This window comes from Panthera uncia (genome assembly GCF_023721935.1).
Source record: "Panthera uncia isolate 11264 chromosome C1 unlocalized genomic scaffold, Puncia_PCG_1.0 HiC_scaffold_3, whole genome shotgun sequence".
NCBI lineage: Eukaryota > Metazoa > Chordata > Mammalia > Carnivora > Felidae > Panthera > Panthera uncia.
Window position 1 is genome coordinate 35,181,425 of NW_026057584.1, and position 231,566 is coordinate 35,412,990.

A 231,566-nucleotide genomic window follows, 5' to 3' on the forward strand; every position below is an offset into this window, starting at 1 on the left:
GTTACTATTTGTTTCTCAGGAATGACCACTGAAGAGTCATTCTGACCATGTAATATGATTTTTATGCATAAAATTCCCATTTAACTTGAACTTAATATTTTTAAACAATCTTTTAATTAATCCTCTATTTTTTCACAACTATTCAGTTGTATGTGTTTACTCTTACATGTTAAGTTTTATAATTGGATCCCATATTTCTGCCTTCAGTAAGCAGTATGCCTACAGTGTATTAAAAATAAGTCCATAAAGCAGGGTACTTTTTACTCAATGCTTATCATTGTACTTGCATTACTTTGAAAGAGTGAATATACTCAAAACATTACTTTTTACAAAATAAAGTAAAACTTTTCCATAAAAAGTAACATTTTCTGTGACTATACTTTTTTTTAAGTCCTAGAGCCCATTGGTAGCATGAGAGCTTGTTTGTTTATGTAGGTTATCTATTTCTGGTTTCCAAATTTCTTTATTCCCTAGATAATGTATGAAATAATTAAACAAATTTTGTATATCTATTCAAATACCAGCAGCCTTTTAAAATAGGTGTTTTATCTGGCTAGAAAAAAAATGAATATATAACTGATGGTTCATGAACTACATTTCCCTGTAGAATATAAAAAATACTTAGTCACCTTGAAAAATACTATTATAAAGACTCTAAGCATTCTGAAAATCAAAGATCATAGTGAATTTTGAGAACTTCCATTTAGGACATTACTAGTATTGCTTGATCTCGGATATCTTGAATTTCTGATTCATATAAGAATATTTTATACCAAGGTACCAATAGATTTGCTTGATGGAGGGTTGCCACAAACCTTCAATCTGTAAAAAAAAAAAAAAAAAAAAAATGCAGTATCTAGGAAGCACAATAAAGCAAAGTGCAATTAAAAGAGGTTTACCTGTACTCATGGGTGTTTCTGCGAATAGCCTTCTTTTCTTTGCCTCTAACAGTTTAAAGGAAGTCTATTTAGCACATCTAGTCTTTGTAAGAAGGTAGTTTTTGGAACAGCTACTAGGCCATGGTGTAGCCAAGGTGGAAAGAGACAAGTGGTCCCTGATGGACCATGGGTAGCAAGAGTCAAAGTCAAATTCAGAATGCTGAAGTAATTTGAAAATTACTTTAGTTGGGGTGGTTCCCTGGGGACTAGGTACTTTTGCATGAAATCACATTTCTCCAGATTCTGTAGACACAAAGGAGTAACTTATCATAACCCTCTGGTCTTCCAGGAAAATAAAAAATAAGAAAAGAGAAAGTATGCTTTATAAATAATAGTTCAGTGTCATTACTTTGGAAATGTAGGTTTGTGCAGTTGTTGGGTCAGAGGAGACAAGAAATTCTTATGATGAGTAGGACCTTTAGTACTACTCGTATCAAAAAGATATATGATTATGCCCTTCTAGGCAATCTGTGTTGAAAACTGGTTTGTCCTGATTAAAACTGGTTAGTTATATCATGGAAAGCCCTAAGTCTGGCATTTTATATTTTATATTTTTAAATAATAATTTTTTGCTTCAATGTTGCCTTATAAGGCAATACATTGTAATATTTTATAAAGTATTTTCATATACTTTGTTTTATTGTGTTCATTTTGCTTTTTAGTTTCAGCACAACAATATAATGAAGGTAGTCTTTCCCAGTTCTTTAAAGATCAAGAAAATGAGGTTGAACAAAATAAGAGCTGTACAATAATGACACCCCCCATAACATCCCCCCATATTGGCCCCTGAATGACACAACATCACTGAACAAAGGAAAAGCTAGAGGGAGGAAGTAGACTAAAATTGTGAATTTGTTTAATATTTAAAGTTGTTGAACAGTTAGGTATTAAACTATTGGATAACATATCTTTCCTACTAGAGAGGGGACTCCATTGCCTCTATATGTGTAATGCCTGGTATGTGGTAGTCCTTCAGTAAATTTCTAAACAGTTAAGGCAATTCCCAGCTTCCTCCCCCACACCCCAATTATTTTTTTTAAAATGTGCCTGGTGGCAATCTTCAGGGGGTGTGGAAACTGATTTCCAACCTTGCAGAGTTGATACAGTCAGAACAAAAGAGGTGGTAGTGGAGGTTCCTTAGTAGGGTGATTATTGCTAATGACCAAAATTACCATTAGTAATGACCATAACAGTTAGATAACTTGTCAAGTTGTTTAAAGTAATCCAGAGCGAAGGATCACGAGATCTCAGAGAGGTTGGTGCCAACACTGTCTGACTTCTGAGAAAGGAAAAAAGCAGTCTGGCCTCTCCCCTCCTGCTTTATTGCTTCTGCTAGAATTGCTGATGCAATTTCTTTTTCATTCACAGACTGAGTCCTATTCCAGTGCTAACGCTGAAAAAATTGTTGACTCACTTCCCAGTCTGTGGTTAAATACAGTATAATTATTATCCAGCTATTCCTTGATTTTTAAAGAAGGAATTAACATGCCAGTATATTTGACTTTACCTGAGAAATTGTGCATAGAAGGTTTTTTTATTTAAATAGCATTTTGAACGTGCACAAAGACTTGTGGTAATAAATTGTACTGTAAAGGGGAGAATGCTAACATTTGTATGAATATAAGGGTAACTTAAAAGAGATTGCCCCTTAAGGGCACACAGGTGGCCCAGTTGGTTAGGCTTTTGACAATTCATCTCAGCTCAGGTCTTGATCTCAGGGTGGTGAGTTCGAGGCCCCACGCTGGGAACCATGTTCAGCCCCCTGTTTGACCTCATTCTGTGTGTGAAGCCTACTTAAGAAAAAAAAAAAAAAGAATTGTCTTATACCTGCAATCCCTTTGGATAGCTTTAATTTATATTTGGTAGGATGTTGGTTAGATACTAAGTGGAAAGTATGAATTGGATAAAATGAAGGGAAAGAACTTCTATAGCAAATGGAAAGTATTCAAATTATTTACATATGTGTATTCCTAAGTTAACTAGGAACTTTCTAATGATGGAAAATACTGTCATTTTCCCATATGTGGAAATAGCCTTGAAAACTGTCAACAAGTTGCTGATTCCTCAGTGAAGAGTGGATGAGTGATTCTTTGTTGAGGGCTGCAGTTAGTATGCATGATTTCAAGCCAAAAAAGGAAACATCATGAATAGCTAACAGAAAAAAATTGGTTTCCAGCTGTTTTCAGAATTTCCTATTCATGGAATTTGGTTGGTGGTGCAGCCTCTAAGGGGCCATTTTCACTTACAGTTCTGTCAGCCTCATGAGATACACATGGCTTACACATTCTTACACATTGTTACAGAAAAGCTAATTTTTCTTTGTTCACATGTGTTGTCTTGGACAGCCTGTATACATTTCATATTTGATAGCTAGACGGTTCCTGATGTAGGCTCTGGCTAAGACAAATAGAACTTTATGGTAACTGTCAGTCAGTATTCTTCCCTACTTGTTTATTTAACAACTTTTCATGCTGTATTGTTGCTTCTCATACTTTTCGTTTTCTTCCTTTACCCCGAAGCCCTCATTACCTTAGTAAAAATTTTTCCCAGCTACGGAAATGAACTGGGGGCCTGAAGCCTTGAAGAGAAACTTGTTTTAGACAGAAAGCATGTTACGGAAAGAAAAAGGGAGTATATTTGCTAGGTGGGAAAAGGCAACTATTGCTTCTGTCTGCCAAGATTTCTTAAAACTTTGGACATTCTGCTTCAATAGCAGCTCTTTCAAGAACTCAGCCCTTAACTTCTCGGTTTGGAAGATGTGGGAACTCAACTTCTATGTAGATGACGGGAATAGGCCAAGGGCTTCAGAAGCTATATATTTAGACTTCAGCTGTAGGTTATACAGTCTGGACTTGGTAAGCTAGGCTGAACCAATCAAGAACCCAGCATAGCTGGGGGAACAAGGCAACATGTGCCTGCTCATCAGCTCTGTTTCTCTTTCCTTCCTCCAAATCCCTTGTACCCTCCAGATGAGGGTCTTTCTTTCTTTCTTTCTTTCAGATGAGGGCTTTTCTACATTGACACTATTTGACATTTTGGATAATTATTTCTTGTGGGTGACTGTACTGTGCACTGTAAGATGTCAAGCAGCATCCCTGGCCAGGGATCCCTGCCCTAGTTGTTATAACCAAAATGTCTCTAGACTTTTCCAAGTGTCCCCTAGGGGTTGGGGATGGGCACAAGATTGACTACCCCTAGTTGAGAACCATTGCTTCAGTTTGGTGGCTTAACCTGAGCAAAATAATCACTTCTCCTAACTGGGGCCCATGGTATGTTGAGGAAACATCACAGCTGTCCATCCCAAGCAGGAATGGAGCCGTGAGAATTAAAGGATGTCTCAGTCCCGCCAATTAAAAATGTATCCTATTAGCCCCCAGTTACAATTTTGATTTTGGTATTGTAGGAGCCAAGGGCAGCCTGCCCCAAGATGGACCACTTGGCGTGAAGATTATTTTGAGCTGAAAGCAATCAAAACCCAGCAGATTCAGGAAAAGCTCCTTTTTCCCCCCATCAAGGACCTAAACAGAATTTAGATAGAGGACTTGTTCCAAGAAGAGAGCACTCACCAGAGATAACTATAGAATAATATGAACTAGATATCCTAGACAGAGAGGAACCTAGCAAGGACTCTGATCAAAGTCCCCTATGTCCCATTATTTCTGAGTGGCCCAGCAAACATTTATTTACCAAACATTTACTTTTTTTCATCTTTCTGTGAATTGCATTCCTTCCCTTTGAAGTTCCAGACCCCTGCCCACTTCTCCTTAGTTCAGGATACATGTATACCTCATTTTGCCTGACTGGGGAATTTCATGTCTGTGTGGATTCCCCATATGTATGAAAGTAAGATTTATTTTCTCCTGTTAATCTGCCTCATGTCAGTTTGATTCTTAGTCTAGCTAGAAGGACTTTGAAGGGCAGGGAAATTCTTTTTCCCTGATGTATAATACTAAAAACACTTGTTTGCTGTTCTAAGCAAGCAACTACCTAAGGAAAACAAAGATGTACTCCCCAAACCCTATATACTGACATATTTAGTATACCACTCTAGAATGTAGGTATATTATTATTATCATCCCCAGTTTATAGAGGAGGAAACTGAAGCACCAAGAGGTTTGGTAAGCCACCTAGCGGCTAGTAGGAGGCTAAGGCAGGATTCATATGAATGCTATCTTCCTGGAGTACAGGCTCTTAAGCACTATGGTGGGCCTCCTATGGAAGCTTGCTGCTCCATTTCTGAAGAGGAGCGGGACAGGACTTCTGCATGCTGTTTAGTCTTCTGTATGCTGCATAGCTATTATTTATCAAATCCTCGGCTAGTGCTTTCTAAGATTATGCCAGTTATCAACTCTTTTGCCTCTTGGTTCTGTGGGGGTGGCCTGCCCTTGGGCCCTACAGTTCTAAATCCACTCCTTATTGCCTTGCTTGTGATCCAGGAGCTGGACCCTATAAGCAGTTCTCTTTAGCCATCTGGCTTTGTCACTGGAGGGACACCACAGGAGGGAGGAAGGGGCTTTTTCTTCATTCATTGAGCATCCCTGTGTTCTTGCTCCTGTGGTGCTTAGTTGGGGTGTGGGGCCCCCAGAAGCCCTCACCCTCAGTAAGTTTTGGCAGTAGCTTCCAGTCCAGCCTACCCCCTCTGGCTCCCCAGATAATTCAACAGTATCCCTGCTGGTACCCCAGCCAGATTCTTAGTGAGTTCAGTGGCACCCCTGCAGGGGGACCCCTGGCAGAGTGGCCAGCACCTCCTCTGGAGCTCCTCTCTGGCTCTCCAGTTCCCCATAGGTGGCTTCTTGCTGCCAGCATCTCAGTGAACTTCTTGACCCTCAGTGGACCACAGGTACACCCTCCTCTAGAGGATCAGAATCTCAGCCTATGGGGCCAGGGTGAGTAGGGGTGGGTGGCTCTCCCAAACTTGTTTTTTCCTTGGACAGTCTGCCTCAACTCCAGTGGTAACTGTCCCTGTGTCTGCTATTCCTGTACTCTTTAGTAGCTAATCCCTCGTTACTAATTATTTCTTCTCTCATTCATAAACACCTACACACACATAAACACACATAAAAAAGAACATATATATAAAGTTTCCCCATATAAATTTATAAAGCTTTCCCATTGTAATTACTTGGTGGTTACCTGACCCATACAAAGTGCCAGGAATTATTCCAGGTGGTTTGCAAAGATTAACTCGTTCAGTCTTTACAAAAAACCTTCAAGGTATGTATGGTTATCAGCCCATGGAGAACCTGAGGCAATGAGATGTTCAGAAACACACCCAAGTTTACACAGCTGGGAAGTGGTGAGGCCTGGATGTGAGTCCAGCTAGTCTGCCACAAGGGTCAAAACTTTAGTAGCTCTGTTCTCTTCCCATCTTCTTTAGAATTGACTTATTGGATTATTTTGCATTTAGACTCCACAATGTTCTAGGCATATTGGAGTTGACCACTCTTTCCTATCTGTTCTCTTGTATTTATTGAGTTCCTACTGTGTGTTAGGCATTGGCAGAGGGGTAATAACATTATTGGCCAGGTTGTTACACAGTGATACTAATTTATAGAAAGTGTATGTTCTCACAAGAGACTAGGAACTGGTAAATCTAATTCAAACTTAAGCACCTGAAGTTAAAAATAGGTATTTTCTGTTTTTGATGGGAGGCACCTTTTACACTCATTTTCTGTAGAAATTCTTTGGTCATTGTTGCACTTACAGCTCTGAAATAATTATTTTTATGTGTGAGAAATCTACATATTTTCTCAAGCAAAGAAACAAATTTGCTTAGAATCTATTTATTCCCTAAAAACTGTGTACGGCAATGTCACCTGTGAGATTTGAACTTACTGGTAGCACCAAAAGCTGTGAGAAGAAGCAGAGTTCACAAGCAAGGGGTCCTGTGAAAATCAATCACCAAAAATAATTTATAAGAACCTGCATGATGAAAGCAACCTTGTGTGCTTCTTGGACAGCACGACTGGGTCCAGACCAGAGTGCCCTTTGCCTAGGGGGCTGCCGTAATGGGATTAAACACTGGTTTGGGCTGATTTCCTCCAAGGACCAGGGAGTTCTTTGAAACTAAGAATAGACAGAAAACTTCCTTAGGATTTATAAAGCCTTGTTAGAAAAAGCAAAAGGATGAAAAAAAGTTCCTTCTAATAGCTTGCAACGAATAGTATGAAAATCGTGCTTCAAATTCTGAGGTAACAAGAGAATCCCTGGCACTTAGCAACTCTTCATATTTTTTCTCACCAAATTAGAGCAGTTAGGATGGCTCAGTACTTTCAGGGAGCAGCATATTAGCCAGATGAATGATTTAGATGGTGATGATGAGTTTGCTGAAGAAATGTGGGAGCAGGTAACTGGTTATTTCTCTTTTGTTTCACTTTTTTGGTGCCTGGGGTAACTCTGGAGTCCTAGCCCACCTGTGCCTGCATTTTAGGTATGGCCTCTGAAGCCAGTGTAGTAACAAAGGTGCCAGCCATTACAGAGTTCTTGGATGCTCTTGTTAGCGTGTCTGTAGAGAAGTGAAAATCTTACCATCTCTAGACACAAGAGGGCACTCTAAACAGGCAGGGTAGGATACAAGGTAGAAAGGGAGAGAGGGAAAACTCTCAGGCAATTGAATTTAGGTTTTGAATTTAGGCACCCCTACCTCTAGTCTTTAATCAGTTCTCTGAACTCCACTGACCCTTCCCCTACCCCAGTTGCCCTAGGAAAAGAACTGATCAGGTCCTAGATTCCCTCTTCTCATGATTAAATTGAAATTGAGGCTCAAATCTAGGCTTTCAGAATCGCAAGTCCCAAATCTCTTACTTTGGCAAAAATCTGCAGGTCGCTTTTGGTCTGGCAACTTTTCCCATTAACCTCATTTGATGTTGCTTCCCTAGGAATATTTAATTAGAATCTCTTTTTCTGATGCCAGCAGTATTGAACTACTTGTGAACTGAGCCTTAATTTGGATATGTTGTGTTTCTAGTTTCTTCCCTCAAACTGTCATAATGTCTGTTATTGAGGATGAATTTTGTATGACTTCTGTTGAACTTTCTAAGTGTTGCTGCATTCAGCACCCTTAGGGTAGGCTCAACAGGACAGAGCTGGAGTCTGCTGAGATTCTCAAATGGAATGGAATTTTGGAATGTAATGGGAACCCAACAGGGAGGTTTGAATTTCACAGATGGGGTCTTGGTACAATGTAGGTGAGTTTTGAAGTTATTCAATCTTCATGGGTATTAAAATGTTTTAACCTCTACTAAAGAAATGTTTAAGAGTGAAGAATCTATTTTTCTGGCTATTGTGCATTAAGCAGAGACAGGAGAGTGCTTCTGCCTGTGGATTTTTTTTTTAAAGGAGTTTAAAACATTTTAAAAGAATGGCAGAATGCGACCCAGACAGGATCACAATGGTTCCACCTGAGCAGACATAATATAGTATTTAAATGGCCTGACAGTGGCACTACAATATTGAAATTACCATTTCAAACATACAAATTAGTAAATGCTCACATGCCCAGGGTCTCATAAGAAAGGCAAAATCTAGGAAAAAAACCATAATTAGGTCTGAAACACGTTTTAGCATTCTGTTTTATTTCTTTTCTGTGAGCTGGGAGCATTTGCAATGTGCTTAGGAATGTGTTTGAGCTGTCTTAACCCTGAGAGCAGTCAGTCAAGGCTGAGAGTGGTAGGGCCAAGGCTCACAAAGGCAGGTACACTCCTGACCTGGAAAATGTAGTGTTTCCTGCTGCAAGAATTATTTGACTCATCTTTAAAGCGGTCACATATTAAACTGACATTTTTTCAGTGGCAGGCCAAATCTTGCTACACAAAATTTGTGCAAAGTCCTTCTGTCTTATAAAATATAAATTCAGGGCCTCAGATGGAGTAAACAGGGATTGGAGTCCTGAACATTTATCTTTCTTATTTGAACGAACACCTCTTCCTTCCTTCCTTCCTGGAATGTGACTTAACATTTAAAATTCCTATTAAATCTCTAGGTACATTCAGAGACTTCAGAAAGCTCTCTGCGGAGAAGGCAAACATCCTCCTGTACTTGGTTGCGTGGCTCAGGGCCGCTGCTCAGGGCCGCTCTGTGGAGGGGAGCCACTGAACCTGGGCCGCCAGAAAAAATGTTAACGCTGAGCTCAAAATAAGCATTTGCACTTGAAAGAAGCCAACCAATCTGTAGGACACAAAGAAGTTGGACGGAAAAAGTGCCCTCATTGAAGTGCCCTGCAAAGATAGGGGACGTGGGGTTCTGTGGGGCTTGGGCCCTCCAGTGTCCATTCTCCCTTACTGAGGAAACAGTAGCCCTTCCCACACAGCCCCTGTGTTTCTGCGGGGCTGGACTCCCATTAGTCTATGCTAATAAGTATATCTTATTTGCTGCCCTCTCCCCCAGTCTGGTGATTGGTGTAGCGACAAGCCTACCTGCAATCTGGGCCAATGATTTTCAAGACCCTTGCAGGGACTTCTGATAAGGATATTTGCTCCCCATGCATGCTATCTGCAGAGCATCTCTTTTCTTCTAGACAGTGTAGGGCATGGACTTGAATCTTAGAAGCAAGGCAGCTATTTGCCACCACTCTGAACACACTGTCAGCCTATGGAGGAAGGAGAGCGGAGGTAATCAAGAGAAATGAGCTGGAGCCCTGATCAAATTGGACCCAAGGCATACTTTGTTGCTGGACTTTTCAGTCACTGAACCAATAAATTGTCTTTATTGTTTAAGCTAGGCTGAGCTGAGGTTTATGTCACTTGCAACCAAGGTTTCCAAACTACCACATTGTGTCTAAGATGACTGGGGTGCATATCCACTCATATGCGGGCAATGTACTGGCAGGGGCCATTGTGAGGCATTATTTTTTTTTCTGAAAAAAGACTTGTCCGAAGAGAAAGAGTATCGTGGAGAGATCTGTGCCACAACCTCTAAAGTTTTCCTGAAAGTACTACATTTAATAATAAAGTAGGCATCAATAAAAAAAAAGCAAGCCAGGTGTCAAATGCAGCATATTTTAATTTGTTTCAAATAAAGCAATATATGTATATATATATTTTTTTCAGAAAAACACCAGATGTTAAATTCTACAAAAGCGCATGTGTCTTCAGCAGATCATGTTTGTCTGATCAGTAAGGATTTTTTTTTTCCAACATTAACTCTCTAAAGACAATCAATGGACTGACATCACTGCTACAACACAGGTTGCTACTGAGCCTCTGATCTTTAGCCACATCTTGATTTTCCTAACAAATGAGTAAATACTGCCTGGCTAAAATGCTGCAATGTCTTGGTGAGAAAAAGCATCAACAGATCAAGCAAAGCCATGAAATGTTATGAAAGCAAGCTAGAGCTGATTATTAGAATTAGTAAAAATGATTAAGAGAGGATGACACAACCATATAGGGTTTGTATATTCTGATTGACTCTCTTTTGGCAGCGAATTGGGTCAGCACCTCGGGCAGGGAACCAAAACTGAGTGAAAACTGCTTTTTTCTCTCCTAGCTCAGGCCACCAACGTTACAGCTGGGACTGAGAGGACCGCGGCATCTGTGGAAACTTCTATTCTTGTAGGGCAGAGATTGCACTGTGAAACCCTAGTGACATTACCCCGGAAAGGCCTGGCCTCCGAGTTGTCTACAGCGTGCTGCCTTCGCCGGGGCTTTTCTGAATGGGCCGGGGCCTCAGGGGTCTTTGTTCCCAAGGGGGCTTCTTGGTTTTTGGCGCCACCTTTGTTTTTGGGACGGAAGCCATTGTGCGGCTGTCTTCTGTGTTCATGGCGGTTGTTGCCCTTCATCATCAAATCAGCTTCATTACCACTGCCCTGGGGCTTGGCAGACCCATTTAGCCGGTTATTATGGTACTGTGGATTAAATCTTCGTCTTTGGCTAGAAGATCCATTCTACCAAAAGAAGAAAAGAGATAGGTATTAGGTGCCAACAAACTGCAGATGCCATCAGGGAAACCAAATTTCTAAGCCACAGGTAAGCTTTTTTTACATCCTAGAAGACAATGACAAGATGAAAATGAGGTCAAGCTGATAAGAGCTTAAAAGAACAGTCTTGCAAGTGGAACTCCAATTACTGATGTTGGAAGAGAGGTTTCAGAGTATAAGACAGACAAATCAAGAACCAGGATAAAGAAATCCCATAAAATATGCTTAAAATATAATGTAATGAATGTAACACAGAGGCAGGATAATGATGATTCTCTACCGTGAAAATTTCTTGGACCTTCTAAATAGACTAGAAATATGAATTCTCATTACAATGTATGAGGAGAAATGTAAAATTCTGTTTAAAATTCGGTTTGTAATTTTTCTTCTCTAAAGCAGTTTTTCTATTTTATCATCTTGAAACAAATATCATAGTTTAGAAATATTATCTTGGGTAAGTATAAGGGTAAGGTGTATCTGGTAGATCCTGGCAGGATATAGAAGTAACATGTATTTTCATGGAGATAATTAGTTCTTCTAAACCTCATGTAGTTCTTAGCCAACGAGTTTTGAAACATCATACTGGAAAATTGGCAGCCTTCAACAAATCAGCAACCAAGAATATAAATGGAAGAGTAGAAAGGAAGCAATGGTTAGCTTGTCTGTGTCTGTACAAGGGAAAGATTTCTGAACTCTATGAGGTCAGTTACAGCCAACATTTATTGAGGGCTTAAAGTGTTCCAGGCATCAAGCAAGGTACCATCTCATTTATCATCACACTCACCCTTTAAGACAGTTGCTATTATTTGCTTCATTTTATGGATGAGGATAATGAATTTGAAGGACTTGCCCAAGGTCTACAGTTAGAAAGTGGTGGAGCCATTCCCATTTCACATACTGTCTCCTGACAAGATTCATAAATAGGTTGTTCCATGAATACGGGCCTTGGTTGAAAATCAAATCTCTACTATTAAAATGTGTAATTTTATGACTTACAAATTTATAAAGTTCTACATTTGTGCTTTGTGATGGGATGGTATAGGTTTATGGCAGATCCACCTCTAATAATTCAAGGCCCAGGCCAAGAGCACAAAGTCAAGCCCATGTACCACATGAGTGAATATTGTCTCTTCCTCCCTCTGACTCCTTCCAACATTGTGAGTGGGCCTTGCACACACAAATGTGGACACTTCAGCCTGCACACTTAAGATTTGTCCTCACACCCATGAATAATCATCCTTTGGACCTAGGAGTGTACATACTGGTAGTATGGTCTGCCCTTAAGGTGATATATCCAGGGAAGTGGTCCAAAAAAATCCTGAGAGCAGGCTTGGTGCCATTTGGGAATAGAATTCCAGGATCTTGAGTACTTGGGAGAATACAGATTCTGAGTAGTGACATCTCTTTGGTCTTGCTCCATAGGGATGGCCGTGGCTGGGAGAAAGCACAGGGCCTGGTACAAGGGCCTTTCTTCCCTGGGTCTACAGGGCTCTGGCTTGTGTATATATTTCCATTTAAATGAGCCTTTGCCTGAAATGCTTTGCTGAAAATGATAACAGTGAGCTGAAAAAGTATCTATGCGGCTAGCATTTAATCTGGCTGCTTTTGTTTTTAAAGAAGTGAAAGGGAAGCCCAGACTAAATTTTAGACTTAATTTTAGTATGGGGTTTAATAATGACCAAAGAACAAAAGCTGTGAACAAAAGCTATGAAGATGTGAAATATGAAATGCTCCTTGTCAAAGTGCTGTTTTAGAGTTGGTGAAGATACCTGGGGCCCGAGAAATGTCTGTCAGTGTAATTAATGAGAATTCTAAAAGACCTAGACCACAAAATCCAACAGGGCACTTGTTAGAAAACCAGCATTTGGGAATGCTTTAAAAAAGTCTCTTTATTTGAGCTCTCTTTCTTAGAATTCATGAAAGGTGTCTTTATAGCATGCCCAACGTCTGTTATCATCAAATTCCATTTCCTGTTCATTCTCCTATGATAAGAGGGAAATCACTTCTCAAGCATATAGTGGAGGAGCAAAGGAATGAAGGAAGACTGACCTTTGGACACTTACATTTTTAGGTGTTACGGCAGATGAGAATTAATAATGTCATTTTGAAATATGTTCTCTACACCAAAAGCCCAAGAGAGAAAAATCTGAGCTAACTTTGGCCTCTTACTGATAAACTACACATCAATGGGAATTAAAGAATCTTCAAAACCAAATGTCAGATTCCCTCCCTCCAGTAGCGTCAGTAGCCAGGTAGTCTTGTTCCCACGTCTGTGTGAGTCCCCTCTGCACATGGGCCAGTGACCAGGGCTTGGGGGTGGTGGCCCCAAAGGCACAGGAAGAGCTGGCTCATTCAGGTGGACTCTCCTAATGCCACAGTGTACGAAGGACACTTCCTCCACCTGGGAAAGTGCCTGTGAAATGTGGCTGGATGGACCAGGGGAGTTCTGCGAGGCCAGTGGCTGATGGAGGCCTCCGAGGTCAGGAAGGTGGTTTCTGCCTGGCACCTTGCACCAGGGTCTGCCTCCCCAGAGCGGCTTACCTGCTTATTAGTTGGCACGGCCTGGTGAGAGCTGTCGGCAGCACTGGGAAGACTGCTCACCATTTTTGGGTTTGCTGCTTTACCCTCTGAGGCCTTGTTGTGATTGGATGATTTTCGGGTAAAGTTGCTCTGTTTTCCAGAGGTTGCTGCATGGGCGTTCAGCAGCGGCAGCAGGGAGCTGCAGGGAGTTCTTGAGGAATAGTTGTTCTTTGGGTGTGTAACTGCAACAAGAAAGCGCGTGGTGTTATGGGCTATGCCACAAACACTCCTGCCTTAGTAACCGGTTAAAAGATGGGAGAAAGTGGCAGAAGCTTCATAAAAACATTCTTTTTTTTTTTAAAGCTGTTATTTGAAAGGGCACTTTTGTGTTTGTGAGGCCAGTGAAGCTCTTCAGTGAGAATCATTGAACTGTCATTACAGCATAATTATCCAAGTTGGGAAACATTTGTAGGAAATAAGACATATCTGAGCAACGTTAATATTATTCTTTAGGTTAAGCACCACAAAAGGAAGAGAGACAATGAAATCTTGGAAGTATCCTCTCATGCCTGTCCACAAGTGTATTTTGCCTCTTGACTGCCCCATTACCAAACCCATTCTTTGCCCTCCATGTCAGACCCCTAGACCAGTGGGTGCTGCAGAGACGCAGAAAAACCAGGAGGCACGTGGACACCTGGCTCATCAGAGCCATGATGTTCTGTTGGGTGTCAGGAATTTTGTCAGCCTGGCTCATGCATATTTTGCGACAACAGGGCCAGACCTACCAGCCCCAAACATGCCCTAAAGCATCTTGCATATTCCATGAGAGCCACATTATCTGGCCTTTTCTCAACCTCATTTGCTACAGCTCCACTGCAAATCTGCACCAATTCCAATGCTAAAGTCAATGCAGACTAATCAGACAGATTCCCAGCAGGCTCAGGCAGGTCTGCTCAATGTTTATTATCACCATTCCCGCTGGTTTTGAAAGAGGTGGTTTTTGATGGGATGCTTTCTATGTGATTATGCTGAATCAGTGCTGGAGGGAATCACTCAAGGATAAAGTTATGACCTCCCTCTCACAGTTCACCAGAATTTGACTGCCATGCTGGACAGTAAGACCTTTGAATCTTAAAATTGTCACCAATTTTTAAAAGTAATTTTCTCTGCTACCCTTGTTGGATCAGATTTAATCCTAGGGTTCTTCCAGAGGATTAGCAGTGACTAGTAGGGATCACAGAACATTAGAAATGGAAAGGACAGGGATGCATCATTTATCCCCCAAATAAGGGATAAATAGTCCCCTTATTTATAGGTAAGGTGTGACAGCACGTTGGGGGCTGTCCGAACATGACCAGGGGGTTTCAGTGGCTCTTGTGCTCACTAGGTCAGTTTCACGGGGGTCATTCTTTCCTACAGCTCAGAGACAACTATATCTGGTTCATTAGCTGTGGGTTTCCAATATGCTGTCAACAAAGCTGATCTGGAAAGAGCCTTTTGAAGACTATTGTCTGCAACAGGGGAGGCTGACTTTCATGTGGACCCTTGGAATTTGGTAAGGGATGGCTCCTCCCACTAGATGGCACTGGATGTGCTCTGGAGGAAAGCAGGCAAGCTGAGCTGCCCACCCCTCTTCAGTCACTTGGCATCAGGGTCTTGCTCATCATCAGGCTGAAATGGAAAGTAGCTTGGGCAGTTAAATTGCCAGCTGTGGAGCAGACTGTCTGTGTTTTTAGAGATGGGGCAAAAGCTGGGGGTAGAGAATGATAAATGGGTAGATTTTTATATATGGGAGAGAACATGTATTAAAAAAAGGAAAATAATTTAAAGGAAATGCAATAAGGGGGCACTTGGCTGGCTCAGTTGGTACAGCATATGACTCTTGATCTTGGGGTTGTGAGTTTGAGCCCCATGTTGGGTGTAGAGATTACTTAAAAATAAAATCTTTAAAAAAAAAAAAAAGAAATGCAGTCAGAAAATCAGATAACTGCCAAAGATATGTGAACAAGGATGGTTACAGCAGTGTTACTTTAATGGTGAAAATTTGGGAGCAACCTAAATGTCCACAATCAGGGGACTGTTCACATCAATTATATTTATATAAATTATGAGTTAAATATATTGACATGGAAAAGTCTCAGCCATATGTTATAAAATGGTGAAAGCATCTCATATTACTATATATTATGTAGTATAGTATAAATTGTAACATGTAGTATAATTATAGATGTAATATATAACTTACACAAATTAAACATGCCCATAAAAAGTGCAAAAGCTACATAGAAGTAATGTCAAGTTCTCTTTAACATAGTTCTCTAATTTTAGATCAAGAAAAAAAGCACTTTCGACTCTGAAAAAAAAATGCAGCCAAATCGCAAATTTTCAGCTGACTCTGAGGTTGTGGGTATTCCATGTCCCTCACTAGTCCTTCTTTCCCCCTTGTGCCTGTCCTTAAAGCCATTTCACTGTTCATTCCCACCTCCCCTGGTGGGTGGGCTGGAGTAGGAGAAAAAAAAAGATCAGCCAATTTTGTTGCACATTAACTGCTCTAATTAAGGCTTAATAGCGAACAAGACTAAAGCTAATGGCTGAAGCGAAGTCTTTCATTATCTTCAGACTTCACTCAGCACAGAGAGCCGACCAGGGGACAGGCTCCCAGCACTGCTGAGCAGAGCACATACGACAGCTGGGCCCTTTACGACAAGAGCCAATTGTTCCCAGACTTGTTAGGGAGACTGGCTCTCAGTGTAACAGGTCTCTGTGGAACTAGACTATTTGAAATCAGAGAGGCAGTTTATCTGGCAGTGCTTAAGAAAAGTTTGCAAAAGATATAGACTAGTTGACCTGTTCTGTACTGCTTAATAAATCCTGGGGATTTACTGATGGGCAGTGGCATTTGAAGACTCTACGTTCAAATCTTGACATTTCTAGTGACTTGTGTCATGACCTTAGATCATTAAATCTCTTTAGACCTTGCTTTAACCCCACTGGGGGACCGCACACCTGACATTTCCAATATCAACTCCAAATAGCACCAAGCTTACTCACACAGAATTATTTAGCAAGTATGCAAAACTCACTTTCTCCGCAGAGCATGATTTGGGCCTTTAGCTGTTCAATGTCACAGGAGAATCGGGCAGCTTTCCCGAGCTCTTCATCATATTTACGCTCGCTGACAAAGTGCTGGAGGAAAGAGAAGTAAAACAGGAGCCCCACAGTTAGAGAAATGACTGAGGCACACTGCAGATTCATTCACTCTGCTCTTCGGCTACCACTGATGGTGTTAACCAGGAAGGCAGTCATGCCGGTTCTGTCACCGTGTGGCTCCATTAAATCAGGCTTGGTTTGACCGGTCTGGAGCATGATCACCTTCTTGTTCTGGGAATAGGTGAGGATCCTGTCTTTCCCCTGCCTAGACTTGGAGAAAACCGTGATCAGGCAAAATGTGTGTCTGGACTCATGTATTTAACCTTTAGCACCCCTTGCGCTCCTTCTGGCATGTTTTGTCCTGTTATAAATTTTGGGGCTGCATTCTGTCAGTCTTCCTAATTTGGCCAATGGCTTGCTCAGGTATTATCCCTGGAGAGAAAACACGTCATCCTTCCCTGTTGTGATAGGGAGCCAGGAACCAGGAAGCGCAAAAAGCCTTTAGTAACTAGAAAACATTATCTTGAATGGTAGAATTTCAAGATTTCAATGTCTTCAATGGTAGAATTTCCCACTTCCTGTTAAAGGAAGTGGGAAAGAGATTATTTTTCAATTCATTTAAAATTTAGATCTGTGTGTAGATGTCAGAGTGAGAAATATAGAAGTAACTATGTATGATTCAGTCCCTCCTGAATTTGCCAGGGAGTTTACCACATGGCAAGGGAAACAGATACCACTAAACATAATATAAGGTAGAATGTGGAAGGTGCTTTAAGAATATAAAAGAGGAAGAATTATTTCCTACAGAGGGGAACAGAGAAAGAGTTATGTAAGGGGGAGCATTTGTGCTGGAACACCAAAAAAAATTATCGATCACTTACCAGACATGGGCCAAATTCTTAACAGATAATCTCATTTTCATCTGATCACATTATTACAAAGTCAGTACTATTATTATCTCTATTTTATATAAGGGGAATCAAGGTTCTAGGAATCTAAGAGAAAAGTAGTTTACCCAAGGTCACAGGAGCTGGACTGTTTGACTCCAAAGCCTGTGCCATTAACCATTTCATGATGAATGGGATTTTGGTAGGCAGAAATGAAACTTGGAAAATAAGTAAATTTCAATAGACTAGGAAACTGGCAACTTCATATTCTTCACCTGATGTTCTAACAAGGGATGAGAGCTCGAAGTTGGAATATATATACTGGAGTCCAGTTGTGGATTTTATTCTGATGGGAAGGGTGGACCAAACTGGGGGAGACCAGATCTGCTCTGGGGTGTAACTCTGGTCTTAGGGTGGATGACCAGGCTGGAGGGAGACAGCAGAGGGAGAGAGACTAGTTAGGAGGAAGTTGCAATTGACTGGTTGCAAGCAACAACGACCAGAAGAGCAGATGAGGAAGGAAAGGCCACTAGGACTTCACAGGACCCTCGGAGGAAGTCCTTATCCTCACAGGGCTCCCTTTCATGCTTCACCAGGGCAGAAGGGAGTCAAAAGTCACTTGCCACTTTCCACCATGCCCGACCAGGTTTTGCCTGGATAAGCAGACAATCCTATGTAAAACCTAGTAGCGGCTGAGTCCTCAAGGTACTCTAGACTCTAGAAGGTGGTTAGAAGCCAAGTGCATGTATACATGTGTGTATGTTTAGTATACTGGGGAAAGAGAAGAGGAGAAGGGAAGATGTATAAATTGTAATGTCCTGGTTTGTTATAGATACTTGTTTTCGCCTTTCTGGTAACCATTTTTTTCTGGTTACTGTACCCCAGTGCAGTTTCAGATATCCGCAGTGTTGGCAGGTCTGTCAATCTAGGCATCCCTTGGCCAAATGGTGTATGTGATCCAAGTGGAGGCCAATCAGAATCTCTTTCTTTGGGATGCGAATCGGGTGGGGTGGCACAAAGGGTGATGACATCTGAAGGTCACGCACTCTAATGGTGCCCTGAAGAGTGTCTGGTAATTACTGCTGCCTGTATTACCCAGGTGGCTGCCTGGGTTTCTGCCTAAGTGTAGCCTGGAGTCTTCAGATCACACTTTGGTGAGCTGCACTCATATTCTTTCAAATTCCACTTGTTCTTGAGGTTAGCCAGGGTCAGCTTCTATTGCTTGCAACTGTAGAAATCCAATAAATACATATTTGTGGTGGTATTCTCAATAAAAGGGCAAGTGAGCTAGAAAAGGATACAGAAAAGAAGTCTCTGTATATTGTGTGTGATTTAGAATCCTTACTGTTACACTCAGTTCATACTCACTGTGTACTCACACGTGTGTTTATATACATACACCTAAATTACATATGGTGAAAATAATACCCCCCATTCCAGCTATAATTCATGGTTGAATAGATTTTATTTGGGTCAGTCTCCACCGCCTAAGAAAATAGCTCGTACTTCTCTGTAATAATATATCCCTTCAAACCATAGCATACTTAAATACAGTGATTAAGTTGGTTCTTCGCCCTTCTGAATGGTCTAGTTCAACACTGTGAAAGAGAGCTGGGTATATGATGTTAGGTCCTCAGAGAGCAGCACTCTATGGATGCAAAACAAACATAATGGGGATCAGATCTCTGGCTCAGGGTTCAGGCTGGGATATTTTAGAACTGACCTTAATTTCTGCCCTGAGTTCAGCCAGCTGCATCTCTGCCATCTGACTGGCTAGATCTGTCAGTCTCTTTAGTTCCTCTGCTTTCTTCTGACGAGCAGTCAGGATTTCCACTGCCAAATAAGAAAGAATACTACGTTAGGGCCAGAGACCTAAACATATTAAATGACCTAATTTCTTGGTATCAGTTCTCTCTCAACACACTGATCACTCTGTTGGACCATGACTATGTTTTCTGAGTTGGTCACCGAGGTGGGTTTGCTCCTGGTGCTCATGACTAATCACCCATTTCCGTACGTCCTTATCTGCCAATCCCCAAATCAAACACGGTCCCTTCTGATTCACTGTACACCCACAGTCTTCTTTGTTTTCTTCACTGGCGTCTGATCTCACTTAATTTGGACTTTCAAATTTGTGCAGAACAACTGCTCAGAACTCAGAACAACTATCACCAAGAAAAAGACACTTAGTAAAATACTATCTGAATGGTATTGCAAAGAAAAGGAGTCCACTAAACAAAAACCATTCTTTGTGTCCACTATTAAATTCTAACATTATCAGACCTTTAACACTTATTCCTTTAGAGCAACTAGGTTTATTATTGGAATACGACATAGAAGTTTTACTTTACTGGCTTTATGTGAGCTAAAAAATGTGTCTGCTTTTGATACTCTGCAGATCTGTTTTCATTTTTGCAGTCAGAGAGAAGTTCCAGACCAGAGAGTGTCTTGTCTTTGTTTTAAGTGTCCCCCATGGAAAAATTTCAAGGTTAAGTCAAAGCCTGCTTGAACTGGATTTGTGTATACTCTTTAGCATCTGCACATGTGGAGAAGACACCAGGGAGTTTTCTGGTGCCATATTTCACACATCTGTCAGATGACCTAAAGGTTCAAGTAAACGTAGTAGTCCACAGGTGAACGTGTGTTTGTGTGTGTGTGTGTGTGTGTGTGTGCGCGCGTGCGCGTATGTGTTTCTCAAAAGATCACAGAGCTCAAAAGCAATGCATACAAACACATAGGATGAGATTTAAATATGAAATTTCATCTTCCAATAGATAACTTGTAGTTCTTGAATTTAAGTCACATATGAACTGCCTTCATTTCTTTTGGACAAGCATTTTGAGTTACAAGAAAAAAGAAGTCCATTCAACTAAGATGATATCCATGTTGGATTCACATTACTTCTTGGTTGAAAAAAGGCCAACTGCTTTATTAGACCAGATTTGTAGCACACCTGCGTAGCCAAACAATACGATTTCTGATTGTAAGAGTTCTTAATTTATAAATGTCAAAAAGTCACTTTAAAAACTCCCAAAAAAGTTCAGAAGCAATCAAGAGTTAAGATTTCCTGCAAACTATAAACTATTCCACAGAGAAACATTGTCTTTCTATGCTGATACCAATGTTGAGAAGTCAATAAAATAAGTAATCTGTAACTCATAAAGCCTAATTGTTTGCCAAACTACTCTAATCATGCTTTGATTTTTTACCAGGACTCCCCCTGCTTCCCATTTACAATACCATGTAGCTGAGCAGAGGCTGATCTGTGCCTGTAGTCTTTCAAAATACAGAGGAGCTAGTGTAAAATGTGTCCCTACGATGGCTGTGAAAAGAATTTCCATCTGAACACAGATGATGTATTACTGAATGATGTCCCAGTTACCCAGTCAGACCAGAGGTCACAAAAAGGTGGCCTACTAACACTTCGGGCCATAGTGTACCTGTGTTTTATTTGGTCCACACATTACTTTTACAAATTAATTGTCCACATTTGAAAATTAGGAGATTCCATTTGGAACCTGGATTTCTGGCTTCCCTTAAAATATTGGCATTTCTGGCCAAAGTTGGCCAGCATTGCCATGTGGCAACCATTGGCTACCCCTGAGTTGTTGTTGCCCATTATAGATGGAGCATGGTGCCCAGCATGCCATGGTCACCCTCTGCCCTGCTCATTAAGGTTACCAGCCTGGCCCCTGTAGGCGTCTCCAATCATGGCAGAGGCTGCACTTTATGGTTGTGTCCATGCCGACTCGGACCTGGTACAAAGTGGGTGCCCACTATGTATGTTTGCTGAATGGAGGACTGAATGAATGAATCAATCCATTATTCAAAAGGAATATGCAAAGAAGGAGAGAAGTCCCTTTTCTAGAAGGGCCACTTATATTCAGCACTTATACCTTTGGCTGATTATTTATTTGTCTGCCATTATAATTCACCACAGGAATGGGACGAAAGTCTGGAGTGTGAAAAGACGATTCTCTAGCGGGAAGATGAAACAAAGTATTTTGCTCTTGCAAAGATAAAAAATTCTGAAGGCCTAGACTTGATGAGCAGATAGTGAAGGGGTCAGCAGACCATGACTACACAATTAAACAGATCTGACTTTTCTTAATGGATCATTTGTGGGACCGGTGACAATTAGGGATAATTGTACTTTTTGAGAAAAACTTGGGCCTTCACACAAAAGATTTTGTAGAAATAGATAAAAATGGGCCCTAGAATAGGAATGCAGGTGCAAGATCACCAATAAACTCTGAGTTTACCCTCATGCAAATGTGCATGGAAATGAATATTTTGCATCAGCAAGTGTTGGGATGAGTTTTACATATAGTCTCATTAACATTTCAAAGCATTTCATTATGAAAAAGGCTTAAAACTTGAGATCTAAAGCCAGAATTCTGTGGGGACACCAACATTTTCACCTCAAAAACATCAACCACAGAAACAAAAAGCAAAAACAAAGCCAGATCAGATCCTAAGATTCATTGATCCCCAAATTTAAAATAGAATAATAAGTTATATTTTGCAAGCACCATCCTTTTGGAAATCTGTAGAGGGAGACAGTTTCATAAAGCTTTAATTTTCACTGCATTCATGACTTCATTAATATTATTTCGGTGCTTTTATAAACAGTATCTGGTATGCTGAAATCCATTTTCTCAATAGGATTTATAAATTCCTTCAAGTTTTTGCAACACATTGGAAGCTTGCTCTTGTTGCTTGAACCATGGAAAATTTTAGGGCTTCTCAAATAATATTCCTTAGCAGAGGGTGGACTTGAAATAGGCACAAAGCTTTCAAGCACAAAGATTCTTTGAAACCCTTTTTATTATTGGGAATCCTGCATTTTTACCTCATAATATATCTGTGTTTCTGTTAATATAAAGTAATGTTTTCTTCCCAGATCGGCAATCAATTTGATATCCCAAGAACACACCTATTTTGGCCTTCAACAAAATTACCCTCAAACAAATTTCAAAAAAATTTCACTCAAAGTCTGAGACCACAGCACTGCAACATGCTTTGTTTCTTCATCTGTAAATGTCATGATCATATATACCTTGTAAGGCTGTTGTGGAGCTAAATGACATCACTGATGTGACATGTTCAGTATCATACACTAAAAGATGCTAACCTCAAATGTGATTAATAAAGTGAGATATAGTCATCTAGAATATACGTCCTCTTTTTGCAATTACTAATATTGGATCCGACAGCCTACACTAACTAATTACAGTAATTCATTTAACAAATATTATGAAGTACCTACAGTCTTTTCAGCACTGTGTTAGATGCCATGACAGATAGAGGGGCTTATGTCATAATTGAGGAAATAAGGTTTATAACATGTGCAGCAAATAGAAAGTATGGAAAGTACTTGAGATCATAGATGAGCAAGCTCAAGATGGTGGTTGTAAAGACAGTTCAGTTCTTAGTGGAGGGAAATTCAGTGGTTCCTTGTGCCTGTGGAGAAGACATATAGTTGACACAGGCATGTCACCTGAGAGATGCTGCATAACCCCTTTGGCTTCCATTTTCTGGCTGTCACATGAGAAGGCTGGACAAACTTCTTTACCAGTAAGTGCTTTTCCCTTTTTGTACACATACTGTGTCAGGCACTGTGCTAAGTGCCTGGCATATATTTCTCATTTTATCTTTACAATAACTATTTGAGATAGATACTATTCTTATTCCCCCTTTTCTGATAAGTAACCTTGGACTCTGAGAAGTTAACAAAATGGTACAAGGTCACAGCCAATAAACAGGTGGAACCTGGATTTGAACTCAGTTCTGCTTGCCTCCAATGCATGCAAAATGGCTTCCCCATGTTTGGGCAGTTCTAAAACCAGAGCTATGGCATCAATTACTGAAGTTAGGCAAACCCTGCCAACCGTCTTGCCATTTCAGCTAGGCTGAAAGCTCTTTATGTGCAGGTCCCAAAGTTTACTGTTTGCTGCTTAACACAGTTTCTGACAGTACATAACACATACAAAGCACATAGTACATGTTTATTGATTGAATGAATTTGAAAAACAAGGATGCTCTCCTGAGATACTCTAAATCCCACAGGTCTTGGCACCTAATATTATTGTCTCAAGGAGATAGAATGAACATGTGAAATCTGTGGTCTTTCGTTAACCTGTTAGAAAGTGAGGTGCTAGTAACTATGCATTTTGGTACTAGAGAAACATTTGTGTCTGTGCTGGCTGTGAATATTTTTACCAATAGCACATGAAACTTAAAAGAAAAAATAAGCTATACCTGAGAAACAGGGAAAATCCCAAATCATGTGGTAATCAACTTTTACCGAAGAAATCAACAGATTTCATAAGAGTAAAATAATTTCACAGTCAAAGGGATTGCATAACTACCTAAATATTCCACAGCTGAACCCTGGATCACATTTAGTTTTATTTAATAAAACTTGCTGCATTTTAGATTCTAACATGTTGCTTAAGATTATTTTTAAAAGACTGTGTAACAAACACACTGATAGCTATTTTCCATAAAAAGTGACTGCTGAATTATGACCAAGGGCCAGGCAAGAAAAATACAAAAAGAATGAAGAATCTGTTCTGATCCTTCATTCTGATAAAAAGAAAGGCATTGCAGTCAAAGGGGAAGGAATTTAGCTGAAACCAGGTTGGGGTACAGACTGCCATTCATTCAATTAACAAGATAAAATTTGGGTAAGGATGAAAAACTTTAAATGCCCAGGAGATAACTATAAAACTAAATCCCAGCTGAAAAATACAGTTTTAGCATTCCCATTAACAACTTCAGGCTGAATTCGATAATAAAAAAGGGCTCGGCAACTCCACTTGCGGCTTGGTGTTGAATCTGACTGAGCCATCTTGTCTCAGTTAAAATTTCCAGCCCATGAACCTCAGCCTATTTGAGATAGTCCTGTCCTACTAGCTGTTGAGTTACCTTACAACAGTGGAAAATTCAGAATTAGAAACAAGTATAAAGATAAAACAAATCAAACCGAAGGTATACTGATATTTTGTGTTATATTTAGGAGTTTTGCAATGATCAAGATCATCTGTTTATTGTTTAAACAGTTACATTATTACATTAAACCATCCCCACTTGTGATTTTGATTTAAAACACATAATTGATTTTCTTTTGAGGTGTTAATCTGGCAGGTGTCAGCCGATTTGACTAAGTTTGTAAACAGAAGCGGGAGGGTTTTAAGAAAACTTCATTTAGTATAATTCTAAGTTTGAATTATTAATCTTATAAGAGCTGCTTAAAAGCTTGGAATATGTTGCTCTTAGGTTTATGAGTTTGCCTTGTCAGGCATCTGAAATGCTTGAAAAAAATCAGATGGATTAAATTTATAAATGTACTTCAAAATGTTTGAGGGAATTTAAGTAAACTTCAAATGGACTAAATTTTTTTAGGGGAATTTAATTTGTTAAACTTGTGTTAGTTGAACCTAAGAAAGGACAAGTGAAAAGGACTGTATAAGTAACATAGCAACATGTGTGAATTGCTGGGGTGTCTGGGTGGCCCAGTTGGTTGAGCGTCTGACTGGCTCAGGTGATGATCTCATGGTTGGTGGGTTCCAGCCCAGAGTCAGAACCCTGTGACAGCTCAGAGCCTGGACCCCGCTTTGGATTCTGTGTCTCCGTCTCTCTCTCTGCCCCTCCCCCACTTGCCCTCTGTCTGTCTCTCTCTCAAAAATAAACACTAAAAAAAAAAAAAAAAGATGTGTGAGTTGTGAAAGCTTAAAAACTTATGTTTTAAAACTTAATTTTAAATTCAATGTCATGTTAAACCTGATTAAAACTATCAGTAGTCCTTTATACGCACAAAATTTTAAATAGCTAACAGCTATTATTTGCCAAGTGTCTTATTCTGCTGTGTGCTCAGTGGTGCTACTCCTCTGACTTTGTTCCACATGAGGTTCCTGAGGTTTCCAGGGGCTAAGTGACTTGCCTAAGGTTACAGAGCTCATTAATCAGTGTGAGTTTTAGGACCCCACTCAGAATCCATATCAGTGTCAGTCGACCTATGGATTGCTTCTGACTGGGAGGCTCCTGACCAAACAACCATGTGTCTACTTACTGGCTTCTTCTTTAACTTTATCCATTTCTGCCATTAATGAAACTTCTTTGTCAATGATGCTGGGGGGGAAGGGGGAGGGAAACAAAAACAAAAGCAAAGAATGCTTAATCAAAGATAAACTTTTAATAAGCGCTGGAAGCAGAAGAAAAATTATTTTCATTAAACAAAAGACAAAATTATCATAAATATTTCTATGTTACAATGCCAGCAGCACACTCTGCCTTTTCCAAAAATGAGGCAACACGGAAGGGATGCTCTCAAGTATTTCATAGTGACATCTGCTAATTAAATCATTGTCAGCAAATCTAAAAAAAAAAAAAGCCTTTTCAGACTTTCAGAATTGTGCTGCTTTGAATTTAAATTTGGGAGTATTTTTGCCCTATGAATTCCAAAGTTCCACAACAATGTAATGAGTATTTGAAAAGCTGCCATTCAGGTTATCAAGGGCAGTAGTTCTCAAATGTCTCTGTGCATGGCTCCTCCAGATTCTGGCTGGGAGGCAGGGAGGTGAGCCCATCTCTGATTCAGATGGTCTTGGGACCTACTTTGGGAAATATCATCTGGGTCCACCCATCCACGTGTTCAAAGAGTCTATGCCTTATCATTCCCCCAAAGAAGCATTTCAACTTCAAATTACTTACCCTCCCACCCCACTGTATTATTTTTTGGTTAGTTCTTTGAAAAAAGTATTACCTGCATAAAGTAAATAATTATCTGTCTAGAAGTTTGTTTCTCTTCCATCCTGACTCCCAGTTCCCCTCACAACAGCAACACATGTGAGACTTCCTTTATACAGTTGATTCTTGAACAACATGGGTTTGAACTATGTAGGTGCACTTATATGTGGATTTTTTGAGGGGGGGGGAATACAGTACATTACCATAAATGTGTTTTCCTTATGATTTTCTTAATAACATTTTCTCTTCTCTAGCTTACTTTATTGTAAGAACGCAGTATACGATACATACAACATACAAAATGTGTTAATTGACCCTTTATGTTATTGGTAAGGCCTCTGGTCAATGGTTGGCTGTAAGTTAAATTTTCAGGGAGTCAAAAGTTACATGCAGTCTTTTGATTATGCATGGGGGGAGCACCCCCCCCCCCCCCCCCCCGCATTGTTCAAGAGTCAACAGTATATCCTTCCATAAGGATATATCCTTATGTATATATAAGCATAGATGTGAGATGTTCTTAAATTTTCATTTCCATCATAAATATTTCAATACATATCTCAAAAAGATAAGGACTTTTTGGGACTATAACCATAGTATTACCATAATATCTAAAAATATTAACAATAATTTAATGTTATCAGATATACTCAGTGTTCAAATCTCCCTAATTGTCCTATACAGATTTTTTATCAGTTTGACCAGGATCTAAACAAGTTCCAAGCATTGCAATTGGCTGATTGTCTATTAAATCTGTTTTAATCTATAAATTCCCTCCCATCTCTTTTTTTTCTTCTTTGCAACTCATTTGTTGAATACACCAGGTTGTTTGTCCTGCTACACTATCCACAGTCTGAATTTTGCTGACTACATCTCCATGGGTATTTAACCCATTCTTTTAATTTTCCTATGAATTTGTGATGAGATACAGAAATTTGATTAGATTCAGATTTGTTTTTTCTTCTGAAAGAATACCTTATGTTATCTGCTTCTACCGGCAGACACATAATGACACAACACAGTTATAAATACTCCTCTTGAAAAAAAAAACCAAACCTGAATGTATTTGGATTCCTCCATCTCACAAGTTGATAGGAAATACAAAGGACATCTCTATTTTTATATTAGCCATTGATGATCGTTGCCTAGATCAATAGGGTTTTAAAAAGGGGATATTCAAATTCTATCATTCCTTCATTTATTTACTAGAAGACTTTCACAAAGAGAAACTTTCTCTTATCAGCTATTTGGGTTATCATGCCGTTTAAGTAGGTAAGGCAGGGTAAATGCTGGTGTATCAGTTTTCAAAATGATAGTTGGTTCCTTAGCATCCCCCCAAAGTAACCAATGAGGTTTTTTTTTTTTTGCTTGTTTGTATAGTTTGATTATGAACTCATAATTAACATGCTTTAATACACTGCAGTTATCTCCATAATTATTATGTTTCAACAGATGTACTTTTTTCCCCATCGGGTGTACTTTTAAAATTTAAAGTGATTTGAAAATTTATTTCCTCTTAAGAGTAATATTTTGTAATCTCTGTCAAGGTAAGGGATATATCTATAGGAGTTCTGGGGCTCTTCATCCAGATGATGTAACCCGAACACCTGGAGAGCAAGGACAGTATGCCGAGAAGCTCAGCTCTTTCCAACCAGGAAATCCTCATGGAAAGAACTGACGTGTAGAGTGAATGGCACATTCTCCAGAGCTGGGCTCTAAGCCTAATCCATCAAGTATGGATATCAACTATCCCCATGAAGCATATGGCTTAAGGTCACTGGATATGATCACTTTGGTGTAGCCAGCACATCAGGATACTTGTACCTTATTTATTGACATTAAATAGGTATGATGTCAATGTGCTTTAAATACAGGGAATACAAAAGAAGAAAGTCTTTATCCTGTCTCTGTCCCAGCTTATTCAGTTCCCTTCCTTGGAGGTCTCCACCATCACCATCACTAGCTTCTTGAATTTCTTTCCAAAGGCCATCTATTCATAAACCAGCATATGTTTATTAATCATATGAAATGCTGAGTTAGGCCAACAGGCTTATGCTCCTGTGATTATAAGGTATATTTAGCTTCTCTGTCAAGTTCACATGTAGCCAATACAGGCCAAGCAATTTGTTGTTTTTGTTTTTAACAACCCTCTCAGAGAGGGCTGTTCTGTATTAGTTTAGGGAAAAGAAGGCTAATGGATGAGCTATTAGGGAGATAAGAGGAGAACCTAGAAATCTGGACTCAGGAGCCCCATTTACAATACGATTAAGCTACTCTGCCTAAGAAAATGTTTTGAATTTCTATCCCCTACAGAAAGAGAGGCAGAAGAGAGAGGTAGAAGAGTCATCAAGAAGGCTGGGAATTGTACAGAGTGAAGGCCCTGGGAGAAATCACCAGTAGTGGGATGGGCAAAAGAACTGCCGGGAGCCAGAAGTCTAAGGTGTGCACTGTGAGGACTGTGATATGAGCCTCGCTGGGGACCGCCCGATCTTCACTGTGCTTGGTGCAGCCGGTCTGAATGTGCGCAAGTGAACACACACATGGTCAGCTGAGGAGGTGGCTGGGTTCCACGTTTGGGTCAATTTGAGGCTGAACAGATGGGAAGGCAGACTGAGGGTGAGAATGTGGAGCCCACCCTCAACCCCGGAACTGGCACAAATCTTACAGAGGGCTTTTGACTTCCACTGGACATGAATAGGAGTCCAGGACCACTTCTTAGGAACTTAGGAGCAGGGACACTCCAGCTGAAGGATGGGCTACAGGTCATGTGAGCCCTGCAGGTAGCTTGTGCTCCATTCTCTTAAGCAATGGAGTGCAGCAGGATTGCACAGGTTTGGGACGGCAGTGCAGGAATGTGCCACAAAGAGCACTAGAAACCACACACACTGCACAAGTATTTGCTGAGTGCCTGCCATGTGCCAGCGAGGGTGTTGAGGCAGGGAATGCTGCTGTGGATGAAGCCCCCTGCCATCCCTGTGGAGCCTACAGTCTTTTGGGGAAAGCTGAGACGAAGGGGAGAGGACCTGCCAAATTTACTGGGGAAAAGCAAAAAGCAGACGGTCAGGGAAGAAAATGACGGCAAGAAGAAATTCCTCCACCCGAAACCAATGTCCTAATTAGAGTCTGTGGGATTTGAGGGCACACAAGGTACACATAACTAAAGGACATACATGCACCCAATACAAGAGTGGGTGTCCTTAGCCTTCCCATAGGTGGGGGAGGAGCACAGCGCGGGGAGTGCCCGGGCAGGGTCCCACAGTCCTCCCACGCATTCAGTCCCGGAACAAGGCTGAGACCTGGGAACCCTGCAGCCTGTGTGTGCGTGTTGGGAGGAGAGAATGGTGGAGGCACGGGCCTTTGCTAATTTCTTTACTAGCTACAAGATCATGGTAAATTCTTGTTGATTAAATTTGTTAACATAATTATGTGCCCAGAGGGTTTACGAGATGGACATTTTGGGTATAACACATATCCCCAGGTCTAACGCATAACAAAGGTGGATATTCATACAGTGGTTAGTTTGGGCCTTCTGGGGCCCAACAGGAGGAATGAAGGTTTTCACAATAAATTGCTAATCTGCTTAATGCCCACTTGAGGGTGTGATAAAGCTGTGAGGTTGGCATCAAACCATGCTTCCATTCCTCTGGGTATTTCAACAAAAGATTGTCCTCAAGCGTCTTAGTAATTCAAGCATTGCTACGTATGACTGCTTTCAAGCCTCATGTGCAGAAAGGCAAGCCAGGAATCTCTGCTGAGTCAGGACCCTACTCAGAACCCATGAACTGAATGCAAACCAGGATTAGGTGCCAGACTGAAGCAGCTCCCTCCAAACCTCCCTCAAGAATCTCAGTAAGATACACCTGAGGGTTTCTTTGGCTTTCACTTCCAAGGCAGCAGGATTGCGGAAGGGAAGTAGATACAGAGGGTGAAGAGGATTTCATAGTAAAGGCCAGTCTGTTCCCTAGCAGGCTGTCAGACAGTGAGGAGCCAGCATTACATCAAGCTGAGAACCAGATCGAAGGAAGGGTATGAAAGACTGTGTCTAAAAAATTCCAAATGCCCTCAGGACCTGAGGTCACATCCAGCTTCATGAGCACTTTCATCAGTGCCCTGCATGAGTCCTACTGGATCTTCTTAGAGGTCCTAGGACAGATACATACACTAGGTGCACTTGATGAGAAACACTGCAGGCAGGTAAGGACACAGGGTAGTACCAGATATGCAGGTAATCTGGAGTACCAGATATGGAGGGCAGGAGGGAGGGTCTTGAGAGAAATGACATCAGAGAGTTGAAGAGTCACAGAGAAATCAAAGGCAGTGTCACAGACCACATTCCTACTGAGGAACAGAAAGGGCACATGCTTGCTTTTTAGGTATACCTGTGCAGACAAGATGTCAGCCCTGAGTTGCCTTAAAAGGAGAGCTGATCATAACTGACACATCCTTAGTGCTTACTGTGTGGCAGGCACAACAAGTAGAGCACTAACACTTTACTGGAATGACCTTGTTTAAGCTTCATGAAATCCCAAAACGTATGAGCTCTATTCTCTTCTCACCACAGGGCCTTGGCACATGCCCTTCCCTCTTTTGGAAGACAACCCTCCTCCCCAACCCTGCCTTTCTTCACCTCATTAACTGTGAGTCTTCCTTCAGGTCTCCACTAAAATTATCACTTTTTCAGGGAAGCTCTGGGTTTAAAAAACTTCTACTTTATGGTCTTAGACAACTGTGGGTTCCTTGACAAGAAACTACTCAATAGTAATAATAACCAAATTATGGAAATAGCCCAGATGTCCATCGACTGATGAATGGATTAAGAGGATGTGGTGCATGCGTGCGCGCGCACACACACACACACACACACTGGCATATTACTCAGCCATTAAAAGAATCTTACCATTTGCAGTGATGTGGAGGGAGACAGAGGATTATGCTAAGCAAAATAAGAGAAAGCTAAATACCATATGCTTTCACTCATATGTGGAATTTAAGAAACAAAACAGATGAACATGGGGGAAAGAAAAAAAAAAGGAAGCAAACCATAAGAGACTTTTAACTATAGAGAACAAACCGAGAGTTACTGGAGGAAAGGTGGGTGGGGGGATGGGCATTAAGAAGGGCATTTGTTGTGCTGAGCACTGGGTATTGTATGTAAGTGATGAATCACTAAATTCTACTCCTGAAAGTCATATTACAGTATATGTTAACTAAATAGAATTTAAATAAAAACTTGAAACATAAAAAAAAGAGAAACTGCTCAATAGTGATAAATGGGAAGGAAGACAACATATTCATTTTTTTCCCGTGGGATAGCAATAATGAAACTTTTTAATTGGTATACTGTAGTGCTTGCATATAAATCATGTTTAAGCAAAAATTTATATAATTTTGTCACTGATGGAATCTAATCATTTGAGACATAAGCTTATGAATAAAAGTGCAATGATAATCACCAAACCACACAGGGTTTGGCTCAGAATCAAAACAGGTAGTTGATGATTCTGTATGCAAATTAGGGTGTTAATAAATTATTGACATTTGTGCTTTCCCCCACTAATCATCTGGTTTTGAACATTTTTGCTTTGGAACTGTAATCCTCTGTACTTGACAGAAATACAGAACTCTTCAGCCTTTCACTGACCACTAAAAGTTCTTTAAACGGTTGGATAAAGTCCTCTGGAGGGCACCAGACTTAAGACACATTGAACATGTTTTACATAAACTGCGCTCACATAAAACCTATGCTGACCTCACATGTTTCAGATGTGCCCTTTATCCTTCCAAAAACACATCTTCTCATTTTATCTAAACTGTCTGGATAGTAAAATTTTATTCTGTTGCCATAAAAAAGCTTTTATTATTAAAGCAATAAGGTGTAAGGAGGAGATTACCATGGCAAAGCCTTTATGGTTTATTATATAGTTAATCACAGAGATAAAGTGTCATTTTATAAAAATGTTTCCACTGTCTTGATTCTTTTCTGTAGAGGACTTATAATAACAATAATAAAAAGAATCAGAGAGGCACTTCAGCAAGAAGAGATTTATTATTTTCTGCTCTGTGAAAGGCTCTTCTCTAAATCCAGAGGCTAAGACACCGAGTGACGAAACGGCTTCCTTTGGAAGCTGGGTGCACCACGTTGAGTCCAGTGCTCTTCGTCGATAAAGATGCTGTGATGGGGAGGCAGCCACAGGACTGTCAGTGGCTGATAAGCTGGAGAGCAGAACCTGCTGGTGGGTATGGGGGAACGAAAGCAGGATCTCAAAGGGAATTTCAAGACACCAATCTGCAACAGCAGCCAGACTCCATGTTAAAGAGTTAAAACTAGACCACAGCTCATCGCCATGAGTTTGCCTCAGGGAGGCTGTGGTGAGAGAAACTGCCCAGACCATCTGATCCCTGACCATCTGGCTTCAGGACCTTCTTGTGGATGAAGTGCTTACCTCCTCAGCTGCCAAGCAGAATAAAGCGGGCGGAGCGGAGGGGCAGGATGAGAATCCTGCAGAAGAGCCTCCTGTCCCCCCCCCCCCCACCCCCCGCACCCAGTACAGAGAACGGGAATGTGGGAACTGCTGGGGGGAAAGAAGGTGATGTTTCAGCCTTTCTGGCTTGTACCAAAGAGCATAAAGTGGGCAAATGAGTGATAAAGTCAGAAAGCCAGACTTTGTATATAAAGAATTTCTCTCTTTCACTGAAGAGAAAGAGTAATGTAAAATCACCCCCCGCCCCCACTGTGGGCTGTGCCCCTTCCTACTGCATCAGGAGTAGGAACTGTGAATGCCCAGAGGAATGCCAGCTGAGCTCCCGGCTGCCTTGTAGTGCCTGGTGGCTGCCACGTGGGCCTTCAGCTGCGGAGCTAGCGCTGATGGAAGAGGCTGCCTGTCCTTCCCCTCTCCTGGGTCAGAGGACTGTGCCCACCAGGTGCCACCTTTATTAAACATTTAAGGTGCACTACACTGTTACCATGGGTACCATTTCCAGTCCAACTCCACAAGTACTAGCAGGAATTCTTGGACCCAGGGTTTCAGCTCACCCATTTCTCAACTATTGCTGTTGTCAACAGAGCTTCTGTCCTGGCTTGGTAGCCACAAATGCGTGAGACTATGTGTGGCTTCCTAGGGTCAGAGGACTGGCACCTCTACCACTTAACAACAGGTGCCTGCAAACAGCACCCGTGACCTTGTATGCTGCCAATTCCCTGTTCCTCCTCTGTTCTGCTTCCTGAAGGGTAGGAGAGTATGCCCCCCACCCCCAAATATGGCACTCTGATGTACTGATGATTGTGAGCTGCAGGCACTTGAAAAACAGCCGGTGCAGGGAGATGTTGTCTCTGAACTCCCCTCATCTGCTTGAAGGCGGAGCCTCCAAAGGAACTCAGTTGTCATAAATCCCTCCTGGGGAGTTTTGCCAACCAGGTAAGATTGCTGACTCCTGTCTCAGGAGAGGAGCCTAGAAGTCAACACCACACTCAGACACACTTTGTCACAAATGATCATACCTTCCGTCTATTCTTCTAAGGGCCCACTCATCTTTTCTAAGAATCACTTACTCTCCCCTGAAAGGCCTATATCCCCCTCTCCCCTTTCCCTGTTAACATGGTATTTCGTTCTGAATTCTAAGCCACCGTGGGAGCTCCTTGCTTCCTCCTGGGTATCTCCTCTGTATACATGAGGTGCACATGTTAACAAACTTGTTTGTTTTTCTCTTATTAATCTTTTATTACAGGGGTCTTGGCCGAGAACAAAAAGGGTAGAGGGAAAATTATGTTTCCTGCCCTATATCCCCATCTTGTCCCCTCTCCTGTGCCCTGGAAGCTGGTCACTGGTATCGTCACTCACCCAGTTTCTGTGACTCCTTTTCCTTCTCTTCCCACGTGATCACGTCCTCTAAAGTCTACCCCAGAAATGTCTCCCCCACCCTACTCCTCGCCCACTGTGGCCGCTTACACTCCAGGCTCAGTACTAAGTAGCTGGTTATGTTGCATTCTTTAGTTGTACAGGGACCCTGGGGTCTGTCACATTCTACTCGGTACCTTTTTACGTTTAGATTTTACAACAAGTGGCATTCTTTTTGAAGACTGGGATTCTTCTTTTCTGAATGCAGCCATGGTGACAAACTGATCTTTCTAAAGACTTCCTGAATCCCACCCTTTTATTTGGCAAACATAACAAAACCCAACATACATGTCTACAGCATGTAGAGTAAGCTGAGACAGCCCTCTGGAAAGCTGCTTAGTCATTGGGACTATCAGGGAAATAAAGCAGCGCATGGTGCCTCTGAGCATGAATCACACTTAAAATATAAAGCAGTTAAAATCCCTCTGGCTGTCAATGAATGCAGTAACTGCACTCAGTTTGCCAATCAGGCTGAACTCGTTTTAGTTCTGTTTCTTTTATCAGAGGTAATATTATCTGTTAATGTTAATATCTCTTAGTTTTGTATTTTATATTGGGATCCTACAATGATTTAAATCACAGTCAATGAATATTTCATCACACTGTGTGAGGTGCACCTGTGGAATGAGACACGTGCAGATTTTAGCATAAGGAATGACTTCTAATACTTATATAATCCAGGGTTCCTCAAAAAGCAAATAGCTAATTGAAAAAAAAACACAGGGATTCTTTTTCTTCTCGGAATTTTAAAAATGATATCAGAGTTGCAAAATCCTATAAACTGTACAAATTCTGCAATACCCCACGTTCAGCTGAAAAATCTACACTCCTTATATACCTCCATTTAGAATTTTACATATGATTTCATTTAATAATATAATTTATCTTTACTAATTATTTCTTAAAAATTTTTTAATGTTTATTTATGAGAGAGAGAGAGAGAGACAGAGGTGAGTGGTGGAGGGGAAGAGAGAGGGAGACAGAGCTGTCAGCACAGAGCCTGACGTGGAGCTTGAACTTACAAACCGTGACATCATGACCTAAGCTGCAGCTGGACACTTAACTGACTGAGCCACCCAGGCGCCCCCTTTTTATTTTTACATTTGTTTATTTTTGAGACACAGAGAGAGACAGAGCACAAGTGGGAGAGGGGCAGAGAAAGAAGGAGACACAGAATCCGAAGCAGGCTCCAGGCTCTGAGCTGTCAGCACAGAACCTGATGCGGGGCTCAAACTCACAAACCGTGAGATCACAACCTGAGACGAAGTCGGATGCTTAACCGACTGAGCCACCCAGGCACCCCTTTAATATAATTTTTTAATGTTTATTTATTTTTGAGAGAGACATAGAGTGCAGGTGGGGAGGGGCACAGAGAGAGGGAGACACAGAATCTGAAGCAGACCCCAGGCTCTGACCTGTCAGCACAGAGCCCACTGTGTGGCTTGAACTCACGAACCGTGAGATCATGACCTGAGCTGAAGTCGGATGCTTAACTGACTGAGCCATCCAGGCACGCTACCAGGCTCACCTTTGCTAATTATTTCTTAGTTTTGTTTCTTTCCCTGGGGATCACTATTCAGGGAAAGTAACTTAACTGTATTTCAGTTTCTATAGCTGTAAAAATTATCATTTAATCCCACCCCCTTATTAAAAAAAATTATACTAACTCTGGAACAAAAAGCAAACTTTTATCTGTGGATGTTAACTGTCTTATAGCACAAGGGTGCCATTTAAGGAACAGAGTTAACATTCTTCACATTTTAATTTCATTTTACATGCTCATTTAAAAAGCTGAAAAATATAGAAAGCAGGATAAAATAAAACACATTTCAAAATAAAACAAAATGAGGCAAAACATCTCTTCGTTTCATACCCAAAATAGAGTCAACCACTCAGAACACTGTTGCATTTCTTTCCAATCTGGGGGGTTGGGAGGGGAGGCATCTATGCAGAAGCCATCAGTGTTGTTGAACACAACTAAGAGGAACAGAAACTGGAAGAGACTGATGTGGCACAAGGAGTCACAGCAATGCTGGCCCACATCCAGCCCAAGGCCCCAGCCTGGCGGAGATGGCTCCTGGCCTCCCTATGGGCTCTTGCGTGAGAACGGGACCTGGGCACCTGATGCTCTTCACCGCCCAGCACCTCCAGCCTCACATGCCAGCACCCGCCCTGGTTCTCTGGCTTCCCAAGTGGGGGTAACAAATGAAATGTTAAACTTCATATACTTTACTCTTCATTTTAGAAAGTAGACTTTCCTCATTTCTAGTATACAGATTAAACAGTGGCATACATATGTGACTTACAAATAAGTTTTCTGGTTCGAGAGGGATATGCTCATAGTTCATTTATTAATGGAATGAGACCCAGGGAATGTGCTCCTCCCAGAGAGTGCACTGGGGTCTCTCATGCTTGTGGTTCCTTGTGTTGTTTCTTCTGCATGGAATCCTCTCTCCCTTCTCAGTCTGGCAAATTCCTAGCCTTACTTCAAGTGCCAGCTCCAGCATTACCTCTGTGGTGGACCCTTTCCCTGCCAGCCAGAAACCCCACCCCATGCGTGCTTCCCAACAGTTTTCGCCACACTGCATCACACAGCTTGCTTCTGTACACTCTCATTAGACTTTGGACCTTTTTTGTAAAGACATCATCTTCTATCCCTCAGTATTACCAGCAGTGTTTCTTCAAGTGTGGTCCTGAGACCAGGTACACTGGCACCCACTGCACTCATTAGATGCAGATGCCTGGGCTCCACCTGCACCCACAGAAGCAGAGCCGCTAGGAATGGGGCCCAGGTGCCCCCTGTGCATTCCAAAGTTTGAGAAACACCAGCTCGCGACACATTCATCTCCCTACTGGATGGGTGAATGAAGAAAGGGGAAGAGAAAGCAGAGAGAAGGCAGGGCAAGGTGTGAAAGGGGGAACGAGGGTTGATCTGGTGGCCATTCAGAATCAGGGGTCAAAAGGCTTTTGCCTTACTTCTGTCTTCATCAAGCAATGAACAGTAAAAACTTGTGTTGAGATATCCATATCTCATAGCTGGGATCCACTGCATGCTAAACAGAAAAGTGGAGAAGGACAACTTCTTCCCATTGTCTTGGTACAGAGAGAAATAAATTTACTAAATGCTTATCTGGAAGGGAAGAGAACCAACCTATATGGGTCAGGCTACAGATTTACCAGAATAATCTGAGAAATGCATACATTGTACATGAATCTTGTACACGAATCTTCATAAAACCTCTAGATAGTGACAGTAGGACCCTATTTTGTAGCTGAGTAGAAGTTAAGAAACTCAACCATCTTCAGGGTTAGAATATGTGGAGATGAGATTAAAACGCTATTTTAACTCTATACTCCATGCCTCCTAATTACGTGGTTAATAAGCCTTGGAAAATGTGACTTTTGTTATAATATGGCTTACTAAGAACCAAAAGTTTACAGTCACTGAAAGAACAATGTAACTGACATATAAGCAATTCTGTTACATGACTTCAGGCACAGCCTGTTCTGTGATTTCTTGCTGTCCTAGGTGACAAATTGCCCAGAATGATTCCTTAGTCTCACCCTCAGAGATTACAGTCTTACTCTATATCCGTGTAATAAACAGAAATAAGTTCTAAGATCCATTCTGAAGTTGTGATCTAGGATATCCCACTTTGAAAACTATACTGTATTTTATATTTATACTAATACATATATGAACAAATTTGTCTTATTTTCCTAGTGAAAATAGATGATACTATAGAGTGAAACACACACACACACACACACACACACACACACACAGACACACACAACACATACTTCCCATATGGGATTGTACAGGGAGAACAATTTGCTTAATTCCTTTTTCAATTTCTATTCTGTGGTGAAAACTAACCCCGTATTCGGGAGCATGTTTCCAGGTGGGTATGATTCGTAGCCTTCCTTTGCTGAAAAGATTCAGAAATCTTTTCAGATTTCAACTGAAATCGCAATCAACGTCTTGTCCTCCAGCTCTTATTGTGGGTCTGTTATTTCACAGAGAAGGCTGCGGTGAAAGGGAAGCTGACCTCCACTGCCGAGTGTGTGACGAACATAACGAATGGAGGTAATCACACACGCAGCTCAGAAAGGCTATCAATACAGGGTGCTATTTATGCTGGTTTCCTGGGGACCATCCCCAACTGAAAAGGCCAGTCCGGTACTTTTTTTTAATTTATCAACCTGCTCTTCCTTCATGTCAACTGATTCACTCAGTCCTTGCAGTGGCCCTGGGGAAACATCTAATGCAGAGGAAAACCTCGGGGAGGAGAGAAAATAGGAAAAAAGCTTTCACCTCCAAAGAGTGAGCTACACCTATTTAGAATGACACATATTCACAAACGAGGCAAGATTTGAAATACAGTGTACCACAGGGACTTGCCTTAGTCACAAAGTCACAAGAACCTTGAGTTTCTCCGTGGTTTATGGTATTTACCCTTTTCACAATTTCAGAATGGATGCTGGAGCTTATTTCTGTTTATTGGACTGGTGCAGAATAAGGAAAAGGAGTCATTCTGGGCAATTTGTCAGCTAGGACAGCAACAAAAACCATACATATGGCTCTCCTGAGGCATAAATATATTTATTAGCCTCTTCCATCATTGCCTCTTGATATCCTTTGCAGGTGTATGTTTATCTCCATACTGTGAGTTCTTTTAATATGCTGGCATAACCTCGAATATTGGGTGTGGGAACAGGCTTGTTTAATTTCCGTTGTATAGTTCTTTGTACAAGTCGCAAGCAGGTGGGCACTTAGAAAAATCTTCTGATGAGAAGGAAAGAGATTAGTCAGAAAATCTTTGTTGGTACGGGTTTTGATCAATGGGAAGATTATATTTATTTCCAAAGCAGAAAGGACATAGAGACTTTTTTTTATTAAATTTCTTTAAAAAACCATAAAAAATACAATGCAGACTCCTGACTTTGTCTTCATTACACGTCTAAGGAGTTGGCAAAATCTAGCAATCGTTTAACACATTGCTGGTATTTTAACAGGGAAGCAAAGTCTGTAAATCATTACATCACAATGGCTGAAAAGGTTCCCAACGTCAGCTCTCCTACAGGGAATCCTATTACAAACATCCCCTGTTGAATGGCCTGGAGAAAAGGACAACACGCTCTTCCAGAACTCTTGAGCTCTGCGGTGCAAGAGGAATGCGTACCACTTCAGCCATGGTTTTAAAATGGAGTCTCTACCTCTTATCCACGCTTACGTCAGTATCTTCCATGTGACTGAACTCAAAAACCAAGTCTGCTTGTTGTCACAGCATCTGTTCTGTGGTACAGTTCTGATTCTAGAACCTGCCTCACCTAATACATATTTTTCCTCCCCTCACCCATCGAGGTAGACGTAGCGCCGGCCGCAACTTCCATGATTCTCCTAATTAAACAGTCACCAAGTGTTTGCTCAACCACAACTGCACCATAAGGCACAAAGAGACCTGTTTTCATTCAGCTTAAATAGCTCAAGGGCTGGCACACTTGAGGATGTCACTGGCATTACAGTAGCTGGACACAGGCCACGTATGCCCAGGAGCACCAAGTAATACTGCTGGCTGGCTGAAGCCAGAGAAAAATAATAATCCTTTAAACAGACACTTAATGAAACAATTCCCTACTGTATTTATCTTCACGTACCTCAGATCTTCATCCTAATCCTCGGCTCCCCCACCCCCCACCCTGCGGTATTGGTTTTATTGCAAAATGAGAAAAAGACTCAGGTAGAGACAGAATGGCTAATGAAAGGGACTGCCTGTTGTTAGCTGCAACCTTTGGTTCTTAATTTTTCCATTCTCTCCTAAGGACTGAGTTGAATTCTCTAATGCAAAATAGACAAAAAGCAAAGCCCTCAATTTTCTACACTTCAACATAATTGTTTTTTCTGGTCTTAAGGAAACAAAAATGTAATTTAACCTGTAAAATGTATAGTTAGAAAGCTTACATTTAAAATTTCCTTGAAAAGAAGAGGACACTATGGTTATGTTTTTTTGGGTATGGAAATGACTGGAAAGGAAATTTCCTCTCTCAGGTTTCCAGCAGTGGGTTAGGAGGGCAACTGGGAGACGGGCAGATAGATACTCAGAAGTGCAGCAAAGGGGAGGAACCCCGGTCCCTCCTTCAAGGAGCCACAGCAGGGCCTGTAGAAGGACTGATGGACTCTTCCTCTCACTCTCTTCTTGCCTGGGCTTTCCCAGTGTTATTGATGTCTTGGGACAGATAATTCTTTGTTATGGGTGCTGGGAGGGGAGGGCTGTTCTGTGCATCGTAGGATATTTAGGGGTATCCAGATGCCAGTAGCACTCCCTTCCTGCAGTTGTGACAGCCAAAATGATTTCCAGACGTGCCAACAGTCTCCTGGGGGGCAAACGCATCCAGCTGAGAATAGTGCACTAGCCCCAGATGTACCACTCCCTCTGTATGACTCTCAACCAGTGGTTTTCACCCACAGAGGCAGAGAAGAATCACCCGCAGTTCTTTAAAAAAAACAGCAACAGCCTATTCCGGAGTCCCCGTCAGACCAGTGGCATCCACATCTCTGGTGGTGGCACCTAGGCGAAGGGTGACCACAGTGCTCTCAGAGCTTTTAATTATAGTGTACACACATATACTTCGGTATGGAGAGAAGTAAATATTAATTTACAAGCATGATCTTTCAGTCAATGCTCGGTTATTCACAAAGAGAACGTCCTGGGGAAACCAGGCTCTTAGCATTAAATGGGAAGCCAGGTATTGACCAAAAATCAGCTAAAAGTTTGGGGAATGTGGTGGGCGGGGGTATGGTGGGGAGAACCAGCCCAGGACTGCTGGAGAAATGGCAGGAGGAAAGAATCCTGCTATGTGTAAACCTTCAAGGGAAGAAAATTGGTCTTATTTGGACTCAAACTGAAGCAGTTCCAAGGTGATATGTGCCAAGATTTTTACATTATTCGGGCACCCAAGGAGCAGCAAACTGGGGGTATGTGGCACATTGTTGCATTGCTTGTTCTTAAAGTCTCCACTGGCAATTTCCCCTTCGGGAGCCCTTGGAAAAAGGACATGACGTTTCAAATGTCACAGTGATGCTATCTGGTCCACATGCGGGGCCGCCCAGCTGACCACCCTTTGGTCTATGTGTGGTCTTGCATGGCTAACAGCGAAGCCTCCACAGCAGATGAGAAGCCGCCTTTGTGGAGTGGAATTTGAGGGATGCCGGAAGCAGACACAATCTCAGAATGGCTTTTTCTTCAGCCTGAAATTCTCACTTTTATAGGGTCATTCTTTCGGCTGATGGAGAAGAGTCTCAAGAGACTCTGGTTAACACTTGCGAGCATAAAAATATGTCACTGTGGGAAGGAGGACCCATGATCATCAAAAGGATGAGCTTATCAGTGACACAACAGTGAGTTTCAACCGTTAATATGGAAAAAAGGAACGCGATACGGGGACCCCATTACAAGTTCATCTGGTAGCCAGTGGTGTGGGGAGGAACCCCCGGCCTGTGAGGAGCTGCAGGAGGTCCACCTGTCTTTGCTGGGAGGGAGGACACTCACAGTGGAGAGAAAGCAGGCGAAGAAAGAGGAAGGCAAGGGCTGGGGGGCCAGGGCTGGAACTGGCCTACTCCAAATTCTGCTTAAGTACGACTTGGCGCCACTTCAGGAAAAAATAAACATGAGGTGTAAGAACACTGTACAGGAATCATGCTTTGATTTCCCTTTCCTGTATGGAAGCAAAGCAGCCTAAAAATATTGTCTCTTCCAGCCTCCATTCCCTATGGCCCTGTTACCCCATCCCCAGCACACGTTCTACCCTCTGGCTCATCACCATCTTCCATTTCCTTTTAGGAGTGCTTTTAATTAGATGTTAAATTGACAATAGCACCTAGCAATTTTTACAGCTCTATTCTGGAATACTTTCTCCCCTGGCATATGGCACAGCTATCAAGTATTATTCTCCTGCCTTGATGTTTTTTGAAGTTAATGTTTATTGTTCATTTTAAGCCTTCACCATCAACTTGGACACGCACACACACAAATTTGTGATGAGAAACTAGACTAGTTTGCACACAAACCAATTAAATCTGGCAGCTATGATTCCAAAGGACGAATATTTTCCAGTTGTGGTAGGGGGCCAATCATATAGAAAGGAAACCAGCTGTTTCATGTTAGTTCCTGATGTGACTTTTCATAGACACTCATGTTGCAAAATTTATTTTCTGTTAAGACAGTGTGGGATCACCGTGTCATCTTTGCTGCCCTCTCAAATCCCCGATTCTTTCTGGGAAAAGAGAATGATCCACATAATGGTCATTTAGCCCTATGTAACTGTGTCCTGGCCAAATGCCCACTTTGATATTATAATTTAGCTACTTAATGGTTTTCTTCAATAACTGCACTGAAAAAAGTATTCTTCACAGCCAGACTGGGAAGGACAAGCATTTGGTTCATCTCGTTCTGATGTGTGCCCGCTGGGTACTGAGCACGTGCAAGCAGGTACTTTTTCCCAGCCCCCCCAAATCACCATTCCCATGAATCCCGGCAGGCTTTGGGGAATCTGATCAGGCAGGATTCATCTCTTGAAGCTGGGCAGCAAAGCGAATGTTCAGAATTTCTTACCTGAGAGTTTCTTTTTATTTCTAAACTACACACAATGCCTGCTGAATGCTTCAGTGAGAGCACCGGATGGCCCGGAGTAAGGACAGAAGGACCACAAGTGCGATGTCGCTGCGTACCAGGTGAGTTAACATCTGTCCCTGAACCAGCATTCATTTTGGAACTCTCTGCAAGACTTGTCCCACATTTTCCAAATCTGGATGTGCCTTACAATGTGATCCTGAGGTTTACATGTGAACAGCACTGCATTCGCAAGTCTCTCTAATGCCTGGGGTCCATGATTTCACCACCAATTGGAAAGCTGCATTTTTTAAAACATGTAAGCTGCCTTCTTCAATTCTGTGATCCGCTTTTTTTTTTTTTTAAGAGTGCCAAAATCCCTAAAATTCATCCCTTTTTCCCCCTCAGAAAACAAAAGGTAGTTATTCAAGTAAATCACCATGTTGGCTGGGCTGCAGGCTAACTTGGAACAGAGGTAAAGTTTTTCCATTTGGTCGAAATGTATGTTAATGGCCTATTAAAAAGAATTACTTTTGTTTTATTTTTAAGGTAATATATATGTAATTATTTTGGGATCATTTTATTAAAGGTTAGATAACAAAACAAGTGCTGCTGTTTACTAATTTTGTAGCAACAGCATGTAAAAAAATGGTTAATCTATATTTGTTCGTCTTCAGTTTGGAGGAAATGTGCCATTTGTTAAGAGGTGACTTTTAAGCAGCAATACGGCTTGGTAGAGCTCATTCAGGAGTGATCTTTACCCATCAGTTTAAAACAAAATGTGAATTACAAGCAGAGAAAAGATACACAACTTCTCTGGGTGCTGACTTTCCTGGCCCCACACTTTCAGATCTCGAGGAGTGAAACAGTCAAAGAGTCTGTTACAAATCTCGAGATGTCTCGTGACCCATGTGGTATTCATTTTACTAAGGAAATAAAAAAAAGTACTCAGAGCAGCTGGAGGAGGGAGGTAATTTGAGGTCACTGCTACACTTTGTCAATTAGTGTGAGTCACTCAGATGGAAGGTATCATACAGAGGCCTCAGAGGAAGAGTTTACTCTAAAATGCCACACAAAAGAGTAAGACAGAGTGGTCTTCTCTGAATAGTTAACTAATGCCTCCAGAGACTAGCAAACTACGACCCCCACAAGCCAAATCTGGCCCACTGCCTTTCGTGCCGTAACAGTAGAGCTGAGTAGTTGCACAGAGACTTTGCAGACTGTAAAGCTTACTAGCTGGCCCTTTATAGATAAAGTTTGCTGACTCTGGCTCTAGAAAACAGGCCTGGAAGTTGAGTGCGCTTATGTATATTAGGGTAATTTAAGGATAGATTTAAAAAAGTCATAGAACTGTAAAATTTAAAAAACCAACCATCATAATAACACCTTTCATTTGTATAGCATCTTTATGTTCTCTAAGTACTTTCAAACATAATCTTGGAGTTTACTTTGAACAATTACTTGGTTTATTGTCTGATCAAACAGAGAAGAGTTCCACTGAGGTCGAGATGACGTGACTGGGTGGAGGGTAAGTGATTCCTCACTGAATGATAGCCGAAGGAGATGGTTTTCTTTCAAGTTTCTGGTATCTTATGCACATGGGGATCTTATACATAGCAGATGGTTTAAAATTCAAGAATTTTAGATTGTGTTAAGCGTAATCCTTGGTTTTACACAACTATAATCTGCTAAAAAGCACATCTATGTCAAAGAAAGGACTTGGAAAGGAAAACCATGCAGAAGATGTGACCAAATTCTAGAATCATGGGAGGCCAATGAGATACAGAGAACACATGTGAGCCTGGGCACTGCGGACATGTTTTTCTGTTTTTAGCACCCTGATTTTCCTCTGGGGAACTCTCCAGTGATTTTCAACTCTCAGTTCATGGGGTTCAGGTGGGGCTCACCCAACCACTAACTCTGTGGTAGGCACAGGACCCAGCCTAGCTAGTGGGAAGACCCTGTCCCTCTTGCCACAGTGACTAGTTTAGGGACAGAAGATTGACCCAACCTACCCAGTGCAAATTAGCCCTTGGATTTCTGTTGGAACACTAGAGACAAAGCTCTCTCTCAGATCACAGGAACTAAGGATTATGTAAGGTTGGAGCTGCTTGGGGGTCATCTTTGCTACCACATGGAGAGATCATACCTAAGAATCAAGCCAAGGATAAGCAGAACCAGGAGACTGTAGGAGACACTGAGAGAGGAAAGGAGGGTGAGAAGGGGAAAGGGAGAAAGGTAGAGAGAAACTGAATTCTCATAACATAATTTGGGCTTAGAACCAAATTCGCCTAAAAGAATCTTGTGGATTTCTCATGTACATTAGCCAAACAATTCTCCTTTGTCATTAACTAGTGTGACTTGGGTTTCCATCGCTTGAAACTGAAAAAGTCTTGACTGATACACTAAGAAGTTTTTCCACTTATAATAACTTAACCTTTACCAGGAGATATTTCATTGCAGCTGTGGACATGAGCAAACATACATGGCTCAAAGAGATGCCTTCTTTCAGCGTCAGTTGCAGAGCAGGGCAGGGCAGGACCAAAGCCACACCAGAGTACCATTTCTTAATTCCAGCCTTCAAGATACCTCAGAATGGGATTCTATCACTCAGCTTGCCTAAGATGTTTCTGAGTTTTGTTAAGGGAGTCTTTCTTATTTTATAATGATAAAGCTGGAAAATATTTGTTCTCAGTATCACTCATGATATTAGCCTCCCAGGGATTTGTCAAAAATATCGTTTGTTGAGGTTGTGTTCTACATCATTCATATACTTTGGGGCCAACTTCAGACTCCAATGAATTATGTGTATCAGGTTTCTTTTTATTCAAACACTTTCCCTTCATTTTTATTCCCAAGATATATGCCTCTGCCTATAGGACTTAAAAAAAATTCACTGAGGAGTTGTTCTGTGATGTTTATGCATTAAATAAACAATGTTTTCCATCAGATGCTTTTACCTGTAGGAACAGCTCAAGTGCCACAAGTTTATAGTTTCTAAGTCGAATTACTTACCAGTTGTGTAATTCAGCAAAGGCAGCTTTGATCTTCTTCACTGAACTATCCACTTCTTCCTTGATCATGACACGATATCTAGTTAGAGACACAGTGCAGCGTTGCAAATCCTTCACCGATTTCTCAATGTTTGGGCCTACAAGTAATGTCATGAAAAAAATGTTAAATTGAACACTTTATCTTTTTACTTGTGAGCTAAATAGCAACAGTGACAAAAGCAGCTAACTCACCCCACCCCCTAATAAGAGATTTATCTTTTGTTTCTCAATGAAAAAAAAAAGTTCTGTCAAGAAGATGTTTATATGTTTATAACCCAGAGTTTTAAAAATCCACAGTGGGGATATGTATGGCCCCTGAGACTGCTGTGATTTTACCAGTGGGTTCTGTGGGTGGGCCATTCTGGGCATACGTGTCTCCTCTGTGCTTTGGAAAGAGGTTCTGATCATCATGTTCTATCACGAACTGCAGTTTCTTAGAATCTGATATGTCTAAAGACCATTTGTGCTGCTGGCTCTCACCACTCTGTGTGGTTAGAAGCCAGCAGGGCTTTTGGATGAGGAAAATGACATGGAGATTGGGAGAGGTACAAATGAGCTAGAGAGAGGACGGAGCATTGGTGCCAGGTACGCTGGCTCTGGCCCATCAGTCCTGAGCCAGCCCTGTAATTAGAGCAACAGCACTGAAAGCTGCTCTGGAGGCGCCAATCTTGCCTGACTTCCTGAAACCGTCACCAAGGTGTACAGATAGTACAGTGTGAATAGGTGGATTGTACTTATCCCAACAAGGCCATGTTTCTTAGAAGAAAGAAATCTCCCTCCAGAAAAGTAAGGAAGTATATCAAACCAAAGCCAAGGAAATCAGATACAACTAAGGCTGAATGAGAAGGATATTATTTAATCTGCTGGGAATCAGAAAGGAAGTGATTTATCCCCTTTCATTTTTAATACCAGTTATGTATAAAGTATAGCAAAGCTCAAAAAATAATAAAAATATAGCATGTCAGATATAAAACCCTCTTTTGGTGTTACATTGTCTGAAGGTTCTAACACAGAACTGAATTTACATGAAGAATATCATCTAAAGAAGACATCATCAGCTTCTGGATTCATCTTCATTCAATGCAAGTTAAGAACATGTGTGTCTGGGAAACATTCAGCATTCAAGTTACTAAAAGAGCTCCTGCATTAACATTTGCTTCCTAAGACATTAGGGTAGAAAGTATTTGTGGTGCAAATTTATCCATGCCTACAAAGAGAAGAATGACCACAGAGAGGCAGAGAAAGGGGATGTAATTCCTCTTAAACACTCGAGACCTTTGATTTATATGGGAGGAATCACATCTACTTTTCAATCTATGTTGGTCACAGAAAGAAAGGTAATTTCATGTGCATCTCTCTTCACTAAGCAGCATCTTTTGGAAAGTTCTATCATTCTGGCACTTCTCTGTGTGTGTAAAATAGGTTGAATCATTTGTGCAAAAGAAATCACTTTACCTCTTTTCTTTGCCAACTCATCTGGCTTTATTTCAAGATGAGCTGCAGGGGTATTGGACTTAACAGGAGATGTTTTTGCCTTAGGCTTGCTTGGGTTACAAGGCTGCTCAGCTGACCACTGTAGGCCATCTGACCCCTCTGGTGTTCCATGTATAGGTTTGGGGTTCCCATCTAAGGACAGTTTCTGTTGCAGTGGTCTGTTGCCTTCTGTAAGAAAACACCAAATAATGACTGTGAAGTGATAAGCTAAAAACACTGATGAGAAAGTGATGGGGGGGTGCCAAGATTCTCATTTTGTTTACATGTTGGCAACAATGTCCTTCATTGCAAGCAGTGAGGAAACTGTTTTAATAGAATCTCTAGAAGATTTGAGGATGTACTAGAAAATAGAGCCTTGCACTTGGGAGTTGGTAGACCTGGGGTGGGTGTTTTGGCTCTGGTAATTACTTGCACGGTGACCCTGGGCCAAGCCACTTAACATCTCTGAGCCTTGGTTTCTTCACTCATAACAAAGGTTATTTATTAGGAGATGAGAAGATTTTTTTTCCCCATTCAGTAAAGGTATAGGCATCTTTAAGTATGATTTCATATGGAGGCTATAAAAATGCAGCCCTCCTATCTCCAAGCGCTACATTAATGTCTTGTAGTATTTTATTCTGAATTAATGAAGGCAGAAGAGTGATTGGAGATAGGGCAAGAATGAAGTGACAACAGGTACTATAATCATTTCACTTAATTTATGGAGGGATTAAATTGGGAAACATCATAATATCTCAACTATATTTAAAATCTAGGGAGTCAAATTCTCTCTGGAGCTTTAATAGATGTAGCAATAAATTAGCAGCACATTGCTTTCAGCATCTTTTAAAGGTAGGTTTCTATTAGTTATTGCTGGAGTGAATTAAATGGCACCTTAGTGGCCTGAGAAGGAAATGTATCACCCTTAACATCTTACTCACAACCAGAGAAAGCTATGGGTGTAAAAAAAAGGGAAGCCAGCATGTTTTGAAGGCTAGGTTCTTAGAGAAAGCTGAGTGTAGTAGAAAGAGTGCAGGTTTAGACCCAGGAGACCAATGTTCTGAGCTTCCCTATGTCCTGCATGAGCCTGTAGGAATGACTTCACTTTTCTGGCTGACTGTGGCTCACTTTCAAACAGCGCACAACGCCATCTCTATGAATCCCAACCCCTTTCACCCTGCCTCACTTCTCTCTGCTCTCATGTTGCCTCTTAAAAACTTACTGCCTTGTATTTTAGCACAAGGCTTATGTGTCTGCCCTTCATCCTTGCCTTGAGGAGGCTAGGACTCCCTTGAAGTCAAATACTGAAATCGGATTCATTTCTGAAGCCTAGTACTGTGTCTGGCTCAATAGCTATCTGTAAAACTGTGACTGAATTAAAGTACTCTTAAAATGATTTCATAGGAAAACAAAAACAAAGAACAAACAACATTTTTCCTAACACTTGTCACAAACATTATAGAGACTGTACTCAGAAAGTGCAAAAGAATATGATCTGGGTCTTAGTCAATTTGATATTAGACATTAGCCCATTTAAGACAAGTGTAAATTTGACTTTACTTGAATCCATCATTCATAATCTATATATCAAGAAAGCACAGCATACATTTTATGGTCTGAATGATGAATACTCTTTAAAGGTAAATTACATTACACAATGAAATGTTCAGCAAAGGCAGTGAACAAGTTAAATACTGAAAACACCATTTCCTCCAGCAATGATTTAAATGGTAAACAGATTTAAATGGTATTTAATGGTAGTAAACAGATTTAAATGGTAGTATACAATTTTATCTTTATGTATACTAAAGGAGAACTTCAGTATAGGGCAGTGGTTGTCAAGATTTAGTGTGTGTGAGTTCTCCCTCAGTGCTTGTTACAAATGCAAATTCCTGGACAACGCATCCAGGGATTCTGATTCAGCAGTGGGCCCATGATTCTACTTGCCAGGCGATTCTGTTGGGGTGAAGGTGGATGGCACCACCCACCTGGAGAAACTCTACTGGAAAAGATGGAAAACTAATTTTTTGATGAGTCTGTAAATGTTTTGTTAAAATTGTGGTTAAGGACAGGCTGGCTCCAACTCATTCCCTCTCTAAATCATAGAGAAGATTCAGCCGTGGTGAAATAGTATAAATTGAGAATCTAAAATATAGCTTATTGTGCATAGTGTAGTAAATTAGTCTTATTCTTAAAAATAAGGGGATTTGTATTATAGCCTAATGGAAATAATGACCTTAGAATGAAGGGAAAAAATTATTCTGTTGGATGCTTTAGAATTTTAAATGGAAGGCAAGCATGCAAATGAGCATGAGTTCAGTGACCTAGAGCTGAAAATATTTTGTTTGTGTCTCAGAGAACTGGTATGTGGGCTACTGCTTCGTTTTATCATTCATCCAACAAATACCCATTGAGAAATCTGAGTAGCAGGTTTTTTTTTAGGGTCCTGAAAAGCTGTCTCATTATTGGTGGAAATCGCTGAACACTGGGAAGATCTGAAATTCTCAAAGATGACTTGGATGTATTTGCACGTTGGCTGTACAGATCTGTCTCCAAATATAGTAAAGCTCTGGGGCTCTTTCACATAAAAGCTGGTGGTGAGTTACTCAGCTATAACAGAATTAGGTTCATCTTAACCACGAATCCTGACATTTCTAGCAACAGAATAATGGGGGTTCTTTCCTGGATACAGTGATTTCCCTCTAACATTATGGCCAGAAGTACCATCGGTTCTTTATCTTTCTGGAATCTACTTGTAAACTTCACCAGCCTGTAGCTTACCAAGAGTTGATTCCTATCCCTGTCCAACAAGGTAGTCACTAGCTATATGTGGTTACTGAACACTTGAAATGTGGCTTGCCTAAATTGAGATGTGCTGAATTAAAAATATTTCTTGGATAATTTAAAAAATATTGACCATGTCAAAATAATAACATTTTGTGTATATTAAATTACATAAAATATATTACCCAATTTAATTTACCAGTTTCTTTTTACTTTTTTAATGTGGCTGCTAGAAATTTAAAAATTACATCTGTAGCTCACATTATATTTCTACTGAGGAGCATTAATCTAAATCAGAAGGAGCGTGAGATTATTGGTCTAAAATCTGCAATCACTATTAATTCTAGGCTAAGAGAGTATTGATTTTAGTGAAACCTTAAAATATCCTCTGAAATTTCTACATGAGATAAGTGGTGACAGAGTGATATATGTCTTGTTCATCACTACATGCTTGGTGCATAGTAGGTACCATGATGAGTACTGAAAAAATGAATGAATGAATCAGCATTACTTTGGTACTTTCCATGCCTGGGACCCTTCTAGTTAGAGGGAGCCTAGTTTGATATGTGTCCCTGGTTGTGACTTTATCCAATATTCATCAAATACTTGAACCCAAGTAGTTACATCTTAGAAAGAAACATTATCTCTGGAAACACCCAATCTGCCCAGATTTCAATAAATATTATATACAATTTAATTTTTATTTATTTTAGTTTAATCTTAAGAATGGCTCTTAGAAGCTTTAATGTTTTTGAATTTAACTATCACCTGAGCCTTCCCTTTGTTAGAAATATTTATCAAATCCTAACACACATGGTGTATATCTTCCTGAGTATCATTCTGGTTTCTGATTCAATCTAACTCAACAGACATATATGGAGGGCCCACTACGTGCTAGCACTGGCTTATTCATAGGAGATAAATGAGACACAGTGTCTCTGCCTTTAACAACTAATATGTAAAATGTGAAAATGTAGCCTAAGACCATAGCATAGTAAACCTGAGTTCACCTTTCCCCACTGAATTATGTTGGTACCTTCGCTGAAAATCAATTGACTATATATGTGTAGTCTATTTTTGGACCACATTCTATTCCATGGATGTAGTTGTCTATCCTTACCCCTAACACCACATTTCCTGTTTACTGTAGCTATATAACGAGTCTTAGTATCAGGTCATATATGCCCTCCAACTTTGCTCTTCTTTTTCAAGATTGTTTTGGCTATCTTAGGATCTTTGCTTTTCAATGTAGATTTAAGAATCAGCTTATTTCAGGGCACGTGGGTGGCTCAGTTAAGCTTCTGGCTCTTGATTTCAGGTCATGAACTCATAGTTTGTGGGCTCAAGTCCTGCATTGGTCTCCATGCTGACAGCGTGGAACCTGCTTGGGATTCTCTCTCTCTTTCTCTCTCTGCCCCTCCCCTGCTTGAGCTCTCTCTCTCTCTCTCTCTCTCTCAAAATAAATAAACTTAAAAAAAAAAAAAAGAATCAGCTTACTTCTACAAAAACAATCAGTATCTTTCTACAAGAAATCGGATGGGATTTTGATTGGGCCTGAGTTGAATCTACAAATCAATTTGTAGATAATCAGTATCTTAACAATATTGCATCTTTTGATCTTTTAGCATGATACATCATACCATTTATTTAGCTTTTCTTTAACTGGTCTCAGCATTGTTTTTCAGTTTTTAGTGTCTTGAGCAACTTTAGTTAAATTTATTCATAGGTATTTTATGTATCTTAGGTTATTGTATAGTATTTTTAAAAATTTCATTTCCCAATTGTTGGCTGCTAGAATGCAAAAATACAACTGAGTTTTTATATATTGAACTTTATACCTAGATACTTTGTTAATTTCCTTATTAGTTTTTTTTTGTAGATTTCTTAAAATTTTCTTTATAGGCAATAATGACATCCTTAAATGCAGTTTAACTTCTTTCTTTCCAAAGGTTAGGAATCCTAGGTTAGTGCAATGTAGAATTGCAGTCCTTGCATTGCTCTGATCTTAGGGAAACTGCATTCAACGTTTTATTATTGAATATGATATTAACTGTAGAGCAGATTTTTCATATGCTTATTGGGAAATTCTCTTATATTCCTAGTTTTCTGGGAGTTTTTATTATTTTGCCAAGTGATTTTGTTTCACTAATTGAGATGACCATATTGCTTTTCTCTTTTGTTTTGTTAACACAGAAAATTACATTAATTGGTTTTTAAATGTTAAGCCAACGTTGCATTCCTGGGAAAAAGCACACTTGGTCATAGTGTACTATCTTTTTTATATATTGCTTACTTCAATTCGCTAATACTTTGTTGAAGATTTTGCTTCTTTATTCATGAGCAATATTGTTCTGCTTCTAATCTTTTTCTTTGTTATAGGTCACATTTGATTGCTTCTTGTGTGGATTTATTTTACACAACAAAACATAAACTGTGGTGGTTGTTTTTTTGCTAACAGTACCAAAGAAAACAAATCTTCCTCTTGGGAGAAATACAGGACTTAGATTCAAAGATTTTTCATAATCTATGTATAGACATGTATGTGTTCAGACTTGGAAGTTTCTGAAAACTCTTTTTTCTTGTTAGACTTTACTTTTCAGTGAAAGTTTTATTTACTTATAAGTAGGCTGAAAGAAGTACACATAGAATTCAGGTCTAAGTTTAAGAAATGTATAACCATAAGAGTAGGTCTAAAGAAATTATTTTAAGCCACTGAGTTAAGATCTTCCTAATACACAGTAAAACACATTGTCTGATGATGATTAACATTGTAAAGTATTGTGAAGTAGTTCTACTTAGAAAAAATTGATAAAAAGACACAGTATAATTTAGTTGTTATAAAATTATGCCTAAAATTTCTAATGTCTGTGTTGCTTAAAGTATATTACATTCACTTAAAAGTAGTTAAGTGAATATGTTAGTGTTTTATGATAACTGATAATAATAATAATAATAATAATAATAAATTAGTTCTTTGATCATAATCTTAGTGTTTTTAAATATTCACAAAGAACAATGCAAATGGAAATTAAACATTTTAAAATGTTCCATTGCCCTATTGTCAGTTTTACAAATGAAAACAGTGAGATTAGTCCAATCTTTGTGGACAGCAATATATTAAGAATTACAAAAATATTCATACTCTTTGACCCCAATAATTCCACTTCTAAGAAAATATGCCAATTAAATAATCATAGTTGTTTATAAAGATTTATATATAAGAAGTATTCACTATAGCATTATTTATAATAGTAATAAACAAATGGAAACAATCCATAGGGACAATAGTTTGGGAATTAAAAAGAAATATGTCAAATTCATAAGAACACAATGTAGCCATTAAAATAATGTCTTTAAAGAATATATAATGGTATGAGGTAATGTCTGTAATGTCACGTTAATGAAAAAGAATACAAAAGTTCACATACTACATAATGTGATCTTTGGTTTAAAAAATCCTATATATCTGTGCAGTTAAGAAATTCTGAAATGAAATTTAACAGTGGTTGTTTCTGTTTTTTTTTCTTAAACCTTACTGCATTTTTAAAATTTCTTCATTAGTATAAATTTCTTTTAAAATCAGAAATACACATCCCCAAAGGCAAGGGAATTGAAAGCAAAAATGAACTACTGGGACCTTATGAAGATAAAAAGCTTCTGCACAGCAAAGGAAACAACCAACAAAACTAAAAGGCAACCAACGGAATGGGAAAAGATATTTGTAAATGACATATCGGACAAAGGGCTAGTATCCAAAATCTATAAAGAGCTCACCAAACTCCACACCCGAAAAACAAATAACCCAGTGAAGAAATGGGCAGAAAACATGAATAGACACTTCTCTAAAGAAGACATCCAGATGGCCAACAGGCACATGAAAAAATGCTCAACGTCACTCCTCATCAGGGAAATACAAATCAAAACCACACTCAGATATCACCTCACGCCAGTCAGAGTGGCCAAAATGAACAAATCAGGAGACTATAGATGCTGGAGAGGATGTGGAGAAACGGGAACCCTCTTGCACTGTTGGTGGGAATGCAAACTGGTGCAGCTACTCTGGAAAACAGTGTGGAGGTTCCTCAGAAAATTAAAAGTAGACCTACCCTATGACCCAGCAATAGCACTGCTAGGAATTTACCCAAGGGATACAGGAGTACTGATGCATAGGGGCACTTGTACCCCAATGTTTATAGCAGCACTCTCAACAATAGCCACATTATGGAAAGAGCCTAAATGTCCATCAACTGATGAATGGATAAAGAAATTGTGGTTTATATATACAATGGAGTACTATGTGGCAATGAGAAAGAATGAAATATGGCCCTTTATAGCAACATGGATGGAACTGGAGAGTGTTATGCTAAGTGAAATAAGCCATACAGAGAAAGACAGATACCATATGGTTTCACTCTTATGTGGATCCTGAGAAACCTAACAGAAACCCATGGGGGAGGGGAAGGGAAAAAAAAAAAGAGGTTAGAGTGGAAGAGAGCCAAAGCATAAGAGACTCTTAAAAACTGAGAACAACCTGAGGGTTGGTGGGGGGTGGGAGGGAGGGCAGGGTGTGTGATGGGTATTGAGGAGGGCACCTTTTGGGATGAGCACTGGGTGTTGTATGGAAACCAATTTGACAATAAACTTCATATATTGAAAAAAAAATAAAATCAGAAATACAAAATCCCTAATTATCTTTAAAAAGCAGCATAGCCACTTTACTAAATTTAACCTGTACTTTACATATTCTATCACTAATAATTCAGTGAAGACCATGAGAAAGGCTTGCTTGTCTGAGTGCCTATTGTGTCCGGTGTCTGTTTCAGGCACCAGAACAAGAATGGTGATCAAAGACAGATGTGGCCCCCATCTTTCCAGAACTTGCAGTGTATTAGGAAGACATATAAATCACACCAGCACACAGACAAATGTAGAATTACAACGATGGTAAGTGTTATGAAAGAAAAGTACATAGCATTCTGCAATCTGTAATTGGCATATTTGATGTAGGGACAGCAAGGAGTAACTCCCCAAGAGATAGAACCTGTGAGCTCATCAGGTAAGAAGGCAGGAAAGTGCACTCTAGGCAGAGACAGCATTTAAGGCAGGAGAAAGCCCTGTGTGCCAGTTATCAAGTTATTTTCTCTTGGCTCAAATCCACCCTTCTTTGCCTTACTTTGTGATACAGGAGCTGGCCCCTGCAAACGATTCTCTTTTGCCAGCTCACAGAATGTTAGCTTTATCAGTGGAGGGCAATAAAGTGACCATGCAGGGCTAAGAGGACAGGAATACACTTCTCTTCTAGTTCCGGTTCTTTGTTGTTATGCTTATTCATCACAGGAGGTGGGAGCCATGCAGAAGAGCTCCAGCTGCAGTCATGCCATGGTCCCTGCATCCCCCGCACTGGCAGTGGCTTCAAGCAGTTCCAGTCTATCTACACCCTCTGGCAATGGTAAAGTTCTTCTATAGAACAGCTCAGTCCATGCCCTGTGACAGTTTTTGTTTGTCTGTTTGTTTGGTTGTTAGTGTAGTTGTTTTGCTGCCACAAGGTTGCATGTTCCACATGCTTTCAATGAGGTCACAATCTCAATCTTGGATTGGAGGGCTCTCTTTATTGTCCAGCCTTTCTAGAGACAGTAACTACTCTCCTGCCATGTCTAGAACCCTTAGAATCCTCATTTATTCCTTTTAGTAATCACCTCTTCGTGTTTCTAGTGTTTTAGTTAGTAATTCCCTGTATTACATTCCTCCCATTCAAATAAACTGTGTGGTTTCGGTCTCTGGACTTGAACCTGACTGCACACACACAGTCTATATGAGGGACTGAGAGGGGACCAGGAGGGTTGGAGTAGAGACAGCAAGAAGGAGCAGGCCATTCAGTGAGGTTGGAGCATCACTTAGGGGCCAGACCACGTTGGGCCTGTAGGCCACGGTAAGACTTTCCGTTTTTATCTTAAGAGTTCAGATTTGTGTTTTGAAAAGGTTTCAGGATATAGAATGACTTAGAGGGGAACAATCTAAAAGCTAGGGCATTAATCAGTGGACTCGTACAGCGACATAGGCAAGAGAGGATGATGGCTTTGGTGGGGAGGCACAGGTAGAGACTGTGAGAAACAGATGGGTTCTAGGAACATTTGGAAAAGAAAATCGAGAGGACTTGTTGATGGATTGGATGAGGAGAAGATGTCAGGACTGATGTCTAGATTCCTGGCTTGCACATTGGATGGATAGTTCACTAAGATCAGGAACACTAAAAGAAAGCTAAGACTGGAAGGGAGATCATGAGTTTGCTTTAAGCATATTGTCGAAGTGCTTTGAACTGTTGAAGTGAAAGTGTCAAGTAAGAGTCTGGAACACAGAGAGGAGCCTGGCCTGGGAAGAGGAATTTGTGAGCCAGCTTACATAATTAAAACCTGGGCATGGTTGAAATGATCTAAGAAGACAGTACAGGGTCTTATAGGAGAAAGGACTTGGAACAAACCAAGTCTTGACAAGCTGTACCAATTAACAGCCTACGTAGAGAAGAATGACCCTCAAAGGAAAAAATGGAGCAATGAAGATGGAGGGGAAATCAGGAGGGTGTCATGTCAGAGGAACTGAAAAGAAAAAATAGAGTCCTTAAGGATCATGTGATCAACAGCACTGAATGTTACAGACAGAAAAAGATAAAGTACAGATTGGAAAATGCGTGCTAAATTTAATCCACTGAGGCCATTGATAATCATTGTGGGAGCAATTTCTTTGGAGTGATGGGGCTGTAAGCCATACTGAATAAGATGATAAGTGAGAGACAGAGGTGAAGAGATGACGGTGAGTAAAGATAATTCTTTTAGCTGTTACAGAATAACGGTCTAGTGATAAAGCCCCAAGAAAACTCTCTTCACGTTACAGTGACAACGCACCTGGATTTGCATGGTCCGTCATTCTTCTGTCACTGCATGACAGGATAATTAACATAGAGTCAGAGGAACCAACAACTTTGAAACAGAGACCCAAACAGACAGGTTTATTTCAAAGACATAATGTCTGTTGGTTCTGCCTCTTTGTAAGTTCTTTATCAAAGACAGATAGACTTTATTATTTCAAGTCCTATTAAACTTGATCAGATCGGTGGGCATAAAGCTGGTAACTTTCAGATTGGAAGCAGACCTTTTAGTTTTATTTACATTACCTTTCAAGGTCTCATTTGTTACTAATACCTTTACAGGTTTATTTATATTAAAAGATAATAGATAAGAAAGTCAATGAATTAAGCTGCCCAATGACACAAGGTGGACAATTTCCCTTAATTTGTTTCACTGACTTATTTCACTGCAAAACAGAGTCAATTCTCACTATATTTTGATAGAGCCATTTAAATCTTTGTTCAAAAATTTAAAAAACAATTTTTTTTGGAAGGCCTTTTGTTCTTTGCAAGGAGTGCATTCCATTTAATTAAGTCTCTTTGTTACTGAAATCGCCATAACAAAGTATGGGTGGGAAGTTATGAAGATATCAGCTCTTCAGAGAGAGTAGTTTTGTGTGTTTGCTGCAGGGTTGCAGCAAAAGTAGTTTTCAAATGAGAAGGAGAAGGGAGAGGGCTGTGGATTTCACTCTACCCGGGTGACAGAAAAATACCCGAGGGGTTGTGTGTTTCCTATGCCCTCCTGTCACTACACCCCATGTCTGTGTCTGTCTCTTTCTGCTTTGTCACACCCGGAGAAAGGAAGCAGAGGTCTTGGTCATGGAAAATGCAGTTGAAGGCCTCCCCTAACGTTCCCCAAACAGTTCTGACATGGTGCTGCTGAGGGTGTGAAACTGAGGGTGTGACTGCACAGCGCACAACCATGAACAGGAGCTAACACTGAGTATTTAGATGCTAAAATAATCATTAACGAGGAGTGAGAATAGCAATTACTGTGCTTCAAATGTAAACTTTCAAAATGCGAGTTCATAGGACACTACTTAGTATCGGCTACATAGATTAAGAAAGTATTGTATCTTTAATTTAAAAAAAGAGTAAAAAGCCCATGGTTATGGCTCTGCAAGGGTTTCAGCTAAAGTCCTTAATTAAGGTTTAAATAAAACATTGGCTGCTTGGACCACTGTAACCTGGTGTGAGAGAACCTGCTCTGAGGCCTCTGGGTCTCAGCTCCCATGTCTCCTCTTCAATCACTCACGGGACATGACGGCCTTATTTCAGGTTGCTACACACCTGATCTTGACCCCTGCCCTGATCTCTCTCCTACTCACTGCCTTCGCAACGTTTACTATCATCTAGAATTCTCGTGGTAACTTAGCTGTATTCTGATTTATTATGCATCTCTTCACCTCACCTTCCAAAACGTATGCAAACTTCATGAGGGCAGAAGTTTTGCTGTCTTGTTTGCTTCGTCTAGAATTCCTGGCTCATGTCAGGATGCTTAAAAATGTTTACTAGACACATAAATGATCTGAGGGTTGACTCTATGCCGGATGCTGTGCTAATCACTTTAGACACCTCACTTACTGCATACCACAGTCTTGTAAAGTGGAGTCATATTTTCTATTTTGCAGGTGAGGACATGGAGACACAGAGTGGCTAACTTGTCCCAGGTCACCTAGTAAGCGATGAGGCCAAGACTTGAATCCAAACACCTCTAATGCTAAAGCCTGGTTCTTAGCTACAATATTATATTGCTTGGAGGGCTGGCACTGCCGAAATCCTGGAATATACACATTTGGCTTTACTATTAAAGTTCCAGGCAAGCTGCTTTCATCTTGTTGATCTTTTCTAATCCTCTGGTCCAATATAGGGGCTTAGAGAAGCAGGGGAGATAATCTTGAGGCTAGGACTGACAGTAGCATTAAAAAAATCTGCTTGGAAATCCTATAGGAAACCTCATACCATAAAAATACTGTGAAACAGTCTGGTGAGGTGTGTGTGTGTGGTGGTGTGGGGTGTTAACAAGACGCACAAATGAGGGACAAGCAGCGAACATTCTAAAATAACGGGATCCTTTCTCTCATGTTTGGTTCCGCTCACTTTGAGAATGAGAAAGCAGTTCTGTGCCAGTGCCATGCCCAAATAGACAATGTGTATTGTCAAGGCAAAATGACTGGGCTGCTCCTGTTCTGTGATACAGAGCAGATTGTGAAGTCCGGTTTGTGCAGGTCAGTGAACACAGCATGGAGCTTTCTGTTTGAGACAGGTAACGAATAACACAAGAGCTGGCTTCCCAGGATGCTTCACAAGACCAGGGGACATAAAGGAAGCCTGCTGGCCGTCAGGGGAGCTGAAGCCAAGAAAAGCCCCGCCTCAAAGTTTCTCTCAATGTAGTCAGTTGGTGGCCCGTAATCCGGCTCCTTTCCTATTCAGTGGGAATTGTGTCCAGTGAGAGAAAGCCACACAGGAATTTGAATTCTTGAATTTGAATTCTGACCTATCCGGTGATAACCACCTAAACATTTCAGTAATACATGCCTTGAGAAAAGTAGAGCAGGAAGAATATTTAGGAAAATTGAACCCTAAAGTCATAATGTGCTTTAGACATTTAGATGGACTTTAGGAATAAAAATGATCCTTGGCATTACTTTTGGTAAAAATAAATCTTAATCTATTCCTTGTCTGACTTTGTACTTGGACACAGAATGATCATGATTGGATTATGTAAAAGATCTAATTTGAGCTGTTATTAAAAATTCCGAAATACAGAAAAAAAAAACTACTCCAAGGCTTAAAGAAGTAATTTTGTACTAAGTTTAAATCAAACTCCCAAACTTCTAAGCTACATGCTGACAGGCAGCATTGTCCCACTCGACAGTGCTATATTTACAGCCTGCAATGATGATGCGTTTGGTGGTTATTTTTCACGTAGGAAGTCACACTAACACCCCTGAACCACCTGCATATATCTTAAAGCTAACTTCTCCCCTACCAGAAAGTGATTCTGTTTAAAATTTTTGAAAAAGAGAAATCTTGAATGTCAAGGTGTTATAAAAAGATAAAATGTGTGTTCCACATGTTCACAGCCTGCTGCCCAGCTGGGCATTCAGGGCAAGCTTTCTTGAGCCAGTTTCATTATTGGAAAGATTGATAAATGCTCGACTGCAAGCAGACTGGAGATTTCTTTTACACTCATACTTTGAACCCACTCAAGTACAGAATATCATTATATGGCTTTGTTAGGATTACCTTTTCCTAATTTTTCAATTATACATCATTTAGGAGTTATGGAGCCCACGGTTTCAGCAGAGACTCTCTGAATGCATGCATTAAATTACAGGCTTTTGCAAACTAAAAAGAGTTACCCCAGGGGTGCGGGTTATCTTCTCAACCTGAGGGGCTCTAGCTTCCTCGGCAATAAAGTGAGGAGATGGGCTTCAAGGATCACTGCCATCCTTTCCGGTGCCAAGGCTCTACATTCAAAATGGGGTACAGAATGTCCAAGACCTAACACTCATCTGTGAAATACCTGTTAGGGGTCTCGGGGTTTCCAATGGATTGGATGAGCATTTCAAGGCCATTTCACAGTTTTGGCACCACCTTCCTGATGAACTTTCATTATCTTTGGGAAGGAAAACCTAACTAGTGACAAACTCATTTTTAAATTTATGAGTGAGCTGCTGCTGATGTTAATGGTCAACCAGGAGGATTCCCTTCCTTTTGCAAAATCATCTAATAATCTTCCATGATCATCATTCAGTCCTTAACAGGAAAACTTACGTGAAGTATAGATTTGAAGTGAACCAGTAACATTAACAAATAATACTGACATACTTCAATGCCTTCATGCTAAACTTACAAAACTTGGGATGGCTCTTTGTGCAATGAAGGATTCTTCACACAAAGTTTCATGTTAGAGTTTACAAAAACCTCCTTGTACAGAGAACTCCTCCAGTGGGTACTTAACTTTCAAGGCAGCTATCCACTGTGAAGTGAAGCGCTTCAATATTGAATTTGCTCTAATGTCATATACTTGATAGAGTTACCGAAATTGTTTTAGAAAGAAGGTATAAATTATAAGTAAATGAACAAATATACGTGCTAGGCTTTTAGTCTGTGATTGATATCAAAACAGTAACTTGAGTAATTAGATTTTGAAAGTAATTCGTGTGAAAGCAATAACAAGCAAAGTTGGGAATCTGCCACTCAATTATTTAATTTCTTTCCCCTGCCCTTACTATAAATCAAAACATTCTCAAAACTGTAGGTGTAGTAAAAACTGAATTTAAAAATTCCTGGAAAATTTAGATTCTAAAGGGAAATAGGCTATTTTTTTTTTTTTTAATTTTTAAGTGTATTTATTTTGAGAGAGAGAGTCAGCACAGGTAGGGTAGGGACAGAGAGAGGGAGACAGAGAATCTCAAGCAGGCTCCACACAATCAGCATGGAGCCTGACATGGGGCTCGAACTCATGAAACTGTGAGATCATGACCTGAGCCGAAATCAAGAGTCGGACACTTTATCAACTGAGCCACCCAGGCGCCCCTGTTGGGTTGGTTTTAAGGAAGCATTGCACAGTAAGGATGATCTGAATTACGGCACTCAGTATTAAGAGAGTTGGTAGGTAATGTGTTTATGGAAGAAAATTAGTGCTTCGTGAGCAAGTTGCAAACTCACTAGTGTGCTGTGTAGCATGTCAGTTATTTAATGTATTGCTTCCTCACTGGAGCCCTGATTTGGGACATGTCACCAGGAGATGTTCTGTTTGCATCATCTTCTGCTGGACTGAATTGTTCCTAGGCAGGGCCTGTCTTACTCAGAGACTGCAGACATACAAGAGTATGGAGTCAAGTTTTCTCCACTTCTTTTCAACCTTCCAAATCCCCTCTCCTCATTCAAATTGATGGGTCCTTCAATAACTACTACTCCCACAAAACTTCCCCGGATCACTCAGTTGGATGTAGCACCTCTGTTCCCTAAACTGTAAACCCAGCCTTCTCTTCAAGAATAAATAACAGGATGTGATTCCCTCAGGGCCTCAACCATACCATACCCTTCTCTGAATTTACTATGGCCTGAGAGCACAGTGCTTTGCGTGTAGGAAGAATTTAAAGAGTCACTGAGTCAATAAAAGGAGGATTTTGTAACTAGAAGGACTTCAGGAATTATCTGGTTCTCACTGGGAGAATCTACCACCGCTTCGAAGGCACTTTGAAAAACTGATGGGGCATTTTTAAAATTTGTGTGTGGGGGAGGGGCCTACACCTATAGCCAGGTGACTTACAATCACAGGCATCCTGCACAACAAAGAATCATCCTGTGTCCTGAACTTTCTCATGTCCCGTTGGATGCTTTACATATAAACACAAGTATTTTTTAATATAATTTTCCTACAGATTTCCAGGATTTACTTGGATATCTGGGATTTAATACTGGGTAAATTAAGAAAAGATTGTATTTTATGGTGTTCGGAACCAATCAAAAGTTTTGCACCATTTGGGAAAATCACACGGCCAACGACACCTGTAGTCACGGTATCTAACAACTATCATCCCTGCATCAGCCTGCATTTGTAGTAGCTGCTTTCCTAGCGATGCTGTGTCTATATACAAACATTCTCATTCAGCTCTTACATCACAGGTGAAATACAAAAAAAACCACTGTCTACAATATCTTGTTGACCACTGTTCTCTTTTAAGTGCAAAGCGATTCATTATAAGTGGGTGTGTATATCAGACCATTTTATCAGGTTTTCTATTTTTTAGTGGTTCCTGATTTCTCACATTTTTTGCTTTATTGAAATCCTGTTTCTAGATAGATTATATAGATTATATTATCTATGAATTTTATTTTAGGATTTGTTATAAAATGGAGTATTCAGTAAGACGGTATTGAGGGCCACTGATCTAGTACATTGTCGTATAGTTTCCTTATTTTACAGGAAGGAAATGGGACACTAGAGATGAAATGATGCACCCAACATCATACACTTGATTAAAAAGTAGCCTTTGGTGGACTGATTAAGATATAGCTATAGCGCAAATAATTAATATTCCAGATTCTAACACCCTGGAAGGTTAGGTTCTGTCACATAATATAAAATACCAAAAGTTAAAATAATTTGATCTACCCTTTAATAACATTTGCTCTTGTCATCAATTATTTCTCCCTTATCCCAGGAAAAGGTGTCTTGAAAGAAAATTTCTTTTAACTGGAATTTCTGTTTTCCCGATGATGCTAATACAGATTAGAACTATGTTCCTTGGAAAAAATAATCCTCTGACTTAGTGCGGGGCTAAACTGAGTTTTATTCTTTGGCCCTGCAACATCCTCCCCACCCCCTTCCTATGGGAAGATGTCTGCATCCCTGCACGATGCAGAACAACCCTTCTCTTTCAACAATATCAACAGTAGAAACAATCAACTCAGTGGGTTCCCTCTGCATCCTTTTCTTCTGTGCCTTCCTAAGCGACTCTGTACGAGAATTACTGACCTGTGACCCCACGAGGGGACTTTGAAGGTTCCTCGAGTATCGAGATCTTTTTCTCACGAGGGATAAGGACTGGTTTTTCACTGGCAGAATCGGTGGATGAGTTGTCCTTCTCACAGCCATTTATGTGGCCATTTTGTATCTGGGGCGGTGGTGGCTGCAGGGGCCCTGCTTCCGGCCTCTCTGCCTTGTCTTTAGCATCTTTGTTGCCTTGATGCTGCTTAGACTTGCTTCTTTTTCTTTTATTGTTCTAGAATGAGAAACAAATGAGAAGATAATATTATTCAGCTCAGACCCTTTAGATACAAAGTGAACCTAGACATCAAAATGAAGTATGTTATCTTGTTTGCTTTCTGGCCCTTTAGAATGGGCAAAAACACCTACATTTTTATTAACCGCCCACATTAATGTAAGTATCTTCTTTCTCACGGTAAGTTGTGTAAACTTTTACCTCATAAACATAGTGAGCAAATAAAAGTTCCCTTAAAAGGAAAAAATAGCAGGGAATGGCCTAAAAGTCAAAATATTATTGGAGCAAATTGAAGCCATATATATATGAACGGTAATATAGTAAAATCCTGTGAGAACTGCTTTCAAAGAACTTGAATTCAGATATTGTGCCACTGGAGAAGAGCTCACATTTCTTAAATTGGTGATGTGGTGGTGGGAGACAAGGGTTCTGATCCTCCGGGGAGGTTAGGAGGTTGAGGAGGAGAATCAGTAAGAAAAGGGCAGGCAAGTCCTTGCAAGATGAAGAAGTAGAAGGCAGGTCCCCAAAGTCCAGGTTGGGTCTGCCGAGATAGATACTAATCAACCAGGAGATTCCTGGCATGGCTGCCACTGTCCACGGAGTGCAAGGCAGCCACAGGACACATAATCATCCCCACGAGAATTTAAGCTGGCGCAGACAACCGCTATAAAGCCATGCCAAACCGATCTGGGTCCACCTGGATTTGGACTGTGCAGCTGGAATCCTGGACGACCTCTCGGCTATGAGGCGAACAGCATTACATGGTTTCACTTTATTTACTTTGAAATAACACCACCCTGCATTTTAGACCATTAAAATGTTTTTGGACCCCAATTATCACAATATGGCAGGGTTTTACGGTACCTCTCCTAAGATGCCCTAATAGATGATACATAATAATATACAGGAAATTAAGAAGATGTTCCCAATTATGTTGCACGCTTTACTTGACTTTGGTTTTGTACCTTCGGGGTACTCAATGTATTTAACATTCAGGACGGCGCAGACCTTGGCCAAGCAGAACAGATGCCTGACCCATTAGAGCAGACCCTGTCCCACCCGCCTGCTGCAGTAGTGAGTGCCAGTGGAACATCAGCCTGGCTTTGTTCTTCAACACATTTGAAAAGAAAAAATAAAAAGAAACTGTTTCCTCTTAATTCTCCTCCTCATTCCCTTTCTTTCCCATGGAAACCACAATCATTCCCCCAGTAGTGCTCCTCTAGCTGAGAGAAGCCATTCCCTGGGTGAAGGGAAGGGCTGGCGGCACAGGTTCCCATGCAAGCTGCATGTCTGCTGGGCTGGGGGGACCATTTTCCCACTGAGCCTCTAAGATGGAGGCTCAGTGAGCTGGGTCTGCAGTTGTTCCTCTGCTCCTTTTTTCACATCAGAGAAATCTGATACCCAAACCGCACATCTGAGATTTTTCCACGGACATGTCAATATTGCCTTTCAATCACTTGCAAACCATTTTCAGCTCACACAGAAGTCAGGGAAACCATGAGTAGAGATAAGCAGAGATTGTCAAAAAGGGTGACACACAAAGGTTAAAAAAAAAAATCTCCCAATTCCTCCTATTCCACAAGAAACTAAAGGGAGAACAGAGGGCGAAGGGTAATTTCAGTAATCTCAGTCATCTCAGGATTTTATGGAAGTAATGCTGCCTTTTGTTTTCTCAAAACCTGTTCTGTGGGCCTGTGATCTTCCCTCATGGGGAAGGGTAGACTGGAGTATTATATTGTGGGATACCCAAAACACAAGGCCTGGCTGGGAAATTATGGGTACGGATGGGGCAGTTCCTTTGAAAACAGAATCAGACTAAAACAGGTTGCAGGCCAAGAACAAGACTGGTGCACCTTGTAGGAGCTACTGAGCTCCATATATGTCCACAAGATTAGGCAGGCATGTTCTGGAGACAGAGTGCCATGTGACACAGGCGCACCTCACGTGTGCCCAGAAGTCAAACCCTTTGTGACTAGCCAAGAAAGGAAAATAATTCGAAGAGGGCAGAGTAAAATCTCCTTCCCTCTGTTCTCAAAGAGTGGTTTGCCAGGGTTATCAAGAAGGAAAAAAATTGGTCCCTTTCTTACTATGGCTTTAAGGTATTTTCTTGTTCCTTTGTTAAAGATCTAGTTTAGAACTCCGCAAAAAAAAAAACAAAAAAAAAAAAAAAACCAAAAAAAAAAAAAAACAAAGCAACTCAGGGCAGCTTTGGACAGATTCTTTCAGTTGGAAAAACATGTGAAAATATATTTAGAGCTTTTCAAGTATCTTTAAAACACTCCCTAATTTTTTCCTTTGTGCTAAGGAATATGTTCAGGCAAGTTAACGTCTTGAATCCTTTGAATTCTCCGGCTGGGTTCCCCTTAATACTTAAAAAGAAAAACTCTGGGACTTCTAAAGCACACCTGGTGGTTAAAAACACTCCAACAGAAAACAAGGGCATTAGTAGTGAGGGTGGCTGGTAATTGAAGAGAGTCTTAAATTTGCAAGTTTTCTCGGTCTACATACCAACATATTTGAAAGAAGCATAAAATTGGTAACCTTGTTTAAATGGTAACAACCATGGATGTTTTGATTGGAGATGTGATTAATTTACAATCAGTATTAATCTTACCTTCTTTTTTCCTGTCATATTCCATTCTTTTAGAACTTGAACTGCACTGCCTAGACAAAGACAAAGAACCTTCAACACGTATTCACATAATAAAACACCACACAAAATTCATCTCTGTCTTTCCATCCTGGTAGCAATTTTTTTTTTTTTGTGGCTTTTTCATTTGTTTTGATACATCCTACCTTAATAAAAATGCCAGTTTCATTTTTTATTTCCAGACTTTCATTTAATTCACTGCATGATCTTGGTTTTATCAAAGTATTAAGCCCCACTACATGAAGCTTACCTTTTTATCATTATGTTGTCTTAGAGAAAATGAAATATATCTTGAGAATGTTCTGTTAGCTTCATTGCCATAGGTGGAATTAAAATTGTTCTGTTTGATATATGAATCAAAATACCTATAATCTTCCAGACCAAACATGGGATTTTGAATATTATTAACCAAGTGCATCAAAGCTTTTTGCTTGGCCACTCCTGCTCTTTTTCTGCCCCCACTCATTATGTTTGCAACTTGAACTTGAGCAGCGTGATAAGGAGGGCAGATTATCTGAGGTTGGTTTTGCTCTCGTCACTGTGCATAAGGATGGGATGTGCTCTTTGTGAGGCTTCTACTTTGAAACAAAAGAAATTCATCGACTGACATATTAATCTCAGGTTTTCTCCATGCTATTAACATACATATGTGGCCTTGCACAGACTCAGAGGAAAAGTCTAACCTGATTAAGCTGTAAAATATTTTAAAAGACATGTATACTGTTAGTCAGCTATGATAACTGTTTTCCACGTGGTGTAACAAAGTTCTTCCCTCATTCCAACTGGGCTGGGGGTAATACCAATACGTTATTGGTAATGAGTACATCATTTGTTTTCCTATAAATAGGTAATTCTAAAAGAGTAGCTCTTAAATGTATTCTTTTAACAATTTTAAGCCTTTTCATACAATCTCATTATACTAATAGTTCTGTACAATGAGTGTGTTGGCTAAACAGAGATAAACTTCAGGCCGGTCTTTTTAACAAATTTCAAATTAGTAGGGTCCCAATTATTGAGTCCACTGTCACTGTTAGATAAGCAGAAGGCCATATTGCTTTGACAAATGTTTAGACAGGCTAATTATTCCTATCTATTCAAAGTTTCCAATTCAATGCCCCTCTTAGGCTTTCTGAGTTACATGTACTTGAAATAATAACACCGCACTTAAAAGTAAGTTATAATTCAGACTTTTTATTAACTGAGCTGGTCTTTCTCTCATTTGCCCAGAGAATTAATGTTTCACAGTATTCTCCTTTTGAAGAACTTTAGAAAGTCACTTTTATTAGGCTTTTTTCTTAGCCGATCCAGTGGCTAATAATCATTAGGGTAGTTTTTACTTACAGCTAAACTTCAGTTTTCTAAATAAAATAAAATTAAAAAGCAGTGTTAAATAATGTTCTTTCTAATCAGAGAAAGGAGGTGAGTTGCTTATGGCTTTACAATTATTCCTCTAATTTTCACATTTTGACATAAATTCTATTTGCAATTTGGACAATGAGCTTTTCGAGAGCAATTCTGAAGAAGGAATACTCATGTTCACAGAGAATTTAGAAAATGTTTTATTAAATTTTAATTATACTGAAACGGCTTGAAGCTTTTGAAGCCACTCAGAAACAGTGCTTTTAATATGCCTCATAAGTGATTCCTAACAAATATTTTCGAACTTCAGTGGTTTTTAAACAAGTTTTCCAACTGGTCCCCAACCAAAGTGATATGAGATTTCTCAGCAATCAATGGGTTTTTTCAATGAGATCTCAACACTGACAACGAGGTGACAATTTCAAGGACAAGCAAGGTGCTCTATTTAAATACAAACGGATTTGATGACAGTCTATCAGTTACTGAGCATCTGTGCATTTCATCAGGGTCACTTTGTAATGAAAACTTTCATGATGGGGAATGTGGGGGCTTCAATCCAAGTGAGGGTGGGGAAGAATGGGGATAATAACCTTTTTCCTGTCCTAAAGCTTTTTTCCATGTGAATGACGTTGGCAAGTGAATCTTGAGAGTTTATCTGCGCCAGGATGTGCAGATTTCCAAAATTTTTTTCTTGAGACAAATTGCACCAAATGCTGCGAATTAGATCAATATCAGATTTTCTACTATTTTTTTCTTATGACTAAAAACTCTGTATCTGCCAGTCCATGAGACAGAGAGAAACAGAAAGGTTGCTCATTATGGGTCTGCTTGCAGGTCTATTTTGAATGACAATCATTTTTTAAATCAGTTAGGACCCTAAATCTTGAGATTAGTTGAGAGAATTTAGATTTAGAGTGTGGCCTGGTTTCAAGACCTGGCCTGAAATGCAACCATACTTGTAGAACTTTAGGAAAATTATTCCAATCCTAGGAAAATAAGTAAATCAAACCATCCTTAACAAAGAAAGTATAAATAGGATATAACTGAGAAATGTGCTGACAGGTGTTCCCTGACCCAATTTATCAGATTATATTTAGCCAGTCCATATTTACAACATAGAAACTAATACCAGGACAGAACCCATATGGTAACTGAGGACAAGTACGAGACCTCTGTCCATAAGTGGAAACTGTTCAAATAGGAGGGGAGAATTTCCCCATAATATACAGGAAATAATAAGGTCGTAGGTTACAAATTTATAAGATAAACATATTCCTAAGACTTTGGATTCTATGATATCACTGGCAATTGCTTGTCTAAAGAAAATTCTGTTTTAGACAGCAAAAAGGATCTAGAGGTAGATGAGCAGAATTGATATTCTGATTAATTAGGCAATCTCAAAATCATAGACTAAGGCTACTAAAGAATAAACCAGTACTGGGGCACCTACGTGGCTCAGTTGGTTAAGCATGTGACTTCAACTCAGGTCATGATCTCATGGTTCATGAGTTTGAGCCCTACATCGGGCTCTGCTGTCAGCGCTGAGCTAGTTTCTGATCCTCTGTCTCCACCCCCACCCCCCCATCTTTTTCTGCCCCTCCCCGGCACAGGGGTGTGAGCATGCTGTCTCGAAAATAAATAAACATTAAAAAAAAAAAAGAATAAACCAGTCCTCTCAGACTATGTAAGCATCAAGTTCAAGGACTGCAGCTAAGTACAGCTATGCTGAAGAGTTGAGGAGGCTTTCCAGATCAGGAAGGAAGTGCATTACCCTCCATTCACAAGGACACCATCAAATAAAGGGCATGCTTAATAACAAATTGGAAAGACTGGTGGACAATGGAATTAGCATCATTATAATAGGTATCTTTTATTTATTTATTTATTTTTTAATTTTTTTTTTTTCAACGTTTATTTTATTTTTGGGACAGAGAGAGACAGAGCATGAACGGGGGAGGGACAGAGAGAGAGGGAGACACAGAATCGGAAACAGGCTCCAGGCTCCGAGCCATCAGCCCAGAGCCCGACGCGGGGCTCGAACTCACGGAGCGTGAGATCGTGACCTGGCTGAAGTCGGACGCTTAACCGACTGCGCCACCCAGGCGCCCCTATAATAGGTATCTTTTAGAAACTAGGTACAATCTTTTTTTTTTACACGAGGGAGAAAGAAATCCCAAATTCTGCTCTTATTGAGTATATGGATGTGTTTTTAAAGCTTAGCATATTTTTATGAGAATTACATTGTCAGTAGCTAATTGACATTCAATGCATTTGAGGAAAAACACAGAACATATAGAATATTTAGTTCTAACAGGTTCAGGGGTCATGTATGCTTACCATCCACGAAGGCTTGCACTGCTTTATCTACATTAAAGTCAAACTGTTGTAGCACCAGCACGATTTCATTATTGCTTTTGTTGGGAACAACTGAGCGAACTGCATAGATCTATGAGGAAAAAGAAAAGAAAAAGAAAGGTAAACACTTTAAATATTGTCCATACTAGATAGACTATAACTGTTAGAAGGCCTTGAAAAGCCAACTAATCTATCTTGCCATCAAGCAGACTCAAGCATTTCAGACCAGCAAAAGTTCATCCTGCTAATCACCTTGATACCCTTTTTATTTATGTATACCTGTCCACCAAGAGCTCCTTGTTAGGACTGTGGTAGTAAGTATGAAAAGCCAATTCTGGTTTTTCACCCTCAACATATCCCCAAGACTAAGGATGCATACAAGAGGTGTTTTCAGTGAAGACACAGATCGTTTTCTGTCTCAAGCTCTCCTCTACACTGGCTCAGGGGGCATCTTTGGAAAACTTACAGAAATAGCCCCATGCCTCAGCTTCTCTTATCTGCACAGTGCAAGCAGTCATCTCAAAGCTCACACAAGTGTGCTGTAAAACTCCATTAATGCTTACAAAGACATAAAAGTGTGGGGCACTGTACTTTTGAAATGGCAATCTTAGCCATAATACAGAATGTTCCCAAACACATTTCTAAAAATCAAACATTTAAAACATCGTAAAAGTAAATACATATATGAAAGCTAAGGATTTTAATAGGTTAAGCTAAGCTGATAATAAATTTTTAATGACCTATATGTATTTCTTAAATTTAGCATGGATTCTTTACTAATAGAATTCATTGACCTCTATCTCACAGAACTTGGAATTACTACAGTATGCTCTACTTATCTGAGCAAAACCTAGCTCACCCAGCTTTCTATCAAGGGGATTATTGTAGCTGCTACTGATAGATTCTAGAGTCCTCATGGTGCAAAGGTAAGTGGTAGCCATAATGATGATCATGAAAGCACAGCACAATCTTTGTGTGTTTTTATCAATGGTTAAATTATGGCTAATTGAGTTTTAGAGTTACATGCAGTTTACTGTAATCAGATTCGTGGACTACAGATTATATGGGTACGATATGTGTAATGTGACTCTCCTAACCAGAACATTTAGTTAAGTATAGTTAAATATAGCCTAGTTCCTAATTATGTCAGAAAATAGGCAGCCTATCTCATATAGATCTGTACATGAGAGTACTTAGACTATAATGAGAAAACAGCACAAGCTGGAAGTACATAACTTACAGAGGTTTGACACTATTGATCAGAAAGCTGGTTTTGAATCTTGACGTTCATAAACATGTGGGTTTAACCAAGGACTCTAATGTAATATATGTATTTGTATGTATGTGTCTCAGGATTCCTTTGCTTTTTTTTTTTCTATTCTCACCTTTTATAGTTCTTACTTTTTTAGATTCTATATTAAAAAATTTACTTCTTCAGATATAGGTTCCTTCTCATCTTTTCTCTTTCCCCTCTGTAAAAATCCACTCAGTGAACATTTTTTGAATGCCTATTGTGTGACAAAGGCACCAAACTTCCTGGAACTTACAGACTAGAGGGGCATGTACGTGTTGATCAAATGATCACATAAATAAATATATATATGTATACATTGTGATTAATGCCATTCAATCATATGACAAGGAGACCTTACCTTATATAGGTATGTTAACATCTGAAGGACAAGTGAGAAGAGATGGGTAGGAGGTAAGAGGAAAGACATTTTAGGTAGAGGGAACAGTATGAATGTGGAGTAAGGCACAGAGGGAGGCAGAACTGAGGCTTTTAGAATATAAGCAGGGACCAGTGGTGGGCACGGACTAAATCATGCACGGCCTACGAGGCCATGCAAAGGCCATGTGAGGATCTCTCAACTATCCTTTCTTTTGTTAAGTTGTACTTTCTTATTCATTCATCATGTTAGAAAGATAGCTTTCTCTCTATCTCTATCTCTATTATTGTGTAAGTTAAGATGTACAAGGTGTTGATTTGGTACATTTATATACTGAGAAATGATTACCACCATACCATTAGCTAATACCTCCATTCCATTACATAATTACCATTTCTTTTTTGTGGTGAGGACGTTTAGGATCTACCCTCAACAACCTTCAAGTACAGCATATAGCATTTTTAGCTATAATCACCATATTGTATGTTAGATCCCCAGAACTTGTTATTCTCATAACTGGAAGTTTGTACTCTTTGACCAATACATCCCCATTTCCCTTTTTTTTTTTTTAAAGAGAAGCTGAGAGAAAAACAAGAACAAAAACACCTGCATTTAGCCAGGAAAATCACTAACAATGTGTGTCCAACAACAGATACAATTGGCTTAATAGTTACCAGTGCATTGGAGTTACATATAAACATTACATGTTACCTTCTAATGTAGTTCTTTTAAATAAAATTCTAACATTTCAAGCTACTATGGTTGGTTAGTGTTATACAAAAATCTTGAGGTGCCTGGGTGGCTCAGTTGGTTAAGAGCCTGACTCTTGATTTCACCTCAGGTCATGATTTCACGGTTTGTGGGACCAAGGTCCCCCCTCCCCAGTCAGGCTCTGCGCTTACAGCTTGGAGCATGCTTGAGATGCTCTCTTTTTCTCTCCCTCTCTCTCTGCCCCTCCCTCTCTCTCTCTCTGAAAATAAATAAATAAACTTTAAAAAATAAAAATAAAAATAAATAAAATTTCTGAGGTGCCTGGGTGGCTCAGTTGGTTAAGCATCCGACATCGGCTCAGATCATGATTTCACAGTTTGTAGGTTTGAGCCCCGCAGTAGGCTCTGTGCTGACAACTCAGAGCCTGGAGCCTGCTTCAGATTCTGTGTCTCCCTCTCTTTCTTCCCCCCACTCTTGTGTCTCTCTCTCTCTCTCTCTCTCTCAAAAATAAACATTAACAAAACCTTAAAAATTACATTATTATTTTATCAGCCATACCCTTCTAAATAATGCAATGATTAGTTATTAATTACATTAACTGCATTATAATTACATTAGACCAAAGATTTCTTTTTTAAAAATATAGTTTATTGTCAAATTGGTTTCCATACAACATCCAGTGCTCATCCCAACAAGTGTCCTCCTCCTTGCCCATCACCCACTTTCCTCTCTTCCTCACCCTCCATGTAGTTTGTTCTCAGTCCTTAGGAGTCTCTTATGGTTTGCCTCCCTCCCTCTCTGTAACTTTTCCCCCCCCCCCATGTAGACCAAAGCTTTCGATCCACCTGCACAGTTGTGTGATCAGTAAAGACCCAGAATTATGGAACAAACATAAAATAACTGTTCTCCCTGCTTCCAGTCTCTCCTCTGCAAAACATATTTTATTATATTAAGGTAAAACATAATATATAAACCACAGCATATAGGGACAGTTTCTTTTTAGACGTTTATACAACACTTGCCTATTCCTCTTTAAAAGGAAAAAAAAAATAAAACCACGGTCAGATACAGAAAACATCTATCCTTGTCATTTTATATATTCTAGCTCCGAACATATCCTAAGAAAATTGTCAATAACTGAGTTCTGATACTAAATCTAACTATGAATATTGCACACAATTCTCAGAGGAAGATACTTAAGATAGGAATGTCAAGTTTTAAAGAAATGGGAAAAAAGAATTTCTGCCTATTCTTAGGTATTCCATAGTAATGTTGAATTCTAGTTGTATTTCTGGGCCAAGCTCTGTGTTTGCTTTAATCCCAGGGCTTGGCTAATGTGAAGGGAGTATTGTTTTTCCACCCTCTTATTTATAAATTCACTACGTCTACTTTCCAATGAAAATGTCTTTGAGAAAGATGGAGAAATTCTGCGTGCTTATACGTGCACATAAAAATACAGGAACCTCACAGGGTCCCTATTCATGACGCAGCAGAGTTATAAAGGGTCTAAGCATTTAAATCTAAAAAAAGATCTCATTATGAAGTAGCTTTAAAAATAAGGAGTGGATGACAAAGGCAGTGTTATAGTGAGGTTGTATTGAAAGGCTGCCTTTGCATTTGGAAATGAAGCTCCTGGAGGAATGGATCAATCAATGCGTGACTAATGGTAGTTTGCATACGGGGAACTCATAAAATTCACGCCTGCAGTGACTGTTTCGCAGAGGTTGTTTTTGGGGCTGCTTCAGACATACAGCCTTTACTCCACTGCCACAGCCCAAGCTGGTGTGCCTGCTGCTGCAGCTTCACGTCGAAGCCCACTGTTTGAAGCTGCACTTGACTGCATCCCTCCAGGGTTCTCACGCCACAAACAGAGCGGTCCAGGAGGGGTGGAGCAGGCGGCAGTGCAGGCTGCTGGGCGACCGTCGGGACCGCTAGGTAGCGGTTCATTTAGCAACAGCTTTACCTTTCTCAAATCGTTCCCTTGTTTGGCTTCTACTAATTTAAATCCGGTTTGGCAAATTCAGTTTGCAATTGAGAAATCCGCCTTTTGCATCTCAGAAGTTGTTTTGATTTTACCTTCAGCAGTTTAATCTCTCCTGCCTTCCTCTCTCTGGGGCTTTCTATCTGGCCGGGCAGGCTTTGCCCCGTTCTGCCTCAGGCCCGCCCTGCTGGCATTTCGCCTGCGCTGAGCAGCCAGGCAGAGTGGCTTTCACAGACGCTGCTCAGTTTCAGTTTCCCACATTAACCTCCCTCCCCTGGACTTGCGCTGTCTGCTTTAAGAGCTGTTAGCAGATTTCCTCATTCACACTGTGCATTTTTTGAACCTGTCTGTGATGACTCTTAGAAATTCTTCTTGGCTTACTGATGAGTCACTTAGACTGTGTCTGAGTTTCAAAAACGGTTCCAATCCACCTACACAGCTGTGTGATCAGTAGAGACCCAGTATTATCAAATAAACATAAAATAACTACTCTCTCTGCTTCCGGCGTCTCCTCTGCAAATTCATTCCGAGGTTCCTGCCAGACTGCACTTCCTAAAGTATAATCATGGCCATTCTACTCCCTTTCTTGAGAAGAAAGCTAAATCTCTACATTTGAGCATTCATGGCCATCAGCAGCTCCAGCCTGCCCTTCCCAACACCCCTCTCGCTCTGCCCAGTGTTGGCTCCCCCCCCCCACCCCTGTGAGCTTTGTCCTTGACAGGAGAGGTGTCTGCTTGTCCGAATCTTAGAGTCCAGCTGAAGTTCCACGTATTCCGTGGGGTCCTTCTCCACTAGCCCTGCCAGAAGTCACCCTGCCTCCTTACAATTCCCACGGCTCTTATCAGCAGGTGTCTCTTTACACTTAGCGTCTTCTACCCTACATGCTGAGTGTGTACATGCCGTGCTTACTAGATGGTAAGCGGCATGAGGGCAAGAGTCCTCCGCTCAGACACCTCTGCATAGTCAACATGCCCACCCTGCCTGACTGATCATGTGCATGTGTAGGTATTTAACAACTATTTGCTGAGTGAGACAATGCCAACTTGTAGCTGTATCTAGCTGCTGTTTTGGGTCAAAGGCCTATTCTGTGAGCAGGTTTGGGCCATCCTATCACTCTGCGTTTGCCATCCACAATAATATGGGGGTGGAGGTCAGGTGACTGTGATGTGACCTAAACATTATATGGGTAGGAGAATGTGTATATGTCCTCTAAATTTCAATAACAGAGATGGGAGGAATATTTATGAGATCTGATCATTTTAGGTACCGTATTTTGTGAAATTTTAAAAATATAAAATAACATAGTAAGTGCCTATCATTCCAAAGGTCAGCCCAGCAGACAGATGTTGGTTGAGCCCCCACTAAGTGACAGGCACAGAGAACACAGAGGGGAACAGATACAGTTCCTGCCCTGAAGGGGACAGTGTAGCAGTGGAGCCAGAACCGTTTACACCTGAAAGTGTATAGTAACCCCGTGCTGTCTTTATGAACAAGGTACTGTGGTACTCCAGAGAAAGAACCAGTAAAGTTTGCCTGGAGAAGGCAGATTACAGAGGAGACAGCTAAATGTCTTAGGAGCTTTGAATTGAAACAAACCTGTATTCTAATCTTGGCCCTGCTCCATCCTAGCTCTAGGACCCTGGATGAACTGTTTAAACTGTCAAAACTTGGTTTTGCAGCTGTAAAATGAGGATATGACCTGCTAGAGTCTCAGTAAAAATGAAAAGAGATGATGCATGTTAAGTGTTGGATATAGAATTTGGCACATATTAGCTGCTCAATAAATTTTAAAAAGAAAAGGGCTGGCACATTTACACTGGGCCATGAAGGAGAAGGGTCCGTCTAGGTGTAAAAATCGGCACGTCTTTGAAATGGACAGAATATGTGGCTAGGGTGCTGGTGAAAATTTATTTGTATACCTCTCTCCTTAAGAACCTTCCTGTACAGCCTCACTGAGCAGTCAGCAGACCCGAGGCTCTCCTGAAGCCCTCCCTCACCTGCAAGCTGATGTACCATAAGGAAGCCCATCACTGCTTCCCCTCTTCTGGCCTGCTCATTCTTTATTTACTCACCAAATGCTTTCTGTGATCGAGTACCATACTAGTGGCTGGATATAGCACTAACGAAACAGATACTGTCATTACAAACCCATAGAGGAAAAGAGAAGTGAATATATAAATTTAAAATGTGTATTACTGCAACTCATACTAAGTGAGTGATATGAAGGAAGCAATCAGAATGTAGTGACAAAGATCACTGAGGTCAGGAAGCAACCTGGCAGAAAAGCCAAGTGGGCTAATCAGAGTCTCTGCCTTGGGAGTCTGGACTTTTTCATACAAAGGGAGAGAAGAAAATAGGGATGAAGAGGGGCTGTTCTGGAGCTGCCTCACTTCCTGCCTTGCCTGCTTCTTTAGCTCTTCTTGAAGTCCCATAAGACCCTACCCCAGACCTTTATAATAACTTCTTTTACTTGCACTAGTTTGAGAGGGTTTCACTTTCTACAATAAGCAGCAAGTGCTAGACACAACACTAGCAGCCAGGGCTGGAAATAAGAATAATAAAGCCAAATAATCAATTCAATTGGCAAAAGGGAGAAACGGACGACTTTACAGGTAAATCCAGTTGGAATGTGAAGGACAGAACGGAGAAGGCCCATGAGCCTTGTTCACATACCTCTTCTAGCAACTTGTGTTGGCATAATTACGTATGTGACTATTTGTCCCCCTGGGACATGAGCCCCTGAGTGAGAGAGATCGCATTTATAAATCTACTGGGTCTAGAACAATGGGTGGCATCAGAAGATGATCGATGAATGTACAACTGAATGAACTAAAGGAAGTAGGAAGCCTAGTAATATGGCCACTGAAATATTACAGTTTTATTTGTCCATTTCCCCCCCAGTGCGTTTCTGAAATTCAGTGTAAAGTATTACAGGATTAAAAAGTATTCCAGCCCAAAGTGAACGGAGTGCCTCCTAGGTACCAGGAGGATGGTATATGGCTATATACCATGTATGTGGTGTACATGGCTGGTCCTAGCCCTGAGGAGCCTGAAGTGTTGTCGCTCCATCCTATCCCCTACCCTAAGGACAGCAGTCAAACAGCCAGCAACCTCCTTTGTACACCAGTGAGAACCAGAGTTATTTATGGGTTTGCCATTCTTGCAACTTTGAAAGGAATTTTATAATCAGCTTTGGTCACATTTCTCAAATGCTGAGCCGTTCAGAGATGCCTTAAACACAGCTCATCTGTGTATGTTTTGCTTCACTTGCTGGACCACTAATATCCACACACTAATGAAGGCAGTTCTCTCAAGAATCTTCTTGAGGAAGAAAATACTCTTTGTAGACCAGTATCCTGGCATCATGGATAATGCTATAATTTAATTGCCTTTTCTAACATCTACTTTCTGCCAGCAGAAAAAAAAATATGCATGAGGTGTTGTCATGTTCTACTTGGCTGACTTTTTGGGAATTAACACCAGGGGTACAAATCAAAATTAACTTTTTTTTTTTTCTTTTTGGCAGGAAACCAGGATTAGAAGGAATAATGAAGATTTGAAGGTGGAAAAAAATGAGATGTGCCTTCTCAAACTTTAAAGTACATTCACATCATCTAGGAATCTGATCAGAATGCAGAATCTGATTCAGATGCTTGGGGTGGAGCCCAAAATTCTGCATTTCTAATAAGCTCCCAGGGGATATACATGCTGCTTGTCCGCAGATGTGGTTGGCATAATAATGGCCCCCAAAGACATACACGCCCCCAGTCCCCTAGAACCTATGAATATGTTAGGTTACATACAAATTAAGATTGCATAGAATTAAGGTTGTTAGCTGACTTTGAAATGGGGAGATTATCCCAGATTATCTCAGTGGGCCCACTATAACCACAGCATCCTTCTAAGTGGAAGGAGGAAGAAAGTCAATGTCGGAGTATGCAATGTGAGAAAGACCTGACCAGCCACTGCTAAGTCCAAAGATGAAATGGGGCCATGACCAAGGAGTGCAGGCAGCTTCCAGAAGCTGGAAAAGGAAAGAAAACAAATTCTGCACCTACAGCCTCCAGAGAGGAACATAGCCCTTGCCAACATCTTGATTCTAGCCCAATAAGAACCATCTGGATTTCCAATTCCATCAATGTAAGATAATCAATGTTATTAAATCATGTTATTTAAAGCTACTAAATTTGTGGTGATTTGCTACAACAAAGGGAAGCTAGTACAATGGGCCACAATTTGAGGAGTGAAGGTCTACACCGTTCTTCTTCTTAAAATGGAGATGTCTTTCCCTTGCTCACCAACTAATCGCTTTTAAAAAAAATACACCATCCTGTTCCCCCATCACACACACATATTTTGAGGGAATTCTAACTATTCATTCAAGCCAGATTTTGTGAGGTAAAGTGACATGAATCTGACACAATCTTTGCCTCCAGGAACTGACAAAACAGTGGGAAAATAAGGCAAAATCATAAATAACAACTAGCTCAAGGATCATTTTGACAAAGAAATCATCTGATTTCACATGTTCTCTCTGCTCTCTTTCACTACCCCCAACAGGTTCCCTTTGCTTTTCACCTGGACTCTGGAAAAAGCTTTCTGATTGGATTCTCTGGCTTGGTTTCTCCTCTCCCCAATCCATCTTAAAACAATCACTGTACAATTAATCTCCCCAAAATGGTTGAGTGTGCTTATCTGACCAAGGGAAGGAGCCGGCAATGAGAAAGGATTTGAGCAGAGGAAAGACAGGAGGTGAATTCTGAAACAAAGTCCTGGAGGAAATGAAGGAAAACGGTATCAAAATCCATGTGGAAAAACAAAGTTTGGAAAGGAGTGGAGATTCTTCTCTCTCATTCTCAAATTCTAAGAAAGTGAAGATATAATGGAAATTTGAGATCGTGAAGAGGAAAATGTAAGGAGACTATTTCCTAAGTGAGAGTGTTAGAGCTTGCTTCAGGGCTTAAAAAGTGGGAACAGGCTTAGAGCTGCCTTATGGGAAGGTGATGGGAGTGGCCTCTATACGTGGAAGAATGCTGAGCAGGAGTGAGCAACCATGAATGTTGGATAGTGCAGATTTGTCATGATTTTCCCTAGACTGTTCAGTAAGCCCAGAGCAGAGAAAAGAAACGATTCAAGGTTATAAACTCTAAGGAACACACTAGGACATCCTAGAGCTCAGGGATATGGGGCATGAGAATCATAAATGCAGCCGATCAAGGCATCTGTGGTCTATGAAGAGGGAGGATGGACTGGGAGTAGGGAGAGGCTGAGGGATGAAAGATCCTGTTGAGAACCCAGAGCAGATGTCAAAGAGAGCAAGAGGCTGAGAAAGGTCATTATAAAAAGGATGTGGCCAGAGAGAGGATGTTAGATACTTCCAGTCCGTGGTCCTCGTCTTCCAGAGTGTAAATATAATCCTTTTCCTAAAGACCAGCCCTTCACTTTTTTCAAGGAACCAAAAGTATGCCCCAGAATTCCATCTGTTATAGAGTAAATGTATGTTCTTCAGCAGTTTGTTTTTTTTTTAAATCAGCTGTGCTTCCCAAGCTTTTACCACATTGGCCAAGCTCCTCTAAGTGTATGACTGAAATGTGCTTCTATAAAAGAAGCTTATTGTTCCTGAAGTGGTTGGATCTGAGCAGAGGACTGTGGGACCTGCACCTGTCCTGGTTGGGCTCCATTTATCCATTAAAGGAATCTAAGATGGCACAAACACTTTTAGGAGCCACACCAATTACTGGCTGAGATGGAGCTTACTTTGCTGCTAACACACCCTAGGTTGTTTCTGTGACCAGTGTCCCCTGTTCCGTACTTGTGCACCAACTAGAATGCAAGTGTAGGATTTTGCATTCACCTTTGTTAAATTTCAGTCTGTAAATTCTGACCTATCCCTCAAGCCAGCTGTTAGCCTTTAGAACCTCGCTTTCGCCACCAAAATCAGGGAGTGCATTAGCCATTCCTTCTGACCTTGCATCATTTTTTAAATTAGTTGAGATCTTGTATATCTTATCCAAATTGATTTGAATTTGGATGGCCAGAGCCAAGTACAAAAGCCAGAGTATTACTACAAGAACTTCCTTCAGAGCTAATATTTACCTCCTAATCCATGTTCATTTGTTTATTCATTCAGTCAGTCACAATGTACAGACTATGCTAAAAGCTGGACTGTAGGTGGTGACAGATACATTCCTTGACCAGCTTTGGAGTTTATAGTGTAGGAAGGCAGATGGTTGATGAATGCTACAGAAGGGGAAATAAAGATGCTTTGGGTGCTGATAACAGGAGAACCTATCCTAATCTAGAGTCAGGGAAACCCCCACTTGAGAACTGAGGATGAAGGGTGATTAAGACCCAGAGGGGTCAGGGGGGAAGAGATGGGAGTGTTCCAAGAAAAGCACACAACATCTGTTAATGGACAGGACAGAGTGACTAGGAGCACGTTCAAAGCAATGATGGTCCAGGATTGTGGGAGCATTAAAGGTTCAAAGGAAGGGGATTTTGGATGAAGCTGGATTGAAAGGCATGGGGCAAAGATGTGCAGGGCCCTGCCAGCCATCTTCTAATTTTGAGCCTTATTCTGAGGGCAAGCCATTGAACGGTTTTACTCAGAAGAGGAGAGTGATATTTGCATATTCGAGAAGGTCACTGTGGTCTCTATGTGGATTAGCAGGAGGAGGTCAAGTGGATGGCAGGATTCTAATGCAGTGTCCAGGGAACAGAAAATAGACCAAGACGGGGCAGTTTAAAGAATAACTCACAAATTAGTTGGGAGGAAGTGACTGATTTGTGTGTAAGGAGATGCGAAGAACGAGGAGGACAAAGGAATATGGATGACCCAGGTTTCTGACTTGAACATTTATGTGGATAGCGGTGTCATCTGAGAGATGAGGAGCCATGGTAGAGATGGAGCACTATTCTTGAGGTATCCACATATCCAGATACTTAGAGAGCAGCTGAACCTCTGAATCTGCAGCTCCAAGGAAGAACTGAGCCAAGAAAACAGATTTGGGCACTGTCAGCATCAAATATTGGTTCTCAGCCCCGACTGCAAACTGAAATTACCTGGTGAATTTAAAAAATATTCCTACACCCAGGCCCCATCTCCAACAATTAAATCTGGGCCTGGTTATTGATTATTTTTTTGTTTTCTTAGTGATTTTAATGTCTATCCAGACTCTGAGAACCATGAATGAGAGATATGGGAAGTCATAGATAGGGTGGGGCAGTGTGGAAGAAAAAGAAAGTGGCATGGGACAGACCTCCTTTTAGGTATAACTGCTCACCTATCAACTCATTTACCTGAATGCACTATCTAGCCGCCCACACCTCCATTATTTACGCATCATTATAACTTCAAAAATATCAGTTCTAGTTTAGGACAGTTTTACTTTTAGAGAGGGCATTCCAGTTATCTACTGCTTCATAAAAAGTCACCCCAAAACTTTGTGGTTTAAAAACAGCAACCTGTAGGGGGGCCTGGGTGGCTTGGTCGGTTAAGTGTCTGACTTCGGCTCAGGTCATGATCTCACGGTCCGTGAGTTCGAGCCCCGCGTCGGGCTCTGTGCTGACAGCTCAGAGCCTGGAGCCTGTTTCAGATTCTGTGTCTCCCTCTCTCTCTGCCCCTCCCCTGTTCATGCTCTGTCTCTCTCTGTCTCAAAAATAAATAAACGTTAAAAAAGAATTAAAAAAAAAAAACAGCAACCTGTAATTTTTCAACATTTTTGTGGGTCATGAATCTGGGAGGAGTTCAGCTGAGTGGGTCCGGCTTGGGGTCTCGTGTATGTAGATGGAGGAGCTAGTAGAGTCAGGCAGAGGAATGCAGCTGCAGGTGGGGTCTGGCTGGGCATCTCTCTGTATTTATGTATCTCAGGCATTCTCCGTGTGGCCTCTCCTTGTGGGCTAGTCTGGGCTTCCCCACGGCATGGTGGGCTTAGAACAGTTAGACTGTTTCTACGGCAGCCCAGGGGACCAGCACGGGTGTCCCAACTAGTAAAAAAAAAAAAAGCTGAACCACCGAGCTTCAGAAGTCACATGGTGTTACCTCCTTTTTACTGTCCTGGTCAGCTAGTTCCAAAAACCTACCTAATTTTAAGGGGAGGGGCACAGACCCCACTTCTCAATGGGAGAAATATTGTTATAGCTATTGGAGAATACAATCTACTCAAAGGGTTGAAAACAACCACCACCACCCAGATTTCTTTCCATCAATTCTAGATCTATACCTTGCAAAGTCACTGTACATTTGAGGGAAGAAAAAGCAAATTAATTTAACTGTTGTTATAATACTAAATGAAAATTGGTATCTTAAAGTTATACAACTTCTCTAATTTCTAGAAATAACCTGATGACTTGTAGACCAAGAGATACTCACATGGACTTTTTTCCCATCTAAAGAAATAGTCAAATTAAAATCAGATAACCAAATGTCTTAAATCTTTTAATTTAGTCCATGATAAATTTTTCATTGTAGAATTCTGACCTTTAATCTGACACTTGTAGGTTTAAAAAATATATATCAAATGGCTGCTGTTAGCAGCACTGGCCCCTGTAATCCACATTGAAACAAGGAATGAGCTTCATACACATTTCATTTTATCCATTTAGCTAGCATGGATTCAGTGTCTCCCTGCATGTTTACTGTACTTGTGCTCGATCCCTCATATTTTCCCAGAACTGCCAGTTAGATTTGCACAAAACTTAGGGCAGGGTGAGCCCCTGAGCCCACTGGAAGCCTGTTTTCAGCCAGCCTGTTACACCCACACCGTGTTAGGACTTGGGTAAATATTCTGTCTAGTTATTTTCTCTGATGAATTCCACATTTGGACTTATTAGTGAGGACACAAAAAAAGGGGGGCAATGTTATTTTTACAGGGAATTTTGGTTTTGAGATTTTAATCAGAATAGAAAAGTAAGGTGCTTTTAATTGATCTTCTGCTTCTAATTTAGAATATTCAGTAAAAATCATTACTCCCTTTCTTTGGAATTTAAGCTCTCCACTTTGGGGGAAAAAGGTAATTAATGAAGTCTACTTTCCCCATGGATTTTTTTTCCCTCTGCTCATTCACAGAACTTTTCAGATAAAGAGTACCACGGAGATATAAGTCACTATTACCAGTTAATCAATACCAGAATGAAAAAGTTAATTACCCATTAGTCAACACCAGAATAGAGGAGTTAAATTAATCTCTAAATTATATCAACTTTGGATATTTCTTCATTTGGCATGAAGTAAGGAGACTGTCTGAACACTACAGGAACCAGGAGCACTCACTTTGGGGGAAGTGTACTTGTTCACCTACATACTATGTTTTAATTCCAATGGGTTTGACCAAGTCAAAACACACAGGCTGGTTTCAACATCAGTAAAAATTATCATCTGACTGATTAGATTTTGTTTTCCCCATAATTTAATGAGTTTCACTTGCTTTTCCTCTAAAAGCAGTAGAAAGTTAAAACTTGTTTGCACATTCAGCCTTAGTTGAAGAGCTGAAATTACAATCTCAGCCAATAAAAAAGCCAAACGTGAACAAATGTCCACTGATGGATAAGTGGATAAAGAAATGTGGTATGTACTGCAATGGAATAGTAGTAGCCTTAAAAAAGAAGGAAATCCTCTCATATGTGACAACAGGGAAGAATTTTGAGGACGCTATGCTGAGGGAAATAAGTCAGACACATGACGAATATGGCATGACTCCACCATATGATGTATCTAAACAGCCAAACTCCTATAGAAGCAGAGAGTAACAACAAGGGTGGCCAGAGTCTGGGGGAAAAGAAAATGAGAAGTTGCTGTCAACAGGTATAAAGTTTCAGTTATGCAAGACGATTAAGTTCGAGGGATGTGCTGTGTGACACTGTGCCTACAGTCAACAATAACACATTGTATGCTTAAAGAGAGTAGATCTCATGTGAAGTGTTCTTACCACAATAAGAGAAAAACTGTTAACTTTAAGTTATATAACTGATCCCCATCATCATTTCAATACATTTTTACTGGTAATTATCTTCAAGGATTGAGAAGCAGAGTTCTGAAGGGTCTGTAGACAGTGTGGCATTAGAAATGCCCTACTAGTGAACAACAAATGGAGCATAGGGCTGGTTTAATCAAATTCCTTTATTTTACAAGAAAGCAGGTACAGAGAGGTTATGTCCTACTTTTGAATTGAGGCAGCTAATTTGTATCACAGCTAAGACTGCCTCCATGGTCTCTGATCCATGACGCAGTCCCCTTTTCCAGTCTTATAAGACACAGGTGGGAAGGACCATGAATTCACCCAACGTTAGAGTTGGAGAGGGTTTTGGAAATCCTCTACATGAATTCTCTCATTTGGCAGATAAAGAAACTGAAGTCCAGAGAGGTTACACAGTCTACCAAAGGACACACAGTTTTTTCAGTAGAATGAACATGTTACAAATAGACTACATTTTTAATAGAAAATGGGACCCACAAATCATCATTGGTCCAAGAAGTTAAGAACCCCTATACTAGTGGCAGTATGGCTCAGCTTGCTAAGGGAAGGAGGATTCTGGAGTTTGCATTTTAATTTACTAATTAACAATGGTTCTCAAACTTTCTATTAATTCTTTTCAATGAACATATAAATCTCATGCTTTTCTCTTATACGATTGAATTTCAAAATAGGTATTTCAATTTCATTTTTTACTATAAATGTTTGCTATATGCTCAAATATTGTGGTACCATGGAAATCTCTCTCTGTGGGAAGTGGAGCTGAACCCAAGCCACGCTCCCCACAGGATGCTCCCAGCCAGTGATTGTGATGGTAGATGGTGGTGGAAGATCATTCCCAAGGGATACAGGACCCTTCCAGTCGACAGCTTTGGCCTCAGGACTCCCCTTCCGCGGAAACATCCTTCAAACCACACTCCAAGCTCAGACTCTTCCTACCCGACTTTCCCTTCATCTCTCTCTTCTTTCAAAGACACCAGACCTGCACGCAGTGTGTAGACTCTCTCTGCTTGCTCATGCTTCCTCTCTCTTTTTATAAGCACTCCCTCCCTTCTCCTACCTCTAAGAAATCTCTTGCTCCTCTAATCATCTGGCATCTACCTCTTGGAGGACTCGAACAAACACAAACAGGCTTTTTCTAATTACTCCTGTCTTTCCCCACTGACATTCTAATGCTTGCCCCAAATGAGGGAGACATCGTCCACTCTTTCCTCCCTTCTTCCTCATGGCTGAGGACCTCCATTACAGAATCTTGGCTCAGTTATTTAGCTTTATATTGGTTAACAAATATTTTAGGGGCATAAGGTCTATGATACTGCTATTAAGGAGTCATTGGGTACACAACTAAATTAAAAGTCCATTTGTGTTTATAAGGAGCATGTAATCAAGTTGTAGAGAAATGATGTACAGAGAAAGAGAAGCTTTAATAATAATGCAAGCAGCACACTTTTAAGTGCTGAATCCATCTAATCTCATCTCATCTAATCTAACGTATCTGGATAGATTTTTAGTGCTCAAGGTCAGAAGAGAGAAAACCATTGTAGCCTTGTCATTTTCTAAAAAAATCTGTACCAACTGGATAATTTAATATGAAGGATCATTGTGAGAAACAGCTAGAGTATTGGTGAAGCGCCCATAAATTCCAAAGATTGCCAACAGAGGTAACTTCTTCCCTGCTGCCCAAAGTCTTAATTTTTGGTGTGTTCTTGTATATTTTAGCATTAACCATCTCTGTTTACATATACCTCTCAACCATAGTGCAAAAGGGGCTCCTTTTATAGCAAAAGGCTGGAAGCAGGGGGGCAGGAGAAGCCGAACAGAAACACTGTGAATTCCAATCATGTAACCTAGAAAAAGCAATGTGATGCTAATCCTGCAATAGTAAATTTCTTCTTATCCCCTGAAACTGATGCTGACATTTCCATTTATTCATTCAGTTCCTTTAGACTCCCTGTCAAATCTCTTCTGGTTGCCAAGCAACAATAACAGCAGTTCTGTACATAAGCATTAGGCAATAACTATTGTCAATGTTTCTCCTTCCTTTGAAAGGGAAATTTAATGACCCTTTCCTATGAGAAAATGATGACAAGAACCTGTCTGTGGTGAAACTTGGAAGCTGTTTGTGTGGTTTGTGTTTTTGCTGTTCGAATTCAAGGACTGGGCTCAACTGATTTAAACACTCCTACAAAATTATGAAATTAAGATTTGCCTCAAAGCTTGCGTGATTTGGTCTTTAAAAACAACTGTGTATCATACACCTGAAACTAATATAATACTGTATGTTAACTACACTGGAATTAAAAAAAAACAAACACAACAGTGTATCATTAAAACTATTCCACATCCTATGAAATGAGTTCTCTGTTAAATGAAGTTAATATTTCACAGATGCTCTGATCCTGCTAAAATTTCTTTAATCAAATGCTTGGGTTTTTCTGATCATACTCCACTCCACATAAAGCCTTGAACTATATTTTAGTACTTTGTGAAAACACAGATCAAGATAGTTACAGGGAAAAAAAAGATAAAATGAGACATCTGCCCATCTGTTGAGGACAGACTCTAGGACACACAGTCTACCTCAGTCATCTGTAGAAATGTTGAGATGACCCCTTTCTGTCCCCACAGTGGACTAGAGGCTCTTCTATTCTTCCTTCTTCATTTTAGTGACTCTCTATGATTACTGTTTACAACCCAATTTAACTCTATAACTTTACCAGCTCTAAAAGCTATTTACAATAAGTGGTATATCCCAACAAGTATATTCTAGACTAAACTATTCCCCATTTCCATACCATTCTGTTTTCTAGCCTCACTTATTTTTTGTGAAGCTTAGCAATAGCTATAAAAGTTTGAAAAAGTCAAGTCCAGTTTTATGTTCTTTTTCTCATTTGGGATTTTTATTTATTTATTTTTTTCTAATCTCAATTCTATGTGAGTTTATATTTTGAGTTCCAGACAAAAATGCTAATTAGAGCTCCTCTTCCATTTTTTAAGTTGTAAAATAAACAGATGAGCTCCCCAAGATCTTTTATAGTTTACATGATTCAGAGCTCATAAAGCTCAATTTGTATTTGCTGACTTTGTTAAGTGGTATTATTACCATGTCCAATCTACAGGTTAGGAAACTGAGGCCCAGAAAAGTTAGGTGACTTGCTCCTGACTGCTCAGTTAGTAACTGGGGGGCTAATAATCTCTGCCTCTGTCTCCAAACTCCACAACCTTACCTTACTCGAGATCACTTCCCAAGCATACATGGTTCCCTAAAGTTGCATAGGGATCACTCTTTGTTGGAATTAGATATCAGTTCATAACTGGACAGTCAGCAAATATTTTGTAACCCCATTTTACAAGCAAGGATCCCCTCTGCTTTCCATCACCAAATTGTACTGCAGAATTGTATTCTATTTAAACTGATTTATAATAATGCATGAAAATATCTGACTAAAAAGTTTGCCTATGTCAGTTCTAATAATTTTTTCTTAGTTGACAATTACATATAAAATTTTATAAGTCAATTTAGCTTGATAATCTAGTGTTTTGTATGAGAAATAATATAATAGTAACAACTGAGCCCTATATCCTTAACTCATCCATGAGTTTCTAGTGTTGAACTTCCTAAAAAATATGTCATTTAGAAAAGAGTTGTAAAAAGTGACTATATCCCAAATAATACGTTCCCTGATTAGTGTAAAAATTTTGTTCTGGGTATCTTTCCTTAACAAAGTGAGATATGGGGATTGTTTTTTTCTTCCTTTGGGTTCTTGGGTTCTTCTTTTTTTTTATTTCTTTTTTTTTCTTTTTTTGGTACATCAGGATATGACGAGTTTTACTCACCAAAGGACCTCATTTGTTATGAGGACACCTTCCTGAAGCCACCTGTCTTTGACAACCATCTTATGAAGATGCTGCTTTTTTGCAGAACTACAGGTAGTCAGTCAACCTAAGCAACCCTACTTTCTGTTTTTAGAAGCAATTTAAAACTTGCTTTATTTAATAGCAAAGAGAGTACTAAAATAAGATGACAATTCCATTAGCCTATATTTCAGTTTTTAAGAAGGCCTGAGATTTTGCAAAATATCATGAATGGGAAATGCAGTCTCTAAAGAACTTAACTATTCAAGTAGGCATGTTCATTCATTCATTAGTCATTCATTTGTCTAACTGTATTTGGGGGTCAACTCTGTGTCAAATCCAAGAATATGAAGATAAGAGGGGCCCAATCCCTGCCCCCAAGGAGCACATAGTCTCATGGCGAGAAGACAGAGCTAACCATTGCAATCTGCATAGTGGTTTTGGAGCAGAATGCAGAGAGCCCTGCTGAAGCTAAAAGGAGAAGGGCAAAGAATTCAGGTAGGGCAGGAGGAAAGAGAGAGGAGATATTCCTCTGAAAGGGCTCCTGAAATGGAAGTGAATGAGGGCCAGGTGTCTGAGGAGGAGATGGAAACGACTTTTGCTAAGGCCTACAGGCAAGGAACATTGGAGGTCAGGATGGTGGCAGTGAAGGGGGTCTGTGGGGAAGTGCCAATAAGTAAGGTGCAAAAGAAGACAGGGTCAGATCTCAGAGGATGTACGTCACACTAAGGAGACTGAACTTTGATGGGAACGCAAGCTGGTGCAGCCACTCTGGAAAACAGTATGGAGGTTCCTCAAAAAACTAAAAAGAGAATTACCCTATGACCCAACAATTGCACTACTAGGTATTTATCCAAGGGATACAGGTGTGCTGTCTCGAAGGGACACGTGTACCCCAACGTTTATAGCAGCACTATCAACAATAGCCAAAGTATGGAAAGAGCCCAAATGTCCATCAACGGATGAATGGATAAAGAAGATGTGGTATATATATACAATGGAGTATGACTCGGCAATCAAAAAGAATGAAATCTTGCCATTTGCAACTATGTGGATGGAACTAGAAGGTATTATGCTAAGTGAAATTAGCCAGAGAAGGACAAAAATCATATGACTTCACTCATATGAGGACTTTAAGAGACAAAACACATGAACATAAGGAAAGGGAAACAAAAATAATATAAAAACAAGGAGAGGGACAAAACAGAAGAGACTCATAAATATGGAGAACAAACTGAGGCTTGCTGGAGGGGTTGTGGGAGGGGGGATGGGCTAATGGGTAAGGGGCATTAAGGAATCTACTCCTGAAATCATTGTTGCACTTTATGCTAACTTGGATGTAAATTTAAAAATTAAATTAATTAAAAAAAAAAAAAGGAGACTGAACTTTAAGTCCAATGGCATTTCCAACTTAAATCGTTACAGTTATAATCCAATAATAGAAAGATATTTTAAAATAAAATAGACACAGAGAGTGTCAACTATAAATTTCAGTTGTCTTGGATATTACACCTTAAGCTGTTATTTTCTCCTTTGGACTAAAAGCTGCCTGAGGACAGAAATGATTGCCTCAAAAGTACCTTCTCCTTTTCAATTCATCCAACAGTGGATCCACTAGAGGTAACTGACTAACTCATTTCATCACAAGGATTTTATTAAGTATTAACTTCCCACAGTGCTCCACTAGGTATTGTATAAAAATACTGCATACACCTGTTCTCAGGTCTCTAAAAGCTTATAATTTAAGACAAAACAGTTGTTATTATTCTTAATTTTCAGAACTAAAATGTCATTGCCCTGTGTGACAGATTGAGAAACAAACTAATCATAAAAAGGCCATAAAAGCTAATAACTAAAGGAAATAAATGCACTAAAATAAATCAACATAAAATTATAAATGATCACAGAATTTTCAGTTGTCTATTATGATTTATTTTATTGAGTTGAGAGATCTATTAACCTTTTGCTATAGGAAGACGGAAGGTACTAATTGAGTTGGAGGGGCCTTACTCTCATTGTCATGCAGATTAATAACATTTACAACTTAAACATCACCCTCTTTCAAAACAATGCCAATGTTTTGATAAGTTACTGAACTGCAATAGCAAAAACACCATCTACTTTTAATCTTCATGTGCATATGTGACATTGATCATGACAAGTGGATTGGTGTGGCGTCTAAGCCAATGCAGGGAGCATTCACACAGAACCTCTGTGGTTGGGGTGCTGACAGATCGGCCTCCTTCCCTTACTGGCTGGATGTCACCTCTGTTTTGAATAAGACACTTTTTCGGCTGAGCCTACAGCATCGCTCTATCCAACTAGCCATGTTTTGCAAAGAATCAATTACCATGACTGTGATTCTTTAAAGTGCTTTTCCTTCCCATAACCCAACTTTAGAAGCTGTTCAACCCATCCATCAACAGGCATTCAGAAGAGGGCTAACCTTTGGTCGGTACTCTGGTGCCAGACCCAACTTCTCAAACAGGGAAACACATAGTCTCACCCAAGATTAAGACTATGAGTCAGTAAGGAGGTGAAGCCATGATATAAAAGGGGCACGTCTTTCTGCTATTGTTTGTTCAATACTCAATAAGTAAAAACAATTTTGTATTAAAATAACATATGCAATATATTACAGAATACAATGGCTAAAAAATTTGCGTTGATATCTAAGGTAACCCATGAAGACTCCAAACAAATTATGTATTGTGGAAAATGGTTTTGACCATGTCCTCGGAGACCTGGGGTCACAAGTTTGTTCTCCTGCCCTGAGGGTATTTTGGTGGAAAACTGTGGGAAGCAGTAATGTAGTGGAAAGAGGACAGGCTTTAGAACCAGACACAGCACAGTCTGAACCCCTGCTCCTCCACATTTCCTGAGAGTCTGACTTCGACCAAGTCACGTCACCTTAAGCCCCCTTGTCCTCAGAATGTTATTTAATATGAAGATCTGTAAAATAGGTAGCACAGTAGTGGACAGAGCTAGGGTGAGCTCTAAAAAATACCACATAAGTCACGCTCCTGCTTAAAAGCTTTCAGCAGTTACTTTTGTCCTTTGAATAAAGCCCTACATGGCTCTCAGGTTCTAAACCTTTTGGGGCACAGATTCCCTTTGGCGGTCTGGTGAAACCTATGGGGTCTTAGAATGTTTGAAATAAAATACATATAAGTATAAAAGCAACCACCATTCATATTGAAATAAAGTTAAAATTTAAAAAACGTATGCTACAGTAATATATGTGCTACACTATTAACAACAAATCGCACAATGTGGTGGCCGTTTCAATAGCTATCGTAATTTTGAAGTAGTGAGGAACAAACATCTCAGGGTTGTCTGCAGCAAATGTAATTTGATATGAAGAGATCTGTGGTTTCTAGTTATGAAAGTCACAGATACTCCTGCTGCAACTGTGGGTTTTCTCCTTTCCCTGCATTCATAATCAAAGGAGATGCTAAATTTCATTTAGATGTGAGTGAAGACGAAAATGTGTTTTTTCTCATGCAAGTTTGTGGAGCCCTGGATTCCACCCGTGGATCTTATGGAGGTCCAGGAACACAGATGAAGAGCCAATATCCCACCAACACTGGTTCCTGCTGTGCTCACTTATCTCCCCTTCCCATCCCTTTGCCCATTACTTTCTGGCAACAGGGAGCACTTGATCTTCAAACACATTCCATTGAGCCCACCTCAGGGCTTTTGCCTTTCTCTCTGGAATCTGCCCTCAGGTCTCTGCATGGTGCTTCTTTCTTGTCTTCATCTCAGCTCAAGAATCACCTCCTCTGAGAGGGCTGCCCTGACCAACCCCATCTAAAGTACCCCCTCCCACAGCCACCCTCATCGTTACACTATCTGAAATTATATGTTCTCTATTGACTCTCTGTTTCTCTGTCCTAAAGAGCAAGCTCCATGGGAGCAGGAACCTCCTCTACATGTTCAGCGCCATCATCCCAGCATCCAGATCAGTGGCACAAAGTAGCAGTCCAACACGTCTTTGCCAAATGAAAGAAAAAAACGTGGAGACTCCATTAGTGCCACTTCTCTCATCCTTCACACTATGTTTTAGGTACTGTGAGGATACAAGGAGATAAAAGACAAACTCTGGCCTTCAAGTAGTTTATGGTCTAGTGGAGGTGGGAGGTAGCCCTGTGGAAGGTGGAAAGGACTTCTCACTCTGCTGTACAACCATGGACATATCTCTTCTAGGGCCTCAGTCTCTACAGTGCCAGATAAATGGCTTGGACAAATTTATCTCCGTGGTCTCATACCATGGTCTCATATGGTTCATGATCATGAGGAGCTAACAGTGCAAGGTAGCATATATAGGAAGTGAGGGGTTTTGACCCTAAGGGGAGGAAACTTCACAGAGGTGGACAAGACTTGGAAGGGTTTTGAAGTGTAATCAGCCTCCAACAAATAACGAGAAGGGGGATTTTCAGAGTCATGAACTTCCAGCTGAAAGAAACTTTATAGGTTATCCAGCAGGACCACTAGGTAATGCTATGGACATCTCTGTATGAGGCCATTTCTGGAGATGTAACATAATACCCCAGCCCTCAGATGTAACCCAGAATGTGGCTAAGAGTATGAGCTGTAGAATGGCACTACCCGGGTTCAAATCCCAGCTTTGTAGCTTACTAGCTATGTAAATTGAGGCTAATGCTTAACTTTTCTGTGTCTCTGTTCTCCCCTCTGTTAATAACAACAGTATTAACTTCACGGGGTTATGGTCAAAATTAAATGAGAAAATGAATGTAATATGCGTTAACACACATTTAGTAAATGTTCCTTATGATTCTTTCTGTTGAATGTTTTTTTCAAAATATTTTTTAAATTTATTTTTGAGAGACAGAGAGCGAATGGGGGAGGGGCAGGGAGATGGAGACACAGAATCTGAAGCAGGTTCCAGGCTCTGAGCTGTCAGCACGTAGCCCAATGTGGGCCTCGAACTCACGAACTGTGAGATCATGACCTGAGCCGAAGTCAGATGCTCAACCGACTGAGCCATCCAGGTGCCCTGTTGAATGGTTTGCTAGCATGTCAAACTTACTATGTATCCCCCAAAACCACTTTTCTCTTCTTCCACTGCAATTGAATTTTTACTAGCTGGAGACCACATTATCCAGTTTGTGAAGTTTCTATAAGCCAATACAGAAATATATCGTACCTTTTCCTTGACATTCACATGAGTATTGAGTTCAGCCATCTTGCTTCTAGTGGAATAAGCCCTGTAAAGAAGGAAGAAAAGATTAAGTCTAAAGTTTTAAAATTGGTTTCTCAATGTGTTATTTTAATGCTCTCTCCCATGCTGAAATGCTCTCGTTCAGCCATAATCATAAATACCATTTTAGAATGTAAAAATGCTTTCAAGCTAAGCATTTGTCTTAGATATGTTCTAAAAGCATATTATAACTCTAGAAGACAATGTAAAATCTTTTATTCATACTATATGGACACGAAAAATGACAAAGATAGATGGGTGTGTACCCAAACTGTGTTTTTTTATTAAGTAAAAGAAAGGCAGTCAAAAATAGTGAGAGGAGGAAAAGCATACCTATTTTAACTAAGCATTGTCATCCCAATCCTTGCTGTCCCAAAGCTTTTATTAGCCGCTAGTTAATTTAACAAACATTTATTGAGTCTTTCCTGCATATACATAACTATACCAAAGCACTCGAGGAAGAAACAGGAGAAATGATTCCAGATTTAAACATAAACACTGTACATAACAGTTTTTAAACTGGCTTTTTCACTTATCAATATATGAACAGCCTTCCAGATCAATGCATATATAACCCTTCACCATAATTTTAATGACCATAAATTCATGATCTCTATCAAATGGAGTCTTAAAATTGCCCATAATCTTTCTGTTTCCCTAAATTCTTTAGGCTTTCTACTGCTGGTGTCTAATCTTTTTTGTGAAGTGACCCACTCAGAGAAGATCTGTATTCTTAATAAGAAGCAGTGGTGTTTTCTTTCTTCTCATCTGGTCTAAACCTTTCATGATTATTATGGAAGACAGATCTTAAGTCTTTAATAGTTTCAATCTCTTTTTGAAATAGAACATGAATGACTTAAATGGCCAAACAGATTGGTTCAAAAATTAGCAGCAGGGCAGGCCAAGGTATCGATATACTTCCTCTTTACATGTTTTACACTTTTTGTCAATCAAAAACCCCTGAAACTCTTTCTTATATTCTTTTTGACTTATGCTACAATGAGTGCATCTAGAGTTGATACATTTCAGGGATAACTTCCAAAAATTCTCTGATTTCTCCTCATCATTTTCTTTTAAACCTAGGTCTTAAATAAAACATAAATTCAGATCTATTACATTTTGTTGATTCAGGATGAAAGCTTAGCAATATGTAAACTTTATTACCCTTCAAATAGGAATCCACATATATTATTATGCATTATCAGACATTATAAACAATAGGATTTCATTCTTGTAAGTTTCCAAATGCTAATGCCACTAACACATGCATTTGGGCACACTAACAGGCTAGACCCTGCGTACTCAATTCCCAGTAAGACAGCTCCTTCCCAAATGCTCTGCAAAGAGTGTCTGTCCCATTGAATACTCCCAGTTAAATAACTGTCCCAAATGGTAAATTCTTTTTTTAATATTTATTTATTTATTTTGAGAGAGAGAGAGGCAGAGAGAAAGAGAGAGAGAGAACCCTAAGCAGGCTCTGTGCTGTCAGCACAGAGTCCAATGCAGGGCTCAAACTCAGAAACCATGAGATCATACATGAACTGAGCCGAAATCATGAGTTGGATGCTCAACCGACTGAGACACCCAGGTGTCCTGCCCCCACCCCCCACCCTGCAAATGGTAAATTCTGTATTCTCTGACTTGGCATATGGGGGAAAGCGAATAGCTGGCAAACAATACCTGAATTTCATTCTCATTTATTCCTGCTCCTAAGAGTTGCTAGGAAAAGAGAACGGGATTATTTTCTGATGATCTATAACAGTGAAGACAGATGGCATGTGAGGTACAAGGACAAATAATCAGGAGTTTTTGTTGATAAGCCATAGATGAAAGTGGAACCTTTGATCAGTCATCACAACACCTGCAAAATGGTCTACAATCATATTTGAAAACATCTGGATGGTTGATTTTCTTATTCAAATGGGAGTTTAGGCATGTAAACATGAACAGTACATATATGGATTTTTCTGCATGGGACATTGTATGCCTGCCTGTATGTGTATGTAAGAGAGAGACATTGTAAGAGGGAACAAGGATGGGGGAGGGAGGGGAATATATATATTATACCTATGGAACTATGAAGGATCAAAGGTGACAGCTGGATTTGGTACTATTTGTTAGGATAGATCTGTGAGCCACAATTCCTTTCATTAGACTAGACTAGCTAAATCTTCTGGACACATCTAATCTTGCCATTATAGATGTGTGAAATCTGATAGAAAAAAGTGTTGTGTTTTTGTTTTGCTTTGATGTCTAGGATTTGGGTGTGAAGCATTTTCTAAAGCTGGAGTGTTATAATCCACAGAGAATCAGGGAAGAATTTCATTGAGGACAGAAAATTTCTGAGATCTGAGGAAGTGGCAAAACTGAATGGTGATCTGTATTTGTAGATGAAATACACACACACACACACACACACACACACACACATATATTTCTTTGGCAATTCCCTTTCTCTTTGACCTCAAAGTCTAACTCAAGAAGACTCTTCTTTGGTAGTGGTGCCAGTAAGATTAATTACAACATTTTTGTGTGTGTAACACACACACAAAAGGGAAGGAAAAGCTGTGTGTGTGTGGAAGGAAAAGCTGGCTCCGAGGGTGGAATGGGGCTATTACAGGTTTCTCAGACAGAAAGAGAAGACAATTACAGGGACCGTTCTTTGCTCATTTTACTCCCTTAATATTTTTCACCTGTGTGGAGCACTGGCTCTAGGCTCTCCCTTCCAGGTGGATTGCAATGCTCTCTCTACATCAAGGCTTTCTGCTGGCTGGTGTATAACAGAGAGATTGGGGAATCAGCTACAATTCCGGTTATGGAAACTAGATGGAGGATTTTAATCTAAATAAAACTTAAAGAATTAAGAGTTTAAATGGCTAGACGGTCAAACAGTTCTATTGATAAGGACAAACATTAGGGCAAGGTTGATTATCAGTGTGCTGAAGGTCCTTGTTAAATGTCCACACCCTCGGTTTGGCACTACCTCTGGATTATTGTGAAGCACACCTCACACTGGCATGGCATCATATGCCCACTACCCTTCCAGAGCCGACTCCCTCCCCGCTCTGAAAATGATACTATGCTGTGCCTCTATTCTGTTGGGATTCTGTGTTTTGCTACGAACTCTTTCTGGACAGTCAGATCAATTTGATCCGAATCTTAATTGTTTCACTTAGATAGTTAAGATCTTTTCCTCCACTACACATATTGTCATCTCCTCCAAAGTAACAAAACAAGCCCAGAGACTGACAACTTGAAATCCCAGCCCTTATAGTTGCAGACCCCTGAGTTAATCTGAGAATCGTTTAATGCTGTGAGTGATAGGTGTTTGGGAGCAACACACCTCACATCACACGTGGTGACACACTTGGTAGCTTATCACTACTGGACACAACTGATGACCATATCCTAACTTACTTTGATCAAAAGAGCTTTTAAATCCTGGTTTCTAATTCCTACTATCACTTAAGAGTGTTCTCAGAACTGACTAGTTACTAAAGCCTAATCATTCAAATCCGTAAATACATGTTCCACACATATCAATCAATATAAAATTAAAATAACCAGAAATTCTTGATATTGATGTAACATTTCAATAGCTTAGATGTTGCTTGAAATTTTTTTCCTTAAAGTTGTACTTTAGCTTTTAGTAATAACATTACAAACATACATAGATACCATCTAAGTTTTATATACATCCCAGAGAAATATGTAACAAATAGTTATATATTATACATTATATTAGTTATATATTACATATACAAATAGTACCATATATATATATATATATATATATATATATGTTCCAAAGTCAAAACTTATTAGGAAAAGATATCAACCCCAAAGAAAAGAATTTCACAATTTACCACCAATATATCATCTATATACTTCTCCAGTGTAAAATTAATAACCCACAAATATGGTTACCAATCACTTCATGTGCAAAGTTATATCAAACTGTACTATTCATTATGCAAGATCTTACTTAATATACATTAATGACAGAAAAATCTATTAGTTTATAACAAAGATAAATATTCTTTATGAAAAATAAACCTGAATAGCAAATATGTTTCAGCATTTCTAATTAATACAATTCAGTGAAATTTAATATATGTGACAATCTAATCAACTACCAAACTCTGAGTTTAAAAAATGTATGTATCTATAATGCTCACACAATCATATTCAACATAAAAAGTGAAAACAAGTTATTGAAATGCCAAATTGCTTTCTGACTCCGTTTCCCTCATGTTTTACTGGGTAGACAGTAATAAAGTTTCACTTTTGTTTCTCTAAAACCTATTACTGCTCTTAGAGTCACTTTCTTTTTCCCAGGTATTACATCACTTTTCTTGAATTGGATTCAGGGAACCAGAGGTGATATGTAAGAAAAATTTTTAAATAACGATTTTAACAATTTTTTTCAAGACCATTTATGCAAAGTTCTCCCATGATCTATAAAAGTATAAAGGTCACAATGCATAATTAGAGCTGTTCACAGAGTATTTCATAAATCATCATAATATAGCTGAAGGGGATAGGTTAAGTGTCAGACATACTGACAATAAGGTGCAGGGTAGGTAAATGAGCAAGTTGATAGAAGATGGGGATCGACTGGCTTTCTGGCTGATCATGAGAATCACCTGGAGAGCTTTTAGAAACAGAGATTCCTGGGCCCCAATGCCAAGTGGTATGGGGGGTTTGAGGCCTGAAAAAAGCAACCCCCCCCAGGTCATTTTCATGCAAAGCCAGATTTGACTGTGGCTAGACTGCACTGGAATGTGCTGGGGCTATAAAATATATCGCAGATTTCAAAGACTTACTACAAAAAAGTAATGTAAACTGTCTCAATACTTTTTATACCTATTACGTGTTGAAACAATAATATTGGACATACTGGGTTACATCAAATGCAACATAAAAATTAATTTTACCCATTTCTTTTTACCATTTTAAAAAATTTTTTTACAATATTTTTAAAGTTTTATTTATTTATTTTTGCGAGAGAGTGAGTGGGGGAGGGGCAGACAGAGAGGGGGAGAGAGAGAGAATCCCAAGCAGGCTCTGAGCTGTCAGCACCGAGCCCGATGTAGGGCTCAAACTCACACACTGTGAGATCATGACCTGAGCCGAAACTAAGAGTTGGATTCTTAACCGACTGAGCCACCCAGATGCCCCTCTTTATACCTTTTTAAAGGTGACTACTGGAGAATTGTAAATGGCCTATGCGGCTTACATTATATCCCTACTGGAAAGTGCAGTCCTGGAGCAGCTGTGCTGAAAGTTTGATTCCCAGAAGAGCAGTATCAGCGGCACCTAGGAACTTGGTAGAAATGCAAATTCTCTGTCTCTCGCTATAGACAGAATGAATCAGCAGCTCTGGGGCAGGCGCACAGCAATCAACATTTAGCTCTCCCCACCCCCGCCCCTACCCCCCCCCCCCCCCCCCCCCCCCCATCCCCACAGCAGGGCATTCAGATGCACACAAACTAAGCTCTGAGAGCCACTACTCCAGAGTCTCCATCCTGGGAATATTTTTTTTTTTAATTTTTTTTTTTCAACATTTATTTATTTTTGGGACAGAGAGAGACAGAGCATGGACGGGGGAGGGGCAGAGAGAGAGGGAGACACAGAATGGGAAACAGGCTCCAGGCTCTGAGCCATCAGCCCAGAGCCTGACGCGGGGCTCGAACTCACAGAGTGCGAGATCGTGACCTGGCTGAAGTCGGACGCCCAACCGACTGCGCCACCCAGGCGCCCCTCCATCCTGGGAATATTAAGAAAGGGCCTCTTCCTTAATCTCAATCACTACACACAACAAACAGATTCTTATAGAAGCCTAGAGAGATAAATGCAGGCCCAGTTTCCCACAAATTACATTAAAGAATGATCTTTCCACCAACATACTATTAATAATTAACACACTTATGGGGTAGTTATAATGCAGGGCACGCTAAGTACTCAACACATTTTTTTCAGTTAATGCTCCCCCTATAAAGTAAAAATGATGATTATCCCCCCATTTCACACATGTGAAAGCTGAGGCCTAGGAATTCAGTAATTAAGCCAGAGTGGCAGGACCAGGATTCAAACCCAGGCACTGACTCTGGAGTCCACTTAGAGCACCTCAAAATCATCATAAAGAAGTTATGGGGCTCAGTGTATATGAATTGCAGCAAGAATTCTGCAAGGAGAATGGAACCCATCCCAGGCTTTGGCTTCTCAGGCCAGGCAGGCATGTGATATATGCCTTGTTATCTATGCAGGGCATACAAACTGCAGAGCAAAACTGCTAAACTCACACAGGAATGGACAGGAATATACTTGTTATAAAGAGATGGCTGTTTTCCTGCGGCTTCCTACCTCAGACGAGAGTGTAAAAAGCTGCATTTAGCGGGCCCTGAGCCAACAAAGTGTTTCCTTGGCTCTCCAATGCTGCCCAGGGGCTCCATGACATTCCAGGGCCTAATGTTTTAACTGCTTCTTCTTTCTAAATTAAAGTAGTTACAGTGTCTATGTATGTGACTTCGGTACAGCCTAGACAGTGTTGTGATCATGTGGGTAGCTCCTGAGACATTTTCTCATGGCTGCCTCAGAGAGAAGAATCAGGACAGATCTTGTGAGTTGGAAGTCAATCCCTTGATGTGATTGGTGGAAGCAGCAAAAAGCTTCTCAGTCAAAACAGAGTGTCCAACGGTCTCCCAGAGTGCCAGTTCCTAACCTGTATAAACTTAACAGACATCTGCATTTTTACTCGGTTTATTACAGCACGCTATTACCTCTGGAAGAAGGTGCACTGTAACAGATTAATTTATTTTACTGCACTGCCGTCAACTGGCCCTCAGCAGAGAGCAGTGCTCTGAGAGAATGAGAAACAGGTCAGGTAAGTTTTCAACAGGTCTGTCTATATGGGGCACCACATCCTTATGGACATCTGAAGAAAGGTTCTAGATCATCACAGTATATAGCATGAGGGGCTCAGGTCTCCAGCTGTAGAACAAGAGGCTGGAGTTATAAGGGAAGTGAAATAATTTTACCTATGCCCTTCTGAGTTCTTACCTGAGACCCCTCTATAATAAAAGACAGATTCACAAGGGAAAAACAAACAGAAGTTTATTAACATGTGCACTCACGTATAGAAGGGAGGTACGCAGGGGAAAGTGAGGCGCTCTCACTGTGGCTTAGAATTCAGAATTAAATACCATGTTAACAGGGAAGGGGGGGGGGGATAGGCCTCTCAGAGGACAGCACGTGATTTTGAGGAAAGACGAGAGATCTGATAGTTTGTAACCAACGTGTTTAGGCATGACAGGAGTCAACAGTCTAAGTTGGTTGACAAAACTGCCAGAGGGAAGTTCAGAGATAGCCTCTCCCTGCCTTTGCTGTTTTTCAAATGCCAAGAGCTCACAATAATCAATAGGTCAAGGTGGCATATTTTGGTAGTACGTCCTGAACTCCTACAATCACATTTTGGGGTGGCATATTCTCTACCCTTCCGAGTAGGACCTCTGTGGCCCTTTTCAGCTCTCAGACCTTGCAAGTGTGTAAGGGTCCTGGGAATGAAGGGAGCACTTAGCAGCCAAGGCAGCAGAAAGCTAAAAATCCACCTGAAAAAAAAAAAAAAAAAGCATGGGGGCTGTCTCCAATGTACTAGGCTGTCTTCCTGTAAAGATCACCTTTAAACTGGTCACAGACTAACTGTCCAGTCCCCCAAGCATGACCAGGGGTACTTGCATGCCAGCTGAAGAGGGAAATAGTGTTCCTTCTATGAAACTGGGGCTTCGCTTAAATTTAACGTTACATAGGTTCTCTGTTGCTTGACTTTCCTGTTGCCTGAGCCCTCTCTTCTGTTTTGTGCCCTCTTCCCTTTCCCTCAGTCCTTTGCTGCCCCTTATCTGGTGCTGTAATTACTGAGGTCTCTTATATTCCAAGTGCTTTAGCTCTTTCTTCTGTGGTTTAATTCCCACAGTTTAATAAAAGTTCTTGTGCAGTGCCTTGTTCCTTAGAGGAAAGCTGCTTTAATTATTAGGAATGAGGACACATAAACAATGAAACAGAGAATGGTGATTAAAATATGAATTTCATATAAAGATACTTACCTAGACTTTTTTTGTTTAATTTTGCTAATTCGGAGGGGGAAAAAAAAACCCTCAAGATTGCATTTTTATTCAAAGACACTTCAATGTACTAAACTCACTGTTAGAACAACTTTGCTGAAAAGCATTTTAAGGGCAAATGTCAGAAAAAATTTCACATTTAAAAGCCCAGGCTCTGCCTCTTTTGAAAGGCAGGGTTAGCCTTTGGTTTAGAAATGTCGCTGCCTACGAAGTTCTTTGTGGGGGGAAGAAAGAAAATTGAATGTTTTATTTAAACAGGTCATTAACAGTCAATACTTATTTGAAAAGGCCTGCTTCCAGAGGCAGATAAAAGCTTCCAATCACTTAGAATATCACTTGAGCGCATCTAGGGCAAGATGTGCTGATGCAAGTTTCAGACCTCTATGGGAGAACGTCTTCACTCAACAGCCCCACAGCGGGGGTAGGAGGGCAGAGTCATCCCAATTGTGCGCCCTTGTATATGCTGCACACCCAGAGCCAGCAGAGAAGAGCACAAAGCACACTTTATGGCCGGCCCAGCTTTGAATTTTTCCATTTTAGTACTGGCAAAGACGTATGAATGAAGATTAACCATTTTTGCATAAAGTGCCAAACCACCTCTCCACGCCAGCAGAGTGTAAATGGAAGCAAAAGAGCAAAGGCCAGCTAAACTGAATGCGGCAGATCTCAGGCACTGCAAGCACACGGGGTGGGTGTGTGGCAGGCTTTATTAGCATTCAGCTGTGGCAAGATTTTCCTATTTGAAATGATTTCATTTCATAGGTCTTTGACAGCTTGAGAATATAAATAAATGCCTTTTTCTAAAAGTGACCCAACGCTGGCTCCTGGAAGGCTCTGCTTCTGATCGAGGGGCTTTCAAGCAAACACGTGTTTCCATAGAGATATGGGTGACCCGGGCCTGGTGCGAGTACCTACTTGTACCAGCAGTTCAATTATGTTTCAAGATGCAGTGATGTCAGCTCAAGTCTTTAAAACATGCCCGTCCTCAGAGAAGCCTCAGGAAAGGTGAAGTGACTGGCATTATGAGGTTCAGAAGAAGAAATTCTATCCTCTCCAAGCACGCCATAATAGTTTCTCTTTCTGCAGATTACGCTAGTTTGCCCCCCATACCCCTACTGCCCATTGAACGAATCTCTAATCCCAGAGGGGTATGGACAAAAAACCAAGCAAGTTCTTCGCACACCTGAGCACCAACTGCCTTACACAGACTCCCCAAATGCTGAAAAAGAACACGCTTTCCCTCTCTTCCCTTGCTCCCAGTTCTTCAACTAGCCATGGGCAATCCCTACAGAGAGGGCAATGCTTTTTCTTATTATCTGACAAACATTCACTAAACACCTTGGATGTACCTGGCTCTATGGGGAATGCTGTCAGTGGTTACAAAGTAACACTTACTGAATTCTTACTGTGTACCCGATACAGCACTAAGCACTTTTCATATATTAACCCATTTAATTCTCATAATAACTCTATGGAGTACACTATCCTCATTTTATTAAAAAAAAGAAATGGAGTGACAGAGAGTAAGCTACTTACTCAAGTCACACTGCTAATAAGTGCCTGAGCTGAGCTCTCAGCTTGGACCTCCTGATTCCTTCTATTACTGGATGGAGACAGATGTATACACAAAAACACAGACAAGAGCCAGATGAGGAGGTGGTGAAGGAAATCAGAGTGTGGACTCAGGAAATCAGAGTTGGAATTGAGCTGGCTTAAGGTTCTGGGCAGGGCTCAGAATCAGGACTGTGGTCTGCCCAGCCTGCAAGTCTCCTGGCAGAGACCAGGCATAGCGGAGGGCTGGAGGCATGTGTGCAGTCAGCAGGGGCTGTATACTTTCTTAAAACTTTTTATAGCAACTTTATAAGGAAAACATAGATATTCATCTCCCAAGAAAACATGCATTATGGTTCTGCAATATAACTCCAGAATGGCAAAGAGAAGTCCTAACTAAACTTGGCAAAGAAAGGCTACACGTTCAAAGCCAACTCGGGAAGCTGGCTTATTTGTCACGGAATAAACACCGGTAGAGAAACCATCATCTTTTCAGTGCAGAGTCTGGTTTCAGAAACCTCTGTTCCAAGGAGCTCACAATATTCCTAATTCATTAAGTCAGAACTCTTTTAGGAAACATTTAATGATTTTCTCAGAGGGGCAGAGAAAGGTTTTTCCTACTGTCTTGAAATGGCACTGGCACTGACTGAGTAAAGACAGTAGAAGATGTCTACCTTACATGTACTGGCATTTGGTGGGAAAGGAATACTAGGAAACTGAGGCAGTGCCTCACTATCCAGCAGGAGAGAACCCACCAGCAGCCAGCCCCTCTAACACAATGACACCAACCCCACCCCACCCCCAAACTCCTGGACATAATTACTCCTGGGACTTTCCGACAAAATCAACCTCAACTCACTTTTTAAGGCTTCCTGGTGTGTTCTAAATCAGCTCCCAGCGCAAAGCCCAAGTTTCTGGCTTTGTCAACACGCAGATAAGCCCTGTTCCCCAACTGGCCCACCTTTATCAACACGTTTTTACCATGACCAGTACGTCATCGCAGTAGTGACGCAGGTGGAGTCAGAAACAGGGTAGGTAGCCGGATCCCGGGTGTGGCTGAGTAACCAGCAGTAGGCTGGTGGCCTCAGCCACCTGAGGCTCAGAAGGACTCACCCTCTGAGAAACGGCTTGTTCCCTTTCTGTAAAACTGGCCAGTGCTTTTGCCTTTGGGTCCCTGTTAGTGAATGCCCAGTTCTTCATTCTTCTTATCTTAGGGAAGGCGTAACTGTAAGACTGAATTTGCAACCTTTACACTGACTGCCCCAGAGGCTAAGAGACAGTACAGGCTGGGACTCCAGTCATCATTCCAAAGGTCAGTTTCTGGGTATGGTCATCTGCTAAAGGCTTCTAATCTTCCTGTGACACTCGTGCAGCATATGAATCAATTAGCAAACATTCCTGGCACTATACCCTGAGGCTTGCTCTCTCCCCTCCCCCTTCTAAAACCTGTTCCTGGTTTTAGGGGTGCCTGGGTGGCTCAGTCAGTTAAATGCCAGACTCTTGATTTCGGCTCAGGTCATGATCTCCCAGTTTCTGAGATCGAGTCCCACGTCTGGCTCTGGGCTGATGGCATGGAGCCTGCTTGGGATTCTCTCTCTGTGTGTCAAAATAAATAAACAAACTTAAAAAAATAAATAAATAAAACCTGTTCTTGGTTCCAGACCTAACTGGAAGCATCTGTTGGCTAATTCTGCACTAAATGAATAATGTACTACCATGTCCACATGTATATACATTTTACGAGGGGTCATGCTCTTGCTCAGAGGAATGAAGTTCTCATGGTGAACATTCAGTCTTTACCAGTGAAAAGCTAATGTGAGGCATATGAGGGTGGGGATAACCATGGGTGGGGGGCTGGAGGGCAGAATGGGCAAGGCTTTCTTAACTGTTACATCTGTTTTGCCTGCAGGCAAGTTAATCCTATATATGATACCTATGTTTGCTGGTTTGATTTTTAAAAACCCAGCCTGTAAGTTCAACATGTTGTCAGAAAGGTGCTGTTTCTCTTTAGGGTCAGGCCTGTCTTGGTCCCCACCATGTCAGTAACCACCCACAGGCAAAGTCACCAGGGAGCCCCACCCCCACCCGCAGCTGGCCCTGTGGCAGAGTGGCAGAGGCATGTGCATGAATTATGGTGCTTTTTACAACGTGCATAGCATCTTGGGCCCTTAACTGATTGCAGAGAGGAAACTGCCTATTTTCTGCTATTCAGCTTCTTCCTTATCTTCTTATGCTAGAAAACAAATAATTACAATTTACCAAGTTTGAAACTCAATTCTGCCTCTTACTAGTTTTGGGATTTGGGCAGATTACTCCACGTCTCTATGCCTCTGTTTCCTCATCGGTAAAATGAGGATAATAATAATAAGTACCTCACTGGGTGGCAATGAGGATGAAACGAGTTCATATTTGTAAAAGTGATTAAAACAGTGCTTGGCACACACAAAATAAATAGAAATAGAGAAATAATCTCACTAGATTCCTCCATAGCCTGTGTGGTTGCTTTCCTATAATCCTCATTCTACAGATGAGAAACTAAGCCTTAAGAGGTCACGGTCATGCATCAAGCCAGCGAGGGAGCTGGCCCTTGAAACACAACCTTCCAAAGACAAATTGCCCTTATATGTCCACTTTCCCTAACCTCCATCTCGGACACTGCCACCTTACAGGATGGGGGCAGCTCTGGAGGGGAGTGGGTGGCAGGCTAAGGCCCAAATGCAGCATTACTACGAAGGACGCAAACTCTCAGGGCTATGTCCACAGGGTCATTTGTTTTTCGTGTTGTTTTTCACGAATACCTGTTCCCCTAGGATGGATTGGAAACTCATGCCAGGTCACAGTTTCTGGCCGTGGGGATAGCCAGATGTGATCAGTGCTCTGGTGACCAAATTCATAGCTAAGGTACTTGTCTTCAGAGGACAATAAACAATTACAATATAGAAAGAGCAAAGTTCAAATAAAGCCTTAGAGCTAATTAGAGAACAACTTAAAAATTACTAAATCTCCTTTTATACATTCTGATTTCAGGTTAATTGTATTAAGATGGATAAAAAAGAGAGAATTAATATGATTTTAATGCCCTTGGGTTTATTCTAATGCAATCACACATAATAAAAACTCATTTTGACCATTTTATGATATGCTAAAAATTCTACAGGTCATATTTACTATCTTAGTAAATTTTCTTTCAATTTCTAACTGTAATGAAAAATAGAAATCTGTCACCTGAAATATGCTGTAATGGGAAAATTAGTAAAGTCCTTTAAAGCATTTCAAATGTACAAGATTAATAGATTTAATGAATTACAAAAAGAATCCCTTCCCTCTAACAAGCCTATCTCTGATAAATTACACTTCTTTCTCTTTTCCAAAATACTTAGGAGAATGCCTTTGATAAGTAAATGTTCAGGAAAGACGTGGAAAAAAGAGGAATAAATGTCCTCTCATTCTGTTTTTCCCTTCTTGGTTGCAGTGAATCTTTACTAATTCATTCCCTAGTTTTCAACACCTAGGACTGGGTTATCACTTTAAATGCCACCATTAAACCCAGCTTTGTCAAATGTTGTTCTAGTCATGTCACTTTACACACACTCCAATTCACTCCTAATCCTCCTCTCCTCGTATTACCAAACCTGCAATGTGTTGGTCATTCTCAGAGCCAAGGTCCCATCATGAGCACTGAAGCCCTCCACATCTTCCCATATCGAACCCCATATATCCCAACTCTTTAACCAGGTGACTTCCCCAATGTCTGTTACTTATTTTACCACTTCTTCATGCAGAGTCTTGTATTTGGGGTAACCAGGGCACCAGACTGGCCCGCTAGTTCCCCTCTATCAAAACCTATATACACTCTGTCCAAAAGAGAAGACTGAAATTGTACCCTTTCTATGGAATATGAGAAAACAAAAAATAGTTGCTTTTCAACCCAATGCTAAATACACTGAACCACTACCCTTACCATTTATATATCCCTGTTAACTCTACCCATAGATACAGATTTTTTTTTTTTTTGGCTGTGGACAGTAAGGGCTCTTTGTAACCCTTTCCCATGGCCTGCCTGCTTACTCCTTTAATTTACAGCATGAAGCTGTAAGAGGGGAGCAGACAGACACTGCACCATCTCTCCCTGCACTGAGCTCTAGCCTGCCCTGCAGCTCAACTCACACTGGGGGAAGTTGGGAAAGCACCAAATGCTTACAATGGTCTACAGGCCTCAGCAATATGTAGCTTAATCTCTTCCAAATCATTTTCATAAAGATTGAATCAAAACTGGTTTTTTGTACAGTAGTTCAAATATTGTACAGGCCTCTCAAATAAATATAATACATTATTTCCCTTTGGAAGACTTTCTGTTAGTCATCCAATTTACCTTAAAGCAATTTTCAGGTATAAATGTATTAGGTTTTGATCACTTGTTTGATGAAAAAGATCCATCTCTCACAGCCTTGATTCCACTTATACCCATTCTTGGCAGACTGATAGAGACAAGCAATTAGAGTTGTTTGATTTTTTACTAATGCTAAAAATTTCATCATCCAGCCTCAGAACATACCCTTTGAGTGAGTTCCCCATGGGCTGGACACTGCATGTAGAGGGGCATCCACACGTGTGTGTAATATGGGAAATGGTACTCGATGCCTATTCTTGAGGAGTGCATGTTATGGGGCGTCGGTTCTCTTGGTCAGAACCAAGAGAACTAAGAATGCCAGTAATGGAATCTTAAATCATTCTGAAATGACTAATCATGTTTATTAAAGGGGCTTCTAGAGGGGAAGACAGCTTTAATTTAGGTGGGTATATTAGAGCTCCTGAGGCGAGGTGCTCTTTGGTACTACTTTAAGGAAGTAGTGGCAATTAATGGGAATAGCCTTTTAGGTAAGAAGAAAAGCAAAACTGAAACCTCTCCGGCAGAAACAAGTAAGTCACATGTGAGGCCAGAAAGAAAGCCTACCTCCATAGTGCAGAGAAGTCAATTGATAAATATTTATTGGGGGCCCACTATGTATCTTGGCTAGATGCAATGTGTTCAGCTTATTGTAATGCAGTATAATTTTAAGATTGGCTCTGAAGAGAGATAAGACTAGCAGGCAGTAAGCGATTAGATGACAACAGAAAGCAATACGTGAAAGGTGTTATATGGTGTGGTTTCAGCTGTATGCTTGTTGTGTTCATAATGCTGCAAAGAGATAATGTCTTTGTTTTGTTTTCCTTTTAGCAAATGGGAGAGTTCCTTCTCATCCCCATCCCACCCCAATTCTCTGACCCATTCCTCTGTCATTTTGGTTATGGGTTCTGAAACTAGACCCAATTTTCTCTATTATTTTTGAAATGCTGAATTGAAACTTGACTTTAAAAAAAAATTATTTCAACTTGAAGCAAATTAATTCTTTGTCCTTTTAGTTTTGCAAAAATATACTCTTTAATCTGACTAATATTAAATATACACTCCAAAACAAATAAAAGCTATGTAGCTGAGTTTCATTTCGCTCCAGGAAAGCAACTCATAAATTACATTGAATATTTCATTTGGTTTTATTTTTACCTGGTTTTGCATCCTGGGAGATAACCAACTTAACCAAACTCAGTCTTGAGAAAGAGATAACCAGATGCTGAAAAGACACTCTTGTTTGTTTTACTAAGTGGTTCTTTTAAAAATATGAATAAGTATTAAAGAGAGAAAATGTCTTTGGAAATTAATCTACTTAAAAAAAAATCTATTTCTGAATGGCTGCCAGCCAGACTTCAGTTGGTTTCATTTTTCATTTCAAGCTTTCTAACAATATATGACTAGACAGAAGAGACCACTCTAGATATCTCATGGAAAACATAGGGTAAGGACTGAGGAAAGACTACAAAGACTAAATAATGCTTAGAGTTTTAGTTTAAGTTTTTAAAAATCCTGAAGCTACGCTGCATTATGGGAAGAAAATAAATTTAGCTGTGACAAAGCATTCTCCTTCTTCAAACCTTTGAATAATCAATCAGCTTCTTGCTTTACAAAGGCTTCCCATATCTGATAGCGCTGCCATGCCTTTAGCAAGAGCTATCATATGGGGAGCTCATTCATTCATTCAACAAATGCTTAGTGAGCACCTTCTTTTGCCAGGCACTGTCCTAGGTGCTGAGGAATACAACAGCAAACAAAATAGACTCCTCAAGCACCAGGCTGGATTTTATCTCTTTATGTCTATTTCACCAAGTCCTCACAATGCTCCTGCAAAGTAAGTATCATTATCTTCATTTCATAGATGGGGGAAGTAGGCATACAGAAGTTAAGGCCTAGGTCCCAGAACCAGTCAATAGCAAGGCAGGAACTCAAAACCTCTGAAACTGATTCCCAAGTTTGTGCTTATTCTATTAGACTACTGTCATTATTTTGGTTCAATGCAAATAAAGGAAAACAATTTAAAAACTATATTTAATGGGTTCACTCCACTTGGGAAATCTTTGTATTCACAAGAATTAGAATCAGAAATGTAAAGCTGGCTTGGCAAAAAAAGTCAAATGGGACAAAAAAGTTATCAATGGGAAGAACAATGTTTTGTCTGTGTTTTAACTTTTGTTCTCCCCTTCTCAGGGAGGACAAATCTTAAGAGTAGTGTGTCTCCTGTCACAGAATTTGTTCAAGCAGAGGCTGGTTGACTACTTAGTGGGATGCCGGAGAGGGGATTCACTTATAATTCAGGAAAATAGGGGACCTCTGAGTCCCTTGATTCTCCCCCTGGAGAATCTCTCCAGGATTCCAAAAGGGGAGACAAACTAGTTTTGTAATCTTTCCTCAGTCTTTCCTCTAAGTTTCCCATGAAGCATCTAGAATGGTTTCATTCTGTCTTAGTCACGTATTGTCTGAAAGCTTGAAATGAACACTGAAACCAAGTTAGGTCTAGCTGACACTTGCTAGGCATGCTCCCAGAAGTGATAGCTTCCCTTTGGGCTCTTTGTGCCCAGGAGTCTAAAATGGTCACGGAAAAGGCCTGCTTGCAGACAAGACTGGAAATGCTTCCAAATATATGGCTCTGTTGGAAAATAATATATGACTTACCATTAAGGCAAAATCTAAAGAAAATTGTCACCAGAAAGGCATGAATACCTTCTGCGTAACTTAGTTTTTTTGTTTGATTTGGTTCATAACTCAACCTGACTCCCATGGAATGCATCTCCAGGTCTCAACTTACTCACAGTCCCGCAAGCTGGAACAGCTTCAACACTCACCATCCATCCCTCACTACTTATTTCACAAAGAAAGGTCTAGTAATTGTCCATGTTTCCAGAATCTGCAGTTATAAGGGATTCAGAGTTCTCCTGTCTTCCTAACCTGTAAATGAACCTCCTTTCCAATATCCTCAATAAGTGGCCATCCAACATCTTCTCAAACAAATTCCCTGATGGAGATTCAATGCCTCTTAACATAGCTTCTTCTGCATGAGGCTAGTTGTGAGTAAATTCTTAGGTAAAACTGAGTCAATCACCTTCCTATAACTTCCCATGCAATGCTTTCCTAGTCATGCTTTCAGTTAACCCATAAATCTAACTACTCTTCCCCAAGTGTCACATTTGTCCTAAGTATGCTTTCTCTATACTAGTACACAATCATTCACAGAATCACAGGATGTTAGACTTGGAAAGGACTTCATAAATCTCTAAACTATTTTATGGACAAAACATTTTGTATTGTCAGACCTTTAGAACTTTGAGAGCACACTCATTCTTCATGTGACATAGCGTTGAGTATTCTCACTCTGATATATATGATATCTATACCATATATATTGTTATGTTATATCTATCAGGTACCAAAATATTATATACCAGTATGTATATATATTGATTCTATGGTTTTATTATTAATTTTTAATTTTTTTAATGTTTATTTATTTTTGAGACAGAGAGAGACAGAGCATGAGCAGGGGAGGGGGAGAGAGAGAGAGGGAGGCACAGAATCCGAGGCAGGCTCCAGGCTCTGAGCCATCAGTACAGAGCCTGATGTGGGGCTCGAACTCATCAACTGCAAGATCATGACCTGAGCTGAAGTCGGATCCTCAACCGACTGAGTCACCCAGGTGCCCCTATTATTTTTTTAATGCAACCTAAGATTGCATTTTATTGAAATCACATCACACTGTACATTGGTCATAATGAGCCTATATTAATGAAACCCCTAAGACATGCTCATTCAATCAATTAGTAAGTCTCATTTCCTCAGTCCTTACTTTTACAGATGATTTTTTTGGAACTTAAGTGCATGAGGTTATATTTACTTCAAATTAATTTTATCTTATCAATTCAGCCAATTTTACAGTCTACTAGAATTTTTTTGGACACCAAATCTACACCTTGCCACTTCAGCTATACATTTCACTTTGGTCATTAACAAGCTTGAAGGATATCATTGATAAAACTATGCCATTAAGTAAACAGTCTGGGATTAAATCTCAGTGCTGACACCTAAGAAATGTGTGACCTTGAGGAAGTTACTTAAACTCTCTGTGCTGCAGATTACTCATTTATAAAGTGGAGATAAGGGGGAACCTGGGTGGCTCAGTCAGTTAAGCATCTGACTCTTCATTTCAGCTCAGGTCATGATCTCGTGGTTCATTGAGTTCAAGCCCCACATTGGGCTCTGTGCTAACAGTGCAGAGCCTGCTTGGGATTCTCTCTCCCTCTCTCTCTGCTCCTCCCCCACCTGGGCTCCCTCTCTCTCAAAATAAATAAATAAACTTTAAAAAATATATAAAGTGGTGATAAAAGTATTGACTGCATTGGATTATTGTAAGGATTAAATAAACTGATGCATGCAGAGTAACTGAACAGTATTTCACACCTAAGAATCTCATAGGTGTCTGTTATTTTTTTAAATACTTTATTTTTTATTTTTTAATATAATTTATTGTTAAATTGGCTTCCATACAACACCCAGTGCTCATCCCAACAAGTGCCCTCCTCAATGCCCATCATCCACTTTCCCCCTCCCCCCCCCCCCCATCAACCCTCAGTTTGTTTTCTGTTTTTAAGAGGTGTCTTTTATTTCTATTATTTTTATCAAATTCATCATCATTGAAGTCATTGCTAAAGAAAAATCTAGAATAAAACAGACGTAAAGGTCTATAGATCCCTCTCTGTGATAACATGGACCTATTCTTTAGCACTCTTTGGATTTGGTTATGCAAGCCTACTTGTGAATTCATTTAAGTACCGTTATTCCATTTATATTTCTCTATTAAATCCACAATGAAATCTTGAGATATTGTGAAAACTGGCTGGATCATATTTCTATATTACCATAACTACCACATTTTCTTCATCTTGCATTCCGATTACTTTATTGACCAGGAGTATCATTTAGTCCCCCTGGACTTCTTGCTGGTGACTAATAATTATCACTTTCTTTTCTGAATATTCTAAAAAATTTCAGAATAAATTCTAAAATTTTGCTGAGATGTTACGTTTTCTCTTTTTGCTAATCTCTAGGCATTTGGGGCTTTATCTGTTTGCTGACATTCCCTGAAGATGGCTGGCTGGAGTGGGAGAGTCACAGATGTGATGTTCTCAGTCCCATAGCTGCAATCTGGGCCAGGAGACCCCAATCCGTGAGGAAGGGCTTAGGATCTGGTATAATGCTACGGTGGGCCTCAATTCCCTCATCCACATTTTGTTCTACCCTTATCAGGTGGGAAATCATGATCCTTGATTAAAAGCCAAGAATAAGAAGAGATGTACAGTCCTTTGTTTTGCCCATCAGAGGTCCTGTACTTTTCTTGTTATTTTTTCTCCAAAAGTAAAACAAAATTCTATGGTAAAAAGTACAACTAAAAATAATATTCCACTCTTGACAGAAATTGTAACCATGTCATTATCAAAAACGAGAGTAACACACTTGACATCATGAGCATTCCAGTGTTCTATGTCTACTTTACTTTATGACTTTAATTTTTTGTAGGATTGTTCCTTGTGAGCTTTTTTAAGTCTCTTTTGTTGTTTTAGTTTTTTTTTTTTTTTTTAACATAATTCAGCTCACTCTGGACTTTAGGCTTCTTGACACCAATCTAATGGGATTATCTCTCTCTTTGGTATTTGTTCTTGGTTATTTGCCTGTCCTTGCATTCTTCTTTAAATAATCTCTTATATTTTGAGTTAATCTGAGCATGCCCTTTGCAGCCATAGCCATCTCTCTTCCTCATTGTTTTTGAACATTCAAACCTCTAGTTGCAATTGTTCAAAACATTGTAGACTATTAGACTTGACAAATGTGTGTGTGTGTGTGTGTGTGTGTGTGTGTGTGTGCGCTCGTGCATTAGCTTTCATAATTTGGGAAAATACTCATGATTATAAGAATTTCATTACTGTTTATTGCTTAACTCATTATATATACAATAAAATGTGTGTGTGTGTGTGTGTGTGTGTGTGTGTGTGTGTGTGTCAGAGAGAGAGAGAGAGAGAGAGAGAGAGAGAGAGAGATCTATTGGGTATCAACTATGTACCATGTTCTGTCCTATTTACTAGGATATAAAGATAAACATGATAGATACACTCCTGCCCTCTTGAAGCCTGAAGTTTTGCAACAAATAGAAGTGACTGGGGGAGCCTGGGCGGCTCAGTCGGTTAAGCGGCCGACTTCAGTTCGGGTCATGATCTCACAGTCTGTGAGTTCGAGCCCCGCATCGGGCCCTGTGCGGACAGCTCAGAGCCTGGAGCCTGTTTCAGATTCTGTGTCTCCCTCTCTCTCTGACCCTCCCACGTTCATGCTCTGTCCCTCTCTGTCTCAAAACAAAACAAAGAAAAACAAACAAAAAAAAAAGAAGTGACTGAAAAGGCAATCCTGATCTAGCATGACACTGAGAGCACATAGCAAGAGCCCCAATTTCATTTGAAGAATTGAGTTTCTCATCCCTTTAGTCTAGAGTTTCAGGCCATTTCTTTGCTGAAATGTGAAATTTCCCTCCTAAAATCTGTGGTACACATCTGGCTATATCCATCACCTGGTCCTTGGTTATCACAAAAGCTAAAATGACATGGTCACAATTTTCCAAATGTTGAGCACACAGTAGACACTCAAATATTATTGAATAAATGAATAAAGTTTCCTTCTACTTCTATTTTACCAACCAATCTCTTGGTGAAAATCAGATCCAAAATAGCAGTTCTTTTCATTTCCTTTACCCTCTTAGAGAAGAAAATGAGGTAAATTGGTATCTGAAACCCTGTTTTCCTTTAACCACAAATAAGACTTCTATTTTTTTAAGTTTATTTATTTTGAGAGAGGGGTGGGGGGACAGAGAGAGAGAGGAAAAGCACAAGCAGGGGAGGGGCAAAAGAGAGAGAGAGACAGAGAGACAGAGAGACAGAGAGAGAGAGAGAAAGAGAGACAGAGAATCCCAAGCAGGTTCCACACTGTCAGCATGGAGTCCAATGTGGGGCTCAAACTCACGAACCGTGAGATCATGACCTGAGCTGAAACCAAGAGTCAGACGTTTAACTGACTGAGCCACCCAGGTGCCCCTAAACATGACTAAGACTTCTAGCAGATACCCAAATAGTTTAAGTTTTTTGTCACTCCTATTTACTATTTTTGTGCTACTTTTGTATGCTGTATCAGAAGTAAATTACACCCATGCTTATAGGGCTGAGTGGTTTCAGTTCATTCATTCAGTGAAAACGATTTATTGAGTGCATACTACATGCAAGAAACTGTTGTGGACACTATTTTTTCCTTCCTCCTTTTAACTTCGCCAAGTGTGTCCTCTCTTGGATTTTTAGATACCCACCTTTCTGTCTATCCTAAAACATCTGGATTCCTGCTCCATAGGAACAACTCATTTTCCTTGTTTCGTCTCTGTCAAGAACTGCCGTTTACCAACTTTTTCTTAAGTGCAGATTAATTAAAGCAGGTTTCTCAATCTTTTGATGAGGAAAACATTATTATTTTCTTGTGATGCTATTGAAATATCAAATTAAGTAATTTTTAAAAATCAGAGCTACGAGAGAAAGCACTCCATTGTTTATGAACTGCATCTATAACCACCTGCCATTAAGAATCATTGATCTTAATGATGGGAATAACTAACATGCTAACAGAATATAGTCAAATCTCTAGTATAATTTAGTTGGTCATTAACATGACCAGTAACTTTTAGGGTTTGAACTTTAATTTATATATCCGTATACCCCACATGCAGCCTAAAAATTAGAATTCACTTTCAACACTCAGGCATGTAAATATGAACATTATTTTCTTAATTTCTTTGATCTACTTTTTACAAAGTAATTTAAGCAATTTGTAATCAAAATGCAAAAACTGTGTTCCCAATAAATGCCAATTTATTTTCCATATGAAATAAAGATATATTCTTATCTTCCTGAAAAGTATACATTTTTTCATCAAGGTTTCTATACCAAATATTTGAATCAGGTCATTTTCACTGGCTGTGAATTGAGCTCAGAGTAACTTGTCAGTAAAGGAACAACAAATCCATTTGTCTTTGGTGTTTTCTTGGTGTGTTGCTAATAAACTGCTCTGTCTACATGAGGTCATGGCCACCTGACCTGGAAATGGGCTCTGCTGAGTCAGGAGGTCAGAGATCATCATGGATTGCTAAGTAAGCAATAATGCATAAAAATAATGGAGACAGAGGGGAAAAGACCCTAATGCTAATTAGCCCATAAGCTAGGCCAAATACAGTTTTATCCAAAGATAAAAGGAATTCGGCATCGGGCCAGAAAACTTTCAATTAAAAGCAGAAAATAAAAATCATTTGTAGTGAGTTTACTTAGAGTACTGATGTTTTATCGCAGTAGGTGTATCATTTCAATATTGATCAAGACTTTGCAATAGGCTGAGGAACTAACTTTGAAAAATTTTAAGTCTGTTTTGAAGTTTGAGTTATTCACAATTACAGGAAATATAGAGGAAATTTTAGGAAAAAGTAATTATACCAATAGAAATTCTTAGTAAATGACTACTTTAGATTATTACATATACAAATGAAATATCTAAACATGTTTAATTTACTAGCAAGAAGTATCTGAGATATACTAAGATTCTGGTTCCTATGATAATTAGTGCTAGGAATGTAGGAGAAAGCAACCTCCAAAGTATATAAGCACAAATACAATCTGGTAGTTTGACATGGATTCCTTCACCAGGAAGTTAACCTAACAGACACCATGTGTGAGTTACTACAATGGTTTACATTTGCCATTAACAATTTTACAACGGGGATGTTAGTGGTTCTCTTTTTTCCTTTTATTTTCATATCAAATATTTCACACAGTTATATATGGTATCATATCTATTACCAACTCAAGTCCATGGATAATCAGTAAAAATTGCAGATCTTTTTCTTATTTGTAACTACTATTCTCACCCAGTAGTTTTTTTTTAATTACCTTCACTTGAAATTCTTAGTACAGCAAAAAGTTTCATTAACTCCCAAAAATAGATGGACATAAGAATAAGAGAGTAGACATACACAGACTTTGTTATTTTCTCAGGCTTATGAGGCTCTTTTCGTTTGTATCAATCAGTGTAAGATGAAGAGAGTATCCTTCAGAAAATAAACCCTTGGGTCAAGAACAAAAATATCAACATAAGAACAGGTATGAATCTATTGACTATTAATGTATATAAGTGAATGGAATGAAATAATCAATCCATGTTCAAGAAATTAAGTCCATGGAAATGCTCCCAACTTGTCATTTGTAAACTTTGATTGTGGATTTATGGTTTCTGGATAGCTAATGAGTTGCATTAGAATCCCAGTATGTTCATGTTTGAAGAGAACTTTGTAACATCTCAGTGAAATTTCTCTTTTTATAAATTTGGAAACTGAGACCCTAAGTGTATAAGGAACTTGTCAAAAGTCACACAACTAGAAAGTGGCAGGGCCAGGACTTGAATATAGGTTTTCTGTTCTTTATATATTCAAGAACATTTTATCAAAAACTTGCTATATACATGGACTTGTACCAAGTACCTAGGGAGAAAAACAGTGAGCGGAATACAAACTCTGGCCTCAGAGAACTTTGATTCTGATGAGGGTTACCAGACAAATAAACAAGACACAAGTCAACACATGCTATTATAGAGGATATACAAGGTTTTATTAGAGCACTTTGACTTGGGGGGCAAATAAGATCAGGAGGGTCAAGGAAACCTTCAAGATGGATGTTAGATCTAAGTTGGGCCCTGAATTATCCAAATGAATGGGGTGCAGTGAGGAGGGAACAAAAGGGAAGAACGCGATCTCAGCAGAGGGATTAAAATACACCAAAACCCAGATGCAAAAGACATTCAGGCCTGACAGGGTGTTCAGTATCCCTAGAACCAAATGAAGAGAAAAAAGATGAATCTAGAGAAAAAGAGGTCTGTGAATCAGGTTATGGAGCCTCAACTTTATCTTGAGGGTAGCAAGTAGTCCCTGAAGGGTCACAAGCATGGGAGTGAAATGGCCAGGTGTACATTTCAGAAAGAATGCTAGGGTAGTGTGGGGATCAGACTGGTGTGGAGGGCAAGAGAAGTCTATGAGCCCCTGATATTGGAAAGGGGATGTCCTGATCCTTAGATAGAAATAAATGCCCCAATAATAAAGGTTGATATATCATTCTTTTTTTTAAAAGTTTATTTATTTTGAGAGAGACAGAGAGAGACAGAGAGAGAGTAGGGGAGGGGCAGAGAGGCAGAGAGATAGACAGGGAGAGAGAGAGGATCCCAAGCAGGCTCTGCACCACCAGTACTGAGCCTGACGCAGGGCTCAAACTCATGAACCGTGAGATCATGACCTGAGCTGAAACCAAGAGTCAGATGCTGAACTGACTGAGCCACCCAGGTGTCCCTGATCCATCATTCTTATTAAAACTTTGTTAGTGCAGGGGCGCCTGGGTGGCGCAGTCGGTTAAGCGTCCGACTTCAGCCAGGTCACGATCTCGCGGTCCATGAGTTCGAGCCCCGTGTCAGGCTCTGGGCTGATGGCTCGGAGCCTGGATCCTGTTTCCATTTCTGTGTCTCCCTCTCTCTCTGCCCCTCCCCCGTTCATGCTCTGTCTCTCTCTGTCCCAAAAATAAATAAAAAACGTTGAAAAAAAAATTAAAAAAAAAACTTTGTTAGTGCACTGTAGAGTCTGAGCATCTCTGAGCTCACAGAAAAAGTCCAATTTATGGACCTTGAAGACTAAAAACCAAGGTTTAAAATATGGCCTCAACCAAAAGGTCCTGCATAGGCAACAGGCTAGCAGCAGTCCCAGTCAAGAGTCACACTGCTATTGCAGCCAAACCAGTACAGATGCCACCGTCCCTGGGTCCCTGAGCACCTAGTATAAATGGTGCTAATTATATCTACTTATCTACTCCATAATGATATTGTGAGGACACTCCCTCTTCCTCAGCAGGAAATGAGAGTAGTAATATCTATTTCATAGCAATGCTGTGAGTTAAAAGCAACATATGTAAACACACAGAGTTTTTACACAGGGTATTAAGAATACAATACTGTTAGTTTCTTTTCTTGTAATAACGCAAAAGCTGTTCTCTGTGAAAATAATTGACTCGACAAAGATAGAGAAAAACCTGTGGACTTCACTTCATTTACACTAGGCTCTACCCAACTCACTTAATGAAGCAAGTCAGTGAATGTTACATTGTGAAGATTCTCATTTCAGCAGGGATTTTCTTAGTTGTTAAAAAAGTAAGAACACACACACACACACACACACACACACACACACACACTTTCTTAAAGTTAAAAAAAAGAAAACAATACACCCGAGTTCATCCTTCCCAGCCCAGCCAGGCTCTAACTTGGAATGCCTCTTTCTGGAATGGAAGTCCCACATGGCACTCCCCCTCCCTTACTGGGGTGCTTGGTAGCTGGCCCTTCTCTCCTCTCTACCACTGCTGGGAATTTCCTCCTCTACCTCTTCACAGACCCCACCAAAGCTTCAGGTATTACTTCAGACAGGGCAGAAGAGAGGGAAGACACAGGAAGAGAACAGCTTTGAGGGAAGGACCTAAGAGCTGGTTGTGCACGGAAGTTAGCAAATGGAATTTCCCACAATTGAAATATACAATCAATATTATCATGGATCTGAGGAGAAATCTACAAAATCCTTTTAAAGTGACAGGGCCAGCATAAAACTTGACTGTTGTCACTGACATAAAGAAAGAAATCTATCAGCAACATCAACATGGGAAAAGTACACTCAGAATGCAAACCTTGCTCATCTGAATACTGGCAAGGCCAGGATGTCCCTATGCTCCTGATGCTAAGTACTTCTCATGGATTATTTTATTTAATGCTTACAAGAAACCTGTGACATAGATCATTCTATCCTTCTCTTGAACAGGGAGGAAACTGGTGTACTAGTTTGTTATTGCTGCTATAATAAACTAGCACAAATTTAGGGGCTTTAAGGAACACAAATTTATTTATTATCTTTACAGTTCTGTAGGTCAGAAATCCAACATGGATCTCACTGGGCTAAAATCAAGGTGTCACCAGGCTGCATTCCTCTCTGGAAGTTCCAGAGGAGGATCTGCTTCCTTACCTTTTCCAGATTCTATGGCTCATCTCCATGGTTTAGCTCCTGTACCCCTTCATCTTCAAAGCCAGCATTGTGGCATCTCTCTGATTGTTCTTCCACTGTCACAATTCCCCCCCACGCTCTGACTTCAGCCATAATATCTGATTCTTTCACGCCTCAAGAGTCAGTTTTCACCCTCTTGGGGGTAATGTAGCACCTGTTGAGAATGCACAATCTATTCAACTGGGAGTATTAATACTGAGCTAGAACTGCTGTTTATCTTCCACCCAAAGCTCCTTGGCTTTCCTTCCTCTGCTGTGTCAGCAGCCATGTAGTTTGAATGTAATGGATTCAAGGCTTAAGCACCGAGCACAGAAAAATTTGTGCAGGGCAAGTGCATACTGAAAACTCAACACATGAGAGTTTTCATTATTATTATATTATTATTTCTACAAGAGACAATAGAAATGTTAAATGTGTACATCAAATAAATAATCAGCTGAGAAACATATTTTGAATGCAATTTTTAACATCCCCATATACTTAAATTAATCCAATACTTAGGTAAAGCTATATATTTATTTTTTGTTCCTGGTTAAAATAATGGATGTCCCTGATCTAATTCTGCCTTGGTTTTTATTACTTTTCTCAATAACAAAAGCCAGGAACAAAATCAGATTTTGCTTCTAGCAGTTTAAATAGATAAAATCAGTGTGACTGTCAAAATCCAGGTTGGTCTTATCAGGCTGAGATGAAAACCAGGTTTACATTTGAAAAAGATGAATGTGGACACTAACAGGAAAAAGCGCCTGGCTAATCGAGTAAACAAATACGACTTGCAAGTCCCAGATGGAGTATGTATAGCATTGTAATCAGCAAAATGTCTTTTTATGGTTATTTTCCTAGAACATTCGTAAAGTGATGCAGATCTTACAATGGGGTAGTACAATTTTCTTAAGTTAAAATTTTCATTTACTATCATTTAAAAAGTCTTATTTTTTTTTCATTACAGTCCTCAAATATATGTTACTGACTCTTTCATGGAAATGTAGCAATACCTTAAACTAATAGGATGACCTAGATCAAGGGGCAATAGAGCAGTGTGGTTTCTGTGTCCTGAAAAGAGAGTAACCGAGCAAAGCTGTGATCTTGGTTTTATGCCGAACCTAGTTAGTTTGGAAACTTCACTTAGATAATCTATTTATTAAATTTATTTTTCTGATAGAGAGAAAGAGCGCATGTAGGGCAGGGGTAGAGACAGAGAGGGAGACAGAGGATCCAAAGCAGGCTCTGCGCTGACAGCAGTGAGCCTGATACAGGTCTTGAACTCATGAACTGTGAGATCATGACCTGAGCCCAAGTCGGATGCTCAACTGACTGAGCCACCCAGTTGCCCCTAGATAAACTATTTTAATTAGGTTGTACAGAAGCCAAAGAATATTCTCGGAGTTAAGTAAGTTTCAACTTCACTCCTAGTAGCAGGAGAGGTGTACCTTTATTACTGAATGCCAAGCCTGAGATCCACTAGGTTGCAATGCCGATATGACCCAGCAGACTGGGCTATTCTATGGCAGAGAAGATTCTCTCCTTCTTCACATCCTTGGGTATTTTCTACACCACTTAAGAGTCCCCTCACTGAATTCATGGTCAAAGCATGCTTCTCAGGCTGGCTCTATCTACAAAGCCAGGGGCAGGGCTGTTATCCCCATTATCCATTCTCTCCTTCTCTCTTTAGTACTAGAACTGTGAAGTCCTACCTGGGCACATGAGGACCCGGAGTATTTTCCAGCCTCCCTTGCAGCTCAGTCAGTATGCTCATGCAGCTTCGTTCTGGCCAGTTGGATGTGAATGGAAGGGAAATGCACAACTTCTTGGTTGTCCCCTTAAAACGAGAGATGCGGTTTCCTCTCCCTCTCGCCCCTTCTTGACAGCTAAAGGGTGACAATATCTTGAAATGGAAGCCATAAAGACAGGATGACAGAGCAACGAGATAAGAAGACTAGTCCCCTTCAGCGTAGAGCCTCTATGTCAGTCTGCATGCTGAGGAACACTTAAACAGGGACAAACTGATTTGTACATTTTGAAGCCACTGTTGTTTTGCTTTTACCACGGCAGAAAATCCTAACTAATATTTACTCAAAAATTTCCTTCACTGACCTTCCTAAAATTTCCAGGATTCACATTTTTGGATTAAGAAGATTTCTGTATCCTAAAGAACTATGTATTAATGTCCGAATACCCCAAAGAAATCAAAATGCACAGGTAAGAAGCTGTAAATTAGCACTGAATTTGTTTCAAGCTGACTACTTGGGATACACACACAGAAACACACAGAAACCACCATATAATTCTTTTGTTTAGTTTCCACAACTAAATCAGGGTGTGAAAAACTGAAGAGGATACAGAGAGGCACCACCCAGAAGATTCAAAGTAAACAAAAAGAAGTATATGATGGCACTGGATTGACTTGCTCAGTTGTAAATCTAGTGGTCAACTTAATATTGCTGTATCACACAGAAGATGGTGATGAACTGTCTCTTCCACTATGGAAAGGAAACCATTTTAAACTGAAGCAAGAATGTATTGACAGTTTGGAGAAAAGTGCTATCCGAGCTTATGTTTAATCATTTGAATAAGTAGTTATTGAGGGGAGGCTGTAAAGTCTTTCTCTGTAAGTATTTAAAAACTGGATAGATTTTAATTTTCCAGAATGTCATGTTAGAGTTTTGCCCTGTGAGCGCAGGCAGGAGGAGCGAGGATGGACTAGAATGGACCTTAACGAAGTCCCTCACTCCAAGATGGAGTGTGCTTTCAATGCATCTCTCTCCTTCTCCCTTCCTCTTTCTAGAATGACATTAAATTACCTTCTGCTTACAAACAATGAGAAGCAATAAGCTTTTGTTTCTCTTTGCTTTGTTTCCCAGACCACATGCCTTCACCTTTCATCACCACCACCATCATAGTGGGTCTTTCATCCCACTATGTGCTCCAAACTGCAAAATTTAATGTTAGGGAACCATATGCACATGCGTGTGCATGTGAGTGTGCGTGTGTGCGTGTATGGTGGGGAATAGGGAGGGAGAGCTAGGAAAAGAGTTTTACAATATATCCAGATAAGACTGACAGCCACGCCATTCTTTTCAAACACACACACACACACACACACACACACGCATTCTGTTCTAATGCAGGGTTGGGAAATCAGATCGAGAACTCTGGGGAAGGGCCATATAATGGCATCAGGTTCTAGGCCTCAGTCCAGATACATCTTAGGCCTTCAAACACTCAATTCAAAATCCTGTCAACAGGTTTTATGTGTTTTGCTTGTACTTTCAGTGAAAAGAGTGCTCCTTTTTAGGGAGATACATTTGAAACAAGAGAAAAATCTTATTTATTAAGAGGTGATAAAAGCCAAAAAAACAGTGGTGTATTTGTCAGGAGGGACCCCTATATTAGAGAAACACCGTGATCTCTCCGCACCTGTTACCTACTTTCCCTCCCCTGTAAAGAAGTGGCTTATCTCTTATCTCTTATCTTTATGCATTTAAAAGAATAAACTGAGCATATCCCACTCAACTCCCTCCCTCTCTCCCCTGTTAGGATCTTTCTGCCTGCATACAAAGAGGATGACTTCTTAGCTGCTCTTGGTCAAGCAGTAAAAGCTCTGGTCAAAGGCCCTGCCCAGGCTAGGAAGGAGGGAGGTAGAAACTGTGCTGTAATTGCCCACTTTGCCTGTGACTGGGTCTGCTTACTGCAGGGGTGAAGTATTAGCAAACCATCCTGGCCCTGATATAAAGCTACATTTTCCAGTGAGCATCTATCAGAAATAATGCAGACATTTTGATCTCCTCTTACCTGACTTCTCTCTCTCCATACTGCTTGACACACTCTAGGGGATTAGCAAATAGTTTTTGAATGAGAGAATAAATGGACCTGGGTGGGCCAGTTTGCCGACCTCCTAAAACCCCAAAGAAAGTTCTGAATTTGAGCCTCTATTTTTTTTTTTTTTTGAGAGAGAGAGAGAGAGAGAGAGAGAGAGAGAGAGAATCTTAAGCAGGCTCCATGCCCAGTATGTAGCCCAATGTGGGGCTCGATCTCATGACAGTGAGATCATGACCTCAGCTGGAATTAAGAGTTGGATGCTTAACCGAATAAGCCACCCAGGCAACAATCTATATTTTTCGATCATTCACTCCATTAGTAAAAATGCTTGCACATGGACATCTAATATGTGTATACTATTTATTTGTAAACGTTAACCATGTACCTTTGTACTAATATATACTTTATAAAAATACTCTAAGATAGAAATTTGAAATGAGGTGAAAAAATGTAAATGTTAAGTTCCAGTACTTTCTTCCTGCACACCAGTGGATTATTTTGAGCAGTCCACTCTGTAGCCCACCGGTCTAGACTTGAAGTACTACACAAGTCTGGAGAAGAAGAATCTGGAGGTCTGGAGCAGTCCAGACAGATTCAGGCAGCACAGCAGGGACCCTGTTTCACACAGCTTTGCACTCCTCACCATGCGTAGTAAGGACAATTTCTATTTAATGGTGCATCCTCAGGAAGAATGTGTTGAACTGACTTGGAAGGAGAAAGTGGATGAATAGGATGTTTATTGATCTAGAAGGAAAAAGGGAAGGATATTCCAAGTGAGACTTATCTTGGAACACTTTATTCCAAGACCAGACATCACAGAAATGGGATAGAGGTTGGCTTTCATCAGACACTGGCTTCAGAACCACATAATGTGAAGGAGCAGGAAATGAAGTTGGTTATTGGAAGAGAGAGAGAAGTGAGAAGGTGGCTCTGGGCCATGAAATCTAGGCAGATATATCAGCATCTGATTCCCTGTAAGAACAAAATATGGAACTTCTGGATGCTTTAAAGATCTTTTATGAAGATCAGACTGGGGTTAGGAGGCATATCAGATGGAACAATATTTGCATTTGGTTAGAGCAGCTCTGAAGAGTCTAGAATGAGACCATGAAAGTCTGGCTAGAGTGATGAAGGAGATAAGGGAAAAGAAAGTATGAAACAAATAGTCAATTAGAAAGAATATGATCAAACCTTCATAACCAATAAGATATGAAGGAAGAAAGAGAAGAAACCAAATATGTCTAGAGATGATCCCACCATTTGGAAAATGAACAATCTTACTTGATTTCTGGAAATTTTCCTCTATCTTGATTTGCTATGGTAAGTAATCCCAGTGTGAATTAAAATTTTTTTTAATGTTTATTTACTTTTGACAGAGACAGAATGTGAGTGGGTTAGGGGCAGAGAGAGAGGGAGACACAGAAGCAGAAGCAGGCTCCAGGCTCTGACCTGTCAGCACAGAGCCCGACGCAGGGCTCGAACTCACAAACCGTGAGATCACGACCTGAGCCAAAGTCGGACGCTCAACCGACTGAGCCACCCAGGCGCCCCTCCCAGTGTGACTTGATGTGTCTCTGTTCCTATTTAAATGCTTGAGGCTCACCCCGTAACCTCAAAGTAAAATGCTGAAACATGGAACACGGACTAAATTTTCATGAGTCCAAGGTACTACTTACTAAGTTTGCTGGAAGATGCAATTGAGAAATGGCACTTGGCCTTGAAGAAAAAGGAAACATCATGTTTGTGTGTATGTAGTTGACAACAACTGGTTTCCCACACACAACTGAACAATCCAGTCAACCACAAAGTGAAGACTAGTAATAAGTTCATGACCTTTTCAGCCACGTTTATTCCTATATGTGAACTCCACATTATTCTAAGCTATGGAGTTTACTCTGGGGTAATTCAGACAGCTGAATAATAAAAAAGGATAGAGGATAGAACAGATAACAATGCTGGAAAGAAAAGAAACCAAGCTTTTTTGTCAAATAGCTATAATCCTGTGGACAGGTTATATGATGTGTCTATGTCCATGCAGTTCATCTTTTGAAACCTGTGTGACTTATTCTGAAAACAGTCTCTCCTAAGATGGGAAGAAATGACCAAAAATTACATAAAGCTTACTTTCCAAATGGAGTTCTGCAGAAAATACAGCTGCCATCTGGCCTTCTGGCTAACTTCACTTCTTTCTTTTTCGGCAGATATTATTTAATCCAGACCACACAGTTTGTTAGTCTAGTTGGTTCATGAAGATTTCAGAACATGAATCTGTAGCAGGAATGTTTGGCAAGTGACAAGACATTAGCTGCTTGACATGAGGGCAGTTTCCTTGTCTCAGTGGTTAAGTAAGTCTCTCCCTGGCTCTGTGTGCCTGGGTGCCTTCAGCTATGAAGTCAAACTGATTATCCTTGTCATCTCTCAAACATGATGTCTGCCATGCACTCTGAGACAGGTACTGCTCCTGCATATATACCACTGCTCTAAAATTAACTACGAAGACTTTAAACCCAATGTTAGTTCACAGTTAACATTATGATGGTCTACTTGCATGTAAATGGACTGAAACTCTAGTCACTGTATATAAAATACAACCTGTGCTTTAAAATTTAGCCAAGATGTATTAAAGTACGGAAAAAATAATTTGGTCTGGGTAGGCTTTTAAAATCATGTTTAAACTAAGAAAAGAGGTATTTAATAATAAAAAAAAATCACATCAGTTACATAGTAGCTTTCAAAAGGCAGAAGTTGCTGGTCTCTATAGATGCCTACCTGCCTCCAAAGAAAGTGAGAGGGTGAGCTGAGATTTACAGCCTATAAACTTCTGCCAGGTTCAGACAGGAAGAAGTCTTTTCATGACATTGGGTTTGGCTTCATTTCTCAGTGGTCTCACTTGGCCAGCAATGCTAAAGACTGCAGCAGAGTCCAGGCGTAATTCTATAGATACTGCCATTGGGAGGACCAGCAGGAATAGGGGTAAACTATCCTGGTGAGGCAGATGAGAGGGGTAGATATATGTCCTCAAAAACTTGGCCATAAAATAAAAATCAGTGAAACAAAAATTCAACATCTATGAAGAATGCTGGAGGACAATTGCTATAGTTTGAAAAAAACATTTAGGTAGAAGTTTACATAATTTTAATCATAAACAAGATTCTAACAAATAATAATCGCATGATCCTTAAGGCTTTATTAGCTATTTACCACACTCTTCAGATTTTCATTTCCTATTAAATCTGATTGATAACAAGTTTATCATTCATTTGCATAATTCCATTTCCTTCACCATTTCTTATTCAGAGTATGACATCATGGAGTTAGAGAATGGAAACTGTTTCTATACTTTGGGAGGAAAAAAAGCAATGTTTGTGATAACCCAATTTTTTTCCCTCCTTCTAAGCTAAACACTTATAATTCTTAACACATGTTTTTTCTTGGAAACCATTTTTACTTCTGGCTTTATGTAAAATGTGAGAATTTTCTATCTCAGAAAATGGCACTAGTTCATCTCTTATGATGTCCCCATTGTATGTTCATTGCCAGCGAAACAATCTGTTTAGAACTCTCATTATTATGACTATAAATAGACCTGTAAAATGTGCTTTTCTGCATGTTTCATCATTTTCAGTTTCAGAACTCTGTTATTTAAACCCTGATCAGAAGGTTAACACATGAAAATATCTAATGAACCTGGCTTCCTGGTATGGAATTCAAATACACTCTGTAGATACAAGTAATACCCATTAACCAAGAGTGGAATGACTTACTGTATATAAGGAATTCAAAACCACAGATGGAAAAATACTATGAGTGTTGGGATTAGGCCTGTTAATAAAAATATATTTCATGAATGTTATGAATTTTTTAATTAATGGTTACATAGCTATTTCTTAGTCAAGTTGTAAAACCTTAGCATTCAGGTTTTTAAGTATGTTTTATAGGCACACACAATACTCTCAAATCTCTAAAGCTCTTGAAATAAAGCCCAGTTATCTAATTTTCACCATCCAGGTATAAGGATCTTATAAAACAGCAGCATATCAAGATGAGAGATGGTTGAGATTCTCTGCATTGTATTGTTTCTTAATCATCTGCCCATGGGTTTGCTTCACTATTTAAAAAGGCAGAGATGTGTGCACATGTGTGCATATACAAAAACACATACATGCATAAAAATATTGACACACACAATGGAATATGGAATGGAAGGAGAACTAAATTCAGAATTTAAATTTGCAGTTTTTAGTTCTGCTTCTAGCAGCTCAAATATTTCAAGTTCTCTGAGTCTGTCTCACCATTTGTAAAGCAGCTGAAGAACAAATGTGTGTGTGGAAACCTTTTGTAAACAGTGAGACAGAAAGCACTAAACATACACAAGGGTTGTGTGTCTGTATGTGGGGTCACTATAGCCTGACCCAATCCACACGAACATATAAATGAACAAAGGTGGTTTTCCTCAACTCTCTCAAAAACATCTAGATCGTAAAAAAAAAAAAAAAAAAAAAAAAAAAGGATACTTTTAAGTCAAGATGAATAGAAGTAAATGAAATTAAAAGGAATCATGCCACATTAAAGAAAATATTGGTGAATCCACCTGGTCCTCCCCAGGAGCTATCTCTGGGGCCAGGCCCAGTTGTGCCTACTGTATATAGCTTCTTCTTCCACTTTTTTTCTATAGAAACCAAGCTTTTTCCAGAAGAGCCAAGTTTTTCCACAGGCGGTCTCCATAGCAGTGTTGAAATGGCCTGGCACTGAGGGGGGACAGGAGGAAGGTGGGTAGTAGGGCAAAGAGGAGAAATGAAAGGGATCCTGAAAGGGGAGAGAGGGAAGAAGGGCAGCCTTTTATGTCTACTGGAAACTTGTTTGTCAAGTTCTTGTAAGTCAGGGATTGTACGTATATCCAACCATATACTTTACTACAATTTTTTAAAAAGTCATTCAGAGTTGACATTTCCTAAATGTCATGTTTAGCTACAAAACACAACCCTGGCAAGACGTGAAAGGTAGTGCCTTTGTTGCTAAAATCTGGTTTGTTTGGTCACAGCAAATGACTAACAAACTCAATTGAAAAGCATTTTCTTGTGTATCCCAGAAAGCACTTTAAAACCTGTCTACAGTTAAAGCCACTTATATTTTCCACAAACTACCCCTCAAAATGGGAAGAAGGGATAGTAACAAGAATCCTTGGCATCACTTTGGTGAGGACTCCAGAGGCATGTGACCAAAGTGCATAGGCAAGATGGAAACTGCCCAATGTGGCTCTTTACTAGGGCTGGTTACACTGTGTAACACCTGAGGCTCCATTTCTAGGGTCATGAGGCTAACGCTAAAGTCATCTCATCGTACAAAGGTGAGGAACATCAACATTCTTTTCTACTAAGAACAAAGAGCCTTCACTAAAATTCATGGTCTTCGCCAATGCATTTTTTCTTCTTTGGGATAAAGAGGGTCTGAGCTAATGATTCACATTGTTAAAATTATGGACATAGGCAAAGAATTACTCATGGTTAGCTAAGCTTAGATCTGTTCCAACATGCCTTCCTGAAGTAACTCCTCTCAAAAACAAATTCACTAGGCAAATGTTTAACTTCATTAAGCCTGTACTGACATCAAGAGGGTAGATTTCCAATGGACTCTGCCATGCAAAATGTGGATTGAGCATCTTTACCCAAGGTCCACTTGGATATTTATGGAATGTTCTCTTCTCACTAAAAAGAGGAGCAGAGTTCAGACAAGAAAATGTAAAAGCTGTAGTTTCCTACAATGGTGTGATGTATTTATGGTTACAGCACAGTACTTGTAAAAGTCACTGCTTCAATAAGAATTGATTATATGTTTATTTTTCAAGAAATGTGTCTGATTAGGAAACACCTTCAGAATTATTTTTTGGCAGATAAACTAAACTAAGATTGTGTGTGTGTTGCAAGAGGGGATATGACAAGACAAGGAGTGTTTAGATTTAAATTTTGAACATTTGGGGGATTGCAGCAACTGGGGTGTGGGGTGGTTAAGGGTTAGAAGTGAAAAATCAGGGACTACATCCACATGCTCTCATTTTCTCCTTTGGGGGTAGTGACTTCCTATAAAAAAATGAGAGGTTTATTTTCATAACAGCAGTGAGGAATCGCTAGGCAGATGTGTGTGGGTTGGTTCTGGCCCTTGATTAGCACACAGGAATGATACTGCCTTTACGTTTCACCAAATATATCCATTGAAACACATACAAGGGGCCTCCACTTGAGTTGCACAAGCAAGATCCCACATTTCAATGCAGTGATCATGCTGTTTGAGCAAAGTTTAAATGGGGCCAAATTTCCATTTGCAGAACCATTCTCAGATGTGGTTAACAAATTACACGGACTTCTTCTTCCCCTCTTCTCTGCTCCTCTAGGTTGAAAAATCTGAAATCAAGGTATTTTGAAAATGTTTATGATTAAGAAGGTACTTGATGGTAGCTGGATGTAATTCTTATGGTAAAGCAGAGGATATGACCACAGTCCCCTTCTGCAAACCAAGTATGATCCCAAGCCTTTTTAAAGACCATCTCTGCCATGTACAACCTGTAGATGCTCTCGTCAAAGTAGCTTCGTTTTCTGACAGCTAAAATTGGAATGTGGCTTTGAGCACACACGAAAGAGCTCACTGTGCCCTATGTTTGTGTGTCAATGTGGGTGTTCCCCCTCCCCCGCTTTTTCAGTTTTTTTTTCCTCCTAGAAGCTGGCTTTTTGTGCTGTTAATCCTCTTGGAATGTAGCTCTTATCACCACCTAGAGGAATTCATTACCCTTTCGCCCTCTCTGCTCCCCAGGCCCATGAGACTAAGGAACAAGAGAGCAATTGTCTGGGGAGCTGCCCCCTGAATTCAGGTGTGCTGGCACTGAGTAACGTTGTACCCGATTTTTCCTATAATCAAAAGGGAAGGGGAGAAATTAATCATGCTTCCCTCTCCAAGGGAGTGGGAGGAAAACAGCCTTCAGGAACAGAGGCTGAGGCCCCCTGCCATTAAATCCAGCTATTCTAAAGCCAAGGGTTTAAAAAAAAAAAAAAGGCAGCAGGTTCACAAGAGCATTCCATAGCTGCATCTGTATGAGGCCAGAGCAACTGATCAATAGAGTGGGGGAAAACTAGTTAAACCAGTTATTTGGAATGATGTTTAAGAGAAACACTGCTTGTTTGCCTTTACTTGTTGTTTTAGCTTCTGCTGGTTATACAGCAGCTTCAAAACCAAAACGTTTTGCATTTTATAGAGAGCATGCAAAACTCATTTTATGTCTTTAAGTGTATGCCCTTTTCTATTGTCCTTAAATCGGCAGTTTTGCTCACACAAGAAAACAAACTCTGAATACAAATGCAGCATGCTTCTCTTTTGGTTATAAACCATGAGGCGTTGTCTCATCAGCTAGGCACTAACAAAACGCCAAGAGGGGGGACACAGAAACACATTAGTCTCTGGTTCTTTCTTCAAGAACATACACATAGGGGCGCCTGGTGGCTCAGTTGGTTAAGCAATTCGACTTCAGTTCAAGTCATTATCTCATGATTCGTGGGTTTGAGCCCCGCGTCAGGCGCTGGGCTAACAACTCAGAATCTGGAGCCTGCTTCAGATTCTGTGTCTCCCTCGCTCTTTGCCCCTCCCCCGCTTGTGCTCTTTCTCTGTCTCTCAAAAATGAATAAACGTTCAAAAAATTAAAAAAAAAAAAAAAGAACATACACTTAACACTTGAGATGTACACTGAAATGGGAAACTACCCAAACCAGAAAGGTAGCCAAATACACTGGAGAAGAGATAGGACAACATTCTCAGAATCCATTAAAAGGTAATAGAAAGCAACCATTAATTGAACAATACTGAACTAGATTTACCCTCTTAAAGAACGACGTCAAGGGGCAGGGATTTATAACCAAGCTCTTTAGGTATTTCTAGAATCCAGTACATCCTGAATGCAGTCCACAGGGCTACTTCACACTAAAGTCTACATTATTGTTAGCTATGTTTTTACAAGGCTGAACTGGAGTGGTATTAAAGTAAAAGCTCAATTTATAATCTCCCACTGGAGGAATGGGGGAAGGGCTAAATGCAAAAATTTTTATGCCTCACCTTTCAGTTTAAGGCTATGTAAATCAGTCATCAATTCTGAATACAGTATTAGTGAGTCCCTTTGGTAACAATTATGCATGTCAGAGCACCAGGAATAAAGTAGTATTAGCCAAAATACATCAGATGTTGGAGAAAAGTTACTGAAAGGCTAATATATTTATTTTTTAATGGAAAATTTTAGTCCTTGGCAAAATAAAATATGTGCCACTCATTTAATTTTAACTTCTCAGGATTTTGAAAAGTGTCTTGCCTTCAAATGTTTTTACTGCAAACATGTTGCTTCAGTCACAAAAATCCACTACCATACGTTAAGTGTATTCACTTAGCACATATTTGTTCCCCTGCATCCCTGATATGTGCACACTTGTGGGAAGGCTTTCTATTGCTGGTTAGTGCCTCTAAAAACACAAAACACTGAGAGAGTTGTTTGGCACTTCCTCCCAGCAAGCACTCAGCTACAGAAGAAATATACAAATCCACCTCTCTCTCAGAGTTCTCATTGATTTCCATCCATTGATTTCATAGTGGTGCATTTCATTTTCAAAATACTTTCATAAACATGATTGTGAACCATGCTGTGAGGTTAATTTTTAGTGATAACACAAAACCTGAGATTTATTTTTTGGGAGGTTCTTGGTAGTGACTGAACATATGGTGTGTTTGTTGCTGGGGGCAACGCCTCACACATCAGTATTGAGAGATTTCCTTAACCGGCTCTCTGTAGCTGAAGGCCAAGGTCTGGAACACTCATTAAAAAAAAAAAAAAAAAAAAATTAAGTGCAGTCATCCCTGGTCAATCCTTATTCACCAGGCTTTAGGTCCATGTTAGACCTAATGGTTCCTGTTAGTCCATCCTTCTATTAAGAGAGATGAAATTTTGGACAATACACCAAAAAGGGAGGCTACAAACATTCTGGGGGGTTGGGAGAAGGTGGTTAATAGATATGCTGATCTCTGCTTCCTTCCAAAACCTACTAGGATGGTGAGAAATAAATATAAATGGTAAAAGTCCAAAAGGAACAACAAATGGGCAAGGAGACACAAATGGCCAAGATGGGACACAATTTGGGAAGATGGAAGGCAAACTGAAGAGTGGCAACTGACTCCCCAGAGGAGACTGAGACCTCAGGGCCCACAGACATACATACAAAGGAGAAGCCAGCCAACTGGCTCCCAAAGAACCCCAAGAGGGCTCAGGAGGGTGACATATCCACCCCACTCAGAGCAGCCAAGCAACCATCCTCCCCAGCCCTTGAGACACGGGTTTATTCTCTGAAAAAACTGCATCCAAGAAACAAGAGGCTTCACGTGTAATGGAGGGTGGTCTGAGGCACCAGGCTGGAAACGAGGGGCTTAGGAGGAAGTCTGGGCACTCAAAGTGAGACCTTTGGCCCTTCTCTGACTCAACAGCTTAGGAGGGGGTTACTCCTAGACCTCTAGGCAAGAGACATGGATTCAATTCATGGGAAATAGAGTGACCACAATAGGAAGACCTATAGATGTTGACATTTGGGGAGGGGGCAGGTAGCTTCTAACAAACTGAATTTGCAGAAGGGAATGAATTCCTGTCCATCAGCGGTTGGATAAGCCTGGCAAATAACAGGAGACCAGAAGGAGAGGTTTTGAGGATAACCAACAGAGTTAGTGGCTCTAGTAGCTACAGTCATTATTTCCCCTGACCTGGGCATCAGAAACCTTGGCTTTAGGTCCTGTCTATGTCACTGACTCTTCATGTGACCTCTGAGTCACTTTTCCTTTCTAAGCTTCAGTTTCTCATCCTTGGGTCCTGGAATTTTCAGATGTTCACTGTTACTAGCAGGTCTAAGATGACAGACAGACAGAATGTCAGGGGTCTTCAACAGGGTGCCATCTGCAGCCTTAAATTTCACTGACTTCTTGGAATCCTTGTTGCTCCCACAGCAGATGGCTGCCATTCTTACATGTAATGCAGTGACACCATCCTTCCAGAGAGGCTGTTTTCAACACACTTGCATCCCAAGTAAGTATAGGACAGGACTCTAGGGGACCTACAGCACCCCAATATCAGCTCTCCATTTTTCCACATCATCATCATCAAAAACGAAACCAAAAAAAAAAAAAAAAAAAAAAGCAAAAGCATCATCAAGTAGGGCTGCCTGGGTGGCTCAGTTGGTTAAGCATCCGACTTTGGCTCAGGTCATGATCTCACGGTTCGTGAGTTTGAGACCCACATCGAGCTCTCTGCTGTCAGTACAGAGCCCACTTCAGATCCTCTGTCTCCCTCTCTCTCTGCCCCTCCCCAACTTGTGCTCTCTCTCCCTCTCTCGTAAATAAATAAACATTAAAAAAATTTTTTTTAAAGCATCACTAGGTAGAGTCAACCCAAACTCAACTTCTGTACTCTCACACATTTGTTGTTGTTGTTACTTAATGAAACTCAAGAAAAAAGAGTGAAAAATTCAACACTCCTCCCTCTTTTCAAGGGTCAACTCTGAAAAGAGAACGATAGTTAACACTTACTAAACACTTAGATAGGTCTGAGGCACTTGCTAGAAGCTTTACATGCCTTTTCTCATTAGATTCTGATGTACCTCCATTTTACAAACGAGGAAATCGAGGCTCCAAGAGCTGGCGTGATCTACTGGTACATGTGAAAGGGCTGGAGTCAGACCCAGGTCTCGCTCTAACCGAACCCGTACTCTTGTTCCTACTATCTTCAACCCAGATAGCCAGTCTCCCAGCCACGGCAAGAAAGCTTCTGCAGTCTACTCTCCAATGACATTTCCTGTGACTTCAAAGGATTGACATGATCAGCCCTTCTGCTGAACAGCTATGAGGCATTCTGAAAAATCAATACTGGCTTCTGCAAGAAGCAGACTTTCCCAAAGCTAATTGAAAGCCATCTGAACATTTTCAGAACTGTGGCCATAATCATCTGTCTTGCTGCATACCATGTCCCAACATGCAACTGCAGTAAATCACTTCAAAATCACTTCTGCATGTTCACTCATACAAAACAGAAGCCCGCAATATTTTTTGTCATTGCCCTGTAGCTCCTCCATCTAAACTCAGAGCACTGGTATTATGGTTACATAATAGGCAGCTTGCTGACATTACTGTTTCAAAGTACCACTTTTTCAGGGTTTATCACAAGTCATTTTAAATTCCATTTGGCTCTAACTTGTTATACAACTTTATGTTCGGAAACAATGTCCTCTGCTGCGTCGACAAGCTATACTAGAAAATACAGTTGTTTGGGGTTTAAAAACAGTTTTTGCTAAACTTTGATTCTACCCTTGTACAGGGCCACATAGAGGGTGGTGATGAGAAAGAGAAGTTAGATGGCTTATTGCAAGACATTGATCTGGAAAGTTAAAGACAGATATATTTTGATATCTAATCTGGATTAATGGTATGACCTTGCGACTTCAATCTCATCTACCATAAATGAATACAATGGCCAAATCGTTGTTTGCTGTAACTCTGCAAACCAAATGATTAGTTTGCCCCATTACTAGAGGCTATAATAACTCAAGAGAAGAAACTGGCCAACTCGGTAGGGTGGGTACTTGTGCCCTGATCATCCAGTATCTATCCATTCCCACAGCAGCTCTAGTTTGCTTGGAGGACTCAGTGAAGCCTCCTTCAGAACTGGGCTGGAAGCTGGGGGCAGGGGAGAGATGTCTCAGGATGAACCCAAAAGCACATCATTCTGTGTGTCGCAGCCATGGCTTTGCTGCAACCTCCAACAGACAATCAGGCCAAGGAGAAGCAAATCTGGAGCTTTGTTTGTGCTATTAGGAAACTGGACTTTCTCTCTGCTGGGTCTGAAGGAAGACGATGATGGGACTAAAGCTGCCTTAGCCATCTTGTGAACATGTGGAGCTCAGAGAAGAGCCAACACAGAGGAACGTAGAGGAAGCAGAGTCAAGAAATGCACAGCCCAGGCAACTGTTGCTGAAGAGGTTTCCTCGAAGTCCCGTCTAAAGATTTCTTTATTGGCCACCTCTAAGGGCAGCAGGCTGGGAAATGCAGTCTTTTGGCTGGGCACATTGCCTCCTTGAATCAAATCAGTGTGTAACTAAGGAAGAAAGAAAGAACTGGTACTGAGTGAGCAGTTCCCAGTTTCTTGTGTGGCCTGTTTAGGTTGGGTTTTCTGTGCTTACTGCAGAAAGCAGATCTCTTATATACAAGGGTTAAGGAGCTATTACATTTTTCAGAGTCTACAAATGAGACATCAAGCTAAAACACACAAGTAAAATCTTTGATTTGTAAATCTTTCATTATAGTAACCTGATTTTTCTTTTATAGTAGATTCATTTGAAATTGTTGCTCAATTTTAAAACGTGCTATCTACAATTAAAAATGCAAGATTGGCACACGTGCAGCAGCACAATTTTTCATATTCAATGTAGATACTGAAAAAATGTTGCTAAAAATATCAAATATCCTAATTTTTTTCTTAAATTATAGGGGTAAATCATACTACATATTTATGAGCCCAATGTCTCAAGGCAGGAATTTCTCTGTTTCAAATTATGTCTTAGACTTCTATAGGTTAGGTTAGAAATGATAACAAATGTAGGAATGTTTGAATTGACATTTAGTTCTCAGGGGATAGCTTTTAAAACTGGAGAATAATGAAAGTAGCTGCTTTTAAGAATTTTTTTCACTACTCACAAAGACATATCATACATTAGAGGATATGGAGAATGCCAAAATGAGATTCTCCCTGAAATCATGTAGTGTGGCATGAGAAAAGGAAGATAAACAAGAAAACAATGGTTTATTACACCAAGAGAGATAAGAGGCAGGGGAGTCACAGGGCTGGATTGTTAACAGAAGCTTTGCCTTCAGTCTTGAGTTATGTAGACAACAATAAATGGCCTTTGCAGATCATTTTCATACAATCTCAGAGCTGAAAGAAAGCTTGAAAACCACTGAATTCAGCCCACTCACTGTACAGAGAAAACCTTGGACCTAAAGAGACTGGGTCATCTCTCTAATGTTTTACAAGCTCATGCCAGAGCCAGATTCAAAACACAGGTTCCCTACCCCATGGCACAACACTCTTTCCACTAACGCCCATTTCAGAAGATACAGAATGAAGAAGCTTGCCCGCCAGATGCATACTGTAATTTACCTCTATGTTTATTGTGAACTCGTATTGAAACTATACTCTTAAAGTTTGTTTATTTATTTTGAGAGAGAGGAAGCACACTTGTGAGCTGGGGAGGGGCAGAGAGAGAGAGAAAGAGAAAGAGAGAGAGAGAGAGAAAGAGAGAGAGAGAGAATCCCAAGCAGGCTCCGTGCTGTCACTGAAGAGCCCAACACAGGGGTCGATCCCACAAACCAATGAGATCATGACCTGGGCTGATATCAACAGTTGGATGCTCAACTGACTGAGCCACCCAGGCGCCCCTGAAAATTGACTGTAATACCATGACATCTGCCAAGAGTGATAAATGAGTGAAAATGTATGATATCACCCATCCCTGAACTAAGCTGGGCCCAGGAAGGGTGGACAGACAGAGGTCTCCATGATACCAAAGGAAGAGGCTGAGAGGTCATCAGGGTTCAACAGCTAGTGGAAATTTTATTTTCTAATGGAAGTGAGTTCTTTGCCACTGTCTGCTTCAACTGCTTCCCATCTACTGCCAAAGTTTCCCTGGAACACGGAGTGGTTCTCGGCTGTGTGACCTTCACCATAAGCTTTCGGCAAAAGTTCAAAACTAGGGTAATCAACAGGTGATGGAAAAACTAGATCTTTTGAAGGTCTCCCTTCAAAAGAGCAGAAAATAGACAACAGGGAGAAACTTGTAGAGTGGGTTAATTTGTGTACTACAAATAATAAGATGAATCCTTACTAATATACTTTCATCACTTGACAACTTATAAATAAGAGAAATGCAGGGAGTTCCCAACTCAGCAGTTTCTCTGCGTAAACCTAGAAAGTGTAGACCTGGGGTTTGGATAGGAAGAAACCCTGGAGTTGGTCTAATAAGTTGAGTTCCTTCATTTTGCAGAGATTCAGAAAAAAGCTCATAATCTCTGCTAAATCAGGTGTATGAAACAGCAATTGCTCTTCTCAAATCACGGCACACATATTCAGCTGAAATGTGTTTACAAATAAATTCAGCTGAAACACATCACATGAGGTCTCTAGTTATCCACAATCAGTCATTTTCATATGGTTTGGCTCACATACTTTCCTTTCTTCAATTAAAAATAAACTTTGTTGGTTCTTTCTTGTTATAAAAGCAGTGTATGTTTAGGAAAATTAAAGACCCAGATAAACACAAAAGAAGAACATTTTAAATGCCCATGATCATACCACCCAGAGAACCACTTAACCCTTAAATATATTTCTGGGTCATTTTCTAAGAATACATCCATACATTAACAAAAATGTCATCACCCTGGGCATACTTATTTTTTTAGAACATGATTTTATCACTTAACAATATAGAATGAACATCTTCTCATTATCAACATTTATCTACAATATCATCTATAGTAGCTGAATAGTATTTCACTCTGACTATACAGCATAATAGTTTTAACTAATCTGTTTTGTACACGTAAGCAATTTCTTATTTACCCTATTATAAACAATGATGTGATTAACATCTTTGTGGCTAAAACCTTTGCACATATCCTTAGTTACCTCCTCAGCGTAAATTCCTAGAGATAAAATTTCTGTGATGAAACAGTGAACACATTTTAAAGGACTAAAAGGGGAGTCTGGCTGGCTCAGTCAGGAGAGCCTACGACTCTTGACCTCAGGGTGGTGAGTTTGAGCCCACGTGTGGCATAAAGTTTACTTAAAATAAAAAAAATTAAGTAAAGGTTTAAAAAAACACATATTGCCAAACTACCCTCTGCAAAGGGACTCACACAATTTAATTTACTTGAGTTACCTGCACATCAAGTTTTTTGGTCAGTTCAGCACTTCATGAAAAGAAATTGTAGGTACACTTGGGTTGGTCAAATGGGATAGATGTGCTTATATCTATAATTCTGATGAATGTTAACTATAGACACTTTAATCAATTAGATGATTTTATACTAGAAGTTCCCTATATATACACCTCTAGCCATGATTAACTTATACATTTCATTTTGACTCTTTCTTTGGGATTTGATGCCTTTTTCTCTTTCCCTGGTTAAATAGTCTTTTTATAAACTTAACAACATTCGTAAAGAGATTCTAGACAGTCCCTGGCAACATTCTTGTAGTGCTCTGATTACATGCATCAGCTAAAAAATCTATCATCCAAGTTATGCTCCCAATTAGATGCCAGAACCAGTTTTCAGTCTGACATTTTAATGAAATGATAGAAATAACATCTTAAATTCAGGCAAAATCAACAAGTACCTGTAAGACTAAAGAGAGGAAGTGGAATGTGCTGTCAGACCACACACATTCTTTTAAGTTTTTTATTTATTCCTTTTTATTCCACCTGATTCCAAAAAGGACTTAAAGCAGCTTTTCTTTCTAAACGTGTTTTCTAAATTGGACATTTTCACATCACTGAGGCTGCCAACTTCTTTCCTAACAGAAGGATATTCTTCTATCATAACTGCTTGCTATATTTGGAGACTGAATGACAGAGATATTGTTCTTATCCAGAAAAGAGGAAAAAATAACTCATTACGATCATGAATCCTGCCTGGAAGACCCCTTAAAACAAAGTGACCCTCGGTATGCAACACCAGTCCCACCAAAATCAAACCAAAACAGGAATAACTCAATATCTAGGATGCATAAAAGCTTCAGAGAATCACAAAAAGTCAGGCCCTTGGGCTATTCATTCTCCGCAAGGGACAGTAAGAATTCAGATCCCAACATTCTAATTTGTGAGAGAACTGTGAGACCTGAAAATTCAGGAGGCTGACAGCAGGGAAGGCAGGCCCAACATCAGAAGGAAGAGGAAGCTTCCCACTTCCCTAGAACAGTGGCAAGGAAACCCCATCTCCAATAGGCTTGTCATTCCCAATCTCCTCTTCCTTTTTGTTCCCTGGTCCTCCTCTTCCAGCACCACCCATCACATCTCTCTGGGGTCTAGATCTGCTTCTCTGTCCTACATTTTGAAGCTTTTTTTGAGGGGGGGGGGGGGGGGGGGGGGGGGGGGGGGTAGTGGTGGGGAGCATAGCTTTTCTAAATCCTCATCTGTTGCACTTGATTTCCACTGACCTAAACCTTGTCCGACATCTCTTCTGTTTCGTGGGCCCATGCTAGCAGTAAGAGACAAGGTCCCAGACCCTGTATTACACACTCAAGGACACTTAATGATAAGTCACCAGTACATGGTGAGCAAAGACTTGAAAGAAAATTGATTCCCCCCCCCACCATTTTAGGGGGAAAAAAAAGGAAGGGGTGTTAGAGGCTACATTAATCAGGGAGAGTTACAGGGAACAAGTGTCACTGAAATTCCCTGGCATATTAAAAGTGCTAGGCTGAGTTGGCCTATGCTCTAAATATTCCCAAATGCCACCATTTTGGAAGAAAAAAAATCATTTTCATTGTGAAATTTGAGGTTTTCCTGAAATTTCCAGGAAACCTCAAGAAAAACACGCAGTTTTTCATCTGAACCAGCAGTATATCCAAGGAGCAAGGGCCAAAGTCAATAATAAGACCCACACAACTAATAGAAAATATCAACAGTTGGCCCAAACTTAAACGTCATGTTGTAGATCTTCACAATGTACAAAGCCCTTTCAAATAGCTATTTTATTTGATCCTCCCCACAACTGAGTAAGGTAGGTGTTATTATTCCCACTTCAGAGATGAGGAAACTTACGCTCCCCAAGGTTACATGACACGGTCGGGTCACTCAGGTAGTTTTTTCAGCGACTGAGAACGTGGACGCTGAAGTGAGACCACTTAGGTTCAAGCCCAGGCCCTGCCCACCATTAATTATGGGAACCTGAGCAACCTACCTTCACTGTGCCTCAGTGTCTATGTCATCAAATATAGACAAATGACAATACTATAGGACCGTTTTGAGAATTAATTGAGTTAATACATTAGAGCAGTTATAGAATTAGAAAGTCAGTCTGGCTTACACAGTAAGCACTTAAAAAATGTTCAGAAGACTCAATTCCCAGAGCTAAATATTATAAGGCCAAATGAGGTATCCTTATTTTTAACAATTACATTGCTTCTACGATTCATAATTTTATCAGTAGAGAAATTAGCTATTTCTCACAAAAGGAAAATGCATACTAAAAGGAAACCTTGAATTGGATATAATGAGTCAAAAAGGAAGAAAAGGGCAAAAGTTCAAGTGTGGTTTCTTGAAAGAACGCCATTAATTTTTGTTTCCAGAAAAATACTGTACACGATTTAAGTATTTTCAGTCATTTTCGAGCACAATGAAAGGTCAGGCTAAATGGAAGTAATATTTGTGTAGCCCATGGTGACTGTCGGGGAGTCTGTTTCCCATGGTCTGGTCCTTGATGTGGACAATGAAGCATTTCTCTGGGTGAGCGCCGAGAGAAAGGGCTGAGGCTCCCCCCAAGCCCTTCCGCCTCCCTCGGCACCCACTCCACGTGAGCTTTCTGTGAAAGGAGAAGAACAAAGATGCAGCTGGCAACTCTAGAGTGCTGTGGAAAACAGCAATTTCCCTCAGCGAAGAGGGCAGTGGGGAATCAGCAGAGGGGTACCACCAGGACACACATTCTTGTTTGTAGTTTCCTGTGGCTGTGGGGGGCGGGGGGAAGAGGCTGAAGTGTAGAGAACGTGGTGTTGGGAGGCTAGGAAGGAACAGAGAGAACAACCAATACTCAGGGCTGTCGGACGAAAACCGCAGGCAGCTGGAATAACTATGAAAAAAGAACCAGCCTGCAGAACATACCAAAGCAACAAAGGAAGTATCATGCAAAGAGCAAAGAGAGCGTCATGGCAGAGAGGTTCTGGAAAAGTGGACATGTCAGAGGACCATAAAAGGAGCCACATAAGACCAGCAATGAGTGACTGCTCAGTCTTTTTCTCGTGCACGGGAAGGACTGGGTTCTGAGCCATCATCTAGACTGCAGATGTGATGTAGGCTGAGGTTCCTTCCTAGAAATTGCACCTCCTTCTAAAGCAATGTGCAAAGCATGCTTCTAGTGGCACAAGTATGGACTGGGGGTTCAAAAGTCAAGTGTAGTGTAAAGGAACCAAGTTAAGGAACTTAGGGTGTCTCTAACATAAGAGTTGCATGTGAAGGGGGTGCCTGGGTGGCTCAGTCAGTTAAGCATCTGACTTTGGCTCAGGTCATGATCTCACAGTTCATGAGTTCAAGCCCTATATCGGGCTCTGTGCTGACAGCTCAGAGCCTGCTTGGGACTCTCTCTCTCTCCCCTGCTCACACTCTTTCTCTCTCAAAAAATAAATAAACATTAAAAAAAAGAGTTATATGAAAAAGGAAATTTCACTTGAAACAGGAACATACTGAGCATTAAAACACACAGTTACAGACTGCTGTTCAGCCCAGAAGTCCTGCATGTCACAAGTGTTAAAAAGAACAATAATGAATTACATTTGTATACTACTTTAAAGTTTATAAAGAATTTTAATACAAGTGATCTGTCTCACATGTATATTTTTATGCCCCAAAAAGACACATTCTTCACATTATAAAAGTCCCTAACAATTTTTTATGTTACTGCAAACATTTAAGTCTATAAATACTACTCATAGAATTTTATCTATAAATATTATATATAAAAGCCAAATGGTGGGTTTTAGGTATTGAATCTACTCTAAAACATCTACTACTCTTCCAGAGTGACTAGTTAAATATAATTTACATTAACTGAACTAGGTGTAAACATTGCTATACTCTGCATAGACCATTAAGCATATCTCATTAAGAAGTTTCTATATTTCCAAACCCTCAGACATTCTAAGGGGGTACTATAGATGAGTAATTATTTTTAAACGAATATATTAAAAGATATCCCTCAAGGGTCTTTAAAAACAGCTCTTAATAGCATCAACAGGAAGCATGCTATAAGGTTATGAAGAATGGTAGAATAAAAATGATTGTGGCCTATTTCCATAAAGAAGCAGGGAGAATAGAAAATAAGCTAAAATTACTTCCAGCTTGCTGAGTTAAAATGAACTGTTATGTCATTAGGCGAGTGTCTTATTTACTCTTTGCCCTATATACAATAATAACACGTGTTGTTGAGAGTCAAGAGTTCACATTAGCATTTTTTAATTTAGGAAAAAGAGGAAATTGTAAACCCTAAGGAACAGTTTTCTGGTTGACATAGTTCAGCATGCCTGGAGGGTGATGTGCACTTTGTACCCAAATCTTACTAAATGTTCTGTCCTTGAGATACAAAGATAACACTTCTGACCCACCGTCAACAGAGCATTCACTCTGAGGTTCTTTCTTTCTTTCAGCTTTGATGATAAATTTGTGCTGATCTACCTTCTTTTGGTCACCTGGTTTCCTATGTGACCGGCATCATACGTTTGGGGAGGCAGCTGCCTGGCTTTGGGACAGAAGTTGCAGCCTGGAGAAGGGAAGTGAAGCAGAGAGCTAACCCTTGGCCTCGGCATTAACTGATGTGTTAAAGCAAAATTCTACAAAGTAGAAACACATATGGTCAGTATGGTAAGAACTCTGCAAACCTATTTACACTAAGAAATGCTGCAATCAGCTGAAGGTTTTCTTTGGATATGTTAACTTCTGGAGTAAATTAAGCCTTCTGTATCAATTCCTTCTGTACCACTGAGTTTTTACATTTTTCTAGGTTTTGGTTTCTCCAATCCCTTAGTTCTGATCATTCACCCCGTTTAGGTCTTTGGTAGCCCTTATCGCTAGTTGTAATTACTCTGTTTATTCACTTGGTTACCTGTGTCTTCATCGTCTGGCTCCTCCACTAGAATATTAGCTCTGTGCATTGGAAGATCCCAATCTACTAAAGTTGGGTACCGATTCCTTGATCAGAGTTTATCTGGCCCAATATATAATTCATCAATATATAGATCCCAGAAAGAACTGCCAGAATATATTCCTTCTTTCACCAAATACTAATTGAACATCCCTATGTACTGGCAATGGGCACAGCACTGGGCATACTGGTGAATGGAACTTATGTTCAGACAGCCGGTGGTCTATTATGGGTCTGGCTGAATATATCGGGTGCTATCTTGCTAAATCTTTGAGCAGACCACAGAGAAAGAAGAAGGAAAGAAGACATCGGTTCGTTAATCAGAGTGCAAGCTCACAGAGGACAAAGCCATATCTCTCCTACTTCTTTGATTTAATCTCCCTTCACTCTTGGTTGCTCTAGGTAAGCAACACATGCCTTCTTAATTGGCTGCCAGAGCCGTCTTCAAGATCTCTTTTCAGAAAGCTTTGCAAAAGTCCTAGAAACAATTTTGCTATTCTGGAAAATGTTAATGTTCAAGGTACTCCTTTGAAAGAAAAGGAAAATTCCTTTGAGATTTTTTTTTTCCTCAGTAACAAGGAATGCAATTAGGCCTATACTTGGCACTTTGTCAGTTCCCAGAGCCAAGAGATCTCAGGGTTAGGAGAACAAAGCTACCAAGATGCTTTTGCTATTGACTATGGCTGACTCAAAGTTCAAGGGTTAAAGCCTGAGAATGTTTTACCCCTTGACTTGAATTTCCCATGTAAGTAACTTCCAAATACCAAAGCTTAGAGGAACCAGAATACAACAATCTTTTCCATTACTTTATTGAAAAATTATGTATGCTGTGATTTATTGCTAATGCTGGACTTTCAAAGCATTAGACAGGACACCTGCAAACTTTTGGACAGCAGCTGCCAATACAAGTTTAACATTTCATGGCTCAGCACTTAAAATATGATGAATAATAAATCATCCCTCTAACCAGCATGAGGCACTTGGTTGGTAATGTATTGAGAGTTGGTAAAAAAAATGAACTACAGATTATGTTGTAACTCAGCATTTTGGAAAATGGAGGCTAAGTAAAATGGTGATTGCTATTAATGTCTCTCTTTCTTAGTGGTACACTTTCTCTTCTTAAGAAAGAAATATTTTTTTACAGAAGGACCACGTCACTGTGTACTAACAATAAAAACCCTGGTGATTTCAGATGTATATATGTGCTTGAAAAACAAAGAATCTTGGAACTCTTTATAGGTTTATAGTAAATGGTGCAAATGGGACAATACTCAATTTAGGACCTATCAGGGCAATGTTTGAAAGTGATGTTTAACTTGTTTTGGAAGATATTCATCAGTTTTTCGGGCATATATTTTTATCATTTCCATTCTTGAAATATTACAAATAGTTGCTTAAGCTCTGGCAGAACAAATGGTACTTATGAAATACTGGTTTGGTGTGAGGAATGGCTATAAACATCCTGTTTAAGAATGGCTGTGATGTATTCAAATATATTTTAATAGGTCCCCAAGAGAAAAAAGTTAAGGTCCTTCAATAGTGTGACGAGTTGCTGACAGCACACAGATCCTGTGCCCCTTTCTTACCATCTTTCCGCTTTGGCATAAAATTTCAGGGCAAGTCAGGCAGTCAGTGAAGAGAATATAGGCATTAGGAATGATAAGGTGGATTTAATACCTTGTTTCTAACAAGAGGTCAAGCAGTAGCTAAAGGCAGACACGGAGTCAAACCCTAGAGAAGCAGCCTAAGCAGAAGGATGGCCCTTGGGACCTACACAGCAATTACTACGTCAATGAAAGTGAGTTCAAGGTCAGTGTCCACCCAAAGAAGAACAAGAGAAGCAGCGCAGGCTCAATCAGGTGTGTTGACATTTGTTGAAGAAATCGCTCATATATAATTTCATACTTATACTTGATTCTTTTTATGTAAATTCCTTAAAGAAAATTGAGTCATCAGCAATTATTGAAACACTACTACCAGTTGTAGGTGGAAGCTCACTGGGATCCCTGATTTTCTTTTTTTTTGAAAAAAATTTTAAGTTTACTTATTTTGAGAGAGAGAGCATGCATGCGCACAAGCAGGGTAGGGACAGAGAATAAGAAACCCAACCAGGCTCTCTACACTATCAGCATGGAGCCTGACGTGGGTTCCATCTCTCAGGACCGTGAGATCATGACCTGAGCTGAAATCAAGAGTTGGATACTTAACTAACTGAACCACCCAGGGGCTCCAGGGATCCCTGATTTTCTGAGATGGCCCAGGGCATATGAGACTAGACCTCCTGGGAATGCTGTCTATACTAGGTGATGCTGTCCCGTCACCCAAGGATGACTGGTCAAAAGTGGTCAGTCAACCAAAATTGGATGAATTAGATTCTCTCTTCCAAGGGCCTCAAACCTGGAAGCATGAAACAGAGAACAGAGGACATCAGTGCTTGGTCACACTAACAATATCTTAGAGAAGAGGGACATAGAACCCTATGTTGTGATTACCAGAGCTTCCCTGGTCGCGGCCCTTCATGCAGTTTCATGGTTCCTCCCTTCCTTCCAAGTCTGTGAGACACCCCAGGATACTTCCAATAAACAATATTAAAATAATTGGGAATTTTGTTTAAGCTAGTCAGTCAGTCTCTGTAGCTTCCAATCAAAGAATCTTGTAGGTTAAGGACATCAGCACTTTAATAAAAAGTTACATTTCATTAAAAGAGAAGTATAAGAGACATGATCATAATTGGTCACATTTGTAGGAAACTCTACATTTTACAGATGCTCTCATACATGATCTCTGTAAGGGTTGGAGAAGGGCTGCTATTATCACCCTCATGATAGAGAAAAGGCAATGCAGCTCAGAGAGGGTAGCACCTACATGCTGTGGGGCCTGGCTGCTGGCAAGAGGCAGAACCAGGCTTAGAACCCATGTCTCCTGACTGCTGGCAGTGCCCTTCCCATTGCAACCCATGACTTACACGCCATCTAGCACTTTCTATCACTTATGCTATGGGAATGCCTACTGGATGGTAATCAACTTTTTTCTTAACATACCAGACCCTAATTAAAAGGATATGTTTAGGGGCTCCTGGGTGGCTCAGTTGGTTAAGTATCTGACTCTTGGTTTCGTCCCAGGTCATGATCTCACCATTCGTGAGTTTGGGCCCCACATCAGGCTGCACGCTGACAGCATGGAGGCTGTCTGGGATTCTCCCTCTCCGTCTCCTCCAATCTCTCTGTCTCTCAAAATAAATAAACTTAAAATGAAAAAGAAAAAAGGTTAGGTTTATACAAAGAATACAAGCAAAATAGAAAAATGGAACTATTCTGAGCTCTTCTACTCCAACTCCAACTCCAACTCAGGCTTGAGAAAAGTTTTAATAAAGTAAAATATATAGGGTATTGCCTTGGTGTTGATATTTGCCAACAAAAAAACATTAGGGCTCGGGCGCCTGGATGGCTCAGTCGGTTGAACATCCGACTTTGGCTCAGGTCATGATCTCACAGTTCGCGGGTTTGAGCCCCGCTTCAGGCTTTGTGCTAACAGCATGGAGCTTGCTTTGGATTCTCTGACTCCCTCTCTCTGCCCCACCCCTGCTTACATGCGGTCTTTCTCAAAGATAAGTAAATAAACATTTAAAAAACCATCAGGCCTGAGAGGTGCCTCCTTTTGGGTAGCAAGCTTACCATCTTCTACATATTTTAACTATTAGCAGGAAATGTCCTTTGAACTACACGGCAGTGGTGTTCAAGATGTTTTCAACATGTATCTTCAAATATGTGCGGTTGTTTATTTATAATTCATACACATATATTATTATATTAACATGTTATATACCTTATAAACATGAACAAAATAGAAAAGGACAGATTTTGCTAATCATGATTATCTCAAGGCAAATATACACAGGACAAGGTTAAGGATCAATTAACCACAGTGAACATAAATCCACATGTCTCCCAAGTAATTTATAATTTTCATGGCTAGATTCTTAGAAGATCTGATTAGATGGTCACAGTCATCACTTTGTAATGTGGCTGACAGAGTTCATGCTCAACTCGGTCATTTTCTTGTTGCCTGCAATATGAAAACTGTCTTCCATTTATGGAAATTCTTTATAGAATCTTTTAAAGAGTGTGTTAGTTTGTGAGGGTTTGTTAAAACTAAAATATAGAATTTGCAACTCCAGTTAAAGCGGCATGATATATTTCACAAAATAACCCAAGTAGAGGAACCAGCAGGGAAGTCGCTGTGAAGGGGGTGGCCTCACCTCCCTCTCTCCAGGTGATAACTGATCACCTGACATGTGGGCCCAGGGACGATGCCAGTGTCAGTACAGTCACCATCAGTTATCATAATGTTTCATGAAAGCAAAATGAATCTAAATGAAAGTTCTAATCAATTTCTTTTCCACCCAAATGATTCTTCTCAAGAGCTCCCCAGGGTGTATATTCCACTTGGAGGCCACTTTGCCATGAAACAAAGCAATAGTTTATTTCTAGAGCACCTTATAATCACAGGAATCTCTAGGCCTAAAACTATGCAGGACAAGGGACAAACCAACTCAGACCACAAATGAAGTTATTTTGCATTTAAAAAAAAACTTTTAAGATTATGAACTATAACTCACAACCGGAAAAGCACATAAAACATTAATGTTTGATGCAATGTGCTGTATATTGTAACTACCAGACCAGTAAAAAAACAGGACCTTGTTAGGACCTTGCAAGCCCTCCAGGTCCTTTCTCTTCCCTAGCACACCCTCCTCAAAGAGGTAACCACTATCCTAATTCTTTCAGTAATAAATTCTTTGTTTCTCTTTATAGTTTTAGCCACTTATGTATGTACCCCTTAGCAACAGAGTTTAGTTTCTTCTGTTTTCACACTTCATATAAATAGAATAAGATTGTTATATATTCTTTTGTATATTCTTCCTTTCAACATCCTGTCTGTAAGATATATCTGTGTTAATGTGTATAGCTCTAGTTTATTCTTTTTTACTGATGTGTAGCTTTCTATCTTACAATCACATCTGCAGTTTATTCAGCCATTCTGCTACTGAGAGGTATTTTGGATGTTTCTAATTTGAGATGAATACAAGCAATGCTACTAGGGACATATTACACCTGCCTCTGGATGCTCATGGGTATACATGTCTCTAGAATACATATATTCATGCACATGCATCTGTGCACAAGTGAAACTGCTGAGTCCTAACATAGTTAAAAACCCTAATCAAAGTCCCTGATTTCAAACTATACTACAAAAACTACAGTCATCAAAACAGTATGGCATTGGTACAAAAAACAGACAGAAAGATGGGACAGAATTGAGAGACCAGAAATAAACCTGCACATATACAGACAATTCATTTATGATGAAAGATCCAAGAACATACAATGAATAAAGGACAGTCTCTTCAATAAATAGTTTTGGGAAAACTGGACAGTCACATTCAAAAGAGTGAAACCAGATTACTGTCTTAAACCATACACAAAAATTAATTCAAAATGGATTAAAGACTTGAATGTAGTACCTGAAACCATAAAATCCTAAAAGAAAACACACGTGGTAAGTTCCATGACACCTTTGTGAACCTGACTCCAAAGGCAATGGAAACAAAAGCAAAAATAAATGGGACTACATCAGAGTAAAAAGCTTCTGCACAGCAAAGGAAACCATTGTCTAAACGAAAAGGCAACATACTGAGTGGGAGAAGGTATTTGCAAACCATATATCCAATAAGGGGTTAATATCCAAAATACACGATGAACTTATATAACTCAACAACAAGAAAAAACCAAACCCTATTACAAAATGGGGATCTGAATAGAGATTTCTCCAAAAAAAGACATCCATATAGCCAAGAGGTACATGAAAAGATGCTCAATATCACTAATTATCAGGGAAATGCATTTCAGTACCACAATGAGATATCACTTAATACCTGTTAGAATGGTAATTATCAAAAAGACAAAAAACAACAAGTGTTGGAGAGGATGTAGAGAAAAGGGAACGCTTGCATACTGTTGGTAGGATTGTAAATTGGTAGAGCCACCATAGAAAATAGCATGGAGGTTCTTCAAAAAATTAAATAGAACTATCATATGACCCAGCTATTCCACTTCTGGGTATTTATCCAAAGAATACATAAATACTAATTCAAAAAGATAATATGCACCTTTATATTCACTGCAGCATTATTTACAATAGTCAAGATATAAAAACAACTTATGTGTCTGCGAATGAATGGATAAAAAAAGATGTGGTCAATTTACACAATGGAATGCTATTCAGCCATAAAAAGAATGAAATCTTGCCATCCACAACAACATGGATGGACCTTGAGGTTATGATGCTAAGCAAAACAAGTCAGATGGAGAAAGAGAAATGTCATATGACTTCACTCATATGTGGAAACTAAAAAAACAAAACAAAACAAAACAAAAAACAGAAGAAAAAAACAAAACAGACCAAAACGCACTCCCAGATACAGATAATAGACAAGTGGTTACCAGAGAGGAAGGAAACTGCGGTGGGTGAAATGATGATGAGGGCCAACTGTATGGTGATGACCTGTAAACTAGTCTTGTTGTGTTGGTCACTTTGTGGTGTACACAGATGTCAAATTATAAACTGTACACCTGAAACTTTTATTTTTTTGAAACTTCTACTTAAAAAAAAAGAAAAGAAAATAGAGATTACTGCAGCTTATAAACAAAACCCAAAAACAAAATACACCTAAGGGAAGGTAATTCTAGTGCATCTCTTGGCAATCAATTTTAATATCAACTAATTCTTCCGTAGCCATGATGAAAGCTCATTAAATTACTAGATTTATCTTTCCCTGGATTTTCACTCCTGCACATTCGTTAGGTTTGAACCACAATATTAAATACACTTAACTCTGTTAAAAAATAGTTTGAAAATTTCCAATGAATTTATTGAGGCCAATTCCCTCAATACCCACCCCCCTCATATATATATTTTTTAATATATTATAATCACATTTTTCACTTTAATGAAGGCAAACATTATATCTACAAAAAGTTCATTCAAATTTTAAAGCAATTTTGCACCAAAAGGGTTCAAGTTAACACTCATATTGATCAAACATGAAAAGCCAAAAATATTAATTCTATAGTCAAACTGAGGAATACAAATACAAGTAAGAGATGAATTCCAACTTTAGAATCTCCAATGTTTCATAACTATCATGAATGATCTCCAAATTGAGTGCGTAAACGGGACATGCTTAGATGACAATATTGCGGCACTAGCAAAATCGTCCTGCTCATCAGTCTCCCATTGTCTTATTGATCATAAACACAGTAACTAACATTTGCTGTAGCACCAGGTACTTTCTGCATATTAGTTCATATACAATGCTATTTTAATCCTCAAAACAACTCTATGAGATAGGTACATAACCCTATGGAATAGGTCCCAATTACAAAAGGAAGCTGAGACACAGAGAGGAAAGTAACCTGACCAATGTCCATGGCTGTAAGTAGTTGAGTTAGTCATCCAAACCAAGCCTCCCGGTGTCTCAGTCCAGACCCTACTATGCTGCTTGGCAACACATTTATTCATTTTGTTGTTGTCACTGTTGGCCTTGTGATTATTTTGATAACACCAAGAGTAGTTCTCTAAGACAAGAGCAAAATGTGTGAACCAATAGGAGGGCGGGGAAATCTATGTACACTTGTTTTGATTTATGAAAATTTTGTGAAAATGACTGTAACCAAGCAACTCTAACTCTGGGAGAAGTAATTAAGAAATGAATTAAGGGATTCAATGGATACCCAAATTAGTCATCAGAGCTCAAAGATCTGGAGTTCTGGTCTATATCCAGCTTTGGCACTTGCATCCAAAATAAACACGACCAGATAAGTACCACAAGCTCACAATTAAAATGGATTTATATGGCTTATGTGTCCACATGGGAGAGCCTCTTCCTAATTGAATTCGGACACCTCTTCAGTTATTGTGGGCTTCATTTGCCATCTTCCTACTCTTTTGTAACTGCTGGCAATAGGATTATACTGAGGGAGAAATCATTTCAATCATTGATGTCTGCAGAGCAAGCATAAAAAGATAAAAGAAAAGCCTGTGAACTGTAATTAGAAAATTCCTTAAGTGTGCTCATGTGACATATGTTTGAGACTACGACCAACTGGTGAGGCGAGTTACAGAATGGATGTCCAATGTCACTGTTCTGGGATAAGCAGCCAGTAAAAGTAGTGTCCCAACATGCGATTAGAGTAATCTTTTGCAGGCCGAAACATTCCTGCTTTCTACCTCTAATATGATTAGTGACAGACAGCTGGAGGCATCTCATTCTCCTGACAAAAATATGATCAGAATTGTTTTCAATTGGTATATCTTTCCATCAAGCTGTTTGTTGCCTTCCAGCAAAATAATCAGAGTTTCTGATTATTTGGTATGTTCCAAGAAAACAGTAATTGATTGTGCCCTTGCTTGTCTGATAGGGAGAAGGCTGCCAGAATTTACATAGTAACTCTTCAGTTGCCTAACCCAAAGAAAAACTAAGCAGTGTGTGTATGTGTGAGCATGTGTGCGTGCGTGTGTGTGCGCAACAGAGTGAGAGAGAGAGAGAGCCAATAGTTTCCATAATAATTCTCTTTGAACAACTATAAACAAAGTGTTTTCCATGGTGATTCAGATTTCAAATATGAGGAAGTAAAAGTATTCTATTCCACTCATGGAAAACCACCAACTCCCACCAATGTTAATGGCTCTTTTCAAAAAGTTACAGTCACCTTAATACTGAAATTTCAGGGTTACAGAAAAAGAATCAAGTTCAGATTAACATTCATGGAAATATTCAGGTGCAATAAGACCTCATTCATTTGGACTACCTCAGTTTAGAATCTACAATCATTTGACAGTTGTCTGGACCAGTGATGATCTTTTCACAACAGCTTGCTAAGCAAATTAACTTAAACGAGCAAGACTGCTGGGGGGAAAATAAAAATTCAGGTAAAGCATGATGAATCAAAAATAACAACATGCTTCCTGTACAGCAAACACTTTTCATGAACCCATTAAAATACCAGTGACTGATAACCATAATAATTACCATTTAATTAAGTGTCAATCTTATATAGCTCACATTACATACATGAGCTAGAACTATCCCAACAACTCTGCAAGATGTATATAATTATCCCCATCTCAGAGAGGAGGAAACTGAGACTCAGAGAAGCAGGTAACACACAAAGACATAACCATCACTAGGCAGCCGAAGCAGGATGCAAAGCCATGTGGTCTGGCTCAGAAGCCTGTGTCCTTTCACCCCAACTCAACACTGAGTCAGCACTGAAGATTGCAAGTCAGACTTCTAGAGTCACTGGAGCAAGTTCTTCTTCAACAACAACAACAACAACAACAACAACAACAACAGCAAAAATAGCGATCACTGCAAGGAGGGCTAGCTAGGCAGTCTAGCTCCAGAGCCCGCCACTCTTAACCATAGTTCCTTTCTACATCACAAGGGCATCTATAAAATACCCTTTGGTGCGTTGAAATATTTTACATGCATGAAACTACTCTGAAGAGATCCACAGAAATGCCAATGGAGGTGGAGAAGGGGGATGCAGGTGAGGTAGGAGTGCCTTGGGTCCACTTCCCCTCCCCCCGCACCCCATCATGAGTGACTTTAGTCCACACATCTATAAACAAGAACCGGTGTTGAGATCCTGAGAGACTGATAAGGCTGTGAGGAGGCTTCTGGGAGTCTGCAGAAGCCTTTGGTGGTGGGCAGTGGAGGAGCACACGGAGAAGGGAAGGAACATCTCTACTTACCCAACTATCCACAGAGATATTCCTGAAAGCAGCCTGCGTTTCGGAATGCTCTAGGAAAAAAGTAAATTTGGGAGGTCAGATCTCATATTTAGCAGCCACACCACCCATTTCCATCACATCCACATCCAAGCACAGGATGTGGAGTCAAGCAGACATGGAACTGGTCCTTACCTGTGACTTAAGAGCTACTAGGGAGAGCAACCTCTCTGTGTCTCAGTTTACTCAACTGTAAGATGAGATAATAACAGTACCCTCCTCACAGAGTTGCCGTAATTCGTACCATGAATTCAAAACACAACAGTGCTATTTTAACAAGTACAAGAGCTAACATTTAAGGCTTGTTTAGACAGTGCCTACCACTTCTCTAGGGCTTCAAATAAGCTAACTCTTCAGCACTTATCACTGGCATTCTGCAGATGCAGAAAGTGAGGCACTGAAAGGTCAAATCATGTTTCGTAAAAGTATCCCTGGCAAGTGGTGGGGTGGGGACATAGGACCATCTGGCCTCTGAAGCTGGATAGTGATATTCTGCCTAATTTATTACAAGTAAATGTTATCTATTGTTATTATTGCTGTTATAATATTCTCCTCTCCGACCCCAGGGAGCTCACCATTTAGCTAGTAACCACTTAGGCACAGAGATAGGTGCCAGGGTCATAAGTCAACCAACCAATCACTCACTAAGTCAACAATCTCTTCAAGTGTTCCCTGAAAATCCCTGTGTACCTCATGCACTGTTAAGTACCATGTGGGACTTCAAGGGCTCTGGTCATTGACCCTGCAGTCAGATAAACCTTCACGAAGCAAATGGGGAATGACAACAAGAAGGAAGCATAGAAAGGACAGGAGAGGGTGGTGTCAGGACACTGGATGCCGTGTCTGGCTCTGGCACTAGCTTTCTTGGTGGCCTTCCCCAAGTCAGCTGACCTCACTGGGTTTCATCTTTAAATGAGTTCTTAGCCCAGAGATTCTTAGCCCAGAGTTCTTAGCCCAGAGGTTCTTAAGCTCAGAGATTCTAATTTACAATTCTATTCTCTCCTTCAATTTGACTTATTTTCTCCCAACAGTCCATTTTTGAGAGAATACATTATAACCCTTCATTCATCCAACAAACATTGACTGAACACAATGCCAGGCACTGTGAGCAGTGCTCAGGATATTAACACAAGGCTTGGCTTAACATTTTGTAATTAGCTCTGTGAGCATGATCCAGTCCTATCATGGAAATCTCAGGGAAGATTGCAGCCCTGAGCACAGCAGCACATGCCCATTCTTCCCAATGTGAACCTTGGGAGTGGCTCCAATGAATTTTGCACAGATCCAAAATCCAGGGTCCCACACTGGGCAAGAGGGTGCCATGCTAAGTAGGATGGGGAAGATAAGAATCTCTACGAAAAATAAGGCAGAAACTAGACCAGTGAAATGGGGCTGAGGGTTAGGTTTGTTTTCTAAAAGTAAGTGCTGTATGCAATAAACCAAAGAGATGAAAACTGTTGATACTTTACTTGACTTTCTTGACTTTATTAATGTATACTAATGGCCACTTTGATAGCAATCTTTTTTTTTATGTATGTGTGTGCATACCATGTATGTTTGCACATGTGACTGCTTCTTCAAGAAGCATTTATTTTGACACAAGGTGCTACTGACTTTATTTAAAGATAAGTTCATCACACTTAACTATGTTCGCTTTCACAGAAACTCCTCAGAGGGGAATAATTCCATGAGTATAAAACTTCTATTGAAAAGAAACTGATTTTAAAATGTGCTTTTCAAACTTTTGATAAAAACAATTTCTGACTTTATTTATGAACTAAAAAAGGTAAACACTGCTGTGGAGACAATTTAATGAATAATATGAGTTGTCAAATGAGCTATTAAATATTTACAGATATAATTTTAGCAAAGACTTTTAAACATACTTCAAAATGTCCATCAACCTTTAAGTAGCATTTTGGTAAATTCTACCTCCCACCACAACAGAAGTCAACACAAGATGTTTACGGTTCCATTATTATTATTATTATTATTATTATTATTATTATTATTTAGAGAGAGAGAGTATGCACACGCATGAGCAGGGGAGAGGGGCAGAGGGAGAGAGCAAAAGAATCTTAAGCAGTTTCCACTCTCAGTGTGGAGCCTGATGCAGGGCTTGATCCCATGACCGTGAGATCATGACCTGAGCTGAAATTAAGAGTCCGACACTCAAATGACTGAGCCACCCAGGAGCCCCAAGATGTTTGTGGTTCTTAAAAAAAAAAGCTATGATGGTATGCTTTGCAGGATGGTTAAATATTTTCAGCATATAATTTTAGGTGGAAAAAAATGAGATAACATATAAAAAATGTATCATTTTGATAGGTTTTCAGGTAAAGTAACCTGTCCATGGCATTCTACAGAGAATTTGGTTCCTAAATTGGCCCTGAAAGAGATTCCAAAAATGTTTTAAGCAATGACAACATTGTTGGAGTACATGCATAAATGTCAAAGATGACAACTCTGAGGAACAATACTCTCTTGGATATATAAATTATAGCTTTCTTAAGCTTGGAAAGAAAAAAATTAGAAATTTAGTAGTGATTACTCCTGAGTGAAGAATTATGGTGTTCTTTTTCCCTTTTTCTTTATAATCCCTCTACTTTCCAAACTTCCTATAATGAGCGTGTGTTACTTGAACATTTTGAAAAAAAAAAGTTTTTTCAAGTTCATGATATGTTATGGAAAATTGCCTGATATGAAAAGTGAAAAGGCTTTGGGATCACACAAACTTGGGTTCAAATCCCTTTTTAGTTTGGTGCCCTCAGATGAGCTACTCAGCAGACCAAGTTTGTACATAAAATGGAAATAATAACACATGCCTTGAAGTACCATGTTGCCTACTAAAGGTGAGATATATTGTAATTGCTTAGCACAGAGTAGGAGCCCAGTGAATGATAATCACTCTTCCATCCAGAGCACACAAGGAAGAAAGGCCTTCCTGATAACAGTAAATAAATTGTTGGTGTTTATAAATTGTATTTCAGCCATTTGTTTATAGAAACATTGAGAGTTTTTAACAGGTAATTTTCAGAAATCTTCTGATAGCTAAACGTTCAGAAGAAAAGTAGGAACAGGTTTACATCCTACCCTCCTTTCTATCACAATTATTAGGGTCTTACAATCTAAAACTCTTGGGTTCACTTGCACACGCCACTATGCTATGTTCAGAAATCCTCTGGTTGGGATGGGAATTGAGAGAAGGGTTAAGGCGGACCCAATGGAGCACAGAGAAACCACAGCTATCACAATCAAGATCTTTTCCATTTTGTCATTCCTTATGAGTAAAGTGAGCAAAATAAAGTATGGGACTGCTTAAATGAGGGGTGAGGGACAAGATATTTTTTATGGCTTTTTTTTTAATGCTAGCTATGTTGATACTTTCATCCTATTCAGCTGAAGGTAGTTCAATCAGTTAGGTTTATGACAAAATATATGTACTCAACAAAATATGGCTGTTGGGGATATGTTGCCTTTGGATATATGTTGCTGTACCTTGACTACAGGAAGAAATATTGATTTAACTGGCTTTAATATCAAGTCAGGTATTTGTTGACACGTGGAAATGAAAAATATCAAATCCATGAACAGCTTGATATATAGGTCAAGTCCCATTTCACCTCCCTCCAAGGGACTGTCCAAAGTCTTCCACTGTATGGAACTGTGTTCTAATGATGCTTGCCCCAGTCACAGATAACATGAATTTTCATTACAATGGGGTTTGCTACATAAATGAATATTGGTATTGATTTTTATGTAGTATAATTTATTGTAGAAAGTACAGAAAAAAAAAAAAAGAAAAGAAAATCATTATGTATTTAACTTCTCCCTTTTCCCAACTCTGGAGGCATATCTTGCTTTCCACCAAAGCTATATAATGTTCTCTCCTTTTCACTATCTGATTACTTCTTATTCCCTCTCACAGTGCCTAGTACTGAGTAGACACTCAAAAAAAAGCTGATGAAGAAATGAGCTGAATAAAATGTGGTACCAAAGCAAATGAGGAAAATTCGAAATAATCCCCAGTGTAAGAGAAATAAATTTAAATTTCTTTAATGTTTATTTTTGAGAGAGAGAGAGAAAAAAAAGAGACCAAGACTGGGGGAGGGGCAGAGAGAGAGAGGGACAGAGAGAGAGGGAGAATCCGAAGCAGGCTCCAGGCTCTGAGCTGTCAGCACAGACCCCAACGTGGGGCTAGAACACACGAACTGTGAGATCATGACCTGAGCTGAAGTCGGACACTGAACTGACTGGGCCACCCAGGAGCCCTGAGAAATAGATTTTAGAAATTGCTTCAAAATGAGTACAGCAAGCAGGCTGAGCCATTGCCAGCTAGCATGTTCAAGGTGCCCAGGCATCTGTGGACCTTCGGTTGGCTCCCTATTGCTAAATGGTCATGAGACTTGTCTAAAATGTCCAGCACCCAGCTCACACACTCCCATCGCTGGGGAATGCCACAGAGACATTTCAATCATTAATTACCTGAAACACCTTCATAAAAGTCCTACAGACGTTCCGCTCTAGGGCAGCCACTGATCAAATTCTGTCCTTCTAAAGGACTGAGAAAGGACCACCATGACTGGGAGGCAATAAAGGCAGAGAGGTCGGCCCACAGCAGCCCAGGGAAAGGGAGTTAGCACAGCTCCAGAATTGGGAGTTACTTTCTTACAGCCAGACTCAGAAGCAGTTTCTGTGCCTTTAACGAGGACATAACCAAGGCTGGGGAAAAAACCAAGAGGTACTACTGAAAAGCTTGCATAGACATTATCCAGTGTCTAAATTCTTAATTTCTTGTTCTCTTTTCTTTTCACCTCCAGCAACAATGATTACTTTAATAATCAAAGAGTTTCCTATAATTTTTTATAAAGCAATCTATTTGGAATATGTTTTACCACCTGATAGTTTTTTCCTTTGTCTTTTTTATTAAAAGCTACAATAATGCATCAAATATAAAAGTTTTGTGGGGCACCTGGGTGGCTCAGTTGGCTGTCAGCACAGAGCCTGATGCAGGGCTTGAACCCACGAACCATAGATCATGACCTGAGCCAAAGTCGGACACTTAACCGACTAAGCCACCCAGGTGCCCCAAAGTCTTACTGTTTTATTTTTTATTATTTTTTAAATGTTTACTTATTTTTGAGAGAGAGAAACAGAGGATGAGCAGGGGAGGGGCAGACAAAGAGGGAGACACAGAATATGAAGCAGGTTCCAGGCTCTGAGCTGTCAGCAAAGAGCCTGACAGTGGGACTCAAACCCACAAACCGTGAGATCATGACCTGAGCCGAAGTCAGATGCTTAACCGACTGAGCCACCCAGGCGCACCCATTTGAAAACATTTTAAAAGGTAAATCAGCTTCTCTTTGAGAGGGATGACCTGTGGCCATTAATTAATAACTTGGAAACTCATCATAAAAGCGTTTTTGAGTTAACCAAATGGTTTGCTCAATACATCTAATCCTCCATATGCCCTTTGCCTGTGCAACAGTCATCATCTCTGTTTTAGAGCCCAAGGAGTCAAGCATCAGAGACAGTAAAGCACTGTGCCCAGGATTAGACAGCTACTATGCAATGAAGCCACCTCTTGACTCCAATCTGCAGATTCATATCCAATTCTCTGTTCACAGTTAAAACCTCACTAGCTGTACACAGAGCCCAGATTTAACTTGTTGGGCCGCCCCAGCTAAGATATCACCATGGGGGATATACTCTCATCAGGTCAAATTGGTAGTCATGTTCTGTCAAGATTCAAACTTTTTTTAGTTATTGGGCTATGGGCAACATTGTTTATCCCTTGCAAGAACTAAAATGACTTAAGGGAAACTGGGACAATTCTAAGGTAAGAATGTGTAAGCTCAAAGGCTATAAAAATTCAAGAGCTCAAAACCAAAGATAGCTTCCTTGACTAGACAATAGTTGGTTATAAACTCTGCAACAAAGTACCTCTTCAATGTGAAATTTTACTACTAGGATTTTTTTTTTTTGTTCATTTTTACTAAGAACTGAAACCTACAAAATGACAAACCAGGATTACCCTATTAAAAGACAACTTCAATTGTTCCTTTGTTCTAAGAAACTGTGTTAGGTACTGACTGGCAATATCTACCCTTGATCTTCATATTAATTATGCATTTTTCCTACAAAATTGACTGCCACACTACATGCTGTAAGTCAGATTTGAGAGCTGCCAAGATAAATGTTCCGAATGGTTGACTTTTTAAAGACAACTTGTCAGTTCACCAAATAATTCTGTGGGGGTTTATCCCAGTATATTCTATGTCTCCCCTGTACCTATACTTATACCTTTAGCAAATATTATAGCTCTTTCCTGATGTATCATCTTACAGCTAAAGCTAAAGATTTTTCCTTTCAACCCTTAATATACAAGTAATGAAACTTACAATTCCTTTTGACACCATCAATTTACTTTGGCTATTATTATCAGTTAATTCCTATATGGATTTGTGTGAAATACCCTGCTTCCTGGGGAGAGAAGTAATTCTGGCCCAGTCCATACAACTAAAACACGGACGACTTTTGTATTATTGACCAAATAAATGTCTTCTTCCCTGAGGTTTGCTTTCATCAATCATATCAGTGTCTTATTTCCTTTAGTTAACACCTTATTTTAATGAGGTTTGATTCCAAAACATATAAGAACATACGCACACAAGAGGTACTATATTGAGTAAGCCAAGAGTTCCAGCCAAGTGTCCTATCTTTTACGTGGTACAAAGCGACAGTTTGTAAAAAGCACAATGGTAACTATTCATTCCGCCAGCCTTAAAAGGATAGGCATGAACTGCATGCCAGAATGGAAAAGCTTAAGCTTTGAAATCAGACAGCTGGCTTCAAATACCATCTCTACTACCACTGTCTTTGTGACCTTGGGCAAACTACTTATCTCCCCTCACAGCTTTCTCATCCGAAAAATGGGGATAACAGATTTGCCTCAAAGGGGCTGTGGAAGAGGCAGACAAGAATTTTGCTATAAAAAAACCTAGCATACAACCTGGTATTTTAGTATATACGAAGGAACTGTTCATTTTTTCCCCACCTCCCTGTAAAATGTGATTAGTGATTCATTTTGAATCTGTTGTCTATGCACAAAAAAATAACGTAAAGGATATTAATGCTGGTGCGCCTATGATAGCAAAGAACTGAAATGGTCTAAGCATAGGGAAATGACCACATTAAGGCATATTCATATATTGAAATGTATGCAGTTATTCTAAATATTTTTCCAATAATATTTTATGACAAGGGAAACTGCTCTCCTAGAATTTAAGTGAGGAAAACAGACAAGAAGGTCTGTATAATGATAACAGCTCACATTTACTGAGCATTGACTATGAGCCACGTACCATGCTATGTACTTTACATGTATTACCTTATTAATTCTTACAATAAACCAACTAGATGCATACTATTATTATCATCCCCATTTTATAGAAAGAGAGACTACAATTTTGATAGTTTGGGCAACTTATAGTCACTATATAAAGTAGCATGGCCAGTACTGGAATCTCAAACTGTCTGATTCCAAAGCATTTTTAACTACTATGTCACACTGATTCTTCAATACAAACTTCCTAGCTCCACCAGGAGACTAGTTTAAACACACACACACACACACACACACACACACACACACACACAAATGTATGCATGCATGAATACTCAGATCCACACACACATGCATATCTGGAAGGAAAACACACCAGATGCTAGCAATGACAATCTCTGAGTGGTGAAATTTTAGCTGACTTTTAATTATTTTTATCCATTTTAGTATCTTTTCCAAAATCAAGGAGTATGAATTGTTTTTATAATCAGAAAAAAAATTTCAAAGAAGAAAATGTGTGAGAGTACTTTGTAAAATGTGAAGTATTACATAAATACAAGTATTTTTATGAAGCCATAGACTTCCAGATTTGACTTATAGATTCAGTGCTAGTATTCCTTCAATTTTTTTTTTCTTTCCACTGAGTCCAAGGTAAAGAGCATGTAAAAAACTATTTTGAGGGGCGCCTGGGTGGCTTAGCTGGTCAAGCATCCGACTCTTGACTTTGGCTCAGGTCATAATCTCACAGTTGCGTGATGGAGCCCCAGGTCTGGCTCTGCATTAGGCATGGACCCTGCTGAGGGTTCTCTCTCTCCCTCTCTCTTTGCCCCTCTCCCCACTGCATGCATGAGAGCGTGCACACCCTCCCTCTCTCTTAAAAAGAAAAACTATTTTGAATATGAATACAACCAAATGTAGTATGGGAAACACCGTATGTGTATTTGACAGACATTCAATATTAATATAAAAACTGAAAGAGCTTGTGTGAGGGGGAAAAATCTTTTCAAGTAATACAGAATTTTCCACTTAGTGAAAACACATCCATTAGTGACATGATGCCGTTAGTGCATTCCCTGTCATGGTCATGTTAAGTGACACTGTCATGGAGCCATTTACGTAGACACCAGCACACTGTTTGGACATGCCTCAGCCTGATTACTGTCTACCCCAGAAGGTGTGAATATAATGATGTGTTGAAGTGACACATAAGGAGTGATTTCCTGTCACACCACTGGTACATTTTCAGAGCAATGATTCTATAAAGAGAACTGAATGATGTACGAAAAAGCAATTCCTTTGAACCAAACAAGTTCATATGAATTGAATGTGCAGATGAGACAAGAATTTATTCTACCAAATTGTTCTTTTTAAATTAAATTTAAAATAAGGTCATTTAGATATGATTTTAGTAAATTTTTCAAAAGAAAAATGCCATCTAAAATTAACCCCAAACTAATCTTGTTTCACTTCAAAATGGAGGTTCTAAGATTGGCAATAAGAAGATCAACAATGATAGCATTACTTAGGCATTTGACTGAATATTTCCTGACTCTATCCTCTTAGACAGCCTGGGGAGAAGAAAGGAAACACAAGTGAAAGATTATCAAACTAGTAAGAAAAGAAAAAAGAAAAAAAAAAGAAAAGACAAGACAAGACTAACAAAATTCACATACTGATGCCAAGTCTCCTGTAGAAAGTCACAGGTCTCTATCTTTGGCCTGTCCTGGTCAACATTTTATCAATGAGAAAGTACAATTCTCAAATGTGTAATAAATAATAAGTGAAAGAAGTATCACTAATAAATTGAATTTAAAAATTAGAAGTCAAAAATGTCTTGCTAGAGAAGAAAAATGATTTGACCAAAAGAGACAATATGTAACAAGGATAAATGTAAAATCATCTACACAGGTTCACACGATTAACTGCACAAGCACAGAGTAAGGGAGACTTGGCTTTGTAGTAGTTGTTTAAGAAAAGACTTGGAAATTTTACTTGACTTTAGTGACAAACCAACAATGTGCTGGCCCAGGTTTAAAACGGAGGCCAATACAATATTTGACTAGATTAATAAAAGAAGGGTGCCCTGAACAAGGGAGTTTCCTACTGCTCAGAGAACTCAGGAGGAGGGAGTGGAGTCGAAGATCCTCGCTTTTAAAACAGCATGGGCAGAGCAGTGGGCGACCAGAGGAGTGTTAACAGGATGGGAGATTTCAGTTCAGAGAGCTGGGACCACGTATGCCTGAAAAGAGAAGACTCTGAGTAGGAGGTCCAATAGCTACGGTCAAATATTTGAAGAGCTACCACACAGAAGGTGTCTATTCTGTGGCACTCCAAAGGGTGACAAAAGACAAATGGGGAAGCTTCAGGGAAGCAGATTTCAACATTTTTGTCTGCCTGTGCTTCATAATGAGTACTGGTCCAACCACACATGAGACTAGGTCCAAATCTAAAGGCGCTTCAGATCTAGAAGCATTGTGATGACTGTCAAAATTCCTCAGCATAGCAAAATTGTGAAGTTCTCGCTCCTGGCAGTGTTCAAATGGCAGCTGGCTGACTGGGATACCACGGAAAGGAACACTGCATTTGTGGGGGTACATTAAACCATAGCACCCTCTATCCCCTTCCAACGTGCATTCTACGCTTCTAATTTCACATTAGTAACTTTCATGAAGATAGTCCTAGGGCTTTATGGATGCAATACCTAAAAATGCCTGCCTTAATAAATGAGAAATAACTATAAATTTAAATGCAATCTGGAAGAGTCCAGAAGGTGAAATTCTACCAAAGTTTGGAAATTATAAATTAATGTTGTCATGGCAACCTTAGTTGATATCATCCATCGCAGCTGAAACAGTTCTTGCTCTGGGACTATCAAAACAATAAGTGACTTTATATATTCAATGCCACAAACCAGCACTAAATAATATTTTTAATGCTTTTATTTTTAATTTTGGGAGCAATTGATTTGCATTTTCTCCTTGAGAGTTTACAGTTTTCACATGACACTATACTGAGGCTATCGTATTACAGTGGGGGGGGGGGTTAATTGCATCAAGAGCTGAGGAAGTCACTGGGAGACCCATGCGTGCACTGAATTCAGTCCACTATTCAGACCTCACAGGGGAAGTAAATAGAAGGGACAAAGACCTTCTAGATCAGGATGTTAGCAGCCACAATAGCCAGCATAACATCTACTGTTCCCTTAAAAATTACAGGACTGCCCACATTCCTATAATAACATTCATCGATCAGAAGTGGCAGTATGTCAGATCAGAGTATTTCACTGCTGTTTACGGCTCTTCAATAAATGCATTTTCTCAGCTATGTATTAGAAATCACTACAACCAGCCCACACTGAGAACAATATTGCCTCCGATCAAAACCACTCTTTCCTTAGTATACTAAAGCTTTTCTTCCCTTCTTGTAAGCAACAAAGACTACAACAAAAGAACTTTCCAAACATCCACAGTTAAGGAAAGAATGGCTCCAACAAAATGAGTGTGAAATCTGTCCCCAGTGTCTAATTTGTATATGAATCTTCCTTTTCAGGGTATTTTAGTGACTTCCTTTATTTGTAATGTATCAGCAAAGAATAGAAATAAAAGTTTATTTTGATGGCAGTGCACCTGGCTATTCAGAGATTCAAAAACTTGCTTTGTTTATTCTTATGCTATCCTGGCAGACGATGTAAACAAGCCTTTTTTCCATGCCTTCATGCTGTACTCATAATCCCAGATGAATATTTTCACAAATGCAAACCATTAGGTAGGACTGGCCTTAAGCAAACCATGAAGGCAACTTCCATATGGTCCTTTGTCACCCTTGCATGGGTGAAATCTGGGCCCCTTGACCCAGATTGCTTCTTCTCTTCCTTATCAGTTTTGGGTAAGGGTCTATAAAATGATTCAACCTAAAGAACACACATCTAACAAGTTTATGTTACCACTTCCCTAGCGTTTGCATTTTAGGCCCTGCTGCTGGGCACTTTATATCTTGTTTTATTTAGTCATAACAAAACAAGCGGGTATTATTAATTTCACTTCATATATAAGAAAATGGAGATTCAGGAAGATTAAATAATTTAAATAATATAGACAGTCAATTACATAAGTCAAAACCAAGTCTTTCAAGTGACAAATTTGTCCTCTTTTTTCCGATAAACCATATTGATCTTAGGAAAGGGAGTAGAGTTTGTATAATGTAGGCTTTCACGTATTAGAGAGCAGGAAAAGAGAAGCTGTTGATATCTGAACTGCCCTTTCCAGTAGTACAGAGTCTGAAATCACACCACGAAGGCTACCTTTCTCATCTACACACGAGACCAGCCTTCCCATAGGAGACAAAGAAGTGGACGTAGCATAATTTAGGAAAAACAGCCCTATTTTTGCTTTCCTCTTCTCTTCCCAAGTTGCACATATGGTACAAATGGGACCCAGAGGCCAGTGGGGCAGCTCATTAATAAGCAGTGCTCAGTGTCATGGGTCTGGAACCAGGTAACAGCCAGTATCCAGGCAAGCTATTCAAACATCTATCAAACTGAGTTTCCTGCCCATTGCTGGCAGGTGTCGGTATTGAAGAAGCCTGGAAGGGAGCAGCAGGGGACTTACCTTTAAGGCTTGTAGCTCAGCTGCAAGACTACTGTCCTAAGAAAGCGTGGAAGTACATGATGGGACCCTTACCTAAGGCAACTTGGGATTCCTACATGAAAACGAAAAGCAGGGACTTGGGAATGAAGGAGACAAAGTGAAATCTGGGGCACAAAGTGAAAATGTGGTACCCAAGAATGAGGCTGAGCTCTGGCTTCCTAGGCAAACTGCAGGGCTGATCCCATGGAGAGTCCCTAAGGTACATACGCAAGGGAGTGGCAACCCTCCTGCAAAGAGCCTACACTGGTCCCACACCCTGCAGATGGGGGAACAATAACCACATCGACTTGGTCGCCATTTTTCTCAGGCCCTTTTCTGTACATATATGACTTACAAACTTTTCTTTTTAGCACATGAAACTTTCTCCATTTGTAGACTAATGCCTAATAAGTAGACACAAATAAAAACAACTGCTCAAAGGGATTCTCCCCTGAAATGAAGGGCTTAACAGAATAATCTGCAAAAGACCAGGAGAGAAGGCACTGAGTCACTCTGCCTATCAGACTTCGCTGGAATCCGATCCTGCTGAACCTTTATCATGATAGTTATGGTTTCTTCCCCTCACCTCCAGGTATCTCCCTCTTGCTCCAACTCGATAAGCTCTGGTTTCTATCACTGGTTGGCTTTTCCACTGTGAAAACATAAAGCTTGGTGTATCTCCTAGGACACCGTATATTATCTTCTGGGTCTTTCTGACCACCCTCATGCCCTTAGCCTTTTGGGCCAACTGATCCACAGACTGCTGCTGTTAGTATCTTAAGTGCTTTACCAACAGTTGTTTGGCACATCACTTTGTTTGATGCACAATGACTCTATAGCACACATATTGTTAAGGCTCAAGACCTACTGGTTCATTAGTTTGTTCAGAATTCCAGAGCTAGACAGTGGGGAAGCTGGGCCTTGGCCCACCAGAAGGGATCAATGGCAGGATGGGGCATCTCAGAGACCTGGGCAAGGCTCCCGGTGCTCCACCTGGTGCCACACAAGCTGAAGGCTTCTCAGGAATGTGACTCGACCTGCCCTTCCCCGGCTCCTACAGTTTATCTCAAATCTTCCCTCTACTACACAAGTATCCCTGCTTCTCACTCCTGACAGCGACTGGGTAGGCTAGGGAGACAGATGTGCTTTAATCATGATTTCAGCACTGTGCACATTGTATGCATGACTCCTGGCTGTAGCTTTCACAATCTGTTTCTTTGATTCCGAATCTTATCTAAAGCACTTTGTATCTCTGGATTTAAGAAACTGAGCAATTGCTGCTTCTCTATATCTGTAGGGTTGACTTAATCATTCAACAAGCTCATGGGCTTGGCTCATACAGGATGTATCTCCTGGGAATGAGGAGATGTTCTGTAACAATGCTGTCCAACAGAACTATAATAAGAGCCACACAGGCAATTTAAACGTTTCTAGTAGCCATGTTAAAAAAAAGGTAAAGATAAATATGTGAAGCTAATTTTAATAATATATTTTATTTAAACTACTATATTCAAAATATTACTGTTTCATTAAGTAACCAATATTTAAATCTTTTAATGAGATACTTTACATCTTTTTCTCATATACAGTCTTTGAACTGTGGTGTATTTTACTCTCACAAAACATCTCACATTATTTCAAGTGCTCCACAGCCACATGCAGCTAGTGGCTACAGTACTGGCTAGCATAGTTCTATAATCTCTTCTCTGTTCCCATCTTTCCTCTCATTTCTTTCCTGTAACAACTCGTTTCCTCTAGTAAGGATGCCATGGGCAGGGGCAGGGACCAGGATCGTTAGAGAAGACTTTGATACACACACGAAGGGAGAGCCCAGATCACAAAGGAGCTTTTGTGCCATGCTAGGAAGCTTAGATTTTATCCTGGAGACTGCTTCTCCGACTCTGCTGAAGGATTTTAAGCAGCAGAGAGTCGTGACCAAATCTGCCTTTTAGAAAGGCAGCAGTGTGGGGAATGGATTGGAGGCAGGCCAAGCAGAAGGCAGAGGCCAGTTATGAGGCCACTGCAGTAATCCTCAAGGGAAGTGATGAGGGCCTAGACCAAAGCAGTAATGGTGGTAGTGGTCTTGACAGGTCAGGGCAGATTCCAATGAGATTGAGAGATATGGCTTCTCCAGGCCTTGGTGATCAATGAAATGTAGGGGTTGTGGAAGAGGGAGGAATCTAGAACGACTCCCAGATTTAAAAACTGGTGAAGTGGGTTTCATTGACTGAGAGAGAAAATACATTAGGAATATGCTGTAAATGGAAAGCAGGAGAGAGGAATGCCTCAGAAAACAAGTGGACAAAGTTTCAAAGAGCAGAGAGTAATCACAAAGGCACACAAGTCAAAAATCAGAAGAGAATCCTAGACAAAGGATCTGCCAGTTTGAAGGTCAGAGGTGGTCATCGTGAGAGGACAGGACTGTAGGGGTTTGGAGAGAAAGGGGAAAAAGGGATGTGCAGTTACTGTGTAAGAACAAGTCCTTCTGACAACAGCAATGGGATGGAACACAACCAGACCAAGAGGGAAGGGGCCAAGGGGATTTTGCTCGTCCTGTCTTCTGTTTTTATAAAAGATGAGAAGACTTGCGCGTGTTAATGCGCTGAAAGAAAAGGTTGGTTGAGACCCTGAAGAAAAGAGAGATAATGGAACAAGGTCCCTGAGGAAGCAAGAAGGGATGTTGTCCAGAGAGATTAGTCTCCGACTAAAGATAATAAAGGGAAGAAAAGGTGTGATGAGGAAGAACCTGCCATTTGTAAGGAAGATATAACATTACCATTGCAAAACTATTTTTCTTTATTTAGAAATAGAAATGAAATACAATTTTAAAAATATGTATTTATTTTTGAGAGAGACAGGTGTGAGTGGGAGAGGGGCAGAGGGACAGAGGGAGACACAGAATCCGAAGCAGGTTCCAGGATCTGACCTGTCAGCATAGAGCCCAATGCGGGACTCGAAGTCAAGAGCCAAGAGATCATGACCTGAGCCGAAGTCTGACATTTAACCAACTGAGCCACCCATGCACCCCAAATTACACAGGAAGGCTTTTTAAAAATAGTCCTACATATCATGTAGAAAATCAGATAAATACTGAGCACAGAAGTCACTAGTTTCCTGGAGCCCGAGATTTGTGGTCTTGGTATACTACCAAGCCTTTTGCATACCTTTGGGCTCTAACTAAATCACCTCAGGTTACTCAGGAGAGCCAGAGCAGTTGTTTATAGTTTGTGGCCTCTCTGGTTGGTCAGTGTCTGTGCTGAACTGATAGGTAAACATTTCAGTATCACCACGCATTACCTGGCAGAGCGGTGTAAGAAAAAAAGCAGTGTAAGAAAGAGCGGTGTGGGGGTGAGACACCAAACAGACTCTCCTGCAACTTATCAACGATGCAGATTCAATCAAATTATGTAACTTTCCTGACTTCGGTGTCTCCCTCTTTTAAAAGGTACATAATCTATACCTTGCAAGATAACCCTGAGGTTTAAATGAGATAATCAATAAGTGATACCTATCATGATGGTGATAATTGTATTCACTTTGTTCTGAATTTCTAGCATTGGGCTCTGCTGCTGCTGAATCTGTGCTTTGCAACAATCAACATCTTAATCCCTAAGGAGAATTAAACCACCAATCCTACTGTTAGGAAGGGTCCTTAAAAATCCCAATGGCCGTCTGGGGACGCCTGGGTGGGTCAATCAGTTGAGCGTCCAACTCTTGATTTTGGCTCAGGTCATGATCTCCCGGTTCGTGGGATCGAGCCCTGCATCGGGCTCTATGCTGACAGTATGGAGCCTGCTTGAGATTTTCTCTCCCTCTCTCTCTGTCCCTCCCCAGCTTGCTTGTGCACGTGTTCTCTCTCTCTCTCTCTCTCTCTCTCTCTCTCTCAAAATAAATAAACTTAAAAAAAATCCTAATGGTCATCTGATGTTTGTGTCCTTTCTTCATCATGATACATACTCAGTCTCAGCCCTCAAACGCAGGGGTGACATCTGCTCTACACCTAACTCACTACTCAACCTTTCTAGGCTTCAATATTGCTCTTCAGTAAGGCAGGGGTAGTAAAAGTATGTACTTCAGAGCACTGTTTTGAGGAAAAAAGGAGATAGGGCATGTATTTAAATGAGACACTACGTATTATAGCATGTGCTTGAATACATTTAGTCATGTGGGGCTTAGCCACCTCATGAAATAGCACAATCTCATAATAGGACCACCTTTCTTACACTGACCCCAAATCTGTCTTCCCTGAAACGTAAACCCATTGGTCCAAGTTTTACAGCTCATGGGAATACTTCTACAGAATCAGAACTAGGGTTCTGTATAACAGTATGTTTACTCATTCATTGAGCTCTGCTGGATGCACTGGGCAGTGTCTCACAGATGGCTGGCTACTTGAGATCACAATCAGGGCAGACCTCTCCCCGTATGTAGAGCACTATCAAAGTTTCAACCTTCAGCTGTGTCTCCATAATGCAGGAGACCTTTTTGAGCATTCTGAGCAAGTTGGATGCTACCCAGGAATGCACTGGTTATACTGCTTACAAGATTTATTTTGTGCTTTATGTCATGGTCAGTTCAGCACTTGGCACCAAAAGTAATTATTGCAGGGATCTGTAGATGCTTTAAGTTTCATTATTGAACGCTGCAGCCCACCAATGCCCAGGAGAGCTCTGGTGGGATTTCAGCTTAGGAGCAGTGGCAGGGTAAAAGAATACTGATACTGGACTCAGAACTCTAGAATAGGCCTGCCCTTCCCTACCCCCACACCCAGCCACCATTCCCTTACCCCTGTACTCCCAATGATAGCTACTGAACTCTTGCAATAAACAACTCAAGATCCCCACCATATCCCAGGAAAGGAAATTTTCCCTTCTGAGCTCTCTTAGACCTTTGTTTCTGGGATACATTTGTCATTTCTCCTGTTAGACTATAAACTCCTTCCTGGCAAAAAAAACAGTGTCTTGTACAAGGTGAGTCTTATTGGAAGTTTGAAGAATTTAATTTTGTCCTGAACACAGTATGATGGGTGCCAACTCTTCCCTACCTTACCTTTCATCCCTGCTTGAATCCCCAGATGATTTTTTTTAATTTACAAGGAAGTTTTAAAATGAAAAAGGTTGGGCAGTCCTGTGATACAGTCTGGGATTTTATGGCCGATTAGCTGAACTTTTATTTAACTGAGAACTCTAGCCTAATTGTTTTATGTATAAAATACTGGCATAAAGCCTGAATACTTTTATTTTTTGCTCACTACTGGGACCCATCACTCCACCTTAAAATAACGACAGCCTCCTTAATTCCAACTCACAACTGCCAGCCTCCATCATTATCTCAAGACTGGAAAATGCCGAGGCCTCAGAATCTCACAGCTGATGAATGGAGAGGCTGATTAGAACCACAGAAGAAAAATGGGAAAAACTCCTTGACAGATGCCTCCTTCAAATGCCTCTCCCTTTTATTCAATGTCAACATTAATTTCTATGTTAACAAATATTTATTGAGGTCATGACTAGGTGTCAAGCTGCAAGCTAGGCTCTGGGGACACAATGGTGAGCAGTACACAGGCAATATCAAAGCCCACTATTTAGAAAAAATTCACCCTTATGGCTTATTGACTCCACTGGTATACTTATCAAGAGCTTCCTATGCCAAAGCCCATAGACGGTTAAAGGATAGCATGCAAGTTAGAACAGTGCCCTCAAGGAACTTTCAGTCTAGTTGGAAAAGCAAGAATTAAGCATACAAGAGTACCGGAGAGTACCTGGTGGTCTAAAGGGATGGTGTGGACAAAAGAGCAGAAGAAGAAGAAACCAGTGAGTAACATGATCAGGCTGACTTTAACTGGGAGATGGTTGTTAGGTTAGAGGAAAAAGGAAAAAAAAATGTTCTAAAAAGCAGAGCATGAACAAAAGGGTACAAAGTCATCTTAGAAGGGCAGTGAGATCCGATTACCAGGAATAGAAGGTTCATGTTGGAAAGGACTAGAAAATAAACTTGGTAAACCAAATTTGGGCAAGACTGTAAAGTACATTCAAACCAGGTTGAGAGGTGGAATAAAGGCAAGGGCATGGAAAGTATATGAACTAGTGGAAAGAGTACTGGCTTTAGAATCAGATAAACCTGAGGTCAACACGCCTTCCAGCGAGACAATCCTTGGAGAGGAGTTCTAAGGAGAAGAGTTTAGGAAGGCTGATGTGGTGGGAGCACACAGAGTGGGGAGAACTCAATTAGTGAGAGACCAAGGTACAGCTCACTCTAATCATCCTAGAACAGAGATGGCCTGGGCTATCCAGGAGAGTGAGGAATGCAGAGGAGATATGGGGACCGGTTCGGAGACACTATTAAAAAGGAAAAGTTAACAGAACTTGATGCACAGTATGAAAGATGGAGGAGCCAGAGGATGGTCCCTGGGTCTCAAGTCCAGGTGACAAAGAGAATGCCGAGTATCAAGGAACATCTTCTCATTGTGAAAAGAATAGGTTTAGCAAAGAATACAAAAACTTTGTATCAGGCATGCAGCCTTTAGTCTGACAGCAGGACATCCGCCATGAAAAGTCTACTAAACAGGTGCATAAATGGGAACAGAGTTTGTGTCTATACTAGAGACAAAAATTTGCATGCATAAATGGGAACAGAGTTTGTGTCTATACTAGAGACAAAAATTTGCATGCTATACAAATAGGTAACACCATCATATTTAAGAAAAACATTTTTGAAGTTTTTATTTATTTAAGTAATCTCTAAACCCAACGTGGGGCTCAAACTCACAACCCTGAGATCCAAAGTCACATGCTCCTCTGACTGAACCAGCCAGGCACCCCAAGTTTAAGAATTTTTTATTAGTGGGGCGCCTGGGTGGCGCAGTCGGTTAAGCGTCCGACTTCAGCCAGGTCACGATCTCGCGGTCGGTGAGTTCGAGCCCCGCGTCTGGCTCTGGGCTGATGGCTCAGAGCCTGGAGGCTGCTTCCAATTCTGTGTCTCCCTCTCTCTCTGCCCCTCCCCCGTTCATGCTCTGTCTCTCTCTCTGTCCCAAAAATAAATAAAAAACGTTGAAAAAAAAAGAATTTTTTATTAGAAAATAAAAATACTAGCTGTTAAACAAAAATAATGGAAACGACATAAATAGTAGAGAGAAACACATCTTCACAGACTATTATTCTTAGCTATGGTACTTAGGGGATCCTATCCATTACAACACTGAACGAATAAACTGGAGAAATATGGCATATGGCCTATTTACATAACAAGCATCACAACTCCAAATTAGCCATTTTGATGTGTCAAGGAAATAACACCTTCATAGCAGACTACTTCAAAAAAAGGAAAGAAAAAAGAAAGGTTTGTTTTTCCTCTATAATTATGTGTACTTGGTCTTTAACTGTTTGTGTCATGAAAATCATATTTTAATTGTGTGATTACACTCTAAGGCATAACAGTGATGGAATGAATTGATTAGCTGAATTATGCACAATCATTCAAAAATCAATAAACAGCCTCCATCACTTAAGTCTTTCCATATTATGTATCTTCCCTCATGTCCTGTGCCACGCTTATAAAAGTGGCTATTCTGCGCACAAAAATTGTAACAGACATATGATATAATTATCACAGTCAGGAAAGGGTCTACAGAACAGGACAGGGCAGTGAGCAGGCAATATCTTTCTACTGCATACAAAACCCACTCCACTTTTATCATGTGGCCAGACAGGTGGCGGCAGCCTGGATCTTACTACCAGCAACCTCAACTTCTTCCATTTTATCAAAACTGTAACCAAAAGTTCTTGTCCTAGCTCACATCATGAGATGCTGATTCAAATTATGTAAAGAAAATAGAATAAAGACCACCAAGGCGCCTTTCACACATATGCCATAAGTGAAAATTCATTGTTAATGACAGGACCATTCTATGATCACAGACTGAGAAACTGATAAAACTTAGAACCAAAAATGAGACATCTCTAAAGCTTAACTTCTTACGGTATTTCTATCTGCACAGCAAAATTGATCTAGGAGATGCTTCCGACTGGCAGCACTTCAAAGACTGCAATGGTGTGGCCTAAGCATTTTCTTTCCCTGATCATCATGAGGTGGTGGAACAGCTTCACAAGCCCATAGATACCCATCCCCACAATGGCCACTTGAAAACCAGTGGGGACACAGAAGCAAATCAATTTAAGACTTTCACTAGGGAGCTCCCTAAAACAACGTAAATACAAAAGGAGTCTCGACTGTCTAAATTAGTACGTTAAACTAATTGATCCCTAGGAAATAATTTAATATTTTTAGAGGCAGGGATTAAAGAAAGAAAAAAGGAGCATATTACTCCTTTCCCAGATGTCGAGTTTTTACTATGCTCTTAAATATTCTTTGCATTCAAGTCATTTGTATTTTTATGCAAATTATCTTTGGGGCTAGTCGTGTGTGTGTGTGTGTGTGTGTGTGTGTGTAAAGCCACACAGATACAGAATTTGATATATTTTACATTCTATTCCTTCATAAAATAGGTTTTAACAAAGCTTGAGTTTAATCCAAAACACTAATTAGAGATTGCAGCAATGTTTGCTTTGTTTAAATAGAAAATCATTTCCAAAGTTGATTTTGCCCAAGTTAAAGATCCAATAAATATTAACATACACAGATATTTAACAGTACAGTTACTTGTTAAAACTGCCCCCATGCATGCAACACACTGCTTTCTGGTTTAATGATACAGTTTTATAAAGCCAATGAAATACTTTATCCAGAAGGCAACCTTAGTCTTTATTTTCAGAGAATCTTTCACAATAATTGGATTTGCTACTTGAATATTTTCTTTTTCAGAATGAAGCAATTTCTGACTTCCTGTCCTCTTTTTTCCCTGCCATATTGCACATCTGCTTAATCTCCAGAAAATAAAATCAATCAGAATGGCAATGAATTGTTGCTCTAAGACCAACTAAAACCATGTCATAAAGGTCACACGACCATACTCTTTCAAATACTGGAATAAGCCTTTTCCTCTGCATAGGTTCTAAAATGTGAGTCTTTTTTTTTTTTTTTTTTTTTACTTTTGAGAGGACTAGTAAAGTTAACATAACATTTAATTTTTTTAAATAAGTGAAAAATATTACATATAACATTTCACGTAAAGAAAGAGGCTGTGTTTGAAGTTCAAGGTTTTTCACTAGTTCTCAAGCTACAGATTCTGTAATACACTGAAAAGAAAATGCTGTACCGAAAGAATCTTTACAGCGTCAGGTCTCCAAAACCTTGACATCCGCTGAAACCAGGACTGCTGGGAACTGAAAGCTCACGAAGTTCACAAACACACACACCCCAACCCCCCAAGAACGGGAAGCCTCCACTTGCGAAGATGTGAAGCCTCGGTAGCATCTCGGTCCAGGTGAAGTCTCAGCCCTTCACCTCCTACGTCTGCAGTAAGTATTAACAACCCAACACGGTGCGAGCGAGCAGGGCCGATCTTCTGAGACACGCAAAGTCTAGCGTGCTGAGGGCGCGAAGAACGCTCTCCGCGTTTCTGAAACAACTGACGCCTTGGGCTTCAGTCCGCCGCCGCCGCCGCCGGATCCGAGCCCCGGACGCCGCCTGCGGACTCCGGGTCCACAAGCCCGGACGCGGCGGCGCGACCGCTCTGTCCCGCGGCCGGGTCGCCCGGCGTCTGCCCGCGTCACCCCGCCTGCCATCGCGACGACTTCGCGGCCACCGCATCCCGCTCCCGCCGGGCGCCGGAACGCGGTCGAGGGTGGGCCGGTCCCGGCTGAGGCGGGCAGCTCCGCGGCTCCGAGCGAGGGAGGAGGGCGGCGGGTGGCCGTGGGTCTCACTCCGCCCCGTGAGTGGAAGGGGGCGCTCGCGCCGGGGAGGGCCGGCGAGGGACCGCGGCCGATTCAGATCCGGGGCGGGCGGGTCCACGTCGGAGCGCGGCGGCCACACGCTCGCCCTGGGCGCGTAAATGTGCGCCGGACCCGGCACCTCCTCCCGCCCGCCGGCTCGTTCGCTCGCGCCGGCCTGAGAAAGGAAGGACGGCGACCTCCGCGTCCGGTCTGTGCCGCCAGCCCGCGTCGGCGCCGAGCGGGGGCCACACCCAGCGCCCCGAGAGGCGGCGGGGGCTGGGCGGCCCAGGCTGCGGAACGCTCGGCCCGGGCCGAGCCTCCGTCCCGGCCGCCCAGGCCCCGCCGCGTCCGCCTGAGCCCCGCATCCCGGTCCGGGCCCGGCGCGCGGGGAGGGGGGGTCCCGGGCGGCGGCGGCCGCGAGTCCCGGGCTTACCTCTGTGCCGAGCGTTGGTCGCTCTGTCCCGGGCCGGGAGACGGCGGCCGGGGGCGCGGTCGCCGGGGGAGGCGCAGCGGCAGTAGCGGCCCCTGCGGCGCGGAGGGCGGGCCGAGCGGGAGCCGCTGCCTGGGCCGCGCGCCGTCCGGAGCTCGCCCCGCGCTGCCGGCGCTCGCGGCGGAGGGCGCAGCCAGCTCGGCCCCCGGACTGGATTCCTTCACTGACACAACTCCGGATCGGCCCGCTCCACGCAGGGACACTCCCGCCCCTCGCAGGCTGCTCCCGCCCGCCGGCCGACCGGTCAGCCCGCCCCTCAGTGTCACTCACCCAGGCGCACACACCCCGAGCCGGCGCCCCTCGCTCCCGCTCGCACACACAGCGCGCTGCTCACGCCTCTCTCGGGTTTTGTATCCGCTCACACGCACGTTCTGACACAGATGCCTTCCCTCCACACGCCCTCCCTAGCTCCTTTTCCCACCCCACTTTCTAGAAGAATCCCCGTACAGCTTCCGCACTTTGCTTGCTTGCCCCACACCTACCTCCTCGCCTCTCCCCAATCCTCCACCTCACTTAAACTGCCCCTGCTATTCAAAGATTTTGTCACAACCCGCACGTGTTGCAGGAGAGTCGTCCTCCCACACGAGGGAAAATGAACTTTGCTCCCCCCAGCACTATCTACAAATGCAGGATGCTTCTCCTTTTAGAAGGTAGTAATGCTTTCTGGTGCTGGGCCAAGCTCAAAATGTAAACAAAGATAGCAGATTTCGAAATGACCTGAAGAACTAACTAGGTGCTCAAAAAGTACCGGGGCTCTGGTCTGTCCTTAGAAACCCTGCTAACCCGGAGTGTTCCCGCCGCTTCCTTTCCTTCTTGTTCACAATGGGCTCCTGGAGGATGGGTTACTCTAACGTGTGTAATAACCAAGTTCCAGATAGACACCTGGGCATCCGTCCACGGATTTGTACCTGGGAGTACAGTAGTCGGGAGAGTAAAGGCAGTTTCTCAATCATTATTCATGATGGAAGCACTTTAGATAACACACCTCTTCCAGAGGCAGTAGAGTGAAATGCAGGCAGCGCTCCAATTGAGTTTATTTTTTAAAAATGGTGACTTCTTAGCCTCCCGTATTCTCAATACTAGTAACTGTTTCTCAACGGTTCTTTGGATGTCAAAGCCCCTTAACAAATTTCAGACCAGGGGTAGTTATGTATCTCACACTCCGAACTCCTAAGGGGTCCCTGAGTGTATAGCAGAATGGTACATCTTCTGCTCTTTAGGAATTCATAATTTGATATAAAATCTAACACCTTTCCGGTAAAGTTCAAGTCTGCTAACATTATGTGCCTCTGTTGACAAAGCACAGCCATAATAAATAGAGGAGTTAAAAGTACAGGAACTCATTTTCTTATGCGACTTGTGGTGGCAATACTTGTTACACTGGATTTATGTACTGATCACATAATTTATTTAAATATTTGCAAATGCTTTATAAGTATTAACTCATTTAATCTTCAAACAATCCTATCAGGTAGGTACTATTTTTGTCCATTTTGTTTTGTTTTGTTTGTTTAGATAAAGAAACAAGCATGGAGAAGTTAAATAACTTGCCTAAGTTATCTGGTAGCAAATGGTAGAGTGAGGATTTGAACTTGTACGGTCTGGCCCCACCTATGCTGCAAATAGGAAAACTTGCTTCTAGAAGCCATATTACATATGGGGGGCCTGCATGGCTCCAGCTGTTAAGCATCCAGCTTTGGCTCAGGTAATGATCTCATGCTTGTGAGACTGAGCCCCTCATGGGGCTCTGCACTGATAGTGCAGAGCCTGCTTGGAGTTCTCTCTCTCTGCCTCTCCCCAACTTGCACTTTCTCTCTCTCTCAAAATAAATAAGTAAATGTAAAAAAATAAAAGCCATATCACATATAAATATGAAGGATAAACATCCCATTGCTTATTAAATTTAGGTATAAAGGTAACTTGTAGCAATTAGACTTAAATTTGATGTACCTTTTAGGTTCTGTGGCAAAATAATTTATTTAATGGAGGGGGTTATCTCCATAATTAGAATTCCAAAATGAATAATAAATTAATGTTTTCCTGGGAAGGCTTGGGAAATAACATTGAACTCAGACTTCATTTCTTTCCTCTACTATTTCATACTCTTCCCAGGATGCCAAATCTGACTTGTTTAGTAAAATCTGAAAGAAAAATGCTTTCAAGAACTGAATATGACCAGAGAGAAAAAAGAGTTTTCAGAAGCCCATACATGGCCTTTTGCATTTGAGGGCTATTTCCCAGCAAGTAGATAGTAGCTACAACAATAACTGGCATGTGTATTGAGAGCAAAATGTTAAAGCACTGAGTTGATTAAAAAAAAAAAATGGAGAATAGGAGTGTAGTAGTGGCCACTGTACCACAAACTAGACTAAAATTAATCTTCTCCTGGAAATGGCCTAGCCCATGGAAAGACAATTATAAAGTAACTAGAGAAAATAATTATTGACTCTGGAAAAAATGAAAACTTCTGTTTCTGGGAGAGAGGGTTTTAAATGCTTATTGAGAAGTGTGTAAAAACTTTTTGCACATCGAATAACTCACAAAGCAATATTTTGATGAGTTAAGCATAAATGATTAAAAAAAACATACAAATTACATTTCTATAACTGCATAGAGATATAAAAGTTGAAAAATAGAATATGGAAAAATAAGAATCAGTGTTTGTACCAGATACTGAAAATTTATTTGAAAAATTATATTATTTGAAATTTTTATCTGGGGCTTATCTAATGCTAGTATGATGCTGTTGTTCAAAATGATTCTCCATAATTATAATCCATGAATCTCATTTTACCATTTTCTAAACTAAATAAAAAGTGAAGGTCTTTTCTTATGCCAACAAACAAGAATCATAAGAGTAAATGTTCTCTGAGAGATGGACAAAGTATGTTATATATTCTAATATTTCTATAAAGGCATTTTCAGTATGCTTTCTTCCATATTGTCACCCACACCCTTTGTCCAATGTGCTTAATTGTAATTGTGAAGCAACACTGACCTATCTCTCAATGAGGCTGACTCTTTCTCTGCAGTATGGATTTCGGCAAAATCCCATATTCCACCCCTTTAGATTGTGCTGAGCTCCTGATTCTCTGGGCATTCAGAGTAGGGTTCACTCTCACGCAAGCAGCTCAGATCCCAGGAGATTGTTTTAGGCCATAATCAGTTGTTGTCTCTATTAGAATTTTGGCATCTGAATAAGTGGTGGGGACAGAGAGTGATTTTAGTTGCTAGGCTTTAGCGTAAGACTACTAGGCCACCAGGCTCCAGACCACTGTTCAGACCTGCTGGAGAGCCATTATTTAGAAATCCTTGACTTTGACTAGGTGGAGTGACTGGATGGAGTCTGGGTGATTTCCCGCAGGGAGGAGATGAATGTGTTCTTTGTATGTGAGTGTGACATTTATTAGGGCTGTCCACAAATATTCCAGCCCTACTTCCTTTGAAGCTCATGGTAGGATTGCACTTCTCCACCCTACCGAAGGGCAGTGTAGCACTGCAACTTGCTTAGAAGTGATGAGTATCAGTTGTGGGCAGAAGTTAAGAGCTTCATCCATCACCACACTACACTCCCTTTTCTCTTTAGTCCTGCAACCAGCAAGGTGCCTGGTGGTGGCTTCTCCATTGGATTGGAGCGTGCAGTCACAATGAGCAATGCCACCCCTGCTCATCCTTACTGGATATGTAGTGCAAGCAAGAAAATAAACCTTGTTAAAGCTACTGAGATTTAGGGGTTGTAATGTTTCTGCAGTATAAACTAGCCTATTCTGATTAAAAATAGAGAGGAAGAAAGAAACAAATCATTGCAACGTACCTGTGGCAGAGATTGGCTAATAATTCCACAAATCTGTTTCTCTTTCACCCTGGGCACACAGCTAATTCACATTTCCTATTCTCCTGTGTGGTTAGGTGAGGCCATGTGACTGAATTCTGACCAACGTTTTATACCCCACTTCCAGTCCCCACCCATGGAAGACCTACTACATGATCTCTGTTTTTAATCTGCCAAGTGAAAACTAAGGAATCTGGGACTCTAGAGCAAGAGCCAGCAAACATTTCCTGTAAAGGGTCATATAGTAAACGTTTTTAGGCTTTGTGGGTCATAAGGTCTTTATTGCAACTACTCAACTCTGTTGTTTTATGGGAAAACAGTCACAGACTCTCCGTATACAAATGGAAATGGTTGTGTTCTCATAAAACTCTGTTTACAAAACCAGGCAGTAGGTCACTGTGTCCTGAGTAGTCATTTACTGACTAGTTACCTAGAGGAGAGTAAGAGTGAAAGGAACTTGAGTCTCTGAGTCACTCGATGGTATCTACTTGCTGACTACCTATGGGGAATTATTATCTGAGTAAAAAAAACCTGTTGAGTTAAGTGTAACTACTATCTTATTCCACTATCTTATTCCATATTTCAGAAAAAAATTCCAGGTGAATTAATAATCTAAACAAAGAAAAAAATGACTTAAAGAAAGCATGGCAGACTCACAATATTGTTTATAATACTAGTTAGAAAAATCATGATAAAAACTCTAGAAACTATAACAGAAAAGATTAAACAGATTTGGGTACAAAAACCCCCATTTCTGTGCAGTGAAAGATACTATAAACAACGTTACCTAATGGGAGAAAATATATGCAACATATGTACACAACAGGAAGAGGCTGATATGCAAAACAACAAGTAGCTTCTTGAAATCAATAAGAAAAAGAAGCAGCAAAGTAAGAAAATAGACATGGGATATGAAGAAGGAATTCTCAAAAGAAGGAATATGTGATAATAAGCATGTGAAAACATACTCAATCTCACCAATAATCAGAGTGTAAGTAAAAACAAGATAGTGAGTTTTACTTATCAGTTTGGCAAAAAAATTTTTCAATATCAAGTGTTTGTGAATTTGTATAAGTAACAACTTGCATACTCAACTGACTGTGAATTGATAAAAATTCTGGAAAGCAAGTTTCAGTATGTATAAATATTAAAAATACATATGTACTTTGATCAAACATTTCCATCACAAGTAATTTATCCTACAGAAACACTAAGTGTGCAAAAATATATTTATGTGTATGTCTATTATAGTACCACTCATAAGGGCCAAAAAAACTGGACCACACCTCAACATTTATGAGTAGAGGAATGGTTAAATAAATTTAATACATGTACATTGTAGAATAATAACTGTTAAAAATGAGAGAGACATATATCTGCTGACATATTTTTGAGTGATAAGAGCAAGTCAGAACAATCTGTACAGAATGTCCTGTAAAAAGGGGGCAGGGAGGAAAGGAGGTAGAAATCTATGTATCTTGAGGGATATGCACATTGTTGACACTGATAACCCTTGGAATGAAGGACTTAATCCATTTTTAACTTTATACACTTCTTTTTTCCCTTTGTATATCATTTTTATAATTATAATTTTTTTTAAGTAAAAGGACGTAAGTCAAGAAAGACTGAAAGAAAAGCCCATTGTGGACACTGGCCAAGGCCAAGGGGCTGAGGGATGGCTGGGCAGAGGAACAAAGGCTTGTGGAAGGCTTGCTGAGGCAAATGCACAGGCGTGAGTCACTCCCTCCAAGTTCCAATGGCAGCAGATGGAGCTGTTATGACCTGGAACCAGGGTTCTGCTTGGAAATTTTCCAGAAAAGAGGAAGACTTGGGGTGAGAAAAGAAAGGGTAACCCTGCCGGCCTGAGGGCAAAGCATGCTGGAAACAAACAAAACAAAACAAAACCAAAACAAAACAAGTAATGTCCTTTGGCTGAACTTGCTTCGTCTATCCAGGAGCTAACTACTAGGTTATCTTTTCACTGCTTCACATTTGTTCAGGTTAAAAACCTCCTCTCAAAATCTGTTGCTTGAAATGAATATACACCTAGTGGAAGGTGGGTATTGGGGGTTTTGGTTTTGGGTTTTAAAGGTTACATGTCACTGTAAATCCTAGGAAGATAATTTCGGGTTCATTCAACCTTGTGCTAACAGGAAGACAAATGGCACCAGTCTGTGTGTGTGTTGTAGGTGAATAGGCTGTAGTTCACTCTGGATGCGTGCATTTGTTGGTTCTCTGATGTGTATTAGCATCTTTCATTTACCAAGAGTACTTTTGTCAAAAATCGGATCACATGTGAGATGGAACTTCTTTTTGTATGTTTATTAACCATTTTGTAAGTAGTGCCATATTGATCTGTTACTTACCAGAAAGTTTTATCCATTGGGTATTGCTTGTACTCTAATATTCCCCATATTCTTGTATTATTACTTACCTTAGAAACAAAGGCCGATGGGTGGTATCCATACTAGAGAGGGTAAAAGAAACTTGTTGCAGACTCAAAGTCACTATTTAAAGAAACCTCAAGATTCCTCTGAGTCACAGCATACTAATGAGCCAAAGGCAGATTCAGGCAGTTTTCTGATTGGTTGTGTTCTAAGTGCGTTGCCTAGAATGGAGCCTGAGTTGTGGGGTATACTTGTCACAGTGCAATGGTCTGTTAGTCAGCTAGGGCCGCCATAACAAAATGCCACAGACTGGGTGGGTGGTGTAAGTAACAGGAATCTATTGCCTCACAGCTCTAGAGGCTAGAAGTCCAAGATCAAGGTGTCAGCAGGATTGACTCCTTCTGAGGGCTGTGAGGGAAGATGCGTTCCATGGCTTATAGATGGCTGACTTCTCCCTATGTCTCTTCACATTGTCTTCCCGTCATGTGCTTCTGTCCTTGTGTCCAAATTCCTCTCTTTTGGATTAGAGTCGACACTAATGACCTCATTTTAATAACCCTATCTTCAAGTAAGGTCACATTCTGAGGTAGGATATCTTTTCTTTTCTTTTTATGGGAGGGAATATGATTCAACCATAACAGATGGCATAATAAATAACAAAGTAAATAGTAAGCCTGGGTTTAGAGCCTGGGTCTCTGATTGGTCACCCAGGACTTTTTATCAGACCCTCTCCGCATTCCAGGGTATCTTCCCTGCCCCTTTCCCCACGTTCCTGTTGCTTTCTCTGCATTGCTCTATTGTAATTAGGTAATTGTGCATTTATCTCCCTGATGAGACCTGCACATTCCCTGTGAGAAGGGACTGTGTCTTTTGTTCCCCGTATCTAGCACAGTGCCTGACTCAGACAAGGAGAATGAATGAATGAATGATTAACAATGACATAATATTCATCTTTTAAGGAACACCAGTCCACATAACTATTTAAATGTCTTCTTGGTTTCACAACTAAATGTAAATGAATATGTACTCACCCCCATGAAATAAAATGATGTGCAAACTTGAAAAGCTTTTAAATTCTTATTATGTCGGAACACTTTGTGGACAGCAGCTTCTAGATAAGAAGGTGGGATAAGAAAGTCTAAAACGGGATAAGGACCCTTATATCCAGCTGCTTCATAAACAAAGCAAGTTCAGCCAAAGGATACTGCACCCTACTTACATTAATAATGAACTTCAGATTTAAAGTCTAATTTTAAAGTTATGGTTAGAGAATATGGAAATGCTTCTGCAGAGATTATTCTATGGTTAATAAATACAGTTCATGAAGAAGGCCTGTGGGACTTGTGTGTTTTCAAAACCTGGAGAAAACAAGTCAGAAGGGAAACTTAATGTCTTTGAGTGGAAACACAGGATGTTATTGGGTTTTTCTGTCTTTGCTGAAGACAGAACAAGAATAGTTTATGCTACAGCATGCAGGGGTTTGGTTGACTACGAAGGAAGAATTTCCCAATAGAATACTAAATATCAGGATGGAATGGATTGGTTTTACACCTTTCTATCATTTAAGTGGGAACTCCTAGACCACATTGAGCCAGGCTCTTTCACTTACTATCCAGGAGAACTTGGAAAAGTTATACCATTTCATTGAGGGTCTATTTTCTTATAAAATGGGCCTAATTTGTACCTCACACTGTTACAGGAGATTGAATCTAAAGCGTGTAGCACAGTTGCTGACACATTATAAGCATTCCAAAAATGGCATTAATAATAAAAATGATAGCAAATATTTATTAGTTGTTTGGTACATACCAGACATCATTCTAAGCACTTTATGGGGCATTTCATTTTGGTTTCATGGTAATCATGTAAGGTAGGTGCTTTTATTTCTGTTTCATAGGTGAGAAAACTGAAGCACAGAGAGATGAAGTAATTTGACCCAAATCATAGAGGTAGTAAGTGACGAAACTCTAATACGAACCCAGGAAGTCTGTCTCCAGAGCCTGTGCTTCTAGTCACTATATGTGGAAACTCTAATGTTTATAAACATGTTTATAAACATTGGACTTTTAAAGTAAGAAATTGACACACTGTTAAAAAATTCATAGTCTAGTGGTCCCTAGCTTTCCATCATCCTTCTATTATTTTCCCTTCCATGTTTTGGATGGTTTTATTTACTAAAATACTATAATGATAAGCAATAATTCATTTTTTATTGTTATTCATCAAAGATATATGTCACAAAGCTCCTGCTCATTGTGAGGCAACAGAATTATCTGAATTGATAATTCTTGTCAAAGGCAAAGCAACTTGACAATTTTGGTTGGCTTTTGAAGGTTTTTCATTGCACAGTTTACACAAGGCTTTCCGAAATACCTATAATAACAAATTGACTCTCTTCCTTCAAATATTAAGTTTAAAGAAGCTAATATTCTGTGATGAGGCATCTCTGATGCTGATACATGAATTCCCTCTACTGAAACACCATTTTAAGTATCTAGGTTTCCCCCCCACACATGATTTCTGCGTATGGTTATATGTGTTCTGCAGACAGACAGATATGCTACATTAGCAGTTTTCAAACGGTGTGGTCAGGAGTTTTGGATAAGTCTGTTTAGGGTCCAGAATGTCTTTCTAAAATATATATTCAATTATCAACTCTTACAAGTGTTTGTTTTAAGGTAGGAGCCAAAATATTGAATTGTTGGATGTAGCTAAGTATTAAAAGATTATCTGCCATTGAAAGCTAAGAGATAGACTGAAGAGATGAGGATCTGGAGTTAGACTGTGCACTCTGTGTGTGTGTGTGTGTGTGTGTGTGTGTGTGTGTGCATGCACACATGCATGTGCACAAAGGACGATTATGGAGAGAAACAAGCAATGGTGTGCTACTAAACCACTTTTTAGGGGAATAAAAGGCCCTAATTGGTAGCATTTGCCAATTTCCATGTTTTAAATACTCCTATCACAGCCAGTTTCAAGCTATCAACAGTTCAACAACTTTATATATTTATTTGTATTTTTAATATATTTTAAATTTAACAATTGGCTCTCTCAAGCCAGTATGAGCCTGTTCTCACAAATTTGTTTATCACCATTCTCAGGGATAGAGCCTGGAGATGCTATTATTGAGAATGGGCATCTGACAGCTCAGGTGAAGGAGAAAGTGAAGAAAACATAATTTCTAAGATAAAGTCTAAGACTGAAGAATTACAGCCAGAAATGATTCTGAGCCAAGGAGGCCACAATGGGGAGAAATTTTGGAAGGTAGCAATCTGGTTAGCAAACAGAAAATGAAGGCCTTGGATGCAGGGGCATATCCCAGACATGACAACTGATTAGACAAGGAGGAGAAAAAGATGCTGTAGTTCAAGCAGGGCAAGGATCTGCTTAGTTTAGAACAGATGTGTTTCTGTCCGACATAATGATTGTCATCACCCTTCTCCACATTTGCCTCTTGTGTACTATGCTCATCTATCTTCCTGTCCCTGAGGGAACTTCAAGCATCTTTGGCAATACTGGAAAGTATTGTTCACCAGGAATTCATAGACAAGACGTCCAAACCCGGTGTCAACATCATCGAAGCCCAATTAGGACTAATCAAGTAATTTAAACAAGTATATTGACACTTGATAGCAATAGAAACTCTAGAAACAGACAAAATTTGGAGACCCAGATGGGTAAACAGCAGGCAGTCAGATTTGTAGAAGTCCATCAGCAGATATTAGGCTCAGAGAGAGGTTAGGACACTGGTCTAGGGAAAGAGGTGGATATAATATGAATGGCAAAAGTTCCTAAGCTGAGCAATTATGTCAGAGACTTCTGATTATCTATCCAAAAATCCATTCTTTCCTTCTTACTTAGAACCTTTGTTTTATTTGGTTTGCACAACAAGGTACTAGGTAGTACTTTCTAGAAAGTTCTGTAAGAAGAGAACAAAGAGCTATGTGCCTCCTCTATCCTGCCTACTCCCCCCCCCACCCCCCATTACCTCTTTCTTGTGCTTTTTCCTTGAAAGACAGCAATGATGGCTAGTGCTTCAACAGACAATTTGGGCCATGAGGTAACCTTGAAAATAGAAACAGTACTAACGATGTTATTCTAGAAGGAAAGACAGAATCTTGGTCCCTGACCACTGAAGCTCCATCATAACATTCCTGGACTATCTACTTCTGGGTGTCTTTTATATTAGAGAAAAATAAACTTTTATCTTGTTTAAGCCACTATTGTTCACTACTTTAGTACCAAATTAAATTCTTATCTGATATAGCCAGCCAATAAGCCAGGTACCAAGGAAAAGGAAGGAAGCAGAGATGGGGATTTTATTTCAAGAATTCTAGTACAAGGTAGAAAAGAAGGAAGAAGCATAGTTACTAGGACAAGGACATGAGATAAGAGCCAAACTAGCAATACTACTTGAAGCCTACTTCTCTGAAAGAGCTACTTAAACCCAAATTCTAAAGTCACCCACCCAGCATTGCCTTTTGCCAATAAGTCAAAAGCAGGGTAGCAGATGGTCTAGAGAGAGCAGTCAAGTGCCTGGTGGCTGTGAAAAGAGAGGGGCCACCACAGGGAAGGGGGCCAGGTAGGTCATTATTCTAAAGAGTGAACTTCATTGGTAGTGAAGATTTCAGAGACATATAGAAGATTTCAAGGCATGCAAAGGTTTCATGAGAAACTGTAGTTCCCATCTAGAAGATCAACTACATTTGGCTTCTCACAGTCTGGTGATCAAACTCTCTAGGCTATCCCTGATCTGACACTACAATCCCCACCCACCAGCATGTCAGAACCAGATGTCAAGATGCCTGAAGATGGGGAGGAGAGGAGAAAGTGGAAATTCAGTTTGCAGGACAGAGATGGAGCTAGAGACAAATAAGGGATTTAAATGAAGGGCTTGAGTGCAGGAGAAAGAGAATAATGAAATGGTGCCTGCCATTAATTCTGATGAAAATTAGGAGAGTATGATTGTGTTTATCTGGAGAAATGAAAGAGAAGAGCAGTAAAAAACAGAAGTTTAGACTCACTCATTATCTTTTCAGTGCTCTGGTGTGCTATAGAATCTTATCTGACAAGGGATGATCCAGATGTCTAAAACTGATTCTTTTCTGCCTCCTTTACAATAAACAAAGCGCAATGCAAGAATATTAGTGCACTGGTGTCTGGCTTCCTCTCTCCAATGACATCCAAAATGCTGTCACCAAGAGACTTCCTATTTACCAAATTCAGTTGACGTTGTTCATTCCTATCTATGGCCTCCTCTGACACTGCCTTCTTTTGGAGAAGGCTCAGCTCCTCTGTGCCATCATTCAGAGTTCTCATCCAAGCTCTCCGATCACCTCCTATCCATCTCACACTGGGCACATCTTCCCTCTCCTGCCTCTGATGGTTGGTGTCCCCAGTGTTCTGGGCTCAGTCTTTTCACTTTTCAGTTTATAATCTATTTCTAGACTCCTCTCTCATGCAAGGTTTTTGTTAGCTCTCTGTATCCCAACTCCAGTATCTATATTTTCAGCTCATACCTTGTTCCTTGGCTCTAGACTTCTAGATCCTAAATCTATATTATATGTCCTACAAATAGCTCCAACCCCATGAGTTCAAAATGAGAACTCACCAACAACTTTGAAAGCCTTTGGAGTACAGGGCTAAGTCTCATGCATTTTCTTATAGCTTCAGTACATGGAAGTATTCAGTAAATGTTGTCAAATGACAACATGGCTGGATATTTTCAACAAACACATTTAAATGTCATTAATGTATGTATGTATGTATGTATGTATGTATGTATTTATAAATATGGAATGCTTCACAAATTTGCTTCACATCCTTGTGCAGGGGCCATGTTGGTCTTCTTTGTATCTTTCCAACTTTAGTATATATGCTGTGAAGCAAGCAGTAAATATCTATTTATTTAACATTTTACTGAAATGTAATTGACATGCAAAAAGTTGCACACATTTAAATTGTACAATTTGATGTTTTGCCATATGTACACTTGTTGAATGTTCACTGCAACCAAGACAGGGAGCATAGTCATACCCCCAGAAATTCCCTCTTTGTGCCCCTTTGTGATCCATCCCTCATGTCCTCCCTACCTCCCACCCCCCACTGCCAGGCAACCACTGATCCAATTTCTGTCACTATAGCCTAGTTCCCATTTTCTATAATTTTATATAAATGAACTCATATATTATGCACTCTCTTTTGGAGACTGGCTCCTTTTATTCATCATAATTATTTTAATTACTCATATTACTTCATGTATCAATAGTACATTCATTTTTATTGCTGAATGGTATTTTATTATCTCTGTATACCACAATTTGTTTATTCATTCATCTATTGATGGACCTTTCTTTGTGTTGTTTCCAGTTTTTAGCAATTACAAATAAAGTTGCTATGAACATTTGTGGAAAAGTCTTTGTGTGGACATATGCTTTCCTCTCGAATAAATGAATAAGAACAGAATGACTAGATTATATGGTAGGTATATATTTAACTTTATAAGAAATTGCCAAACTTTCCCCAAAGTTTTGTACTATTTTGCATTCCCATTAGAGGTCTGTTCTAATTCCTCTATATCCTCAACAACATTTGATGTGGTCAATAGTTTTAATTTTAGCCATTCTAACGGATGCAAAGTGGTGTCTCACTGTGGTTTTAATTTGCATTTTCCTATTGACTAATACTGTTGAACATCTTTTCATGTGCTTACCTACCATTCCTATATCTTCTTTGGTGAAGTGTCTATTAATTTTCTTTGCCCATTCTTAAAATGTGTTATTTTGAGAGCTATTTTTATAGTTGACCCTTGAGCAACGTTGGGGTTAAGGGCAATAACTCCCCCACATAGCTGAAAATCTGCTTAGAACTTTTGACTCCCCCAAAACTTAACTACTAATAGCCTACTGTTAACTGGAAGCCTTACCAATAACATAATCAGTCAATTTAACACATATTTTGTATAAGTATAATATAAGCTAGAGAAAAGAAAATATTATTAAGAAAATCTTAAGGAAGGGAAATACATTATAGTATGATATTGTATTTATAAAAAAAAAGTCCATATATAAAGTAGGCCACGGTAGTTCAAATTCATGTTGTCCAAGGATCAACTGTATATTCTGAATACATTTTTTTTACCAGATATATATGAGTTGCAAATATTATTTCCCAGTCTATGGCTTGTCTGTTCACACTTTTAACTGTCTTTTGAAGAATAGAAGTTTTTAATTTTAGTGAGGTTCAAATTATTCTTTTATAGATTGTGCTTTTGATATAATTTCCAAGAAATCTTTGCCTAACCAAAGGTCACAAATATTTTCTCCTCTATTTTCTTCCAGAAATTGTATAATTTTAGCTTTTAGGTCTATGATCCATTTTGAGTTAATTTTCATATATGATGGAAGGTATGGATTCAAGTTCATTGTGATGCAAGAGGGTATTTAATTTGTTGAAACACATATAAATTTAAACAAATTATAAGAGGGCCTTTTCTTGTGAATCAGTGGAAACCTTTACTTTAAAATTCTGTAATCAAGGACAATATGCTAACAGCTCAAACTAACTGTATGCCTAATTTTTAAAAACACATTCTTTATTGTCTTTTCAAGGTGACTTATTAACTTTTTTATTTGTAGTAAAGGAATAAATCAACATTGTTTGTATCTTGTGTTCCATTGGCTTATTACCAAGTGTGAGTTCTATAAGTCTGCTTTGATTTAGATAGCTCATGGGCCTTGCAGGTAGGAGAGAAATAATAGGAAACAGGGTCGGTATGAAATGGGGATGAATATATCTAATTGGTACCTCATTAAAATGCTAAAAACCCTTAACTTCCATATTAGAGAAACTCCAGAGTTATTGAATGAAGCATCTTTTCTGTGTGGATTTTGACCCATGCAAGAATTGAATACTTTAACAGTGTGTGTATGTCCGTGTGTTTTAGTAGGAGGCAGGAAGAAGATGGCTGATTATAGATGTTACTTCAGTTCAGTAGAGAGACAAGTCCTGGGATAGACCCATCTTTCCCCTTTGGTGTGGCTTACCAGAGCTTAATAAAATATATCTGAGATATTTGAAATGGTCTTTGAAGTCCTAAAGCCAAATGCCACGGCTCAGTAAGTCACTGGAAGAGGTATGTATATCTTTGGGTCGCCATTTAGGCTAGGTGGTGGACATATGTGGATAGGTGTGTTGCTTTCAGCATCCATTCTCCACTTAACCTCATTCTTCATAGCCCCCATATCTTTAGTAAGTCAGATCATTTTATAAAAGCCGATCCCACTTCTAACTTCAGGTGTAAAGCATTGATATGTTAGCTTTATGAATGCCCCTGGCCCTTGAGATTTGTTCATGGATGGGAATGTGACATGAGTTGACTCAATGAGAGTGAATCTCAAGACTTGTACAGAAACTATCAGAAGTTTTTTCTCTACCCCTCTAAGCACTTGATAATAAAATGGTAAGAGCTGAGAGGATAGGTTCTGTCTGAAACCTAGAAATGAAGCCAACACTGTAGATGGCAGAAGGAATAGACAATGAGAAAAGTCCTTGGTGATATAATTGGGTGGCTAGATCAAACTTCACTTGACTACTTCAAGACTGCTCAACTGTGAAGGCAGTAAGTTTCCTTTTTCTTTTATGCCTGTCACTGAATGAAAGGTAAGATACAATTGGGTATATTAAGTTTGCAAGGAACTGAGATCTGTTAGGGTTTCTTCAGGTTTATTGGGATATAGCACAAAACCTTAGCAGGCCTCTCGAAAAATTGAAAATTGGTTCAAGAAACAGTTGAGATTTAGCAAATCTGTTTTTTTCAAAAATCTTCTCAGAAGTTAGAATCTAACTCTATTCAAGTGCTCTATTATACTAGTGATTTAGCTGCTTTCTGCTACAAATACTACCAGTTACCTGACTCTGTCTCACATTCAAATTTTAGTTCAGTCAGTCAGTTACAATTTCAAAATCTCTGTCAAACATCACTGGCAAATGTACAGATACCTGGCTTAATCAACTCAAGATGGAGTGTTAAAAAGCATGGCAACGAGGGGGTAAGGGAATCTTCCACAGTAAGCTGTGGGTATGGAAGTTATGCTGAGCTTTCTCAGAAAGGAGTCTGTTAGGCACCATGAATGTGCTGTCCAAGACTATGCTTTCTGGAATCCCTAAACTTATGATGGGTAGTGTGAGAGCTGAAGGAGCTGGGAAGCTGAGAGTTGGCAGAGATCTGATCATGTGTCTATGAGGACTTCTGGAATGGTCCTGTTGGCAAGTCCTGTGTAATCATATAATAAAAATGTTAAAATGTGATTTTGGTAAAAATCATATGGGAATGTAAACGCCAAGGTGATGAGGGTGGGCCCCCTACAGTGTCTCCTACGACTGTATCAACCAGCTTCCCTGCCCTTGGCTTCTGGCTGGATTCAGTTAAAAGGGAGCCCTAGTGAAAGATGCGAGAGATGGAAGAGAAAAGTCCTTCCATCTTTTTTTGTAGGCTGTTTTTTCCCCTGGCTCTTATGCTATGGGATTGCCCCAAGCTGGCTATGTTTCTTGACTGAAGGTCACTGATCTGCATTCTGGAGATCACAACTCCTCAATTCACTCTCATTGAGTCAACTCATGTCACATTCCCATCCATGAACAAATTTCAAGAGGCAGGGGCATTAATAAAGCTAACATATCAATGCTTTACACCTGAAGTTAGAAGTGGGCTCGGCTTTTATAAAAGGTGACTTTTTCCACGCGATTCTCTCCTTCTATGTTCCAGTAACCTCTTCTTGCCCTCTGCTGTTACCAGCTCTGGTCCGGCACTATCTCTTTTGGTTTCCCTATATCCTGATCACATCCTTATAAATAGTCCCCTTCTAAATAAATCTCAGTTTTTACCTACTTTGTGGCTTGTCTATTCTTTTTTCCTAACAGTGACTTTTGCTAGCAGAAGTTTTTGTTCTTGGTGAAGTAGAATTTATCATTTTTCATAATCCATGATCACTTTTGTATCCTGCCTAAAAAATGTTGCCTATCCCCAAGTCATGAAACTATTTTCCTAGGTTCTCTTCTAAAAGCACTATGATTTTGATTTTTATTATGGATTTGGCAGATCCATGGCAAATTAATAGTTGTGTACAGTGTGAGCTAGGGTTCAATTTTTTTTTCCATATGGATAATCCACTTATTTCAATGCCATTTGTTGAAAGACTCCTATCACCATTGAATTATTTTCATTCATAGGGTTGGACTTATGTCTATCATTTTGTTATTCATTTTCTGTTTGTTACTACTGTTGATTTGTTCCTCTGTTTATCCTTTTATGCCTTCTTCTGGATCAACTGAATATATTTTAGAATTTCTATTTCATCTATCTATTGGCTGTTTAGCTATACCTGTTCCCATTATATGTTTCAACTAATTCCTACAGGAATTATAATATCTATCCTTAATGTTCTATGGCCTTTTAGAATTATTCTTTACTATTTTATATAAAATTACTCAGCTGTTTACCATTTCCAGTGTTCTTTATTCCTTCCTGAAGATTCATATTTCCATCTAGTATCATTTCCTACAGCCTGAAGAATGTTCTTTGTAATTCTTGTAGTACTGGACTTCTGATGATGAATCCTTTTAGTTTGTTTTTCTTAAATCTGAAAATGTTTCTATTTCATCTTCATTCTTCAAGGATATTTTCACTGGATGTAATTTTTTTTTCTTTCAGCACCACCTTAAATATGTCACTGCACTGTATTCTAGCCTTTGTTGTTTCAGATATGAAGTTAACGATAACCAAGAGGAAATGCATTTTTCTCAGACTGCTTTCAAGACTTGTTCTTTATTTTTGTTTTTTAGCAGTTTGATTATCATGTGCTAGGTAAGGGCTCTTTCATATTGATTTTGCTAGGGGTTTCCTGAGCTGCTTCAATCTGTCAATTTATGAATTTTACCAAATTTGAAAAAATTTTGACCATGGTTTCTTTCAGTGTTCTTTTCTGCTTCATTCTCTACCATTCTCCTGGTACTGTAATTATAAATTTGTTAGATGTTTTGATGTGTTTTGATATTGTCTTTCAGGTCTCTGAGTTTCTGTCCATTAATTTTCCTTTCCTTTCATTTCCTTTCCTTTCCTTTCCTTTCCTTTCCTACCTCTTTCCTTCCTTCCTTCCTTCCTTCCTTCCTTCCTTCCTTCCTTCCTCCCTTGTCTATTCTTTAGAGTGAGTAATTCTATTGAGTTCACTGATTCTTTCCTCTGTCATCTCCATTCTGCTCCATCCAGTGAATGCTTTATTTTTTTACTTTTCAGTTTTAGAATTTCTATTGTTTGACTTTTTTTATACTTTTTATTTTTCTCCTGAGATTTTTTATCTTGCATGTATTTTGAGCAATTTCTTCTACCTCATTGACCATCCTTTAATAGCTGCTTTAATTCTCTTGTCTCAGGGCACCTGGGTGGCTCAGTGGGTTAAGCATCTGACTCCTGATTTCAGCTCAGGTCATGATCTCAGGGTCATGAGATCAAGTCTGGCATTGGGCTCTGAGCTGGGTGTGGAGACTGCTTAAAATTCTCTCTCTCTCCGGCTCCCTCTGCCCCTCCCCCTGCTCATGTGCACTCTCTCCCTCTCTCTAAAAAATGCTCTTGTCTCCTAATTTTAATATCTGAATAATTTGGGGTTTGATCTGCATTGATTGTTGTTTCTCTTGAGTCTGGGTCACAATTTCCTGGTTTTTATTTGTTGGGTATTTCAAACTATATCTCAGGCAATGTGATTATTATTATTATGTGGAGCCTGGATTGTATTAAATTTCTCTGAAGAAATTTTTTGTTTTATCTCAGTTGATAAATATAGATAGATTTTATTGCCCTGAAAAATCCATTAGACAAAGAGTTGCAAGTGTTTCAGTTAGAAGCCATTGAGTAGCATACATGGCAGTAGGCAGTGCCAAGATGCCAAGATGATTTGGGTGCGGTTCCCATGGTGTACTGGTATTAGTCAGGATTCTCCAATTTATCTCAATTTTGGTTGCTTTATCAGGCAATTGACTTGCTTAGGTTCATACTTCAAACCCTGTTTCTTAGGTGGGCACTCAAATCTCAGTTCAGTTCTCTTACCATTATCTAGACTTGAGGGGTCCAGCAGAGATTTGTGAAGAGTTATTTGGAGCTCTATCTAAGTACTTTCTGGGAGAATTCTCTCCATTTCTTACAGCTGTATTTCCTCACACGACATCTTCCGGTTCTCCAAGACAGAATAACTGGTTTCCTTTCAGAGTTCTAGCTCCTCTGCATGATGCCAACTGCAGCTTATCCCTGAGCTAAAAGTCACAAAAACGGGAAATTCACCTTAGTTCATCCTCTTCTTCCAAACCTCTACTTCTTTCCAAAATCTACCTCCTTTCTTTCACTCTCTTATTCTCTTATTGTATTTTTCCTGGACTTTGTAGTTATCATCTGCGGTCTGAGAGGAGTTTGTTCAGCTATTTCTAGAAGCTGAACCACTTAATTCTGTGAATGCTTGGAGTGTGTTCTTTCCTAGGACTGGCAGTTTCTGGGGTCATGCTACAATAAATGGGCCACTGTGAAATTCACCTACCTAATAATGTTTTGCATATTCTATCTTGATCTTCTTAGTTGTTTTCTCTCAAAAGCTGTTCAAGTTTTCTGTTATCATTGAGTAGAGATATTTTCATTCTCCAAGGGGTACTTCCCAGTTTGTATTGTTATGGGCATCCTATTTATGGCTTTAAGAGAGTGCTATTCATTACTTCTTACATCTGAATTCTCTCAAAGGATGCTATTTTACTTGCTCCCTGAAATCTTGGGTCTTTCTCTTTTACATTTCTTTTGAGCATTATTTGCCTTTCAAGGACTAGCAATGACTAAAGCAAACTACACTGTTTTATCCTCCCATATTTATGAGTGGTTAGACTCAGACTCAGGCACATCTTCCCTTCTATACTGTGTAGATGAAATCCGTGTAGATTTTTTCCCTTTATATCTTTCTGGCCTGATTACTAAGGTCCCATTTCTTCCAAGAAAATCTCTTTCTTCTTCCAGCTTAATCAACCAGTATTTCTTTATTTTTGTTCTCCCCTGCTGCTCCTATTCTGGAAGTAAGTCAAAAGCATACTTAATATCTTTTATTTTCATAAAAGAAATACATGTGTGTGTATATATATATATATATATATATACATATATATATATATCAAATAATCAAATAATATTGCAAAGTTTTAACAAACACCATCTGTTCCTTGCCTACCTGTTTCCCTAGCTCTCTACAAGATCTCCTCCCCAGAGGCAATGCTTTCAGCTGTTTTATCTGTTTCTTCTGGCATTGTTCTCAATGTTTCTAAATAATATGCTTAGACTGTTACAGACTGTTATTTATTGACTCTTTCACACTGTATGTACTATTGTTGTAGCTTGGCTGCACCCAGAGCCAACCCTGAATCAAGGACTTGAATAAAACAGTTTGCTTAGGAGGTAGTCCTTAGAAGTGCAAGTAGGACTACGGGGAAATGAGAGAGGGAAGCGAAGAAAACCTCATAAAGAGCGTGTTTCAAGCATATTGCCACTGTGGACAGCTGCAGTGTCCTGCGGTCCTATGGATGAAGTCTGAGAGGTAGTGTAGAATGTGCCTTGGATTATCCCTGAGAAGTAAGGGACAACTAACTCCTGTCAGTCAGTGGTTGAGGGTGCTTTCAGGATCCACTCTCTGTCTGGCACTTTCAGCTGCTCTGTGTACCAGTCAAGTAGATTCTATTGCCCTGAAAAATCCATTAGACAGAGTTGCAAGTGTTTCAGTTAGAAGCCACTGAGTAGCATGCATGGCAGTAGGCAGTGCCAAGATGCCAAGATGCCAAGATGATTTGGGTGGGGTTCCCATGGTATACTGGTATTAGTCACGATTCTCCAGAGAAGCATAATCAATAGGACTGGCGTTAGGAGTATCACCTGAGAATTTGTTAAAATGCAGATTCTCAAGTCCCACCCAGATGTACCGAATCAGAATCTTTGGGGTTTGGGTCTGAGAGTCTGTGTTTTAACAAGTTCTCTAGGTAATTCTTATGCGGGTTAAAGTTTGGGAAGCACTGGCCTATAATTTATAGAATCTCTTGACTGGCTAAGCTAACAGGAGTTGAACATAGGTGAGAAAGAACAAAGGTAAATAAGTGCATATGTCTGATGCCCCTAATTAAACCTCTTGGAAAATGGAGCCAAACAGGGAGTTCAAAATCAGTTAGGGACCATTCTTATCTTGGCCTGCTTTTAACATCAATATCATCTATAATAAGAGAATGGTAATAATGTTGGAGAACTTCCTGAGCTGTTGTGCAAATCAAACCAGAAGGTAAATGTGATGGTTCCTTGCTCCCAAATGTCAATAACTGTTTCTAATAACATGACTCTTTTAAGTCACTGGAGTCCAATTTATTAAATTTCCACTTTAGTGAACTGCAATAGCATGTGGCCATTCCCCCCAAATGCTAACTTTAAATCAGTAAAAATGCCACTGTCATTGCTACTGTAGATTTTAATATTTGAAAATATTTATTAGTCTCTTAGCCATGTTTTTCTATTTGTACATAGTTAAAGAACGCATTCTTACACTATACTTTCTACAAGTTGCTCTTAGAAGGGGCAGGCTTTTGTTTTGTTCTTTCTCTACAAGGATGGAATTTTTGTAACCTTTTCTCTTGATGACTATTCATTGCCAATCAGGATAAAAGAGCTTTGCCCTTCCAATAATTTCTATTTTATGATAACATGCTTGGACAATTTCAGTACACTTTAGAGGTACGAATGGGTCTATTTAAGTGCTATTATTTTTTTTAATTGCTATTTTTTGCTGCAGACTCATTAACAATTCAAAACTTGAATTAGAAGTAACCTAAAAATGTCTTACTTTATGTCAATGAAGTCTATTAGATACAAATGATACCCATTTTTGCAACACTCAATGAAGAACATATCATACCTAATGAAAATCTGTTCTCAGACTTCCTAGAAAATAAACTGAGCCAAGGGGACTAAATAAAAATGTAATTTTAATATTACATGAACATGACAGAATAGGAGAAATAGAAGGGTCAAAATGCTGAACCTGTTTTTAAATAATCAAGGTTATCCTGGAAGATTTTACTTTAATTATACATCAGAGAGGATGTTTTTAGAGAACTCAAATAAATACTCATTATTCAACTTGAACTTAAGTAGGCATTGAAAAAAATCTTCATAAATTCAGTAAAGTCATGAGACTTCTGCTAAATCCTAGCAGTTCATTTATACTTTTTTTTTGGTTTTACTATAATATTTTTGTCTATAATTAAATGAGAGTATATACATATGAAAGTACCTGGCATATGAGTTAGCATATATACACATAATCAATGTTAGTGTCCTCTCTTTCCCTGTCATAGCATAAACCTAAAGAGACTTAACTAAATTTCTGGTCAGACATTTATCTAGGCTTTCTCTGGCCATTCTTAACACAGCAAATAAATATACTTAGAAAATGAAATTAAAACTCTGGGGAAAATTAGAGCTATAGGAAGATTTCTAAGTGTGAGTAAGTGCTTAAAATATTATATAATCACACTCATTAATAGTAAACATTTTAACTTGAGTGTAGTCGTGTGTATGTTGTTTATGCTTGTGTTTTTAACTACTATTTTCAGGCATTACAAATTCACACATGGAATCCAATTCAGAGGGAAGCTAGGAACCTCACATGACAGATGATCAAGTCTAAAGGAATTCATATTTAAAATCAAAGTAAAAGAACTTCTTTAACTATTTTTAGGTCATTGGCAGGAACTCTCAACCAAAAGAATATTATTGAAATGACTAATTATGAATTATGAACACTTTGCTTCCTACAATTAAAATTTTTAGACCCATACAAAAGACTCAATTGTATAAAATCAAGTTAAAAATCAAAGTTATTAATATGCACAAGAGATGTTACATATTAATGTCATTGGATTTTTGGGTGTGTTTGTGTGTGAACATGTTAATGACACAGATGGACCATAGAATGTTGAACTTATTCTAAGTTTGGAAATGCAGGGCCGATTTTATCCCATTCCAAATTGAAATTAGGGCTCTCAAAGATTCCAGACTTGAATACAGGAAATGAAAGTCCCTGAAATGCCCACAGAATAGGTACCAGATGGAGACTAGGGTTACCCAGTATTTGGGCAAGGCAGTACAGAAGATTATATCCAAGTAAATGACAAAATGAAAGTAACCAAACCATTCAGTACATGCTGTGGCTCATCATGCAGCCAAATGCACCAGTAGTGTCTCTTCTGTGTTTGATCAGAGGTTGGCGTCTTCGGTAGGGCCATACGGGACTTTAGATCAATCCAGTTTGAACTTTTTATTGAACAAATGAGACTCAGAAAAATTAAGTGACTAGGTCAAATCACAAAGGCAGTAAGTGGAAGAACAGAGTCTTGAATTCCGTTCTCTCAATTCACAGCCCAGTGTTTTCCCCCTTATTTCCTAAGGCCTATCTCTATTATTACCAGCATCACAGACATTCCCTGAATGCTGAAGGCAAAACTTGGCTCTGCCTTTGGGGGTGCAAATAGGGAGGGAATGCAGTCCTACCCTGACTCTGCTTGAGGGTCAGACTGGTACAAATAGGAAGTTCTAAGGAATCCTTGGAATGAAGGAACATACATCTTCAAGGGTAAGTATGGGTTACATGATGATGCACCTGGAAAAGCAGGCTGGAGCTACATTGTGGGGCTCTCAACTGCTAAGATACTGAATTTGGAATTTATTTGACCTGCCAATGGGCGTTCCTCCTGGTGTCTGGCAGTGTAGGTATTAATGTCTATGTGTTATATGAATGAATAAGCTGTTGATAGTTTGTGAGTGGTTTCTGAGACATGTTCTTATCAGAGATGAACTTCAAATTATATTAGACTTTCAATGAGAATTTGAGGCTCAAGGAAGCAGGCAGTTGGGAGAATAGATCTAATCACAAAGATGAGAGACTACAGTGAGTTATAAAATTTTAACATATGTATCCATAGATTTTTAATAGCCTTATTGATATATAATTAGACTTTTTAAATTTATTTTTTAAATGTTTGTTTATTTTTGAGAGACAGAGAGAGAGGGAGCAGGGAGGTAGGGGGCAGAAAGAGAAGGAGACACAGAATCCGAAGCAGTCTCCAGGTTCTGAGCTGGCACAGAGCCTGATGCTGGGCTCAAACCACGAACCACGAGATCATGACCTGAGCTGAAGTCAGAGGCTTAACCGACTGAGCCACCCAAGTGACCCTATAATTAGACTTTTTAATAAAAGGATTGCTCATGGATCAATCTCACATATATAATGTTTGTTTGTTTGTTTGTTTGGTGGCTTTAAACAACAGAAATCTATTCTTTCACAATTTTCGAGGCGGGAAATCAGAAATCAGTTTCACTGAGTCAAATCAAGTGCCCACTCTTGGTTGGCGGGGGAGGGACAAGGTGGGACTGTGTCTGTTCCTCGAGTCTTCCAGCTTCTGGTGGCTCCCAGCTTTCCCTAGCCTAAAGTTGTACCACTTCATAATCTTCAAGGCCAAAATCAAACCTCTTTCTGCTTTTTTTCACATGGCCTCCTCCTTTGACCATGGAATCTCCTTCTGCCTCCCTGTTATAAAGGCACTTGTGATTAGATTTAGGGCTCACAGAGATTATCCGAGATAATCTTTCCGTCTTAAGATTTTTAACATAGGGGAGCCTGGGTGGCTCAGCTGGTTGAGTGTCTGACTTCAGCTTAGGTCATGATCTCATGGTTTGTGAGTTCTAGCCCCTACATCAGGCTCAGTGCTGACAGCTCAGAGCCTGGAGCTTGCTTCGGATTCTGTGTCTCCTTCTCTCTCTGCCCCTCACCCACTTGTGCTCTGTCTCTTTCTGTCTCTCAAAAATAAATAAATGCAAAAAAATTTTATTTATTTATTTATTTATTTATTTATTTATTTTTGGGACAGAGAGAGACAGAGCATGAACGGGGGAGGGTCAGAGAGAGAGGGAGACACAGAATCAGAAACAGGCTCCAGGCTCCGAGCCATCAACCCAGAGCCTGACGCAGGGCTCGAACTCAGGGACCGCGAGATCGTGACCTGGCTGAAGTCGGACGCTTAACCGACTGCGCCACCCAGGCACCCCGCAAAAAAATTTTTTTAATAAAAAATAAAAAAGATTTTTAACATAATCACATCTGCAAAGACCCTTTTCCAAATAAGGTAACAATTACAGGTTTGAAATTAAGAACTGATTATCTTTAGGTGTCATTATTCAGTCTATTTTACCATAGGGTATTCTCTTCTGTAAAACACTATATAACCACTAGAACAGTACTGCCAATGAAGTTTTATATAGTAACAGATATGTTCTCTATCTGTTGTCTAGTACAGTAGCTTCTAGCTGCATGTGACTACTGAGCATTTGAAGTCACATATTTAATGTTAAGCAAAAGAAACCAGACCCCAAAAAAGTGTATCAGTTCAGGTCCTCTAGGAGCAGATTCCACATGGAATTGAAGTTCCAAGAGATGTAGTATGCTAAATAAAGGAGAGAGAGTGGAACTAGACAGGGAGAGCTGTCATACCACAGTGTAGTCTGAGACCTGTGAAAGAAAAAGGGGAAGGAAGGAGGATAGGTAAGAAGACTCTCGGAAAATAGGGCAGCTAGGCTGATGGGGATAACCTAGAGCAAAGATTGCCTATTAGTGGGTCCAGCACTGAGCAGAAATAGCTTGATTCTGGTACCCCCACTATGCTCAATCATTGGCTGGGTGCAGCCTAGGGAGAACATGGTCTTGGTATAAATTCTGCAGTGGATCTTGATGGTGCAATAGGTAGAGGCAGTCAGCTCACTGCAGTCCTCATCGCAAATTCTTTCCTCAAGGGAGATCTGAATGGCGCATATCTGTGGTTGCTACGATACTATTTGCTCCTATTTACATAAAGTTAAACAACAGACAAGTCAAGATAGTGGTAGTATTTTTCTCTATTAGGTAATGTTAACATCAAAAGATGAAATGAAAGAAAAATAATATTGGAGAGTTTAATGTAGTAGAAAATAGCAAAGAGTTTGATGCAAAAATCAAGTAATTACTTCAAATATAATAAAAAATGAAACAATTGGCCCAGTCTCTTGTCAGGGCTTAGAATTGGGCTGAAATGGACCAGTGTGGACTAGGGCAGTCCATGCAGACTGGCATGAATCTGGTAGAGTCTGGCAAATCTGATCAAGCCTTTCAGTTGGCGGTGGGGGGAGGGGTAGGTAGAGTGGGGAGAGGGACCTATGAACAGAGGCCAGTGGTGGTGGGTGGGGAACAAACATTACCATAAAGAATGACTAGGCAAGGTGTGAAGTCCCAGAGGACAGAATGGCATCAGCACCTAGAGAACCAAGTTGGGCATGAGAACAAAGATTATTTTGTGGTCTACTCTTGGCATTTAAGTATTTAATACACACCTTGTCAACTACCAAAGAGAAAAATGTCAATATGTACACTTGGGCATCAGCTCAATTATGAGACTGGACATCAGGCCCAGACAGATAATTTTCTGGTCTAAGGCTGGCTATCAGGTAAATGGATAAACCTCCTGACCCATTGATTCTATTGACCCTCTGCTCATCACTGATTTTAACTCGGTAAAAGGAGCAAACACATAACAAACAATTGTTTCTGTGCATAAGGAAAAAATGACTGCCTTGTAAAAGAGATTAAGCTTGAGTAAAGTTGAAAAGGTGGTTTACGTGTGGTGTGAAAATATTCATAGATTGTATGTGACTCCAAGCAAAAAATATGATTCAGGAGAAAAGCCAGGATGCTATAAAGCATTTCCATATTCTCAATTTTAGGGACTTGAGGGTGTTTCAGGTCATCCCCTTGGCAATTTTAAGAATCTGTAGGGTATATTTTTGGGCAGGGATGGTGTCTTTATCATCTTTGGACACTTGGCACACCAATGGATTTTTCTATAAAGCCTTGTTGAATGCTTAAAAATATGAATGAACAAAGAGATCTCTGTCATCAGTCTGGTCTTGGTGAACAAAATGTATATGAATGTATATGAATATCAGAGGTCATCTGGAAAACCCAGACCTATTAGAGACTGATTAAGACCCCTCTCTTCCCAAGAGCTGGGTAAGCAACTCAGAGAGAGCAACCTTGATTTTCATTTAGAAATAGTGCCACTTCATCTGAGGCCCTTGGGGCCATACTTGGGTCAAACTTGTTAGAGCCCACTGGTGGGGGCCTGACCAAAGAAGAGAAATTCATGCAAGGGCTTCTCTTCAGAAAAAGAAATTTCTTGTGCTCATCTTTAAGTAAATTGCTGATTTTCACTATTAATCTTAAGTTCCTTATATTTGTTCAGCTCTTTATTTCAAATCTCTTTTGCCCATATTATTTCTTTAGCTAATCATACCAGTCATGATGTCTGTAGAATGGATTCAGTTTACTCCATAATTTAAAATGGAAGAAAATGTGTTGTATTATGCAGTGTTCTCCAGAAAAATAGAACCAATTAGACACACACACACACACACACACACACACTCACTGAGAAACAGATTAACTTTAAGGAATTGGCTCACATAATTATGGAGACTGGAAGACTGGCAACTCTTAGCAGACTGGAGACCCAGGGATGAGTCAATGTTGCAGTTAATCTGAAAGCCAGCTGTCTGCCGCAGAATTCTCTCTTGCTTGGAGGAGGTCAGTAATTTTGTTCTATTCTGGCCTTCAACTGATTAGATGGGGCCCACCTACACTATGAAGGCAATCTGCTTTATACTAAGTTCAGTGATCCAAAACACCCTCACAGAAACATCCAGAATAGCATTTGCCCACATAGCTTGGCACTGTGCCTCAGCCAAGCGGACACATAAGATTAACCATCACCAGGGTCCTAGAGTCTGGGAATTACTCAAGCCTATGGAGTTAGTCACAAGATGTTTTCTAAAATTCTGGTCTCTGACATTTACACCTCGTGAGAGACTTACTGAGCACTAGAATTAGATGATAGTTTTTCATAAATTCTGATGTGGGGAGTAAGAATGGAAAGGAGCTAGCTGGTGGTCAGAAATGTCAGTTATTCAGCAGATGCTGAAAGAAAGAATCAGACCCCAGCTAGTTAGGAACATGAGAAACCAAAATCCTTCTTAAATGTTATGTGTAACTATGTAAAATCACAAATTCATAAACAAACTCAAAATAAGAGAAAAGAAATGAAACCATCTGCCTAAATTTAGAAAGACACCTGTAGAGATGTTCAAGTTTAGATCTGGGAGATCTGGGCGGAGAATTTCATTACGTCTAGTACAGATGTAAATAACCACAGCCTAGGGTAGGTTGGGGCTGGTGAGGAGCTAAGCTCAACTGGGAGGCTATTCTATTCAGGGAAGTTTGATCTCTGCTGAGGGGCAGACTTAGGCTTTCAGACTTCCAAACAAGCCAAGAAAGCAGGAAATCAAGTAGCATACAGTTCTTTTTTTTTTTTTTTTAACGTTTATTCATTTTTGAGAAAGAGAGAGAGAGAGAGAGCACAGCCGGGGAGGGACAGAGAGAGAGGGAGACAGAGGATCTGAAACAGGCTCTGTGCTCTCAGCACAGAGCCTGATGCAGGCTCGAACTCATGAACCGCGAGATCAGGACCCGAGCCAAAGTCAGAGGATCTGAAACAGACTCTGTGCTCTCAGCACAGAGCCTGATGCGGGCTCGAACTCATGAACCGTGAGATCAGGACCCGAGCCAAAGTCAGGCTCTTAACCGACTGAGTCACCCAGGCGCTCCTGTAGTTCTTTCCCACTCTCATATGGTTCCCCACCCTTCCTCATCTTGGCAGGGGCTTCTGAGTCCCACACAGCTCGGCCAAAGCAACTCCTCATCATGATAAGTATGTGATCCATGGCAAAAATTCATATTCAAAACCCATAAATCCATGAATTGATGATTCTGGAGGTTTTCCTGTCACAATGCTGGACAGTACATTCTCATGCATTGCAGTCTCTCCTATGACCTGTGATAACGGAGAATACAATTTGTATGAATATTTGAAGACCTCAGATAATCCCCAAACCTAATTTTAAGTTAAAAGCTTTTAAGTTTTTAACTTCTTGCCTCATGAAACAGCTGTTCGTTCCGTCAATTCTTCCTCTAGCCTTCTTTTGCAAATCCTGATGGAGGTGAAACGGCACGCACAAATGTGTGCCCTGTTTCTTATATACTAAAAGTGTTGCTGAAAAGTTGTATGTAAATTGTGCATTTTAAATGCACCTCAAGTAAGGAAACTTTCAGTTTAAAATTAACCTGAGGCAAAGGAAAGAGTCCTTTGATTTTGCATATTTGTGTCCTAATTTAGCTGCCTTATGGTTTTGTTTTTTTACAAATTGTATTTGCCTAAAGAAGATGGTATTAGTGGAAAGATGGACAAGAAATACAAACGACTGAGCACCTACTCAGTGCCAGGTAATATTCTAGACATGGCACAGAGGACTCAGGGAAGATGCCTCTGCTTTCCTGGAAGTATCTTGTAGCCCAACACCAATGCTAGGGATAGGCATTCTATTCTAATGAAAGGCAAACTCCAGTATTTAGCATAGTTCTGGAATAGTAAACGTGTGACTGCTTAAAACCGAGCAATGAATCACGTTTCATTTCCCTGCCTGAACAAGAGAAGCAACTCTTTGTCCTGCCTTTCCTTCATGCTCAGCAGATGCTGGCTCCCCCAAAGATAAAGCATTCTTTGTGTGCTATGCCCTCAGCTTCGCTGGGTATTGGATGGCAGTTTCTGTATGCAGATGCTGAAAAATCTTTCTGAGGGTGTTTACATAGTAGTTGTCTCTTGAGCACATGTTTATTTTTAGTGGTAAATTATCAGAGCTTGTGAGGCTGAAACCTCAGCTACTTTTTGCCTGTTTCAGTAGCTGAATTCCAGACCAGTACACCATAGACCACATATCAGCCATGAGGTTAGTTTCCAGACCTCACCTTCCCATCATGCCAGGTCATTGAAATTGATTAATGACTTAGCAATTTAACAATGGTCAGTGAGGGCCCGCAAAATGCTTATTTTCAGATTATTCATAGTCAGAAGTCTATTTATTCAGCACTAAGAAGAATGAGCTAAAATATTTCTCTTTGTGGAGATAGAAACCTTAGATCAGCGATCTCAATTCATTACTCAGCATCTGCAGAGAGTCAGAGCAAAGAAAAAGGGTCAAGTCCCAATACCTGATGGCAAACTGTTCAAATTTCTAATAGGGAAGTGAAGGCTGGCTTTGATATTAGGATTCCAAGATGCTGCTTTCAGTGACATCCTTGGTACTGACAGACAATAGCAGAAATTGCTCTAAATTCTTCCGGAAGAGACCTGGGAAACACAGTGAACTCATACCCAAGACAGCTGTTTTTATGGGCACAGCAAATAAAGAATGGGGCATCTGCACATGGCCCTCTAATTTGTGCCTCATTACCTCAGAGATTTAAGGATGTGTCTCCATTAACTGCTAGGTTTAAGGGTATTACAGACTTTTTTTCTTTTTTAAGTCAGGACTCTTGGTTCCAAGCAACAGGTACTCAACCTAACTTCTTATACTTTCAATCTAACTTCTCATTCGGCTTCTTCAGCTGGATCAACTGACAACAAACAAACTCTGAAAAACTGGATGCATACAAGATGTTTTGCTTATGGGTGTATGGGTTTGTTTCATAAAACTGAAAGTCTAAGTAATATAACCAAGAGCTCAAATGATGTCATCAGAGTCCTGTGACTCATTCCATGTCTTGGCACTGCTTTGCCTTTGGTTGGCTTTATTTCACCTGCACACTTTATTTTGCTCCACTTAGTGGGCAAATTTTACATAGTCCATTGTTAGAAATCACAGTGGAAAAATAGTTTCTTCTACTGGTGTCCATATATCAATTTCAAAAGTGGATTCTTATTGGCTCTATTTGGAACACATGTACACCTCTGGACCAATCACCATGCCTTGAGGGACATGACTGTATAATCTGAGAAGTCATGTGCCCACTCCAATGGCCAGTGGAGGCAAGGCTGTGTGATTAATAGCTCCATGGGGATCTCACCATGAATGAAAGGAATAGATTCTCCAAGGAAGGGATGGTGACACATAAAAAGAACGCCCACTACGACATATGAGTGGTCCATACAACTCTGATAGGCTTAAAAATAAATAAGAGTTTACCAGCTGCTCCTCCTTTCCACTCATGCTCTTCCTCTGCCATTCAGGGTGGTCTTTGATACTATATGGAATGAATGGATTTGGCATAGGTCCAAGAAAGTCCTGTATTATGTACTAATCTACACCTAATAAACCTTAGGTTATTGCTGCCTTCATTAAGGTAGTTTCTTCCATTAGGATAGCATGCCATTCAGTGATGTTTGATATCCAAGAATGGAGACAGGGGCACCTGGGTGGCTCAGTCCATTAAGCATCTGACTTGGGTTTGGGTCATGATCTCACGGCTCATGGGTTTGAGCCCCACTTGGGGCTCTGTGCTGACAGCTTGGAGCTTGTATCCTGCTTCTGATTCTGTGTCTCCCTCTCTTTCTGCCCACCCCCTCCCCCGCTTGTGCTCTGTCTCTCTCTATCTCTCAAAAATAAATAAACGTTTGAAAAAAAAAGGATGGGAAGAAATATGTGCTTCTTAGAATGTAGAACTTGGTTTCATTTATCTCTATTTCTGCTATAACACTGAGCACAGTGCCTAGCACCTGGAGGCCTTAAATCATTGCTTGCTAAATTTAATCAAGTAGGCCAACCTAACATGTCATTTGGGGGTTTGGTGGGTAGCTAAAGAATCTACATCCTCTGAGAACTTCTAGCTTCCCTCAACTCTTCCATACTGAAAATTTTACCTTTTTTTTCCCCAAAAGGATTCTCTTTAGCTAAAGACCTTATAGGAGCCCAGGCAGGTAACATATGAGATCAGCATAGTGTAATAATGGCTGAGGTTTTAGAGTTAGGCCTGGTTTAAAAATGTCCAATGTTCTGGAAAACAGTATGGGGTTCCTCAAAAAAATAAAATATAAGACTACCATATGATCCAGAAATTTCATTTGTGGGTATTTATCCAGAAAAAATGAAAACACTAATTTGAAAGGATATATGTACCCCCATGTTCACTGTAGGGTTATTTACAATAGCTGAGACGTGGAAACAACCTAAATGTCCACTAATGAATCAATGGATAAAGGAAATATGGTATATATACACAATGGGATATTATTTAGCCATAAAAAGAATGAAATCTTGCCATTTATGACAACATGGATGGACCCCAAGGGCGTTATGCTAAATGAAATAAATCAGACAAAGAAAGACAAATACTGTATGACCTCACATATATGTAGAATCTAAAAAAAAAACAAAAAAACAAAACAAAACAAAACAAAACAAAACAAAAAACCCAGAGGCTTCAAAAGCCCAAGCTCATGGAGAACAGACTGATGATTGCCAGAGGTGAGGAGTGGGGATGGAAGAAAAAGGTGACGAGGTCAAAAAGGCACAAATTTCCAGTTATAAAATAAATAAGTCATGGGAATATAATGTACAATATGGTGACTATAGTTAGTGATTCTGTATTACATATTTGAAAGTTGCTAGGAGAGTAGATCTTAAAAGTTCTCATCACAGGAAAAAAGTTTTTGTATCTGTGTGGTGATGGGTGCTAACTAGACATATTGTGGTGATCATTTTGCAACATATACAAATATTGAATCATTACTTTGTACACATGAAACCAATATGTCATTTATATCTCAATAAAAAAATTCCAATGAAATTACCAATAATTTGGGTTAACTTGGGAAAATTATTCAACCTCTTGGCTTCTCAGTTTCCCTTGGTATTATTCTCCTCAGTGAAAGAGTAATTACAACACCTACCTCACAGATTGATATGAGGAATTACTGAAATAATACTTGAGAAACCTGGCACCTAATAGACAGATATCGTGATTGTTGAAGGAGCAGAGGCAGGTACTGAAAGGTGGGCAAGAGAATGGAAGAAGTAACTGCAGGCATAAGGGGTCAGATGGAAAAGTTGAGGGTCCAAGAGACAGTTCATTTATTTAAGATTTGCCCACAACAATGTATTTGTGCTGTTGTGATAACAAAAGCTAAAATCATTAGTGGGAAAGATGTGTCCACTAATCAATTAATTGCCTGCCCATCTTGCATCCCTGGAGTACAGCCTCTATAGTTTGATCACAATGTGGTGTGTGTGTGTGTGTGTTTTTTATGTTTATTTATTTATTTTGAGACAGAGAGAGAACAATCAGGGGAGGGGCAGAGAGAGAATCCCAATCAGACTCCATGCTGTCAATGCAGAGCCGATGTGGGGCTTCATCTTACAAACTGTGAGATCATGACCTGAGCCAATATCAAGAATTATACCCTTAACTGACCGAGCCACCCAGGTGCCCCTGATCATATTTTTTCTTTATCACCACCTGGTGGCATCACAACAAAATTGCAAGGACAGCTTTCAAAGTGAAACAATCACCCTGAGAGTAGATGCCAAAAAACTAATCCCAGAGGTAAGCACAGCTTTGAGGGGGCACACAATTCCATGGCATTTTTATTAATCCCAAAGACACATTTATAAACTTCACTAGAATGTGAACGTTTCAGGGAAATAGCTTAGTATTAAACCTTTCTTTTATAGTTACTGGAAGATAAAAAGTTTCTCCAGAGACACCCCTTCCCCTGCCATGGCTTGTGTTGAATTAAGTAGTACTATATTTGAGGAAGTTTTACATTTCTCTGAATGCAAATCTATTTAAAGGTCAGCTAAGCTCAACTAAAAATAAAAGCCCAAAGTGGGCCTGCTGCTAATGCTTTATACATCCCATCTATTAAAGGAGTGGTTGGCTTATTGCTGTATATTGATATTTGGTGGGCCTGTTGTTATGTATTGATTATTTCTATGTTATCCCAAATGGGAATTATGGATTGTGTGGTCATCAGTGTATAATCATTCATTTTTAGTATAAGCCATATGTTACAAACTTACAAAGAATTGGAGTTTTCATAGTTTTGACAACATTTTGTACTATGATTTTAAAAAGAATAAAATATAAAATAATATGGAGAAACATTCTGTTCCATATTAGACTTCCATGGACCTGTACATGGCACTAGGCTTGGCCTAGGGCTGTTTCAAGTTTGGGCTGTCTCTATGGCTATTTTGTCTTCCTTCCCACACGTCCTCGAGATCTGTTTGGTTTCCTCTCAGGAAATAGGAAAGGCATGACTGAGGTAATAGCAGAGAAGAAGTTTTTTGGTTTTTTTTTAATTTAAAAAATCTTAACAAAGTATTTCTTTGGCAAATATCTTGCTTGATAATCCCTAACGGCTCTACCTCTATGCCCTACAGGCTTCTCACAATCAATATGGCTAAAACTTGAGTTAGTTTTTTCCTTACTTAACTTGTCAATTCATCGTTGATTACCAAATTGTGGATGACACCGTTTCCACCCAGTCCACCTGACCAGAAACTTGAGTTACCTTTGGATAGTTTACCTTTATCTCTCTATTGAATTGAGCACCAAGTCCTTCTCCAGGATATTACCCAGGAGGTTTCTTGGTTTGGTTCCTTCTCTCCATCATCACTGTCACCATCTGACTCCAACACTTACTGTTTTTCACTTGGACTTTGGTAAGAGTTCCTCAGTGCCTTCTTTCTCTTCTTCCCTGCACCCTTGTCTTCCATTCATTATCCACAGAAACAGCAGGATGTATTTTTTACAAAACATAAATAGTCATTTACTCTCTTGTTTAAAAAACTGAAAATAGTCGTCCAAGATTTTTGTTGATGACTCTGGCCCATGTAAAATCTTATCAATATTTAAGGATTCCATCATGCAAAGAACTGAGAATCAATACATTAATATTGCAACAAAGTTTATGGAAAGACAAAACTCAATGAAGCAAGATCAGCATAAGCAATTTGTTAAAACTTGACCTGGGAAACTATCCTTCATCACATTGAGAATGCTACCTCAAGAGTCCTGTTCAGATCATGACTTCTTATGGAGATATATCAATCTCTATCTGCACCTCAAAATGGAGACTTAAAACATTGATTGGTTAAAAGCTAAAGTAGAATATATTATTAAAAGTTAGTTGAGCCATTTTTCTATTCAAAATCAATTACCAAGATTACAATAAAAAGTGACAAAGATAATGAACTACCACTATTCTTAGTTAATTCCAACAGACCATATATACTTTTAACAACAACAAAAGAATATGTATACTGGTTTAATATGTTTTTACTACAGTAATGCTTTTTCATAATTTTCTAATTATGGTAGCATAAGATGCTATGCACTATAAACAATTAATAAGCAATTTATTTTTTGACTACTTATCTTTAAAAAATATTGTTAGAAAGACCCAAAAGATTATATGTAAATATACCTAAATTACCAGATAATAAAATAAACAACAGTGAATCTCAACCACTTAACCCAAGAACAAGAACATTAGCTATAATTTCCATAAATCTATTTGCTTTGCCTTATAGCTCCCATTTCTCCTGCAGAAGTAACCTTATCTGAGACAGTTGGAGTACTAGGAGTAGTCAGAGAAACTGGATGATAAGATGAGACTTTGGACCTGGACCACATTGAAAGTAAGGCCCCCATCACTGTGGTAGGATGAGTACCTGTAACACCTGGCCCAAGATGGCAATCTGCTGGTTAACGCTCTCACCAAAGATGAATTGGCATGGTGTGTGGGAGTGTAATACACTAGCTGGTATGACATATCAGGCAGTTGAGAAATATGTGGGAAATAGCAACTCTAAGAGCAATGAGATTGGATGACTATTGCTAAACACTGTTGATGCCTTAGAAACCGATGATGAAACACTATAAATGCTGAACAAGCAATTGAAAAGCAGTCATGAAAAACAGAGGACTTCTCTGATAACTTACAAAGGAGCTCTCATTTCCTGCAACAGAAGGGTGGAGAAAGTTGAATATAAGACCAAGGCCCAGGACTTAATCAAATGACCAAGCCCCAGAGAAGGTTAAGGATCCAACCAAAATGGGTCTGCTATGCCAGGTCAGGCCCAGTTTGGGGAAAAGTGGAGCCCCACTTTTGGGATGTAGACATCTTGGTTAATCACCCCTTGCAATTTGAGTGCACAGATTTCCTGCACCTCTGAGCTTTCCGAAGTGTTCCACTTGTCCCTATTAAGAATGAGTGCACTCCACTTCCTTGAGACAACAGAGCAGTTTCTACCGCCCATGACAACATGTGCCCCCTCGGGATCTGCCCCTAGCCCTCCTCTGGACCTCTTGACCTATAATTAAGTCTAAGTCCCCCAGCTTAGAGGTGTAAGGTGATTGATAAGAGAAGAAAGGGACTATACGCTAAAGGAGCTACAGCATCTAATCAGCACATACCAGTACAAGCAAGGAGCATGTGCATGGGATGAGGTCTAAGGGACCTTGATTGAGGGGGTAAGAACCTAAGGTTGGATGGGAAGAAATATACTGATTTGAGATAACTGTCCTGAGATCTAGGATTTAATACTATGACAGGGACCTCAGGAGATACTTCAACCTTGCTATTAGAGCTTCTTCTAGAAATGTGGAAAATATGATGGTTCACATGAAGTTGAAATGCCCAAATTGCTATGGGAAACAGCAGAGGAAGCAACTGAAAAGTTTAGTGAAGTGAGCATGAAGGCTCATTGGAAAATTATGTTCCATGGGAGTATCCAAAGGATATACTGTTAACAGCCATAGGAATTGCTGGTGAGAGGGGCGTCAATGTCACTGGAAGGTTCAGTGGTGGCTCTCCTCTGTAGTCCAGAGCTGGATTAGGAGAGGTCTACATTTGCAAGCAGGATGACACTGGAGATGATAAGACCTGATACGATAAAGGCCAGATAGGAACAATTATTGTAGTAAGTGGCTAAATTGGAGTGGCAGGCAAGGGAGCCTGCCCTGTAGAGACTTACAGAGATGGTTAATAGGACATGGCATTTTTATTTTTACTTATTTATTGTTTTTGAACATGGCATTTTTAGATGCAAAATAGATGGGCAGCTGACAAGGGTACTTAGCTTGTGCAGTCAGAAAAAAATAAAAGGTAAATAACCGGAGACTAAGGACAGTAGCCCCAATAAAGAGTGACAATCCTTTGTTTAATTTCTGAACCAGCAACAGTTTGTAAACCTAGGACCCAGAGACTGAATAGAAGGCCAGGTCCTGGGGAGGAAGAATTTGGTATACAATGACAAGGGCACATGATAATGATTACCCCGGAGCTTCCCCACAAAGACTTATGACCATTTACTTAGGTAACTATACACTTGGGAAAGGGTAATGCCTGAATATTTCCAGGACTATTGGCTAGAAGGTGACATCATGGCCCATTAACATGGAGCACACAAGGGCCAGGTAACAAATAAAGTCCTGGCCAAAGTCAACTTATAGTGTATTCCCTGGGTTTATTGACTCAGTGGTCCATAGTCAGTTCTTTGATCTCAGAATCTACAGTTAGAATTCCTATACATGGTAATTGGAATAACACCCATATTAGATCTTTTGTCTGTGGGGGTGGAGGGCAGTGAAGTTGAGGCCTGTGAAACTGCTCCTCTGCCCAGCCATGATAGTAAATCAAGAACAGAATCCATTTGGGAGGAGGGAGGTGGTAGTGGAATTGACATCATCCTTAAGGCTGTAAGGTGTAAAGGTCCTTTTTCTGTAAAGGTCCAGATGGTAAATATTTTAGGTTTGTGGGCTTTACAGTCTCTGTTGCAACTATTCAACTTTGCTCTTGTAGCAAAAAGCAGCTATGGGTAATATGTAAACACATGGCATGGCTGTGTTTCCCCAGATTTGATTTGCTTCTGTTGGTGGCCTGGGAGCTCTGTATCAGGGATTAGGTCAGCCTCCTAAGTGTCTTGGTTAGCACAGAGTCTGAGGTTCCTTTTACACTTACCCCAGTGGGCCAACCGGCCCACTACTGTCCGAGCAGCCTCAGGTAACCCTGTCCCTTCCAGTTGCACCAGACTCTGGTACTTCTGGTTTCCAATGATTTGGGGGGTGTGGAGAGGTAGGGGAGGGAAGGACCTCTGAACACATCCCCCATCTTTTGTGAAATCAGTCAGGTCTCAGAGTTTGTCTTCAATAGATTTCATTGTTTTGCAGAAGGAGAGTCCCTCAGAGCATCTGGTCATCCATAATGATGAAGGTGGTGACCTTTATTTTAAAAATATGAAGGATAAGGATTTATTAGGCCAAATGAGTCAGACTATTTGCATTTCATTTGTGTTCACACATATGTATTGAGCATGACTCTAATGACGGTTTCTGAAGCTAATTGTGTGCTTTATATAGTTTTTCCCCCAAAAAAGATTTAATCGTTTTGTAAAAGAGAATTTCAAATATATACAGAAGGAGAGAGCATAGTAGAATGACCCCCTATGTACCCATCACCCAACGTCAACAATTTTCAATTCATGGTCACTCTAATTTCATCTATCCTTTCCTCCCTCCTCTTGATTATTTTGAAGCAAATCCAAGACAGCATACTATTTGATCCATAAATATTTGAATAAGTATCTCTAAACAATAGACTATTTTTCCAAAACATAACCACAAGAGCAGGATCACACCTAAGAATTTGGCAATGATTCTTTCATATCATCAAGTATACTAGGAACATTAACCCTTTATCAAATATTGTTTCCATATTTGTCATTCATCTTTATACTTTGCTTATAGTATATTTTTACCATTCAAAGATTTTTTTTGTAATTATATATAGTCAAATTCATCCATCTTTCCCCTTATTACTTCTGGATACTTGAGTTCTGGATACAAAAGTCTTTCCCATGGGGCACCTGGGTGGCTCAGTTGGTTAAGCATCTGACTTTGGCTTAGGTCATGATCTCATGGTTTGTGAGTTTGAGCCCCGCATGGGGCTCTGTGCTAACAGCTCGGAGCCTGGAGCCTTCTTCGGATTCTGTGTCTCCCTGTCTCTCTGCCCCTCCCCCGCTCATGCTCTCTCTCTGTCTCAGAAATAAATAAAAACATTAAAAAAATTTACAAAAGTCTTTCCCATTCCCAGATTACAAATCCACTCATGTCATTTTCTTCTAGTTATTATATGGTTTTACTTCTTTACATTTAAGTCTCCTATCCATTTGAAATTTATCCTGGTGTGTGGTGTGAGGAATGGATCCAATTTTACATTATTTCTTGTAATTCTTCAATTATCACTTACCATTTACTAAAACGTACATTTCCCCCCACTGATTTGAGATTTCAAGTTCATCACACATTATATTCTCATGTGCACCTGAGTTTGTTTCTGTGTTTTCTATTCCTTTCCATTGGTCTTTCCCTCTCTTTATGTGCCAATACCACACAATTTTAATTATAGAGGCTTGATAATATATTTCAAAATACCTCCTCACAATTGATCCTTTTTTAGTTTTCCTTGCTGTTATTGCTTAGTTGTGTGTGGTTATTTTTTGTACAAATTTTTAAAAAGGGTTTTTCCTGCCACTCTTGCTTATTTTTCTTGCAAATGAACTTTAAAATGAACTTAAGGTCCTCATTCTTAATAGATATGGTTTTTACTAAAACAGAAATATCTTTTTTCTCTTTTTAAAAATCTTAAAACTTTTATTTAAATTCCAGTCAACATACAGTGTAATATTAGTTTCAGGTACAATTCAGTGATTCAGTACTTCCTTACGACACCCAGTGCTCCTCACAACAAGTGTACTCCTTAATCCCCATCACCTATACCATCCATCTCCCTTCTGGTAACCATCAGTTTGTTCTCTATAGTCTGTTTTTTGGTTTGCTTCTCTCTCTCTCTCTCTCTTTCCATTTGCTCATTAGTTTTGTTTCTTAAATTACACATGTGAGTGAAATCATATGGCATTTTTCCTTTTTTGACTGACTTAATACACTAGCCTTATACTCTCTAGCTCCATCCATCTCATTACAAATGGCAAGCTTGCATTCTTTTTATGATAAATGGATAAAGAAGATATATATATATGTATATGTATATATACACAATGGAATATTACTCACCCATAAAACAGAAATATCTTGCCAGTTAAGTTATATTTACTATTTTTCTTGCCTACACATACATTGGTATTTCTCAATACACTGCAGTAATATTTTTGAAAACCATGTAATATATAATACGGTATCACTTATTTGAACAATTTCTTATATTTGTCTTTGCACTAAGCTGAAGTAGATACTAACTGAAGGAGAAGGTAGATCCCTAACAGCCTGTGTATAAAATGTCTGGTGGTTTCTTGGATAAGTAACTCTCCTTTCACTAACATGATTTTAAATATTTGTTGGAGATCATGTCCTTCCATTGGGATAGCATAATGTTGGTTACTTAGTGGCTATTCAGTAAGTATTAACTAGCTTTTGTATGCAAATACACATTCACATTCTGTTAGCAAAGTACTGTTCTAAGTGCTATCAGACAAAAGTGTGATAGGTGAATCACACAAAGGTAAAGGAGCTTACAGTGTGGTAGAAAGGTAAAATGTATACCTAAGTAATTATACCATAAGACTGATGATCCAGAGGAGATGTTCAGATAAATGAGACAGAGAGAAGACAGAGACAGAGAAACAGAGACACAGAGACAGAGAGAGAAAAATTAGTTTGAAGACTGGGCAACAAGTTAGTATACCAGAGTCTTGTTTATTCTGAGAATTAATCAACTAAGAACAGTTACCTATTGAAGAATCAGGGCAGAACTATCAGTCTGTCAAGTCAATTTTTATGAAAAGAAATTAACGCATATTTCCATGTAAAGCAGTTAATTCTTTCCTTCTATATTTACTTACTGTCATGTAGATATGCCCTGGAGAAGTGCATATTTTTGGCTGGTGAGAAGGTAATGAGTTACTTGTAAGTCATTATTATAAAGAAGCTATTACTCCAGAGTGATATTCACTAAGGATTTCTCATCTGGATGCAAGGCACACCTTGGGAAGAGTTGGTGCCCCTAATATAGAAGAGTGGGGGTGTGACTTAGATATAGTTTTAAAATGAAATTTATTTCTGGTTGCAAAACAAAATGAACTCTGAGAGACAAAGCAAAGAAGAGAAATTGGCTCTCTGGGGCTGACGTATGAGCTCAACAACTGGTCTGAGCTTCCTTTGTTTCCTCTTTGAGCAACTTCATCATGCCCTTAGCTGTAGATCTCAAAGGTTGTCCAACTCTTAAATCTCTAGTGTGGAGGCACGAGGTCTTGGGGGTTTCATGTGGGAGGAAGTGGTTTCCATGCATGTGCTCTAGGGACACATCCAGCTATGAGTCTCTGGGCTCCCATGAGCCCTCTCTGGCTCTTACCAGACCTTGCCCATCCTGCTCTCAGCCTGCTGCTGACCCTGCATTTGACCTCCCTTCACTTCAACTCATGAGAGGCCTTGTTCTTCAGGAGCAACGCCAAATAGGAAAACATCTATGAGGGGCCTCCCTCAACATCGGCATGGCCTTACCCAAAAAGATGAATTCTTGGCTAGTTCTCAGGCAGAAAGGTACATCATATACTACATTCTGTCAGATGAAAACATGGTTTTATTTATAAGTTTTTAAATCCAGCTGTGATGGTTAACTTTATGTGTCAACTTGACTGGGCCACAGGGTGCCCAGAACGCTGACTAATGCACGAGCCTTGCGATAACATGGCTCATTTTGTTGAAATGTTCAATATGGCATATATGATACTGATACAAACGATAATCAGATTTATTCTCTTACTACATTCTCGGGAGAGTTATAAAGAGTCAGAAAGGATGACTTAGCCAAAGTGAAAAAATATCTGTGGTTGTAACTGTAAATAGATGATAAGACTCACGACTCACATATTAATTCCTACTAGAGCATATTGCATCCTTAGAAATACTCACTTTCATGTGGAAAACAGAATCTTTTGCTTTCCACATCATTGTGAAGATCTGAAAGATTTTCTAGTTGTTTCAAGAATTTTTGAGGCACATGAGGAAGGTCTCATTACTAAACTCTCACTAGATTTATCAGATGAGTTTTGTCAGTGATATCATTCAGACAATATATATGCCATTAAAAGATACTGTGGCTAGGGTGCCTAGATAAACACCTAAATTAACACCCCAGCTTCATGCAACCTTGTGTTAGTGTATCATCCAAAAAAAACCACAGTCTAGCATCCAAAGGTAATTAAAGAGCCATTCAAGCCTGGGGCACCTGGGTGGCTCATTTGGTTAAGCATCTGACTCTTGATTTAGGACCAGGTCGTGATCTTATGTTCCATGGGATTAAGCCCCACATCCAGCTCTGTGCTGACAGCCCAGGGCCTGCTTGGGATTCTCTCCCTCTCTCTCTCTCTCTCCCTCTCTCTCTTTGCCCCTCCCCTGCTTGTGATATCTCTCAAAAAGTAAATTAATTAATAAAAAAAGAGTCATTCAAGCCTTACTTTAAAAATTTTTTTTAATGTTTATTTATTTGTTTTTTTTTTTTTTTTTTTTTGAGAGAGAGCACAAGCAGGGGAGGGGCAGAGAGAAAGGGAGACACAGAATCAGAAGCAGGCTCCAGGTTCTTAAGCTGTCAGCACAGAGCCTGACACAGGGCTGGAACCCACAAACCATGAGATCATGACCTGAGCCAAAGTCAGATGCTCTACTGACTGAACCACCTAGGTGCCTCCTTACTTGTGCTTCTGAAGGAACTTTTATCTTCTGGCTAGTGTATGGTTTTACTTTATGGGCCACTCTGCAATCTTTGGAAACCTTTCTGAGGGTCTCTCTTCCTCTCATTTTCTCAGACATAGTAAACAGAAGTTCCTCATTTTTTTTTTTTTTTTTTGAGAGAGAGAGAGCAGGAGAGATAGAGAATCTTAAGCAGGCTCTATGATCAGCACAGAGCCCAACACGGGGCTGGATCCCATAACCCTGGAATATAACCTGAGCCAAAATCAAGAGTCAGATGCTCAACTGACTGAGCCAGCCAGGCACCTTGCTTCTCATCCTTTTAACTCTCACCCCTTACCTTCTGGTCAGGTCTCTTACCAAGGCTTATACAAGAGTCCTGTTTTTCACATGTCCATTTACCTGATTCTGCCTCACAGAACCTGGAAACAAGGCTGGCAAGGAAAGAAGGCTATTTCTAAGGTAGGGGAGAGAGGGAAGTTGAGAGGACACAAATGTAAGTTTGTTTCAAGATAAAATCTGAGGCACCTCGGTGGCTCAGTTGGTTGAGCCTCTGATTGATTTATTTCAGTTAAGGTTATGATTTCAACGTTCATGAGTTCAAACTCCCCATCAGGCTCTGTGCTTTGTGGAACCTGCTTGGGATACTCTTTCTCCCTCTCTTTCTGCCCCTCACCCACTTGTGCAGGCTCTCTCTCTCTCTCTCACACACACACAATAAATAACACTTAAAAAAAAGGAGAAATCTTAAAATGCTGATTATTTTCTTTTCTTTTCTTTTCTTTCTTTCATTGTCATACTTAGAGGTAGCCCTGCATGTCAACCAGGGGTAGGAGACATGTTAGCTGTTCCCTGAAGGCCCTGAGGTATGTTTCTGTCATCCACAATTGCCTGCACAGTGGCCCTGGATTGCCTATTGGGAGGAAGATGACCCATCTCTGAGACTTTGCCAGGCTCCACCCAAACTCCCTTGATACATGCACATTCTTTTCAATGACCCAAAACATGTGTACCCTGCATCTTATATAGAGATAGTGTTGGGCCTTGATGATCAGAGGGCTGTGACAGAATGGACAGAAAAGCCCCTGTGCTGGTACAGAATTGGACCCCTGTTGTGCATACTACTGGCTCATTTTATTTTCCAGAACATCCCTGTGGGACGGGCAGGGACCACTACGAATATTACCATTCTCATTTGATAGCCCATCAGACTTGGCATTTCTGTGAAATGTTGGTGAGTGATTCAGACAGTACGGAGAGTTGTTCACACTAATTGTAATTCTATTAACTCACATTAAGCATCCTGGTATTTTTTCTTTCCTCAAACTGAAAAAAAGTCCACTTTCAGATATGAAATAAGCATTTTTTTCCTACTAAAAACCATGCATTGCATCTTTTACAAAGAAAAATATTGAATTTATAAGCATACTTACACTGTAATCATTTCCTGTGATTACTTTTCATTTTTATGCTAATATAAGTAGAATTTACGTAGTGCATTATTTTTCCATAGTGCATCTATTCTGATAAATACAAGAAAAGAAAAGGCACTCGAAAACATTTTCTGAGAAGGGCTTTATTCTCTCTTCTTCCTCTCTTTTTTCTCCCCCCTCTTCGTTAGAAACAATCTGTAATATTTATAGATATTACATGGATTCATAAATCTATTTGTTTATAGAAATAAAGTAGATATGGACCCTAGTTCACTAAAAATAAGTCATTCATTGGTTTCTATGAATCTCTGAAATGTGCACCCTCTTTAGATGGATGCTGACCCTTACTTAGTCTGTGAGGTATTGGAGGACCATTATGCTGACCACCTCTGAGTGAGCCGATTGCTTTGATTGACACAAATTACCTCTTTGGGCAACCAACAAGGGTATGAGGGAGGCCCTTAAGGGCATGATCCTTGACAGCCTGAGGGATATATCTGAAGTAAAGAGACCTGACCACCGAAGCTCAGATGTCCATATGTCATATTATGGACACTGGCCAAATAAGGTTTCAGCACAACCCCCACCCACCCCCCAACCATGTCTTACGAGGTAGGGGTGGGGCACAAACTAAATGGCAGGTCTGTGTCCTGTTAAGGAGGTGGGATTAAATCCACAGTTGCTCAGCATTGTGTTTTCCGCTTAAAGTTTTTCTTTAATAATCATATTTGAGTTTTTTTCTAACCAGGAAAAATAAATCAAATTGAAATCAGTAGAAGTATCTGTTTTCCTCATGAGGGCGGTCCAGGAACCTCCCTGTTCTAGGAACATGTGTAAAAATCAGCCACCTCTAGGAGCTTGTCTTTTATTGTTTTTTAAGGGATTGAATAGAGATAGAGAGAGTAGAGAAAAGCCCAAGACTGATGAAAAATTCTGAAAAGAAAAGTCTGATTGTGCCATGTTTAAGAGGTCAGCAAGGCCACCCCTGCCTGTATCCCAGTCATGGACATCAGCCTTGCCTGGACGCTCCTGACTTCACGGGCCTGCATCTACGCTGAAGCCCCACAGAATGGAAGCCCACGCTGCACCAATGGCGTGGTGTCTTGCTCTCTTCCCCAAAGCTCACTTCAGTTTTGCTTCTTTAGGGCTCATGCTGTACATCCCCCCTCCGTCTCCTGCATCACCCTAGTCTTTGCACAGCACTGCTTCATGGCAAAGCACAACAGCTACTTGTTCATTAACCAATCACTCAAACCCCTTTGGTGTCAGGCCTTCATCTTCTACAATGTGGATTACATTTAGAAAATACTCAGCAATGTGTATGTCGTTCTTCTCCCTCATAAATTGTGTCCTCTGACAGCATTGAAGCTCCAGAGAAGGGGGGTAATGCCCTCAGAAGAGAATGGATATGACCAGAGCTGCCGCTCATCCCTACAATGCTTTCATGCCAACTAGAAAAAGGACCTCCTAGCTCTGAGGAGAAAAAGCCCAATGCCAGAACACCTGGCTGGGTAAGCAGAGAGCAGGATTTCAAGTCCTGCTCATTGTCTCATTTGGGCATTCTTGTGCAGCAAATCTGTACAAGTGTACGTGGTGGCCCTTGATGTACCATTGGGCTGAACCTGACTAAATACAGCTCATCCTGCGGGGCCTCAGGGGGTTGTGGGGAGGAGAAAGACAGCGATAAGAGAAAGATCAACTATGAGCCCTGATCTTCCTTCAGAGAGAAATCCCAGAGGGTAAAGCATCTGGGATAAGTATTAGGGGAAAGCTCAAAGAAGAATACATTTACTCCTATTTCTATTTGAGACTCCAGGAAGATACCCTTTTGCTGCATGTAGGTTGTATTTACTATAAAGTGATGACACAGTGTGACTGGGCAGAAAGGAAGATGGGGCTAGGCTTGCTCTGCTTTTCTGTGGCATTACAGAGACCTGAATGTCCTTCATCATCTGTAGGAACATATGCAGACTGAGAGTGTGGCTGGGGAACCCGCCAGAGGGGTCACCACAGCAGGGACATAATGACCTGTGACAAGATGTACAGAGTGCCATCCAGGTGGCTATCAAATGGAAGTCACAGCTAAACTTCAGGAGGTCCTAATGTCAGAGAGATTCTTAGGGAAGTCTAGACAGCAGAGGAGTGGGTTATGCTCTGATCCAGCCAAGGGAACTGCTGGCTGTTGCTGAGCCGTAGATTCAGTCCCCAATACCAGCAGGGTGCCCGAGAGCTCGGTGGACAAGGTCAAAGAGACCAGGCAGCAGGAAAGTCAGGTCTGAGTCCTTGACCCACAGCTCCGAGGTCTTCCTTTCTCTTGCAATTCGGAGGTAACACATCTTCCTTCTGTTCTCCCAGACACCTCAGAGAGGAGTAGGACATCTGAAAGAATAGCATTTGCCTGATAAAGACTGACTTATATATAGAGTTTATTTAAATTATTGGATGAACTACATTGATTAGGCTGGAACTGCATATTCCAGAGGCTTATAAGAAAAACGAGATCAGCTCTAGGAAGTAGAGAAACTACATTTTTCCCATTACCTTTGTTTGTGAAATTGCCTCCCAACTTCACCCTCATTTGTATCCCCCACACAGCTACCATATTGCATGCATAAGGAACAGAAAAAGACAAAGGTTTGGGACTTGACCAAGATCAGACAGCTGGTTGATGGTGAGGCTTGGACCTGAACCCAAACCCTCTCATTCAAGTCTCTTCTCTGGATGTTCCTTCAAAGGCCATAAACACACTGACACTGATCTGGGAAGAAATGTTTACCCAATTATCTTTGGTCAGGTTCCCCAGAAGCTATGCTGAGACAAGGATTTATGTGCACGGGAAATATTAGGGAATATTTCCCGGGAGAAAGCAGTAAAGGAGTGGGGGAAGCGGGACAGGATGGGAGGGAAGCCAAATAGGGGTATGACTTCAGGGACAATCCCAGTCTCAGCTTGAACATGAAGAATTTACTCCCCAGTGGTTGTCCACCTCTAAGGAAGGGAGCAAGGTTTGCACACTCAGGCACACCCAACTACTTCTGGCTTTCTTGGACATGAACCCAAGGCAACTCTAGAAGCCTGAGGGCAGTCCTCTAAAGAAAGTTGCTGGTGAAAACAACCAGAAGCACAGCAGAGAAGGTAGGGGGTGAGCACAAAAACCAGTAAGAGAGATCGGAAGAGTTCTAGGATGACCATGGGATCCCCTAAAAGTGCTTCCCCCCACCCCCACTGTTTAAGGTTACCAACCATCCTGTCTTGGGAACAATGGTCCTTTATTCTGAGATTATGTTCTTCCTGCTGTTTTGGTATTAGAGTATTGTTCCTTTTATGAAGGATCTGGTGATCATGACTTGGTATTGTTTTAATGTCTTACTTGGCAAAATACAAGGAGGCAACTGTCTCTTGGTTCTCAAACTTATTTGACATGTTACTGGTCCATGAAACTCAAAAGTCTGGGAACCTCTGCATTAGTCCACATCACTTCTCTTTTTCAGTTGGTTTCCAAAATACTTCCTAACTGTTCTCTCTGATTTAAAACAGACAGCTAAAACAATAAAGAGTTTGGAATCCAGCTCAGTAATAATTGTGTAAACACTGCTTTTCCTCCCAGGAGGGCCTCTGCAATCATCAGCAATATGCACTTTCCCATGCAACTTGCAGGCGGGGGTGAGGGGAGAGCTGACCCAGGAGTATCACAAGAGCTACCCTTGCCTCACCTCTCCTCCTTGAGTCCTAGGCCGAGTGGGACTGGATGCAACTGTAGGTGGGAGAGAATCTCTCTCCTGTCTGCTACCCTTTCAGTCCCACCAAGAAATTCCTAGAAACCACTCGTAAGTGAGTGAGTGAATAAGTGAGTGAGTGTGTGGCTATGTGTTACAGGACATTTAGAGAATGAAGAGTAGGGATAATTGTGATGAGAGTCCAGTTTAGTGTGAAAATTAGGAGTTGCCAGTCTATGCCTGTTACATTTCAAATAAAGTGCAAATAAGGTGCATCGCCTTAATATTCTTCCCAGTGACAAATTCTTAGAACTGACAGGTTTTTTTTTTTCCTTCTCCTTTACCAAGAATGACTGAGTTTTCCATTTGGATAAAGCTTCATGCGTTTCTCATCTGCCAGCTAAAAATTGCAAACAAGAAAATTCTGTTCATTGGAGCAGTTCCTGGAGCAAAGGAATAGTTGCAGTTGATCGAAAGAGTTCATAGTGCCTGATGGTTTTGACTTTAAACTTTAAGAATCAAAGATTTATTTGTAGAAAGGAATATGGGTGACAATTCTGTTCAATTATTTACTACTGACTCTTGAAAAATGCGTGACAATCAATAAAGATGTTTTATTAGTCTCATTTTAATGAATAATAATCACGATTTCTATTTTGATTCCATAATTATCTTGCAGCAAACTTTATTTTAAAACTATGGTTTATAATATGATGATATGTCTAAGGCTGATCTAATGGATTATTATTATATTCAACTAATACTTCCCGTGTGCCAAGTATGTGCCCAGCATAGTGCTAGGTACTGGGATGCAGCAGTTAACAAAACCATTAAAGCTGTTGTGTAGTAATTGCCAAAGAGGTAAGCTAGCATTTCCTGTGAAATTGCCTTTGAAATAAAGTATTTTATGGGGTCAATCTAATGTGATGTGATGCAGAAATTGAAAGTTACCAACAAATATAGAATTGCTATTATTTTTGTCCCTAGAGTGAAAAAGAAAGTTCCCCAAAAGGCAGAAAATATCATGCTTTGATACTGGTGTTTAATAGATGAAATCTTCTCTCAAAGTAAGTAATGCATTTAAATAGAAAATAATTTTTGAAGTTCATAAATTCCTAAGTCTTTAAGATTTAAATGGCGTAAGAGCCAGGAAAAGAACCTGGATTTCATCAGCCAGACAACGACAAGGAAATCACGTTGAGAAAAGCCTCGATTTCCTTCCTTGAGACATAGCGTGACTTGTCAATTATCTAGATAATTGTCTCAATTCTCTACCTTTAAAGATGACCTGAGTGATATGCTAGATAACACAAGACTTAGTATTGTTTAGTTCTCCAGATCTTTTAGTAATATAAAGAGATTTTCCTTGCACTGCTCAAATCACCAAACCAGGATTGTGTATCTGTTGAGGCGTGTGGTGTTGAAACCCAGGAAAGTCCCAGAGTGTTTCTCATCCAGGATTCTGGGCAGGCAAATGATCAGGGGAGTGCAAGAGGGAATTACACTCTGGAATGTGATATGTATGTCACTACATCAGACTGATGATACATCTTTTTCTCCCTAAATATAAATTAATCAGCTGTATTATTTTGCCACATGATGCCAGTAAAGGGCCTTTTTATTAAATTTTAGAGAAGACCAAATTCAGTCTATAGAAGCCTTTGAAAATAAATCTGGAGTTTTATAACAATAATAGTGCTTCTCTAACCCAAAGGGATCTGCTCATGAGTAATTTAAAAAATTAAGCCTCATAGGTCCTTGTGAAGTTCCTTTTTTGGGTCCTAAAATTTAATTTAATAATAGCATTTATTGTTCATTTTCCATATACCAGAGGTTTTCCAAGTACTTTACAAGCATTATCTCATTCAATCCTCATATAGTCCTGTAATGTAGGTAGTCCTGTTTTACAAAATTAATTGAGGAGGATTTGGAGAAGTTGAGAAAATTGCCCAAAGTCACCTAGGTAGTAGGAAGAAGAGTCAGAACTTAGAACCAGGTCTGCTTGAGCCCAAAGCCCATGCTCTCAGCTTCCTTCTACATGTCTACTACCTGATGCCACACTGATGCTGCCAGAAAATGAAGTCCAATTCCAGGATCAGAAGCCAATTCCTGTTAACTTGGAGGAAATGGTGGACATCTCTCCTCCCTAGGATAGTATCCTTGAGCTCCTCTCCCACATCGCACCAGTATCTGGTAATGATGCTATTGTGCTTGCTGTGTGCATTTCTCAGTTGAGGAAACACTCACCTAGCCAGCTGGAACCTGCACCTAGTTAGGCGTTTGCTCATACAAATAAACACTCACTATTTATAACACTAATTACCCTCTGCAGTGCAATTCTAGGAAAATGTATGAGGTGTGCTCAAAAAAGCATTTTTTTCCCCACACAATCTTGTTAATCAAAAGCGTTGGCAAGAGATCATAAGAACATCATAAGCCTTGCATAGAATGTAAGAAAAATACAAACGCAACTGAATTTAAAGAGGGCGTGTCCGTTTCAGAGATGTTTTTGCTTCTTAATGATTGGTGTTCCTTTAAGACCAAGATGGCGGTGTTTCCACCAAGGATGGTGCTCTTCCTCCTCCAAAAGCTACCTTTTAGTTCTACTCTCCAAGCGACCCTGTAATTTGAAAATCACATTGTGAAAAAAGAGAGAAGCCCACATATCATTTTAGAATTTTGCATACCTGTGTGCTTAGAATTTTTTTTTTAAGAGTGGAGATTTAACAAGTATATTTAGCGTTGTGAGGCAAGACGTTTTTAGAATTTAAATATTTTCTGAGAGAAATTTGATTTCAGGATTAAAACAGATGTGTAAAAGGGAAAACAAAATCTAATCCTTATTTTTAAACTTACTCGATTCAAAATACTTAAATATTTATAAACTACAGGTAATATTTCTATAAGTGGTCATCTCATTTAAATATATAAATATATACACAACTCTAAATGTGTGTGTGTGTGTGTGTGTGTGTGTGTGTGTATACACATTTAGCGGTTAATATAAGATTCAAAATAATACAAGGAGCCTGTACTTCAAATGCTGATTGGAGAACAGCCCTTACATTTCAGGGACATCTTGGTTGGTCTTCACATGAGCAAGAAATACACTTCTGTTGTATTTGGACTATTATAAAATGGTGAGGGGCTGTTTGTCCTAGAGTCAGTGTTACCCTCGCTAATCCAAAGACATCCAGCAGCTGGAGGTACTGAATTACTGTTTTAGGTTCTGTGTTTTTGTCGCATGTTTAAGAACTCATAGAACATGTGTTTAGTAGTTTTGCCTTTTGCTCACCTTTTTGACCAAAACTTTCTGAATGCATATTAGTTTCTTCTGCCTGTCTGTCAAAAAGCAAGAGAACAGAAAGAAAAACTCTCTTCTGTGATAGCCTCTTCATAGCAATTAAGAAAGTAAAAGACAGCATATTTCAGCATCGAAAGAAAGCCAGAGTAGGTTTAGTTTTAAAATAACTTCTTTCATTTCTATTTATTTACTTATTTACAAATGTTTATTTATTTTGAGAGAGAGAGAGCGCGCGCCCAACTGGGGGCTTGATCTCACGAATGGTGACTTTGTGACCTGAGCCGAAATCAAGAGGCAGATGCTTAATGCCCCTCTCTTTTTTTAAAGTAACACATATGTTTCTCTGATCCCGCGGAGCCTGCAAAGTACTTGTACATATATGATATATCACTTGATTCTGCCGACAGTCTTGCTGGTAGGAGAGCAAGAATGAATTGCCCCATTTTATGGATGAGAAAATAAAGGCTTTGTAAAATGAAGTTAAGTTTGTGCCAAGAGTAGCAAAGCCAGCACTTCAATGCCACAGTTTTAGAGCCCAAGTCCTTTTCTTCTCTGAGATGATAAAAGGCTTGGTCTTGTTTGCTCCTGTATTTCCAGCACCAGCCTGGGACATTATAAAGGTCTGTCATCTTTGCTGCGGGAAGATGCTTTTTCTTTTATATCCAGCAATGGAGCAGTGACCACAGACCTGAAATCTGAATTAATTAAGATAGTGTTAAAAAGTGAAAAACAGAGTGGCACAGACTCTGGTGATTAAAAAGAGTAGTTTTTGGACTTAATGAGATTTAAACATTTTGCAGGGTTTTCCAGGGAATTCAAAACTCCCTTGAAATTATAACATTTATTTTAAGCTGCATAATGACAATATGCATAGCATTTTTAAACATTAAATGAAATAAAAAATATCCACTACCATTTTTTGCAAGTTTAAATATAGGATGGTATGAAACAGAACAAAATGCACCTAGATTTTCTGGGAAAAAAAAATCCTTATCAAGGAAACATCAAATCATAAGTAGGTGGATGGGCCCTGTTTTACTTGCTTTTTGTAGTCTTGGTTACACTTACAGAGGTGGCTGTTGAGGAAAAACAGAAGAGCTTTGGACTTTGCCAGTTGAAAGAACTTTTCCAGAAGTCATGAAAAGATTAAATACTGGGCCCCACATAACTATTTCAGAAATGATATTTTTTTAGCTGTGTATAAATAAAACCATTTCCAAAGCAGAGGTCTCTGTAGGAAATTTTGGACCAGTGTTTCCATTATTAAATATGTCTATGAGCTAAAAAGTTTCCTAGATCCAAACCCGGCCTGTCTAGTTATTTTTGGACACAGTGAAGTCTCAAACTTGCAGGAAAACGTCTGCAGTGTTCTGCTGTGTCATAGGGCAACCATCGCACAACTAGAGATGGTCTTCTGGGGTGGGGGTGGGAGGGCGGTATGCAGCCGGCACAGCCTGGCTTCATCTTGATGCACATCTTGTGAGGCATGAACCAAAATAGTCACTGTGTCCATTCTCCAGAGCATGGTCTGGAGCTTGTCTGAAAATTTAATTGCTAGAGTTGGAGGTAACGCAGTCCTTGACCACAGGGCAAGTCTGAGGGGTCTGGAAAGGGTGGCCAAAAGCCTGGAGCCTCATGCAAATGTTTTCATAACTGGGACATCGCTCTTAAACTCATTCATAAAGCCTTTTGTTGCAGAGGTAATCTAGTTTGGTGATCAGCCCAACACATGTAAAAACCAAATGTTCTGCTCTGTTTTTAGATTAGCTAAGCTGATGAAGTATTCTAAAAACCAATTACTGTGTGTGAGTGTGTGTATGCATGTGTGCTAAAAGTTCCTTCTAAACATTAGCGAGGGAGAGGAGCATTCTTTGATTTAATGACTTGAATGTCTGACCACTCCCGTTTTGGAGACTCTGAGTCCACGTGGACTGGGCATCCTCTAGGAGACTCTTTCTCAAATCTGGAATTAATGAAAAGAAATTACCAATCCAATAAACATATGTTAATTACCTTCGCATTCAATAATTAAGAGGTGGAAAATACTACTACTCTGAAACCATCAGATACATGCCGATAAAAGAGTCAGACATCTTGTCATAGAATATGCATAATACAGCTCCCAGCTCCCAGCATGGTGCACTGTTTAATGAAAACCCTGGCTGGGGAGCTGACTGCATAAGGAAAGGTTCACATCAGACAGCAGTGTTTACCAGAGTACATTACATGTTCATTGCAATGATTAGAGAAAAACGGTTTTCTAGACATGCAATTGCTGCGGGGGGAAAAAAAAAGCCAACATTAGCCTTTCCCTCTGTACCAGCTTTATATTTCCTATAAACGTGAGCAGGAAAAAAAAAAAAAAGTCCTATTAGTGCATAATTCTTTTTTGGGGAGAAAAAACATATTCTACTCCACAAGGATTTGGAACATAAGAGAACCATGATGGATGTAGCATGTAGACTGGTTGATTATTCATTCACTAAACACAATTATGGAATGCATTGTAGGCCAACGGCAACATGTGAGAAGATAAAGGGATCTAAACATACATTTCTAAATGCCTGTTCTTAAAGATTTACAAATTAGAAAGTGAAACAGCAAAGACGACAAAATATCTATAAAATCAGGCACAATGTGAGGAGAGATGCTAGATGTTACAGGAGCAAACAAGGGGGAGGAATAATTCTGGGGATGAGGGAGGTTTTGAGAAGGAGGGAACATCTAAGCTGGGCTTGGAGGGATGAGTAGGATTTCAGCAGGGGAATTGCAGGGAGGGGAGAGAGGCATTCTCTACAGAGGAGGAAAGAACAAAAGCACTGCCGGGAAGGAGATGGGGTGTTTGGGGGGAAAGTAGGTAGCATACACAAATGGAATCTGTGTTTCGGGAGGTGTGGGGAGATAGGCCTGGCAAGGAACAGTAACAATTATAAAATTCCTTTAGAACTATTTTACAGAATCAGGGTGTTCCCATTTCCTCCAGGGAAATTGCATTCTTCACCTTATACACCAGCTGAATTGAGGACATAATTGGTTGTTTTAAGTCCAATTACATTTAACTCCGTTGAAGGTAAGGATTATGGATTTTGATATTACTTATGATGGGGTATGCATAATAAGGCCTTTGATAGAGGTTAAAACAATGGTATAAAGTACAGTGGTCTGGCCCTGGGCTAGGAAACAAGAAAGAGATGACAAAAAATGAGAAATGAGCCAATTAAATTACGCAAAAACATCATGCTTGCAAAGAAACAGAGAAAAAAAATCAGTCTTTGGGGTTGTACTTCAAAGTCTAATTTTCTTTCCCCTTTAACCAGTACTCTTGCTTCGTTAGGATTTCTTCTAAACCATTTAGTAATTGGATTACACTCAAGAAAAAAAAAAGGGGGGGGGAATGAATCCAATGACTAATTTTAGGCAGGAATTAGAAAGACAGATTTGACTTAGAATTGGTTATTTCTGATATCTCAGTTTCCTCATGGTGGGAGGGTGATTCATTTTGTGTATCTCCCTCTCAGAAGACAGTTCTATGAATTATATTCTGCTCCTGATAAAGTTAGTAAACATGGATCCAACCATATACAGCCCGAGTGAAAGAAGAGAGGGATGATTATCTGCTATTCTTAACAGTTGTAACAAAATGTATTAAATTAAGAGATTTAGTTTCACATGATAATTAAAAAAAAATAGGGTATTTTAACAGAACCTAAACCCCTTGGTTCAACGCTTTACACAAGACTTTACAAAAATGACTTTCCCGGTTTTTCTATCAAACACTCCATTGTTTCCTTCAAACTGGTTATCACACTGTTACTATCTTGCTTATTTTTATGTATCTTATGTCTTGCCCAATGAGCAAGGAAGGTACTCAAGGCCAGAGACCATATTTTTCTTGTTCACAAAAATACATCTTGCAGTTAGCACAATGCTTGGTAAATCATCATCATGGTGATGACTATCCTCATCATGTAACTGACATAATCACACAGTTAAATTCCTATGTCTACTTTGTATGTGTTCCCTCATCGAATATTACACTGAAGGTGATAGATGCATGTTTGTTGAACAAATGAATGGATTTCTTTTAAAGATATAGCATATAATTTGGGCAAGTTTACTAAAGTTAAATTGGTTCTTGTTTATGGCTTAAAAATTGGGGGTCTTGGAGAGATTTTAGAAGGGAAAGAAGTACCAAGTAAAAAGAAAAGGGTAATGAGGTTAGGGCCAGAAGTTTTACCTGTCTTCAAGTCATTCTTCTTCTTCAAAATTGCCTTCTTATTTATTTTCCTCATTATTTAAGTATGCATGCTGAATGCAAATGTTCAGGAAAGTTCATTCCATTCTAGAAGCATTTCACTCATTCCCCATGCGTGAGCATCTTTTTCCCACTTTGCAGAAGGAGGCTGCTTAATGACATGCCACCACCCATGTAACAGAAATTTAGGTCCTTTGTAGTGACTCAATAAATTCACTGATGATTAATTTAAGGCTGCAGCCCAGAGAGAACTAATTTTTCATTGAATGAAATTTCAAATCAATATATTAAATTTCTTTCTTAAGAACCACACAGCTTAAAAATTAAAGGGCAAATTAAAAGTTAGCAAACTCTTTGCTGGCATGTATTGATCTTCAAGATCTGCAAATATTGAGGCATATAATAGAACCAATTGAGTTTGTCCCAGTGGAAAATTAATATGCCCAACTAGCCTCTAAAGCACAAGTATTTAAAATTTTCTGAGTGGTTTAAAAGTACGTGCTTAAAAAGTCTCATTAATAAATATGTAGTGCCAGCAAACAGAAGATCAGAGATAGTCACCTAATCTTGTCTCTGCCATTCCTGATCATCAGAGGAAGTGATGTGATTATGTGTTCTGAACATCTGAATGGCGATGGCACAGCCTCAAGAAGCTGTGTGCCTTGTAAAGTTCTCTCTGTCTGAGCTCGTCTGCCTAAATGCTTCCCTACAATGCACAAAATGCATACAAGTGTGATGTCTCCATCAGATAATTTTGTATCATGTGGCTTCTATGGGGTCTGGAAATAGTGGGCAATCTGGAAAGGTGTGAGAAATGTTGGAATGCTAGAAGAAAGATGGTAAAGGCAAAGTTACTGTGGAGTCTTGTTGGTTTTAAAAACAAGGGTGATGATTCATACAGAGTGAGGCTCAGGGTGCCTGATTAAAGGCTGGGGGCTCAATGGATCATATTTCTCCTCCCTGTCCTTTTTACCCCTTCTTGATCCTTCGCAGACAGAAGTTTGTGATAGGAACATTTTCCTATGGCCACTGTTTCACCCATATTCTGAGTGCTCTGTGTCCCTCTCTGCTAGGGGACAGTAGAAGCCAATGCACTGTGTCATATCCTTGTAAAACTCTGAAAAGATGTCCATGCCTGATATGCAAAGCACTCTCATGTACAGCCTTTTCTTTTTTTCTTAAACACTCCTGTGAAACAATTAGGGTTAAGGTTATTCTTCTTTAGTAATTACAAGAAAGTGTAAATAGTAAGTGTTGGAGCTGAGCTCCAGCTCTTCTGATTCCAGCTCTTCTGATTCCATGCTCACTATCATACTAACATTGATCTTGTACCTCTG

At 40.0% G+C, this 231,566-nt stretch overlaps 2 protein-coding genes, 2 long non-coding RNA genes and 1 other non-coding gene across 10 annotated transcripts in view; 3 read left to right on the top strand and 2 right to left on the bottom strand.

Moving 5' to 3' along the window:
* The window catches only part of KCTD18 (potassium channel tetramerization domain containing 18), a 23,903-nt gene extending 22,002 nt beyond the window's left edge, over window positions 1-1,901 (top strand). Inside the window, exon 7 of the mRNA XM_049615923.1 lies at window positions 1-1,901. This exon is cut by the window's left edge and continues 1,308 nt beyond it. The gene's annotated coding sequence lies outside the window, so the exon portion shown is untranslated.
* An 8,019-nt stretch (window positions 1,902-9,920) lies between these two features.
* Window positions 9,921-176,326, bottom strand: SPATS2L (spermatogenesis associated serine rich 2 like). 6 transcript variants are annotated; one of them, XM_049615912.1, is made up of 13 exons: window positions 176,047-176,326; window positions 153,239-153,288; window positions 93,337-93,397; window positions 69,964-70,072; window positions 66,232-66,281; window positions 63,371-63,617; window positions 47,175-47,381; window positions 45,682-45,817; window positions 25,486-25,544; window positions 19,135-19,244; window positions 16,458-16,560; window positions 13,396-13,616; window positions 9,921-10,821 (listed from the first exon to the last, which is right to left on the bottom strand). In XM_049615912.1, the coding sequence occupies exons 3-13, from the start codon at window positions 93,373-93,375 to the stop codon at window positions 10,426-10,428; spliced, it is 1,677 nt and encodes a 558-aa protein (XP_049471869.1). In that variant the 5' UTR covers window positions 93,376-93,397; window positions 153,239-153,288; window positions 176,047-176,326; the 3' UTR covers window positions 9,921-10,425. The 6 variants fall into 6 exon arrangements, with proteins under 6 accessions (XP_049471869.1, XP_049471870.1, XP_049471874.1 ...); XM_049615913.1 differs by lacking the exon at window positions 176,047-176,326 and adding an exon at window positions 175,835-175,961; XM_049615917.1 differs by lacking the exon at window positions 176,047-176,326 and adding an exon at window positions 175,508-175,777.
* On the top strand, window positions 107,830-112,735 carry LOC125911789 (uncharacterized). Its single transcript, XR_007454451.1, has 3 exons — window positions 107,830-107,981; window positions 109,171-109,285; window positions 112,533-112,735. It is a non-coding gene; the product is annotated as an uncharacterized LOC125911789 (long non-coding RNA).
* On the top strand, window positions 116,584-122,740 carry LOC125911791 (uncharacterized). Its single transcript, XR_007454453.1, has 3 exons — window positions 116,584-116,657; window positions 121,750-121,837; window positions 121,937-122,740. It is a non-coding gene; the product is annotated as an uncharacterized LOC125911791 (long non-coding RNA).
* Window positions 176,327-187,570: 11,244 nt separating the features above from the next.
* LOC125911962 (U6 spliceosomal RNA) lies at window positions 187,571-187,676 on the bottom strand. The gene has a single exon (XR_007454540.1). It is a non-coding gene; the product is annotated as a U6 spliceosomal RNA (small nuclear RNA).
* Between the last annotated feature and the right edge of the window lie 43,890 nt (window positions 187,677-231,566).

Excerpts from the sequence above, each read along its gene's own strand:
- SPATS2L (XM_049615911.1), bottom strand. The coding sequence starts at position 119,628 with ATGGAGATGAGCCATAGAATCTGGAAAAG. Across the intron at positions 47,382-63,370 it reads GTCCCCTCGTGGGGTCACAG|AAGGCAACAGACCACTGCAA; the intron begins GTCAGTAATTCT and ends GTTTTCTTACAG. Across the intron at positions 45,818-47,174 it reads TGAGTTGGCAAAGAAAAGAG|GCCCAAACATTGAGAAATCG; the intron begins GTAAAGTGATTT and ends CATTACTTGTAG.